The 288,358-nt window shown below is 40.0% G+C and overlaps 9 protein-coding genes and 2 long non-coding RNA genes across 25 annotated transcripts in view; 2 read left to right on the top strand and 9 right to left on the bottom strand.

Annotated features, from left to right (window-relative positions):
- aff2 (AF4/FMR2 family, member 2) overlaps nt 1-36,815 on the bottom strand; it is a 143,813-nt gene extending 106,998 nt beyond the window's left edge. The window contains exon 1 of one of the 2 annotated variants that reach the window (XM_069531292.1): nt 36,544-36,815. In XM_069531292.1, coding sequence (XP_069387393.1) covers nt 36,544-36,596 — 53 coding nt within the window. In that variant the 5' untranslated portion in view covers nt 36,597-36,815. The remainder of the gene's footprint in view (nt 1-36,543) is intronic. The other variant, XM_069531291.1, reaches the window with a different exon arrangement.
- Nucleotides 36,816-45,754: 8,939 nt separating this feature from the next.
- fmr1 (fragile X messenger ribonucleoprotein 1) lies at nt 45,755-63,590 on the bottom strand. Its single transcript, XM_020082509.2, has 15 exons — nt 63,104-63,590; nt 60,303-60,355; nt 60,111-60,204; nt 58,805-58,876; nt 57,455-57,603; nt 56,573-56,666; nt 56,227-56,343; nt 55,945-56,115; nt 55,736-55,814; nt 55,478-55,605; nt 54,859-54,945; nt 53,840-54,089; nt 53,282-53,479; nt 52,240-52,319; nt 45,755-50,620 (listed from the first exon to the last, which is right to left on the bottom strand). Exons 1-15 carry the CDS (start codon nt 63,152-63,154, stop codon nt 50,426-50,428), a joined length of 1,818 nt encoding a protein of 605 aa, XP_019938068.2. The 5' UTR covers nt 63,155-63,590; the 3' UTR covers nt 45,755-50,425.
- A 3,341-nt stretch (nt 63,591-66,931) lies between these two features.
- rab33a (RAB33A, member RAS oncogene family) lies at nt 66,932-77,072 on the bottom strand. Its single transcript, XM_020086610.2, has 5 exons — nt 76,859-77,072; nt 74,233-74,766; nt 70,991-71,131; nt 69,861-69,941; nt 66,932-69,775 (listed from the first exon to the last, which is right to left on the bottom strand). The coding sequence occupies exons 2-5, from the start codon at nt 74,623-74,625 to the stop codon at nt 69,551-69,553; spliced, it is 840 nt and encodes a 279-aa protein (XP_019942169.1). The 5' UTR covers nt 74,626-74,766; nt 76,859-77,072; the 3' UTR covers nt 66,932-69,550.
- Nucleotides 77,073-77,760: 688 nt separating this feature from the next.
- LOC109638150 (matrix-remodeling-associated protein 5) lies at nt 77,761-103,578 on the bottom strand. Of its 3 annotated transcripts, none has more exons than XM_069531186.1 (17): nt 102,648-103,578; nt 96,777-96,902; nt 96,090-96,226; nt 92,979-93,108; nt 91,823-92,061; nt 91,473-91,624; nt 87,602-90,739; nt 87,195-87,466; nt 86,638-86,917; nt 86,310-86,510; nt 85,669-86,187; nt 85,372-85,543; nt 84,268-84,528; nt 82,975-83,101; nt 82,732-82,812; nt 80,818-81,964; nt 77,761-80,431 (listed from the first exon to the last, which is right to left on the bottom strand). In XM_069531186.1, exons 2-17 carry the CDS (start codon nt 96,861-96,863, stop codon nt 79,878-79,880), a joined length of 7,497 nt encoding a protein of 2,498 aa, XP_069387287.1. In that variant the 5' UTR covers nt 96,864-96,902; nt 102,648-103,578; the 3' UTR covers nt 77,761-79,877. The 3 variants fall into 3 exon arrangements, with proteins under 3 accessions (XP_069387287.1, XP_069387288.1, XP_069387286.1); XM_069531187.1 differs by lacking the exon at nt 102,648-103,578 and adding an exon at nt 102,365-102,617 and having other exon boundaries at nt 86,310-86,507; XM_069531185.1 differs by lacking the exon at nt 102,648-103,578 and adding an exon at nt 102,365-102,616.
- Nucleotides 103,579-122,983: 19,405 nt separating this feature from the next.
- Nucleotides 122,984-123,919, bottom strand: LOC138411521 (uncharacterized). The gene is made up of 2 exons (XR_011244145.1): nt 123,777-123,919; nt 122,984-123,743 (listed from the first exon to the last, which is right to left on the bottom strand). It is a non-coding gene; the product is annotated as an uncharacterized lncRNA (long non-coding RNA).
- A 3,614-nt stretch (nt 123,920-127,533) lies between these two features.
- Nucleotides 127,534-132,010, top strand: LOC138411522 (uncharacterized). The gene is made up of 2 exons (XR_011244146.1): nt 127,534-127,660; nt 128,566-132,010. It is a non-coding gene; the product is annotated as an uncharacterized lncRNA (long non-coding RNA).
- A 2,305-nt stretch (nt 132,011-134,315) lies between these two features.
- Nucleotides 134,316-141,518, top strand: hdac3 (histone deacetylase 3). Its single transcript, XM_020085567.2, has 15 exons — nt 134,316-134,543; nt 135,173-135,255; nt 135,381-135,523; nt 136,052-136,133; nt 137,272-137,328; nt 137,422-137,477; nt 137,574-137,707; nt 137,889-137,969; nt 138,104-138,177; nt 138,323-138,387; nt 138,593-138,682; nt 139,567-139,625; nt 139,905-139,984; nt 140,234-140,391; nt 140,495-141,518. Exons 1-15 carry the CDS (start codon nt 134,489-134,491, stop codon nt 140,562-140,564), a joined length of 1,287 nt encoding a protein of 428 aa, XP_019941126.1. The 5' UTR covers nt 134,316-134,488; the 3' UTR covers nt 140,565-141,518.
- Nucleotides 141,519-142,194: 676 nt separating this feature from the next.
- On the bottom strand, nt 142,195-167,932 carry myot (myotilin). 2 transcript variants are annotated; one of them, XM_069532090.1, is made up of 18 exons: nt 167,753-167,932; nt 161,885-161,935; nt 161,599-161,770; nt 161,344-161,406; nt 161,008-161,149; nt 160,596-160,619; nt 159,782-159,901; nt 159,452-159,653; nt 152,771-152,993; nt 151,177-152,195; nt 150,775-150,925; nt 150,421-150,522; nt 149,649-149,686; nt 148,673-148,811; nt 148,267-148,474; nt 147,898-148,063; nt 147,214-147,347; nt 142,195-144,429 (listed from the first exon to the last, which is right to left on the bottom strand). In XM_069532090.1, the coding sequence occupies exons 2-18, from the start codon at nt 161,890-161,892 to the stop codon at nt 144,287-144,289; spliced, it is 3,054 nt and encodes a 1,017-aa protein (XP_069388191.1). In that variant the 5' UTR covers nt 161,893-161,935; nt 167,753-167,932; the 3' UTR covers nt 142,195-144,286. The 2 variants fall into 2 exon arrangements, with proteins under 2 accessions (XP_069388191.1, XP_069388192.1); XM_069532091.1 differs by lacking the exon at nt 150,421-150,522 and having other exon boundaries at nt 167,753-167,931.
- Nucleotides 167,933-170,278: 2,346 nt separating this feature from the next.
- Nucleotides 170,279-231,244, bottom strand: LOC109638234 (mitogen-activated protein kinase kinase kinase kinase 4). Of its 8 annotated transcripts, XR_011244144.1 has the most exons (35): nt 231,043-231,233; nt 229,410-229,475; nt 219,771-219,827; nt 216,929-217,054; nt 216,628-216,738; nt 213,792-213,882; nt 213,477-213,607; nt 210,616-210,670; nt 210,370-210,448; nt 207,234-207,406; nt 203,441-203,513; nt 202,564-202,687; nt 201,577-201,693; nt 201,138-201,272; nt 198,192-198,257; nt 193,421-193,750; nt 192,092-192,226; nt 191,493-191,630; nt 189,895-189,965; nt 188,738-188,817; nt 187,358-187,446; nt 187,146-187,240; nt 186,427-186,511; nt 185,950-186,126; nt 185,308-185,413; nt 184,513-184,668; nt 184,163-184,306; nt 183,326-183,460; nt 183,098-183,198; nt 181,385-181,534; nt 177,380-177,539; nt 176,568-176,707; nt 175,585-175,664; nt 175,372-175,490; nt 170,279-175,322 (listed from the first exon to the last, which is right to left on the bottom strand). XR_011244144.1 is itself a non-coding variant. In XM_069532084.1 (34 exons), coding segments are annotated over exons 1-34 (3,834 nt in total). In that variant the 5' UTR covers nt 231,100-231,233; the 3' UTR covers nt 170,279-175,489. The 8 variants fall into 8 exon arrangements, 7 of the variants coding, with proteins under 7 accessions (XP_069388185.1, XP_069388188.1, XP_069388186.1 ...); XM_069532084.1 differs by having other exon boundaries at nt 170,279-175,490; XM_069532087.1 differs by lacking the exon at nt 193,421-193,750 and having other exon boundaries at nt 170,279-175,490; nt 231,043-231,244.
- Nucleotides 231,245-238,011: 6,767 nt separating this feature from the next.
- On the bottom strand, nt 238,012-245,130 carry LOC109638318 (beta-1,3-galactosyltransferase 2-like). The gene is made up of 3 exons (XM_069532097.1): nt 244,321-245,130; nt 242,709-242,939; nt 238,012-241,466 (listed from the first exon to the last, which is right to left on the bottom strand). The coding sequence occupies exons 1-3, from the start codon at nt 244,435-244,437 to the stop codon at nt 240,867-240,869; spliced, it is 948 nt and encodes a 315-aa protein (XP_069388198.1). The 5' UTR covers nt 244,438-245,130; the 3' UTR covers nt 238,012-240,866.
- A 3,056-nt stretch (nt 245,131-248,186) lies between these two features.
- il1rapl2 (interleukin 1 receptor accessory protein-like 2) overlaps nt 248,187-288,358 on the bottom strand; it is a 352,381-nt gene continuing 312,209 nt past the window's right edge. The window contains exons 8-19 of one of the 4 annotated variants that reach the window (XM_069532092.1): nt 279,631-279,763; nt 271,646-271,791; nt 261,398-261,538; nt 260,551-260,611; nt 259,384-259,493; nt 254,724-254,902; nt 254,444-254,521; nt 254,231-254,347; nt 252,079-252,201; nt 250,724-250,963; nt 250,533-250,563; nt 248,187-250,263 (exon numbers count right to left, since the gene is read on the bottom strand). In XM_069532092.1, the coding sequence (XP_069388193.1) occupies nt 250,175-250,263; nt 250,533-250,563; nt 250,724-250,963; nt 252,079-252,201; nt 254,231-254,347; nt 254,444-254,521; nt 254,724-254,902; nt 259,384-259,493; nt 260,551-260,611; nt 261,398-261,538; nt 271,646-271,791; nt 279,631-279,763 (1,448 nt within the window). In that variant the 3' untranslated portion in view covers nt 248,187-250,174. The remainder of the gene's footprint in view (nt 250,264-250,532; nt 250,564-250,723; nt 250,964-252,078; nt 252,202-254,230; nt 254,348-254,443; nt 254,522-254,723; nt 254,903-259,383; nt 259,494-260,550; nt 260,612-261,397; nt 261,539-271,645; nt 271,792-279,630; nt 279,764-288,358) is intronic. The other 3 variants (XM_069532094.1, XM_069532093.1, XM_069532095.1) reach the window with 3 other exon arrangements.

Genomic DNA, 288,358 nt, shown 5'->3' with positions numbered 1-288,358 from the left:
TGAATCTGCTCCTAATTGCACACACTCATGAATTTTAATCCCTTAAACATGTCAGATATTTTTAACCATGACTGATTCTCGGAGAAATCAATGAAAAGGTTAAAAAAATGTCTGCCCCAGGCTTCTTCCCTGAACACAACATCCTTCCCCCAAACTTCATGGTAATCTGTTGAGTAGCTGTCCTGTAATCCTGTTTATACACAAACCATGGGCCCAGGGGATGGGGCCAGGGGGGCACTATCTGAAATCTTATTGGCCCCTGAAGTGCCCCTGTATCATCAGTAGTCTCTCTCTTTTTTAAATAAACTAGCAACTTCGAACAATAAATATAACACGTTTTAAAGAACACACTGGGCATGAAGCAGGAACAATTTTCAAAACATATTCAATCATGTGTGGCCTTAGCTGTAGAGCTGACAGTGAACAAGGAATGACTTAAATGTGCACCTCAATGAATCAGGAATTGTGCATGGATGTTGGACATATAATTGGCCCCTCTGTTTAAATTGTGGCCCCTTTATGGCCCATGATTTAGAAAAATGAAAGATCCGCCGCTGAAACAAGTTGACAAGGGTGAAAACATAACCTCCAGGGGGGAATAAAGGATTGAATAAATCAGATTTCTTTATCTGAATGAATATGTAAACACACATCATCGCACTTAGCCCAATGAGGTTTAATTAAGCACAAATTGAGTTATACATTATGTCTCCTTCAAGTACTTTTGAGGTTTTGTTCTTTAGACTGTAAAGTCGCTGTCAGTGCACACAATGGAGCTTTGTTAACGTTTACAACAACACTATCAAACAAACTGTTTTTATTTAATGTCCAAGTTTAGGCCATGCTTTTATTAGTGGCTCCCCTGTCTGTAATGCAGTCATTATTTGCTTTACATTATTTTATTAATCTATTACTTCTGGAAATGAAACAGCACAGATGATTATACTTTTAGCTCGAGTGGTGTTATTAAATCCCATCGTATTTTCAAGCTTTGCATTTTATTTAACCTGCATTCAACTAGGCAGCTCACTTAGGAATAAAGCCTGCTTCTAGTGTCTGTGTGTGTGTGTGTGTGTGTGAGTGAGTGAGTGAGTGAGTGAGTGAGTGTGTGTGAGAGAGAGAGAGAGAGAGAGAGAGAGAGAGAGAGAGAGAGAGAGAGAGAGAGAGTAGAAATGTGGGGATGAGGGGGTAGAACGAGTGTTTTGGAATGACAGGGAGAAGTGAGGGGGATAATGAGAGGAGGAGGAATAGGAGGAGAGGGGGAAGGAGAGAGGAATAGCTGACAGGCAGCAGACAAAAGCTTTGTTTGAAGTGTCAGTTCAACAACGCACCATGTGTGTGTGTGTGTGTGTGTGTGTCTTCATTCAGACAGCATTAGACATCAGAGAAATATCAGCAGGCATTCCTGGATAGACAGAGGAGAAGGAGAAGATCCAGTGAGCCATCAGTATGAAAATATACAGCTCTTAGATTTGTGCATGAGGATGGATAGTTAAAAAAGAGGATCCCAGAAATCACTGCTTTGTGCCTTTGTGTGTGTTCGACATGAGAGCAAGTATTATAATGAGACACAGCCTTCAAACACATTGTTACCTTCCAGCTTTGTTTTCATGCACATCACACACCTGTGTGTTTGACACTGATGGATAGATAAAGAGACTGAGAACGAGGACGGAGCAGGAATAAGACGAGACTCGGCTGCTTTGAGTTCTTATGTGTGTGTCACTTCTGAGACAAGATAACAATGACACACAGACATATAGAAATCACACAGTAAATGTAAGGGAGCTCTCTCATTTACATATGTACACATACTTATTATATTGTTCGTCTTTTTGTTTGTATTTAAAAACAGTCTCAAGTCCACCAAACAATAAAAGCCATTCGAGTTTAAAAGTGAAAATACTACAAGTAAAACTTTGTGGAGTTCTTACACGATCAAACCACTTGAGCCAATTACAACAAATCCAACGAACCATTTGACGAACTATGTTGTTGAGTGTTTTTCTGTTCCGTTCAAAACACACATTTCACATCGTTCACTTCCTTATATGAAAGTCAAATAGTGAAGTTTACCCAGTCAAGCTGACTGAGTTATATGATGTGCAGACTGCAGAAAAATCTTCAGGGGTTTAATCATGAATAATGTGAGGCAAGAATTCACCACCCTCTGTGTGAACCCACTTTCACAGCGAAAAGTTGCTTTCAGACATGCACTGGACTCTGCAGAGGAGCTGGGGTTGGGGGGTAGGGTGTGGGGGTGGGGGGATGACGCTTCAAACACCGACGACCCAAAAATGAAACTGCAAACTGCGGTTAAACTCCGTACACAATTCCTTGGATTTGACCTGCAGGTCATGTCTGAAAAAGTCTGCATTGAAAACACACAATGAGTGTTGGTTTGGTTTAAGACCAAAATGATTGAAATGAATCAAGCAAATGACAAATTATGCTCAAACATGTTAACAATAATGTAGTAAAACAAAAAATAGATGTGCTATGTAAACATAAAACCCTGCTTAATTTTCCTTAATTAATAACTGATACTTTCGGAAAGATAAAGAATTTAAATCTTTTCTACTAATATATCATCTTTGACTGATATTTAGTGTCTTTACTGTGAATTACATTTTTAACTTCATCAGCCCTGAGTTCTGTCTCCAGGAGCCATTACATACATAGAGTGTATACTGTCCAACAAAGTCCCTTCGGTAAGATAGGGCAACCTGTGTGTGGCCTGACCACCACAATGTGCGACGAGTCTCTACTTCCTCCCATTATCCAACATTTTAGTCCATATACATACTAACGCAGCCATCTTACACCAACATCATTTGGAGCCATCGTCTGTGGGGTAGTGACCGGGGGGTGCATTTTAGCATTTAAAAAGCGAGTAGGGCATTTTGAAATTCAAAATCAATGCATGAGGTATCATTTACAGTGCATGTGATTGGTAAGTGTCACATTTAGAATATGTTACCATTTCTTAAGTGCCTTTTCAACATGGGTGACGGGAGACTATATCGTTGCACAGTGACAAAAACGAGTGTGTGTGTGTGTGTGTGTGTGTGTGTGTGTGTGTGTGTGTGTGTGTGTATGTGTGTGTGTGTGTGTGTGTGTGAGCTTGTAGTAAATTATGTGTCTCAATTGTCGTAGGTACTTTAACATAATGGCTTTTGGAGCCCAGTGAAACAAAGGATTATGGAGAGAGAGAGGGAGAGGGGGAGAGAGATCTTGAAGTGTGTGTGATACAATGAAAACAGACCACTTAAGCACATTTCTGAGCGCAAACACTTTGTAGTAGAATCCCATTCAGTGCAAACACAGACTCTATAGTGACTCCAGAAGCCCCTCTCATTCCAACTCACCGCCACGTCCCAGAATTCATTCTAAATTTCTGAAACAGCCTCTCACTGCTCTTTGTACAATGATCAAAGTTTTTGATTACGTGGCCTCTTAAAACATCTTGAAAACAGTTTGAATTGTCGTGCCTTAATGTATCCCTGGTGTGTGTGATAGATATGTTTTCACAGTTATCAAAGGGCAGGGAGCAGAAAGTGATAATTTCCAAAAGTTTGATATTCTCCAAAGAGTCTATTCATCTTGATCCAACTGCATGCCGGTGATGACGACCTATTCTTCTTTCAGATTACAAGTACAACAATGTGCGATAATTCACAGTTGAAGTGTGAAGATTAATACTGTTTTCATTAATGATGGTACACTTCCTTTCATTAATTAGGTGCTGATGAATAATGACCAGATGAAACGTTGGAAAGGATTTTCACAAGTTATGTACAGTGAGGCTGAGTTTGTCTCTGTGACTGTGGTTCTCAGGCTCAGCATGTGAACATTTACTCACATGATCGGAAACATTAAGGACATAATGTCATAGTTTCATAATTGTGAGGAGGAGGAGGCCTTGAAGTTTAGAGAAAAAGGTTGATTTACAATAAAAAGCTACATGTTCAAGCTATCAAATGTTTTTATTTCATGTCTCTATCTAAATTATATACATTTTGTAAATGTTGGCAATTCTATCAAACCCTCAGGTTTTAGGGGGCAGTTTTCAAACAAAGATGGTACCTTTTGTCTTAATAGGTCAAAATAGCAGCTTCAAACTTAGTTTGACTTGGAGCAGGGAGAATGGTGACTCTCACTCCCACTCCTCACCCCGCTTGTCTGTTCTTGTAGTATGATCTCCTGTGAGAAATGTCAATCAGGTCAAGACTAATGCTGAACTGTAGATCAGTTCAAAGACATAGAAGGCATTAAAAAAAAGTGTTTATCTGCAAACTGTTAAAATATCAACAATTGAAAATACAGTTTGGTGTTTTTATTACAGCAGCAGACTTTCTAATTCAGGAAGCCGGGGATCGTGGGTAATATCCACCAACCACTTGTGTTTCAGTTTAGTGAGTGGGACTATACAGTTAAAGCTGGATAGGTTTTGACTCTATAGTCAACTCAATCACCAAGACACCGAGTGCAACAGAAAACACACAGTGATGTAACGAAGTTATATGTTCAGTATTCAGGATTTAGTATCAGGTAGTGGTGAGGATGACAACCAACTGAATACCTCTCCCTTCCACAGCATGTAGCTGAGCCTACGGTGGCCTGCAGGTGATGTTTATCTGTTTATCTGTTCTGGGCCAGAAACATGGTGCAACATGAAGGAAGAGGACCATAAAGAGCCCATTACAAGATTAAGACAACAGAACACTTCTTGGTTTCAGGTGATTATATACTGATGAGAACAGGATTATGAATCTTCTTTTCCATTTCTGCTAATGGGCCAACTCCAAGCTCCCTTCAGACGCCTGAACTCCTCAGCCAATCTCTAAGGCTGAGCTCAGCCACCTGACTCACCGAGAAAACTCATTGCCACCACTGTGTACGCAACCTCTTTCTTTTGTTCAACCGCTGCCCCTTTTCGTCGAGAGGAGACTGTTAAAGTTCGGACATTTAGAAAGGATGCCTTCTGAGGGCCTTCCTTTGGAGGGTTACCAGACACGTTCAACAAAGAAGAGACCCAGAACTCACTTTAGAGACTATTTACCCCATCTGGCCTGGGAACGCCTCGGGATCGCCCAGGAAGAGCTGGAAAGTGTGGTGTGGAATGTCTGGGACTAAAAGACAGAGCCCTGCCCTTCTTCTGCTCTATCTCCCACCACTGTTTTTTTCTGCTTGGTAACTGCTTGTCTAATTCTATTCCATCACAAATTCAATATCTTTGGGTTTGGGGCTTTTACTGTGATCCTCAACTTTAATATTTTCCCCAAAAAATTAATTTGATAAAAAAAAAAAAACGGTTAAACTTTAAACCTGCTGCTGCTGTGTTTGCATCTATGATAACTGTGCAGAATGCCCAGTTTCAAAGATCAAAAACAGCTCTCTGACAGATGAATTTCATTGAATTAAGGGTTATCAGTAAATTAGCCTCACTGGTAAAAATGTTGTTAAAAATGTGTGTGATTTCCTCACAGGCTATCAGTGAACTCTGATTACACCCAGCAGTGCTAATGTTTTGACGCCAACAGAGGGCTGCTTCCCATCATCAGATTTCAAGATTTCTTTCTGCTCTGCTTGATCTGTAACTCCTCAGTCTGCCTTAAGGGTGTTTTCATGTGGCAGTATGCCCAGCCACTTCCAAACTGCACCAAGAAGAAAAAAAACAGAGGATGACGTTCAACACTGGGGGAAATGAGCGTGCAGTGGCAACAATGACACTGTATTCCTAACACAGAAATGTGTCATAGCAATTATTTCCCAGAATGTGTTTATGCTAAATGGCCGCAGGTCGATTATCCGTCTGCCAGCACGACAGATGACACAAAATCATAAGTGATGGTGTGAAGACAAACCTGAATGTTCACTGTTGCCTTTTGAACGGGAAACTGATTATTCCCTGATTAGTCAGATCAGTGATAAGCGCTTTTTATGTCCTGACTTTCACCTGATAATGAGGGGTTAATAATTTAACACACCCTCAAAAGCAACCCCTTCCTCCTCCTCCTCCACACACACACACATCATACTTAATCTACAGACTATTAGCTGATGAGAAAGAATTAGTGCTGGGTAAATTTGTTAATTAGAAAATGAATGAACGCACTTAACTACATCCTGTATTCTGTGAAATCAGAGCAGGAGAGAGAGAGAGAGTATGATCAGATAACAGGTTAGAGAGAGGAAGACAAAAGATGGAGAGAGTAGGGAGGAGGAGGAGGGGGACACAGAGAGGGAGAGAGTCAGACCGAGGCATCTGGTGACGTTAATGTTTGCCTCTCAATGCTCCGAGAGCCAAGCTCTGGAGACATAGTCTAGTTGAAACAAACGCACGCACACAGAGAAACAGTACACACACACACACACACACACACACACACACACACACACACACACACACACACACACACACACACACACACACACACACACACACACACACACACACACACACACACAGAGTATCCCTCACTGTCATCTCCAAAAACATTCATTAGAAGATGTTCAAAATGGGCACACAGTTGCACAAACCCACATGCATCCATGCTCCGAGCCTTCAGACACAAACACAGTCTGGAGATTGTGTGCGCGCACACACACACAGATACGAAAACAATGTTAGACAGGCAGTTTATCATAAGGGCAGGAAGAGACAGAGAGAGATTAGAGACCATCCCTATACTCACAGGAACATAAACACTGTGTGTGTGTGTGTGTGTGTGTGTGTGTGTGTGTGTGTGTGTCCAGAGAGCGACTGAGAGCAAAAAAAAAAGGTAATTTGGGGGAAATTAAATTTTGATTACGTTAACAGAAACCTTGGCTGTTTTTGTGTGACTGTAAACTCTATACATGATCATTTTTAATCAGTAACACATTACTTGGCAAACTCTTACAGTTACATTGTTATACTAGCTGATTGATATCAGTTTGGTCTGTGTGTGTTCAGTGAGGATATGTCTGACGTCCCGTAGGTGGAAACTTCTACCAAAACAATAAATCAGACTCATGCCTATTGCAAATCTGTCATATATGAATGTACCTAGCAGACTGACGTTAACCACAATTACCTCAACCCATGGTCTGTCAATCTTTCCAACCGTCTTTCACCTGCTTTTTAAACTGCAACGCTATGTTTCCTACTTCCACATGTGCTGCATGTGAACATGTGATGCAGTGTGAAGTTTATGGGGTTGTTTGAAGCAGACAGTTGAGTAATGAAAGTAAAGTGATGACTGAACATAATACATAATAAATTGATGAAATTACTTTTTCAATGACTAATGTGTAATGAGTAATTGATTACAGTTTACTTTTCAAGTAACTTGCTCAACACTGAATATGAGTGTCTCTCCTTAGTTACATTATGTTTGTAAATATCTGTATCATATAATCCTTTACTTATACATATGTACATTTCTGCGTTGTGTTATGTGTGTGGGGGGGTGTTAATTTCCATGGTGAATGCAGTGTTTAAGCCTGTTTATATGTTAATGAGATCTGTCATCTAGAACGTAATGGCTTCACTAATGTAATCACAGCCATTATCACGCTTATGATCTCTGTCTCAGACATTATCGCTGATGTCACATGCTCGTCATGGCTGCCGCTGCGATCCTCTGACAGTGGCCCCGTCGCCTCCATAATGCACTGGTGACATTTCCCTGCACTTCCTCTGCCGTTCACAGTTGAGACTCTGTAAATTTAATTGAAAAGACAGGCGTGTAATCCTCGTGCTCTAATCTCGCTCATTTACATGTGTGTACATGTCAACATAGATGTATACATAATCTTTGTATGTGTGTGTGTGTGTGTGTGTGTGTGTGTGTGTGTGTATAGTTCTGCCTGTGGCTCAGGCAGAGTTTAAAAAAAACATGAATATATTAGAGGTGGAACCAAACATTGAGTTAATATTGACATTTTAATAATCAGCAACATTACCCTGATGATTTATTGTCGATCAGCTGATGGTGTATAATGGATCAATCTTACTTCTTAAATATAAGATTCTGAAGTGTATCCTTTAAGCCTGAATATGAAACTTTTAGAGTTGAATAGGGGCTTGTGCTTCGTCCTCTGTGATGATCACAATTATGTGTTGAGGCAGAACAGGGGGGTTGTTAGGGTTCTGACTGTGGTGTTCTAAAATATTCTAATAGAGGCTGTGCAGAGTTAGAGTAAGACAATATTACATTTGAAAGAAGAAATAACCATTTCTCCCTCTCACAAATAAAAGGTTGAACTCTCGTTGAACAACTGGCAGTGAATGTTGGCTACATACTGTATAAGGGTTACTGCTTCATCCCTGACAATACTGGGACAGAGTTCATGACTTTCTACTTTTCCTATTGCTCCGGTAGGAGAAGTCAGCTCATACTTAAAAAATTCAAGGCATTCTTTGAATTTTTTGGCCACTAGAGTGCAGCACAATAAGCAAAATGCTGACATCTTATCATTATTGAATGTTGGTGAACATTGCAAACAGTTTTACATCATAGACTGTCTAGAAAGATGGACGACGTGACAGCTCCTGAAACGTGAACCCAAAGCATCTTGGTTGCCTCCTAGTGGCTGGCTGCAGTAAAGGTCATATCTCCTACATGTTAGTGGATGGGACTTGGACCAAACTAAAAAGTACACGTCATACATTTTTCTAAAAGATGGTCTCTGGACCTCACTATCACAGCGTGATCCCTCGGAGCTCAAGTGAATCTTGGGAAATAAGGTTTCATGAACACTACCCGATGCTAAAATCTCAGTTTACTGCCCACGCCTGAGTAAACTAGTGTCGATTACAAAGGGAGTGTTGGATTAGTGAATGAGGGAGGAATTCTGGACAAAGCCACGGTTTTGCTTGAGTGTCCAAATAAATACCTCTACTCCTCTCTTGAGTTTCCCACTTGGTTCAACACATGTAGCATTACTCCACCAACTGATTATCAGTGGTTGTTGTACGGGAGGAAATATCTTTGCCAGACTAATGTCTGCCCTGATAAGAGTTCAATTTTTATAGCATGGGAACAGTTGCATTTAAAAATATTAAACAATGGCACTGAATGAAACACTGGTATTATAAAAGCTACTATAAAATACCATTATGTACTAATGCACTACACCATGTACTAAGACAGACAAAACAAACTACGCCAAAATAAAGCCACAGTATTTTTTGGTATTTCGAGGGGGGGGGGGCAGAACTATTGTGAGCCAGCAAACCATTATTTGTGTCAAGTTGTGTAGCCAAAACTACCTGTTGTACAATAGGCTGACAGCTCGAGAAAACACGAGGAATAATAAATGACTAAAAGCCAATTATCCCCCTTCAGTGGCATTAATAAACTATCCTGCTGTTCTTACATGACCTCGTCTACTCTGCTGCAACACTCCGCCTGTCCTGCTTTTCCTTCTCTCTTTCTTTGTGCATGTGTGTTTCCATGCTTTTGCCTGCCAGCATGAACAAGCTGTACTGACACGCACACACACACACACACACACACACACACACACACACACACACTACTCCCTGCCAGTTTGTATATGTGCAAGACAGACGAAGGAGCAGCATGTGTATTTGTGTGTGTATGTGCACGGGGGTTTGCGAGTGTGTGCCTGAAAAAAGATAATACAATTTTTTGGACTCCGGCAGCATTACCTCTTCTTCAATGTTGCTATGGTAACAAGCTCCGGACCAGAGTGAGAGCGAGAAAGATGGATAGAGAGACCCCCAAGGACAAACGCGCATACACACACACACTGCAAACATGCCTCCACACCTCCCTCCTCTCTACCTCTCTCTCTCTCACTCTCTCACTCTCGGTCTCTCTCTCTCTCTCGGTCCCTCTCTCTCTCAGACAAAGGCTTTTCCAGCCAATTATCCAGCCCCAGCACATGAAGGGTTAACAGCTGCTTGGTGTCTGTAGCACAGAGATTTTACCTCGAGCCATTTGGTTGGCTGTAATCGCTGCACACTATTCTGTAGCTTTAAATGTACGCCAGACAGCAGTCACTCATTTTGGGATATTGCAATAACAGTGTCTCACCACACACACACATTACATGGCATCCGTGTCACATGTTGTATACTGACTAAGCGCGTACCAGATGACCATGCTGTGACTTTGTCCTGTGGTACTTACTGTGTAAACAGATCCAGATGACTTACCGTCATTTATTCATTACTCTATAGTATATTTGGTAAGCCAGAAAAAAGAAAACCACACTGACTCAATGTATTTACCTTAATTTGTGCTACTAAAATAAAGCACAATCACTATTTTTTCCATCAAAATATGTATAGTATAATATAATATAATATAATATCTGAAGATCATCACCCTCACATATTTACATTTTATGTTTATATGTTTAGTCATAATATATGTTTATTCACATTACGGTAATTTGATGAAAGTCTTAAGAGAGTCTTTTTTTGCTTGGCTCGTTGCTAACTTTGTCCGTCTGCTGTCTGGTGCAGAGCCGGTTTAAATATGGTTGGATTATACTCCACAATAGATTCATCCATGACGAGTTAGACCGGTTTCATTTGATACAAGGTTAATAATTCTGCTGCCATTCCGGTCTGGTGAGTTCTACTAACTTTTGGTAGCTACAGAGCATAAAAAACAAAAGTACTAATAATTGCATATTTAAATTATATTATAAATATATATGTATAATATACTGCATGCTCCAGTTTATATTTAACCGGAGCATGCGGTTTAATAGGCAAAGTAATAGTTCTGTAAAAAACAGCAGAGGCTGAGTTATTGGTAGACAACAGGATTCAAACAATATGTTTTCATTGTTATTGGAGACATCTGTGTCTGGGTTTGTCAACCCTGGAGAAAGCACATCCTCCTGTTTTCAGGTGGGTGAACTTGTCATCCATGACAACATCTTCTGTGATTCACACTGAGGTAGTGCAGTGACTTTTTAAACACAGAACCATCTATAGCACATAGACTGACCGGCCAACTGTCGAACACCTGCTGCAGAGAGCTGTCAGGGATCTTATCTGAGCACTTCAATTGCCCACTGCACAACCTGGACATCCTCGGTCATTTATCTTATCCCTGAGAAGAGCACTAACTTTAGCTGCAGTGAACTTCTTAAACAGGACACTCTGTGGAGTCAGTGTGCTTACAGGTAAGATGGGTGTGGGTGATACAGGTATCACTCTGTTAATCCACACAAATAAAACCAGGCCCGGCTGGTGATCATCGACCTCTCATGTGCACTCAAACTGAGGTGTGAGTTCCTCATATGGGCCACAAGCTGCTTAGTTTGAATGTCAACCATCAGCTGATCTGGATTCTGTCAGGGCCGGGCAGATTCAATACACTCCAGACACTGTATCACTATCTGATCTATCTCTACAGAAAAGCCCGGAGGGTTGTGTATTTACACCAGTGCTGTTTACTTTGCATACAGATGACTGCGACAGGACAGCTCCTGGTATGTTCCCTGTGAAATTGTCCAATGACACTGTAATCGTGGACACGTTTAAGAGACTCCCGAGGAACACCTGAGCTTTTGCTTTTACGAAGAAACATCAATATCCATCTGAAAACATCCAAAACAAATCCTGTGTCACCTAACAGCCCCATCATATTTGACAGTGGATAGCCACATCATTGACCAGGTGGATGAGAGCACTTGAGATTCACTTTCAAGATGAACACCCTCTCAAATCACTGAAAGTGGTTCTCCTTGAGAAAGAGCAGGTGTCTACATTTGCAAACATCACAGGCCACAGGCTTTTTACAGACCTTTCATTGACTTAGTGTTGGGGTTTGAGGTTGAGCTGTGGATGTCTGTCTGAGCCTCAAACTAGACCGTTAGTGGAAATATAGCCGACATCTACCCAAAAATTGTTCTTTGGACTGGACAATACCTGCAGACTAAATCAAACTTACTTCACTCCAAGTACAAACTTTATGCAAGCTTCTACAAGCCAAACACTATACTATACAAACTATACAATATTTTTTGACACCATCTAGTCAAGTTAGTTCATGGATCCATAAATTATCTCTATGTTACAATTAAATCACTCTTTTGACTTTATGTTGTTTTTATAGCTATGTGCAAAAGATCTGTGCTTTGTCCATGTCATGGTACACACCATAAAAGACTAGGCAATAGATAGCGCTGTCATTCATATAGAAAAAGTTAAAACCAATTTGGAATAATTTTTAATGTGTTCAAACTAATCTGAATCCATCTATGCAGATAGTTTTTGGCTACAAGCTGCAGAGTTAATGGTGTCCATTCATGGTGTCCCTGCTGCTCACAGTGTAGATAACGTTATATTCAGCAAACTGTCGAACTGATGTCAGTGAGTTTTCTGTCACAAATTCTTACACACAATATCGCTCAGATGGTTGAGTGTTGTGATTATCATCATGCATGGCTCACTAGTTTTTCGCCCCTAGCAAAGAAGACAACTATGGCCAGATTTACTGGGAGGGCAACAGAAAACCCAGAGAGTGATTTTAAGAGAATCGCCATAGTTGTACAAGGTACGGCCCATTGCACCTATAGGCCCAGTTCACACCTGGTATTTAATTGTACAGGGTGACCCATTCCCAAGTGAACGGTATGCAAGATCACACATGGCATTAACAAAAGCAATTTCATGTGGAGTATGTTGTCCATGCGTGTGTGTGTGTGTGTATGTATGTGAGAGAGAGAGCAAGAGAGAGGGATGAAGAAAAGCTGAGCAAATTGATATGATGCGTGCTGTTTACATTTTACTCATTTAAAATCATAAAAAATTTTAACAAAATATAGAAAATCTAAATGTACCATTCACTGTTAAGAGGTAGTGCTGGTCACAAATAAATTAAAGTATGGGGAACATTAAGGTGTCAACAAATACAGTATGTTTGGTTCTTTATGAAACTGTGGTGTGTCAGAGGACGTCAGCTGAGGAGGGGGTCCCTTACATGTGGCCCAGGTCTCATTTCACACGCACAGAGGAATGTGGACCCATCCGTCCCAGACCACCTCCCAATGTGGTCAGAGTGATTGAATCTTTTGGTAGAGTTCACACCTTTACTTAAAGCTGTCCACTTGTGATCAGATCACTCAGGACAAATCACATTGTGATTGTCAGACTGTCCCACAAAACACACTGGTGGTCTATCACACAGTAATTAAATGGGATACAATCATTAATAGTTGGACCTGAAGATTTGTTGCAGTCGGCCTATGCCTGCAGTTAGGTGCCATTATCAGGGTGATGGTGTCGTCTACCTAAATCCATCCAAAATACAAAGACCCAAACAGCTGCCTCTATCAGCTCATTCAATCAAATAAGATGAGCTGTTAAATATGTGACGCTAAAAGTCCAATCTCTTTAATCAGTTACTGTTACAAATAAAAATTAGAGCATGGAAAAACAGTAGTAATGTTATGTGTTGAAATATGTGGAGTAACTCATTATTTTGATCTATTATAAGACTTTTCCCACACAATCCAGACGTAAGGTGTCTCAGTACAAGCCTTGAAGTGTTTTGGGGCCTGAAGAAAAGAACTTTCACAAACATTTGAGAAAAAAGTTTTAGAAATTTGGAGACAGATTTGTTTACAGGATGTGATTGAACTGTTAATATGAGCCTAGGGGAAAACACATATTAGCCTTACAAAAACATTTAATGATTCACTCTCATAGGAGCAATGAACTAAAATTCATTCTTTCTTTCTTTCTGTCTCCATCTGTCTTGACTCACTGAGCTGCACCTGGTGGCTCAAGGAAAGAGCCTGACAGGATAGTTGTTTTCTAGGTCAGTTCTTCCTGCATGGCAGACCATCAAGGCCACCCACATACCTGGTCGTCAGACTGGGGATACGATGTTTAGAGAAGCATCGGTCTTCAGCAGATTCTAAAAGACAAGGACTTCGTGTTCTGTCAGTATGAAACATCAGGCAGACCTAGAATCTGTTTTCAGTTGTTATATATCTTCGTGGGAACAGGCTGGATGGAAGATGGGGCATTAAGCCCAACTCATGCCTTTGCGTCGAAGCGGTGCCATAGGAAGACACTTAGCTAGTTGGAGCTGATAGATGTTGAAGAGCAATTACTTTTTCTTATAGAACTGCAATGAAGAAAAAAAAAAAGACGTTGTCCATGTTCGTTCCTTCAACTCTATTAAAAAACGTCTATGATAGCTCACCTCGTATAGAGCTGCAGCGCATCCGCAGCGGGCTGGGTTCGATTCCGTCCTTTAGCCCTTTGCTGAATGTCCTCCCCCACTCTCTCTATGCCACCCTTCACAGCTAGCTGTCTGTCCTATCCAAAATAAAGGCTTAAAAGCCAAAAAAATATAAATTTGAAAACGGTGGCGAGTGTGTCAGAAATGCAATACTACCAAGCAGACCAATCACAGCTCTGGCGTCCTGCATCGCCTCGACACGTAGTTACATTTTTGGTGAGGTGAAAATCAGGGTACAAACACATTTTATCTCAGCCTAAAAATAATTCCAGCTTTAACGCCACATACAGCCACAACCTGTTTACACTGTATGTTATGCTGATATGGTTCATATCACATGACCCCTTTACTTAAGAAAACAACCGGCATTAAGGGTACTGCTATTAATTGTAGAATAAAACATGGATAATCCATTACAAGCATAGCTGACCCTGTTGTCCTTGATAAACAGCTGTTACAGCAGTTAAATTCTGTATTTCATTGATACAACCGTTTACATGTTTACGAGACAAGCTATTCAAGCAATCTGTGACAGTTCCCGTGTCCAGGATGTGCATGCCCAGTGTATGTAATTGGTCACATGATGTGCATTTTCATACATGTTAGTATGCAGGAGGATTAGATCTGATACAGAACCAAAACGCTTGAGATTATTTTACTTCGAAGACACAGTTTTTAAATGAAAATGTAGAATTATGGATGGAGCCTTATCATTACTGATAGGTGGATTTATACAGATTTCAACTGAGCCAAGTTAGTAGCTAATAGCTAACTAACTAGTTAGATGGTTAGTTAGTTATTTGGTCACGTTTCAACTTTAGCTTCATGCTAAAGTAAGCAAACCGTCTCCTGGTTCTAGCTTCATGTTTAGAGCACACAAACATTACAATGACATCACCCTTTTCCCAATTTAGTTTACATATTACATAAACATATAATACATATTTAGATTCCATATGAAGTATGAGTGAAGAGACTGTATCTTTTATAATTATATTTACCAAGAAAATATCTGAGCAATATAGAAAACCAAAGATGTTAAACTCAACCACAAACACGTTATTATACGCCTCTTCACACTTGTGTTATTATCAAACTAATATCAAACTCGACAAACCAGTGAGCAGGAAAGCAGCAGGATTCCCACACATCTCAGAGGTGACAGAGAGGCTACAGAGCAGCAGTGAATCAGGCAGCTGTCGAACACCAGCCCTGGCCTTTTCAGGGAACCTTCCACGGGTCACAGTTTCTCTTAGTGATGCAGTAAAGGTGGAACCAGAAAAGACTAAATGGGACTGATGGCCATTTTGTTGGAATGAATGAAGCACTCACAATAAATGTTTTTTCAGCAACAAACAGCAAGGACACTGGAAATGTTATGATTTATATATCACGGTTTATATTCATCACCAATGGAGCACTGATTATGCAAAGTCTACTGTAGCGTGCTTTCAGGACAAACAAGACAAGCAGTGCTCAGTTAAATCTGAAAACAGAACTCTACTGAAATGAAAGCACTGTATATTGAAATGTTAGACATGACTTCTCCCCAGAAGTGGAGCCAAATCGTCTTGTCCATCTCATCCCCTGTTGGCTGGCTGCAGTCAAGGTCATAAACCCCACCTCCTCCATGTTAGTGGATGGGTTATGGACCACACTAAAAAGTCATGATTAAGAGTTCATAAAAAATATATGTAACAATAAATAAAAAAAAGGTTGTCTGACATTTCAAGGCATGTTAAGGTCTTAAAATTCACAAAGATGATCGAGAGAAATAAATCAACAGAAAGCTGCAGTCTCGGCACAGTGCTGAGTAACATTACAGAGATTTAGTCACTAGAAATAGAAAAGTTGAATATTATCTCCGACTAAAATAGCCAAAGCTTGATATATTCTAAAATAAAATGAGGGAAATATTACAAATCCCCATGAAGCTAAAAGACTTAAGACTGAAGGATTTACCCTGATGACATGGTGATTATACTGAGAGAACAAAAGCTGTAGAGGAAGAAAACCTGAGAGAAATGAAAAGAATAAAGAAAGACAATGAGTGGCGGAGGAAGGATTGAATTAGCAGAGTGTGGAGCAATGTTGGGAATACCAGTTCATGTTTGAGAACTTGCAGGAGCTGGTATGTATGTATGTTGGGCTTTGTGGTTGTGTGTTGTTATTTACAGTAACATTAACAATTTGACCTGGTTTCCTTTTCCTTCTATCTTTTTTTCACGATTTCAGTCCCACAGGGTCTGAGACTATTATTTTTGCTCAGGTTTATTATCCTTATTATTCTCCCCCTACTGTTTCACTATTTCCCCTGAGAGCTCGAAGACTTGTGTAAAACTACATATCTAATGATGCGCAAATGCTTCTTAACAAATGCTTCTTGTATTTCCCAAATGGTGGCGCTAAAAATAACATTCAGAGCTCCGAAATATCAACATTTGGGGGGTAAATTATTATTTATCTACATATGATTTCATAATATACCATTTATAAAAAAAATACTAAATTGCAATTATAATGGGTGGAATGATGGCAGAAAATGCTAAATGTATTCCACTATGAACATTATGGCTTGAATAGGGGTAAATAATTTAAACTCTTAATATCTTAATACTTTAATACCCTTAATACACCAATCCTGTACTGTTACACAGTACACTATACAGGGCTCCAGAGTGCGACCAAAAACTTGAGAAATGCGACTAAAAATGTTCTTTTGTCGCACCGGTTCGCCAAACATTTAACTGATGTGTCTCTGTATTTGACCGAGTCGTGCCGCTTCCTCATCTCATCTCCTCTGCAGAGTTTACACTGACATGCACAGACCCCGAGCTGCCCTCACCCACACTGACTCACACACTGACACACGGAGATTAGAGGAGAGACAGGGGTAAATGTCAAACAGTGACAACAAAAAGTGTGAATACAGAGTTTCCACGACGGACTGCAAAAGCTAAACGATTAGTGCTGCTGCTTCAGGACCAGAGCGGAAGCAGTGGTTGGTTTCTATCACAAGTTATAAGAACCTCTTCAGTACTCAAGTTTATTTTGTGTTTGTTTGATTCGCACCAGAGTTCACAAGATTTAAAGACACTGAAAATGTGATGACACACACACGAAATGCTGGAATACAAACTTAAAACAATACAAAGTTAACAGCTTGTATTGTAAATCATAATCATCCTCTCCTGTTAACTGAGCTGGAAACATATATCCTGTGGCAAACTATTCATTCAAGAGTAATTTTTGCCCAAGGAACTGGGTGTTTAGGATAAAATCTTTGTGTAAATGACGCCATTTCAAATCGAATTATGGGAATGTCAGGACTTGGATGACACCATAGGAGCAGTATAGAGGCATTTTGTGATTTTTTTCTGTTGTTTGAAGATGGGGTCGCCAGTTACTTAAATTGTATTTGATTTGGCTGCAACGCTGTCTACCCCTGGAACTCCAAAAGGTTTTTGTGAACTCAAATAGTTCACCCATCTATCAGTACAGTGGTGAGTAGATAATGAATGAATTTTCATTTTTGGGTGAACTATCCCCTTAAGAAATTACCAATATACAGGACTATATATATGGGAACTGTCATGAAAAGGTATAATAGGTGTATTATTGCGGTGCTAAAATGCACAGTGAAAAATCTTAGGTGCACCTTAATTATTTGCTGGTGCACCTAAATGAAAAGGTTAGGCAACCAGGTGCAACCAATGTAAAATGTTGGTCTGAAGCCGTGCTAGGTAAAGTGCAGAAGGGGTGCAATTACTGCCAGTTGAAAAACAGATCAACTGTAAAAAAATAAAACAATATTTAACATCTGTTACTGTAATTTTACAAGAAGTCTCAATACAATTCCATATATTTTAACTTGAATATATATTAACATTGATGTTCGCAAGCTTATTAAGAATCGTTGCTAGAATTTAATACATCAACATTAGACTTGCCTCAGGAGATTGAGCATGACATTGATCTATAAAAACGATTTCAAGAAGAGGAAGGAAACTTACATAATAAAAGAGAGCATATAAGGATATAAGGATATAAGGATAAAAAAAATAAAAAAATCCCCTCCAGTCTATTGAATAACACACACTGCAGGCTGGGCAGAGGGAGATCCTTATGAGATTACATGACAGACGATTTGAAAGACAAACTAAGTTACAACACTAAAGAGATGTGGGATTTAGATAGATATACAGTAAACACTAACAGCATGACCAACCAGAGTCCACAAATATGTGTTTATGTATATGTCCAGTGAGTCTGTGTGTGTGTGTGTGCACTCAGGAACTGACCACACAGTACCCGAAATGCATCCGTTTGAATTCTCAGCAGGTGAAAAAATGTCCGTTAGACTACTTTTAAAAATCATGCTGATGAATCACGCCTGAGTCGACTTCATCTGTCATTGTTTGTGCGAGAGAGCTGGACTTAATGAAACTGAAACACAGCACAACCATCAGATACACAAAACAGCACCTCAGGATCAATACACATTTAGACAGCCTGTCCGTGCACACACAATGCAAATGCATTCACACGATCCAGATTCTCTCTCACACACACACTTAGCGTATTGATTGAGCTCCCTGTTAGCTATTTTCTCCACTAGCTGTGCGGGCAGGGTGAAGGCTTACAGCTTGCAGTCTGTCCTCACCAAACCACTGCCATCTATCTGCAGGTTAATGAGCCTCAACTTAGTTTTTTTTTCTTATGCTCTTCTTTACTGTGCTTAGCAGCAGCATAGTCAGGATTATACACAATTAGACAGAGTATTCTGGGATAACAGAATCGTGTGTATCAATAAATATCAGTGATCATTAAGCCACTGACCATGGGGGGGGATGAGTAATGGACACCCAGCTGCTCGGGTTTGTGACTTTTATTACAGTATGTCCACCAAGGAGGTAATGTTTTCACCTGTCTGTCTGTTTGTTTGTTTGTTGGTTGGTTTGTTTGTTTAAAAGCAAGATTATACAAAAACACCTGAACCGTTTTCCACGAAACTTGCTTGAAGCATGCATTATAGGTCAGGGAATTCAATTTTGGTGCAGATTCCTATCAGGGAATGGATCCAGGATTCTTCTTTCTTAATTTAACATTGACGTTTTCCAACATTTTCATGGTTTTTAAAAGGAATAATTCGTGGGTCTTGATGAGAAAAATGACAGACACATTTTTGGAACAGATATCAATGGGTGTGTCAAATGTGATTCAGCTCGATTGAATTTGAGGGAACTCTCTGGCCTTGACATAGGTATGTGCTTCCATTCTTGTTTTATAAGAGATAATTCAGGGATTCCACTGTTTTAAGCCCTCTTATTATTCATAAAATGCAACCTTTTTGCTTAGCAATATACATTAACTTGTAGAGTGTTATGCATGTTATATATATATGAGCATTCAACATCCCAGCCCTCACATCCTCACTACATTATGTTCTTTTTCTTGCTCTGGCACTTAACACTAACACTATTTGCACTATTATTAATGTTTGATATAATTTATTTAGTTAAATAAATAAGCTAAGTGCAGATTACAGGCATTCCACATATGAAGCAGCAGTTGTAGACAAGGCCACACTAGCAGAATAAAGAAGTACACAATTCAAATCTGCACTCATAGCTCCTATGTGGCTGCATTGTTATAATACCTGCACTGACAGAAATATTCAAAGTCTGCCTGGGCATAAACATGTGTACATGACAAATGCAAACATGTCTAAGGTGATATAGAGATTCAATCACATGCTGTGTTGAATAAGCTCAGGGATTTGTGTGCACACTTAGGGGTTCAGACTGGATGTAGAGAGCTGTGGGTTATTGTTAGATGATGTCTTTTGTTTCAGAAATACAAAACAAATGAGATTTTCCTTTCTTTTCAAGGATATTTACGAGACCTTAAGAGTAACTTTACTAAGGAGGAGAGGTTCTAGGGCAACATATAAGATGAATGCTAATGGGTATCACTCAGACACCCCATGAACCCAGAATGGGAGCCTGCCAAGGACTCTGAGACTAAGACCGCAGCTCAAAAGAAGAACTACGCACACACACAAAAACAAAGCACGGACATCGCAAGACACACTGCTAACGCAAGGAAAGCTAAGAGAGATTGAGAGATGCGAGTCCTCGCGTTCACACAGAAAATGGATCTCTGTGTCCTGCTGGCCTTCAGACAGACAAATTGTCTGCCTGTAGATAATAGAGCCTCAGAAGTGAGGATGAAGGGGTATCCTGAAATTCATCTATTCACAAACCTGAGAGGGACAGACAGGGAAGATGCAGAGAGAAGAAAAAGTCAGAATGAAATAGGGCAGAGCGAAGAAGACATCTTAGAGTAATAGAGATAGGAAAGACTCAGACAGAGAAGAGGCATGTTAATTAGGGAGCAGGTTGATAACAAATGTATTAGCTGGCCTCTGAAGGAAGGGTAAAGGAGAGGAAGAGGGGTGGAGGGAGATAGGAAAAGGTTAACAGAAAAAGGAAAGAAAGGGGAGATGCTGATGAAGAAGGCAGAGGGACAGACAGGATAATTATGAATTAGTTGATAAAGAGGTAATAAAAGTCCTGCAGTGGCGCAGGAGTGACAGAGACAGAGGACACACAGGAGGAGAAAATGAGGCCTGGGATACTCTTAATAAACTTTGAGCATGGAATAAAAAGTGATTACCACTGTTATTTACTAACTGTGATGACTGTCACCTAACGTCGTAGGGTCAGAAATAAATGTCGACAGTGGGTCGCCGATGAAATGTCGACTGTCACATCAACAAGGGCAAATACACAGTTCATGTGCAATAAACAATTAAGTTTAGTCCAATGTTTAGCTTTACTTCAGCCCACATGTTTTGCATTAAGGACTGACTAGTAAACGCAAAGCAGCAAATACGGTCAATACTGTTCTTTGCTAATGAGCTAGCATAGCTAACATCAACATTAATAGCTAGCAGACAGCTAGCAGCATTAGCTTCAGTATATCAGCTATTCATGTTTCACTTTTATCAAGGTCTCTACAACAGAATGTAAACTACCAAGAAATGAAACCAAAATACCAAGGATACGAACGGCGCCATATTGCACCAATTATGTCATTTGGAGCCAGAGGCTAGCTATGCTGATCAGGGGATGGAGCTCCTGTATCAAGGTCATGACGATACACGCTTTCCACCAATCATAAGTTAGGGGCATCTCTCTAAAGCATAGCCGGCTGTTAAACTGTTTCTTTAACACATATTTTGAAATTAATTACACCTGCTGTATCATTAAAAATAATCGCCACTGTTTACATCTTTTGTCCTGGAACTCATCACCTGCATGTTTGTTTCTGAGCCGGCATAATAAAGTCTGGTGGATGTAGCTCCGACACTAACTGGATTGTGGAGAGAACGCTTTGCGGCAAATCCCCGCAAACAAGTAATACATGTATTTTTCTACGTTGTAGTAGACAATGAAATTATAGTCCATGTTCATATGGAACAGCGCTGAGTAATGTGCCTAATACATGGCGGGGGGTGGCATAGAATAATGGTTCATTAATCATAACTGAGGTAATGTCAGAAAGCATCTTTGTGGACAATGTATTTGACATGTATTATGACTTTTTAGTTTGGTCCATGTCTCATCCACTAACACGGATGAGGTATGGTTTATGACCTATACTGCAGCCAGCCACCAGGGGGCGAACAAGATGCTTTGGCTTCACTTTTGTGGAGGTTTTCGATAAAATCTCAGTCTGGAACTGCTACAACTGCTTTTTTCATTCACAGAAAAATCCACTCATAAATAAATGTGCAATTCAAATGTAGAAATCTGGTGCTATATCTGGATCATTACTATGCTATAGATACTATATATAATAAGCATACACTGAAAAATGAGTTACTTGGCCCCTGCATCATGACACCTTCACTGCCAGCCCACTACACTAGATGCTGCCACTTTAAATAATCAAAACAAGCCTGATATGAAAAGTATACTTCTGTGCACTTGTTATGGGAACTAATTTAAATATTATGCTTTAGTAATTTAAAAAAATCTAAAAAAATGTAATATTAACATTTCCATTCATTCCCAAGTACCAGACCATTTAACCACAAATACCTTCGGCTATTCCTTACTCTGGATAGCCCAAGGGACACAGACATATGCAAACACTAAGCTGCTCTTTGGGGAACTGAGTCCTCTCCTTCAGGGGAAATAAAAACTACAGAAATATATCAATTTCTCCAAGTCGAGTTTCTTCAAGGCATTTATAATAATGGAACAAAGGAATTTTCATTATAATGTACAAAATAACATATTACATATTTGCATAGTGTAACTACTGTACGTGTAACAGCATAGTATTTGGAGTGGGGATTTCCTCTTCTACTTTGGCAGTTCCTACAGATGATCCGTCAGTCAAACAGTTTCTACGCTTCACTTTACACATATATCATCCATCAGTCAAAAAGTCTTTTGCTGCAGCTTTGCTCTGGTGGATTTACCTTGTTCTAGGTGGCACAGCTATATTGCTAATGTAAATTACCCAGTTGTTCTTGAACTAACTAGAAGGAAACATCAAACATCACCTCCACAGCTCCACAGGGGTTCTCCCTGAAAAGACGTACAGTACCTACACAACATCAAGTGCAGAAAATTTAACAAATTTAAGAAGCTGAAAGCCAGTTAAAAGCAGTGATGTTGCAGAAATCAATGAAAGACAATGGTAAAACTGTTTTGTGAGTTTGAAAATGCTACAGATAGCATTGGAAAACTTGTTTGTTTAACAATGATCAATTTAATGTTCACATTTGTCAATAAAGTGTCTCTCTCGATAACCAATTCTACGTGGCCAAAAATGAAAACATCAAAATGTTGCAGTGGAGCATCTCTTAATAAGACGTAGGACATCACAGTTCCATGTCAGAAATGCAGGTGTTTTGCTTTGATAAGAGCATCATTAGGCGAAGTGTTAGCAAATGTCTTTGGGGTTCTCATGTTAACACTGTAGACCAATTACAGTCAAACACACACGCTCTACCTCCCACCCTCTTCTTATACTCTCTGTGTGTCTCGAGGTCTCACTGCCTTTTTCTACCCAGTGTAAATAATGTAATTTGTCATAGACAGGCCTCCATGTAGGAGATGACCTTTAGAAACCTCACAGTAAATTGGCCTCGGCTAGAAAAGCTACGTCATTAGCCCTCTCCGTCTCCCTCTCACTTCCTCTATGTCTCCCTGCTTTCAAATTCAGTTTTATTCTTTCTGTTTCATTTTAAATTCAGTATTTAATCTACTTCTATGTGAGGCTAACTATCTCTCTGCCTCTCTCTCCATTTCTAAAACGTGCCGTCACAAAAAAACTGATCATTTAGATTTAGTTGTTTTTTTTTTTGCTCATACGTTAACATGTGATTATACATTTATTTGTATTTATTTCCATGTATTGTAAAATCACAATACACTGGGTACAGAAACTGGCATAAAGGTTCTTGTTGCCATTAATTTTATCCAGGTTTGATTTGAATTATATTGTTATAACCCCTGTAATATTGAATTGTATTATTTAACTTTATCATTTTTAGGAGAAAAAAAACATACCCCTTGCTAAGCTAGCCAGTGCTAACTTGGCAATTTACGCAGGTAATGTAGAACACAGAATATGATCTTTAATACTGCTGAATCCAATTATATGGTTGATAAGGGGTAGTTATGTTAAAGTTATGCTTCAGTAACCATATATAAATATAAAAGCACAAAGCAGCACACACAATTGTTAAATAGCTTTCTAAAAACAGCTTAATATTGCTTACAGTGTATTCTAAAAAACAGCCACTATCAGCCTCATGAGGGTATCAGCAAAATAATAACCCAAAAAATAAAAAGAGAAGAAAATGTTCAATGTACTTTGTAATATCTTTTCGAGCATAATTTAGTTGAACCCGATAATTGGAGTTTCACTTAAATTAAAAAGAACAGTTCAGTACACTGGAAGGTCTCATAATATACTGAGGGGAATTTCTGTCTGTGTTTTGATAGTAAATAATGTCATCACACAAAGTTCTGTTGTTTTTTTCTTCAAATGGCTAGAAGAAAAATCTAGTGGGGAAATCGTAAATCCATAATTTTTTTCTTTGCTTAGATATTGGCTAATTTATATGCAGTCCTCAGCCAATTGAAAAAATACAAAAATCTGTAAAGTTTAAACTTACTGTACCATGTGCACTCCCACCAGGTTGACCAGGTTGCTGTATATGGACAATTTGAAGAGTGTCTGCCTCTGCCAACAAGCTGGTCAGAGTAGGCGGAGATGCAACATGGAGGACACTTTTCCTCCATAATCTCCTTTTTTTTTACTCAAGTTTTGCCCGCAATAGATTTAAAGATAATTACGTGTAGCTGAATGGTAGCAGTATTGACCTTTACGAGCGCAGGATGTCTACAAAAGTGGACATTTGCAGGACTCACTCAAAATGTTTGTGTTTTTCTTTAATGATGTTGGACAGACTGAAGCTGTGTAAAATGTTAAAAACACCCCAATAACAGGCAGATAGACGGATTTCCAATATGTCTGTGCCGAGCAAGAATTAAGTTGGCTCTCTGCCACCTTAAGATACTCAGACATACATACACACACACACACACACACACACACACACACACACGCATACACGCACACACGCACACGCATTTATATAGAAAGGCACAATATATACAAAAAATAGGTATCAGCAACATCAGCAGTGCCAGCTACCGTGCACAGGGGAGAGAACTACTCGTGCCCTGGTTTCAAGGCAGACGGTGTGTGTGTGTATCTCAAAAAACAGAAAGAGAGAAAGAAAGAAAGAGTGTGTCTGTGAGTGTTTTTGTGTGCATGTGTTATCATTCCTCAGCACCGTGCTCCTCTTGGCAGATGGCTCTGCCAACCTCGGGACCCGGGGTGTGTGTGTGTGTGTGTGTGTGTGTGTGTGTGTGTGTGTGTGTGTGTGTGTGTGTGTGTGTGCATTGTATTGGTATCTTGGGGGGGCACAAGGGCAGAAGCTACCTGGTGTTGACTGCCAACTCTCTTGCTCCCTTGCGCTCACTCTTTCTATAAACCTTGCAACACACACACACCTGCACACCCACAGACTGATATGTCTTTGCCCTGGCACGACTTTTATGGTGTTTGTGATTGTTTTTTTTATTAATAAGGTTCAGCAGTTAAAACTGAAATTTACTGTAGTAGATAAATGATAGTGGATATCATTACTCTTATTTAGATGATCAAGTTTATTATTCTTACCAGCACTAGTGTAGCTCAGATACAGTAGCTGGAGAGCAGGTACAACTTGTAGAAAATCACAAACTTCTGCTGTGTGAATTAGAGTTACAGAGCAAACACTACTTCATTAACTAATTACCAAAATAACATTCATATAAAATAAGGATACTAAATAGTAAATAACTAAATAATAAATTCCTAATGACTTCTAACAACAAAGAAGGGAATGTGATTTCAAGCTAATTTGACCTATCACTAATTCAACTCTCACAGAAAATTAATCAATATTATCAAATAATTGACTATGACTTAGATTATTGAGCAAACCAAATATCATAAATAATATAAAAATGGTATATCATATTTCCGTGCACTTAGTAATAAGCTACATATTTTTATCCTACCAGATATGGTTTTTACAAATTTGCACATACGTTTTATCCCTGTCCCTGTGTTGAGGGTTTGAATGTGGTTCAAATACTCCGCAGCAGCTCGCTCTCTCCTCTGTGTACTGTCTGATAACAAAAACGACCACAAAAGTAGTCTTTAAGAAGGCATAAAAGGGCCATCACTGCGCAGATAAATATGAGCATTAAAAGGTGGGAAACACTCGGAACACAAGGACTCTGCCAATATTGGAACAGCAGCGACAACAGAAGCCTGGTGATCTGATCTCCTGGGGAGGATCTGGTGCAGTTACTGTATGTACACTCTTCTGCTTCAGTATATAATCAGCAGTTGCAAGGCTTTTAGTCACATCTATTGACAAGGCAAGTGAAATCCCTACACATCATAACCAGACAATAATATCTGTGATCAATCTGCAGCATCTTACACCTGAAATGTTTTAAACAGCTTTTGATGAGGGGACACTCTTATCATCTATTCTCTAAGTCTTTTTTAATGAAGATATTGCAGCTCAGGGGGACATACATCAGTGTAAGTACCTTCAGCTGCACTCATGAATGACTGTTTACTGCGCCGCTTTGAGCCACTCAGTGCCTGTTGGGGCTTATCATCTCATGTTTGTCATGGTCATTTGCTGTGTGCCACTTCATGTTGTTTCGTATTGCGGTTTCATTATGTATTTGAAATTTAGCAAAAAGTGAAAAGGTAATTTCAATCTTTTAAAAACTAGTTAAGTGAAAATCTGACCTTTTCATTCATGATAAATATGTGGTGTTTCTCTAGAAACCAGGCGTTTTTAGTAGTATTAGTAGTAATCAGGTTTATTAAAGAAGTCCGACCTCTGGAGATAATGGTGCTATAGCTAATTGTCACATTGTACTTGACTGAGCCCTGTGGCCTTTTGGCTAATTATCCATGACATGAACCCAGCTTACGAGGAGAAAGTGTAGTATGCAATAATAATATTAGCCTCAACATGTACTTAAGAAAAGCGTGTGATGTCATGAGCCAGCGCTAACGAGCTTGGTTCTAATATAAGTTCTGACACTTACCACAGTATCAACTTTAATGGGGGTTCTTGAAGTATCGAATGAGCGGCTGGTGCAGTGCTGTTCTTTCAGAGCAGGTGACCAGAGAATTTACAGCGTGCAGTGTCAGACAACGGTGACAGAAACTGAGCAGCGCGTGGCAGCCATTTTGACAGGAAACAGTAAACACAGGTGTTAGTAATCAAGTTGATTAAGAATCTGTGACTAAACAGAACAGAAGCTTCATTAATGTGATGAGTAACACCTGTGTTTACCTGTGTTTCAAAATGGCTGCCAGTTAAAGGGTCGATAAATGTTAAGCAACAGTGATTTTAGCTGAAATTACAACTCAGACACAAGAGAGGACAGAGGAGTTGATGTATCTAATTGAGGCAGGGGGGAGGGGGAGTTTGCTTGTTTGACCAATGAGACCCCTACACACCTGGTATCAATATGTGGCTTTTGCGATACGATCTAAAGTGGACAGGTGTGAATGCACTCAGATCGGATACGATCACTCCAGACCACATTCACCAGACCACTCTCTCATGAGATTCATTCAGCGCCTCCTGACTCCTCTCTCTCTCTCTCGTGCCGACACACAGACACAGTGACACCGGACACATCTGTAAACTCAGACTGGGTCAAATGAGCATCATTTGGTCTCGACTAACACAATTTGTGTCATGTAGAGCGGGGAAGTGAGATACAATCACAAGTGGTCACAGGAGACACTTTCAGGACTAATTTAAATACAGTTGGGAACACATGTACTTAGCGCTGGCCACTTGTTAGCGGATCTCTCAGGACGGATGTAAATCCCAGGTGTGTACGGGGCCTGAAAGACAAACACTACCCATGCTACCGAAATGGACCAATCGAACTCTGTGCTGCCGCGATCTGTCGGTACGTTTCTAGAGATATTCATACAGGCTCATATAAAGATAGACAACATGACGGCTCCCAAAAGTGAAGCCAAATGGTCCTGATCCCCCCCTGGATGCTAACTGCAGTATAGGTCATAAACCCTGCCTCCTCCATGTTTGTGAAAGGGATGTGGACCAAATTAAAAAGACAGAATAAATATTTTTTTATCAAAGATGGTTTCTGTCATTTGAGGTCTTATCACAAATATGCCCATGTCAATATTCTTACAATAAGTTTATTTATTTAATTACAGTCAGGATTGACAGCTGAGACTGACACATGATTGGTCAAGCTGGTACTGCTGCAGCTATGGATACTGCTCAGGCAAATGATGTCTATGATGACGCCAATGTCTTAGGCACAAGATGGCAGCTTTTGTACTACAGCTTTTGTGTGTTTGTATGGTTCACGGTACACAGCCCTGCCTCCAGTGTTGTTTTAACACAGAACCTGGAGCAGGTTAATCACACCTGCAGTTATACCACATCCTTGGCCAGTGATCATCAGATTTCATGTTAAATCTGGACAAGGTGAATTTGAAAGCTCTGGGAACAGTTTATAACGGACCATATGTGTTACTGTGTCCTGCTGAGGTGCAAATTATGGCTGATGAATACTGCAAGACCTTTGACGCCTCTGAAGAAGTCACAGCGTTCACATCTACCCTGGACAAGACAGATGGCAGACGGCAGGTTTCTGGACATTTCAGACACTAGGCGCTTCTTAAATCATTACTTCCTAATTATTGTTTGTTTGTCTCCTCAACACAATTCTACTGTGGGTTGGGAATTACTGTCTGACCTTGCCATAGCTTGAACAGAGAGAGGTATATTATTCTGAAGGTTACTGTTTGTGTAAGACGGTTTAGATGAGGGTTATGTTGTCTGTGTTTTGATAATTTTTTTTAATATTAATAATATTTGTATGGTACTAAAACCTGCTAAATTCCTCAGGATGAGCTTTCTGCAGGGTTCTTTTCATTGGATTACCTACCTTTACTTTGAAAGATACTTTTTACATACAACACAACATGTTGAAATTATATAATCACATTATTTCTTCAGCTAATAGCTAGTGTTACCATGCTTGCACTGCTTAATTATATTAAAGATTATTATGGAAGGCTCTTAAATATAACTTAAATAACTCAAATAATAATACAAATCTATTCTCAGCCCCCTTTCTTCTCATTTGTTTTTCACTTAAACTAAAGAATGCCATTTCTGGGTGGATAGACACTTTCTTATTGGTTAGTTCTGCTCTTTAATGAAACATGTTAATGTTGGTTTTAAAATCACATTTATTTAAAAGAAATCTATATTTATGGGTTAAACGTGGCTCATAACACCACCTAGGGTTTCAAACCATCTTGGATCTTGCAGAGCCAATGCTAACGTAGAGTAAATCGTTGGCACGTCTCTACATCATGACATTATACATATATATATGTGTGTATATTTGAAAAGATTAACACTCGCGAATCAAAGGTGGGCGTATCCATCTTTGCGGATCACACTCTCTTTACAACCTGTTTGGGCAAAATCTTCACTGTTAAAGACAAATGTTCGGCTGGGGATTTCAAATTCAATCCAGATGGTTACCGTTTTATTTTCTTGTAAGACACTGGCTTAGCTCTTCATATAAAGCATGAATCTTAAAAAGTCTACACTGCACCCCCACAGATTGGGGCTTTGTTTTACACAATCATAAAGTTTAACAGTTGACCCGCTCTTCCAGCACCAGTGTCATGTATTCATTTAAGTGGATTATCTGTAGAGCAATTAGCTCAAAGGCTCCATCTCCTTCATTTTGATTTCTTAAGATTTCTGCAGTCAAGGCATTTTATTATCTGTGCCGCTGCTTTGATGACTGACAGAAAGTGTTTCAGTTATTTTACTATAGATATTTTTTGCAAGGCTCTAAAAGCTCATGTCTAAAAGCTTATGGTGCTAAAAAGAAATTTTCAGCAGTAAGTGATAATGACATGATATCTTACACATGATACCTGTAGGAACACAGAAACTATGAAGCAATTCAGCAGAGAATAGTTCACCTCATTCACATTTCTTGAAAACTCGTTTATAATCCTAATATGTCACAGATGTGGTATCTGGACTGCTTGTCTGTGGTTTTGTGCCATATTCTAATCATGCTTAATCTAAATCCTGAAGAACATCAGAATGTTTTCAGTTGATTTGGAGATTCTGCCTCATCGTGAATCAGACGTCCTTGTTAAATTGGAACAGCTGGAAAGACACATCTGTATTATGTTACACCATTTGCAGCTTAGAACAATCTGTAGTCTGCAGCAGCTGCAGAATAAGGCGATGTAATATCTGTGGTGACAAAATTGTCAATGCAGTGGCAAACCTACAGGGAGCTTTACCCACCGATCTCATTCTTCTGTCTTCGTGTCTATAAGTTAATTGTTTTGGTTTTACAAAATTATTTATTTGGTTAACTCTCAACCCACCCTGAAGTCCCCCATCGGTTTGTGAACTGCTGATTTCAAGCTTCAAGTTTGGCATTTTGTCCAGCGCCATCTTGTTTTTTTAAAACCAGAAGTAACTATATTTTACGGAGCGTGGGTGCACCCTAATGGATACAGTGCTTTGTTGTCTGTTTTACTCGAAAAGGGACCATCATTTACAAAATGAACATCATGTTTTGTTGGAGAAGACTTAAAACTGGGGATTGAGGCAGCGAACTCCTAAGGAAACAATAGAGAAATAGAAAGAAAATAGAAACCAAAGACTTCTATCGAAACTGACTTCTTTTACAACCAGTCGCCCTCTGCTGGTCATTCAATACTTCATGTGACAGGCCCCATAGTGGCTTCACTTTCTGGACCCGGAATCTGTAATCATTTTTTCTATGCTCTCATCAGTCGTATTTTCTGTCACAGCTGGCAACTTCTTTAAGTAAAAAAGCAAAACACCAAAGTTAGCACAGGTAATGAAAACTAAGCAGCTAAAGAATCAGATATTTCTACAGTTCATTGAGAAACATGTTTTTGTCCATTAATTTGCAGTAAGTACATCATCTGACGGGTTTCACCAGCTTCCTCACATCTGATGACAGATCTCCCATTTTCCATCCCTGAAGGATAGTCTCACCACCAGGACGGAGTACAACAGGATATTTTTCCTCCAGACAGAAAACTTCCGTCATTGTTATCTGCCGTTAGTTGTGGAGCATTTGTTTGTGGATTCTTGGCAGCTGTGGATGAGTCGTAGCATCCATTCAAAGCCTGTGAGTCGCTGATGATGTTGGTGTGAAGAACTATCAAGTGGAGTGAGGATGGAAATTTCACTGGCGTGATGAATGACTGTGTGCGTATTGAAGTTGCACGTGTGATGTGTGCCCTGACTGAGAGCTTGGGAGGATTGAGGGGCAGACTGAATATTGGACTGTGAGTCTGAACAGTGAATGTACTGACTATAAATTGACTGTGTCACCTCTTTCCCCTACAGATCCCATCTTCTACTTGGGAGCTTATCCCCAGACTGAGAAATTTATGGTCTGAACAGCAATTTTTTTACACGTCTCTTGAACAGTTCATCCATTTGCTTCAATCCTGGAGATGTATTGTTAATCGCCCGTTAATCAATATTACTAGCAATCAATTGATATCAATATTATGAGAATTAAATGAATAGGCGACCAGTGCTTTGTTGCAGTCAGTGGGGGCGAGGCAGTGTGCCTTCAGTTTGTGGACCGAGTTGAACATGTCTTCTTCTACATCCCTGGTTAAACTACAGCAGTGATCAAAAACTGGGTCAACCCGCAGATCAAAATCGCAGCCAGATCATTTTGATAATTTGATTATTTTATTTCACCATATCGGATTGAGACAACAGACTCCATCATAGCCCCAACGTTCTCAGACTCACTTTCTTGACCAATTTATCTACAAAGTAAAAGCACAACCTTTATTCTTCTTTTTCTTTTTTCAGTTTATTGGAAGGTGGCAACCAACATCTAGGTGCATTACAACCATCTACTGTGTCTTCTTCCTTTTTCGTCCCCTCACAACATTTGTTTCATTGCTGTAATGCTTTGTTCCCAGCACAATTACAGAGCGTTTATTTTGAGACACTGTGAACATGGGTCTGAAGATTGTGTCGACTTAACAGATCTCTGAAATAACAGCAATTAATAAATCATTCAAATTGATATATAAGCCACATGAACAGTAATAAAGAAAATACACACAAGGTTTTATAACTTCACTCTGCACCAGAGACTGTTTATAAAAAGCTCTGCACACAAACAATAAAAAGTGACAGTATATTTTAGAACTGTTTGAGAAGGACTCACTAATGACAAAATAAAAAATAAGTTCCTGCTGATCTTGACTTTCAGGTCCTGAAACACACAATATTAACTGCTGATGATATGTATAATCAATTTCCTAATTAACTGCTTAAATGGTTCAACCAATCACAATCAGTGTCAATTAACAGTCAACGCGATCTCCCCCAGATTCCACCGCCATGATTAGCCAGATACATGATGGGCAATTACAGCGAGGAGTATGCAACATTCAATGTAAGCCCCATTAAAGTCATACAAAGCCTTCAGATCTCTGAGCGAGAGAATGAAACAAGGGGCGAGATGGGAGGAGGAGGTGGAGGGAGAAAGAGCAACAAAGAAGAGAGAGATGAAAGGATATTTCTTCAGGAGGAGGACGAGGAGGAGACCTACAGTGTTGGATTCGTTCAGATTTAACAAAGGCGTGGGGAGCTTCAAAATTGTTTTCTCTCTCATTTTTTTTTTCGCTTTAAAGGAAAAATCCGCTGGCAAACAGGAGCCGCACATCAATGGCGACTCACAGACTTTTAACTCCAATCTCAGTGATTTTCATGGTTTCTATTGAAGGTGTGTGTCACCTTTTATGCCCAAGTACTCCACTGTAAAATGTTAAGAAAATAAGTCCATCTGAAAATCTCTCTTTCTCTCCCTTCAGGGTTTCATCCTTTAGCAGTGTTATTCTTTTTATGATCTTGGACAGTTGAGTCCGTTTCAACATTTATTGACACTGAGCTGCCGCTACTTCAAGACTGCTTCCAGAGCTGTTGTAGAAGACACTGGTTAACAACACACTCGGCTGCGTCATGTGCACTGGCTGCATTTAAAAACCCTTTTTGACCTCACAGTCCCAACTTTTCATTTATCATGTTATTTGTCACTGACCGGTTTAGGGGTCAGTATGCTGGAACTTAATAGAATTCTATAAACTGTGTATATATATATATGTGTAACTGTTCCACATGACCTTCGTCTTGGCTTCATCCTACTTCTTCTTGCTCTTTTCTTTTTAAATCTGACTTTGAAATGAGACTTCTTTGTAGTTTTTACACAGTGTATGGATCATTCAGACGGGAATAACCACACACTCTCAGACTGTCTTTCATCAAAGGCTTTTATGGTGCCACACTTGTATGCACACACAGGCTACGTCCACACTAAAACCTTTCATTTTTCCACGGCATTTAAATTCAAAAGCGGTTTCCAGTCCATCTCTACATCAGAGATAATCTCTGTGTATACCGTTGTTTGAAAACCACCTCATATGACCATTCACATAAACTGGGCGTGTATGTACTGTAGTCTTATGACATGCAGAATTAAACTGTGCAACAGCTGCTAGCGAAGACAACATGGTCATCAAGGCTTTCAATTTGGTATCAGGGTAAGGTGACGGACAGTTTTCATGTCCATATGACATTTGGAAGACAAAACTATTAATTGGTTATGACACTTGTTAGCTGTATCCTTTCTATCTGACTAACCCCCAGTGACAAGTTACATATGTCTGAGTTTTGAACATGTGTTATACGAGAAAATAGCAAATATTATGAAAGGAAAAAAACATAATTCTGTGCAGAATGTTTTTCCTTCTTTCTAATTCCATCCAACATCTTGTAAAATGACAGTCAAATCTCTGATGTTCAATAATTTCAATCCAACAAAGTTGTTTAAGGCTTTTGAGTGAAAGTACCAGTGATGCCTCATCAGTAAATGGTCTGGATTTATATATTACCATTTAAAGCACTTAAAAGAACGCACACTCACATTCATAAAGTGCATATCTGTGGAGCACGTTCTCTATCATAGACATTCAGGGGCAATATGGGGCTCAGTATCTCTCTGAAGGACACTTTGACATGAAGAACTGTCGAACTTCTGGTAAGTGGACGACCCGCTAAACATCCTGAGCCACAGCCAAAGTCACGTCACAGGCAGCCCCTCTCATTCTTCTGTTCTGTCTGCACGGTTCTGTGTTTTCTTCTCTGTAATAAAGCGCGTTTCTCTCTGTGTGTGTGTGTGTGTGTGAGCCCAGTTTCCCACAAGGACCGTCTGACAACAGCAGCGTGATGGAGTGGTGGCAGGGGGAGGGTTACATGTGTAGACACCCTGAGCTTGTTGTTGAGCCCTGAGCAGCTCCACTCCAGCAGCGGGGGGTTAAGTACCTTGCTCCAGGGCCCTTCCACAAGCGGCTGCTGAGGGACAGCAGTGTGTGTCACTTTTCTGCTCACACACACACTCGCCACCACCACCATCACCACCACCCACTGGAATAAGGATTCAAAACAGCAACACGGTTGCCAAGTTATTGTGCTCCCACTACAATACGTAGCTGAAGTGGAGAGGCTGACTTTTATATCCAGTGTGCTGTACAATCGAATGTGAAAAAGAAATGTCTCCAACACAGTCATTATCCAGCACAGAGTGAAACCTGAGAATGTATTTGTATCTTCCTGTTTATTCATATTCAGCCGGCACAGAAGGTCGTCCACTAGTGTCAGGGTCGACAGTTTATGCTTGGACGAGAGTCTGAGCTGATGAGCTGATCTATATTTTCTGGTCATCCATCTGTTACTCCTCATATATCTAAATAAATCAATGAATTCCAAATCATGCAGACAAACACAGATCTAAGTTGTTGCAGATGACTCCGTCTCTACCATCCAGTATCTCTTGTCTTCCCTGATGTTAAAAGGGCTGAATCATCTCTCTCCACGTGAGTATCTGTTCTTATGTTCTCAGCTGCATATAAAATGACCTCACTGAGAATTGTAGTATATTACAGTATTGGTTCCAACTGCAATTATATTTATTACATTTTATAATTAATTGTTTTCATTGCAGATAATTTCCTAATTATTGGGGAGTTTCTGAGATCAATACTGGTATTGATATTAGTTGGAGTTGGCAACCTAATAAATTGGAGAACACAAATGTTTTTCTATTATATATATATATATATATTTATATATATATATATATATACACACAAATAAAATGTATGTGCTTTTTTGCAGAAGATATAAACTGAGCAGCCACTTAACATTGGAAAAGTCAACTTGTCAGTGCCCTCTGTTGGACAAACTGAGAAACCGTAAGATTGTTTCTCGTATTTCTGGTCTGGATTCTCACATTTATCTGGGTATGCATGCAGATATGCAATGAGCTCCTAGCAGACAACACACAAGTCTAACTCTATACAGATTCCATTTTTTTTTTATTAATACTGTTGGTCAGTCTTTCAAATGTATAGTACACTGCTAAAGATGAGGGATTCTTAAAGCCACTGATACTGATATTTGTGTGTGTGTGTGGGGGGGGGGGGGGTTAAATCAAATAATAAATATCGACTGAAATATTCACGAGGATCACAAAACGTTTTCTTTTTGATACAAATGTATTTATTTAATATTAAATATGTTGTTGGACAAAATTAATGCAGTTTTGAAACGTGTCTTTGGTTTTTCTCTAACACAAATTGCTGTCATTCAACAGCCAATACCCCAGTATCTATATGGACTAATATCAATATTGATCTGATTGATCGAACAGTCAGGCTCTAATCACAGGTCCTCAGAGCCAAAGGGGCCAAATAGCTCAAAACATTCAGTTTACTCTGAAATGTCACAGATGATTGACGTTCCTCATGTTAGAAGCTGGACCCAGAGAACGTTCAGTGTTTGAGGACAAATGATCGATTATTGCAATAACATTTCTTATAAGCTCAACAAAAAGAACACACAACTGTCAGCCTCATGTAAAGACTGTGTGTGGAGCACCAGCACAAAGCTGTCCAGTCATTTCACTCAGTCCACACAGGAAAGACAAATTATGCCTGGTCTAGTTTTAGATTTTAATAACCACATGCAAACATTTAGATTCCTGCAACATCCCAAAATAAACCCCAAGTTGACTCTGTCATTGTGGAGACCACCAGCATCACCTGCCCAGGCCCTGCTGACCAACACATTCTCTGGACTGAGGGGAAACTTCTGCCTCCTCTTCCAGGAGCCTTTCATTCATTCACATGGTTTTTACATTTCTCTGTCACATCAGCCCAAATCAAAAACATTCCTTAATGTCACAGTGTGTGTGTGTGTGTGTGTGTGTGTGTGTGTGTGTGTGTGTGTGTGTGTGTGTGTGCAGGCTACATGTGCGTGTCTCCCGGTTCGTCTCAAGCAACCTCGGTGACAAAGAAAGACGCATTTCTCACTTTGGCTGCGTCCCAATCCCCCCAAATAAAAACAAACACACACACACACTCCGTCTAAAGGCTTGATTTCAGGATGTCATGTCCGCTCATCCTCTCTAAAGCCGCACATGCATTCACACACACAAACACACACACACACACAGAGAGAAGAGGATGAAGCAGCGTGTTCTGGACTTACCATGGTTGTTCAAGCTCCCAGTCTCTGAAAAAGTCGAATTCAAACAGATCCATGCCCGCTCCGGGTTCCGCTCCGGTTTCTGCTGCTGGTGTTTCTGGTTTAAAATCCAAAGCGGCTGCTACGTGGTTCTACATGAGCTACTGATACTGAGTGCGTGTCTTCTGTGCGAGTGTGTGTGTGTGTGTGTGTGAAAGAGAGAGCCACAGAGAGGGAGAGTAGACACGAGCCGCTGCCAGGAAGCTGCTACGTGGTCGAGGCAAGCTGACAGCCAGGCAGAGGTGGAGAGAGAGAGGGGGGGCAGAAAGAGAGAGAGAGGGAGGGAGAGAGAGAGGGAGAACACGCTGAAGACAAGTCACATAACAAGTGGAGCTATTTATGTTGATCTTACAAAATAAACTTTGACACCCCCTCCCCAAAAAATCAGCCCAATCACAACATTCATTATCTCAAGGCACAAAAGTCTATATAATAAATCTACTAATAATCATAATAATTATAATAATAATTATTATGATTATTATATTTGTGTTATTGTTGTTATTATTATTATTGTTTGTGTTATTATTATTGTTGTTGTTGTTGTTTTTGATGTTGAGTGTAGTGTCAGATCTGGATCTTGCAGCTCTGGTGTCAGAGATACTCACAGAATGAGGAGAGAGACCAAGAACCATTGTGTCGCATCATATTTAAGATCTGTCAGACTGCTTGTTATAATGAAAATAAGAATTGTCAACAGCTGCAGAAGGATGTAAATGTCTTTCAAATGTGCTCTTGTACTTGGACTCACACGCAGTTACAGAGTCAGTGAAGTGCACACTCCAGACAGACCTCCTCTCTGAACATCACCTGTGACGCTCTGTGATGCTCTCATGACTCACAAGCTCCTCACTATCTCACAACCCATTAGAGGATCATTCTATTCCTACTCTATGAAAGGTAAAGGGACATCTGAAGCAGGGGGTTCCTGATTCAAAGCTGTGACAGTGAAGTAAACCGGACATGCAGCTCACATCTCATGAGGAGTCTTTGTTCAGATTGTGCATGAACACACCGCATAGGGCTGTAAACAGGATTTATAGAAAGGACTGCGTTCATTAGCCGAGACGTTTCTGCAGGTCCGTTATTATTTATGCCTCGTTTAGTTTATTTAGTTGAATTTATTCACATTTTCTTTGATTACATTTTGTTTGTCTTACCCAAAAATACTCAAATTACAGGATAGTTGGTCTGATAGAAGCAGGCTCGGTATCCAGCATGTGTGAGGTCATGGCCTGTGTGTCCTCTGTGGAATCACAGTGTAAATGTACAGTCCAGAAAAACTTGATCCTTGTCAAGAAACTAACGCCCCCTCCAGAGGCAGAGAGTCTGCACAGGATGGGTTGAACCTTTACTGGATCTGATCAGTCTTCATCAGGCAGCAGCTGAATGGGACAACACTGATACTGATATAACACTGTCAGTGTTGTCATGTGGCTGTGTGATGATGTCAAATCATGCTGAACAAGCCATTTTGAAATATATCAAAATATATTCAGGATTTCTGAAATTCTCTTTATATTGTTTCTTGTATTATGCTGTTTCTATTCTGTATGGTCACATTTTAAATCTACACAAGCTGCTCTGTTTTGTTCTGATGTGTTATTATTATTTGACGTTCAGAATATTTACAGCGCTTGACTGTGACTTGTAATTTTCTCATACAATACAAAGAAATAAAGAACCCTGAACTTCAAAAGACATTTTCTTTTTACTTTGAGTGTTTAGTTTCAGGTAGATGTGATTTACTATTCGCCTGATATGACCTGAACTGTTCAGGAGCTTAAATCCACTGTATGGTTACTCTGCTGTTTCTCGTCACTGAACCTGCTCTGCCATACTCAGCCTAAATATAGGACTGGATGTGCACACAACTATACTCCTCTGTATCCTCCAAACTTCAGCCTCCTCCACAGCAGAGAGTGAACTCCTGTCTTCAGTACATCCAGACACATCACGCACACACACATCAATCAAGCCTCTAAAGTTATAAAGCTTTTAGCAGAAAGCCTGTGATTATTCCATCCAGGATGTCGTTGCAGTCTCTGTATGTAGCCGATCACAGAATTTAATGAGGTTCTTAGAAAAGTGTTGTTGCTGTGGATTAATGTAATCAGCCATTCTCTATGGGCTCCCTCACAGTTTGGGGCCCCAGCTTTGCTGAACCTGTTGGAACACCCCTGTTTCTAAATATACTAGACACCACACTTCTTCTTTGGTCTTTGAACCCTCCACAACCTGCTCTCATCGTCCACTTTTGTGTCTTTATCTGACCACATCACCTTTGTTTCAGATCATCCGATGCACCGTGGTGTTAATGACAGTTTAGCAGCCCACCATCCTCATTCTCCATCATGCACTTGCTGCAACACATGCCCGGCGGCACGTTTTACTGTTTACGCCTCGCTATGAATAATGATTGACCAGATGGTTGGAACTTCTCACTCTGCGTGTGCAGCAGCAGTAGCTGTAACTGTGGTTCCTTTATGACATCACTGTCCTCCCCTTCAAAAAGTCCTCCCACACAAAAGTTGTTTTCCCCCTGTGATGAGAGAACATGAGATGTCCAAATGTATAGGAAATTATATTTGAAGATGTACTGCAGGCTTTCTGTGTGTGACTGTGTGTGTGTGTGTGTGTGTGTGTGTGTGTGTGTGTGTGTGTGTGTGTGTGTGTGTGTGTGTGTGTGTGTGTGTGTGTGTGTGTGTGTGTGTGCGTGCGTGTGCGCACACGTCTTTGTTTTGGATGGTGTGTCACTGTTTGTATGTGTGTGCTTGTGTGCGTGAGTATTTTGGTCTGGTCAGGGGCAACATGCCAGCACTACTCTACATCACACTGTGCAAGTACAAACAACAGCCTTATAGAGGAGAGGAGAGGAGAGGAGGAGAGGAGGAGAGGAGGAGAAGAGGAGAAGAGGAGAGGAGAGGAGGGGAGGGGAGGGGAGGGGAGGGGAGGGGAGGGGAGGGGAGGGGAAGAGAGGAGAGGAGAGGAGAGAAAGCTACTGGCCATAAGCAAGTCTGAAAGTGCTGTTTCATGACCTTGATCAATTCCAGCCATTTCAACCTCACAAATTAAAATTCCAGACATCTCCAGACCTTAAAAACACCAGATCGAAATTCAACCAATTTTCAAGGATTTAAGCACCTGCAGGAACACATTTGTGTGTGTGTGTGTGTAAGAAAGCCTGTCCAAAACTAGGTCAGACACAGAGAGACAAAGAATGACTGGAGAGAGAGAGAGAGAGAGAGAGAGAGAGAAAGGGAGGGAGAGAGAGGGAAGGATAGAAAGATGTAGCAGAATCTATAAAAGCTATTCTAGTTTGAGTTGATGGAGAAGTGGATGATAAAAAAAGATGGAGAAACATTAACATAAAACCTCATTAAGGGCAGATAGACAGAGACAGTCACACAGATGAATCTCCAGCTCATTTCACTGTCTTTACTACAAGCAGAGGAGCTGTTGGTTTAGAGGCTTGATTTTTTTTTTTTTTGTCTTTCTTGTTAAAGCCACATCTGTGCCAATGATTTATATTGTAATGGCGACACCCAGAGAGTGAGTCTCACACGCAGACACAGGGACAAGCACAAACTGATAAAATAGTCAGGAAGGAGCCGGTTCTCAGCTTTGAGTTTATTGTACTTGCTGTGTATCTTGCAGAAGTTGAGAAGTGCATGTCATGAATTTTCAACATGTGCACAGGCTTTCTGCTCAGCTTCCCCCTCTTTCTCTTTCTCTGTCTCTGTCTCTGGTACAAGAAGTAAATGTGGTGAATGAAGATGGTACCACAGCTCCTCCATGTGGTCAAATACAAGTATTGCATAGCGAAATGTACCAGGTAGTTGTAGCGCCTCTTTCCTCACATTTAGAAAAATCTTCCTTTTCTTCAGGGGTGGATTCAGGGATGGAGCCAGTGGCCCCAGCTCAAATCAGATTCCCCCCTTTAGTGTCCTGTTTGTAAGTCACTTACTAACAATTCTAAAGATTAATATGACAGTTAGTTCAGAAGTTCACAATGGGCAATTTTCTAAATATATCAAAGTATGTGTGACTTTGCTGAAAGCTACAGAGCTGACAGTAAACAAAGAATGACTTAAATTTGCACCTAATTGAATCAGGAAAGTTGGATGTATAGTTGGACCCTTTGTATAAATTGTGGTCGATTAGAAAAAAGTTTTTTGCTGTGTATCTCAGCTTTACGTTTCCTTTTACATGGAACCTGTTGACATGTGTCACCACCCTGACAAGTTTATCACTCGGATCTCTTTCTTCAAACTTTTCTTTGACTCACATAACAAGTAAAAGATATAAAGAGGTTTTTAGCTCATTTTGGTTTTACATTCGATTTTGTACATCACAGCAAAAAGGTTTCCGGCTCATGGTCAGCTGGTATTGGCTCAGGCTTACTTACTTATTAGTTTGCAGTAATGGGCAGCGATGGAATTTTCTAATTTGTTCTGAGTGAACTGTCATTTGAAAACATTTGCTCATTGAGGACTGACTGAGTTGTCTTGTATGTTCCTCATGTGTTTAGTACCCGATCATTTGACACTTATTTTTCCAACCCCTTAGGAGAGTTTCTCCTCATCCAATTTCAGAGGCTGCAAAAGAAAAAAACATTTGGCCTTGGCTCTTGATTGTCACTGTGGTTTGATAGGAAGCCTGATATCATGATCTCCTGCTTTAAAGCATCTGTTGCTCTTTTTAACTCTCCTCTCATGTAAAGCACCTTGAGCTGCATTTTATGCTATGAAAAGTTATTTGTGAATAAAATGTATTATTTTTATTATTATAAGTATTAAATCAGCTTAGTGTCCAGTCAGGACGACTTCCTCTATGTCCTGTTCATTCACAATTCTCTCCCACTCTCTCCACTTGTTCTGTAGTTTGCAGCATTTTTACCATGATCCAATCAGATTTTGCCATGATCTCAATCGGCCAATCATATCACTGCTGGCAAACTTCAGATTTATTCTGTTTTGTTAATGCAGTGAGATGCTGCAACCCTCCTCCTCTGTCACCTTCTGTCTCCACATCTAGTGTCCACTCATCTCATTCAGATTCTCAACGTTATCTAGATCATATAAACCAATGGGGGGGGGGGGGGGGGGGGGGGGGGGGGGGGGGGGCTATAAATATCGTTCATTCTTTATCTCAAGTCTCTCCTGACTGAATTATTAATACATTATTTCAGAATGATTTTAATCTATTTCTGTTTAGAAATAAATTTACTATAACTAACACACTATAGTTATCATGAAAGTTCTGGAGAAGACTAAAGCTCAAATGATATTCTCTACGTTAGCATTCATTGTGTCCATTAGCTTGACTGAGCAGGCGTAAACAAAGTCAGATAAATCCCAACGTTATTAAACTATCTTTTCTTGTGTTTTGACATTTCGGCAGCTTAACACGCTGAAACTCAGAGATTAGTTTAAGCTAATGGAGAAAAATCATTATTTATTTATTTATTGAAACTGCTTGCATACAAAATATATTGCACTATAACCAGACCAAACATCTTAAATGTAGTATGTACAAATGAAAAGAAACAAAACACACAAGGTTTTAAAGCTTTCCCTTTTTTGACTACCCTGGATTTAAATATCTACAGATTTTCTGTATATTTCTAATTTTAGACACTTGACAGTTGCACTGCACAAGTTTGTCTGCTGAGAATCTGTTGATGTTGTATATAATCTGCTGCCGAACAACGTCACCATTTCTACACTGGTTCCACACAAACCATGCTGCAGTCCCAACATGACAGCATGCTCAGGGAGGGAGGGATGCAAAATGGTCTCTGGGACTGTGTCACAGTTATTAGGGTTGAAAGGTTTCTGCATGGAAGTGACACGAATTGAATTCTCCTACTTTTTGGATTCTTGTCTTGTGTTTGACATCTGCAGCTTTTGCTCTGAATCAAGGTTTGACATCACAACATAGCATCATCAAAACTCATTCAGTGTAATGCCTCATTCAGTTTTGAACATCTAACAATGCTGACAAACACTTTTCAAGCCAAATGTGGATTAGGTCATTAACATTCTTCTTCTGGAACCCATTGGATGATGGGTAAAAAAAAGATACCTAATGAGAACAACAAACCTTTAAAGACAATCACAACAGCCGATTGCAGTAAAAAAATAAAACTTGAAAACAGAAATACTTCATGAGAACAAAACCCCACAACTATCATTAACTTTGCCGACCGACATAAAACATTTCATTATGTGAACAGCTGGCGATACGTATTTCTCTAAACCACAAAAGTCCCCGTTAAAATTCATTTCCCTCTAAATTACTTCAACAGTCTGGATTCAAAGGCGACGCTGGAAAAATCTGAAGCTACAAATCTATACTCTAATTCTTTGTTATGATCTGTTCACAACACAACTGGAAGATCACATTTTGGAACCAAGCAACGAAAACTATCTCATAACATCTGTTCATGAAATATGTGAACAGAACACATAGTACCATCCATCAATCTTAATATCCAACAATTCATGTTAATAACAGGAATTAACAGTTTTAAAGAAGAATAACTCATTTAGGGTTTACATACACTAGTAGTATCATTCTACTTTACCAAATTACATGTTAAAGTACTGTTGCCATTTGAGCGTGCCATTTGGGATCCCTGTGTGTTGATTCAAGTTGGTATGACACTTTTTATTGCTAGGATGAACCACAATATACACATATTGATCGTGGGAAGATAATGTATGCAAGCTCTTCCATGTCATGTTTGGGACCCCAAATGGTTCAAAACCTACTCATTTCATGTTTCCATGCAGGACAATGTCACCACTGCTCAACCGTAGCACACATTTAATTAAAATTTACTTCCTTAGCACCAATTCTTAATGACCCACAATTTTTCACTAGAGAAAACTCCCTGGTCTAGCAAAAGGGTTTTTTATTAACGCCCATAAAAGTCAAACTACAACATTAAAAAACATTCGAGTGCTTATGTTGTTTGAATTATGTCAGTGAAAAAAGTCTTACAGATACTCTGGACCTGTGTGGAGATGAGATGAGATACGCCAAATATCAACTTGAAGCACACTCTCTCATCACTGCGACAACAGAGCAGATGTGACAGCTGTTTAGAGTCTGCAGCTTCTGTAGCCACAAGGTCAGCAACACACAGCATCAAACCTGCATGTGGCCCTTGTAGGGCCCGCTCAAACATACGCAAATGGAGTTCAATTCAAAACTTAACAAACAAACAAAACATAATTTACAAATTCCCTACGACTCACTTGCCAATAGTGTGGTTTTGTAAATACTATGTATTGGTTTTTAAATACAAAATGCACCTAACAAACAAATAAAGTTAATTTATTATTCTAATAAATGTAATAAATGATGCTTCAGAAACAAATAGCCTTACTTTCATACAAGAACAAAATATAAATCACACAATTACATAAAAATGCATCCTACATGTATAAAAATAATATTACACGTACTAAAATGTATTTACTAACCCTACATGACAAAAAAATATTGTAATTTTATTTTACAAGTGCAAAAACAATATTTCACAAGTAGGTCATGTCTGATCTGATCATGTGTGATAGTGGCGATTGTGTTCAATCACATTAGCTTGCAACTTCCCCGTGCCTTTAAATTGCCTCACAGCGCCACCAGCTGTTGTTGGCTGGTGGGTGCAAAGATTGTGCCAAGCGTCATGTGATATTTTTAATTTCGTACATTTATTAGAAATAAGATGTGTGTTTGTTTGTCAAAAACAAATGCATTGTATTGCAAACCAGTGTTTGCAAGTGAATGGTAAGACATATGTACAACATGTTTGTTTGTTCCATAGAATTTTGCAGTTCATAGTTCACCAAAGTTGAACTCCACATAAAGCCAAGCTGCCATTAGCCTCGCCACAAGTTTACAAACTGAATACTAATAAAAAGAGGCAGGATTAAAATGATTTGGGTCTTAATATATGATGGCTGACAATCAGGGACCAATGTACAGGACGTGTTTATCGCCTTTCAGAAAAGAAGGAAAATCCACCATACAGCTTTGTTGACATAGGTTACACTGGTTACTGTATGAGGCAAAGATACACCTCCATTACAGGGCTTATAGAATAGTCACATTTTGGAAAATACATAGTATTCTACTCATGTCTGTGCAAACTGAGGAGAGATGGTTAGCTTAGCTTAGCTTAAAAACTGGAATCAGGGGGAAACAGTTAGCCTGTTCAGAGTTTAAAAAAAGCCCCAACCAGTTAAAAGTCATTATCTGAAAGCCTGGATCTCATCCGTAAAGTCGGCACACATGCAGAAAATGACTGGCTGAGGTTACCAGTCCTTGCGTGATGGAACTATTTACTCTGCTGATGGTGTTTGAAATGAACATGTGACATACAACATGTTTATTAGCTTCAGAGGAGCTGAAATTATTTTCAACTTCGGACAGAGGCAGCCTGTTTCCCTTTGTCTCTATGGTAATAATCTCCTGGCTCAAGCTGTTTGCACACAGACACGGCATTCATACTCTGTCATCTACCGCCAGTCAATTTCCAAAAATGTCAGTCTATTTCTAACCCCTATAATTTGGGGGGTTTGTTTAACACTATGGTCTATTCAAAAACATAACTCCATAAAGTACTCTTGCTATCAACTACATCTCACAGTCCTCAGGAGTAACTTCAGGTGGTTGTATAAGACAAACAAATCTACCAAGGAGGATCATGGGATGTGGTCAAAAGACCAAAAAAGCAACTGAGTGGACTATGTGTAGATTTTTTTTGTGAAATTACTGTTCCCAGGGTCCCAACCACTGTGAGGATGAAATATTATCTATAAAGTTCTCTTCCAGTGTAACCGTAGTTCTCTCCGAAAGGTCACACTACAGTCTTAAATAAAATCATTCGTATCACTTCCAGTTTTAATGCACAAATTGTTCTCAGTTGCGCAACCTGGAATTAACCCCCAAATTTTAATTGTTACCATCATTTCACCATTAGCCTTAAACTGGAAATGCATTCATTATGTCGTTATTAGTGAAGTTCCTATGTGGGATTTTCATTTATGAATTTAGTTTTAGGGTGGATTTTTCTCAAGCCACCATCTTTTCACCAGCGTTATGTTTCAAGCTCTGTAGCACTAAGCACATTTCATCATTAACTGCGTTTGACTCAACCCTGCTATTTTTTCCACACATCATTAAGTTTATTATCAAGAGATCTAGCATTGAACTGATATTAAACAGCAAAAAAGAAAATATCAGGATAAGTGCACATTTGAAACAATTGTACAAATCTTCTCAGACAAATAATGACATCATTATATACAGTATACCAGCCTCCCTTCTTTTCTTATGTTTTTTTAACAATACAAAGCAAGTCCATACTGCTGATGCTCTATTGACAATATAGAGGTGAGCTGTTTGTGGATGCACTGCAGATGATGCTCACTGGTTAAACAGCAGTGTGAACACCAAGTGAAAGCAAAGTCTGAACAGATTAGTGATGGAGAAACTGACCGGTAACCGGAAATACTTTAGAAAAAGGAAAATTAACTTTGAACTAAAAGCCTGTTTGGTGATTCATTATTCATGTTTCCAACCATTCTGGACACATTTTCTAAAAGGTAAAAGTTTCCCATGTCTCACTGACTCTAAGCTGGTGGTTGTCAGAAGATGTTACTCATCACTGGATACTTCAAAACTCCGGCCAGTCTTAGGTCAGAATGACGTGAGACAAAGTAACACTGATTAAAAAAAATAAACTGATGTATGTCTTTTTTTTCAAAGTCATTGAATGTCCAAAATCCATAATAAAAGATGTGCATGCATTGCAAGACTAGGAAGGTTCACTGATCTCTGCTAAAGAGAAGACCTGGCTCAACCTCTGGAGTCTTTTTACTTCCTTTCATTACTGAAGTTACTATACGGGACGAATAGAGGGAATAAACTTACACTGGGTCAAACTATTTTGCATCTCAAGATTAAATGCTAAAAGAAGGAAGTCTATGGGGAGGCTGTGTTCTGGTGCAAAAGTTCTGAACTGCAGCCGTGTACAAAAGCAACTGAATCCATTTCACAGATCAATTGAACCAGGTCATAGGCTACAGGCGTTATGTTTGTCGACTGTACAAAGATACAACACGTTCAGTGTTTAAAAGGGACCAGGTGGGAAAAGAAGGCTGTTTCCTGGTGAAGCCGGTCAACTGTATAATAAAGAGCCGCCCTTTGGGTTTTAGAGAAGGGTCAGAAATGTTCAGCTTTCCCAGTGACAACCCAGAGTGACTGAGTGACTCATGAATCACTTTGGAATTAGCCATCTTTATCCATCTGGTCAATGTCTCCTCATCATCCCTGATTTACAAGTCTAGGTTGTGATACTAGCCACAATTAAAAGGCACATGTCACACAGAATATGGTAAAGTTTCTCTGAGCATTCACAGCTTTGAAGCATGAAGATAACAGGCTTTTATAAACTTGTCTTTATTACAAGTAACTTTTGTTTCTGTTTTGCATCTGAACAGGTAAAAGTCAATCACAAATTTTCTGGAGTAATTTTGCACTATGCTGATTAATGACAGTCCTAAAGACAGCAGCTCATTAAAAGGATAGTTTTGACATTTCAGGAAACGTTTGAAAAGAGGAAGGATCAACATGACTCATATATTGTGTCGCATTATCACATTGGCAGTTAGTTAGCTTAGCTTATCATAGAGACTGGAAGCAGAGGGGAAATGCTAGCCCAGTAGCCACAGTGCCAGGCCAAGAAATAATTAGTTCTGAAAAAAACTGATTTTTGTAGCATGTTGGCGGGTTTTAAAGGTGCTGGCTGGATGTTGTTAACTCTGCACATAGGCAGGCTGGGTATTTCCCCATTTTCAGCCTTTAGCTAATCCAAGCTAATAACCTGCTGGTTCATTCAAATCTCAACAATAAGATGGGGAGGATTTTTTGAAAATGTCACACTATTCCTTTAGAGAAAGGACAGATTTCTAATTCCTGAACAACAGAATAAATCAATTTAATCAGTAAAGTTGTTCTTTCCACAACATTGACACATACCTAGCAATATTAAAACTGAAAATCAGGACCAGCATACAGCCAGATACTGAATGAATTACAGGGATTTGATGTATAAAATTGGGATCTAATGTTGACAAACCTATGAATACGCAGAGAAACCTTGAGAAACTTTTTTTGCTTTGAATTTTCGATTTTACAGCAACTTTCTCACATTTCAACAGGTTTTCAAAAGAAATCAAATGAATCCAAACAAATGTCCCCATGACTCTTATTTTCATTCATTAATATACAAAAACTTGCTATGCTAGCTCATCAGGGTAACTGGAGTCTGTTTGAACGTAGGGCACAATTCAGGTCAACTGAGAGTGTAAATGATCAATAAAGGCCTTCGTGCCGCCCTATTTGGATGGCGCTGATGTTCAGTAGGATCCTTCATTTAGTGACTCGACAAAACAGCAACATTTCAAGATGAGAGCTTCAAGTCTACACAGGTCTGTTTTTTTCTGATGTTCCTCTGATGTTGAGAAACCTGCACTACTTAGAAAAGTCAATTTCTGCTCTTTGAAGGTTGTTCTCTTGTTTCTGTCTATGTCACTGAGTCACTATCACAACAAAGATAGTTCTAGAGCAAAACTACAAGACTGGACATCGTACAAGACTAATAGACCTAAATCTGTCGAAATTCTCTTTGACCTTTTGGTCTATCCAAACGAATTCTAAGAAATTCATACAGATTCATGGAATGAATGATCCAAGAAAGAGAAAGCCACTTGTACTTAATGTCCGAAACATGAAAGAAAAAATGGCAGCGGTGTTACACTGGGTTTAAACATACACTATTAAAGGATTTGATCTATTCAGGGTAAACCGGATATTTTAAGAATGGGCCAAATTCACAGAAATTGAGAAGCATAAATTCAAGGCACAAAGATGTTTTCTTTTTTTTTTTTAAAAGACTCGTTATGACCCAGAGGAATGGCAGAAAAGTGACAGTGATCAACACAAAGGATTTAACCAGACTTGTGATAAGAATTGCTTATCACAAATTGCTTCTAATCTAAGTGGTTTCTATAAAATTTACTGTGCCTCTAACTTCAGGTGACATTCACAGTCCCATTACTAATAACCAGGAAGTAGAAAACACACCTGAAATATTTTTTAAGACTCCAGGCAGAACTGAAGAGCTAAATAAAAAAAGATTAACACAGAAAATATTCAACTAAGACGAGTGGGCCCACAATGAGTTGGAAAACCAGAGAGAATTAAACTTAAACCACGTTTTTATTATATCAAGGCATTACTCACAATAACTTGTTTCCTCTACACTAATACTCGAAACACTAACTGCAAAACAAAAGTTAAATACAAAGGTTTTCATAAATTAAAGAAAGCTCATGGGATCAGGTGACAGGAGGTCAGCACTGACGATGTTGCTGCTTTATCCGGTTTGTCTGAAAGCAAAGTTGATGCACTAATTTGAAAGGCATCTATCCTCGACTGGTTTGTTAGTAAAAATAACCGCAGTTAAGTTCATCTTGCAGCCTAATCTCAAATATCCCTTTGTTGATGTTAGAAAGGTTGTGATCAGTGTGGATTCTAGTTGATAGAAGAGATCCATGAAGGCTGATGGGAGTGTGACAACCGCGTGGACTCTGTAAGTGATGATTGTGCTGAATGCTTTCATCACGTGTCAGAGTTTATTCTATAGCCATATAAAACTGTGAATGTACTAGTTTAATCTGTGATTCTAGCTGTGGTTTGTTGGTCTTATAATCCTTAACTGCATAATCTTTATAATGGACAGCAGTTCATCTCATTTTGTGACCTGCTGGTGACGCTCCTGTCTCCCTTTGCTTCACTCATGACTTTTTAACAGTTTATTTGCATCAAAGTGCCTCAGATTTATGTTTCTCCATCGCTATGTCTTCGACTTCTCTGAAATCATGACTGGTCCAACAGTCGGAAAGAATGAAAGAATTTTACAGTATGCAGACCGAAGCAAACAAAATACAGACAATTTAAATGATGAGACTGGTAAATCATTCACTGCTGAGTGAATCCTAAGTGCCAAACCATGTTCCCCATGTATATATAAGTAATTTGAGAAACACCAAAACACGTCTGCCCCTTACTTCTCAAAAAGATTTTATATTTTACAGTTGATAATTAAGTCTTTCTGGAATCATACCTGAAAGACTGTAAAGAATTTATAAACTTGTGACTGCCAAATGTTGGATTTTGGAGTTTTATACCACCAAAAAGTTTTTCTCCACCTGTAGGATCTAAAGGGAGGGAACACATGCTTTCAAATGTAGTTGTGAATCCCTGTTATTTTCTGTTTCACCTCACTTCTTTTCTCTCGAGTGAGCATTTTCAAACAGGGCAGTGACAAAAAAATGCAAAACAAAATATTTGTTGTTGATAGGAGAGGGGGTAAGTTCAGGGATAATCCCTCAGTAAGAGATGATCTTTAGTCAAATCCCTCCTCTTCTTTTCCTTTTGTCCAAAAACGGTACTGATTATTTTATTTGTCACTCCACAGAAGAGCGCAAGATAGCATACCAGTCAAGAAGAGTCCAGAGCAGTACACTCACAGACCAGACCAGTAGATACCAGACGACCTCTGGTCTACAACTTCACTACGGTAAACTTCCATGCTGATGAAATATGTGTATTCACGTTTGACGAAAAAAAGAAAGAAAAAGCGAGAGAGAGATTGAGACTCTACAATGGTATATGACCAGTTGCCTTTGTGTGTTTCTGAATGTGTGTGTGTGTCTGTATCTGAACATGTGTGTATATATCTAAATGAGAAGGTCCTCCAGTGGTGTATCTACGACACTCCATTCACCAGCGGAGGAGCGTCTTGTTTGTCCTTCTTCATCCCTCGGTCTCTGATGGGTCTCTGATGATGATGACGGGAAGGGCCGTCACCGCCGACACCACCCTGGGAGGAGGAAGGCCCTCCTCCTCCTCGACCCCCTGACGAGTGTTGCACGCTTCGCTCGTTGTTACCGTCCACACGGATCTGTGGGAAAAAGGAAATGAGTACAGTCTGGTCCCACAGTGCACAGGTTCAGAGAGATGAGAAACATGATCACTGGTGAAATGGCTGTTTGCTAAGCCCTGTCCCCTGTAGTTACTGTTACTATGAATGTCAAACTTTACACTGATACTTTACATATGCAGATTATAGAGACTGCGGCAAATATAACTGTTGAGGGTTGTTTTTCATTGTTTCCAGAGCACTCATTTTATAACAAAACTCTAGTGAGTAATTAAGACCAATTCATGCTTTTGTGTTGAAGCTATAGCGTAGGTACGCACATAGCATATGCTAAGGGCTGAGTATTCATAGTTTTGCAAAAGAGTGTGTGAGTCACACTGTAATTACACCACCAAAACACTAGTGGTGGTTGAGTTTCTATGCTGGTGTTGAGTGTCCTTCGGTTTTTGGTCAGCTTATTTACAAATTCTGTGGCATCTCTGTTTACCTTATAATCAATGGCGAGTATTACTGAGTGGAACATGTTGGAGTCAAGGCTGATAGATGTTGAAGAGCAATCACTAAATCTTAATGAACTGCAACAAAGTTTGTCCCTTCAACTCAATTCAAACATGGCACCGAGTCTGTCAGAAATGCAACGCTACCAAGCGGACCAATCACAGCTCTTGCAGTCTGCGATGCTTTGACGCGTAGTCACATTTTTGGGGAGTTGAACGTCAGAGTACAGCATTGGGCTCTGCAGCAGCGTCCAGCTGACGGGTGGTGAAGCATCAGAGGATCCTATGATTTTATTTATCGGCCCTGATCACTAAAAGCTCTCGACAATTTCACTGGTGTCCCCTACATGTGTGGCACCACCATTTTATCCTGAGGTATTTCTTTGTTTTTCTCATTTTTGTGGCACGTTAGAAACGTCATCAACACGTCCACTTGCTTGTGCTGAATCCTGTAAAATGATCTCCTGGTATTTTCTCACATGAGCTGATTCTGACATTATCCAGAGCTTTTACGGGGGGGGAATGATGGGAGCCTCTCAGTCTGACATTTTTGATCTCACATATATCCGCTCCGAAGAATATCAGGAGACTATAAAGAATTCAGTGCATGTCTGAAAGCAGCTTTAGAGGTGGAGCTGCCGCTGATCAGATGTTCGACCCATGCTCGAACACCCTGTCGCTGTTTTGTAGTTTGTTCCTGCTCGTACCAATGTGAGTAGCACCAGCCCATGTTGAGCGGGAGCTCCAATAAAGATTTGCTGTTTGTGAGATGCTTTGACTCAGTTATCTGGCCATAATGATTTGGCCATTGTCAAACTTGCTTTAGTCTTTTCACTTGCCCTTTATTAGTACAAACCCGACAAGTTGACTACAAGAGTTGAGTGTTTGTTTGCAGTCATAAATGTCCCATCTGTTGACAGATAATCAACATTTGCTTTCAATTGGCAATTAAGATCTTTTGAGAGGGGGGCTGCTTGCAAACTGTTAATAAAACCATCAATTCTGAAACCAGCTAGGATCAAATCAGTAAAAAGATACTTTTTTTTTTTTTACATTAGTTTGGACTTAAAAAGTCAATTTTCCACACACTTGCTGAAACTGTTTGTTATTAGAGTGAGTCGAAAGGTAAAATGTGTGTGTTACCTGTAGGCTGTCTTCCTGCGCTCTTGTCTTGGGGTCTCTGATATGACGAGGTCTTGGATCACACCATTGCATGTCGTCACCTAAACCAAGACAAAAACAATCCGTAACCAGACATGAAGCTAAAATTTCCCAGGTACGATTGCTGTTATCTTGCATCGATCACGTCTTCTGGAGCCAATGTATGGGCAGCAGTGATGAGGGATGGAGTTGCCGAATCCAGGTCTCTTCAATACATGCACTCAAACAATCAAGTCAGTCAGTCGGTTTTACCCCTTTTTTAAAAGCATCAAATAATTGACTGAAACCAAATGTATCATAAACATGAACACTTGAACAAACAGTGAGGTAAAAAATAATTTCATGTGTATTTTTTACTGTAGTTTGGTCCATGTCTGATTTGCTTACATGGAGGAGGCAGGGTTTACGACCTCTACTGCAGCCAGCCACCATGTGGGGATCAAGATGCATTGGCTTCACTTATGGAGGAGCCGTCACGTCATCGATCTTTATTTACAGTCTAAGACCTCAACTGAAAAGATTTCATATGCGTCCCCACAACTTGATGGGAAGATGACAACGGGTGATAAACTTATTCTGGAATCAAACACCACTCACTCCATCACTGTCAAGCAGCCAAACCCTCACATGCCCCTACATGACTTAAGTGAGGAACTCTTGACAGGGTAATTTATGAGCATCATAAAAAAAGCAAACACTCATAATGAGAATTTATTAGAGTCTGCGGAGATCGCATTATTTGATTCATGCCCACTCTTCAGGCTATAATTTGATGAAATGCAACTTAAACATATTTATTCCCATTCACCATACGAAGTGACTTCTTGAAACATCATCTTTAAAATCAACTACAGTCAAACAGGGGAAAGATAATGAACAGTTGAATAACTGATTTAGAAATTTTTTTCTGGATTTTCTTATAGAAATCTTTGACTTGTCTCCATAAATTCTTCAAAACATCTGCAGAAAAAAAATCTCTTGCTACAAATCGGTCAAATAACTGACAATGATAATCACTACCAACCTTTATACCCTCCTCCTCTTCCTCTCCCCCCTCGTCCCCTCGGTCCTCCGCCGCCTGCTCTCTTCCTCCCATCTGTCCTTCTGGGCAGGGTCCCGCCTCCTGTCATCAGCTCCTCGGTGCAGGCCAGCGACCAGTCGCTGAGCTCCTCTCTGTGGTCTGACTCTGTCTCTGAAGCATTGGATGCCTCTGAGTTAGTGCCTGGGGAACAGAGGATATATTGAAACCTCATTTAACAGCATTGGAAAGACAACATGGCATTAACCTTTGATTCATTGTTTAGTTTTAAAATGAAGTCATCGCCTAGGGAAGACAGGCCTTTATTCAGTACTTGTAGTCTTGTACTAGCTGCATGTTTCATATCCTTTCTATCAAATGTCAGAAATCTAAACACCGAGTGGACACAACACTAGTTAGTGTTAGTTTTTTGCATTAAAAGCTTCAGGTATTCAGTTTCCCTTGTACATGCACAGGCTAAGTTCTTTATAAATATGTTATGATTATTATATTACTTTGAACAGGTGTTAATTGGTTTTCTTGTTTGTAGTTATTTTATTGTACCTGAGGCAAAAGCTGCACCTCCTCCTCTTCGTCCTCGCCCCCCTCGTCCTCCCCCTCCGGTGTAGGGCTTCCCTCCTCCTCCTGCTCCCCTGCCCATTCCCAGCCCCATGCCGTTATCGAACACGTAGGTTTTGTCTTTTAGATTCCGAGGTCCTGTCCCTCCTCCTCCTCCACCTCCTCCTCCTCCTCCTCCAATCTGTCTCAGCTGCTCATCAATCTGGAGACGCTCTAGACGGAGCTGATCCACCTCCTGTGGACATTGACAATTGGAAAAAAGTTCAAGTTGTTTATTCTGGTTTAGATCACATTCGAAACACAGACCCCGTTCGGAGATGGCATTAACATCCATCCTGAGTGACCTGATCATAAGCGATCCACAAAGTTAAAGTCGGAACACACACAAATGAGTCCTCAATGCATCTTGAGATCTGAACAATCGGACCACATTCAGAGGTGATCTGGCTACATATGACGGAAAAATTATTCAGCTGACGTTCTTTGACTCGCTTTAGTTTAATACTGAATCAAAAGTATTTTCAACGCTCTTTGCATCAGACACATCAGTAAACTCAGACTGGCAAAAACATAATTTGGTCTTCAGGAACAGAAATGATTGAGTCACGATTATTTGCACATAGAGTTGTAACGTGAGATCCAATCACAAATGGTCACAGGGGACAGCATTTTAATACCATGGGTGAACAGAGAAACTTAGAGCTGTCCACTTGCGATGAGATGTCTCAGGACAAATGTTATTACCAGGTCTGAGCAGCCAAAAGCATGAGCTCAAAGACAATAAAATACAATGCAGTGCTAATCACATATTCAGCTCAGATAGTTAATTAATTCATAAAGTAAACAACTTTAAAATATATGTGAAAATAGTTTGTGTTGCTAAGATTAAATTAAATCTTGCTTAGTTAAATATACTTTTAACATTCAGTATTGCCTTGTGTAATTTTAAGCATTATGCCGTTAGGCCTAAGTTTGATGTTGTTATGACTGTTGATTACACAGACCTTAAGGTAGTTCAGATGGTAGTCCAGCAGTACTGTAGCATTGGAGATGCTTTCCTTGGTCCCCACAAAAACAAATGGCACCAATCCCTTTGAGAGAGATAAAAGAACAACAAAGAGAACAGTTCACATACTCACACTATTGCAGTTTTATATATTTATGGAGTCAGTCAATATTATTAATAGGTCCACTGTGCAGGATTTAGGGAGATGACTAGATTATTTATAATATTTTTTAGATTATTGCTGTGGTTTTCTTTAATTGTTTCTATATAGGAAGTAGGTCCTCTTCCATGGAGTCTGCCAGGTTTCTACAGTAGCCCAGAATGGATAAACCAAACCCTGGCTCTCTAGAGGGCCTTCTGCAGTTTTACATAAACCAAAGGCCATTGTACCACACTATACTCTTCTACTATTCCATTGACAGATGCCTATAAACTCTACACAGTGAACCTTTGAAATACATACAATAACAGGGGTTCACAAACTATTCCGGCTAAGGAGGCCAACTTAAAATCTCATTAATTAATCATGAATAACAATAGGGGATGCAAATAATATATGACTATGAAAAACTTCTAGTTTGTGTCGTGATGTGTAGCATAGTTTCCGCCCCACTGACCTCGTCTGCTGCTGCTGCCGCTGCTGCCGATGGTTTTTTGTCATTTTCAGGTTCAATACGAACCCGCACCACACCGGACTTATCAACCACTTCCTGGATCAGTTTACCATTCTTGCCAATCACTTTCCCTGTGAAGACAGACACATCATCTATCACTGTCTGCTGGAACTCCAGAGTTTAATCGTCTGGCTAATCCTTAAATAAAGTCATGTTACCGCATGAACGTTCTCATCATCTCAGTTGAGTGATTTTTCTCACCTACTAAGTTCCGGGGAACTTTGATGACATCTTCAGAAAACTCCAGGAAACACCTCGCCAAGCGGACAGCCTCCTGGTCCTTAGAAAACCAAGCACAACGATGTCACATAAAATATAAACATGACACTTAAATGTCGCTTTAAGCTCAGGTCTGTACTTGTAAATCCAGAGACAAGAGGGACAGGTGTGCATATATATATCAATCCTACCTCTCCATATATGTGAAAGGTGCATGTTTCTTCATCCAGGTCTATGTTAGTGACTCCTGGGACTTTACGAGCTTGTTGAATGTTCGCTCCGTGAGTCCCAATGGCCAGACCCATTAAATCATCCCTAACAGCAAACTGTTCATGAAACCGTGATGCAAGCTGTCTGGAACTCTGTACAAACACACACAAGGAAAATGAATCAAAGGGCAAAATGGCGCAAACATGAATTATGACTCTGATGATGACAAGTCTTAATTTGTGTGCGAGTGGATCAATGTTTACCTCCAGTTGTCGGCTGGCCTCTTCGTTCCTCATTATGAGAGACAGTTTGGTGCGGAGGCTCCTAAAGTGCATGTCACTCATCATATTGGCACGTTTCATTGTGACCTCATTCACTGACTGCGAAAACAATGAACACCCATTTGAGACAAAGTATCTTAATGTGGAACATGTTAGTGATGGCATCATCTGCAAAACGTAATGCAAGTGACTTACTACAAATGATTTTAGGTCATAGATGTGTACCCCAGTAACAGAGGTTTGTATTATGTTTATCAAATGTAATTCAAGAGATGGACTTAAGACTTTTGTCTTGAGATTTTTAAATAAAAACATTATTATTAAGTACCAAGATGACCAGCTGCTTTTTCTCTGAGTCATAGGTGACAGTGAACGCTCCCACAGCCTTCTTAAAGTCTTTGTGTACCGATTCCTTGGAGCACCTGTCAAAACAGTCACACAAATTATCATCATGAGAATTCATGACCATAATACTTCAGTCATCAGGGGCATGAGTGTACAAATCTTACATATATCACAGATTTGTGCCTAATACAAATTTGTAGTCTTTTCAGAGCAAAACACAAACAGTTATAGCCATTTCTTATAAAAGACTGGTAAGTATTATATTATTGCAGGTTTTAGACAGAAACCAAGAATAATGGGTGCTACACATTTAAGTGCTGTATTAGTGACACATACCACATATGGCATCAACACTGTGCCAGCTGTAAACATGCTGACACCTCACAGATGCGGCTACAGATCAGCTGTTTAAGAGTTGTATGCTACTGGTAATATACAACTGGTCTCACACTGCTTCAATACAACAGCTACACAACTGGTTCTGTCAGTCTTTCTCTGCCGGTGTAGATGTGCTGTACACAAAAACACATGATTTCAACACTAGAATTAATACGTAGCCACCCCTAGCCTGATTCTTGCAAGCCGAGAATCTTCTGCTGTGTTGTTCATGTGTCAAAGTTCAGTCTAGTCTTAGTCTGGTTGTGCTCGATGTTTCTTTCTGTTTAAGGGAGTTTTTATCTTTCCAGTCGTCAAGTGTTTGCTTGTTATGGAACTGTTGGGTTTCTCCACAATATGATATACTATATAAAGTGCCTTTACGTAATGTATGTTGTGATTTGATGAGACAGAAATAAAGACTAATAACTGTATTGAATTAAGATGCATGCGGTTGACATAAAAGTCTTTGTCTTCATGTCAAACTTACATCTGTCGTAGATCCTCGGGTACATCCAGTCTGATCTTGATGAATGTGTTTTTTGTGGCTGGTTTGTTTGGGTTGACTGGCCGTAACCTCTCCAGTGTCACAATCTCATTTAATGTAGCGTCACATGCAGCATATTCTATTACGTAGAACTAGAGACATAGACAGACAAAGAATTGTTTTAACAATCCAAATTGTTCATGGAATATAATCATCTGTTTAAATAACAGAATTACAAACTTCTGGAAAGAATGTGGGTATGGGAACAAGTGAGAAAGAGCCAGTAAGTGAGAGACAAAGGAAGAGTTGCAGATATTAAAAAATGCAGGGGATGAGATAAAATAAAAAAACAGGTCAGTAACAAAAATGGGTAACAGAAGTAAAACCAACAGCTCAGAGCAGTGAGACATTACTGACACATAAACCTAAATCCAATCTGCCAACTACTTGCCAGCTGAACGTAAAATCCCCCACCAATTTAAAACTGACTGTACAATTAAAACTTATAATCTACACTTCATGGCACTGAAACTGAGCATTGATGTAGAACTCAACAAAACCATGTATCACATCGTTGTCATGCTGATTTTACTTGCATTATAACTTTATACCCAGTATTGTTTTGGTTTTTCCGATCCCTGCGCTAAATCCATCATTTTAAATTGGTTCCAGTCCCTGAACTGTGTTTTTTTTTTTTTTATTCCTAAGGCAAATTGGAAGAAGAAATTTCACACATTAAGTGTTAACAGTTTAAAGTATACTTAATTTAAATATACAACTATAATTATGTACAAAAGTATGACTTTTATAACTTATATTATAAAAAATCATAAATAAAACGTAAACCAACTACAATAATTTAACACTGAATAATACTCCAGCTCCAAACTAGTCGTTATTAGTCCCCCCACCATCGGCGTCAGGGACACCTGTCTGATGTGCTTGATATGGAGTAATGCGAGAAGTCAAACACGAAGCATCTCTCTGCTTTTAAATGTATCCATATGTCGCCAGGTGCTTCATTTAGTTTGACGCATTCCTTCCATCCCTCATTCTTCTTCTCTCGTTTTACTGGCAGTAGCTACTAGGTAACTGTAGGCTGAGGATATGTGGTGTCGGAGCCATGTAGACAGTGTGCCGTCACCAGAGTTGAGTGTAACGTTAACAAGGCACATGCAGTGATGTTCCCTGTAAGCAGGTCAACTAGGTCAGTGCATAACTCAGAACTGAAATCTGTGTTTTGATTTAGTCTAGTTTGTACTGGATGTGAAGAAACTGGAGCCTGACTTTGGTGCACAACGCTAGTCTTAAATTGTATATTGAGAGTTAGAAAACATGCAGACTGAGCCTTACCTCTCCTTTAACCATGCGAACCTTGGCCAGCCACCACCCACATGGCTCTTTGTCATTAGCCCTGGAATATACCTGGTAACACACACAGTATTTCCTAAAACGTTCCACTCATAAACAGGTTTAATTCAGGGATTAACTGATGTGTGTTTCTCTTTCATGTCATTTAAAAGCAAGAATCTTTAAAGACCTTTTTGAGAACTTCGCAGAAGTAAACTGCTAAACCCAAATCGTTTAAAGCAGAAAAATGGATGATCTGCTCATGAAACATTTATTAAACAGTTAGGGCGTTCTCTGATAAATTCTGAAGAACACATTTAAATTATTCAGTGGACTGATTTATTTCCTTTCACTGATCAAAACACAAATGAATGAACATAGCAATAAGAAAAACAGTTAGGGTTGGGTATAGAACTCGTACTTTTAAGGATACTGACAGATTACGTCAGTACTACCGGGCACTGATTCACGCTAAATCAATCTGTGCCAAATTTTGGAACGCATCTGGGTGAAAGAGTATGTATACGTGAAAGGGAGTGAAAGAGAGAGTATACGTTAAATAAGAGAGAGAGCAAGACCATGTGACTCACCCCTGGAATGTGATCAAGCCAAGCTCAGCACCAGGGTATGGACCCAGGGACCGTCAGAGTGTGCACAGCCCAGCCACAGCTCCACCAAGGCAGACACCCAGTGAGCCATGCACAGCTCCACTAAGTCCACTTATAGTGTTCATTTGGGTCTTTTCATACTTTTTTGGACGTAAAAAAAATATTTTTTACAGTTTTTAATGGCTCTGTCAGTAATTTACTGCTCCTCTCTGTGTCTCCATCAAAATTCTGTTGTTTTTACCCAGACTGAGTTTACACGTGTGTAAATGCATGTCAGCACGAGAGATGAACTGAATTATGAATGCGCAGTCATGAAAAAAGATTTGACTCATTGAAGAAAAGCATTTATCTTTGATCAGTGATCACTAGAAGTGGTTTCCGCTGGACTGGAATTTTGTCATGAGGTGGACGCCTTGCAATTCTCTATGCAGGAAAACCCTGGTTGGACATTTTTTTATTATGCTGTGAGAGTAAAGTACCGACCAGTACCGGTTGAAATGTGAACGATACCCAACCCAAGTGAAATCAGATATAAAAACATAATTTGTAGCACCAACTTTACACCACATGTAATCTGCAGCACAATGTGCATTTCCTCTCCTCACTGCCAGGTCAATGTTTCATCTTACTAGACCAACTTTGTCTTTGGTGTTAATGCTGATTTTCTTAAAACAATTCTGAAGGTATTGAATCAGTCCCACCTCGACCTCATCGCTCTCATTTATCTCTTTGCAGAACCCTGTTGGAGGAGGAAATCGCACATCCTGGAATGGGATCTGACGTTCCGGCTGCCAGCTAGGGCAGAGGAGCACATACAAAAATAAAAGTTAATTTGAGCACTGGCAAATTTAACACTGAACAATACATCATAACTTGTTGTGTGTTTTACTCACTTGTTTTCAAAAGCCACAGTGACTGATCCTTCATGAACATCCTTCACAAAGGCCTAAAAAATCCAAGAAGGGAATTACAAAAATTTAAATAATAAGAATTTTACATACTTACATACAAAAAATCAACAGGAGTGTTACACCGGCTTCAAGCATGCAATTCAGCAACCCAACAGCCCAAAGTGATTATTTTTTGGGGGGGGTTTGGCTTCGTCAGGTTTGTTCTCTCTCTCTCTCTGGTTGTGCACATAGTCTACATTCATGTGTGTCAAGTACTGCAAGTAGGACATACAATGCCTCAGAGGAAAAGAGAGATGGAGAGTCTAGCCTATGGGTAGCATTAGCCTAGTAAGCTAGTGGCTGTAATGGATTAAATTGAGTAAAACCTTGTAAAAACGGGGGCTTCTCAAAATCCCCAAAGAGTCAAGGAAAGCTTTTTAACTGAGCTCACATTATGGTCTTCTTGACCCACAATGGAGAATGTACATTCAGAAGCTGTGGGCAGATTATGACAGTTTGAATGGTGAGTCTTAGGAACAAAGTTTTAAGAGGCCAAATTTGGAGAATGTTCAAAGGGAGAAAGGCTTTCTTTTATTTCTTACTAGTAAGGATATCAAAAGATGTAATGGTGTCATGTGCTGGCAGTAAGGCTGATTTGAGTCTTCCTCAGAAATGAACACAATTCAGTTGATATTGAATATGCTAATTAAGGACCTCAGCTTATTTTGAAAAATTAATAGAGTCAAAGATGCAACTATAATTTTCCACCTACCATTTTCATTAATCTTTAAAAGGCTACTTAAAATATCTTAACCAGAAATTTCATGAAAAACCTCTTTTAAAAGCTGTTAGATTTAAAAAGCATATGTTCATCAATAGCATCTCAATTCCTTTTTACAATCAAAAATATAAATCCTTAAAGCATGTGATCCGCAATAAGCTGCAACCTATTTGGCTCTGTTAAACACAAAACATGAACTAAATGCATGTTGGAATTAACATCCTGGACCCAGGCTGGCATCAGAGTTCACTATCATACCAATGAACCACTGAACAGCATCAGTGTGTCTCTTGGAAACACATCTACCTCCCACAGCTTTATGTTCACACAGGGATTTGTTTCTTTTTTTGGACATACTTATTACTCGTCACTGCTAAAACCAACAATGAATAATGATATAGTTGTATAATCCAAACGTTTTACCTAGATAATGACATGCAACTAATTTTAAGAACATAATTGTCATCTCCTTAAAGAAACTAACAAACCGACTAAATGCATCTGGTATATTTAAATCTAGGTTGCGCTAGAGTATCTAAGGGGCAGATATCTGTAACAATGCTCACATCTCACACAAACATGGATTTTCTGTGGATATCCTTAAAACAATATAATGCTGACTGTTTAACATTTGGAATAATACCTGCTTTTCAAATTCCAGGCCAGCAGCACTATTTGCAATTGTGTCAGCTGTGGCTTAGGAGGTAGTGGGTCAGTGGTTCAATCCCCAGCTCCTCCAGTCTGCATGCCAAAGTGTCCTTGGGCAGGACACTGAACACCCCCCGCCACCCTAAATTACCCCTGACAGCTGGGCTGACAGTGTATGAAAGGGGTGTGATAGAAGAAGAGGTATGTAGAGAATGTGTGTGTGATGGGTGAAACTGACTTGTACAGTAAAGCGTTTGATTGGTAAATAAGAATAGAAAGATGCTATACGAATGAGGTCAATTTGTTATTTTCAATGATTTATATTATCTGGAACATGCTTTAGAGTCTAGGAACTAATTTCAAAACGTTGGCGATGAATGAAGCAAAATGCACATGCCAACATTCAGGTTAAATGAAGTTTTGCAGGAAAGCTGGGTGACTCATAGCTTTTTACAACTCACAGTGATTTCCCATGGTTGTCCTTTGCAATCACATGATTTCAAACAGTTTGGCAACAGCAAAGTTTTGAATTCTAGAAAGGTGATAGTTGGTGCAAGCAATCACAATTAAGGCCAATTAGAGGAGCTTCTGTCTATAATCTGTAGAATTTGCATTAAACAGTCAGCACATGTGAATATTCAATGGATTTTACAATCAAACATGATGTTAATAAAACACTGATTATTATTGTATGGCCTTCCTTACACCCTTCCTATTAAAAACGCCTCAACTGTTCTCAGAGAACAACCACCTCCAAAACTGGAAATGAATGTGCATCCTACAGCAAATCTTTCCAATGTTAATAATTTTAAGGCCTTGAATACTTCTCCCACCACTGACCCCGTGTGATCAACACCTGCCCAGGTAGGATTGACCCAAATGCACAACCTCCACAACTCATGCTCATCCTACTTGTTGCCTTCAGAACCACTCACAAATCCTCAGCAGCATGCGTGAAATAAACACAAGACACAGACTTGCTGCAGTTATCCTGAATTAGGCTCCTCTGAAAAACAATGTATGTATGTTGGAACTTGGTGAACCTGCAGCCCACTGCCCATCACACAGCCCATCGGTTTGATAAAACATGTCTCCACCAGCATCCCCACTCCAACTACAATCATTTACCACCGACACCATCACCGATAACTCAGTTACTCAACAGGCAGCTTGTAGCAGCAGACTGTCGGTGGCTTTGTTTACAGATTTCCAGCCTTCACGTCCCGGTGGAGGCTGAACAGAAGCACTGAGGCCCGCAGATACAAACAAATGTTTCCTAGCTAATCCGCCAGGGTAATTTCACATGAGTTAGCCTGAGGTTAGTGCACGGTGCAGTGTGTGAGATGACAAAGCTCCACAAAAGGTGTTTACCTACCTTATAAAAGGCCCCACTGGTCCCCCTCACTTCCGCGACTAGTTCATCCATGACGCAAGTTACTAGCTAGCTAGCTAACCACCGTTAGCGACGTGAGTAGCTAGCTAGCTAACCACCGTTAGCGATGTTAGTAGCTAGCTAGCTAGCTTGCTAGCCTGACGCTAGCCAAGGCAGTTTGCTATCGTTGGCGTCGCTAGCGAGACAAAATACCCTGCCAGCGGAGAGCAGGAAGCGGCCAAGATCACTGTCTGTGGCCGGGATGCGTGTCTGCTTCTGAGCCGTCTATGAATCCTGCTCTTATTTCCGTCACACTTGCACTCCCCAATGTTTGATAATGCAAAGCGACCCTGTAGCTAGCCCGGTTAGCTTGTAGTAGCTAGTTATGTTAATGTGTGGTGAGTGGTGAAGCAGCCGCTGCTGGTCGCATCTCTCCATGTGACGTCTCCACTTTCTTCCTCTGCTGAGGACACGCTCACCCACACTGTGACTGCTCTCCACAGGTGACACAGGAGAATGTCCCCGGTCACTCATCCCAGCATCTGAGCACTGTCTTTCTATTAACAACACAATCTTACTGTCATTCATAATTATTTTTATTATTATTATCATTATTATTTGCAGTGGTATTAGTATTGTTGTTATTATAATGATTATTAGTAGTAGTCTTGTTATTATTATTATTATTATGATGATGATGATTATTATTATTATTGTGGAGTAGAGATATTTTATTCTTATCCATAGGTTGTCTGGTTAGACTTACTCCCTGTTCGGTTAATCTTTTTATTTTCATGTTCCCTTAGTATGATCATATGTGTGTATATATAATAATTACATTATTACTTTTGTCCACATGTGTGGCTTATATACTAGTTTGAATTCTTTAATTACCCACTGTTTTCTTCATACATTGCATGTTGACTATTTCAGAGGCCTGTTAATCAATCTACACAATTTTCAGCCCCAATGTCCCAACTTTTCACAATAAAAGCTCTGTAATTCAGCTCAGTATGAAATATTGCAGCAACAAAACAAACACTGTGCTTTTACTTTCAAGAAAAAGCTGTGACTCCTGTGAATGTTTGTGTCACTGACATCACTTGACCTCTCACCTGATAAAGACCATGGAAAGGATGATGCTCAAGCACCTACGCCCCCTGGTGAGCTCTTTGCTGAACTCCCTACAGTTCCATATCAACCAGGCTTTGGTGTGCACAGGTCTCTGGAGAACACCGGGAGCACCGTGAGAGTCATGTATTTTGACTTCAACACAATTCAGCCATCCTTGCTCAGGGGAAAGCTGGAAGGAGCTGCAGTGAACTGCCACTTGGCTGCATGGAGCATCGACTACCTCAACTACTGACCACAGTATGTAAGGCTTGATCACCATATACAATGCTGCTGTAATATTGCAAATTTCCCCATTGGGAGAGTAATAAAAGTCTTCTTATTCTTCAGACACACCATGGACAGCTGCTCTTAACACTAGTTCTGACTTAATATAATTTTGTTCAGTGCACATTAGTGCACGTTATTCAATAACACTTCTATAAAAATGTCTTTAGTGAGGTTGTATATTATGTACAAACTCTTTATTTTTATTAATTTTTTAGTTTATTTTTATTTATTTATTGCCTTTTTATATATTTGTATTCTCTTTTCTACTTCATTCTGACTTGCCTGCTGCTGTAAAAACTGAATTTCCCCAGTGCATGGATTAATAAAGTTTTAACTTATCTCTCTTATCTTATCTCTTATTGAATGTATCACGTATTCAAATTACACTAAAGTCAACAATGCACTTCCCTCGACCATTAACAATACACATGCCAAGAGTGAAGTCGATAAGATGACCGTCTCTCAAGATATGTGTTCCACATGCAGACGGGCTGCACCAAATTACACCCACTCATGAATATCAGATAAACATGACTGATGTTTTTCATAAAGATGCATGAGTCATTCCCTGGAAAACCAATGGAGATGTGACAAAACAACCAATCTCACCAAACAATGTAATACAACATTTTTGTTCAGATCCATGCCAAATGTTAATGAGTTCTTCCCTGGCCTTAGTCCCATCTTTCCACTAAGTTGCAATAAAACTGGTTCAGTAGTTTTTGTATAATCCTGCTAAGAGACAGACATACAGCAATGAAAACATAATCTCCTTGGAGGAGGTAATAAATGGTCATGGATATTTTTAAACTATAGTGAGACTAAGTCATTTAGAAATGTTAATGTTCTCTCACCTGTAGAGTCAGTATCAAGATGAGTATTCAATAAAATATAACATGTTCTGTTTGACCTCTCTGATCATTTACAACCCTCTCAACAGCACTCATCTGCTCTATCCATTAAAGGACACATGAGCTGCTTGAGAATTACATTTTCTAGGCAGAGACTGGGGAGAGCCACAAGCCACATGATTGGAGAGTGAAATAAAGATGCCCGATGCCAGCAAAATTCCATGAGGAGGCAAAGAAGGAGAAAAATAAGCACAGGAGGTCTGTGAAACACAGAAGCCCTGACAGAGAGCTCTGAGACAGGCATAGGAGGACTTAAAGGGATCAACAACAGCGAGATCGGGACAGAAATAGAATTAGAGGGCAACAGAAACATGGTGACACATGAAGGGGGAAATGAGATACAAGGCAGAGAGAGGGAGAGAAAGAGAACGTGAAAAACAGACATGAAACCTGGACTTCCTGTGTGTGAGAGGGAAAACAGGCTCTAACAGAAAAAACCTTTGTTCGTGTATGACCAAACCAGACATTTTACTGAAAACCTCCTCATGTTAATGCTCTGGGGGCACATCAGCTCAAAAGTCAAAGTCTCCACAGAATGAGGCTTTGAGTCACATGGAGCTTCTTCAGCAGATTTATCAGATTGCAACAATGACAAAGAAGGCAGTGACAATCTGATAACTCACCTCTATATGAGAGTAAGCATTGAGATTACTTGGGTGTAAAATAGTATAACCTCAGTGTATGATTCCTCATCATCTCTGTGAAGGCAGGTTTTATAGTTGAAGGGCAGGTCTGAAGTGACCTCTGACCTCTCTCCTCTACATTTGGTTGTTAGCTGCAGAAAGAGTCAGGCTACAAATGACAAGCAGCAATGGTGAAAAGTAAAATACAGAGTTTAACAGCTGTCAGCAAAGAAAACAGGGTCAGCAAGGCTTGTAATTGATTATCCATGTTGTGTACTACACTGCTAGCTGAAGCTAATGCTTCTTTGTTTCTGCCTGTCCAGACTAAAAAGCAGCCCTGGAGTTTTCAAACTAAAACTATTCAGCAATGCTTCAATACTTCTCAGTTTAAAGCAGCTCTAAAACTCCAGAGTAGTTTGGACGCCAGGTGTATCTGTGCGCTTTCAAACTAAAACGTATTGATGTAACCTATAAATTCAAAACTCATGTGTTACCAATTGTAAATGAAATGTTGAAATTAAAATGTTAATGTTATTTTAAATTGATTTAATATGTTAAAAAACACTGACAAGTGTTAAATACCTCAATGAGATGGGAGGTTAATATAAAAAATAGCAATTCTCAAAAGCTTTGTGACCTCATTTTCATATAATAATGTTTCTTCAAAGGATAAACATACTAAATGTAAAAATATTAAAATATTCCTTTAGGATTTAACATTTTCACAAATGCAACACGTGTATAGAGTAGAAAATCACACACACACTCTAGATTTGTATTCTGAACTTTTAGACATGATAAAATAAGACATGTGTAGTGATTGCAAATGTTTGAAAAGGAAATTGAGTTAGATTTGAGATTTGTAAAGTTAATAATTGCAATGAGTAACAACTGAAGATTTTTATTTATTTATTATACAATCAATTACACTTCTAAACTATTATAAAGTTAGTACAACAGGACCATGTTCAAGTGAAAAGCTGTAAAACAAAAAACAACTAAATTGTCTTTTTTTTTTCATTTGAAACCAAGTCAAATGTTTCATTCCGACATGTTGAGGAGATACAGGCACGTTTTTCTTCTCATTACAGTGATAGAATCGTCCTGCGACTGAATTAGCCAGATAACAAATAAGAGCCATGTTTATCTACTCTCGGCTGTACCCCTGATCTCATGTATTATGATATGATCCAGCCACATACAAACCTGAACAGAATAAGTGGTTTATAAGACGGATGAATGATTGTTGTCCTAGTTTGTCTGTGAGTTATTTAACCCAACCTTTGTTGAAACCATGGCTCTCGGTTGCATGTGTGAAAGTAAAGTTTTGCCTGTAGAATGAGAATAAATTCAGATCTCCCTGGTATTTGACAGTAATGTCATGTGATCCACTCGTAACTGTTTTAACGTTTTCAGAATAACAAAACAAAAACAGTTAAAATTGAATAAAGATGAACAAAACCAGACACCTCTGATGTTAGCGCTCTGGATTCCACTTGATTTACACAGTGCTTGAATTTCTTAATGTGAATAATAATAATAATTATGTCATCAGACTGTCAGCTTGGAGCGAAGACTCAACTTAAATGCTCACTGATCTGGATTAACTACATATGGCACCCACATTTATTGTTGGCAAAGCTCAAAAGTAGGCTACAGTATTAAATTATGGTGAGATATGATAAGTGAGATGCTGTATCACACTGACACACAGCCAGGACTGTGCTTTGATGCCTCATAGCACAAAGGCCTCATAGCTCCAACACTTAATTTGTGTACAGTGTGTTCTTTAACCCACAACCCAGCTGGGAGCGACCTCATGTGAAGCATATTCTGTCTCTGTGTATAGTGAATAATGAATATGGCTTTCTACAGTGGTTCATGCAGCCTGAATCATCCATAGCTCGAACAATCCTGAGATTTTTCAGACATGCATTGAACTCCAGACATTTTTCTGAAGATTTCCAGACAGGCTGTCTATGAGAACACAAATGTGGGAGTCAGATGCCCTCAAACTTTTTTAGTAAAATATTTGAGTAACACCCATCTGAGAATACAACAAGAGGATATCCGGAAAAATTCACAACGAGCAAGGGGGTGTGTTGATAATGTTTCTAACACGCGATGGACGCAAAAGTGAAAATCAGAACCCAGAATATAACTATCTCAAGACAAAAAAGAAGAGCGATACACGTAGAAGACGTCAACATGGAAAGTGAGGATCGAAAGCTTTTGGTGATAAGGGCTGACTCTGATTTCCTCAGCAGCATTTATACATGCGTTCACCCTGGAGGCTCAACACAGACGCCTCGCCTGAAAGTTCTGCTGCATTCTGCATATGTGTGATGTCCGGACATTTTTATGGAGTTCATGTGTAAAAACGGCTCTGGACTCAATACAGACACCAAACACTCCTGGCTCAGGCTGTGTAGGAGATCTATACAGGGGTCACAGTCTGCTGTCATTTTTCCTATCCTTTTTAAAACTGGAGGCAGTGGTACTGATGTAGAAAGAACATCATCTTAGGCAAAAGACGTTTATTAAAGAATAGGAAATATGGTGTGGATAAGGAGACTGGGAGATAGGTGGACCTCTTGGCTTTCTTAGTTACACATGGTGAAGACGGGTTGTTTTCTGCATTTGCACACAGAAGAAAGCTGGATTTAGCCACTCCACCACAGCGAAAACATGGAGAGGGTATGTTTACATCAAAATTCGATGAGAAAGAGGAGCCTTGACATGACGCGCTTCTCTGTGAGAGAGCATTTCTCCTGCTTAAGGGTAAGAGGATCTTAAAGCCTCTAAATCAATATTTGCCATACAGCCTGACAACCTCTAAGTGGGACGTTTTCAGGAACCCTTCTCAAGGTCTTACTGTAGCTTCTCTGAGCTCTCCGAGATACACTAACATGTGTTTTCACCATTCCCACATATTCATATTTTTTCACAGTGATTTGAAGTCAAGTTGTGACGGGTAGATATCAGGTACAGTAAAATGCAGAGACAAAAAAAAAAAATTTGACGGTGATATACAAGGTCTAATGTGGTGCCTCAGTATGTTGGAGGCTGTGACAAACGGAGCCAGGGCAGGTTTCAGTTTATTGTGGATCCCCCAAATTAACTAATGTGTGATGTTTTCCTGCGCACTGCTTGTGTCTATGTTTGAAAAAATGGAAGAATTTCTATATAATACCAGAGTCTAAAAGGCAACGTTGTTCTGAATTGTTAATAAATATGTCACTTCCCAACCCCTTTTCCTTCTTCTCTTTCTATCCTCAGCATCGTCTCTGGATGATGATGTTTCAGTCCACACTCCGGTTCCTTAAAACACATTGGTCTTATTGTCACAAACCCCCCATCTTAACCCTACACTAGAAAAGTTGCACTTCATTTAAAAGTCTCTTGTTTTAGCCTCACTCTGCCATAATACCCGCCCTTCTCTTCTATGTTTCTTCTTTTTTCTCTTCTCTCTTCCTATTGATTATGCAATAATCACCTTCCACTCCCCCATTTCCTCAACAAGGACAATTACTCTTCGTCTCAGTCTCTTGTGTGAGTCGCACTCTCCCATCCTCTCTCTCCACGTCTCTGTAGAGCAGGGATTTCTGGGCCTTGAGACGGCAGGCCAGAGACATGAAGATAGAGTCGACGTTCTGACTCTCCCTTGGGTCCTTGGCCGACGTCTCGAACAGCAGCATGTTGTGAGCGTCAGCAAACTTCAGTGCCGTATTTGAGGGCACCTGGGGAAAGCAGAGTTTGGTTATAAACCTTGATTGAATTTAGTAGTGAATAAAGTATTACATTCTTTTATGTACCTGCACTAACCTGTATTTGGTCCACAAGGTCACACTTGTTTCCAACCAGGACTCGTGGTACTGATGCTGAGACCCGATGGCCATTACACTCCTGGAACAAAAGGCGGCCATTTTCCTTTGACATCATGCTCAGGGTGTGAAGCTCAAATGTTGTTATGAACAGAATAATTTTGTGCTGCAATGATCTAGGTTTATAAATCATATGAACACAGAGACTCTGACACAAACTGTTTGTAACTGATATAATCAAGGTAGCAATGTAACATTAACTGTCATTCTGTCTCTCCCCTGACCTCAGAAATATTCCATTTGAGTCAGTAATGTTATGTCACATTATGACTGGAACAAATTTCAGTGTCATGTTCACACAGTTTACATCAAGACAAAGTTTGTTTCATGCAGCTGAGTATTGGATTGAGCATTTAGAATTCAATTACAGGCTTAATTCCAGAGCATTCTTGCCTCCAGGATAAATTGTTGTTCCAGAGATAATTGATATTTCAGGAGAAATTTTTATTTTTTCCATTGTATCATGCAACAGTATTAAACAGTGATGTCATCAAGACAGTGGTTGAATACTAACATATTAGTATTAATATCACTATAACACAGATATATGATGGATTAAGATAATCTCCCTCTGACTTTACTCTGCTTTCATCCTGGATTAGAATGGTCCCATAAATAAGACAAGGCATAACAGAAAAAGAATACAACTAAATGAAAAAAATAGACCCAAAATTTTCATAATACAGACATACTTGATTAATTGGCTAAAGCATATAACTTGAGGCGCTTATTCTAGTATATATAATATTTTCCATTTTGAAAATTCCCTCCTACAGAGGGCACCTCTGGATGAGGTGGGGCTTGGTTGGATTATTCACAGGAGTTGTTGTAGCAGCATTAACATTCAAAGAAACAAACCCTGCTCTGTGATGGAAACATCACATTAACAACCCATGGGTAGTGAATGGTTTTAGGGAAGGCAGGAAAACTATTGACATTCTGACAATGCTCATGATGCCAGAAATACAAAGTAATGTCTGTGACAAAGACGTGAGCTGTGCTGTGCATTTTATGCTCAGTCAACACTTCCTAAACTAACTTAAATGACAAAGCGATGCACCAATCACCAACCTCTATCCATGTCTGTAGGTTGCGGAAGGAAGCCATCTTGGTAACGTCGTATACAAAAACCACTGCGTGGACATTGCGGTAGTAGTGCTCCACCATAGATTTACGAAAACGCTCCTGACCTGCTGTGTCCCATACCTGTACCTGTGGAGACAGACAAGGTAAGTCAGTATTTATAGAGAAAAGACATGCAACAGATAAACAAAGATAAGGATGGGATCGATACAATTGTTTGAGATAGTCCCTGCTGGTCATGGGAATACTTGGATATAAGAGAACATATTTCAAGCTGTTTTCAGATAGATTTTGCAGTCAGATGCCTTCACAACACAGAAATCTCCAGGGCTTTCAGGTGAGTATGAATTCTGCTGCGAAAATCACATGTTCTTTTTTACAGCACATTGACACTGGTGTCAGCCCTTATCACCAAAAGCGCTCTTGACATCTTAGTCTGTCTTCTACATGTATGGCAATGCTTTTTCATCAGAGATATTTGTATTCTTTCTGTTTTTTTTTAATTTTATGTGAGTAAGAACGAACAATACCACCGTCCTGGGACTGCCTCACCTAAATGGAATGCAGCCCTCATTAATGCTGTTAACACTACACACGCTTTTCCAACTTTGACAATTCAAAATGTCTCCAGTGCCAAGAGCCTATTACCATTTGAACACTTTTTTATCACCAGTGGTTGAATGCTGCATTAATGCTAAACATAATGCAACCATAGTTACTGAAGATATGTTTTTGTTTGACTTATTAACATATTATTACACTCATACTAATTTCTTTTGCATATTAAGTTGTGTAATATCCTTGCATTAAATCTATCATAAAATAATTTGTTTCATTGCTAAATATGACTGTTATAGATATATCACATACCATATGTGTGGGAAATGTTACATATGTTAATAAATGTATTTAGGTTTCTTATTTATATTTCTCATGCTTTTGGTTCCTACATGACCAGTGTTTACAGAGGGACGTTAGGCCTTAAAAAGGTGACATTGGTGTTGAACATGTGTGGTTAAGAGAATAAAAAGTCAGGTGTTAAACTGCTTGTCTAAAGTTATCAAACACTTTAATATGTAAGATATTGTGAGAATATTAACATGATTTTGACACCTTGCTCATCTACACTCTGCTTTGCTATTTATAGCCCTCTGCACCTCATAATGTTCTCATAATAATGTTTTGTTGCCAGTCTGTGAGCCAGAGGTGTGGGGAGGTCACCCAGTTAAATTGATGCATGGTCAAGACTTTAGCCTCATGTCTAGTCTGGGCAGTAAATGATCCTGGGGCCTGCTGGATCTAAATCTTCAGTTCTCACCACAGCCACCAGTGTTGACAGAAATTATGTGACACAAGATAAAGTAACATAAAATAAACCCTTTAGTTAAAACAAATCATATCTTTAAGTACACAGAGGCGTACTTTTCAAAGCATCTTTAAACTGTGTGACAGAAATAATCATGTACTTCTCTTATTTTTTGTGTTTATGTCTGTGATTTTGCAAAGATTTTCCTCTTTGCCAGAGTCCCACAAACCCTTTTCTCACTGCACCTTCACTTTAGCATATGTTTTTAGTTCCTACACCTTTTTCAAACCATGGCACTTTTGAAATGTTGTGATAGCCAATGTGATCTATGTCAATTCATGTTGTATGCCAACCTGTCCAATTTATTGTTCAAGATTTTACAAATTAGGTCCTGAAGAGTACAACAGAATAAAGGTCAAAATGTCACCAAAAACACCAGGAATGATCCTGTGTGGACCATGAAAAATGAAAGACTGTTTGACCAGTCGTCATCAAAATAACTTGCTCTGGACTAAATGGACTGACACACACGTCGTGTCATTAGTTATCTTCAGTTACTATAGCTTCCTCCCCAAGTCCAAAGACATGCAGACTGGAGTAATGTTAACTGGAGACTCTAGATTGTCCATAGGAGTCAATATGAGTCCCTGTGATATGCTACTGGCCTCACGCCCAATGTCAGTGGGGATTGGCTCCAACTCCCTCTGAGACACTAAACTAAATAGATGATGGATGGATTGAAAAAAACAATACAATTCCCACGGATGGAAGAAAATAAGCGGTCGAAAGGATTTACCTCAATAAAATGAAGAGGACAATGAAGTTGAATGAAATCTCCATGAATGCATATCTCAAGAACAAGAATCTTATCAGCTTCACGCTTGACATGTGTATTGTTGAGAACCCATGGAAATCTGCAGATGAGTTGCACGCCTTTCTCTACATCCTTGGATAAACTACAGCAGTGGTCAGCAACTGGGTAAAAACTGAGACCGACATTCAGGGACCTCTCAGGTGGTAACGACATTCATAGAATCACATCCTGTTTGGCAGTTTGTCTTCAAAATAAAAGCAACCATTTCTTTTATTGTTGCAATGCTTTATATCAAGCTGAATTACAGAGCTTTAAATGTTTTACTTACATATAAGTCATAAAGTGAAATTCAGACTATAAAATGTTCCCTGCTAACAAACCAGGTAGGATGAACACAAAGTTTTCTAACTTCACTCTGCACCATAGACTGTTTATGAAAAGCTCACCACACAACATCCAGTAAATGTAAATTATGAAAACAGTGGCATGTAGACGCTCACAGTACTGTACTGTGTGTTGACGGCTAGCCAATAGTGTAGTGTACGTGTTTGAGTCAGCATCAGGGGGCATCTGGAGGTTGTAGACATATGGCTCGACTGAGACAATTTATTTCAGCAATTATCCCGGTGACGTTGCAGCACTATGGTCCACATTTGGTGGTTATTGTTGATGGCGCAGGAACAGGTGCCCTGAGAAATGTCAGGGATTATGGGTATTTACTGCTTCTGTGAGTGGATTCAAGTAAGTTTCTGATGGACTTTTGACAATTGAACAGATTTTATTATAAAAATATATATTTTTTAAAAGGTGACATTCAGCTGATAAGGCCTATTACCACTAAATACCACTATCTGGTCTCACAATAACATTAACTCTGTTCCTTTCTGTCTGTCTCTCAAGCACAGACATGATGACTCTGCCCAGCCTGTGCAAAGCATTTCAACCTGAGGACACTGTAGTGAGATGTTGTTTCAGGGTGGGGCAGATAAAATGAAAGAATGGGCCCTGTGTGATGTGCAGGCAGACACTGAGCTGCAGCTGATCAAAAGAAAGGAAGGTGAGGAGGGGGAGGGAGGTGAGGAAACGCCTCCTGTCGCTGCTGCTTCTCACCTTGATGGTCTCCCCTTCGATCTCCACCGCCTTCTCCCTGAAATCCACGCCGATGGTGGCCTCGGTTTTGTCGGGGAAGCTCCCCCCGGTGAAGCGGAAGGTGAGGCACGTCTTCCCCACGTTGGAGTCGCCGATGACGATGATCTTGAAGATGCGCGTCTGGATGCTAAGCTCCATGGAGGAGGTGCTCAGGTCCACGGAGGACGCGAAGCCCGCGACGGCATCGGTGCCGCTGCTGGCTCGGCTGCGGCCGGCTCTGTGGAGATCCATGGAGGACGTCAGGATGGTGACATTGTCGTCCGCTCGGCTCCTTTGAGTAATTCCTCCTCTTCCACTGCCTCCTCCTCCTCTGCCCAGAGCTCGGATCTCCCCCTCCGGAGAATCGTTGGTCATTATGCCGGAGGAGGCGATGCGCAATCGGGTGTGTGTGTGAGGAGCAGAGGGGGTGGACGGATGGATGGATGGGTGAAGGGAGGGGGAGGAAGGAAGGAGGAGAGCAGGGATGGATGCTCTCTTTCAGCAGCTGACTGTAGCCTTAAAGGGAGAAGCAGTACAGATATTTAAACTATGTCTACAATCATCATAGTAATGTATATTCTAAACCATAAACACCACATGAGGTCACTACATGAACACAATTGTGAGACACATTTGTGTTAAGTGAAAACAAGTATTTCTAAAGTACTTAACTGCGGTATAACTTCAGAATTGTATATAACCTCTCCACCACGGTGGTGGATCTAGCATTTTTTCTAAATCAGGGGCCACAATTTATACAGAGGAGCCAATATCCAACATCCATGTTCCTGATTCATTAAGGTGCACATTTACATCATTCCTTATTTACTGATTCTGTCCTGTTGCTTATTTTATACTGTGAAGACTATTTCTTCGGTTGTTGTACGTTAGTTTCCTTTTCAAAAAAGAAAAGAAAAGTGTGGCCTGTTTGTCTGAATGCCATGTATGATGACTCGACTCTTTACAATAAAAACAGTTGAAACGAAAGGACCAACCAAGTGAAATGCCTGGCAGCAAAAATCGAACCTGGAGAACTGCTACCAATGACTTGCCCTCCAGAGCACAGAGCAAAGTTGTAAGCACACCATTTGTCCAAGAAGGGGAACTGGAACACTGACTACGATTGGTCAGTTGAATCAAGCCACAGACTGGGCAATACTGGTGGGTGTAGGCCATCTTGGTAGAATTGACAGTACCCTGGGAGGATGCTGTTGAATGCAGTGGTGGAAGAATAGTTCATCCTTGCTCCCCAACTTAAACACCTTAAACTCCACATTCCTTCTCTCGTTTTTTTATTTTTGATTCATGAAAATGTTTTTTCCCCATTCCCCATATACTTGGCCCAAAGCTGATCACATCAGTGGTTCTTGGCTCTAAATCATGGCTCAGTTTTCTAAATCGAGTAAATATACAAAACAATTTAATGGAAAAATGTGACCATGGCTGAGTGTAACATTTCCTCTGTGCTAGAGAGAAAGTGAAAGAGATTTTCTCACACCACTAAGTCATGTGATCTGATCAGCCGGTCATATTATCACATTCCATCAATCAACGTGGCCGTAACGCAAAGGGCTACAGTCTTGACAGATTCCAGGTCTGAGTAGTTTAAATTTAGATCACAAGAATACCAGAAATTCTCATTCTAACGTATTAAAATCAGAACCTTATCAACTACCTTTAAAAGAACCAACCTAAAGACAATACTCAGTATACTTAATTAAATCATTATGCAAATTCTTTTTTAAAAATTCTTTTTCCTCTGAGATCATTCAATGAATGCCAACCAGGACGACCAGCTAAGATGAATCGTGAGCCCTAAACATTTAATTCAGAAAAAAAACATATTGGAAAATGGATGTATATGATTATTGTAGGAATGAAGAAACCACACAGCCCATAAACCATTGTTAATGATCCCTTTCCAAGTAACCTTCTCTAAAAAATCTCTCTATGTTAGAAAGGGAAGCCATTGTTGCTCAGTGGTAAACGTAATGTAAAGCTGAACCATCCGATCTTAGGCTCCACCAATCAGAGAGACGTCACGATTACACCTGAGGATTGTGGGTAGTGTGGTATTTCTCCTTGACATTGTGAATAAAATGTTAATAATATGTTTTTTCTTAAAACACAGTTGATGTCATTTGTACTTCAACAAGAGCATATAATATTGTTTCACCATCTCATAGCTTGTGCCACCTTGGTATTGTTCCTTCCAGAACCATACTGTTGAGACACTTCAATAAAAAAAACTAAATTGTTAACCCAGTGATTGTCTCACAAGAGGCAAATGATTGAGACCTGTGAATATGTTTACAAAATTTCATGGCACTCCATCCAGTCATTGTGTTTCAGTCTAGATCTGTGTTGAGGGGATGCTGCCTGTGTGGCTAACAATAAAATGACATCAGGCCGACGGCTTTAATCTTCACCACCCACTTACCAATCTCACTGTTAGCATGATTCACCCTCTGTGATCAATGTCTCAATAACATGATTGCAGTTATTTTACACCTGCAGATTCCATTGTGTTCATTTCAATTACTGGAGCTTTCATGTAGAGCCAATCTGCTATTTACTGTGAGAATAACACAAAATCAGTTGTACTTACTCTACGAGATGTAGCTGTGCAAGGTGCTGCCGGATGTTGAAGCTTCTGGGCTTCCATTTTGACTAATAGGAAAAAAACAAGACAAAAAAAACCACACCTACACACATACATCCAGAATACACATGTAGGCTACGCACAGTCCCTGTCTGTTGATATCAGACTGAAATGCAGACAGAGACACCAACAATGTCTTATTTTCCCTCTCTCTCTCTCTCTCTCTCTCTCACACACACACGCACACACACACACACACACACACCGCAATCACTGTAGAGAACATTCACCCAAACACAAACTAGATCTCTTCCTCAAAGACTACACACTCTTTCACTGAGAAACACACACACAACAAACACACTGCGTCAAACAATCCCTCTGCTTGTGTCTGACAAAGCTCCGTTCTTCCTCAGTAAAAGGCCTGTTTGTCTGGAGATGAATCTCAGTGGGACATTCACATTCTGGTGAACACAAACCAACAGTGAAATATAGCATGGATTTGCATACGCACTTGGCTGCATACAGGCTGACCCAAAAAGCATTTTACACATGCGCATGCGTTTAGAATTTTGGCAGTAACCAACATCTGAAATAACATTATCTACTGTGTTTATAACCCATCTGAAACAGTATTTTACTCATTTGGGATAGGGGAAGGTTAATGGCTTCTTTGTGTGATAAACTGATCCGACAGCAGCTGCCACTCAAGCATTTACAGGGTTTAATGAGCAAAATAAGGTTAAGTATGCCTGTCTAATACTTTAATAGAGTGGAGACCTCACAAGCATATGCATAACAACTAACAGCTCATATTGAGACATATGTCACACACACATATACAGTAGCATTCAAATGCAAAATGACCTTGAATGTATTGCTCACAATTGAAAGCCAAACACAGTACAGAAAAGTGAGAATGAGTTTACTTGTAACATCTCACACAAATTTCAGTTCATTACACACAAAGCTCAAGCCAGGAAATGAATCTGTACGTCTCCAAAACATATTTGGTTTTACAAGCATGACGTGGAGAATTTATTCTCAGACCACCTCAGTCACTAATTGCAAGTTCATACAGTTCACTTAAAACATGTATTTGTCTCTTTTCTCATAACTGCACATAGGGGTGAGCGGTACACTAGTGTAATAGTCATCCCCAGTGTGACTATGCACCAAGACATGGATGGTGCAACACCTTCATCACTGTGATAAATCAATAGACTACTTATAAAAAAGTAAGCATTTTGTTTTTGTCAAGCACACAATTGTGGTTTAAATACTGTCTTTATACAGTTTATCTTCTAGTAAATACAAAAAGTAAAACATAATCACTATATCAGCCTATCAGCCTATCAGCCACTGCCTCAATGCAGGGTGCGTGGTAAAAAAGGAGCAGCCAAACTGATCAATGAAAGAGTGGTGAGGCTCGTCAAAAGTAGCCACTGAGGCAACCACAGGAGAAGAAACTCTCAAAATGGGTGCATCACCATTGTCTGTGTATTAAATCATCCCACACAGAGCAAATTACAATGTTATTCAATGGAGTGCAGCTCAGGTCACACTTTTCTTTCTGAACCCGTCCAAGCCAGAGAGTCAACTAACCAAAACGCTTGTTTTTCTTCGGAACCCGACTTGAGCCCGATGCAGTTGTAAGCTTAATGTAAGCTGCAATGACACTGATTACATGTGCATTGTAAAAAATCAAGTAGTACATAGCCCAGCTAACGTGATAGAACCTGACCTGAAGCCAAAAATCATTTATCACTACTCTGTTATGCAAACTTTGTTGCCGTGTCATCATATTAAAAAGGGGGAAAACAAGCAACCTGTAAAAACATAAAAACCATCAATACATGAATATGAGAAGGCAACCTGCACCCAGGCCAAAACCGGTATGCCAACAACCAGCACCAGTGGAGCATGTCCCAAAACCAATGTGTCAATTCAGGCATTGCTTATAACTGCTAGACCATTTACAACAAGACTAGTGAGAGATGTAAAGATATCATGAGACTGGATTCTCCTCCCAAAAAGTGACACAATAACGTCATCTTCCAAAAAGAAAAAAAAATTGTGATATTAATTTAAGGCCGCCCATCCTTAACTGCAAGTTGAAAAATGAACTGTGAGCAAGCCTGATGGAATGATTTGACGGCCATTTTAAAATTCAAACAGGCTTGATGTAAAATGAGTTTAAACCCAATGCTTTGTTATTTTAGCACAGCAACAATAAGGCAATTGACAGATAAAAAAACAATACATACTTCTGTACTGTAGTTTTTACTCATAAATTATATACTTACATATTTTCCCATGTCCATGTTTATGTAAATAAATGATACTGATAACTACACAGTGTAAAGCAGGGATAGGTGGTATTTGTCTACTCATAGATAAGAGCCACTGCACATAAAAAGTTCCTAAATATGGCATTTAAACTATTGAGTAGAATACTTTAAGACAAACCCACATACAGGAATTATGACATCCCACTCCTCATAACTGTCAACTGTTGGGATCAAATCTTTGCTTTGTGCGGAAATGAATAAAAAATCACTGTAAAATGTAGACAACCATATGCATATAAGAGGTGCACCTTACAGTTAGATACATTAATACAAAGACGGAAGCTTCGGAAGTTATTTTGCTTGCGTTGTCATGTCAAAGCAAAAGTGGAGTAAATTAAGAAATTATAATCATGTAGGAGCACTGTGAAATTATATCTATGGGATAAGGCCAAAAATGCAAAGGTCTGAGCAAGCACAAAAAGCACTCTGTGTAGTTAAAATGCATGTTAAGGTTCAAAATGTATAATTAAAAGACTTCTACAACATACAGTATATACCATAAAACAAAAAAGCACAGGTATAAAAGGTCAACGTTCATTAGAATTTGATGCTCAGTAGAAACTGTTTTCTCAATACCACCCGTGATAAGTGGTGAGGGAATCATGTGCAGTATGTTTAAATCCTGATGGAAGAATCTTGATTCAGTCTTAATTCCCATTAGAGAGTAGCTGTAATCAGACTACTTGTAGGTATGTAGATTTGAAGTCTGTTCCAAGAGCATTTTTGGCATTGCATTTGTAAATACCAGAGTTCATGAGCACAGAGTTCTGTATGACTAGACTGCCCTCTTCTGTCATGTGGATCCCTCCCTGCATTGTGAACCGGTTATGTGGAACCAACGTTGTGCGTCCAGGCAACGTCCATGAAATATCAGGTTTGGGAATACCAGTCGCAACACAGTTTAATGTCACTGACGATCCCCGGTTCACTCTTGTAATTGAGGTCATTGTATTAGTGATGCGTGGTGGGAAAACCATCACTGCAACTGGGTAGGATAGAGTTGATGAGCCAAAAGAGTTGAAGGCTTTACAGATGTATGTTCCTTTGTCAAAGGTGGTGACCTGCCTGATCTGGAGGGTCCCATTGGCAAGAAAGGATACCCGGCTAACAGTCTGATGTTTGTTCAAAACAAGGCCATTGGGTAGAGTCCATGTGATTGACGCCTGTGGCCAACCATCAACAGTACAAGGCAAATTGAGATTAAGGCCATATGTGATCTTCATTCCACCTGGAAATGTAAAATTGTAAGATAGAGTAAATGACAGGCAAAATTCACAGATACACCAACATTTACATCACAATTAAGATAACCACAATAGAGAGAAAGAGAGAGAGACAGGTGCATGTTACATATTGGGATGCAGACGAGCAAACAGCTAACAGATGTCAACGTCAGTGTTGTCTTAATATTTGGGCAGATGGAACCTTCCTAAGGATTTTTCCCTCTCAGACACATCTAACTGTTCTGACATTTAGTTATACATTTTGGTTATTTAAAAAAAAAAAGATTTTCTGACCAATCCACTGATGAGAATAAATGTAGTATATAGGTCTAAAAGTGCCCTCAGCCCTTATCTTGCTGACAACTAAAGAGATGACATGCAAAAAACTTACCTGTGGAACCCCTGATCACCGGCTTTCTTCCTGCTTCCAGTGCATAACGTTTTTCTGCTTGTCCTGCCACATTTTTTACTAGGCACCGGTATACTCCCTTGTCAGTTGCAACTGGTTGAGAGATCTGTAGAGTTCCATTACCCAAATGATGGGTGAAGCGTTGGAGCTTAACACCAGGTGTTAACATCATCCCGTTGGGTAGCACCCATGCAAATTCAGGATTCGGCTTGCCACGAGCAGGACACTCCAAGATCAGTTCCCCTCCATCTTGCTTTATTGGTACAATTTCAATATTGGGAACAGCAAAGCTCGGTTTCTCTGCGAGTGATGCCACCTCTAATTCAACAAGGAGAGAGGATTCACCCAGATGGTTTTTAGCTACACACATGTATTTCCCTTCATCTGTTTTTCTAACACCTCTCAGCTCCAAGCTCCCATTTTGATGTACTTGGAAGCGACCACCAAGGTAGGGTGTTGTGAGTGAGTTGCCATAAGGAGTAACCCACAAGATTCTTGGCTCGGGTTTTCCTTCCACTCTGCAATCCAGAAGCACTGTTTGGTATGAAACACCCAAAATCTTTGAGCTCCTCTTTCCTTTCATACCATTGATGAAAGGTTCCTGGGGTTCAACTTCAAGTTTCATGTTTTTAACATCATCACCCGCAGAATTTCGTGCCACACATGCATATTTTCCTTCATCAGCAAGTTTCACCCTTTTCAACACTAATGTCCCATTGTCCATAATGTGAAATTTGTCTGATGACACAGGTATCACATCATTCCGTGGTGAGATCCACGTTATTCTTGGTATAGGTTCACCTGTTGCCTGGCAACTCAATTTTGCAGATTCTCCCAGCTTAACTGTCACAAAAGATTGTGATTTAAGTCTAATCTTGGGAGCATTTGGTCCCACTTTGACGCTGACCTTTCTCTCATCTTTTCCCAGTTTGTTCTTGGCATAGCAAGTGTAGTCACCCTCGTCTTTTCTTCCCATCTGTTGGAGAAGTAAGGTTCCATTGCCAAAGATAACATAGCGACGATTGCGAAGGCCACTGTCATCTGACTGAAGGGCATTGTTGACTAAAGTTCCGTCAGGAAGACTCCAGGAAACTTCTGGATCAGGGAGGCCTGTTGCAACACAGTCCACCTATATGGAAAAAAATGAGTGGATGAGGTAGAATTAAAAAAAAATATATATATTATTGTATTGTACTATTTGTTGGTTGTGTCTTTTAAATTATTGAATGTCTGAATAAGCCCATTTAAGAACACAGTAAGAGATCCTCCAGAGGGGCAATAGGTGTGTTGATGACTAATCTAACACACGACAGACACAAAAATTAAAGAAAAAAAACAAAAAGGAAACCAATATCTAAGGTTGGAAAAGCAGAGCCACACAGGTAAAAATCCTAGATGAAGATGTAAAGCTTTTGGTGATCAGAGCCGACGGCATTATCTATGTTCTGTAAACAAAAACACTGTGTTGTCATATGTGAAAGGCAAACTCCAGAGAAAGTCCCAATTGTGTGGACATTCTCTGGAATTCATGTCTTTAGTCATGGTGCTTAAACAGCAGACAGACCATAATCAAATTAAACAGAGAATGAATATTGGATTCACATTCACAATGTTCCAAAACACAACTCTACACTAATGATATTTACCCGTTTTCTAGTTTGGAGAATAGGAAAAGAAAATGTATGTGGTGTTAAGTATGTCAAGTGTTTACATTCTGCTCTGCTGTCCCCAAGTGACCAGACAAATACAATGATATTCCTTTGAGATGTTTTCAGAAAAAAAGACACTGGTTATAAGAAGAAATTTAAAAAATGAGGTGATAAAGAAAAGTGCTTGTAATAGTCTATGCAGCCTATTTTACTTTAAATTCATCTTCAGCCATCCTCCCACATATACCTGGAAATTTTCTCCAAATATGACCCTGGTCTGTGCAGTTCTCACATGTTCAATTCTGGGGGCGGTCATCAACACCTCCACCTAAAAAAACAAATATACGAAGAACTTTTAATAAGAAAGAAAATGTCAATGAAAAATACAGACAGACATCAGTCAGGTACACTGAGTGACCCACAGCTACTTTTGCCAAAGAACATATCAAATAAAAGCTTTTTTCTTTACTAGTTGCTCTCCTGTTACTACCTGGAAGAGCTCCATGTCTTCTCCATTGGGCCGCTGAAAGACACACAGATAATTTCCACCATCTAGCTCTGTTAGCTGAAGAATCCTTAAAGTCCCATTACGGAAAACTTTAATTGGTCTCTCTGGGCTGGAAACAGATGGAGAAGAAAATCAGGCTGATTAGAGCATTCAAGTTTAAAGCCACCTCACAACTTAAGTCCTACCACAGTACTGTTTTCTGATCAGACTTCCTCTCAGGTGTATGTGGGTGTAGACAATCTGGGGTTGATAGTCCACTCTACAGCTCGTGTACCCGTTTGAGACAACTATATTTTTGTGACATCATAAATTTCCACCATAGATCGATCCATTTTCACCTGACAAGTAGCCTGTACTAGGAAGCAGAATTTGTGGATTTGGATGTTTTAAAGGTCCAGTGTGTAAGATTTAGGTGAAATGGAACTATTGGTAGAAATCTAATGTAGAATAATCCTCATGATGTTTTCACTAGTTGGTTTCATCTAAATTGTTTGAATTGTAGTTTTCTTTACCCCAGAAGAGGCCTTTTATATTCAAATACTTTATATTTACATTGAGGGGGTCCTCTCTACGGAGGCCGCCGTGTTTTTTACATTAGTCCAGACTGGACAAACTAAACACCTTTTGAGATTTTATGACAATTAAAGGCTACCACAGGTTCTTTTTCAAGTTTGGAAGGAGAGGATGAGGTGAGGGGTGTTCAGCTGCAGCATGCAATTTCAACACTAGATATCACAAAATTCTACACACTGTAACTTTAAGTTTTACGATAGTGGATAACTTCCTACTGCGAAAATATCCTAACTAATGATAAACACTGAATCTGCTCCAGAACCGGTTTACTTCTGAGGATCAGACCAACATTTTTTAGGCGCCCTAATACTGACCAATCAGATTAGATTAGACAACCAGAATCATAATTCTACAGGATCCTGACAGGGACAAAAGAGTTTGCAGCAAAATGACAAAAACAAGAGTGGAAGTGTTGTGGTTTTGCCCTCTGGTGACCTCTTGTGAATTTCTGAAAGACTTTCTAGGACTTGAGATTTTCTGTTGTATGGTCTTGTCATATACTGGACATTTACCTTGTTTCTCTTGTGTTGGAATTTGTGTTCTGTGTTTGGTCTTTTTGTGCTCTTACTTAAATTAAATTGTTGTTTTATCTTAACTTCTTTCTTTGTGTGTCTCTCTTATTTTACTGTAATTTAATGTAATTATAATTGTTTTCAGTGGTATACTGCTTCATGGCGTTACAAAAGGAGATATTTCAGTTACCTGTATCGGTGTTCCAGAATAGTTTTTGAGGGTAGCTGCCAGATGGTCCCTCTTGTGGATCCGCTAGACTCTGGACAGTGGAGGTAGACGGCAGAACCATACATAGCAGAGACAGAGTGTTGCCGGGATGGCACAGCATGGCGGTGGGTTGGAGGAACGGGAATAGGAGGCAGGTGGAAGAGAGAGGGAGAATCTGCCCTCACCTCCAACTGGACAGTCCTTTTGGTGATTCCAACAGTGTTAGTGGCCACACAATTGTACCTGTGAAAAAGATCAGATGGTTGACATAAAAAATTGTGAAATAGCCAGCCATTTCAAAATATGACAAAAAGCAACAATATTAAATGGAAATAAGTGTAATTTCTAAAATAGCTGCCTCAGGGTATTGTTATTGATATATAGTAACATATTGCCTATCTTTTGGGTTGTTTTTTGGTTTGCATTTTACAGTTTTTTTCCTTATATGTTTTGGTGCTAATAAGTTTATCTAAGTATGTCATTACAGTAAGTGGGTAAACTCTCCAGGGGCCGGGCTTCTGTGTAGTGCAGCTTAGCTGTTCTTCAAATGGTACAATAAACTGTCCATCCTATCCTACCGTGAGGCCTGGGAGGACACCACTGAACTCTGATGCTATTTAAGGTGCAGCACTCAATAAACGTTTAGTTAAGAGTTATTTCCAGTGCCACTTTTCATCACTTATATGAAACTTTACTGCTGGTGACTCTTTGGAAAATTTCAGGGCTATTATTGTCATAAATACTACAAATGTTAGCTCTGTTTTCTTTATAAGTATTGGATAGTAATGCTTTTCAACATTAGCAGTACATTGTGTTATACAAACACATAATAAAGTCTCACTCAACTACTGCTTAAGAAATCTTGTATAAAACTAATGCTGTCTTTGGAGGTAGTGGGATCAAACCACCTCTGTTGATTTGATTTGCACTCTAGATTTACATTTAGCATGGACTTTAAAAAAGCAAACAAGGCTTAAAAACAGGTAAATAATGAAATAAATAAATCATAAATATATTATTGGATGTAAGTGATTAAGAACAAATTGTTATTGTACATCATTACTCTTAACTTAATGAAATACTTACCTCCCACCATCAGATGGCGAAACATCCTTCACAAGTAGTGTTCCATTAGGGAAAACAAACACCTTGCGTCCCAGAAACTGTGACGGCTTTACATGGACACCTGCTGGGAGCATCCATTTCAGAGCAGGCATTGGTTCGCCTTTCACAGAGCAGTGGATATACACACTCCTGCCTGGTTAGATGGGATTGTATTGATCTAGATTACTTGTTTTGACATTGTAAACATTCTGCAGTGCAACTGTATGATGAGAAAATGTTGTATTATTAGTTTTTATGAATTCACATTCTGTACCATACCTGGCTGAATGACAACAGTATCCATTGCTCCTTCACTAATGCTTGGAGGCAGAGCTGCCACATGGAGATGATAAGTAATTGTATCAGCACCTGCTGCATTACTTGCTATACATTTATAGTCCCCTTTGTTGGAGAAATTGGCAGAAAATATTTGTAGGGTTCCATTTTGAAGCAGAGACATTGGAGAGAGAAGAGTGCGAACAGTCCCAACTTCACGAACAAATGTCCTGTCTGGAAGAATCCAGGAAATTTGGGCTGGCGGTTTTCCAGAGGCAAGGCAGTCAAGAGTCATAGCTCTCCCTAAATAGGCTGCGATGTCTGTTGACTTTGGTTCTTGGATCTTGGGTGCCTCGGTCTGGACAGCTAGGGTAGTGACCATGCGATCTGATCCAAATCGGTTCTGTGCCGTGCAGAGGTACTGGCCTCGATCCTGAAGCTGGATGTTTCTAATAACAAAAGTTCCATTCTTGAAAACTTCAAAACGGTGACCATGCTTGCTGTTTGCTGGGATGGTGGCACCTGAGAAAGAAGCAGAAGAGTTAAATTTGGTGCCCCCATTGAGTATCAAAACATTTTTTATAGCAGACAGATCTGAGCTGACATCAACCCATAGATAAATCTTTTTTTCTCTGATCTTTTACCTGTGGAGACTTTGGTCCATGCGATAGAAGGTTCTGGATTCCCTGTTGCTTTACAGGGCAGGAAGACATCACTCTCTGCAAGTACTGAAACACTAGCTGCTGCTATTGTGGTGATGCGTGACTTCATTCCACCGCTTCCAGCTCCAAACATCCATGGAAAAGGTGGGGCAGCTGTTGGCCGACGAGAGCTGATTCGTCCTGCTACAAAGGAAAACAATTTAAACAGTAAGAATATCATCAATAATAATCAGCTCTAAATAATCAATATTTTTAAAAATATAATAATTTTTTACCATTATAAATCCATAGCTTATATCTGTGTACCTACCTCCAACAGGCCACCAACTTCCATGCAGAACCTCAGGGGTAGTTGGGTGATATTGGCGCGGGGTTGGGATGAAACCAGAGGATGATGATGATGTAGGTTTAGCCGGGTTTGAAGGTTGCAAGTTGTAAATGTAAGTAGTTGCAGGTGGCTTGGGGCTGTAGGGTCTGTACAAGGATGGAGGGTTAGGTTTAGGTGCAATTCGGGATGGAGGATTGTCGTAGCCTGTGCGAGGTTTGGGTGTCACCATCCTCCCAAGTTGAGCGATGCGATCAAGTTGTGCCTAGAACAGTTGAAGTCATCAATTACCATACTTTGTTGATATGTTATCCTAACCATCATTGGCAAAGGGATCATAGCTGAATTGTATAACATGAATGACATGTCCCTTTACTACACCAACTAACTATTTACAGTTTGTAATTCAAACAATTTCAATAAGTGTGTCATTGATTTATAAAGTTACCCTCTATAAGGTGAGTTCACTTAGTCCACATAGAGAACCACAATTAGAAAACAGGAAACATAAAGCAAACTCGCCAGCACATCACTCATCATACCTGTCTGTATCTGTTCCTAAGCCTTGACAGAAACAGTTGATCAATGGTTTGGGTACTGCCATCCACATGATGATTTTGATTTTGGTGGTGATTATGTGATATCTGGGGATTAGGGAGTGTGAATTGAGGCTTTCTTGTTGTTCCAGAGGCTGTAGCTGTAGGTTTGACTGTTTCAGCAGTGATTTCTGGTCTGTTGGTGAAAAATGGGCCTTTAGTCCATGGGTGGGGCAGAGACCAGGGTCGATGGGTGGGCACAGGGTGTGACCCAGGACCTAGGAACAATCAACAAACAGTTGATCAAATAGATATCCATACATGTCAACAACAGTCAGATATGACAACATATCTAGAGATTGTATCATATATTTATTTAAATAAGGAAATAATTGCATAACAGTCTAATTTACCTTGCCTAGGATGAGGAAATGACCTTTGACCTGGCCAGGAGGGGTAGAGAGGGTGGTAATGATGATGATGATAGAGTGAAGGCCTCTGGGAGGTTGGAGTGTATCTGGGAGGCTGGGATTGTCTGCCTGGAATTACTCCCCCCTGTCTTCCTGTGTTTCTATCTTGATTTGTCGGTATCGTCTTGGAGTTGGTAGGTTGCTCTCGTCCCTGGTTGTGCTGATGGAGCCAGGGGTGAATTGGCTCCATTATTGGAAAACTGTGGATCTCAGGTTTTACTCTAGGCTGGTTAACTTCTTTATCTTCACTCTGTGTGACTTCTTCTGTTGTTCTTCCTCTGGTTGAATGTGAGGTCATGACTTTAGGAGATGAAGGTACTTCTTGGGTTGGTGTATTTTGCTCAAATGAAGGTCGAGTGTTTAGTCTTGGCCTCTTTTGTGTTGTTAACCGCATGCCATCCTGTGTATTGTACTTCTCGGTAACCCCTTCCTTTTTAGATTTTTCTGTGTCTCTCTCACTGTCTTCTGTGACTGTTTTGTGTTTTTCTTGCTGTTCTATTGTTATCTCCCTCTCCACTGCAAGATTTTCACTGTCTCTGCTCTTTTCTTCGGTTAGTGTTCTGATCTCATCCCTCCGTCTCTCAAATTCTTCAAGGCTAACTGTAAATTTCTCATTTTCATCAACAGTCCTTTCAGTAGGATGAGGGGTGTTGTCTATCTCAGAAGTGACAATTGACTTTGTATTAGGTAAATTATGTCTGCCTGGAATTCTGCCTACATCAGGAACCTTTTCTGTAATAGTTGGAAAAGTGGTAAGGCTGCTGTCAATATCCTCTGTGGTAGGAAAAGTTTCAATGTTCAGATCTTCCTTGGCATCCAATTTTTCACTATCCTTATAATTATATTCGTCATAGTATTCACTTTCATCGTCCTTTGTCTGATACTCAGCAGATAGACTTTCAGTATTTTCAGGTGTGGTTGGAACACGTGCTGTAGTAGTAGTAGTAGTAGTAGTAGTGGTTGTAGTAGTAGTTGTAGTAGTAGTAGTTGGTGTGGTGGTTGTTGTTGGGAGAACAGTTGTGTGGGGCTTGTTTAATGGTTTAAAGGGGTTAAGGTGTGGATGGACTCTTCTCATTGGGGGTTTTCTACGTCTATAAGGGGGCCGTCTCCTGTTTGACTGACCAGGAACAAAGTTGTGGTTCCTCCTCCCATCTGGAGGGAAGGTAGCAATAACAGGTGAGGCTGTCACAGATTGAGGTACTTCTGTAATTCCACTCACATGGTCTAGGGATGGTTCCATAATTGTAGGAGGTGGTGGTAGACTTTCTAGTGTTTCAGAGTCTTTATTGATATAAATGTCTTTGTCCTTTTCAGAATGGGCCTCTGACCTAACTCTAAAATTTGTTGGCTCTACTGTAGTATCAGGAGAGGTAGTTGTTGTAGTATGGAGTAAGTTGCTAGTAGTAGTAGTAACAATCATAGTCAGAGTTTTAGTAGGTTTGCGTGTAATTGTTTTGACTGTTATAGTACTGGGCTCTTCGAGTGATTGCTCTGTAGGCAGAGAACCACTTGGTTTGGCATTTGCTTTTGCCAGTATTTCTGCCCAACGATTAGGATCTAATTCCTTTACTGATTTATTGGGTTTTCTTTTTGCATCTTTAATTCTCTGATTTTTGGAAAACCCATTAGGGGTCCTTTGCTGAGTTCCTACACTTTTAGGAAACTGCGTGGCAAAAGGACGTATAATTTCTTGGTAATATCCCCCAGAACCTTCTCCTTCCTCCATGTCAATTGGTAAAAGCTTCTGCTCCCCCTCTGTCTGTACTTTAGACTTTTCAGAGGCCTTTTTATCATTGACTTCCACCATGTGTGATAGCATATCAACTCCATACAGATTTGAGGCTAAGCAGCTGTATTCTCCTGCATCGTCTTGTGTCAGCTTTCTTACTACCAAAGTCCCATTTTCCATCACTTCTGCTCTTCTTGTCTGTTGTGTGGGGAGTAGAATTTGATTTTTGGGCAGGTACCACATAGTTTGAAATGGCTGAATTGAAGTCACATCACAGGGAAGAGCTAAAGAATGTCCCTTTTCAACTACGATTTTCTGACCATTGAAAGCTTTGGGGCTAAGCAAGAGTTCTTTAATTGTGAGTCTTAAAGGCATCAGGTCAACACCAGCGTTGGTTCTGACCATACAGTGGTAGAGGCCTGAGTCAGACAGTGTGGAATTTATAATCACAAGTTCTCCTCTTTCAGAAATTTCTATCTTATCATTTGCATCTTCCACAATGGACAAATCAGGAAGCATCCATTCAACTTTAACCTCTGGATCTGAAGTGATGACACTGCACTCTAAGTAAACCTTTGAACCCTCGAGAGCTGTTTGAACCCGTCCCACTGTCCCTCTCCGCATCTGTGCCCAGGAAGAAGTAAAGTCAGTGTCATCGTCCTGCCCTCTATGACTGCTGACATGCTTTGATATTAAAGTAGTGAAATCCATCACCAGTTTCTTAGTCGTTGTCTGCTGTCTGTTGAGCTTCAAAGTGACTCTGGGTTGAAGCAGCCAAGAGGGTTCTGCCGCCAAATGTCCTTTTAATTCTGTGAAATATGGAGAGTTTTCATTTACAGTTTGGGAATATTGATAGGTTACTCTGCTTGCATTCCCTCTCTGTTGACCTCTCTCCAGAATAGCAGGGCTTTCATAGTAATATGCAACCAGTTGCCATAGATTTTGCAATGTCTCCCGATCAATCTCGCACTCAAGGACAGTCACCAGCGATACATTGACAGATAACTCCCCAGGTGAATGGGGATTTATGGTCCAAGTCATAGGTAAATTATCTCCAGGTTGGCGAACATTACATGCCACATGAGCTTGGTTTCCATGGCTGTCAGAGAGAACAAAAGTCAGGGAACCCAAAGGTTTTTCAAAATCTCGGGTGTACGGAAGGTCCGGCTCTGTTTCAGATTCAGCCCACACTGGATTGTCCCACTGTTTGAGAGGGGAGCGAAGAGCTGGACGTTCACAGGTAAGCTTGTCCACAGTTAACCCTAACAAGAGGGTACTATTCAGGGGTTGAGGAGAAGCGCACTGGGGACAAATCTCATTGGTGCCACGTTCCTTCTTACACTTTATTACACCTGGGACAAAGAGAAGAGAGAGTGCTCAGATAAATTCAGCAAAAAGAAAACAAAAACAATAAATTAAGATTGGATGCAGGAAAAAAAGGTGAGAAAAGTGAAAAAAATTATATAGATATTACAAAAATATTGTACCTTTAAGTGGCTATCATGGATATGTTACTATAACAAAGTAAACAAAAAACAATGTGGCAACATCAAATAGGTCTAGTCGGCAGCTGTAGTGGTCAGATTTAGCTTTCTGGCTGGCATCTTCACTGTTTTGATTCACTAAAGCACTGTTTTCTCCCACTGCTGGCAGCTGTTTCCAGTGAAAATGGTTTAAAAGCTTACTGTGCACTTGTTCAGCATTAAACAGCACAAAAGTTACAGTATACACAGTTAGCTCAGAATCTGGTAATGATCAAATGCTGAGCATATGAAGTGAATATTGAAATCACATTTACCAGGTTGACAGAAACGCAACTCCAAATAAATGAATAGCATAGCTCGAAAACGGCTTGATGTATTAATAAGTAATTGTTAGTTAACATAGTTGGATTCTGTACATCACTATACTTTATAGGTATATATTCTTCTTTCTGGCCCCAGTAATACAAATAGAATAGACTTTATTGTTATTTATTTTTGGCACCACAAATTGGAATAATGAAGAAAGAGTGTCTACTTTAGTGTGTACATTAAGTTGTAAGGTTAGGAAATAATTTTAGAGAATGAATTCTTGTGTCCTTACCTTCATGTTTGGAACTCCATTCTACCAACCAGTGCAGGTGACAGTCACAGGTCCAGGGATTACCATGAAGAGAGAGGAGCTCAAGCCTGGGAGCAGTCTGCAGTGCTGCTGCAGGGAGCTGCTCCAACAGATTGTCTGACAGGTGTAAGTGTCTGAGACAAAAACATATAAATTACTCTACTTCTGCAGGCTAACAAGGGGGCGTGGCCTATCCTTGCATGCAGTGAAACAAGTCCAAAAAAATCATTAAACTGAAGGTAAGCAATTTATATGATCTAGGTCATTTCTAATAGTTTGTTTGAATTTTCCAACAATATGAGCAATATTTAAGATATTGTTTGATTTCTTACTTGAGTCCAGAGGTCCAAAAGCTTCCTAGTAGTGACACTGTAATGAAAGTATGAGGGTGGATGTCTTTGAGGAGGTTTCCCTCCAGCTGCAGAAGTTTCAGCGAGGTCAGGCCAGAGAAGGAGTATGGCTCTATAAAGTCTATAAGATTGTGGTCCAGATGAAGACGGATCAAACTAACAAGACCCTCAAACAGTCCAGGATTCACTGATGTTAGCTTGTTGTAACTCAGCTTCAAGATCTGGAAACAAGAAAAGTTGTGTTATATTCACATTTAGGGAACATTAAAACTTCTTCAAACTCAGAACCAGAGCTCTGATTTGCAATGGCCTTAGAAAAGAGAACCACACTTTTAGCCAGTCCCAGTGTGGTTCACTTCTTCTATTTATGCTTTTTTCTCTCTGTTGTTTGTATCTCTCCAATAGGAGAAACTGAAAAATCAACATCATCTCACATAAGTAATGCAAAATGAACTTGGTATTAAAATGTAGTTTCCACTTATGGCCTAATCCTGTTCTATTGGGCTCCAAATTGCTCCAACAATGATCTGAAGCCAGTTTCCGAAAACAGATGCTCTCAGGGGATTTAACAAAGATTGAAGAATGCCCATTAGCAAGCATGAGTATTTGGATCTGTTGGAACCAATAATTAAATCAATTTAATTCTTAATGGCCAACTAGCGCTTGGATCCCTTTTTGGTTCAGGTTTAAGGTCCAGTGCTACATAAATTGTAGCAAGAATCTGAGTGATCAGTCAGAAGGAAGCTGAATGTAAAGGTTTTATATATACAGCTCTGTTTTATCAGTTTGACAAGTTTTACTATAAAAATACCATTAAATATAATGAACTTATGTTGTCTTATTTAGACTATGTATAATAGTATTATATTTCTTTCAAATTCCAAATTCAATAGACTCTAGAATGAAATGGATGCCATACATGTAGAGACGCAGACTCAGGACGAATCTGGAATTTTCTTAATTTCTTCAATTTCAAACACATGCGGACTCACACATAAAATTGTATATTTTACTGCACTTTTATTATTACATAAAGTACAATTTCCACATTACCCATATAATTTAGAAATGATATAGCGGACACAATAATTATATTGGTACTTGTACGGCAGGGTGCACACACTCACACATACACTACCTGGAGTGATCTCAGGCTGTAAAACGCCCCAGGGTGGACTGTGTTAACATCATTGCCATGCAACATGAGCATTTCCAGTTGCCGTAGTGACCTGAATTCTGAACCCTCAACCTCCGTCAGGCTGTTATAGCTGTCAGAAAAAAGAAAATAAATAGCACCAGTTATTATACAGGAATGAAAGAGTAACAAAGGGTCATAAGGGTTCAGTAGGAAGGGAAGCTAAAATTAGCAGTCGGTGCTTGCAAGCGTGTCTGGGTCAATGTGACCTTTCAATTGAACGGAGAAGGTAGGTGGAAGGAATGCTGAATGGAAAGAGGGAGAGTTGTATGTCAGAGAGCCCTCAGTCAACCTTTAACCTCCCCAATGCCCCTAATGAATTCCACATTATTCCTCTTAAAATTCACCATGTGCATGGCAGAGGAAACACACTCTCACACACACACACACACACACACACACATACACACACACTAATAAAAGGCTTTGTTGTCCCCTCTTTTTAACTTCATCTTTATAACATTTTAAAGCAGTAGGCGTATGTTACCCTGGTCATCTTAACATCTTGATTTTACCAGCAGTGAAAACTCAGTTAGTGAAGAACCTTTGATGGAATCTTCAGATTTCTACAGACATCCCGTAGATGCCAGAGCCAAAACATTATTTATCAAATGAACAGAAGCTACAGCACAGGACACAGTCTGTTGGCAGGGGCTGACAGTGCTTGACAGATTTGAGTGTAAGAGTTAGTGAGCCTTTTCAACTACAGGAACCAGGTTCCTGGGCTGATAAACACACAACACTGCCTGGCTGCAGTTATCCCTCTCCAACTGAACACCTATGGGAGAAGGGTGAGTATTTCCATCACCATAAATAAAACATCCAGCTTGCAATATATCATCAGTCACTTTCATCCAAAGCACCGATGGCATGAGTGCAAATGTTCTTAGTGAATGAAAGTGTTCATGCGTTGCTTGTATACAGTAAGAAAATTCTTTCTGTATATAGGATTATCAGGCAGATTGAAGCTTGGACAATCACCTTGTAAAGATTGTTTGTATGTGTATTCAAAACATCTATAGCCAAGACGTTTAACACGAACCCTGAAACAATAAGACAACCATCTCAAATGTATAGGATGCCGGGTCATTTGAAAAATGTTGCTAGTGGATGCAGGTCTGTGCACTCTAAAGCGTCATATTGACACAGGAGTGTGTCAAATGTGTGATAAAATAGACTTGCCAAATAAACAGCTCAATAATTGTTATCTTGCTGATCTATCAATTAGCTTGGTTGTTAGGCCCACAAAACATTGAAAATTGAAAACCCACTGGAGTCACAGCTTCTAGTATGACGAACTGCTGGCAATTAGAAGTCAACACTCAATGATCATTCAGCACAATGGTCACCTCGAAAGAGGACGGAAACTTATACGTATAGAGCGGTTTTCTTTTATATTCAAACAGCACTGCTTGAACCCCAAACTAAAGGGAAACAGACCAAGGAGTGTAAATAAAACACTCCAAACATGTCTGGTGTGAACATGTATACCAAAAATTTGCATGAGAGAGCAAATCCCCTTGGGCTGCTCCTCATTTAGCAGGGTGGTCGAGTGTTTGGAAAGTCAGTGCCTGTTAGCTCCCTAAAGGTTTGGTTACTCTCCAAATGTTTCTTCTGCTGAAAATAAATCATTCATTTTTTTGCAACTGACTGTTTGCTAAACTTATTACCGACATTCAATTTATTATTTTTATAAATTTTAAAATATGGGTATTTTTGTTTGATAATAAACAAAAGGAGTCCTCTAATGTATTTTTTGGGGGGAGGCGTCGGATGCATTCGTCTTTAATGATAGATCAGCACAAGTGTGAAATGGGGTCAGATAGTTGGGAAGACAATCAGCAAAAGTCAGAACCAAATTCGAAAGTCTTGTTTTATTTTGTTAAAATGTTGCCTTCGGAACAGGAAAGCTGCATTTTTCTGTTTCAAAACCAAAGCAGAGAAAACAAGTATTTGTTTTGCCAGTGGTGAGGAAAGCAGTATCGCCTGAACAAATGGCTGATGACATAACCAGCCATAAAAAGTGATAGTTATTTTGTATTAACTTTATAGGCTGGCCTAGTTTCTGCAAAGTACATTTTATTAAATCCAATAAAAAGTAGGCGGGTAATTTCATTTAATAATCATCATTTAACCATCATTTCATCTATTCTTCATTTATCATTTTAAAACTGTTTCCCCCTGTAGTGAAATGCTGGCAGATTTAAACCAGCATATTCCTTTTTGTTTGGGTTTATTATTTAGAATGCATTGATGATCCCAGAGTAACAGAGCACATATGGAGACAGTTTATCTCCAGTAGCTTTTGCGACATATCAAAAGCTTTATCATATCAAAGAGTTATAGCAAAGAGTTGAGGAGCTACACTGAAATGCAGTGATTCCCAAAGTAGAGCCTTGCATGCACATGAAAAGTCTTCTATGATCAATAGAGCAGCTCTGTTTTGTCACCATGTAAATATGGATTGTTTGGAGCCAATTATTAGACAAATCAATTTGTTACATACAAAACAGAAGCTGGGCAATTACGCTGCTGTACAGGAGGGAAGTGAACTCTCTGTCCACGATACAAAGACCCACATGGAAGCGATTAGGGCTTTATTCCCTCCGTAGTGTTTTGTACCACATGCTGATGCTAAGACCTTGTATTCTGCATTTAAAGGAGATTTTGTCGAATATACTTCACCCTGGTCTACATGGAGACACTTCTTCTTTTGTGTTTTTCACAAACAGCTATATGTTCTCATGACCCCACCCACTGAGGCAAGAGAGTAAATTCTCTGCAGGATCCATGGTATTAAAACATGATCTGAAAAGAACAGTCAAAAGGCTATATCACCAATCAAAAAGCACTTGGCTCAGCATTTCTTTGTGTAAGTGATATGAGGCGTTGTTGATAATATGTTAGCTAACAAAATAATTTCTCTGACAAATTACCTACACCACATTCCACACTATATCCTGTTGTGTTTAGTTTTCTTTCCCTTGGGGTGGTTGATAACAGAGTCTCAGTGCTTCTGTGTGGACGTGTGTTGATGCAGTGATAGAGTCTTACCCCAGGTTGAGCCTCTCTGTATCTTTAGGAAAGGTTTTTGGTATGGTAGTCAAGTGTCTGAATGTACAGTGGACCTCTTTAACACCTGGACAGCTACAGGTCCGGGGGCAGGATGGGACAGCGTAGACGGGATAGATCTTCAGGTGATGAGTGGAGTTGTGACAGTCGTCAGATTAAGAGGAAGGGGTGAGAGAGGAGAGTAATTCAAGGGAAGGCCGGGAATAAAGGTGAGAGTACAAGAGGGTATAAGAGGGCAATGAAGAGAGGTGGATTCAGAAAAGATGAGAAAAAGACAAGCAAACAGATGAGTTCAGACTTGTGTAGTAGCTTGACAGTTTTGGAAAGAAATCAATGCTAAGCGGAATAAATAGACCTGAGGCTTCTATAAAAGAGCCCAGGTGTAATAACACTATGTGCTCCTATGCTCATTTCTAGCAAGCATTTTTTAGAAGATGATACAGAGGCCTGAATGAATATCATTTAAGGAAATACATTTATCTAACTTACTAATGGCTACAGCTTTTTTATAAAACTGGTGTCTAATACGAGCCATACAGGATTTACATGTGCCCATTATCTTCACAGTGAACAAAACTTGACTGTTGCAACTGTTATGAGTCACGATTTCACAATTTAAGCAACAAACCACTGGCCTGAGACGCTGAGAGTCTCCCAAGGAAGATTTACCGTTTGCCACAGCAGTGATGAGAGGAGCAGAGGAAACCATGCTGCAGCCAACCTGCAGCAGATGTTGGCGCACCAACGGAGCGCCATGACTGGACGGCTGTCTGACTGCTCACGCCATCAATACACCTGCAGGAAGGAATTAAGATGCATGGATCAACAGTATGTCAAAACCAGCAACATTTTAAACTTAGAAAAAAAAGGGATTTATTGGCGGCTTGAGTGTAAGTAATAAATTGGTGCCTCGGTTACTGCCATTGCTGTGATGCATATTTCCAGTAGATAATAATTGTAAAGTAACTTGTACTCAACGTATCCTCCACTAACTCTTGCCAGTTCTTGCAACTCTGAACAGGATAAGCACTTCAAAGAACAGAGAGGGCGACATGAAGAATGATAATTCATATTAATAAATGGATACCTCCAAAACCACACTTTGTCCTAGACATGTTCATCTATTGAACCCTAATTCTTGAAATTCTCTAGATCTAGAGCAAAAAGTATACTACACCCGCATTAACTGACTTTTTTGGCCACTTGGCGGCTGGAAAATCACACTGAACACAACACTGACATGTTATTAAAATGATAAAGTTTATATGAAAAACTTTGGAGTTTATAACCTTCCAGCAGATACTAAGCAACACTACCATGATTTTGGAGTCATGTTTTTTTTTGGTCTCCAACACGTCTTACTCTTCAAATCTGCTAACTTTGCTGTTTTCTTGTGCAGGGAGTGTGATTGAGAGGTTACACAGCTATCTGTCGAAGCTGGAATCGACACTGGAGAGATTTGTGATACTGAATTAGAACAGAAAACCTGTTGGGTGAAAGTTCTCCATATGTGCGCATACATATTCCGCTGATATGTATTTATTTTTTTACACCTAATGAGTTATTAGAAAGAAGGTACGTAACTAGATGTTGCAAAGATGACTTTTCAGCTCGGGCTAGACATAATTACCTTTAGAAGAGAAAATTACCATAATGATGTGCAAAATGAACCACATTAATAAGCATGTTGCACAGGTCTAGGCTGGTACTGCCATTATATTACATTAGACAAAGAAAGACAAAAAGAAAGAAAGAAATCACATGATAGTATTTGAGAGACTGAGAGAGAAAGTTCCTATGTGAGAAAAATCTCCTCAACTGAATCTAGTGACAACTGTAGCAGCTCTCTTTATACTAAACTATTTGCCCTCCAGGTTGATAAAACACATCAGCAAGCTATGAACCCAAGCTCAAATAAATCCTGTCTGTCTTCTCTGCACCTTTCCTCAGGTAACTCAGTGGAATGCAAATCCTCTTTTATCCAATATAATCATGTTTAAAACAACAAATATATTTGTATTTGGTGACTCACAATAGACAAATCATCTGTTGATAATAATGTCTCAAGTTACAGTTCATACAAAACACTGGAATAGAAAAGATTGCATTCATTACAATAGTTGTGTGGAAAACAACCACTCAACATTGGCAGTTGTGGTTTGTTGCAGTGCCAGGTGGTTTGGCAGTCGCTATGTTGGTTTAAACGTTAACATGCTGTTTGAGGGCATTACATGCCAATTACATACAGCCACACTCAATGGAACACACACCCCTACACACATCAATCTGGTAGTCAACTCTGAGGAGGGAAAGAATGGGGTGGAAAAAAAGAAGGAGAAACATTCACAGGTAAAACCAAACAACACCCGAACATATTTGAAGTCATTAGAGACCAGCTTGGGGTTTCTGGTTTCCACTTGTATGTCTGTCTTCTCTCCTCACAGGAAGGCTAATTCACCTAACAGCTGTGTGTGTGTGTGTGTGTGTGTGTGTGTGTGTGTGTGTGTGTACTTGTACTTAAATATTTGTGGACCTTTTTGAGCGTTGACCTTACAGAGTGAGGACAATTTTGGAAAGCGAGGACATTTTGACCAATCCTCACTACTTCAAATGCTTGTTTTAGGGTTAAGACTTGCTTTTACGGTTAGGGTTAGAATTAGGTTTAGGTCAGGGTCAAGCTTTTAGTTAAGGTTAGGGTAAGGGGGCTGGCGAGTGCATTATGCCTATGAGGAAGTTCAAGAATGTGTGTTTGTGAGAGAGAGAAAGAGAAAGAGAGAGAGAGAAATCATATTCTCTCTTTCTCTCACAAACATGCACACACGCTAGCATGCACAGTTTGTTCTTCCTGGTCTGACAAACACATTAACCTTCACAGAGGTCGGTCAGACTCACTGACGGTTTCACTAGTGCACACACATCAAATTCAATGTTTCCATCGTCACAGTGTAACGTGAGACAGTTGGTGTGAGTAACAACAAATGCAATACTCCCAATAACAAGTAAATCCTGCTTCTTTAGTACTTGGTCCTACAAGGCAGAGGGCACACATATGTTAGCTTTGCAATATTACACTTTCACCACTGCAATGAACATGAGGGTGACGGATTTCCTACTGTATTTGACATTATTGTCTGGGTTAACATTACGACTAGAATCTATTGCCTCACTACCTACTCTGTGAGGCTGTTAGGCACAGCAGTAGTTTGATATAAAAACGTCCCTGCTAACATTTAATGTAATCTGTTTGGCTGGACCGGCCATGGTCCATTTAACCAAGCTACTTACTGGACCTTAATTTTGCATCAACTCATTTGGCCACTGGGGGCATTGGCACTGAACCGTGAACATTACAGTGAAATGAACTCTTTACGTTAAAAGGTGTTTGCAACAAGCAACTACATACACAGCATTAGCATTCAAATATTTAGCTCTGTTAGTGAAATATTAGCAATTATCTAATCATATCTGTTTGATGCTTGGGCTTTTTAGAGCACAAATAAAAAATGTTAAAGGTACAGTAATTATTTATTTATCCGCAGACAGGGACTCTGTTCTCTTTCGTCCTTATAGAGGTCAGGGGTCAACTACAGAACAGAAGCTCTGGAGCTGTTTGAGATTCTTCCCTGTGGTTAAGGATACTGAAGAAGGAGGGATGCTTTGTGGCACACGAGCTTGAACCTGGAGCCTCAGCTCCCTAATGACTTTTCCACCTTGTGGAAACTTGTAAAAACTTTTTTAAGGCAGCACCTGATCATATGATACCTTCCCAGAGAATGTCCCATATTGTTCATATTAGTTTAGCCATATGTGGTATATTTTTCATAGCATGTGAAAAAACATTGAGTGCAGTTTATTAGGTGTTACATGACTCTAATCCATGATATGACTCAGGTAGGACCTAAAGCTGCTGGTGCAGCTTCTACATTGATTTTACGCAGCAATAAAGGTGTCCACTCAGTGTTGGCCTTCAATATGAAGGAGTATTATGATGGCAAGTGAAAGCTAGTTTCCCACTGGAGCTGACTCTCCTCCATGGCTTTAACAGCTCTCCTGTGTAAGCACACTGGAGACAGAGAGAGGGAAGGAAAGGAAAGCATGATAAGAGGAGGATATAGCAAAAAGAAACAAAGATGAGCAACAAAAATATGGCTTCCTCTGTGCTATGGAATCACTTAGTACTGCTCCCAGGCTCTCACCTGACAAAGATAAAGTGCTATACTTCCACCAAAAGAGCCAGAGCACTACACGTATCAGCACTCCTTCTTATCAAAATCAGATGTTCACTGGCACATTCCTTTGTTTTTTACAATATGGCTTGGACTTCTTTCCATCTTATTATCACAGACTTATTCTGTATTTTTAAACTCGATCACTAACTGAATCATGTAAAGAGCCAAAGTCATGCTGTGGACGTTTAATTTGAAAAGAGGCCTGTCTCTGTCATTTTCATAAATAACTTGCAATGTAATCTCAATTTAAGTGTTGCCACAATGGGAATAAAACATACGTAAACCGGTACTAAACTTTGGTTAAGGTTTGACTAGGCAAGGTTTTGAGGTAGCCATCCTTTCCTCTTGTTCCAGTAGCCCAGTTTAATCTGTGTATAAATGGAGAAATCTCTGTCTGAGCTAAAACACATTAGTTTAATCAGGGTATTACCTACAGTAAAGAAAAACATGACCATGTATTTATTCAACATATTCATTGTATTCATGACGTGATTGCTGTCTGTAAATAATTGTTCTAAACTAATTAAAAGTTAAAGTAATCTCTATAAAACATAGTGTGTTCCTTTAAGAATGTCTGAGTGCAGCCAATACATCTTGATGTCAAAAGCATTAAACTGACTGCCAGCCAAGTCACAGCTGCTCTATTCAAGATAACACATGTCAAGAGACGACTACGAATATGATTCCCACATGTTTTCCACGCAAGTCTGTAGTATCATATGCTGCCCATATACCTTCATTCAGAAGCGTCTTTCATCATCATTTGTTAATTGTTATCACTGGATAATAAGCAGTCTCCAAAATGTCATTTAGCATATTAAACATGTACATTTTCTAACTGATACACATATATTTTTGACATTTTATGTGGACTTATTTAGATATATGACATAGAGAGATATTTTTCATGATTCCTTTACAAGTTCTGAGGCCAAATAGAGTTCACTTTCAATTTAAAAGCCCTTTTTGCATTACAGTTGTTATGAAATGTGTTGGTCTTTTTGCTTTGTGTCGCAAAGTAATGTTTTGCCTTCACACTGAATATATGGTGTCTGGAACAAAATCCTTTGAATGGCTGCTAATTGAAAACTATTTTTAACTATTTTCACGCGCAGATTGCTCTCAGATTTTCCTTCTAAGCTTTGGCAGTAAATCTGTCAGTTTGTGCATGGCTGCAGATGCTCATGTGGCTTTCAAACAAACTTAAAATGATTCATACATAAGCATGTCTTGAAAGCTTTATTCCGCCTCTCTGCTTATTATTACAGAAAACTAGCCCACTAGTCGTTACAACAATGCTGCGTGTAGCTAATAAATACTTGAGTGTATTTATATTCAGCGCGTGTTGCTTGAAGTGCTCGCTGGTAGCAATATGATTGAAATGCCAAAGGGAACTGGTTGTGGTAAACAAACTTCCCCAGCAACAGGCTGTGTTTTTCAGAAATGATTGACTCTTGTGCAGTATGTCATACATGTGCAAATATTTGTAATTTCAGATGCTCTTTGAAAACAATCATGTGGAAATCTTATTTTGGGGGGTGGGTGGTGGACAAGAATAGGTTACATTCATGTAAAAAGTAGGCTCTCTTCCACACTGTTCCAAATAGTTCTGGACGTAAAAGTCAATTATTGGTTGAATTAGAGCGACACTGACCACATCTGTCACAACATGACAGCAAGTATGAAATCAGATTTCAGAGTCCGATGGCATTCCTTGAGGTTCCAAAGATGGATGTAAAACTGTCACTTTGCTTCCTTTTAACTCAAAGTTACTTAACTGACAGCTCTGAATGATGACAATTAAATACCAGACATGTTGCATTTCTCTTAGTTACGCTCAAAAACCTGGTAGAAAATCACTCCATCCACTTTCGGGCTGATGCATCAACAAGTTAGAAGATTTTTTTTAAATGCAATCCCCACATAAAAACCAGAGTTCTGTGTTAACTTCTGTTAAAGTTTCCCTTTACATCTGGGAGCATTTAGTACGTTTTCATTATATTAAAAAAACACACACAAGAGACTTACCTGAAAAATTCCTGCAGAAGAGTTAAAAAAACTAACAGTTTAAGTACAAAACAGACCCCAAAACAAATCCTTTACTTTTCACTGGAGGCTGGAAAGTTTGAGTTTTACAAGAGAAACAGGCATAAAAAGTATCACTTGATGTTTTGGTCCCTGGATGTTCGCTGACTTGTAAAGCCACTGAGGTCCAGACGTCTATGAAGGAGTGAGAGGAGCTCTTAGTCTCTCTTTCTGTGTGTGTGTGTGTGTGTGTGTGTGTGTGTGTGTGTGTGTGTGTTAGTTTTACCCTCTGTTGGTCTTTAAGGCATCTGGATTTCAGATTAACTCCTCTTCCTCGTCCTGTGCTTACAGCTGTGTGGTCAGGAATGCAGCAGCTTCTCCATCCCCTTTTACACCTACGTTCCTTCCTTCACCTTCTCATCTCCTCTCCCACTCGCTCCCTCTCGCTGCTTTCACCTACGCCTCGCTTTCCCTCCCTTTCAAGCTTTGTCTCTTTTTCCCTGGTCGAAACATTATCACTTCCTCTCCATTTCCTTTTTTTCTCACTCCTTTGTGCGCCTTTCTATTTTCTTTGCCTCCTCTCTTTCTCTGCTTTTTGAATCTGCCTGTTTTCCTCTTTACATGCTTTCACCTTTCCAGTCCTTCCACCTCCCTCTTGCCCCCTTTTCTCCCTCCTGAGATAAATTACAGTTTCTGAATACAGATTAGACAATTATAATAATCCGTCTGTAGATGTCGAGCCTGTGCCAGCAGCAACATAAGCTGACAGGCATTTTTCAAATGTTGGCAGACTGTCAGTTTTATTCATGTGATCTACCTGGATAAAATGTACAGGGAAACAAACAGGATGATCAGTCTTTAACAGTCTTTTTGTCCTTTAAGCTCTGGTACTGTATGTGTATACCTGCAGTGTTGACACATGGTTACATACCTCAGCTATGTTGACACAGATGTTTCAGAACATGGAGGCATGTATGAGCTAAATATGGACCAAAATATAGACCTGCTCATTTGTTGTCCAAGTTGAACTCGAATGTGCTTTACATGCAAATAACTTTTTTTGGTGTGCTCCAACTCTTGCCTCACTTTTTTTTTAAAAAGGGAAGAGAACTTACTGTGTGCTTTATAAGCTAAAGGTTGTAAAATGTTTGGCAAAAGCCTGTAGATACACTTTCGTAGCAGTTGAGATTTTTGTTCTTTTGTATATATATTTTTTTTAAGTGCACCCAGTGTTTCAGAGCCACCAAAATGTCTTAGTTTTAAAACTGCGAATTACTCTGGACAGGCACAAACAGAGATGTTTGGAAAACAATGACATAAATGCTATCAATCGCTTGCTGATTGCGTCTTTTCAGTCACTAGGTGGCTGATTCTTCAGGCTCCTAACACATGAACCCCTTCTGGAAGAAAAGAACTGGCATGAGTCTTGTCTACTAGCCTAGAACACAACATAGAAGTGTTAGTGTCCCTGATGTCTTTACTAACAGTTCCAACAATTTTGCGTTTTACAATGATACAACTGCTTACATGTGTAGGGGAGGAGCTATTATTCCTTTTGATAATTTGCATCCTCACTCTTACTGCAAAAACCATGCAGTTTTCAGGTGTTTCAGTATGGACAGAGGTTAAAACTGATCCAGACCCAAAACGCTTGTTTGGACAGACATTGTTAAAGTTTGAAAATGTTCAAATTAAAACATAGTTTTTAGGATGTAGCCTCACACACACAGAGACTTTTTCTCACACACAATTGGGGGTTCATTGTCACCATTACAACAGCATCTGAAAACACAAATAACATAACATTCAAAAGACTTTACCATAGAAAAAGTGCACTTTTTCTCTGAGAAATTACTGCTTCCATTATTTTGCTCAGTATTTTGTTATCCTCTCGTAAGAGGATGACCCACTCTATCCCCTGAGCCACAGCCTCCCCAGCACAATTTTATTATAAGAGTGGGACAGATGGACAACCCAAAAACATAATGCCAACAGCTGCACAGAGGCATAAAAAACAATCTGGTTATATTCTCTTTGTTTAGTGTGACCCTCAGTTCATGGGGCAGTTATATTATTCTATTGTAACATTAGTATAACATCCTGCTAATCGCCAACATTTTATATCTCTCACTACTATTTTCTCATTCTCTTCATCTTACATCATCTTTGAAGTTTGCTGTGATACATCCCCTGTCACTGCTTAATCCCCCCCCAAAATCCATTTTTCATCTTTCTCCTGTTTCTTTGCCCTATTTCATAATCTTGAAGACTGAGCAGCAGAAATCAAAACACGGTGTCTACAGTTATTTGTAGTGCCTTTAGTGGAGGAGAGGCTCCATTCCAAACATTAGCCCCTGGATTAGTCACTTGTTGACTGGAGCTCAAGTCATATCCTGACTCAGCTGGTGGGCCCTAATCCTGGGACATTTGTAAACTTTTCTGCTTTCATGAAATATCATGTGGGTGACATGTGTGCTACAATTTACTGTACACATATGACCAGGCTACAATCACACACCCTGAGGACCATTGGAAGCATAAACAGGTTGACTACTGCCAATCTTGTAATGATTAATCGATGTGACCAAGTTTCGATAAGATCAGTCAACTGTATTGTTCGCGGCTATCTGAGGCTGAGGGCACAGCATTGCTTTTCACTAAAACGCTCACAGTGACACTGCTAACATGCCGCTGCTGAGCAGGTATGATGTCAACAATGTGTGGGATTAAGTGTTCACTAAATTGTTCTTGTTCTTAGCACTAAACACAAAATGCAGCTTAGGCAAATGTCTTTGGTTTTGCAAGTATCTGGTCATGAACCAAAGTATAAGACTATTGGACATTTTGACACTAACACTTGTAAAAGGGATCATCAAAGTTAATGGTTAAGTGTGTAGGATTTTGTGTTACAATATGAAACTCTTAATTGGACACATTAAGTCGAGCTGCAAATAGGTGACAGGAAGAGGATGAGGATGGACAAGCAGTCAGAGGGCATTTGTTGTCCATGTGAGGTCCCCTGTAATGTGGACTTGAAGCTGGAAACCCTCTCTACATCTGATCCTGATTTGTCATTATTGATAATGAGGAAGTCAGGTGACCTAATATTTGGAGCAGCAAAGTCTGTGTTAAGAGGATTGTCAGAATGAATAGACGTAGCAATAATACATAGTTTCACCACACAGCAACACATCTGTTTCCTGTTTCAAAGCAATACCTAGTACTGTTTATTTCACACATGACTATTCGACAGCCTAAACTGCATATTTACATAGTAGTCATGATGAAGAAGGACCTCTGAACCAAACATACTACTTACCTTGAACAAATCCATGTTCTCCTTTTGAAGATAAAAACTGTTGGACTGACCTTGTGAGCGATTAAGACGAATACTCATGAGACAGGAGATCCAGAAAACCCCAGATGAACTGACCATCAGAGCTGGAACAGAGCAGCCTTTTAGGGTATCCACCTTTGGGTGCTGTACTCACCAACAGGGGTGCTTGAGGTGACCCCTTTTACATACCCTATGTAAACATGAAATACATACACCTGACAAAATCTACCAGCTAACATTTGTAACAACCTATTTATCTGATCATCATCTGACGATCACATTAGTTAGTAACATCACAAAGACAAATCCCTAAACAAGCACATCTATCACAATTAAAAGACCTGTATCATCATCTGTTAAATCCTCCAAAGCCATGACAGGGGATAAGTAAGCTCTTATCCAAGAACAGCCTATATGGAGAGACAAACAGCTGGTTAAGTATCATGAAATGTGCGTTTAATTATATCGGTTCACAAGCAACTGGCTAAAGCCCAGGTATAGTGGTCCCCTCATGTTTCCATGAAAGCCTCCTGAGTGAAAACACAGACGGGTTGCTCTAGATTTGTGAACACTTCAAAAACTATTCAGCCCTGCCTGCTACAACATGTTTCTTTTTGTTTAAAGGAACTTGATGTTACTCATGCTCATGGCATTCCTCAAAGTCTTTGGAGTATTTATTAGATATATAATCTTGTGGGGCTCCAATCAATTTAATCTCTCCCTTGAATGAAATAAAACCCTATTGCTCACAGTCCCCATTTCAATATGCACACTGTTTTTGGTGGCTGCCACTGTGTTTCCTTGTACTGAAATATGTCTATTATTTTTTTCAGCAGTTTTTGTTTTGGGTAACCTGGAGAGATCTACATCCTCAAGGGTAAAATGACAACACAGGTGAAGTTCTTTTACAGCAATATTTAACATAAAGGCATCCAAACAAATGTTATATTTCTGAGCAAGATAGGCATTTGTTTTTACAGTAAATTATGTATATATTATATCTCAAAAGACAAGATGAAGATTCTTTAAACATACAACAGTGACAAGCAATGGCAGGAAGAATGATTTTGTTTGCATTCATCAGCTTCCAGTCAATCAACCCTCCAACAATCCACTTTATAAAACAGCTCAATATCACTTCTCTCTTGCTCTCAAACAGTGCAGCCACACAACTGCAAACTCCCCCTGTACACATGTGGACATGTGGGGTTAGGGGATGGAGGCAGAATGCCGAGAACAGCTGGAGAGAAACAACTTACTGGTGGAGGTGTGACAAGTAGAAATGCCTTGCAGGTAATAACACCAATCTATCTCTAAACCAACCAGCAAATCTGTGGAATTGTTTTTATTAATTATTGCATAATTGTGCAATAAACTATCATCATTGTTAAGCAAATGTAAAGAATTATATGCATTTATAGAATGTATATATAGTGACAGATATAGAATTGCTTAAAAATATATAACAGAAATAATAATAATAATAATAGCAGCTGGAGCTTATGTCACTAAGGTGAAACACGGACAATGAATAAGTATAATGTTTATTGCACTGATTGAGTTACACACTTGTTTTGCGTGGTGTGGTTTACATGGAGTCTTCCAGCTGCTTGGGCAGCTTGGGGACCTGTTTTGAATATTTAGTTCGGAAAGTCTCACTTTCTGTACATTATCTTTTAGTTATAGTATTTGTATTTAAAGGCTAAACATGTAACTCTTTGACACAATCGAGCACAACTTGATGTATGCAAATGATATATATATATATATATATATATATATATATATATATATATATATAGACATGTGCTGTGGTAAGTTCTACATCAAACACACCCCACACTGGACTGAACTCCACCATCTCCCAATAAACTCAGTTTTGATTTTCCATCCACAAACGATCCCAGGAAAGATTCTATGTCATCCAAATTTACAACACTGTCTGTTGCCCCCCACCTCCTCTTGCTGCTGCAAAGTATAATAAAACCTTGCTGTACCCACCTGTTTCAACAACATGCTCAGATACCAACAAAAACTAACTCACCAGCATTGTCTATTAATCAGTTCATGTATTGACATTATCAATTTAAAACTAATATGAATGCAAAATGGGTAATGTATCAAGAAACATTTTTGGAATGACATATTGTCAGTGGACCCTTCTAAAGCTCTCTCATGATGCTCTTATTTAATAGCTTGAATAATTTCAGCTCAATAAAAAAAATTCACAAATTAAAAACGTGGTTACTATGAATTTTATATTCAATATCATGGAAAATCCGTCACACAGGATCTTTAATAAGCAGAACATTTTTAATTTTAAAGTGGACACATTAACACAGCATCTGAAGAAACTAAAACTGGAACTTCAGTTTGTTTGTTCAGTTAGTCGCCCATCATCTCATGATAAAATAATGAATTAGTGCCACCTTGTGGACATTGGAGAGAGGCAGGCCACACACACATAAACTAAAAATATATAAGTTTTGTTTTATAGAAATCCCGATAATAATAAGACACAGAACATGTAATATAGGCCATGGATGATGCGAATTATGCAACAGCGATCAGTGCTCAATGTTTGGTCTGCCCTTCTTCTCTCTGATTGGGTGATTCAAGTTGAATTTTAGTGGTTGTGACAACCTCTGGGCATGGGCATTAATACAATGTTGCATTAACCTAGTCCAATGTCACCCAAGAAACATCATAAAAAGCGCAGTTCCATGAGCAAACAAAGTGCTGCATTAAATGCCACTCATTATAAACTCCACCACAACACTGCTTTCTACTGTATTTTTTTATGATGTGATTTATAAGTGATTTATTTTGTCCAAGATTGCTTGTGCATGAACAAACTGTTTCTTTTATTCTGGATAATGTGTTTTTTCTCCTCCTATTTTTCTAATATAACAGTTTGCTCCTCGTGAAATATGCAGCCCTGCTATCAGTTCACTTGTGATTGGTCATAAATGGTAAACACTGCCCTTTTCATGTTCACATGCACAGATCTTAATAAGGAAAGCCTGAGTTGACTAAATGAGTTGATAACCAGCTACTATGGCTGCTATGCCCTCTCCCTCCATCCATATTCCAAGTGATAGTTCATGTGGGATCCAATGACATGGCTTGTCAGAAGTCTGAGCTCACCAAGAAGGATTTTGAACAGCTTTTCAACTTCTTGAAAACCAGTGACAAATCTGTCCTATCCCCACACTGGACCGCGGAGTTGGGCGCTTTAGCAGAATCCTCAGTCTTAATAGTTGGCTGCAATCCGCCTGCTCAGCCCACTGTCTCTGCTTTGTTGACAACTTAAATTTGTTCTGGGCCCTTCTTGAGGTCACCTAAACTGCTGCAACAGCCACCAACTAATCAATATAAACAGCAAATTCCGCTCCTCTCCCACACACCGAGTACTTATTATATCCCTGTTGTTACTAATATAGGCCAAACAAAAATCTTATAAACACAGCTCCAAGTCCAATCACCTAATCTGTCTCCGTATCCCCCTCTGCTGGCCAGAGTGTACCTGTGCGACTGACCCTCCTAAATTTAAGGTCCCTTTCTAATATCTCTATTATACTGAATGATATAATTTCTTCATCCAATTTAGATTTTTTATTCCTAACTGAGACCTGGTTGTGTCCTGACGATCACACCCAGCTGCTAGAGCTCTGCCACCAAACTATGAATATTTAAGCGCTCCCAGGGACAATGGCCAAGGGGGGTGGCCTAGTTTATCACACTCCCAAACCAACTGATAATTTTGCCCCCGAATTCTCTGAACAAAAGTTCGGAAAATTCTGAACTTTTTAGAGAATTCTGAACTTTTCAGAGTACAATCTTTCATTGTCTTAAACTATGATAAAGCTATCATTATTGGTGTTTTTAACATCCACATTGATGACCCAACCAATGGTTTTGGAACTGAATTTTTAAACATCACAGAGTCTTTGAATCCAGTCCAACATGTGACTAGTCTCATAACTGTAGCCTCACATTAGATCTAGTCTTTTCCCTCTGTCTGAGCATCAATTCCTTGTTGTTGGTGTTTTAGTTGTTTAATTGTTAGCGTTTTCTCTTGGTCTTCTATTCACCCTCCTAGTTTATTTTTTTTAATTTAGTTATTTTTTTGGGTTGTGTGCTCCAACCTGAGTCTGCTCAAGCTACACTACTGGCAGCATTTCTTTTAGTGCACCTGTAGCAAACAGGAGGGGGATAGTGAGTGGGGCTTTCTTTGTTTAATAATTTTGGGATTATTTTGATTTTCTAATTGAGATTATTTGTGAGTTCGTATCATTTTGATATTTGTTATATTTTGAGTATCTTGTTTTCATATGGTTTTATGTTCCAATAACTGTTCCTCTCTGTCTGCTTACTTCCAGGAGCTGAGGGCCTCACTGGTGACCTGCCCCTCTATTTTGGTGATGGTGTCCTATTGTGTGTAGTGTCCTTCCACTCCTTTTTGGCTTTGCCCTTGTGTGTGTGTGCGTGTGTGCTTAGTGTTTTACATGTGGACTGTGGTGCTCCCATTTTAGTTGACGCCTTCACTCCCCCCTCACTCACCTTAACCATAGCGGCCCCAGCCCTGGAGGAAGCCCAGTGTTTTTTTTTGGTATTAAGTAACAAGACTCCGTTTTAGGTTGAATTCCCACTGTTCTTGATATTTATGAAATAAACTTTTGTAAATTTTTTTGATTGGAAACACGTCTCCTGCCTTCTCAGTAAAACAAACTTGTATTGTCCTCGGTTTCGAATATTTTAATTTACTGCTTTCCCTCACACATTTACTTGTTCTCTTCTTTTCTTTTTTTTCCCCGGACTAAACCATGGGGTGTCGTTGTTGGTTTTGGTTACTTCTTGATTTGAGTTAAATTATAATTTAAGTACTCCCTCGCACTCCATAAGAGGTCATCGCTGAAAGCCATTTGTAGCTTGGCCTTGAAAATAGCTGCCATCTCATTGCGTAGGGAAGAGAGCAGCACGTCCTTGAAACCAGAGGAGGTAGTGTTACCTGTTGAGGTGGCGGCACCGTCCGGGTGTGCAGAGACACCATGAGGCAGGGATGCGGTGCGCATAGCAGGTTGCTGTGGTTGTGCAGAAAATATCACACCAAAAGAGAGAATATAAATGTGCCTTGCATCAGGATTTGTAGTGACTGTTGCAGAAGCACAGAAAGTTGCGTTTTACTCCATTGATTGCTTTGCCCGAACTTCCCATAAAGTTATTATTATTAGGGAGTGGAGGAGCGGAGTAGCGTGAGTGAATTTGGGTAAGTTAAGGAACAAACGGGCGGCTGCATTCTGGATGATCTGTCTCTGCTTATCTTCTTCCCTTTGTCTTCTGCCTATCTTCTTCTTCCCTTTCCCTTGCCCTCTGCTTATCTTCTTCTTCCCTTTCCTTTGTCTTCCGCTTATCTTCTTCTTCCCTTTCTTTTGCCTTTTGCCTATCTTCTTCTTCCCATTCCTTTGTCTTCTTTTTCCTTACGTACTTTTTTTCCTTTGTCTTCTGCTGGTCAGAACTAATTTTCATGTAAAGCTCATGACTGACAGACTCTTCATCAGTACTGTCATCATTGGGTGTGATGGCAGCTCCAAGGCTTGAAGAAAAGGAGGCTGACTCTTCATCAGCACTGTCATCCTCGGGTCTGTTGGGTGCAGGATCCATTGGCTTCTTCAAACTCTGTGGTTTTCTCAGTCCCAGAAAGTGTCGCATTGTCTTCCAGACAGAAGGCTTTTTCTCCCACACCACTTTTCTTTCCTTTTCAGCAGCCTGATTCTCCTCTTTGATTGAAGTTTTAGAAGGCTCAGTTTTCTGCGTTACCTCTTCTTCATTTGAGATTGTTTTCAGTATATTTGCCATGTCAACCATTCTAAAAAAAGGATGTTTAAGGGCTACACTGGAACTAATTCTACGCTTAGCATCAGGACATAGACAACATTTTACGAGGTCTAAAAATTCCATCCTGTCAAGGTCTTTGTGGTTGTCTGTTAATCCCTGTAGCATGCCTCCTAAATTTCTTGAACATTCCATCGAAAATTGTGGCTTTAGGCCATTTACCTCCTGGTACTCTTTTGGTGTCCTCAGTCTCCACCCGGTTTTCTTATTGAAGATAAAATACCTCCAGCTGTATACTCCAGACCAGAGTACCTGATCCCCTGGCCATCCAGGGTCAACCAGTCGGTCCATAATAGTTTTTATCCAACTATAAGCACAATCATAAAGGTGTGGATTTTGTCCAAGATAGAGGTAAAGCATGATGCAACCCACTCCCCACATATCGACAGCTTCGGACAAGGGGAGGCCCAAGGTTGATTCCGGTGCTGTGTATTCCTTCTGTGTACTATTGCCATATTTCACTTGGCTCACTTGGAATGCATGGCGAAAATTGATCAGCTTGATCTCGAATGGTTTATCCTTGTGATTGACAAGCATTAGGTTCTCAAGTTTTAAGTCAGTATGCACAATGCCCATACTATGTATGGCCTCAACGGAGACCAGCAGCTGGTGTATCACAAGTCGAATTTCATCAAAAGTCAGTGGCATCCATTCCCTCTCACACATCAGGTTAAAAAGGCTTCTGTCCAGCCTTTCAAAGACCAAACAAGAAATGTCCTTAACCCTGAAATGGTCAATAAGTTTGACAATATGTTTTCCTGAGTCACGGTCCCAGACTGCCTCCAACATCGCCACTTCATGAAGGAAATGATCTTCATTCAGTTTTTGGATTCGTACCGGCACCATCTCAGCCATGTCAACACTGAAACAGTTGAGGATTTGGCAGTCACGTCGATTACTGTGCGTGCCCATTATCAGGTAGGAGCTGGTATCGCTGCTTAAAAAAACAGTCTCCTCCAGCTCCTTTTTGGACATTGGCAGATAATTTGGACTGGAAGTTGACATTGTCGTTGTGGTAGTTTTTCAGGAAAAGGTTTCCAAATACTGATCAAGCTTCTTCTTCTTCGTCTTTACTTCTATCGTGTATTGGCTGGTGGCAATATATACTAGTTGTTCAAAATCATCAAAGGAGACTCAATTCTAGAGAATAAAGACAACATAAATGTGATGATGTCACACTACAAAAATCAAAGGAATGTAATGATGTCACACTACAAAAATCAAAGGAATGTAATGATGTCACACTACAAAAATCAAAGGAATGTAATGATGTCACGGGTGGATTTAATGGGGGTCTAGACACCCCATCCTGGGAGTTGTCCCCTTCCTTATATTGCAAAGATAACTCGACTGGTCTTAATAGTGAAATAATATGCACTAAGAGAACTTGCTCATTACACGATACATAATCAAAAAAAGTTGAGATGGTATGTTACATTTAAAATTAAAAATTGCTACAGATTTATATATCATCTTTGACCTGTATTACAATAAAAACAACACAAAAGCATATTATCAGATGTTATCATGAACTTTTTGGAAAATGAACACTTATTTCAAATTTGATTCTTGTAAACTATTTTAAAAAGGTTGGGACATTAAAGCTTTACCACTTTGTAATGTTGCCATTCCTTTTCAAAACACGTCAAAGACCTTCAGGGACTCAAGACACCAAGTGACGAATGGTTTCAGGTGTAATTGTTTCCCATTCTTCCTGCAAACAAGTCTTAAGTTGTGCAACAGTACAGTGGCCAAGTCCAGACCAACGCAGGCCAGTCCAGCACCCGCACCCTCTTCTAATAGCTATGCCTTTTGTAATGTGTTTTTGCATTGTCTTGTTCACTTGTACATGGATGTCTCTGGAAAAGATATCATCTTGAAGGCAGCATATACTGCTCCAAAATCTCTATGTATTTTTCTGCATTAATGGTGCCATCACAGAGGTGTACGTAATCTACGTAATCTTTGCCAAGGGCACTGACACAACCCCATACCATGACAGACCCTGGCTGATAACAGTCTAGATGGTCCTTTTCATATTTGGTCTGGAGCACACAGTGTCCATTTCTTCCAAAAAAGCCTGAAATACTGACTGGTCTATACACGTTTCCACAGTGTTATGGTCCATCCCAGATGCCTTTGAGTCCAGAGCATAGACTGTATATAAAGATGGACGTAGTGTCCATGACGTCACCCGTTGGTTTCTGAAGAGTGCAAATGAGGCTCGTAGTGGGCGTTTCACCCGGCGCCATCTTGCCGGGGCCTGACTCCTCCTAGTTCCGGGCGAACCCACAAATGGGCAAAACGGAGGAGCGCGTGTGGACGCTAGGCGGGCCGACTGAAGACTGACAACTGAGCTACGCCCACAGAGCTCATCGTTACCTGGTTAGCTCAGGCTAAGGAGCTAGGCTAAATGCTACCCGCGACTGCTAACCGGCTAGCGCTGCGGTGTTATTGCTCCGGGATGGTCGCGGTCGTAACATCCTACCGAACAGCGGTAAGTTACCCTGAAACTTTACAACAACAAAACCTATTGATTTATTTATTATTATAATCATACTACATATACTTACATTCCTCAAGTGGTTATTGATGTTATTGTGGTAATTCACCGTTTATTTAACACGTCTGATGAAGTTTGAAGCAAGTTAACTAGCTTTAGTAAAGAGTTGTGTTTTGTCATTTGATTGTAATTTTAATAAGTTAATATTAATAAGCTGCATGTGATACAGACTTGTATAACCGCCATTACTATTACAACCTCTTTTTTTTAGCCTGTTATGGAATTCACAGTGAATTAGACTCAGTGCAGATGTGTAATTATATAACAGTTTAGATGTGATTATAATCTCCACACACCACTGTTGTAAACAGTGCTCATATTTATTATATATGTATCTGTTTTAACACTGAGAGAAGTTGAGGGACTTGAAGTGGACTGTTATCAACAGCACTGTGAGAGATTATCACCCTTTAATATTACAGATGTGGTAGAAAGACATTTTATATATTTATACAATGTTTATTTCTTTTAGTACATCAGTTTGGCTGAAATCTGTGGTGCTTCCACCTGCTGAACACAGAATAAACTGTAGGTACCCGTCTTGGCTGCTTAACACAGCTGATATTACATGTGTCAAAATTATTGTAATGATTGTATTGTACAGTATCTGTAAATAATCATGTTTCTCCTCTGTTCCTTAATATCTACAGATGTGACAATGATTTTAGCATAAAACATCCTTTAACATGACTTTTTTCATTTCATGAAGCACTGCAACACCTGATGTCCTCAGAATCCACTGTGGCCGCAGCAACATGGTGGAGATCGGCAGCTTCTACATAAAAGTATGGCATTATTGCAGAGATACGTGTTACTTTCAAACAAAGTCTGTGTCCTTATATTCTGTGGATATTCAAATATGTATCTGAATATGGTTTGGGATTAAACAGTCTACTACAATGAATGTGCGGTATGGAGTTCTTTCACATTAAAAGTATTGCATATATAATGTAATGCATCATGTGCAATAATTTGCTTTAATTGTTGGTAAGTTATGAAAACAGGTCTATACCTGGTAGGTAAACTGTTCATTCATAAATAAAGTTCAGCTCAATAAGTTTCACACTGCAGCAGCTGCACTGACGTTATTTCTGAAACAATAATCTAATAAAACATTATTACTGAAGTTACTCACAGTAACGTAGTCAAGCCAAATAGGTTGGCGAGCTGAACAACTTTACATAACGTTAGATATCTAACTTGATGATATTCACTAAACACACAGTCGCCTTCAGTTTAAAAGATTTATCACCATTAACTCTAACACTCCTCTCTCCGCTGTGTGAACGCTTCATGTCGGGTTAATAACTCTCGTCCCTCCCGTTAGCATCGCCGTTACTGCTGGTATCTTGCCTGAAGGTTAGCGGAGCTAAGCTAACCAGCCAGGTACAGACAAAATGATACCTGCTCATCACTACTGACACGTAAATCAAAGACAGTACTTTACTCACCAGAGACACTGCAGGACAGATGTCTTCCACTTCTCCGTCAGGACATCAGCCGAACAACAAACGATGATGTTCACATGTGAGTGAAAACTCCTCCACAGACTCTGCTCGTGCTCGGTGACAGGGATTAGCCTGTTAGCTCAGGTGAAGCCGAGCAGACCACAGGCTAACAGCCGGAGTGAGGAGCTAACGGTGACGTCACGTGTCAATCAAGTGATAATTATTCAGAATTTCAAACCTCTATATTATCCAAACGAGCGAGTAAGAAAAAAATTCACCCCCCCCAGAGTTGTCATGGGGGAAGAACTTACTGATTGAGACTAAACTCGTTTTTTGAACCAGGCTGTAAACACGTTTAATTCTGCTCTAAAGTCGGGCTTTTTAACATGGGAGTCAATGGGAATTGACTCCCTCTTGGAGCCAGCCTCAAGAGGCCACCTAGTGAACTGCAGTTATTTGCACTTCCGTATTGGCCTCAGCGCTCAGCCCGGGATGTTGCCGCTTGGTCCAGAGAAGTGGACGGTGCTTCTGGATATTGTTAATATAAGGCTTCTGTGGCACTTGACCATGCCACAGGGCTCTCACCACAGCAGCCAGAGATGAACCATTCTGGATTAAGCATCTTTATTTAAACTTTTTAAACATAAACTCTCCTAACTCTCCGGAGCTATCCGGCCTGACCTACCCCCTCCGCCCCCCCTCCGAGGGTTGAGCAGGTGGGCGTCATCGGATGCAGCATCTCTCTGGAGGCACAGGAGTTGAGCGCCTCCGCATGGGCGCCCTGGCAATAATACCTGTCAAATCACACTGGATATTATAGCCCCCATTAAAACAAGAATGAAATAACCAGTGAACACCTCTCCATGGGTTGATGACAGGCTACGAGAACTTAAAAGGCTGAGCAGAAAAACCCAACGGAAGTGGAAAAAGACCAAACTGCATGTCCACTACTAACATAACAAAAACAAACCATAGGGCTCATATCGCACCAATTCTTGCATTCCTTCATTGGTGTTATGGAATTTTCATAGACACTGTCTCTTGTCCTCTCTGGGGCATAGTGCAACAGGCTGTTGTGTTTGGAAAGTGCGAGAGCTTGGAGAAGGTCAAAGCCTTCACTCCCTAGACATCACAGACATGAGACTGCGTAAGCAGGCAATACTGTCTCCATGACTAGAAAATACATTTGATTGTTTAGGAACAAACACAACCAGTATCTAATAATTTTGGGATTATTTTGATTTTCTAATTGAGATTATATGTGAGTTCGTATCATTGTGATATTTGTTATATTTTGAGTATCTTGTTTTCATATGGTTTTATGTTCCAATAACTGTTCCTCTCTGTCTGCTTACTTCCAGGAGCTGAGGGCCTCACTGGTGACCTGCCCCTCTATTTCGGTGATGGTGTCCTTTTGTGTGTAGTGTCCTTCCACTCCTTTTTGGCTTTGCCCTTGTGTGTGTGTGCGTGTGTGCTTAGTGTTTTACATGTGGACTGTGGTGCTCCCATTTTAGTTGACGCCTTCACTCCCCCCTCACTCACCTTAACCATAGCGGCCCCAGCCCTGGAGGAAGCCCAGTGTTTTTTTTTTGGTATTAAGTAACAAGACTCCGTTTTAGGTTAAATTCCCACTGTTCTTGATATTTATGAAATAAACTTTTGTAAATTTTTTAAAAACAAACTTGTGTTGTCCTTGGTTTAGAATATTTTTATTTATTGCTTTCCTCAAAAATGTACTTGTTCTCTTCTTTTCGTTGTTGGTTTTGGTTACTTCTTGATTTGAGTTAAATTATAATTTAAGTACTCCCTCGCACTCCATAAGAGGTCATCGCTGAAAGCCATTTGTATCATGGTCTTGAAAATAGCTGCCATCTCATTGCGTAGGGAAGAGAGCAGCACGTCCTTGAAACCAGAGGAGGTAGTGTTACCTGTTGAGGTGGCGGCACCGTCCGGGCGTGCGGAGACACCATGAGGCGGGGATGCGGTGTGCATAGCAGGCTGTTGTGGTTGTGCAGAAAATATCACACCAAAAGAGAACATATAAATGTGCCTTTCTCAGGATTTGTAGTGACTGTTGCAGAAGTTCAGAAAGTCGCGTTTTACTCCATTGATTGCTTTGCCCGAACTTCCCATAAAGTTATTATTATTAGGGAGTGGAGGAGCGGAGTAGCGTGAGTGAATTTGAGTAAGTTAAGGAACAGGCGGGCATCTGCATTCTGGATGATCTGTCCCTGCTTATCTTCTTCACTTTTTTTCCTGCTTAATTTCATCTAACTTTGTCTTCTGCTTATCTTCTTCTTCCCTTCCCTTTGTCTTCTTTTCTTTCTCTTTTTGTCCCTTTGTCTTCTGCTTATCTTCTTCTTCCCTTTGTCTTTTTCTTCCCATTCCTTTGTCTTCTTTTTCCTTACGTACTTTTTTTCCTTTGTCTTCTGCTGGTCAGAACTGATTTTCTTTTAAAGCTCATGACTGACAGACTCTTCATCAGTACTGTCATCATTGGGTGTGATGGCAGCTGCAGCTCCAAGGCTTGAAGAAAAGGACGCTGACTCTTCATCAGCACTGTCATCCTCGGGTCTGTTGGGTGCAGGATCCTTTGGATTCTTCAATCTCTGTGGCGCCTCAGTCCCAGAAAGTGTCGAATTCTCTTCCAGAGAGAAGGCTTTTTCTCCTGCACCCCTTTTCTTTCCTTTTCACCAGCACTGTCATCCTCGGGTCTGTTGGGTGCAGGATCCTTTGGCTTCTTCAATCTCTGTGGTTTCCTCAGTCCCAGAAAGTGTCGAATTCTCATCCAGAGAGAAGGCTTTTTCTCCTGCACCCCTTTTCTTTCCTTTTCAGCAGCCTGATTCTTCTTCTGGATTGAAGTTTTAGAAGGCTCTGTCTTCTGCGTTACCTCTTCTTCATTTGAGATTGTTTTCAGTATATTTGCCATGTCAACCATTCTAAAAAAAGGATGTTTAAGGGCTACACTGGGACTAATTCTACGCTTAGCATCAGGACGTAGACAACATTTTACGAGGTCTAAAAATGCCATCCTGTCAAGGTCTTTGTGGTTGTCTGTTAATCCCTGTAGCACGTCTCCTAAATTCCTTGAACATTCCATGGAAAATTGTGGCTTTAGGCCATTTACCTCCTGGTACTCTTTTGGTGTCCTCAGTCTCCACCCGGTTTTCTTATTGAAGATAAAATACCTCCAGCTGTATACTCCAGACCACAGTACCTGATCCCCTGGCCATCCAGGTTCAACCAGTTGGTCCGCAATAGTTTTTATCCAACTATAAGCACAATCATAAAGGTGTGGATTTTGTCCAAGATAGAGGTAAAGCATGATGCAACCCACTCCCCACATATCGACAGCTTCGGACAAGGGGAGGCCCAAGGTTGATTCCGGTGCTGTGTATTCCTTCTGCGTACTCTGTGTATTTCCATATTTCACTTGGCTCTCTTGGAATGCATGGCCAAAATTGATCAGCTTGATCTCGAATGGTTTATCCTTGTGATTGACAAGCATTAGGTTCTCAAGTTTTAAGTCAGTATGCACAATGCCCATACTATGTATGGCCTCAACGGAGACCAGCAGCTGGTGTATCACAAGTCGAATTTCATCGAAAGTCAGTGGCATCCATTCCCTCTCACACATCAGGTCACTAAGTTTGACAATATGTTTCTCTGAGTCAAGTTCCCTGACCGCCTCCAACTTCGCCACTTCTTGAAGGAAACAATCTTCATTCAGTTTTGGGATTTGGACCGTCACCATCTCAGCCATGTCAACACTGAAACAGTTGAGGATTTGGCAGTCACGTGGATTACTGTGCGTGCCCATTATCAGGTAGGAGTTGGTATCGCTCCTAAAAAAAACAGTCTCCTCCAGCTCCTTTTCGGACATTGGCAGATAATTTGGACTGGAAGTTGACATTGTCGTTGTGGTAGTTTTTCAGGAAAAGGTTTCCAAATACTGATCAAGCTTCTTCTTCTTCGTCTTTACTTCTATCGTGTATTGGCTGGTGGCAATATGTACTAGTTGTTCAAAATCATCAAAGGAGACTCAATTCTAGAGAATAAAGACAACATAAATGTGATGATGTCACACTCCAAAGTCAAAGGAATGTAATGATGTCACACTACAAAAATCAAAGGAATGTAATGATGTCACGGGTGGATTTAATGGGGGTCTAGACACCCCATCCTGGGAGTTGTCCCCTTCCTTATATTGCAAAGATAACTCGACTGGTCTTAATAGTGAAATAATATGCACTAAGAGAACTTGCTCATTACACGATACATAATCAAAAAAAGTTGAGATGGTATGTTACATTTAAAATTAAAAATTACTACAGATTTATATATCATCTTTGACCTGTATTACAATAAAAACAACACAAAAGCATATTATCAGATGTTATCATGAACTTTTTGGAAAATGAACACTTATTTCAAATTTGATTCTTGTAAACTATTTTAAAAAGGTTGGGACATTAAAGCTTTACCACTTTGTAATGTTGCCATTCCTTTTCAAAACACGTCAAAGACCTTCAGGGACTCAAGACACCAAGTGACGAATGGTTTCAGGTGTAATTGTTTCCCATTCTTCCTGCAAACAAGTCTTAAGTTGTGCAACAGTACAGTGGCCAAGTCCAGACCAACGCAGGCCAGTCCAGCACCCGCACCCTCTTCTAATAGCCATGCCTTTTGCAATGTGTTTTTGCATTGTCTTGTTCACTTGTACATGGATGTCTCTGGAAAAGATATCATCTTGAAGGCACCATATACTGCTCCAAAATCTCTATGTATTTTTCTGCATTAATGGTGCCATCACAGAGGTGTACGTAATCTACGTAATCTTTGCCAAGGGCACTGACACAACCCCATACCATGACAGACCCTGGCTGATAACAGTCTAGATGGTCCTTTTCATATTTGGTCTGGAGCACACAGCGTCCATTTCTTCCAAAAAAGCCTGAAATACTGACTGGTCTATACACGTTTCCACAGTGTTATGGTCCATCCCAGATGCCTTTGAGTCCAGAGCATAGACTGTATATAAAGATGGACGTAGTGTCCGTGACGTCACCCGTTGGTTTCTGAAGAGTGCAAATGAGGCTCGTAGTGGGCGTTTCACCCGGCGCCATCTTGCCGGGGCCTGGCTCCTCCTAGTTCCGGGCGAACCCACAAATGGGCAAAACGGAGGCGCGCATGTGGACGCTAGGCGGGCCGACTGAAGACTGACAACTGAGCTACGCCCACAGAGCTCATCGTTACCTGGTTAGCTCAGGCTAAGGAGCTAGGCTAAATGCTACCCGCGACTGCTAACCGGCTAGCGCTGCGGTGTTAGTGCTCCGGGATGGTCGCGGTCGTAACATCCTACCGAACAGCGGTAAGTTACCCTGAAACTTTACAACAACAAAACCTATTGATTTATTTATTATTATAATCATACTACACATACTTACATTCCTCAAGTGGTTTTTGATGTTATTGTGGTAATTCACCGTTTATTTAACACGTCTGATGAAGTTTGAAGCAAGTTAACTAGCTTTAGTAAAGAGTTGTGTTTTGTCATTTGATTGTAATTTTATTAAGTTAATATTAATAAGCTGCATGTGATACAGACTTGTATAACCGCCATTACTATTACAACCTCTTTTTTTTAGCCTGTTATGGAATTCACAGTGAATTAGACTCAGTGCAGATGTGTAATTATATAACAGTTTAGATGTGATTATAATCTCCACACACCACTGTTGTAAACAGTGCTCATATTTATTATATATGTATCTGTTTTAACACTGAGAGAAGTTGAGGGACTTGAAGTGGACTGTTATCAACAGCACTGTGAGAGATTATCACCCTTTAATATTACAGATGTGGTAGAAAGACATTTTATATATTTATACAATGTTTATTTCTTTTAGTACATCAGTTTGGCTGAAATCTGTGGTGCTTCCACCTGCTGAACACAGAATAAACTGTAGGTACCCGTCTTGGCTGCTTAACACAGCTGATATTACATGTGTCAAAATTATTGTAATGATTGTATTGTACAGTATCTGTCAATAATCATGTTTTTCCTCTGTTCCTTAATATCTACAGATGTGACAATGATTTTAGCATAAAACATCCTTTAACATGACTTTTTTCATTTCATGAGGCACTGCAACACCTGATGTCCTCAGAATCCACTGTGGCCGCAGCAACATGGTGGAGATCGGCAGCTTCTACATAAAAGTATGGCATTATTGCAGAGATACGTGTTACTTTCAAACAAAGTCTGTGTCCTTATATTCTGTGGATATTCAAATATGTATCTGAATATGGTTTGGGATTAAACAGTCTACTACAATGAATGTGCGGTATGGAGTTCTTTCACATTAAAAGTATTGCATATATAATGTAATGCATCATGTGCAATAATTTGCTTTAATTGTTGGTAAGTTATGAAAACAGGTCTATACCTGGTAGGTAAACTGTTCATTCATAAATAAAGTTCAGCTCAATAAGTTTCACACTGCAGCAGCTGCACTGACGTTATTTCTGAAACAATAATCTAATAAAACATTATTACTGAAGTTACTCACAGTAACGTAGTCAAGCCAAATAGGTTGGCGAGCTGAACAACTTTACATAACGTTAGATATCTAACTTGATGATATTCACTAAACACACAGTCGCCTTCAGTTTAAAAGATTTATCACCATAAACTCTAACACTCCTCTCTCCGCTGTGTGAACGCTTCATGTCGGGTTAATAACTCTCGTCCCTCCCGTTAGCATCGCCGTTACTGCTGGTATCTTGCCTGAAGGTTAGCGGAGCTAAGCTAACCAGCCAGGTACAGACACAATGATACGTGTTTGGGAAGTGCGAGAGCTTGGAGAAGGTCAAAGCCTTCACTCCCTAGACATCACAGACATGAGACTGCGTAAGCAGGCAATACTGTCTCCATGACTAGAAAATACATTTGATTGTTTAGGAACAAACACAACCAGTATCTAATAATTTTGGGATTATTTTGATTTTCTAATTGAGATTATATGTGAGTTCGTATCATTGTGATATTTGTTATATTTTGAGTATCTTGTTTTCATATGGTTTTATGTTCCAATAACTGTTCCTCTCTGTCTGCTTACTTCCAGGAGCTGAGGGCCTCACTGGTGACCTGCCCCTCTATTTCGGTGATGGTGTCCTTTTGTGTGTAGTGTCCTTCCACTCCTTTTTGGCTTTGCCCTTGTGTGTGTGTGCGTGTGTGCTTAGTGTTTTACATGTGGACTGTGGTGCTCCCATTTTAGTTGACGCCTTCACTCCCCCCTCACTCACCTTAACCATAGCGGCCCCAGCCCTGGAGGAAGCCCAGTGTTTTTTTTTTGGTATTAAGTAACAAGACTCCGTTTTAGGTTAAATTCCCACTGTTCTTGATATTTATGAAATAAACTTTTGTAAATTTTTTTGATTGGAAACACGTCTCCTGCCTTCTCAGTAAAACAAACTTGTGTTGTCCTTGGTTTAGAATATTTTTATTTATTGCTTTCCTCAAAAATGTACTTGTTCTCTTCTTTTCGTTGTTGGTTTTGGTTACTTCTTGATTTGAGTTAAATTATAATTTAAGTACTCCCTCGCACTCCATAAGAGGTCATCGCTGAAAGCCATTTGTATCATGGTCTTGAAAATAGCCGCCATCTCATTGCGTAGGGAAGAGAGCAGCACGTCCTTGAAACCAGAGGAGGTAGTGTTACCTGTTGAGGTGGCGGCACCGTCCGGGCGTGCGGAGACACCATGAGGCGGGGATGCGGTGTGCATAGCAGGCTGTTGTGGTTGTGCAGAAAATATCACACCAAAAGAGAACATATAAATGTGCCTTTCTCAGGATTTGTAGTGACTGTTGCAGAAGTTCAGAAAGTCGCGTTTTACTCCATTGATTGCTTTGCCCGAACTTCCCATAAAGTTATTATTATTAGGGAGTGGAGGAGCGGAGTAGCGTGAGTGAATTTGAGTAAGTTAAGGAACAGGCGGGCATCTGCATTCTGGATGATCTGTCTCTGCTTATCTTCTTCACTTTTTTTCCTGCTTAATTTCATCTAACTTTGTCTTCTGCTTATCTTCTTCTTCCCTTCCCTTTGTCTTCTTTTCTTTCTCTTTTTGTCCCTTTGTCTTCTGCTTATCTTCTTCTTCCCTTTCCTTTGCCTTCTGCTTATCTTCTTCTTCCCTTTCCTTTGTCTTTTTCTTCCCATTCCTTTGTCTTCTTTTTCCTTACGTACTTTTTTTCCTTTGTCTTCTGCTGGTCAGAACTGATTTTCTTTTAAAGCTCATGACTGACAGACTCTTCATCAGTACTGTCATCATTGGGTGTGATGGCAGCTGCAGCTCCAAGGCTTGAAGAAAAGGACGCTGACTCTTCATCAGCACTGTCATCCTCGGGTCTGTTGGGTGCAGGATCCTTTGGATTCTTCAATCTCTGTGGCGCCTCAGTCCCAGAAAGTGTCGAATTCTCTTCCAGAGAGAAGGCTTTTTCTCCTGCACCCCTTTTCTTTCCTTTTCACCAGCACTGTCATCCTCGGGTCTGTTGGGTGCAGGATCCTTTGGCTTCTTCAATCTCTGTGGTTTCCTCAGTCCCAGAAAGTGTCGAATTCTCATCCAGAGAGAAGGCTTTTTCTCCTGCACCCCTTTTCTTTCCTTTTCAGCAGCCTGATTCTTCTTCTGGATTGAAGTTTTAGAAGGCTCTGTCTTCTGCGTTACCTCTTCTTCATTTGAGATTGTTTTCAGTATATTTGCCATGTCAACCATTCTAAAAAAAGGATGTTTAAGGGCTACACTGGGACTAATTCTACGCTTAGCATCAGGACGTAGACAACATTTTACGAGGTCTAAAAATGCCATCCTGTCAAGGTCTTTGTGGTTGTCTGTTAATCCCTGTAGCACGTCTCCTAAATTCCTTGAACATTCCATGGAAAATTGTGGCTTTAGGCCATTTACCTCCTGGTACTCTTTTGGTGTCCTCAGTCTCCACCCGGTTTTCTTATTGAAGATAAAATACCTCCAGCTGTATACTCCAGACCACAGTACCTGATCCCCTGGCCATCCAGGTTCAACCAGTTGGTCCGCAATAGTTTTTATCCAACTATAAGCACAATCATAAAGGTGTGGATTTTGTCCAAGATAGAGGTAAAGCATGATGCAACCCACTCCCCACATATCGACAGCTTCGGACAAGGGGAGGCCCAAGGTTGATTCCGGTGCTGTGTATTCCTTCTGCGTACTCTGTGTATTTCCATATTTCACTTGGCTCTCTTGGAATGCATGGCCAAAATTGATCAGCTTGATCTCGAATGGTTTATCCTTGTGATTGACAAGCATTAGGTTCTCAAGTTTTAAGTCAGTATGCACAATGCCCATACTATGTATGGCCTCAACGGAGACCAGCAGCTGGTGTATCACAAGTCGAATTTCATCGAAAGTCAGTGGCATCCATTCCCTCTCACACATCAGGTCACTAAGTTTGACAATATGTTTCTCTGAGTCAAGTTCCCTGACCGCCTCCAACTTCGCCACTTCTTGAAGGAAACAATCTTCATTCAGTTTTGGGATTTGGACCGTCACCATCTCAGCCATGTCAACACTGAAACAGTTGAGGATTTGGCAGTCACGTGGATTACTGTGCGTGCCCATTATCAGGTAGGAGTTGGTATCGCTCCTAAAAAAAACAGTCTCCTCCAGCTCCTTTTCGGACATTGGCAGATAATTTGGACTGGAAGTTGACATTGTCGTTGTGGTAGTTTTTCAGGAAAAGGTTTCCAAATACTGATCAAGCTTCTTCTTCTTCGTCTTTACTTCTATCGTGTATTGGCTGGTGGCAATATGTACTAGTTGTTCAAAATCATCAAAGGAGACTCAATTCTAGAGAATAAAGACAACATAAATGTGATGATGTCACACTCCAAAGTCAAAGGAATGTAATGATGTCACACTACAAAAATCAAAGGAATGTAATGATGTCACGGGTGGATTTAATGGGGGTCTAGACACCCCATCCTGGGAGTTGTCCCCTTCCTTATATTGCAAAGATAACTCGACTGGTCTTAATAGTGAAATAATATGCACTAAGAGAACTTGCTCATTACACGATACATAATCAAAAAAAGTTGAGATGGTATGTTACATTTAAAATTAAAAATTACTACAGATTTATATATCATCTTTGACCTGTATTACAATAAAAACAACACAAAAGCATATTATCAGATGTTATCATGAACTTTTTGGAAAATGAACACTTATTTCAAATTTGATTCTTGTAAACTATTTTAAAAAGGTTGGGACATTAAAGCTTTACCACTTTGTAATGTTGCCATTCCTTTTCAAAACACGTCAAAGACCTTCAGGGACTCAAGACACCAAGTGACGAATGGTTTCAGGTGTAATTGTTTCCCATTCTTCCTGCAAACAAGTCTTAAGTTGTGCAACAGTACAGTGGCCAAGTCCAGACCAACGCAGGCCAGTCCAGCACCCGCACCCTCTTCTAATAGCCATGCCTTTTGCAATGTGTTTTTGCATTGTCTTGTTCACTTGTACATGGATGTCTCTGGAAAAGATATCATCTTGAAGGCACCATATACTGCTCCAAAATCTCTATGTATTTTTCTGCATTAATGGTGCCATCACAGAGGTGTACGTAATCTACGTAATCTTTGCCAAGGGCACTGACACAACCCCATACCATGACAGACCCTGGCTGATAACAGTCTAGATGGTCCTTTTCATATTTGGTCTGGAGCACACAGCGTCCATTTCTTCCAAAAAAGCCTGAAATACTGACTGGTCTATACACGTTTCCACAGTGTTATGGTCCATCCCAGATGCCTTTGAGTCCAGAGCATAGACTGTATATAAAGATGGACGTAGTGTCCGTGACGTCACCCGTTGGTTTCTGAAGAGTGCAAATGAGGCTCGTAGTGGGCGTTTCACCCGGCGCCATCTTGCCGGGGCCTGGCTCCTCCTAGTTCCGGGCGAACCCACAAATGGGCAAAACGGAGGCGCGCGTGTGGACGCTAGGCGGGCCGACTGAAGACTGACAACTGAGCTACGCCCACAGAGCTCATCGTTACCTGGTTAGCTCAGGCTAAGGAGCTAGGCTAAATGCTACCCGCGACTGCTAACCGGCTAGCGCTGCGGTGTTAGTGCTCCGGGATGGTCGCGGTCGTAACATCCTACCGAACAGCGGTAAGTTACCCTGAAACTTTACAACAACAAAACCTATTGATTTATTTATTATTATAATCATACCACATATACTTACATTCCTCAAGTGGTTTTTGATGTTATTGTGGTAATTCACCGTTTATTTAACACGTCTGATGAAGTTTGAAGCAAGTTAACTAGCTTTAGTAAAGAGTTGTGTTTTGTCATTTGATTGTAATTTTATTAAGTTAATATTAATAAGCTGCATGTGATACAGACTTGTATAACCGCCATTACTATTACAACCTCTTTTTTTTAGCCTGTTATGGAATTCACAGTGAATTAGACTCAGTGCAGATGTGTAATTATATAACAGTTTAGATGTGATTATAATCTCCACACACCACTGTTGTAAACAGTGCTCATATTTATTATATATGTATCTGTTTTAACACTGAGAGAAGTTGAGGGACTTGAAGTGGACTGTTATCAACAGCACTGTGAGAGATTATCACCCTTTAATATTACAGATGTGGTAGAAAGACATTTTATATATTTATACAATGTTTATTTCTTTTAGTACATCAGTTTGGCTGAAATCTGTGGTGCTTCCACCTGCTGAACACAGAATAAACTGTAGGTACCCGTCTTGGCTGCTTAACACAGCTGATATTACATGTGTCAAAATTATTGTAATGATTGTATTGTACAGTATCTGTCAATAATCATGTTTTTCCTCTGTTCCTTAATATCTACAGATGTGACAATGATTTTAGCATAAAACATCCTTTAACATGACTTTTTTCATTTCATGAGGCACTGCAACACCTGATGTCCTCAGAATCCACTGTGGCCGCAGCAACATGGTGGAGATCGGCAGCTTCTACATAAAAGTATGGCATTATTGCAGAGATACGTGTTACTTTCAAACAAAGTCTGTGTCCTTATATTCTGTGGATATTCAAATATGTATCTGAATATGGTTTGGGATTAAACAGTCTACTACAATGAATGTGCGGTATGGAGTTCTTTCACATTAAAAGTATTGCATATATAATGTAATGCATCATGTGCAATAATTTGCTTTAATTGTTGGTAAGTTATGAAAACAGGTCTATACCTGGTAGGTAAACTGTTCATTCATAAATAAAGTTCAGCTCAATAAGTTTCACACTGCAGCAGCTGCACTGACGTTATTTCTGAAACAATAATCTAATAAAACATTATTACTGAAGTTACTCACAGTAACGTAGTCAAGCCAAATAGGTTGGCGAGCTGAACAACTTTACATAACGTTAGATATCTAACTTGATGATATTCACTAAACACACAGTCGCCTTCAGTTTAAAAGATTTATCACCATAAACTCTAACACTCCTCTCTCCGCTGTGTGAACGCTTCATGTCGGGTTAATAACTCTCGTCCCTCCCGTTAGCATCGCCGTTACTGCTGGTATCTTGCCTGAAGGTTAGCGGAGCTAAGCTAACCAGCCAGGTACAGACACAATGATACGTGTTTGGGAAGTGCGAGAGCTTGGAGAAGGTCAAAGCCTTCACTCCCTAGACATCACAGACATGAGACTGCGTAAGCAGGCAATACTGTCTCCATGACTAGAAAATACATTTGATTGTTTAGGAACAAACACAACCAGTATCTAATAATTTTGGGATTATTTTGATTTTCTAATTGAGATTATATGTGAGTTCGTATCATTGTGATATTTGTTATATTTTGAGTATCTTGTTTTCATATGGTTTTATGTTCCAATAACTGTTCCTCTCTGTCTGCTTACTTCCAGGAGCTGAGGGCCTCACTGGTGACCTGCCCCTCTATTTCGGTGATGGTGTCCTTTTGTGTGTAGTGTCCTTCCACTCCTTTTTGGCTTTGCCCTTGTGTGTGTGTGCGTGTGTGCTTAGTGTTTTACATGTGGACTGTGGTGCTCCCATTTTAGTTGACGCCTTCACTCCCCCCTCACTCACCTTAACCATAGCGGCCCCAGCCCTGGAGGAAGCCCAGTGTTTTTTTTTTGGTATTAAGTAACAAGACTCCGTTTTAGGTTAAATTCCCACTGTTCTTGATATTTATGAAATAAACTTTTGTAAATTTTTTTGATTGGAAACACGTCTCCTGCCTTCTCAGTAAAACAAACTTGTGTTGTCCTTGGTTTAGAATATTTTTATTTATTGCTTTCCTCAAAAATGTACTTGTTCTCTTCTTTTCGTTGTTGGTTTTGGTTACTTCTTGATTTGAGTTAAATTATAATTTAAGTACTCCCTCGCACTCCATAAGAGGTCATCGCTGAAAGCCATTTGTAGCTTGGTCTTGAAAATAGCCGCCATCTCATTGCGTAGGGAAGAGAGCAGCACGTCCTTGAAACCAGAGGAGGTAGTGTTACCTGTTGAGGTGGCGGCACCGTCCGGGCGTGCGGAGACACCATGAGGCGGGGATGCGGTGTGCATAGCAGGCTGTTGTGGTTGTGCAGAAAATATCACACCAAAAGAGAACATATAAATGTGCCTTTCTCAGGTTTGTAGTGACTGTTGCAGAAGTTCAGAAAGTCGCGTTTTACTCCATTGATTGCTTTGCCCAAACTTCCCATAAAGTTATTATTATTAGGGAGTGGAGGAGCGGAGTAGCGTGAGTGAATTTGAGTAAGTTAAGGAACAGGCGGGCATCTGCATTCTGGATGATCTGTCTCTGCTTATCTTCTTCACTTTTTTTCCTGCTTAATTTCATCTAACTTTGTCTTCTGCTTATCTTCTTCTTCCCTTCCCTTTGTCTTCTTTTCTTTCTCTTTTTGTCCCTTTGTCTTCTGCTTATCTTCTTCTTCCCTTTGTCTTTTTCTTCCCATTCCTTTGTCTTCTTTTTCCTTACGTACTTTTTTTCCTTTGTCTTCTGCTGGTCAGAACTGATGTTCTTTTAAAGCTCATGACTGACAGACTCTTCATCAGTACTGTCATCATTGGGTGTGATGGCAGCTGCAGCTCCAAGGCTTGAAGAAAAGGACGCTGACTCTTCATCAGCACTGTCATCCTCGGGTCTGTTGGGTGCAGGATCCTTTGGATTCTTCAATCTCTGTGGCGCCTCAGTCCCAGAAAGTGTCGAATTCTCTTCCAGAGAGAAGGCTTTTTCTCCTGCACCCCTTTTCTTTCCTTTTCACCAGCACTGTCATCCTCGGGTCTGTTGGGTGCAGGATCCTTTGGCTTCTTCAATCTCTGTGGTTTCCTCAGTCCCAGAAAGTGTCGAATTCTCATCCAGAGAGAAGGCTTTTTCTCCTGCACCCCTTTTCTTTCCTTTTCAGCAGCCTGATTCTTCTTCTGGATTGAAGTTTTAGACGGCTCTGTCTTCTGCGTTACCTCTTCTTCATTTGAGATTGTTTTCAGTATATTTGCCATGTCAACCATTCTAAAAAAAGGATGTTTAAGGGCTACACTGGGACTAATTCTACGCTTAGCATCAGGACGTAGACAACATTTTACGAGGTCTAAAAATGCCATCCTGTCAAGGTCTTTGTGGTTGTCTGTTAATCCCTGTAGCACGTCTCCTAAATTCCTTGAACATTCCATGGAAAATTGTGGCTTTAGGCCATTTACCTCCTGGTACTCTTTTGGTGTCCTCAGTCTCCACCCGGTTTTCTTATTGAAGATAAAATACCTCCAGCTGTATACTCCAGACCACAGTACCTGATCCCCTGGCCATCCAGGTTCAACCAGTTGGTCCGCAATAGTTTTTATCCAACTATAAGCACAATCATAAAGGTGTGGATTTTGTCCAAGATAGAGGTAAAGCATGATGCAACCCACTCCCCACATATCGACAGCTTCGGACAAGGGGAGGCCCAAGGTTGATTCCGGTGCTGTGTATTCCTTCTGCGTACTCTGTGTATTTCCATATTTCACTTGGCTCTCTTGGAATGCATGGCCAAAATTGATCAGCTTGATCTCGAATGGTTTATCCTTGTGATTGACAAGCATTAGGTTCTCAAGTTTTAAGTCAGTATGCACAATGCCCATACTATGTATGGCCTCAACGGAGACCAGCAGCTGGTGTATCACAAGTCGAATTTCATCGAAAGTCAGTGGCATCCATTCCCTCTCACACATCAGGTCACTAAGTTTGACAATATGTTTCTCTGAGTCAAGTTCCCTGACCGCCTCCAACTTCGCCACTTCTTGAAGGAAACAATCTTCATTCAGTTTTGGGATTTGGACCGTCACCATCTCAGCCATGTCAACACTGAAACAGTTGAGGATTTGGCAGTCACGTGGATTACTGTGCGTGCCCATTATCAGGTAGGAGTTGGTATCGCTCCTAAAAAAAACAGTCTCCTCCAGCTCCTTTTCGGACATTGGCAGATAATTTGGACTGGAAGTTGACATTGTCGTTGTGGTAGTTTTTCAGGAAAAGGTTTCCAAATACTGATCAAGCTTCTTCTTCTTCGTCTTTACTTCTATCGTGTATTGGCTGGTGGCAATATGTACTAGTTGTTCAAAATCATCAAAGGAGACTCAATTCTAGAGAATAAAGACAACATAAATGTGATGATGTCACACTCCAAAGTCAAAGGAATGTAATGATGTCACACTACAAAAATCAAAGGAATGTAATGATGTCACGGGTGGATTTAATGGGGGTCTAGACACCCCATCCTGGGAGTTGTCCCCTTCCTTATATTGCAAAGATAACTCGACTGGTCTTAATAGTGAAATAATATGCACTAAGAGAACTTGCTCATTACACGATACATAATCAAAAAAAGTTGAGATGGTATGTTACATTTAAAATTAAAAATTACTACAGATTTATATATCATCTTTGACCTGTATTACAATAAAAACAACACAAAAGCATATTATCAGATGTTATCATGAACTTTTTGGAAAATGAACACTTATTTCAAATTTGATTCTTGTAAACTATTTTAAAAAGGTTGGGACATTAAAGCTTTACCACTTTGTAATGTTGCCATTCCTTTTCAAAACACGTCAAAGACCTTCAGGGACTCAAGACACCAAGTGACAAATGGTTTCAGGTGTAATTGTTTCCCATTCTTCCTGCAAACAAGTCTTAAGTTGTGCAACAGTACAGTGGCCAAGTCCAGACCAACGCAGGCCAGTCCAGCACCCGCACCCTCTTCTAATAGCCATGCCTTTTGTAATGTGTTTTTGCATTGTCTTGTTCACTTGTACATGGATGTCTCTGGAAAAGATATCATCTTGAAGGCAGCATATACTGCTCCAAAATCTCTATGTATTTTTCTGCATTAATGGTGCCATCACAGAGGTGTACGTAATCTATGTAATCTTTGCCAAGGGCACTGACACAACCCCATACCATGACAGACCCTGGCTGATAACAGTCTAGATGGTCCTTTTCATATTTGGTCCAGAGCACACGGCGTACATTTCTCCCAAAAAAGCCTTGAAATAATGACTTGTCCGACACACACACATTTCCACAGTGTTATGGTCCATCCCAGATGCCTTCGAGTCCAGAGAAGTGGACGGTATAATTATAAATAAAATTAAGTTGACCATACAAAACATGAAATAACTTAACATACTGTCTGCAATGAAATACAAGTTAAGTAAAATTTAGAAATCACTTATTCTCTGTTGCCGACCCTGCCTGTCTCCGACTTACCTTACCTCTTCTGAAACCTGGTAATCACCTCTGCCTTCCGTCCCCGTCTTTTGCCTTTTTGTCTTTAGTATTGTCTACCACCTCATCTGCTGTGAGCCAGTGAATAAAGACTGTTACCAACTGTCCGACGCTGTTTATGCTGTATTTGGTCTCTCCAGGGTTCCGCCAGAGTACCATGACTTCCGAGAGGTCTTCAGTAAGGCCAAGGCCACCTCTCTGCCCCCTCACCATCCCTTCGATCGGCCATTGACCTACAGCCTGGCACCAGCCCAACTCGAGGTTGTCTGTACTCCATGTCTGCAGAAATACTGAATAAAAACACTGCTTGTTTTACAGTTAATTCAAGGATTGCGCGCCGACACAGTGATGAGACGTTCAGGTGACTAAAACTAGTAATTTGAGTGCAGCACTGCGCGCAACACATGGATGAGTACAGGTGGAATAGACACAGAGTTGTGTCAATTAGTAGAGACAGATGTTAAGAAAATGGATGCAATGAGTAAACACACAAAATGAATATGTTTACTTAGATTACTTTTTCATTTTAAGAACCTAATCTTCTTAAGATCAAATATAATCTGTAACACAAAAGTGTAACAATGTTCAGAGCTCACACTAAACATCTCCGGGGAGCTTGTTGGAGAAAGAAAAGAAAGAAAGAGAAAGAAAAACACTGGGCCAGATACTAAGTCTAGACTTCTTTTCCAACATGTGTACTATGCTATTACAGGAGTGTCAATAGTTGTTCAAAAGAATTCACTGGAGATGGTCAGAGTTCAGTGCAGAAGAGTTTATTCTTTCACAAGATGTAAACCTTCTGCTTATATTGCCCACTGTCCTCTCTGCTCCTGCCCTTTCAGCCAATCAGGAGGTGGTTTCTCCACCATCAAAACATTTGCTTTGTCTCAAACATAATGGTGTCATACTTTTCCAAATTGAATTTGTCTCCCACAACAGTTTCACAATGAGTTGATTCTAATAGTGTATAGAGTAGTGATTGACTTTTGACACCATTTATCTTTGGGGGGTCGTGGAGCGTTTCTAACTCCATTAGATTTGGGAGATGTCTATCTGCTTTTTTTTAATGATAACATTTCTTCTGTACTGGATATATTTGCAACAAATGATCTACCTAGTAAGGGCATTTACTTGCAACAAAGGATCTGTTCACCTGTGGCCTTAACCCATATGGTGGGTGCTTGTCATCAATTAGTATAACACATAATCAATTTAACATGCTTAGCTTTGTGATTGCTGTCCCAATGCTTGTTTTTAATTAGACATTTTCAAAAGTCATATACAGTATCAGATGCTTGTCTCAAACAGTACCAATACAAACAGTAAAAACTATCATTAACAAATACAGTCACAAAACATGGCAAGAATACTGGGATTTAAAACAGGAAGACACAAAAATTATAAAATCGTAGTGACAAGTTCCCCAACAAATGTCTAATAATCCATGCGGCCCAGGAGATAACTAATTGTAAGCATATGACTGCTCTGTTTTATTCATCCATTGTGAAGTCCTCAATCGCTCCAGAAGTCACTGTCGATTTGAGGGATACATTTTTTAATTTGATTTAATAAAGTATCTGAATCTTCAGCAGAAAATGAAGAGTTGTAGAGGTTTTAATAGACATGACTTATTTATTTTGGGTCTGAGCATGGGTCAGGATTTATCAGAGAGTTTGTCCTGAATTCCTCTCCTCTCTTTTTTTCTACTCTGCAGCAACACACTAAATGTTCTCATTTCCTTCAATCCACTCAGATCTCGACCTGATATATGCTCCTCGATCTTTTCTGTTGTAAATATTGGCATTTTGGATTGTGTGGAGGAAAGTTTAATTTTGTAATTCTCTGTGTCTGGGTGTTATTTCTATCTCTAATTGTCTTTTCTCCTCCCACGCAATTCAGCTGCTCCCCCTCCCCTCGCCGTCAGTGCTGTCGCGGTCTGATGACGCAAAAGCTTGGTTTTCACCATGGCGGCTCTCTGCTAATTGAAGAGAAATGCGGGGTTTTTAGCTGCAGAAACACTTTGTTACGGGGGGAAACAGCCAGAAGATATTTCTTTCAGGATGACCAACAGGACATCCTACTTTTACGACCCCGACGTGGGCAACTTTCATTACGGTGGGTTTTGTTGTCTCAATGAGCAGGCCTACAAAGGGAACGGTGCTGATGTTAGCCAGCTACATGCTAATATCCTCAGGCTGCTGTTTTTATTTTTACATGACTGTTTTTGCATCTCACGCTCTTACTGTTGTTTTGTGGGGTTCGTCGTGTAGGTTTTGACTGAAGCGGGTTTAACACCCATAGCTATGCGATTGTAAACATCCCAAAATAATTGCTAGCTTACGTCACAATACATACTTTAGTCATATGTAAACTCTTGTTTTTGTTGTCTGTCCATGTATATAAAGTGCTTCCGGTGCATGGTTGACTTACAGTTACGTGCTCCACTCGATCCGACATGTACACAAACTCTCTCTCTACGGTTTTCTTCTTAGTAATAATTAGTTAATTATGTTTAACCTTTGCAACCGCACATCGCGCTGAACAGTTAATCTGTTATTGATGCTTTGTTGTCTAAATCTTGTGTTATAGTGTCATTTCATTTTGCTAGGATTGACTGAGTCATGATAATGCTCCATCAGTGTGGTTCTGCAACTTGACGACTTGCTGCACGTCCTTGGAGTCTTATGAACTACGAATACACTGGTGAAGTAACTGTACTAAAATGTGGAAACTGTCTCTGCCAGGTGCTGGCCACCCCATGAAGCCTCACCGCTTGTCTCTGACTCACAGTCTGGTTTTGCACTATGGACTTTACAAGAAAATGATGGTGAGCAGCACAAAGACATGGATCTAGGGATTCAGACCCTGACGATGCTTCTCATACTGAAGTAATGGTTGACTACTATTGCCAAAAAAAGAAAGACATTACAGTGTCTTTTTTGTGTTTGTTAGGTGTTCAAGCCATACAAAGCATCTCAGCATGACATGTGTCGTTTCCACTCTGAAGACTACATAGACTTTCTGCAGAAGGTCAGCCCCAACAACATGCAGGGCTTCACAAAGAGCCTCAACACATTCAATGTGGGAGATGACTGGTGAGTATTTTTTTTATTCTAAAAACTATTTGCTTCAAGAAATAGTAATAAGATTTCAGTGACATTCATTGCACAGTTAACATAGCACACAAAAATCCCATGGTTACATATTTGTTACCAGTTCCAGGATGTCTCATTTCCTCTGTTACCCGGATACTTGAATATCTCATCATTATTAAGAGACAATACAAGAGACAGAGAAGAACCACTTAAACTGCTGACACAGGCCCCTCCCCTCCACCCAATTCAAGCCAATGGTCTGCTTCAAAACAGAAGATCAAGAAACATTCTAAGCCAGTCATATTGTTCCACAGTCTTGCTCATGTGTAGAGGAAGTACAGCCTGTAGCCAAAAACACTGTAACCGCCCCTTTGGCGTAGCAAAGATGGCTGCCGGGTGGCGCGACTTTCCTAAATGTCATTCAGCAGTGTACATGTCAGAATTCTTCACTTAATAAACTAGTGTATAATCACTGTTATTAGAGAGCGGACTAAACCATACTCAACATACTCTGTGTCCATGTTTTAGTCCTGTGTTTCCAGGTCTATTTGAGTTCTGCTCAAGATACACTGGAGCATCTTTACAGGGAGCGACACAGCTTAACCACAAGGTAACTCATGTGATGCAACACAGCTGTTGTCAGTTCTGCTGCAGTGAAAATCATTGGTCTGTACTGTTTAACAAGCACTGATTTATTTGATTTAGTTTTGTTATTATTTCCATTTATCTTCCTGTCCTGCCTTGAATCTGTTGCTCAACAGCTGCTGATTGCTGATATGTGCATCAGATGATAGTGTTAACCCTTCTTTGCTTTACTGAAGCTAGGGCTGTGCAAAAATATCAAGACCATTGCCTAATGCAATTTTTGGGGGTGAAATGGATGTTTGAGCATAGAGTTCAAGGTTCCAAGTTCAAAAGCCACAGTGCTACCGACACAACAATGTTACATTGTGAAAATATACATGCTTTTATATTCACATTAAAGACTAGCTGAGCACATGATACATCGCTCATATCAGCTTTTTGTTGCAATAGCAGGGGTGAAAATAAGTCGGCATGGTCTGATACTGCGCAACACTAAAACATTCAGAGCTGGTACACAGTAGGGCTGCGTGATATATGGAATACATTACATTAAAGAAGAGAATAGATAGAGAACCTCCTCCTGACTCCCATGAAAACTTTTTAATTCATCACTATGAGAGGTGGACTATATAAAAGAATTGTATAGCTTTTTTATGATAGTCCCAGAACCCGAGGGAAAAGTAACAACGTGTAACAAAATGTAGCACACACGCACACATACATACACACTGACTCCACAGTGCTCGCTCTTTTACTCTCTCACACACACGCACACACACAAATGGTGTAATCCGACATGTGCAAACTTAGTCTTGGTAAAAACAACAGAATCTGTAAACTTAATGAATGAATGAAGATAGCCGCACACACTCGGTTTGGCCTGATCAGGTTCGCAGTGTGCAGCACGAATGAAAGAGCTGCTAAAAAAAAAAGTAAAATAACTCTTTTATCGTCCAGTGGATGGATGGAGCTGTGTATGTCTCCCTGGGTGTCTGCCATGGGCTGTTGGTGATGCCAGGCTTTGTGCACTCTGGGGTTCTTGGGTCCGTGCCCCAGAATTTTGTATTTTCACGTTTTCAGTAAAACTTACATAGTAGCGTGATATTAATCCAGAGGTCCTTGTCTTTTGTGACTGATGATCATTTCTGCTCTGTCTTTTTCAGATCTGTGACATTGCCATTAACTGGGCTGGAGGTTTACATCATGCCAAGAAATTTGAGGTCAGAACAGAGTTTAGTGAATTGGTTGCCATCTCGGTATATTTTGCTGTGAGTTTCTTTACTTATTTAAAGATGAGTTTCCTGTGTTTGCAGGCGTCTGGGTTTTGCTACGTAAACGACATTGTCATAAGTATCCTGGAGCTACTCAAGTAAGAACCCACTCCTCCTCTGGATTTTATAGTTCCTGAGTCTCTTTTTACAACTGACCCATGTTTTGTGTGTGTGTGTGTGTGTGTTGATTACAGATACCACCCTAGGGTTCTGTACATCGACATAGACATTCACCATGGCGACGGTGTTCAGGAAGCCTTTTACTTGACTGACCGTGTCATGACTGTGTCCTTCCACAAATATGGGAACTACTTTTTTCCAGGAACAGGTGTGAGCTGTTTTGAGCATCTAGCAAATATTTTAGCGTGGAAATATTTTGTGTTTTCTTAATTTAGAGTAAACCATGGAAAGTAAGGTGCAAATTCTTTTTTGTAACTAAACAAACTTATTAAGACAAGTGTGAGTTAACACAGATTGTGTGTGTGTGTGTGTGTGTGTGTTTCCTATAGGTGACATGTATGAGGTTGGGGCAGAGAGCGGACGATACTACTGCCTCAATGTTCCTCTTAGAGACGGCATTGATGACCAGAGTGAGTTCACTTCATGTGAAAATCTGATTATTGAGACCTAACACTTATGCAGGTTTTTGTGTATCATACATGATCAGTACCACTGTCAGCTGGTCATAGGAAGAACTAGAGCCAGTGTGTGTTTGTGTTTTCAGGCTACAGACACTTGTTCCAGCCAGTTATTAAACAGGTGGTGGATTTCTACCAACCCACCTGTATCGTTTTACAGGTCAGTCTGTTTGTCTGAGTCTTCATCTATTGAATTACCAGTTCATGAGTCATTTACTCTTCAGGTTTAGGACCTGATGCAGCTCTTTGAGAATTGGAGTAAATCTTTTGTGAGGATTGTTAACACATAATGTTTCTGGTGGCAGTGTGGAGCAGATTCTCTAGGCTGTGACAGACTGGGCTGCTTCAACCTCAGTATACGAGGACACGGGTGAGACAGGCTTATTTCATTCAAGAGTTTGGTTTGAAACATTATCAGTTTTGCTTATTCGAGCTAGTGTTTAGTTGTATGTGTTGTCCTTGTAAACATTGTAACAGATGACTAATTGTTTACAGTGTATATAACTGTTGTTTTTCAAGAAAGAGGGAGCCTGTATGTGTATTAATCTGTGTATGCTTTGCCTTGTGTTGTGCAGTGAGTGTGTGGAGTTTGTAAAGAGCTTTAAGATTCCACTGTTGGTCCTGGGAGGAGGAGGATACACAGTGAGGAACGTGGCTCGCTGCTGGTGAGTCTAATAAACAGTGTGTCAGAGCGCTGTTTGATTCCACATATCTGTGTCCAATTAAACACTTAAAGCTATGGAGGCAGTTGTGGATATTGATTTTTTTTTACAGTGGCCAATACCACTGAATGTGCATCAAGCACGTGAGAGCTGACATTAACAAGCAGTTTAACAGGGAATGTCAACAACTGTGGATTTAACTGATGAAATAAAATTAGTTAATGCTCCTGATTAGTTTTGGGTATCGTTTGGGTTTTTCCCAACATCAGTGCTAAATTGATACTTTAAACTGTATCTTGAAATCTGGCGAATTAGAAGTTGAAATTTTTGATTTTAACTGTCAACAGTCCAGTGCACATTCCAGTATCGGAATCCTTTTTCGTGAAATACAACCACACTTTGAACCGTGTAGCTCTTGGCATTTTGTTGTTGTGTCGACTTGTGACGACTCATGTTTGAAGTAGCTACTAGTTAACTGTAAGCTAGCATGCTGCCAGAGTGTGTATTTTCACAGTCGAGGGTAATGTTAACAAGGCACACGCTGGGACTTTTATGTTCCCTGTAAGCAGTGCAACCATTTCAATACAGAGATCAGGCAGCTGAAAATATAGAAGCACGTACCTGATTGGCATCAGATTTCCTCAGCCCTAATCCTGATAGTCGGATGAGTCATCTGAGTTATACAAGAGGAGAAAAGACACTGACAATCGAGATATTTAAATGAATAAATACCAAGAATTTCTTTTGACATATTTAGAAACCAACAAGAGAGAAATTAGGAATGAACACTGGTTCACAACAAAGAAACTTGCCATAACTGTATTTGAATACCAGTCATTGGTTTTTGCTTTGTCACTGAATATAATTTCTGTGCTGTTGTGTTGTAGGACCTTTGAAACATCTCTGTTGGTGGATGAATCCATCAGTGATGAGCTGCCTTATAGCGGTGAGTTGTACTGACTTCATGTAAACTTAATATCAAGCCCTCTGTTGTTATTACATATGCTGCACCTCAATGGGGTTTTGTTCCAGTATTAGAATAATGTTGTTTTAATGCGCTCAAAGAGTTGATTCATATTGAGCATTGTTTAGCGGCGCTAATCTGTGGGAAGTTCAGTGAAGCTACTAGTTTTACATATAGTTGAAGGTTAACAGTGATTTGATCTGCCAATCTGTTTTCTTTTGTGGATCTTTTCCAACTTTCTCTTGTTTCTGCTACCTCTAGAGTATTTTGAATACTTTGCTCCAGACTTCACGCTGCATCCTGATGTTAGCACCAGGATAGAGAACCAGAACTCCAGACAGGTGAAACATCAACACACACTCACACAGAGGCGACTGTGTTTTAACAGTTCTTATAGTTGTGAAAATGCTCCACAGTGTCTGAAACACCTGAGATGTTTTGATTTGGATTGGTTATATTCAGGAAACTTTAACGCAGATTGTAAGTCTTTATCCAGGTGTTTCAGGGACGATGTTGTGTCTGATGATATGACAATATTACATCAGCACATCTGCTTTGCGATCATTTTACGAGTGTGTATGTCGTTGCAGTACTTGGAGCAGATCCGTCAGACAGTGTTTGAGAACTTGAAGATGTTGAACCACGCACCTAGCGTCCAGATACACGACGTTCCCTCTGACATGCTGAACTACGAACGCAATGATGAGCCTGACCCTGACGAGAGGGGGGCTGAGGAAAACTACACCAGGTCAGTGTCCCTGCACAGGGCTTAAAATAAGTGCAGCATGTGCATTGAAATGTTATGCAGTTGTCCTGTATCTGACTGGCTTTCAATAATGTCACTTCCTCAGGCCAGAGGCAGCCAATGAGTTCTACGATGGTGACCACGACAACGACAAAGAGAGTGACGTAGAAATTTGATCTATGAGGACAGAGAGGGGGGTGGAGCTTTTCCTTGCAGCCTTGTGTTTGCATCAGCTGCAGACTCCAAGCATTACGTCCTAAAAGAACTTTCAGGAAGGACGGCACCCTCAACTTCTCTGTCTGCTGTTACTAGTTTTTTCGATCCGTCTTTCCACACTGAGATCATGACTGTTCTACCATAACTCAACAGAACAAAAATCATGTTGACTCTGTTTTTATACAGTAGTTTTCTCACTTTTTGGGGTTCTGAGTCAACATGTCAAATATTGTAACAGGAACAGTCCAGGTTTTCAGAATAATGGATGATAAAACATACATGTACATAAGGTATATCAGCTGTGTTATGTCTATTCCTGTAAAAAAAGATTAGTATGAAGGATAAGATGCTCCTTCGTACTAACAAAATGTAGATGTAGATTTTGATAAAAACCTGTTTCGTATTTTTTCCTCTGAAAATTATAACGATGCTTTTGAAAGAGGAAAATGTCAATGAAATACATTTTTATGAATTTCACTCAACAGGATTTGTCGCCTTCACAACTCTGAAATGATCCAGAGCAGGGCATTTTCACCATTTTGGATTTTTACATGTGAAAATCTGTAAATAAGATCGCTGGCTTGAACTGATCCAAACAGAATCTACTCATGTCTGTTCTTTACTGTATATATATACAAACGTATGAGCTGTAAGTGTAATGTAGTAGAGGACAACTGGTGACAAGGCAGGTAGTTTGGTAGTGAATCTGTACAGAAGTAGGTGTTGTCAGATGTCCTTCACTGTGCAGCTTCATTACAGAAGTATATTAGTGGCAACTAAATGGTGTATGAAGCCACAGTAGAAATGATTTCTATCGTCCACCATCTCCTCTTTTAGCCCAAAACAAGTTTAATGTGATTTTTTGATATTGTCAACAACCTTAGTTTTTAATAAAAAGAACAATTTGAACTGTTCATGTGTAGTTGATATTTTATGTTTTGAACCCAGCCACCAGAAGGCGACATACTTCTTAATGAGCACCGTCAGATCACTGTCTAATCCTTAAAAAAACACAATACAGGACTTAAGTTCAAATTCATACCTTCATTCACTGTATATTAGAGACCAACTTTAGAAACACGGAGAAGTAGCACCAGCTTAAATTCAGACACATTTAAATTCTGAAGCTCAAACATAAGATCTTCCCCCTTTCTACTAGAAGCTAAAGAAAAGGAGGGACATATTTTATGCCTTAGTCTACTTTTACTATACTACTTGTCATTTTTGTCGATACCAAAATTATATTTTGACTTTATACTTTATTTTAATGCTTTACTATACTGTGACATTTTTACAATGTCTACCTAGACTTTTACATCTTTATGATGACTTACTATACTATGAAATTCTTATCACTTACTATACAATAACAATTTTACTATGATTTACTGTAGGATGACATTTTATGACTAACTATACTATGACATTTTTATCATCACTATACCACATAACATTTGTATGTCTTACTATACAGTGTCTTGATTTCATATACTATTTACTTTTTTACCTATACTATGACATTCTTGTGTCTGACTGATTACGTTTTTGTGACCTGCCATAGTATAAAACATATTTAGCTGGAGACAAAGCCAAGGTCACACAGACTTTATTCCTCATTCATCCGGTGATGTGCAGAGGTTCTTACACAACAAACATATACTTGAGGAGAGTTACACACTTCTACCTGCGTCAAACTGTCAACTGAAAGGGCCTAACTTACCAAACTATGCTGGTGCTTTAAATACATCCAATGTTTAACCCTGTTTGATCTAAACACCCACGAAAAACTGTAGAAATAATGCATTTCATCTCAGTAAATGACATTTTCAATTTAACTGTATGAATCCAGTCCAAATACATGAGTTTATATTGTAAAAAGAGCAGCAGGTACATTTAATCTCTTGTGACCCAGACATAAAAATTTGTATGTCTTGCTCTAAAAAGAAATTCCTGCACTAAGGTCTGACCACACAGGGTTGAATGCCAGATTTTTGGTTTGCATGCAGATCCAGACAAAAATGTGTGGTCTTGGTGAAATGACCTGCTGGCTAGCAATGATAACAAGCAGCCCTGAGGTAAGCAGGCAAAATGAGCCTTTTTGTGAAATGTCATCTTGCATGAGCCTCTTGATTGAGTTCAGCAAAACTGGACACAGGCCGGCAAAATATTCTGATTGAAACTCCATTTTTCAACTGAACATTATGATGCAAACATGCATTAAAAGAGAAAAACTGCTCTTCTCCTGGGTTAATGTTTTATCTGCACTGCAGATGTGATAAAATGTAAACTTCACTCAATATTTCAGATTTGAGTGTGCAGATCTGGTTTTGTGTTCAGTCATGGACGCTGGGTACAGTAATGACAGCCTCTAGCTCTTTGTCCAACTCGTTGATAATGTGCATCTCTGGCTGCAGGCCTTTGCAAGAGAGGGACAACTCAAAGTTCAAATACTGATAAATAATTACTTAAGCTCAAATAAATAGCTTCATTCACATACACTGTATATTAGAGACCAACTTTAAATACACATATTAGGCTGAATTTATATCACAGCGGAGAATCTGAGTAGTGACCACCATCTAATCTCTCTTACAACAACAGGGAAACACAAAATAAGATGAAAGGCAACAGCAGCTGTAATTCAGACACATGCTCAAACATGAATATACCCCTTTACAACACTAAGCTAAAGAAAATGAGGGCAAATGCTGGATGAGACACTGACAGTTGTCATGATTAAAGTGCAGTGATCGATGTTGGCAGTGTTGGATTGTGGGTCTTGTACAGACCAAAGAACAAAGCTAGACACTGTATTTCAAGATAATGCACAATTATTCAAATGAACGGTGCTTACTCATCAAGTACACAAGAGTCCAACACAAGTCATAATGTAACGTGTGCTGCTGGAGATTCCCTGTCATCGGTTTTCTATTGGTAAAATGTTCTCTAGACCACATGGGATATTATGTTGCTATATTGTGGTCGGCTGCTGGGATGAATTTAGCAGCAGGGATGACTCTGCCTCATCTCATCTACGTCTACTGATCCATCCAGCAGCTTGACTGTTTTACTGGGAGCAGACAGGACAGGCATATGAGGAAAAAGGGACAGGTGTGCAGAATAGAGTGGCTTACAGGCATGTATCAAACATGAGCCTCAACTAGAAAGATGTTGAAACAGCCGGAGTGGGCTCAGGAGTAACTAACAGCACCAGATGGAAAATATGAGGAGTGTTACTTTTACTAACAGGGCATTTGACCACCATTTTCTCTCATGGTAGATACCTAAAAGGCCATTTCGGAACTTTTACTAAACCTGTGACAGTTCAAGGATGATTTGTTGCGAGCTTGTTAGCAAGACCAAGATATACATTTTCTAATAATAGTGAAGAATCCTCTAATACTGCATTACAGCTATTGCCTTTCACAGGTGTGGCTTCGTATTGAATATGGGATGAAGCTTATCTGCCTTGTACATCAACCTCAGTGTTGCTTGTTTAGTTGCATTTATTCAACCTTATCTGGATTGGCCTCCAAAGTACTCTGAGACATGTCCTCGTCTGCTGCGATGCTACCAGCTTCAAACTCAGAACTGTCTCTGCGGGGACATTACAGTTATCACAGACTCTGGCCCAGTGTTACACTTTGGAGATGATGGCTAAAGGAGGATGTGATGGTGTGGCCTACAGCTCTTCACTCTCGTACAGCGGGGCGGTGTGCTGGGCGGGGCTCTCCACAGTCAGCACAGGCACGTGGCTCAGAGAGGACAGCAGCTTCAGGGTCTTTGAGGCAGGGGGCGCTGTTTTGATGGCTGGGGCTGTGCGAGCTGGGAGGGGAACAGGAAAAGGAGCGGTGACATTCGACAATAGTATTTTTGTTTGTTATGCAATTTGTTGGGATAACAATGATTCGAAAGTGTTCATAATGATCAAAAACACATATGTTGTAATGTAACGGCCGTATCAGCTAACTCATCTTTAATTTTCTTCCTCAAAGATTATTGGATTTAAAGCAAGTTTTAGAAATATATTTTAGTTATACCTACAGTTGTTTTGAATAGCTAATGTAAACAAATCAGAATCATGTATGAGTGATTTTACACTCACATGAAATTGTGTCTATACTGAAGCGACAGCACTGAGTAATCTCCGGCAGCAGGAGAGAGAATCTGCTTTTCAATCAGTTTTTACAGACCTGCATGTTCCACGATTATTCATATAAAGAATTGACACTGTACGGCACTACTGGTGTCACTACCAACAGCAGCAGCAGATTTGACTGGTGGTTGGACTCATGCTGAACATTCTTCTCATGTGAGGTGAGGTGTCTGAAAATAACTCCTATGGACTGCACGTCACAGCACAGGACGGCCCGGTCAGATAAGTAACCAACACACAGTTGTGTTGAACAATGGCTGCACAGTTCTCCATGTTTCACCTTCTTTCTTTGAACAAACAACTATTTCTTTGTTTCATTCACTGATGGATTTAGTGTAGCAGCGGGTACAGTGGGACGGTGAGTGTTTAACAGGATGAATGTGTGTGTCTGATCTTTAAGGCGTATCAGTGTTCCTTGATACAAACATGTACGTGTATGATCGTCACTGTTTTCTCTAAAGGTCAGTCCCATCTGTGTGCAGCCCCCTGATTCTTGCACATGTGCAGACTATAATCAAATATCAGTACTTTTGTCGCATAGACTCAAAATGGACAGCATGTTGTCTGACAAACACCTTTCACAGAATAGACCAAAAGTGTCAAAGAGGTCCACTGTAGGATATCAAAGGGATCCAAGTCCCTGTAAATGTAACAGACAGTAAAATTTGAGCTGCAAATGAGAAATGAAATAAATGAATAAGCAGTTTTCAGACTTGAAATCCAGAGGATGTCCGTATTATTGGGTTTGGACTTTCTTTGCCATTCACATATGTAGAACGCAGCAGGAGATTCTCCGCTCAGACACGTTTACAACAAAACAGAAGTCTATGGAGTCTGTGGAGTGTTCAGGTGAGGGGCGACGCAGCAGACAGAGGCAGGATGTTTATATTTATTCCACTGCAGAGATCACATTATTTTCTCCTCAGCACATCAACACTGGCATCTGCTCTTAGAAACAACAACACATCCACTCGCTTGTGATGAATCCTGCTCTTCACATCGGCTCATTCAGAGTTTGTACGAGTGGGCTGGTCCGAGAAACTGTGCATTTTCACATACAGCCCTTCTGCAGAATGTCAGGAGATTATCTGGAGATCAGGGCATGTCTGAAAGCAGCTATACAGAAAAGCAGATTTGTAAGAATATTCAGACAAGGTGTTAAGGTGTTTAACAGTGAGCCAAAACACACACTTGTATTAGTCAAATGATTATTAAATGTGTAATACCTTCATTTAGCTTTTGTTTTAGCATTACACTGTAATTCATGCACACTCACAACAATGTGGAAATTAACTCACTGCAAATTCCGCTGATGATTGAAGAAAGTTCACTAACTGTGACTCTCACATTAGCTGCTTTCAGACATGCACTGAACTCTGACATTTTCAAGAGGGGGTGTTTATTAGAACGCAAATGATCGAGTGAGAGGCTCCAGACTTTCTCCTGAGTCTCTCCTGCCAGCCCCTTAGTAAAAACAGAGAATGTGTGAATGTGCCCACGTAATAAAACAACAGGAGATCCTCCGGAGGATTCACTGTGAGCATGTGGGATAGTTGATGGTGCTTCCAACATGTGACAGATGCTAAAATGAAAAATAAAACAAAAGGAATACAAATATCTCAGGATGGAAAACTAGTGTCACACACAGAAGAAACCAACAAAGATGTTAAGACTTGAGGTTTGACGATGCACTATAAACAAAAACATGTGATCCCTTCAGTGGTGCTTATACATTTCGCCCTAACTCTGTCTGCTGCACCACCCTTCCTCTGAACACTGGAAATGTGTATTTTGTTGTGAACAGGTCTGAGATTCTCCTGCTGCGTTGTTCATGTGTGAAAAGTAACCTACGGAGAAAGTTAACACCCAATTGTATGGACATCCTCTGCCAGTAAAAATGGCTATACAAGATACATAAGCCACAAGTTGATATGTACACTCTAAACCTATGGCAGCCGAGGAGCCTCTCTCTTGTGAGGTCCTGTTCAGCTATAGGATTGTAATCTAAACTCTTAACTCACTTTCAGCTTTGCTGCTCAGCTGAGCAGTGCAGCTCAGGTGTAACAGAGGGTCAGGCACTTTTCTGTGCCTCTCACTCAGCTCCATCTCCACACAGCAGCTGGTGTGATATGTGATCGAGCAGAAACCCAATAGCCGTGTTGTATTTTCACTCACCGGTTGACTTCCTCTATACCTTTCACTCTGGCTTGGTGATCATGCAGTATACTTTAGGTAAGCTGAACAGGTCGATGCCTCATATTGATATATATCAAGTTTCCGCTTGTTCCAGAGTGTGGAGGTGGATTCAGCGCAGCATTGAGCATACAGCACTCTCCATCTGTTGTTTGATTTTACAGCCAGGGCTGCTATGGTAACTACCAGGCTATCTCGTAGAAGAGATAGCTGAGACGGGCCCTTTATGGCCAATTTGCATGAACACACAGTGGACTTACTGCCTACATCCAGCCTAGCGTTGCATGTGGACATGCCAGCTTCATTAATGGCGGAGAGCGTGTACCACCCGGCATCAGACTTCAGCAACCTCTCTATCAACAAGCACTGCCGTCCTGAACCGTCCTGGTACAAACTGAGACAAAATTAAAATGTTAGCACTTGATTCACACACTGCGCTCAGTGTCAGAATACAGGCAGAAACCCGACCAAAAACACAAACACACTTAACAGGAGTCATTAAATGGTGAATCAGTGATTAAATGAGGCCCTCCACTAATTGTTTGATATGATTGTATATGTTTAATCATGAGGACTAGTCTGTGTTGTTTTTGTGAAAAGTTGATGGTGATTTGAAGTTCGAGAAAATCTTGAATTAAGACCGACACCACAAATCCTAATCATGGATCCTGTTGGCAGCTGATCATGGATTATGTTTACAACTAGAATACTTGGATATACAATATGCCAACTCACATATACTATTATTACTGGCAATACTACTATAACTGCATACTATTTGTATAATACTTAAATATTGACATACTTCTCCATTTATGTTAGACAGTCTTTTCATCAATAACAACAACAAGTAAATAGTTCTTAACATTCCTTCAAACAAAACGTGTTTATTAGATGATTTACCAGATTTTGATTTATCAAGTAGGACATTTACAAACACCCACCTCATTCTGTTGGGGTCAATGCGCAGCATGTCTTTATCTTTCTTCCAGAAAAGCTGTGGAGGAGGGGAAGCGTCCACTTTACACTCTAACCTAACAGTGTCGCCCTCTAGAGCTCGAGAGTTCAACATCTTCTGCACAAAGGTGGGAGGACGGAGAACTTCCTGGGCTGAGAGAGCAGAGGAGGTTGACTGAACTCATCAGTGCAGCTCACATTCATCAACCACAGAAAATTGAACATGATTCCAACAAAAACCTTCCCAAGGAACTGTAGGTATAATTAGGTTCAACCAATAAGACTGTTAAGCTGCATCAGGCTGAAATTCTACATAAAAACTAATTTCAGCCTAAATCTAGCACTTCTAACTTTACCTATGACGTCGAGCCTCATGGTAAACCTGCTCTCCCCAGCTCGGTTCCTGGCAACGCACTCATACACACCAGCATGGTGCACTGTGACAATCTCTATGATGAATGAGTGCATCCCCTTCTCACACACCAACATCTTATGGTAGTCGTCTGGACGAATGGCTTTGCCGTCCAAGTACCAGCAGACATCTGGTGTAGGGAGGCCTCCGACCTGAAGAGAGGAGCGAGGTTTTTTTATTTTCACTTTATTTATCCTTAACTTGACCACACCACTATCACACCTATTTATTGAGTGAGATACAGTATATACATAACGCCCCGACCTTGAAGCAATACAGACACAAGTGTATTAATAAAGCTGGAACTGTTAGGACCCTGGTGTTACTGTGTGTGTATGTGTGTGATTCACCTTGAAGTCAATCCTACAGAAGCGTCCCTCCTCCACAGTGAGGTCTGGGGGAATCTGTAGGAAGCGAGGAGCATAACATTTCTCCTGGATGTCTGACCCCTCATTTCCCCTCTCATCTGTCCCTGAGTGGTGCCTCCCCCTGTAGGGGGAGAGAAAGATTATTTATTTATAACCACACTTCACCTCACTTTCAATAACTGAATTTTACAGTCCACTAGCTTCTGCATACACAAACACACACACACACACACACACACACACACACACACACACACACACACACACACACACAGGCATTAACTGTTCTGTTCCTGTCCTCTGACAGATCTGCTGCTGTATGAGGAGCTTGAGTCACTATCATGTATCTCTCCTGAGAGATAGGTTCATTTATAGGACACTAGGATTTTGATGAATACCTCTCTAGATTCCTGGATAGATAAATACTTGCAAATACTTCCAATGCTTTGAATACCATAAAAATAATGTTGTGTTGCAAAATGTTTAATAATTCAACTGGTGGTTCTCACCTCAGTCTACAAATCCGATCAGACAATTTAGTTTCACTTTGCTGCATCTCCTTCCTTGATGCAGCAAACTGGCATCGGTAAAAAAAACAACTTTACCCAGAAAATAGTAACATACAGTATATTTGTGTTTTAAGAGGGCAACTTGGATATACTGTATGTGAACACATCACTGCCAATTAGAAGGTTCTTTAATTAAAAAAACTGGATTGTAATATGTTATTCTATTCTGTAATGTAAGGGTTAGGGACTGCACAGAGCAGCTCAAGGTTCAGCTGTGTCACATGGTCACAAGCTGGTATTCATGAGCTATTTTTAAATGTAGTTTTACAGCAGCATAGATGGGATAAATACAACCATTCTGAAGAGGAAATCCTATTTTCAAGATTGTAATGTTGAGTGCAAACTTTATAAATAAATATCAGCAAAATGTATGCATAAATTGTATTTACCATAATCCACCTGTGTGTCTTCCTTCTGGTGATTCTGGCTGTTACAGAAAACAGATCAACAGAGGAATTATAGGTTAGAACTTTTGAAAATATCCATACTGGTAAACAGGTTGACAAATTCAAGGAGAGTGTGTGTGTGTATGTGTGAGTGTTCTGACACAATACTCCTGTTGTCACCAGTGAAAGGGGCTCATTCTCAGAAAACAGGCTGGAAATAGCTGCTGACAAACCGTGTTGGCTTGAGAGGACATGTGTGTGTGTCCCTGAGTGTGTACTTGCATGTGTTGTGTATTGGTGTTGTGTGTGCATGAGTATGAAAGACAGAGAGAATAGATAGCACAAAGCCCTGCAAGAGGTGCTTTTGGACATCACAATTCTGCACACACACACACACACACACACACACACACACACACACACACACACACACACACACACACACACACACACACACACACACACACAAGACAGCTCACAGTGGCTACTGGATTTACTGTCGGGCTTTTTCAGATTTGGCTCTGGAGCCCAACAAGAGGCCCTGAGTGGAACCAGTCTCCCTGTGCAGCCATTCAAACCCAAATGACTGTAATAATGTGTAGGCTTTACTTAACAGCAAAGTGAAGCTAATGGCTTTTGGACAAGAGCCAACATAAATCTCTGTCCACTACGGTCAGCACTGCAACACACATCAGTAGAATCTGAAACACACCATGAGTAGGACTGTTGTGATTATTACGATGTCCAATGACAACATGAAAGTTTGATGTCGTACCTGGTCGAGTTGTGAGTCTGAAAGATTGTCTTGGTCAAACATGTAGGTGGCGTTGTCTGGACCCAGCAGCCTACGAGCCATACGCTCCTCATAGGACAGTTTCTGTCAAAAATGAAGCTTTATGCTGTTGAATTGGAATTTGTCACACACACATAGAAAGTGTGCTGTGATGTGTTTTGGTAAACTACTATGTTATGTTCAAACAGACACAGACTGCAGTAAATGCAAATGGGATAAGTGTATATGTGCAAACATACCTAGCAGGACACACACACACACACACACACACACACACACACACACACACACACACACACACACACACACGCACACACACACAGAGGAGAAACACACCTGGCTATTTCTCCTCCTGGACTCCTTTGAGCGCAGCTTCTTCTCCAGATCCTGGATGAGGGCGTCTTTAGAGCCCTGGATGTCTTCATCTGTGGAACGAGAAGAAGAAGGCCGAGGAGCTATAGTCTTCTTCAGAATGGGCTTGGGGAGGCTGTATGATAGTGACACACAATAAACAGAGGGAGAAAGAGAAGATGAAGCAAAGTAGAATTAAATGCATTCACTTTGGACACAGCAGTGAGTATTTTAAAGTGACCTCTATGCTTGCTTCATGTTTTTATTGTATTTTACTGTATTGAATATAAAGATGGATGGTGTATCTCAACTTTCTCCCACTATCAAGAAATGAAGTAAAAATATTCTTAATCTGTGCGTATCAAACTGATGTATCCTGTGACTCACATGTTAGGCGTCCCCTTGTAGCTGGCGGGTAGAGAGACCACAGCAGGTGGGACTCTGTTCTGACTGTTGGGAGTGTTGGGTTGTTGAAGGGAGGAGGAGGGAGAGAGCGGTGAGCGGGGGAGGGATGGGGACACTGGGGGAGGCTGCTGAGAGATGAGGGAAGGTGAGGAAGAGATCCTCATGGGGAGCAAAGGGCTAGAGGGGGACAGGGGGGAGCGGGAGGGGGAGATGGAGGGGAAAGGAAGGTTGGAGTTGGGAGACAGTTTGGATGAGGAGAAAGGGGAGGAGGAGGACGGGGAGGGCAGCACAGAGCAGAGGTAGGCAGCGGGTGCTGACATGATATCTTGGTTGGCTGGCAGGGTGGCACTGCCTAAGCCGGTGGCACTAGGGACACTGGGGGTGAGGGTGATGGTGGAGCGCATGGTCGTGCGGGGGAGAGAGGATGAGGAGAAGGCTGGGAAAGGCGAGGAAGCAGCAGAGGACGAGGGGGTGGTAGCGGAGGGACTGAGCAGTGGGGCGGTGGAGGAAAATGGAGGCACAGTGGAGGAGGCCGGGGTGGAAATGGGAGAGCTGAGGCTGGAGGACGAGGGAGAGGACTTGCCCATCCCATTGGCCTGGGTCTGAATCTGTGTCTGGGCGGTGGACTGGTTCTGGTTCTGACTAAGGCTTAGAGACTGAAACTGGGACTGGTTCTGACTGAGGCTGAGAGACTGAAACTGGGACTGGGTCTGTGCCAAGGACTTTGTCACTGATTGACTTTGTGATGACTTGATTGTTGCTTGACTCTGTGTCTCTGTGACACCGAGACTATTCTGGGAGCTGTTATGGTTCTGTTGGGAGTTATTCTGGTTCTCCTGAGCCTCCCTTAGCACACTCTCATAGCTGGGTGCCTGGAAGGCCGGCTGCGACTGAATGAAATGCCTCGGCCGCTCATAGTTGAAGGCACTCGGAGGGAAGGTGCTCGGCTTGAAGGTCGGCAGATCTGACAGGTTCATGTTGTCTCCTCCTGACTGGGAGGACTGGGAGAGAGAGACGTGACACAAAGTTATGAAAACTCAGACACAACACAGCAAAAGTAATATTCATGGAGAAGTTAAGAGCATCAGTGTTGGAAGATGTTTGTTCTTGTCTACTAATAACAAGAAGAACTCTACGTTAATGAACTTCAATAGACACATAAGTATGTCTATGGACATGGATTTAAAGTAAAAAGTTCATAAAACGTTCTAATCAAACTGATGTATGTTCAAGTGTCATGACTTACTGCTGAGACTGACTTGCAATTTGCAGAGAGCCTATGACAGGACCTTTACACCTCTAATCCAAATCATGATCACTATTTGGCAGACATTGGCCCAAAATGACGTCAAAAGCAGAAGAAGGCAGCAACCCTATCCATTTTAGCCTCATTTTTGCACAACAGGAAGTAGAGACGCATCATCCATCTTTTTATACTGCCTATAGTAAATCTTAAGTCTTTTCCATTCAAGCGTTTGAACATAACACACAAAGACAGTTGTTACGTATGATGGCAGCAACAACTCATAAAAAACCTCTCAGACAAGACAAAACGTAGAGTGAGAAATGTTCATACAGTGAAACTGAGCTTGCTTGGGCTGAACAGCTTGGGTGTCTGAGCTTTGTCCTTGACTTGAGCTGGTGGTGGTGGTGAGGGTGGCAGGGGGGGGCTGGGGGTACAGGCTCGGATGATGACCTCTGGTGACCTTTGGCCTTCTGAACTCAAGGCACTGAACTCTTCCTCGCCGCGACTGAAGGGTCTTTCAGAGGAGTGGCTGGACGGCTGAGGTGCTGGAAAACTGACAAGAAACGCACAGACATATTAGGTTTGAATGTATTTATAAAAGATACAGGTTCCAGGAAAGGAAGTGAAGAGGGAGACTGATGGGTGAGCAACATAAAAAGCCATCATGAAAGTCCCCCACACAGGTTCTTTCCACAATCCTCAGATCTCCATGCCGTTCAGAAACCTATAAAGTCAGCTACACATGGAAATAATACCAGTAATCTAAGAGCCTCAGACACAAATTAAGAATGACACTGTTTTTAATTCAAGTGGTTTTTCCTAGACGCGTCAGGGATGAATACAAGGTATGGCTGCTGATAAAAGTATGGACAGAGCAGATGCACAAAACGGCCTTGTTTAACAGTCAGGCCACAGGTGCCACAAAGCTTGTCTGTAAGTTGTTTAGAAGCTACGCAGACCAAGGGAGCCAGAGCATCTCTCCGACAGACAGATAATATAATTACACCACGGTGTCAAAAGTAGGTCAAACATGCAATTTATTAAGTAAATGTATTTGGCCATCTGCGTTTCCTGTGAAGGGCAAAAAATGCTTCATTTGTCCTTTTATCTTCAGCGAACTCACCAATGTGGCAAATATCTCTATGGGCCAGCACAACATTCACACTGGAAACCTAAAGTTCCAGTTGACTGCAAGCTCCTAAATCTCAAACATTCATCCAATGAACATGCAGATCAAAAACTCCTGTTTCGATCATTCGACTCAGTACTGGTAATGGTCATGTGCATCTTTTAGAGCGCAGACCTCCACCAAGGAGGAGTCTTTGTAAATCTTATAGTTAATCTTATATGCTGTTTAAAACATGATATCTGCTACAAAGTCAAGTAAAGTATACATCAGATTACTGCATCCCATGTACAAGCTTGATGACTTTCACTCAATTATTTATAATAGTCCAATTATTTATGTTATAAATGTTCTAAATAAGCTGTTTTGTTATTTATCAAGTGATTTTCATTCTATGCTCATAACGATAAATCACAATCCTCACTCAGGAGCAAAAGTCAGTCAAACCTAAAATAAAATTAAGTGTGACATTTATCATAATTGTAATCGATATCAACTGATTTGAATATTTTTTATCTTTTATCTTGCCCTTATATTCAATTCAATTCAATGCTCTAGGCACTTTACATAGAAGGTCAAGACCTTAAAATCTTATTAATATAGAGAAAGTCAACAGTTCCAACAATGAGCAGCACTTTGGTGACTGTGGAGGAAAAACTCCCTCATTAACAGGGAAAACCTCTAGAACCAGGCTCAATGTGGGCGGTCATCTGCCTCGACCGGTGTGATACTAAACACAAGTCTGGCACTTGATGTGATGGAGCTCAACCCCCCCACACACATGGCAGCAGTGCACTAGAGTAGACTGAACAGAACAGAAACCTTGGTGGATGTTTGCACTCGAATCAACACATTTGCTACATTTCTATTTGGTCAGATTGGATTGGAAACTGACAATGAGAACAGGCTCGTGGTGTTGAGACACCTGGGCAGGTATCATGTGAAACTCAGAGTCCTGGTATTGTGACACACATTTTAAAGTGATGTCTAGGATGGCACTCAGTAGAACCTCACCAAGTCCCCTTCAATTCAATCAAGCTGCACCAACCAACAAACAAACGTAGCAGACGTAATGATGAACTATTGGTTTAAGCAGTTTCTCCTTAGAAGAGGAGTGTAAACATCCAGCTGGAGAAAACTATAGTATGAACAGAAAGGGAAGAAAAGTGGAGCAGACCAACAGTTGCTGTCGACATAACAAACAGTGGTCGCCATGTTGCCCCCGCATTCCCCCAGAGCTGAGTCTGCACCAGCTCTATACTGTTAGTCACGGTTCCAGAGGGCGATTCATTGAGTACCATGACTGACTCAGATATTTACCATCAGGGCCCAAGTGATGAAAACATGACTGCAGATTGATTCCAGTGTGGCTGCATGGCACAAGTGAGACTTGTCTAATGAGAGTTACAGATCTCATTCCAGTAGTTTCGTGTCTGTAATAACAAGCCTAGCTCGTCCTCCTCTTTTCTGCTAGAAAAAAATTCTGTTCCCATGACTACCACGTCGTTGGGGCTACGCAGGAGTGTAATGACTGTCTCTTCACTCTCTCTCACACACTCAATTACACATACCCATTGTTTTTCTGTATTTCTCCTGAGGGCACAAACCCAAGGCAGTTTTTTTTTTTTTTCAATCATACAAACACCTCTGATATATGACCACTGACTGATCATACTGCTGACGCCACCTCAAGGAAACACAGTCTAACCTTTGAGCTGATGTGTGAATGTCTAAATGCTTTTAGAAACCACACCAAGGCTAAAGGACATCAACAACCAAACTGATCACTCTTTTTCCAGATTATCCAGGTATGTTATGTGGTGTAATCAAGATTTTGTGCATTGGAACATTCATTCATTTAAAGTGAGACCTGTAATGACCCGTTCAAGATTCAGATTTATTACCTCACAAAAAACAAGTATGAAAAGTAGAAGTAGGACTTTTCTATACTGAACTAGATGAAAATTATATTATGATTATTATTACCAAGGAGGTTATGTTTTTACCCTTTTCTGATGGCTTATTGGTTGATTTGTATGTTACCAAGATTATGCAAAAACTACTTGATGGATTACCGCATACTTGGTGGAGGGATGCAGAATCAGTCAGGGAAGAACCCATTCAATTTTGGTGAGGCTCTAGATCAGGGGCCAAATCCATTTTTTTTTTATCACTTTCTTTAACATTGTGTGACAGGAAGTTTTTAAAAAACATTTTCACTGATTTTCTAGGGAACAATTCAGGAATCTTGATGAAAAAACTCAGGCACATCTAGAGGACTGATATCTGTGAGTGAAATTTGGTGCGGCTTGATTGAACTTAATGGGACTGTCGGGCCTTGGCGGAGTTATGTGCTCTACTGCGTGCGTGCCATTCTAGTTGATTATGTTGTTCTACATAACCCTACACATCTTTCTGCTGTTTCTATACTGACATCTCTCATTACTAATCAACTTGTATATATACGCTGCCAAGGCCAATACTGATATATCTGTAGTGAGCTAATATTGGCTGGTATTATCCTGACTGAGCTCTAACACAGATATTTTGGATTGACGGAGCAGCACCAGCACAGGTGGAGATAACAACATTAACAATGGCTCCAGTGAACTGTGCCGGTAAGCCAAGGCAGACAGAGACAAGCATGCACAATATGCACACTGCAGGGACTAATGTTACCAACTAAAAGTCAACCGTTCCTCATCTTCTCTCCTCCTGAAAGGGTCGACAGCGAACATACTAATGCAACATGCTAACATTGGTATCCTCCAAAAAACTCATCCATGACTATTACATGTGCTGCAGTAGCTTTAAATGTAACTATGAGACAGTAATGTGTGTGAATTATTGCTGCCAGGGCATTCGTCTCTCTGTGTTGTGAGATTAAGTGGGCAAAGCTATATTAGTCTTGGAATTCGGACATCAGCTGGCAGGTGCAGACACTATACTGGTGACCCAACCCTTTTGACATGCCCGTGCATGCAGGCACCCACGCATGGTATTGTGGGTAGCAGTACATTAAGCTGTAAGTCCTCTGACCGATGACAACAGAGGGACAGAAACATGGACACTTATCAGAATCTAGAAGCAGAAAAAAATGGTTTCTGATGGATCCTAAACTCTTCCAACATTACAGTGAGATACAGTACATTATTCATACAGTGTTTTTGGTGACAGTGGGCGATGACTACTAAATTAAGTGGAAAGGGTTAAGAGTTTACACCAACAATAAAAAAAACAACTGATGAAAAAAGATTTCAACAGCTGAATCTTTACGCAGCCATAATAAGGTCACAGTGTCGTCATCTATCAGAGACTGTTTATTATTGAGAGGAGAAAGCTCAGCGCAGCACAATCACCACATGTCCCTCATCATAACATAATCAGTTAAACCTCGAGTTGGTCAGAGAACCTCGACATGACCTTAAAAGCCAGACTGCTGCCAACAGTTTGACAACAACTGCTGTTGTGTGCAGCTCTGAGGATGAGGGGGCTTTCTGAAGGACACAGACGCCATGTCTGCAGTTCACATTACAGATGAGATCATGGTCCTCCACACTGATATAGAGCGGACACTTTACACTCAGACATATTTCACACCATTAAACCCTCACTGGATCTGGATCTGAATCTAAACCGAAGTGTCCAGTCAAACTTACGGACGTGAACAATAAAACACAGAAGACACAAAAGCTGAGAGTTGTTGAAGTAGCACCTGTGCACACACCTGTGGTATTTTCCATCTGATGGGATTTTGCTGTTTAATTAGCAAACATCAGTGTTTGTCACAGACAGGGAATGTTTTGCCGGAGCAATGTCCGAAAAACTGCAAAACAATAATGTATCCACACGCTTGAATCTGATTGTTTCCATTCTCTATGACTGCATGTGAATGCATCATCATCACATCTATTTGGAAGCATCTGTGAAAACCAAACACTGCCATAAAATTATTATTTTCTACGACAGGCAGTAACACATGAGCTGATGACCACTCAGCTTCAGCTCATGCAGCAGCAGCAGCACAATACAGACCCATTTCTGGTGGTGGACCCTTGAAGCAGCTCCAGTCAGTGTCTCCTCACACTCAAGTTACAACCACACCGGGAATTCACAGCCACAGACAAATGGAACAAACATGTATTTGTATTTTACAAACACAACAGAGTTTGTAAAGTCAACTTTGAACCAGTCTTACTTTGAACTATGAGCAGGCTGTTTGAAATACAACCATGCAGACAGAACTAACCCCCAAAATAGACCAAAGTCCACTTTCCAAGTGCTCTAAACATAGTTTGACCTTTTAAGGAGGACAGCGCATATTAAGTTCCCATGATATAAACTAGTAAGGACGAGTTGAACTGTTACATACTGAAAAGTATTCGGGTGAAACGCTGGTAGAGAGCGGGGTTAAACGCGTCACTTGCAGAGAGCCCGGCAGAATCTCCTCTTACCTCGTCGGAGGTGTCAGCGGCGCGTCCCCCTCCTCACACTGACTCCCTGCACGAGGAGCGACCCCACTCCGAGAGGGGCGCGAGCCTGCAGCGCCACAGGTAACAGCGCGCGCGCTCGCACGAGAGCGCCACGGGATGTGAGCGCGCGGACCCAGCCGATTGGCTCAGCGTCGTCAGCGCACTGCTTCAGTTTATTCTAGATATTATTATAAGTATCATTATTATTGTTGTTGTTATGGGTGTTTATTTAGTGTTTATGTGCAGAGCTTTAAACAGTCTATGGTGCAGAGTGAAGTTAAAACACGTTGTGTTCATCCTACCTGGTTTATCTACAGTGGATATTTTAGGGTCAATGTTTTTCATAGAGTGAAACTGATTTTGCTTTACTAGTCTTCACATGTTTGGTTTATATATAAGTAAGAATGATTTACTTAACTGCTGTTAGGTAGACAGATATTTGTGGAATTAGTAGGTATGATATTTCAAAGTAAAAATAGAACTTGCTGCGTGGCTGTGTGCTTCGGAAGTCGTTAGAGATGCATATGGATTTTTCAAAAATCATCACGTGTGCACAAGATATTAACTTGCACACAAAGCTAAGAAAAATCTTTTGGGGCTCAGTAGTACAGTTTTCATCCATTCAATTAATTTTAATACCAATAAATGTTCTAAAGCTGTACTTAGTTATTTTAGTAATAGTTGCACTTAACCTTGGATTCTAATTATATTTTGTTCTCATTTGATCTCATTAAGTAAGTGTCGGTAAAAATAAATAGAAAGAGGTGAACTTGAAAATGAGCTTGTTCTAGACCAGAATCATACAACAGCGACCTCGTCTGGATACAAAGAAGAACTACAATGTTGTAATTAGTTAATTTAATAAAAAACGTTTCAATCCTGAACAAAGGAAATAAAAGGTTGTAATAATGAAAATGACTAAATGAGTGATGTCATGAATGAGTCAATGAATAAATAAATATAGTCTTTCATAAACTAAAAACATAAACAGTGCATCCTTTACAGTTGCAACAGTTAAATCATAATTGTAATTAAACATTTTAGTTACTGACATTGTCTTTATCACAACACTGCAAGATGTAAAAAAAAACAACTGTGTGGCAAGTGAAGAAAACTAATGACAGGGGTCAGGGGTCATTCCTGTATGAGAGCAATGAGTGCAAGAATACATGTGACTGTTTTATTGATTTACTTATTGTTTGTTTGTATTAACTCAAAGTATGAGTACTGCACTTTACTCTAAGCATCTACATATACAATGAACTGCACCGTAAAATAAATATTATCATCACTGGTTTGAAATAATGGATTTGTGCATAACACTGAGGTCAGTGCCATATAATATTTAAAGATACTGAGAGTGACGTCTGTGTGTGTGTGTGTGTGTGTGTGTGTGTGTGCCGTCATACTTACTCCGCAGCAGGCATGTTATCTTCTAAAGGGCTGTCGGGCCACTCAGGAGGGGGCAGGTTCATAGAGTCAGGCAGTGGAGAAGGGAAGTCGTTGCTGCCCAGTCTGGTGGACATGTCCTGTTGGAACACGGCCTCGTTTTCCTGTTGGAGAGAAACTGCTTCCTGCTGACGAATGGCCTCGACCTCCAGCTGCTCCTCTAGGTCTGCATGGAAGGGAGGTGATGAGATACCGCTAAAAACAAGACTGATCATTTTCATTTTACTTCATGATGGTAAAGTCTTACAGGCGAGCTTCTTCTACTGTATATGAACATGGATGAGCACATCTCACCATTAAAAACTTCCAGTACTGCTGAGCAGGAGTCGGTTCCAAAAGAGTTGTGGGCCACACATTTAAACAGGCCTGAGTCTTCTGGAAATGCCTCAGTGATCACCAGTGTGCACAGCTCCTCTGCAGAGGTCAACACCAGAGCATTAACACTCAACACATAATGAAGGACGGACGGATGGACGGGCGGGCGGACACAAACACATGCACAAACAGGCACACACACGCACCCGCGCGCACACACACGCACCCGCACGCACATCCAGTGTCTTCAAGGCTTTTGATGGTTCGTGGCACACAAGGCAACAAAATACAAGTTATGAACTCAGTGACCAGGGATCTGTGAGATTAACTGATGTTTATTCTGTCACTTTTTCCCTGAAACAAATCAGTAGCTGTTTCCAAATCTTCTGTGACAACATATTCCCAAGATGTGTTTCTCTCTTGTGTCCACATGGAGCCGCTAGCTCACTGAGGTAAAAATCAAAAGGTGTTCCAAAACCATCTTCTTATTTCATCAAGTTGTTCCAGTCCTCTTTAGCTTCTGGCCCCTTAAAATGAAACAATATCCCACGTTCATCATTATTCATGGTTTAAGTCTAGACGTAGGTTGTGGGCAGTCATTTTTTTACACTGGTGATCTGTCCAGGATGGGTTAGGGTTAACCCCCACCTCTCATCCAATGCCAGCTGGGATCAGCTCCAGCTCCCTAATGACCCTCAAAGGAAGAGGTACAGATAATGGATGGATGAAGGAGAACCATATTGGGAACCACCTCTTTAAAGTCATTAGTATGAAATCATTATTCTGCCCTCACCTGGCACTGATGCAGAACTGGCTTCTGGAAGAACAAAGAGAAACCAAAGTTAATTCTGCTGCAGTGAAAACACAGTTTTACATTCTGCTCTTATAATTGAACAGATCTACTGTGAATCCAAGTTGTAATGCATGTGACATTACAGAAATGTGTAGTGTATATTATTGAGGTGAGATGAATGTGTTTTACTTTCATGGAAATCATAATTATGCTTAATTAGGCATCGTCTTCAGTTTAATACTGAAGTACTTGGATGTTTAAAACAATGTCTCTGATCTCACCCAGTGTTGACCATAAACTCCAGCCCCTACAGATGCTACCAAACTTCACTGTAGTCAGGGTGAGGGACTGTAGACCTCCAAATATCTTTTTGAAGTCAAATGAATGACTCAACTCATAAACACAAACTTACTCTTGCGTAGAATCCTAAAATCATCTGAGTCCAGTATTTTTTCATCCTCTCTGTACCACATGACCTGCAGAGGTGGAGTTCCCCTCAGTCTGCACTCCAGGACCACCAGCTGGCCCTTCACTGTGGACACATCATGCAGACACTAGGCACCAAAGATGACGACGATGATGATGATGATGATGATGATGATGAGTGAACAGACAAGGATACAGATTAGAAGAAGAAAAGGACGAATTAGAATAGATTCATATAGAATCTCTCTTTTGCTCTCTCTTTATATATATATATATATATATATATATATATATATTTGTAAAGATAATTCAGATATTTTACCTTAACAAATGTAGGAGCCACTCCAGTCCCTGAATACGGTTGATTGTAGATGGGACTCTGAGTCTGGATATAGAGAATTTTCTTATTTAATTAATTAGCTTAACAATCACTTTATGTCTTTAGTTATTTGTGTAGTCGTGCATCTGCAACATTATAGAGAAACAAGTCACAAATGTTAATAACATATTTACATTATATATTGCACATTTGCATGTCTGTCAAATGAGCTGATTTACCATGATAAGAAGCACCTACCATTTGAGGGCTGACACACAGCGGCTGCACCAGGCTGGAGTGTCTCTGAGCCAGGAGGCTGGAGGAAGAGGAGGAGCCCGAGGAGCAGTGGAGGAGCTCTCGTGAAGAAGATGCAGAGGAGGAGGAGATGGTCAGAGACATGGTGCTGGTCTTCTTCTGCACCCTCTGGACGCTACACAGGCACACACAAGGCAGTAAAAACCAACAATGAAAGGATTATATCAGTTCGTGTTTGTGCTTGTCAATGTGTGTGTGTGTGTGTGTGTTTGTGCGCAGTCAAACTTACTGTGCCATGTTTCAGGCGTTCCAGGAGGCAGTGACTGAGGTTTGCTTGACTCTATAAAGACAGGAGCAGAGCATCAAACATCTCACACTCACTCCAACCACAGCTTCTATCACAGTGCTGCAGACACTTGTTACTGTGGACACACAAGTCTGAGCATGAATCACCACATGAATAATAAGTAAGGTCTTGAGAGTGTGCATGGTCAGTACAAGTTTAAGATCTTGACCTTCTATGTAAAGTGCCTTGAGATAATGCATATTATGATTCGGCACTATAGAAATACAATTTAACAGAATTGAATTAAAATCCATACTAGGATGCATAAAGTGTTGAACCAGCAGTGTGTGTGTGTAGTGACAGATTGTTGGGAGTAAGAGACAGATGTGACATGTACAGGTTAGAAGCATATTTAAAGGGTCAGTGTGTAGAATTTAGTGACATATAGTGGAGAAGTTACATGTTGCAGCTGAACACCCCTCACCTCCCCATCTCCTTCCAAACATGAAAAATAACCTGTGGCAGCTTGAGTTGTCATAAAAACTCAAAAGGTGTTTAGTTTGTTCAGTCTGGACTACTGTAAAAAACATGGCAGCCTCCGAAGAGTAAACAATGATAAACAAAAGAGATGTAGCATATGATCTGCAGTGAGACAGGAGTTAATGTTAAATACAAGCCGTCCCTGTCTGTTTAAACTGAAAACTAGCACAGAATCAGTTTGCTCTCCAGGACAGAGATGATCCAAAAAGCACAGAAGAGTCTGTCCTGTGGTCTGCAGCCATTGACTTCACCAAACACTTGGAGAGGAAGATGTGCTGATTGAATGTGAAGGTCTCCCTGAGTCGCTCCAATAAAAGCGAATGAATAATGAATAATAATCTATAATAATAATAATGAATAATCTGTTATTGTTTCTTGCTGTTGATTGAATTTGTATTGATTTTCAAAATGTGATACACTTTTAATAATTTTTTTAAAATGCATTTTATATTTTCTCAACTAGGCTAGGGTTCTTTATGAAGAAATACAAATAGGGCAGGTGTGGCTGCTTCCAGTCTGTTCCTTCTTAAATGTTGCTGAACAGACAAAGTCTAAGAAAATGATTCGGTGTTATTCCAGAGGAAATCCTTTTTAGAGTAAACACATGGCAACATGTTCTTCAGAGGGGACACCAGAAGGTTGATATGATTCTTTCATAAACTATATACACTTAATTCAAATATTCAAAACAAGCTGAAAAACAGATTCATTTTAACATGGACATACAAAGACAACAAATACAAAATGAATTAAAATAAAAGTTCCATGTAACATAAAGTCGGTGTTCAGGACACAAACAATAGTATGTGGTCAGAAAGTAAAAAAATTGTTAACTGGTATCAAGGCAAGTTTTTTTTCATGAACACACCCACATCCAATTTTTCCCCATTTAACCTTGTGTTCTGTCGTATATTTGTCATGTCTGACGTTGCAACATGTGACAGAAACTGAACCTCATTAACTCCTTGTCCCTGCTCGCTCTGCTCCACACACAGCAGCGACAGCTGGCTCAATCTTCAGATACAAACCATTCAAATGGAATTTCCATAGGATCCCTCCTGTGACACTGTCGCATGCTGTGTGTTCCTATAAGCTCTGTCACAGCTAGGACAATAAATGCATCACTTCCTATGTGCCAGGCTACTAAGAGGCCTCCAGTGAACGGAGACTTTCATGGTTTTACAGCCCTGTGGTGTGGTGCTCTGTCCTGGGCCCAGAGAAGGAGCTGACAGAGGAGGTCGAGGTTCAAGTTTCCAGGCTAAATAAAACTCTCCTGCCTCCTGAGCACAGCACTGACTCTCTGACCAGAGACAAATCTCACTGTCTCCATTAACAAGACAAATACAGACAAGCAGAGTGGGGTAAAATTCATTTTCACTCCAAACGTCTCTTTTCTGAGTTGTCTGGTGTCTCTCCGTCTGTCTATAGAAGAACATATAGCACTTGTACTAACAAACACAAAATGTTGCAGCTTAAGTAAAAATAGCTGCAACATATACATCATCCATGTGTTCATCCAGTTTTCCCCTCAGATAATCGCTGCTGACAGGTGTGTGTGTGTGTGTGTGTGTGTGTCTCATTGTTAATACAACAACAGCTGCTGCTGCTGAACCCTTCATATCAATTGTCTCTGTGTTACATAACCAGAGGATTTATAACAGTATTCACAGAGTGCAACTAATCTGTTACCTGGCAAGCAATACAGAGGATAGAGACATGCAGGAAGTATTAGTAAGGATAAAGATGGGTTCACACACGACACATAAGCTCTATGGCTTTGAGCAAAGCCACAAATCATTGAATACATTTCAAAAATCTGTACTTGTTTAAGCACAATGCATACAAATTGTCATGTTTATTATGAGTATTGTAAGGTAGAGATTTGTTTTTTTTATTTTTTAAGACTACTGACAGCACAGGGGTACTTCAGGGGCCAATCTGATTTCAACTGGGGCCAGGGGGACACTATATCCGCCCCTGACGGAAGGTAACTACAGATGAATCATAGATATCAGTCCCCCACATATTGATTTAAAAAAAAAAAAAAATCCATACTCAGATACTAATTGATACTAAACATTTGTATCTGATTAAATAGAGATACAGATTTGTATCGATACTAACAGTGCGACTTCGCCTCCTCCAGGTGACACAAAACTTCACAAAACACAGCTACCGACAGGCAGGCACACAGCCCCTCCCCTCATTGGCTGAACACATGAACGCTAGTTGACGTTCACTGAGCTGGTGTAGCCTAACTTAACATGACAAGTGCTGCTGCTGAAGGGCCTTTGCAACCAGTTTTAGTTGAAAATGAAAAAGCCAAAGTGCGGTATGGAAGTATTTTGCATACAAGGAAAATGACCAGGGAAAGGCTAAGAATGTTGATAAGTTAACAAAGTGACAAAATGCTGGCAACGTAGTCGAGTAGCACAACAAACTTGGCGAAGCATCTTTAAGACCGATGTGCATCTTTGGACAGCCCTTTTTTTAAGAGGGGCAGTTTGGTGTTCATTATCTTGCCAAGGCTTTGGCATGCAGATGTGGAAGAACAGGATTGAACTGCCAAACTTCTGGTTAGTGGATGACTGCCCTTCCCCTCGGCCACAGCCAACAAAATGTTTCTCTCAGATTGAAGCTGAGAAAGGTCAACCAGCAACTTGACATAAACTGTGATATCGATGTTATTTGCCTGTATTGTTCTAATCTTTATTAAAAAAAAACGTATGCCTCTTAAGTGTTTGCCACTTTTTACCCTGTGGTATTGAAAATGGTAGCAAGTATCGAGTATTTTTCCAGGTATCGAGTTTGAAATTCTAGTATCATGAACACCCTACTAGCAATGTAAATGAAAGTGATAAAAACATTCCTGGATTCCTAAACTTCAAGAAAATGGGTTCAGTAGTTTTTGTGACTCCTGCAATCAGAAAACGCAACCTCCCTGGAGGAGGTGCTACCACTGGCGACCAAACTGGGTTCACTGCACCCAATAAACAACACTGGTGACCTCAAGTCATGTGTGGAGCTGCAGGCTGCTTCTGGATCATAATGCAAGTTTACTACACCACAAATAGCTCCAAACGTACCCACCTGCAGGGTATTCTGGGAGGTATGTTTCACACGTTATTTATCAATATGTCTCACAGTTTTTAATCACACCACTCATACATTGTCAGCACAGTCATCAGAGGCAGTTTGGGGGTTCAATATTCAATATCTTGCCCAAAGCCTGGGATCGAACCTCCAACCTTCTGGTAACACCTATCCACAATCCACCTTGTTAAATATAAACAAACCACCCACTGTGTAATTCCAGCCCTGCATGCAACACAGTGACGCCTCCGAACCCCCAGCAGGTCTGAGCTGGGGACAGATTTAGCGCAGCAGTGGCACATTGTGGCAGTAGAGCTGGATGTGTTGAAATCTACTGGCAGGCAATCATTGCATAAACTGTGGGCTCTCCTGTGATTGACATCCAAATCTGTGGAGCAATAACATCAGCCAGTGGACTTTGACTTGTAGGCTAAACAAGAGTCAAAAGGACAAGAACGATTCACACACACACATGCTGAGTGTGAAACTTTGCCGGTGTGTGAGCTAAACACACTCTCTATACAGACACATACATCACTGAGAAGCAAAATGACAAAAACAATAGGGTAGGAATGCCAATTGACTTACATTTTCTTTTAAGATAAAATTATTAATCACCAAGACACCATATAAGTTGTGTTAAGTTGTGGACGGTTGTCTTGTTAACTTGTGTATTAGTACTAGTATACAACTAGTTATGGGTGGAACAAGAACTTCACTGAAAGAAAAGCTCAACAAAAACATTTGACTGATGAGGAGGTGGTGCCATCACTGAAGAGATCCCATTTTGGGTTTCAGATTTATTTCTGTACTTAAACCTAACTTGAAGATTCTGCACGTGTGTTCAAACTGTTGATATACAATTTAGTTTCCAGCATATTAATGGCATATTAATATCACTTTTCTTATTAAATGTATTACATAAATTGTTTGGCATGTCTCTACATCATGACATTAATGATCAGGTTCATTATCAGACTGAAGAAATTGTGTTTAAAGACAAACTATGGTCTTATGTAACTCCATTCTCGTAGCGTTAGCTTTGGTATCCTTGTACAACACATGGTCTCTGATTCCTCTTTTACAACACAATGAGCAGGTTTTTAAATGTGGGTAAATCGACCAAAAAAGGCAATTGACTACTTTCCCATTGCCAGTAGAAGAGTTTTCAATTTCCCCCCCTATTGCATCCTGGTCGAAATAACAGACGCACCAAAAGCTGAGGAGCTCCTCCCAAAGTCATCACTGACGATCGGAGCCAATAAAAACCTGTTTCTGCTGCCGAGTCATTTGACCTGTGACTGAATGTTGGTTGTATCCAGTAATATTACAGACAAAGCCGGTGTTAGTGGGTGTTGTTGGATTTTTTTAACCAGAGGAAAAGGGGGTTAAAGGGGAGGAGACAGGCCACTGCAGTACCTCTGAGGAAAGGACATTATTGGACGGGATGTGTCACTCTTCATTTGTTATGGATACTAATCATGGTAATGACATAGCTTTATCACCTATGCAAACTTTGCTGCACATCAACTTCTCACTTGCATCATTCTCAAAAACCTCTTAACCCTCCACCTCTCCAATTCTCCCACCTCCTCAACTTGTCTGCTTGAAGGACCGATTTAGCCCGGACTCAGTCACCTGATCTCTCTGTCCGCCAACCACAGAGCTCAGCGGTTAAAGACAGTGTCAAACAGGCACATATATAACTGACACTTTTCATTTACATCCTTACCAAACGGATGTAACAGATTTTTCATCCAGTTCAGCAACAGTTTGCAGCTCTGATGTGGACAGTACACACACACACACACACACACACACACACACACACACACACACAGATATACAGATAGATAGATAGATTTCCCTCCAGACTGATCATCTTAGCTGTCGACTTCGTTCTGACAGCCGACTCATCTAGCACTGGCTGCAGTATCAATAACAAGCAGTATCAGGAATCTTGTGGCCCTTGACCAACTGAATTACAGCATTTGATTATCTACCAATCAAAACCAAGAGCACAGAACTATAAGCCCTGACACTCTTGAACCCTTCCCTATTGAATTTCCACACTGCACATAAACATTGTACTGATAAGTGCTGATGAGTGACAGACTCCTTCACGATACAATTGTATCGAGTAGTTAAAATCAAAGTGCAGATGAAGCCACGTGACAGAGGCCTGCCGGGCTACACCTTTTAACACAGTGCTTCCTATCAAATCTTCCCCTTCCTTACCTGTCCGCTCTTTTCCCAGCAGGATCACATACAACAACAATGGCGGCAGATGTACTGATCCAACGGGAATGATCCAAAAGCTAAAAGCAAAACTGCTGTGTGACTCTGTGGCTGCCAGTCATGGCTTCACTGCCGGACGCTCCCTGCTCTGGTTGAGCTGACACACTGATTTACACACAAACACACAGACAGGGGCAGATGTGTGTGTGTGTGTGTGTGTGTGTGTGTGTGTGTGTGTATGTTTAGGGGGGTTGTGGTGGTGGAATGGGGTTGGGGGAATCTGAGGCTGGTGGTGGGGTACTGAGGGGGCAAATTTAGAGCGGAGTAAAGTGTCAACAGTGACGAGCAGCACTGCAGGGCAGAGTTGCAAGTGAAAAGAATCCTTACACTTGCTTCACCTGCCCCTGCGTTGGCTCAGTGTCTGCAGATGATGTCGAATCCAAAATGACAGAGATCACTGAGGTGACACGGCCGGGAGGCTCGATGACCTAACTTCATCCAAGAGAGTGAGGCAGTGGCCAGGAAACCTGTGACTGGTGCCAGTGAGTCTTCAGGAGATATATGAGACCCCTGGAAGAGGGAGAGAGACAGAATGGGACAGAGAGAGGGAGGGAGAGATTAAAAACTCACAATACAAACAAAGAACTACTAAGAGGGTGTAGTGGATACTCACCACCTGTCACAATAAGCCCTTGTCACTATATCTGTGAACTCACCTGTAGGAAGAAGTGTAAGAGGTTATTGTAAAGGCAGGTGGACTCCAGCCCTCTAATCTCTGCGATCCAGCAGCAGCGCTCCGTTTTTCCACCGTGACGACAGCCTGGCGAAGACCGACTCTGATCATGCCTCAGCAAAAACAGCTCTATCCACAGTGAGGTTTACAAAACACTTGTCTGACTTCAAACTCAACATTTATACATATATGGTGTTAAATTAGTTCGACTGTGAAAACCACCTCAAATCTGAACAAGAAATTTTGGTTGAAGACTTACTGACGTCAACTATCAGCTTTAAACAGTAGCTTCTAATTTGAACTTATATATTATCAAATATTTTGTCACCTCCAAACTGCATGTCCATCTCACAAAAGTGCAAATACCAGACATTTTAGCGAATATGTTTTTAGGATTATCATACTTATGTATTAAATAATTGATATGGCACTCACACCAGATCCTTTTTCATTGCTCTTTGTTATTATACAAATGTCGGAAAAATGCGTCATGATGGTGTTTAACAGCTTTAAACACATCAATATGTTTACAGCGTCCATGTTTTTTCCACATTTCAACTTCAAACACATCAGAGTCAGAACAATGACTTCACAACTTAGGAAATGGGACCTTCCAAGGAGCATGTTGATGCATATTCCTGGAGGTATCTTGGTTCTAATGAAACATTCCATGCAATTGCATTTTGGGAATTGTAGGACCCAGGAGGTTTGAGCTCGAGTCATCACAGGGATGACACGTCAGGATCTTGTCCTGTAAATTTTGACCATTCTTCGAGCAATCAGACTCACAAGTCCCCCAACTTTCTGACCACTGTCCAGAGGGGATCAGAACATTTCTGACAGAGGGTCAACCATCCAAAGAGGATTAAAACCATCAGAAAGGATCCATGGCATGTTGTATTGAGCCTTCAGACGTGAGTGGTGTTGTTACATGGCGCTGTCCCCTTGACTGTTCGGCAAAGTGATAATGGATGGCTTTGCAGTTGCCTTGAATAGATGTTTTGACTTTGAAAGACAAAAGCATCAGTTGATCAGGTCACCGTAAGGAAATCAAAACAGCAAATGCTCCCGGTACCAGCAACAACTTTTGTTTCAATAACAGTGTGGTCAACAGAAACAACAATTCCCACCCTGCAGTTGAACGCCTCTATGAACCGGAGCAGTTTCAGTCGACATATATTTTTGGGGAATGACTCTCTATGACCTTTGACAACTGAAATCTTATCAGTTCATCTTTGAGTCCAAGCGACAACTGGTCAACATGTGAAGACATTTTCTCAAGGTAAACTATGGATACCCTGTACAAAAAGCCAAAAAATGCCAAACCATCTTTTTTGAAACCAAGTGACTTTGACCTTTGACCAATCAAATCTAAGAATGGGAACAAGTGAACATTTGTGCCTAGTTTGAAGAAATTCTCTCAAGGTGTTTGTAAAATGTTGCGCTTACAAGACCAAAAACGTATTTTGTTACCTAACAGCGACCTCGATCTTTGACAAACTAATTATCATCAGCTCACCAATACGTCAAAATGAACCTTTCTACCAAATGTGAAGAAATTTCCTCAAGGCTTCTTGAGATAAAATGGGACAGATGGACAGACAACACCAAAACATAATGGCTTCAGGCACTGGCTCTCCGGCATGGAGACGTTAAAGCCTGCGAACAGGTATTTCAGAAGTAAATGGGATTTAAGGTTTCTGATGAGTCAGTGTTAAACGAAGCTGTGGGTGGATCAAACTAAAACAAAACACGTCATTATGACCTTTGAAGCAAACAGTGACACAGCAGCATTTGACTCAATTCAATGTTTTTATTGCTGTCTCAATGTCTTTTGCATCTTTACATGGAAACACAAGTGTGTGTTCACCTCAAAGTAAGAAGGGTACAGTCAATGTCAGTCAATCAAACATACTGTAGGTCCAGTGCAAAAGTAACAATCATCCTTACAACATGAGAGGAATGAAATCAAAATGAAATATATATTCTGGAATACATAATATTAACATGTTTTTTTAATAATCTCAATTTCTGTGAAATTTCAACACAATTGTCCTGTAAGTCTCCACTGAAAAATAACTTCAAAATACTGACAGTAGTTGTAAATTATTGGCTAAATCTCAACATCTGGAAAATATCCCAGTAAAAAGACAGTACTAGTAAATTGCTATCAGCCTATTGGTGTTTAACATTTGTTGTTATCAAGCAGCAGGATTCATCCGACCAATAGATAAGTAATTCATCACAATCACTGTGGCCCCCTTAAACTTCCTCACTTCTTCTTCTTCCCTCACTTCATCAAAACCATCATCGTCTATAAATTGTCAATCCACATGTGCAGTCTGGCGCTCCATCTCAGGCTCTGTCAGCTCAGTTAATAGTTTGACTTTCAACGTTTTCTTGAATTGACTTTGTGCTTAGAGGATTGCAGTAAATTCCTTTTTTCAAATGTGTTTTTAAGCTACATCCAAGTTCCTTCTGTAAGGCGACATCTCACTCCAGCCACCCTCGTCATCCTCTAACTCTGCTTAACCTTCCCTCGCAGACTCAATTACGCTTTAGTCGACATCTGCTCGCAGTCTACGTCACACACTCCCACACAAACACACACTTTCTTTAGACCTGCATTCCTCAACTGGACTCTTGTTCCTACACAGCCTGGAAATAACACTTGCAGCACTTAAAACAGAACTACGTAACTTTTGAAAGAAGAAACAAAAAAAAGGTTTAATAAACAGAATGCACCTGTGATCAGTTCTATATCCTCTAGAGCCTGACTCTGTCTGGTATGTCCATGGTAACCTACAGTGGCAAATGTTAGCAAACCTAAGATATTGTCAAGCATGTGACATTACTCAGTCACTAACCTTATGAATCTCTTCTACCTGTGTTTATGTTATGTTTTAGCATTTAGCGTTGTTGTGCACCTGCCACAAGTTACATAACCTTACTTTTAGGGAACATGGCAAACTTAATGCATATTCAATAACTTTTCTGCATCATGTTTCATCCCACTCCAACAAACAGCAAAAGGACAGGATTGGGCCAGATCTACGGTTTTCTTCATACTATCGGTACAGTTTTCAAACATGTGAGATGGGATATAGAGGGACAGTGTTGTGGTGTAAAGGAAATAATGTGATGCATGTATCAGTTAAGAAATGTCACACACTACACATCTAACATGTATCATAACATAGAATTAGACTGCATGGCAGCCTTTGTCATACATCATTCTCCTGTGCCTCATAGATAACGTCTTAATTCTCACATATCAATTCAGTCACACTAGCAAAAACGTCCTCAATAGGCTGAAGGTGGGCTGTGGGTGAATGGAGGGATTTGACACAAGAGAAAGAAAGAGGATCTAGAATAAGACATGAGGAACAAACTGATCTTGATAATGGTGATAGACACTATAGAGGGCGAGATGAGAGCAGATAGGCTGAGGTGAGAGCAGAGGGAATAAGACTTAGCAGAGAGAAGAGATGTGTTGACAAATTGAGAGAAGTGGAGGTGGTGGGAGAGATGGAGAAGTGAGTCACAGGGAGCCTGAAACAGTGGAAGGTGTAGGAGGAAGTGCACTGATCTCTCTCTCTCTCATTAGTGACAGAGCTACAGTCAAATGTTCAGCAGACGACAAAGTGCAGCAGAAGAAGTCCGTATCTAAAAATCACAAAGATATCCTCACTGGATTATTTCAGATCAACACACGACACTGATTTAAATTTGTATAGGAGCTGATTTCTGTGCTGTTTCTTGGAGTAGGTGGAAGAAAGATACAGATTAAAAGAAACGTAAGGATGTAAAGAAAATAAACTTATTTATATTATCAACAAAACATAACCCTAAACTCAAGACAAAATGTAATACTAGATTTAAGTCCAAATTATGATCAGATCTGTCATTGTAATATAATTGCATACAATTATATAATTGGTATTCATACAAATACATTATTGCTACAACAATACTTGAATCCAAATTTAAATGAACATTCATACCAATTCTGAAAAAAATTAATAAATTGGCTATATCATCTAATGAATGAAAGAAGTAGCTTTTGGTAATGACTTGTTTGTATGCACGTACATGTAAACGCATGCATATACAGGAGAAGCAAAGACAGGCTTTACTGTACATTGGACAATTGGTGAACCCACTTTTGTGGTTAAAGACTGATTTTGTCTTATGTAGACTTTAATGGCCAGAGTCTTGATCAGGATCCAAACAAATCTGACACTGAGTAGCACTACTCTTCTGCCAGACAGATCATTTTGATGTGTTGTATCTGAACGCATTTGTCAAGATTTAAAAATAAAAAAGCGAACCCTTGTGACTTGCTTAATATTGAATTGATTTGAATTGGTAAGAGATTATTACACAATATTGTATTATATAAAGAGGTTTGAAATGATCGCCACCATTTTGGACCAATAGGTTGTGAAAAATAGTTTGGTCATATTGTGTTGAAACTTTACACAGCTCAGTAAATGTTAGCTTGCTCATTTGCTATTTTAGCCACATGCTAATTAGATATTCTGCATTAGGCTATGTAGCTCACATAGTTCTAAAATATTTAGCCCATGTTAGCTAGTATTCTGCGACTGTCAGCATATATTTAAATTCTTGTGTAACTAGATATCTGGTAGCGACTTAGCGATATCAGAGTCCAGTTTAAATTACTCTCACAGAACCAGCTGCTCTAATATTACATCAATAAAAACTCAATGTATCACTGGATATAAAATATTTGGCACAATGTCTGATAGTCACAAAACTCAAGAGTAATTACATATAGAGAGAAATGTATAACTAGCTGTTTAAGCTAAATCTGATGAAGGAATAAAAAGACTGGTAAAGTGAAAATGAATCTGAAATGAATAAATTGAAAATTCACATTTGAAGGTAAAACCCAATAACTTCTTCACTTTACCCAAATCTAACACTGTCTAAAACATAAATGTAGGCTATTAAATGTAAGAATGCTAGCAACATTAATTTGCATATTTGTAATAATTAGCAAGACACTCTAGTCCAGGGGAGTTTGTAGGCTGATATGTTGGTTGGAGTCTTTTGAACATTGTTAAATATTACACCTCAAACTATGTGTGCAGACATAGATTATTTTTCGTCAAATCTCTTTTCATTAGTTATCAAGGAAGCCAATAAATCAAAGCCTTTGATCTTTGGTTTCTTAAAACAAAATAAAACAGGCCTTTTCACTTTTTTCACCACAGCTAATTGCATCTTTTCAGACCCAGGGTCAACTAAAAAAGGTTTTTTCTCAAGGTGATCCATTCAAAACAAGTGTTTGTTACATGTTGGGTGGTGAAAGAAACAGATCTAAAGCCAATGGCTAGCAGTAATCTCTTATACACAGACTGGACTGCAGAATGACTTAAAATGTTTCCCACTTTGAAAAGTAAAAATAATTTCAAAGTATGATATATTACAGAAAACATGTACAGAGAGGCCATTGTGCAAAGAGCCTGACTTCTACATGTTAGGAGAAAATCAACCACAAAACAGAATTCACATGATACATTTGTTGATCGTGAACATGGTAAACATGGATATGAGCCTTCAGGTTCAAGTCCATGTTCACTAATGTTCTAGGATCATGGAAATAACATGTCTAAAGTCTGCTTTGGGATAGAATTTCACATTCATAAGCCTATACTTCTGTACAAATACTGTACATAAATATGTCAATTATACAATATATAGAAAACAGTGCTTACAGGAGTATATACATCCTATGCTTTACAATAGATGCAAGAAAACAAAAAAAAGCATTCACTGCCTTTTTGAGATAAGTTGATTTGTGTCTTTACCTTTTATGCTGTACATCTGAATTATGGCTCCTACAGTAAAGTTAAAGGCTTTCCAGGTCCTTAATCAAATCATAATAAGATTTAAGTAAAATAGTGCAGATCTGAAATAGAGTGAACGCTCAGCGAGGACTGATCCAAAGGGAGTGCGCAAGAAAATGAACTGGCTGAATTAGCAACTGATTTCAGGCTAAGCAGAGAAAGAAGTTGAAATACAGCTCATTAATTAGGACCAGAATCGTCTGTGAATAGTCAAAGAGAACTATTGTGCAATGGTATTATGCATCTCAATACTGACATTTGTCCTGACTATAAGGTTTGCATGGACAGTATAATTACAGCTAAGGATACAGCTAAATGTAACTGATTGGGTCTATAATGGTAATGGTCAGGCTGACTCACTGTCACCCAGAGTAACTGTCAAAAAAAAAAAGTGGGATGAAACAAGGTGACAGTGCAACTTAGTCAACATTTTGGCCCCAACATCTGGCCCAAAATGCCCAGATCATGTCCTTAGAGGGAATGAGGTTGATAAACAGCTTCTTTTGTCGCTTTCACTCCTTTTCACACAGTGGCTGCTTGCATGCGAGTGAAGTAGATGATCCAGTTACACGCCACAGCCAGGCAAATGGATATAAGTGAATGACAGATATAACTAGCAAAGTTACCGTTACAATGGAGCCCTTCAGAAAAAGTGAACTGATCCTGGAGAGATGAGCTGAATATGGTACAAACTGAACAGACTTGTGGTGTCTGACAGATGTGTAGAGGAATCTTGAGGCCTAGATGTTGACCAGTGATCTGGTGTTCATGAGAACTCACCACATATTCAACTGAATCAATCCATCAATTTTGCTTCCATGTGGATTTTTCAGAAAACAGGACCAAAAATGACCAAATGATGATCAAACTGATCAGGCATGTAAAAAATGACTCCTTCATGGACAAGTGAGGCAGCAGTGACGTCCCGATTTTTGTGCTGCTGTCGCTCAGGAGGAAGTGTTCCCAGGCTTCAAAAATCATGGATGGGGTGATGGATTCAAGCATTTTGTGCTGCCGCTGGCATCATGATCAACTCAACTATGGATCCATACATGGAAACTATACATGAGTGATGCATCCAGGAGAATTAATTGATCCTTGTCTTCTGCCCGTGGAGGTCAACACGAGTCTGCACAAATATAAAAAGGCATCACCAGGCGATCACAGAATAAAATAGGCAGACATCACCAGTTGATCCCAGAGTTCACAGGTCCAGTCATTACCAGCTGAACAGAGTGTTCTGTCCAAGAGTCATGAAGTAAATCTGACTGCTGCCTCCCGACTGCACCGAGGCGAAGAACACCTGCAGCAAGACAGACTCAGGTTTAGGAACAACATTGAATGTCCACAAATGTTACTCTGGTTGTGGGTCATTGCTGCTGCACAGCAGGGGATAATCTGCACGATTCTTTGGTCGGATTTAGCCCTCCCAGTTCTCTGAAATCACTGCTCAGAAAAGGTCTGTTTAAATGCCAAATGTGTGGTCTGGCATCTCTACTGGATCATCTAGTGTGTGTTCTCATGATTAAAAGATTCAAAATCACATCTGTCGTTATGTCTTTGGTCTCCCACTTTTTTAAAACCAGTTAAGATTTGAAAATCCTGTAGCAGGTGTTACTGAGGTTATGTTGTCAAGAATAGATGAGTAATATGGTTGACAACATATATTTTATCTCAAGCCACAACAGAAAAAAAATCTTCCTCTAAGTCCACAAGCTAGATTTCTTCGGGGACTTTGAGCCATATCTCAGCAGATTGAGTTTTTTCCTGAAGACTGTTCAGCTGTCAGCATGTTTTACTTTTTTGATATGAAAACAAACAAGTGCACCTGCTAGGACTGCGTGGCCGTGTGTGGCTGAAAGTTCTGAGAGAAATCTAGTGAGTGAACCTTCATTCAAGAACTAATATTTCTTAGGTCAAGAATAAGTGATACTGGTGCTTCCTAATTTTTTTATTAAGTATAAGATAATGGAAGCTCATTTAGTATAAATACCATATTTATATATTTTAAACAACATACTATATCCATATAAACATATACAAACAACTTGATTTAACATGACATTTGCTTTATATCCGTGGCCACAGCAAACAGAACTGTAGTCTTTATAGCACTGTTGACTGAACATTTGAGCCTTTATTACTCGATCAAATTTGAAGGTTTACATTTAGATAATAAATGAACTGATGTGTTTGTAACTCCTACCTTGTCATTCCTCTCACAAAGGAACTTGAGTTTCTGGGCCTTTTTGTGCATGAACACTCCCTCCAGGTTTCCTGTGTTGGCAGACCTCAGTTCAATGGCCTTTTCTCCCCAACCCATCACCTGGTTAGACTGCAGGTAGGCTGGAGAGAGAGAGATAGAGAGAGACAGATAGGTAGAGTTAAGGTTGAAAGTGTGTGTGTGTTCAAATTGCTGAGGCCTCAGAAACAATAATGGCACCATCTGCTGAAATAGCCATTTTGGAGTGGTACCAGGTCAACAAAAATCAGGATAGGCAAGTAGTAACGATGGTTAAAGTAAAAGTCTCCAGGAAATCAATGTAAGTCAATGTAATGTCCTGTGAAGTTATGGGGACAAGACTGTGTCAGTGTGTGTAAATATATTCCCCACAGACTGTCCTTGTGAGAATAATGACCCATCTACTGAAGCCTACGTGCTCACATTGAGAATCCAAACCATTTTATTTTTAGTTCAGCCTGTCCCAGATCTGTCTTTATAGAATCTGGTTCAGGGTAAGTCCTCAGTGCTCAGGACACCTCCTGGTCTAGAAACAGTGAAGCTAGTAAACTCTAGCTGTTTCAATGATTTAATATTAACTTTGGAACACAAACACTGTGTATACTAATATACTTGATAATTTTGTGTGTGTTATCATTTCATGCCTGTGAAAAACAATATGCACACTCCTTGTGTCCATTAGTGAGGCTGGCTGACATAATGTGATGTCTATAAGGGAAATAGATTTTGCTCATATTGCACAGCTCTACGTTTGGGTGTGTGTGAATGAAAGGTACCGACTGATGCAGGCATCTCCCCCCACTGCAGCACTGTATCCTTGGTGATGCGGCCGTAGGTGTCAATGTAGACGCCCTCGTCTTCGTAGCAAACCAGAACCTCCGTTCCAGCGCTGTTTGGCAAAATGATGATGGCGTGGGGACGGATGGAGCCCTGGATCTGTGAACCAAACACAATCCATTCAAAATCAACAACAAAAAAACAACCAACCAAAAACTGTGGTGCAATTTCAAACACTTTAGTGTGTTTCAATGTTTGGACACTTCTTTGTACATAAAACATAAAGGCACATCTCAAAGATAACAATTGTCTCAAAGTCTTTTGGTTCAGATGTTACTGACAATGTCTTTAAGTTCTAAAGCCAAAAACAATGATCTCTTGTTATTGTTTTTATTCTTCAGGTTAACTAATTGAAAACGACCAGAATTAAGAAAGTTTACAGTAAAAGACTACAATAAAAATACAACATTTAATTTGATTTAAAGGGGGAGAGGTGGATTCATTCTATTAAAATACAATGAGATAGACTGTGAGTGCACAGATATAGTTGGACTTCTTTCAAAAATGAGACTCATACAGTTGAAAGCCCCTGATTGAAGCATGAAGGTCAGTTCATGACCAATTTCAGTGCTATTTTATAAAAAATGACCCAAACCTTAAAACAGTCAAATGCTAAATATCTGCTGCTTATTAGCAAAAACGTTCAGTTTGACAAATCTTTTAAATGACCCTTCATCTTTTTAGATTTTAGCCAGCAACCAGGATCCTTATTAAAATAACAATATGCATTAACATTTCTCTATGCAGGAAAGAAACATTTCTCTAAACCGTTCAGAAATGTTTATCTGACTAGAATAAATAGTTCAGAAAGTTACCCAACCAGGGGTTTGTCTAAGAAGTTTGTGCAACCAACCCAAAGACATTTATCTGACATTTCTTTAACAGTTCAGGAACACATCTCTTCCAATCTAGAAACATGGATCAAGTCAAGTCAATAACATTTATGCAATAATTCAGGAAAATGCATTTCAGACGAATTCAACGTACTTTATAGGAAAGCTAGGCAAAAATAATTCTGAAGAAAAAAAAGGAAGAAAACCGTTAGTTGAGAAATCTACTACTGAGAAGAAAAGTCTAGAAACAATATGTCAGCATCTGTCAAACATATTTCTACTAGAAATAAAACTACTCAGGACGAAACTCTGCAGAAGCTCACATCTTAACCTAAACAGGGAATCCCTGTTTAAATTCAACAACGAAGCTCCATCGGAAAAAAGATATAAAGAGTTAATCAGAATCCAGAGCTCTGTAACAAACAGCAGGTCAATGTTTCGTACATTACCAGAGTGTGAGCCACCACGATCCTGAGCATCAGAACAGGCATCCACAGACGCAACGCAATCTTAATCCTCTGCCTTGGAATCAGCATTGTGACATAGTTTGCAGGCAACAATGGAAGATGCTTGTGTGCATGTGTGTGTGTATGTGCGTCTTCAAGTGGGTGAGTGGTGCATTTGTGTGTGTGAAATGTGGGTTATGCTTGTTTTTGTGAATTGCTTTTGACAATGACACAGTGTTGTGTGAATGTGTTCTACTGTTGATGCAAGTTGGGTGTGTGGGTGTGTGTGTTTGTGGAAAGATGTGCAATGTAGGAAGAGAAGGAGGTGTGTGTGTGTGTGTGTGTGTGTGTGTGTGTGTGTGTGTGTGTGTGTGTGTGTGTGTGTGTGTGTGTGTGTGAGGATGAGTGTGAATCAGAGTACAGACGATGTGCAGCTACAGAGAAATCCTGGGAGTGTGAAGTGTCTGTAAGAGTACTCAAAGAAAGTGAACTATGAGCATGTTGAAGTATAGGTGAGTGGGTTTCTAAGTACACTGTAGCTGAGTGTGTGTGTGTGTGTGTAAGAGAGAAAAGGAAAAAAAAAAGAGAATGAGCGAGGCTTTCGGGGTGAAAAGATATTGCAGCAGCAGAAGTATAAGGCACCGGTGTAGTAGGAAGCTGTGTGAAGACTCGCTTAATATACCAGAGTGATGGAACACACACACACACACACACACACACACACACACACACACACACACACACACACACACACACACACACACAGGATGTATTTTTAGCTTATTTCTCTCTCGTCATACATTTCTCTTGCTCCATCTTCAACTTGCTAACAGCAAGTAGCACATGTTGGGTTATGCTCGCTTGTGTGTGTGTGTGTTATGACCTGCTCTTGCTCTGTCCTGAACTGAGAAGTATTTCACAAAATGTTTCACACAACATTTCTCCATCCACCCACTCACTCAACACTATATGAGCACACAGTATTTAAAAATTCTGGTATATGAACCAACAAAACAAATAAATACATAATTTAATATAGAAATACTTGTTTCATCTTACAAAAGAAAAATGTGAAGTGTGACTACTTTGTGATATCCTGAGCTAAAGAAAAAAATAACAGGATGTGTTTGAATCTGAATGTGAGTATGACTCACCAGAAGCTACAGTGAGCTCTACATGCCCACATACAGCTGAGGAGAGGGAAACAAATCAACTGCCTTTTTAATTGTACCAGCAGTGGGCAATTATTTTCTGCATTTAAAGACAACTTAATTCACAAAAACCTTATTGGACATGGAAATAGCAAAAGTTTACAGACTCTGAGCCATTATAATAGGTATATTTATAGGTAAATTAAAGAAATATGACCAACACAACTTTAACACTGATAATACGTGAAATACTTAGTCATTGAATGCATTTACTGTTAGACATATAGCAAAGACATTCATTGTAATAGAGAGTGGGTGCTCACAACATAAACTAGAAATGTAAATCTCATTATGATAAAAGATTAATATTTACTTTTAAGTCCACCGGAACTTACTATCTGTCTCTACTCTGGACCCTCATACGGGTCAAGCCACAAATCGCTGGATCCTACATTTCTTTCTGACAGTGTCTCTAAGCTCCTCTGCCTTGTGAATATCCATGAATCTTGATGCACACTGTTTGTTCGAGCTGAGGTAACCTGATGTATCACTATGACAACACAAGGGTTATTTTCTGTGGACAGCTTTAGGTTCAAAAGTGATGTATTTGAGATTTTATCACAGGGACCACGTGTCCTGGGATTCATTGAAGGATCACCTAATCAGCTGATGTCCCCTGACCCCCTACATAAAAAAATATTAATTGATTTTCTAGTTTATTATTCCAAATGAGTAAAATCTGATCAGATATCATTGCTCAGTACTTTGTTTCAGTCAGTCCTCATTGCCTCACACACACACTTGACCCATCTATACGAACATGTTGTTGCATGAAGTCCAATGTCTAAACAGAAATGTGAGCATGAGTCACAACATTCCTTTATCAGTTCTGCTCACAACCGGACTAGAGACAGAAATACAGACAGAGAGGAGGGGGAGCAAATGAACGATGCAACATTGGATGATAGAGTGGGAGGAGGAAAATGAAGAGATGGATGCAAAAGGAAGAGAAAAGAGTGTAACAGCTATAGACTGAGTGGGAGGAGAGTGGAGGGGGTGGATGGAGGAACAACTGTGAGGAATAAAGAGAGAAGCTAGAGACATCTGTAGGCTGAGAGTGAGAGGAGGACAAGGAGGAGGAGAAGAGCATCCTGAGGGACTGAGGGGGAGAGAGGTGAGCTGTTGGAATAGAAAGTTAACAGCTGGGGGATAGAAGACAAATGTGGGCCAAAATCAAAGTCAGGTATGATAAAGATCTCCAACTACAGGGAGAATGAGATTTCTATATCATGTGTACAACCTCAGAGATCGAAGATGTCTTTGCTCGAACAGTTCATTACTGGAGGAAGCACTAAAACAATCCTGAACACTGCCTACATTGTTTTCTACAAAGAGAGTGCAGCCCCGGAGATGCCTCTGCCTTTTATTAAATGCCACTTTAACTAGGCGTCTGTGTACAGAGTACATCAAAAAAAATAAAAATAAGTATACATATGTAAAACGGAGACTCTTACATGAGTAGGCAGGTAGAGGTCGTATGGTGTTCCAGAGTCAACATCGATGGCGTGGAACCCGGACAAGGAACCGTAGATGACCTTCAGTCTTTGACCTTCCTCCACTGTCAGGTCAACAGACAGTGGCTTTTGAGGCAGAGACCTGAAAGACTGTTTAGAATGTGATGAGTTAGAATAAGGACGGTGTGAAAACCTTCTAAGGGTTCAATCATTATCTTTACTGATAAATTCTCAAAATATAAAGTGACATCAGCAGTGTAACCAGAGCCACTAAATTGATAATCAATTATCAATGACTTTTAGAATTTTAAGAGCAGTTTCATAAAGATGGACTTCCTCAAATAGTCATGCTATTAACTCCGAATGAGAGCTTCAAGTGTATTTTTGGCATTTTCTAAAGAGAGAGGGTTAAACTATGAAGTGTGGAAAAAGTAGCTCAGGCCACAAAGGACACAAAGAAATGGGACACTGCTCTGCCGGGATTCTGTGTGTATAAACTCCTACAGCCTGGGTGTTTCAGCCCGTGCATGTGAAAATGTGGAAGTGACCCTATTAGATTAGATATTTTGTTCCACGACAATCAGTGTTTTGTACTAGATGTAAAGAGAGAAAGGACAACTGAGGAAAACATTGTTAACCTGTTTGTTTGGCCAATTCAGAATTAATAATTGTCACTGAAGAAACGAGAATATTCAACACTACCGGAGTTCAAGCCTCACATACATTATGAGGGAAAAGTGAATACATTAGTAAGACATTTACTTTGTTACTGTTCTTAAAGGTCCAGTGTGTAAGATTGAGAAGAAAGGGAACTATTGGCAGAAATCTAATGTAGAATAATCCTCATAATGTTTTCACTAGTTCATTTCGTCTAAATTGTATGAATTGTAGTTTTCTTTACCCCAGAAAAGGTCCTTTATATTGAAATACTTTAGATTAACATCGAGGGGACCCTCTCTACGGAGGCTGCCATGTTTTTTACATTAGTCCAGACTGGACAAACTAAACACCTTCTGAGTTTTATGACAACTGAAGCTGCCACAGGTTCTTTTTTATGTTTGGCAGATGAGGGTGAGGTGAGGTGTTCAGCTGCAACATGAAATTTCAACACTAGATATCACTAAATTCTACACACTGTACCTTTAAGTACATTTTTTAAGTATCTGTACTTTACTTCAGTACATTTATTTTCAAGCACAACATATATCAGCAAATATCTGTACTTTCTACTCTACTACGTTTTTTAAGATGCATTGTGTCACATGTTCACATTGTTGATTTATATTTACATATTTTTCATTTTATACTTTTAAGTAATCAGAGAGGGTTATTGGTTCACTGATCCAATCAGAGCAGGCAGGTAATTTTACAACCCAGCTGAAGAAGAAACACCTCAAATGAATTTGGATGAACCCACTGCAGAGACTCATCCGTAATTCTAAATATATTTAATAGCAATTACTTATATATACGTATTATTATATATATTATATTATACTCTTACTCAAGTAGAAACATTAATGCAGTACTTTTACCCCGAGTACCTTTTTGCCTATCTAGTTGTACTTTTACACAGTAAAATGTTTGAGTAATTCCTCCACCACTGCTCTAAGAAGTGTGTAAATGTAATGACTATTCACCAAGTTTTACTTGAAATAATTTCTATACAATTCTTTCACCCTGATACCAGACACATGACCCAATGTTACCAACCTTGAAGGCCATGAACTTGTGGTAGGGTTTTGGGGCCCAGGCGTACACTTCCACAGCATTCTTCAAAGCAATCACTAGGAACTTTATCTTCTCGTAACGCACTGAAAAACAAAGACACCTTTACAAGACTGTAACTTCCCCCCCTGAGCTTAATGTCAGAGGAATATGTGAGCCGTGTGAATATGGTCTATAGTGCTCTTAAATAAGAACTTAGAAGTGGGTACTTACCCACTTTATAGTGTACACAGCCCTCCAGGTCACCTACTGAGGTCCAACCCAGTCTCTTCTCCACCTCTGGGTCATTATGGAGGATTTTATTCCTTAACCAGGACAGGTAGTACAGACGGAGCTTGTTCTTTTTACCTAGGGCGGTTATAATGTTATCATAGAGGTCTTTGTGCCAATTCAACTGGAAAAAGAAACACATTTATTTAAAAAAAAAAAAAACATTATTGCAACAACATTGCTGGAGTGTAGGTAAAAGGAAGTGTGACGACAATCTCAAAGCAGGCCTATCCCTGCAGGAACCTGATGGGAGGGGCCTGATCGTCAGGGAGATTCCCCTCGCTTGGTCTGGCCGCAGGATAAATGCTGGCAACATTCAGCCAGTTTCTCTCTCCCCCATGGCTTCCACAGCACTTGGTTTTGGTAGTACTTTGATTTCTACATTTACAGTTCCTGTTCATTTCTTTAAATAAACTTATTTTTAGTTTAAACTCGTGTGGTCTCGCCTACTTTGTCCAGCCTTGAATCAGGTTCTGACAGAGGGGAATTCGAGACAGTGGAGGCAAATTTGTGAATCCTTGATTTTACTTAAATTTATTTCTCAATTTTCTTTGGGATGAAAAATCAACCAAGTGCTGATGGCATACCTGATTCTTCAAATATTACCATTAGCAAGGCCAGAAGATATGTGACTATAGTTATTAGACAATCTACATCACGACAGAAGACAAACCCCCACTATTCCTCACTATATTCTGATATTTTGAGATGACGGTGGCTTCTCTGTTTCTCTCTGTTTCAGTCTAGAGGGTAAGACAAATGTTCTCAGGTAACATTTACCTGATATAGTGATGAGCACATTGAGTCCTTCCAGAACATCCATCTGCTGAAACCTTCGCCTGCTGATGAGAGAGTAGACTTTCCCTTGACCACTTCTGTCCAACAGCCACAGACCATTCTCTGTCCCCACCAGCAGATTCACACCTATGCAGCAGAACAGAGACAAACCTTACACTCACAAGCAAAATGCTGGGCCATGCATCTATCTCTCTGTGCGACACTAGTAAATCTGAATATTGGATATTGATGCACCACAAATACCATGCCAGCTTCTGGTGTGACTGTATGAACATCAGTGAAACATCACTGTATTTCAAAGTAACAAAAACAAGCGATGCTGAACTACAAACCCCATAGTCCTGCACAGAGAACCTCTGTGTTGAACTTCTTCTTGTACTTGCGGATCTCTGGAGTGTCGCTCTGTGGTCGAATGTTGGTCGGGTTCACATTCACCACAGAGCCCTTCCTGTGGTTCTGTCTTTTGATTGGCTCACCCTTAACACCAGCTACATGAGAGCAGACAGTTCACAAAAACATGATGATGACCTCATGAAAAAAACAGATTATTAATATAAATTATGACACATTGTTCCATCTATTTTAGAGCTGTCCTTTAATCGATTCATTTTGGTCAACAGGTGTTCCCTTCTTTTCTGAGGTCTATCACCAGATGGTCTCTCCTGACAGGGACTTGGCTGTATTTGGATGTTCTGAGAACTATTTAATTTATCATTAACAAAGTCTGGAACAGATCAACTACACCATACTCTAGGAACTGGCTGCATGAACTTGTCTCTGTCACACACATTGAGAAACTGCGACAAAATAACTCAAAATGCCGACGCAAATGGATACCTGGACTTTAACCACATTTTGTTTATATACTGTAGTTATTTTCTTTATATAATTATTTTTTTCTTTTGGTTCTTTATATTTCTGGAATTGATGGGCTGGATTTAACAAATGCATGTGGATGATGTGTACATTCATAAGTTGTTTTGTTTGTGTCCTGGACACAAGACAAACTTTCCTATGTAATGTAATAACTCTCCCCTCATGTGATTCTATATATGAGATCAGGTTGAGCTCTCAGCTTTGACTTGTGTCTGTTTTGAAAATATTGATTAAAAACTTTTTTTACTCACTGGGGCTCTGTGGTGGTGATGACATGGGGATCAATCTTGGATCGATGAAGGACAGGAAGGAGGAAGATGAGGAGGAGGTGCTTTTACCAGTAGGACTGCTGACAGCCTGATGAGTAGAACCACAGTAAGAATGTATATTGCAGTGACTACAAGTATGCAACCTTCAAAGCTCAACAACCATCAGATTCTTCTTCTATTTTTACTCCCTAACAACAATTTCAGCAAATAACTGGTTGATATGACGGACATATGAAACACATGGCTGACTGTGTTAATATGAAGACTGATACTACTACAGTCCTACTAAGACACATAAATACTGATAAGAAAGCACCAAAACTGTGCCACCACCTCCCTCTAGCGGAAAAATTGAACTGGTGCAAATAGTCAGAATATTATTCTTAAACATGTTAAGTAGCTTTGACAATGGACAATGTTCTCAAATGCTTATTAACTATTAAGAATATTCAGCCTTTTATCATCACAAAGACATATGTTTTACAGAGGTATTTCACTGTCAATAACCAGAATCAATCATTTTAATAATAAATTTTTCCAGTGGATGTATTTATTAAATGCCTAATTTCTGAAGACAGACTCTGACTGTCTCCTTGTGTCTGTCCGACTGTACATTCTGTTTACCGTGTCTGAATTTAGTTCCTGATGTGTGGGGCATCGAGGGGCTGTGGGCGACTGCGAGTAGCTGAGTTCATGTGTTTGCTGCTGTTGGCACAGTGCATTATGGTTAGGACTGCAAGAGGAGGTTTTCTGAAGAAGGTCTGGCAGCAGGTAAGTATCGTCAGAACCCATCCGAGAAGTCTGTACAATACAATCACACAGACACACACAGTAGTAATAAAGTGATGGAACGGCTGAAGCCCCGTTGACAGACAGGCATCAATAAGGCACAACCTCTTTATATAGTTAAAAAGTTCTATATTTTAACTCATTCAATAACCACAGAGCCTGTGAACCCCTATGCAACCATTTACAAAATGTGGTTTTAACAGTATAGGATGGACATTGCTGCCTTCAGCTGTTAAACATGAAGATGCAGGGAGAAGTGTGGAGAGGAAACAGGTTAGTGTCCATGTGTTTGTGTGTTTGTGTGCAGGGTACCTGTTGCAGATTGTGGTGTGGTTGCAGGACAATACCATCAGGTATTCTTCTGTAGTATTTCCCTTTTCCATTGGACAGAGCAGACCTTGGAGCACAGAGACCGGTCAGGAGTTTAGAAAAGAGTCAAGACTTCATTTGTTATTTATTAGTTATGAACAAGATCAATTCATCCAATGGCAATAAAAACAAGGCTGAGTAACTTACTGAAATAAAATAATAATAATAATAGTAAAAATAATAATAAAATAATAAACACTAATCTTTTTATTCTCTCCCAAGCAGACTCAAATGTAATTTATCATGTCAATAATACATTTTGCTTTAATTCCACATTTGTGGTAATGTAAAATGTAAACCAATGACAGATTAAGCTTGTCCCAGTTTGATTCTCGAGGTTTGAGATGCCTCAAATAAACCTTAAATACATGCATGGGGTTTTAATCCCGTTTTCTATATTTGCTATATTTCAAACTTGTCAGTTTTGTGGGTTCAGCAGAAACGTCTTCACATATACAGTAGGATTTCTCTGCAGAAATCTGAGTCAGAATAGAGACTCTTCACACTAATTCTCCACAAATGTCTTCTGCTAGCAACATGTCATGTTTCACTTAAAGAATCGCTCAAATCTTTGTATGCAAGACATCTTTATTTTGAAGTCCCTGTTTTTTTAGATTTAAAAAGATCAACGCAGGTGATATACTGATGATGAAGATCCCCACCTGTTCCTCTCTTCATCATCACTGCTGCCGACCTCATCGCTGGAAGAGGAGTATTCTGTGGCTTTGTTGAGTCGGACAAGAGCAGATTTTACACCCTGCATGATGGAGGTGAGGAAAGTCAAAAGATCAGTTTATGCACAGGTATGTGCCACATAAGAAATGTCAGAGCAGCCGTATGTGGTCATTGCTGTGAAAATGTCAAGGTAATTTACTTGTGCGTGCCCCCCGGACATGTTTTCTTTTGTGCTTCTGTGCTGCTGGTGACGGTGATGTAGAAGAGGACTCTCCAGCTTAAAGTAACCTACGAAACACACACACACAAACAGAAGTTATGCCACGAGAAAATAGCAACAGATTAGTATTAAGTGAAACACTGAACCCATGCCCTGACGATGGTGAGATGCCACCATGAAACATTGTGGCCTTTGCTTGGGATCATACATAGGGTGCAGTGGAACAGTCTGTTTTCCTTAGGAAGATGGATGAAATGACACAAACAATATTTCAGTGGCTTGGAGGATTCGAATCAAAAGTAGTCACTGGAGGAGCAATCAGGCAGATATTTATGCCAGGTTTTTACCAGAGTATTCAGAGCCATCCACTTGTGATCGCATCTCTCAGGACAGATGATCAAATTAAGTCTGAGTGTCAGAAGTTGATAGAACACTTTTAGGGAAGGATCTTTTTGTTAGACAAATCATATGGGTTTTCATGTAAAATAAAGTTCCCACCAGCATTGGTAACACCATACACCAGACAGAGGTTACCGATCTCTTGCCTCCCACCCAAGATAATCAAATTATATATTATATATGTATCAATGTCACAAATGAACATTTCTACTACAATGTAGTTGAAAGAACAAAGCAGCTTGTTCTCAGTTGCAGAAACAAACAAAAGGCTTTTCACCACAGTAAAGCTGAATGAGTCTCTAGGAGAATCTCTGATCTGTGGCTCTACAACAAGTAGGGCCGAGGCCAGGAGCCAAAGTGAGTGGGCAGCATCAAAAAGAGGAGCTTAATAACAGATGTGATATCTATTTTCCTAGACACACAAGATTATAACCTATAATCTGTGTTGTACACTCTCACTGCTTAGAGTATGTGTATTCACTGTATATGTTGTTTGTGGTGGGCTTGGTGTGACTACCTACATTTGGTGTATGTGTTTATGAGTGTGTGTATGTGCATGGGGGGCACACACATACACAACCTCTTAAGTGATTCTGACAACTTAACAACTTCATCAGTTGCTGTAGGACAATTTACAGCAGCACAGGAAACACAGACATGCATGTGGGTGAGTTTTTTATTTTTGCAATCTAGCTCAAACATATACCCTTTGCATGATTCAACACTCTCAGGAGATGATGGTCACAAGTCCCTGACAACTTTATTTTTGGAATTAAAGGCTGGAAAGTTTTAGAACCCCTGATTTAGACCACAGGAGGTGACTGAACAACTAGCATCTCTCAAATCTTTCAACAGAACTAAACCAACCTGCACCTTCTGGGGTTTGTCTTAACTTTTCATTCAGCAGAACACAGCATGTGGATAAGCATTAAAAAGGAGCTGAGTTAAGTCTGCACAGACCTGGGGGTTTGCTGCTGGTAGAGGAGACTACGTGAGACTGGGACCTTCCACTATTATCTGCTGCAGACACTGGACCGCCACTAGATGGAGAGAGAGACACACACAGAGTGACACAGGTGGACTTAAAAAAAACCAAGTGGTACATTGTGATGAAGAATTTCTATCCATTCTAATGAAGTAAATCCTTCACGCTGCCACTGCACAATGACCCAATTTCCTCACCATTAGTTTTATCTAATCGAAGTAATCATCTAAGCTAAACTAATCTGATTCACCCATGGAAGACTGTTCTCTAATGGTATATGCCAGTACACTGAGTTGTAGTGTGACATAAATCCTAACAATAATAAAGACTCACTCTGGCAGGAAGAATAACTGCTGATGGCATGGTTACAATCCCAAAGATTACAGACACTGATATTTGCAGCTTTAGGCAACCAGCTCAGCTGATGCTCAGAATTAGATGGTAGGTGTTTCCAAAAGTATATGAAACAGAGAGTACGAGCCTGTGGAAATAATGTTTTATTTGCAGAGCAACTTGTAGAAAATGTAAAAGTACAAACAACTTTATTTCAATGCACTGATGCACCAGAGCTCAAGAATGTTGTAACTGAAACTAATTACAGGTAAAGTTGTGGGACATAAAATCAAAACAATGAAAAGACAAGAAGAAGCTGTGTAGAGTTGAAGGGAGCTGCATAGCTAAATTATAATTATGAATAATATAAAACATCAACAGTGAAGCATTGCTTACCTACAAACAAAACATACACCACATTGGAATTCCAGAATTACTTACACTTCCCCATCACTGAAAAGGATTTGAAGTGGTTGAGAGAGAATTACCCTTGAAATGCCATTTTATCTTAATAACTACAGGCAAATACAGTACATGTCTTTAGTGTGCAGAGACAAATTCTGACTAAGGTATTTATAGGCTATTAGATTACTATCAGTTATTCAGTCTATGTTGGTCTTGTTTGCAGTTGGATGATTTGGAAACAATGACAACACACAGAGATAGTACAAACTATGCCCAAAAAAATATCTTAAATGAGATCCTCATTTGATGACAGTCTTACAGCTCTTAGATTATTGGATTGATGTCTGTGTATTGCTTGTGCATGCTGTGTGAACACAGTGTGACAGTGCTGTACCTTGAAGCAGCCCTCCTGTGTCCCATCACCAGCTCTCTACAGTAAAACTTGGAGGTAGTGCGTTCTGGGACCTGATATTTACATGAGACAAAGGGCAAAACAACAGTCAATTTATCAGACTTAATAAAAACAAATGGTTAATAAAGATTGAGACCCAGTGGTCCCCAGTACTTATTTTCTCTTTTAATAGGTTGGAACAAGGATTTCACGTCCAGCCCAACAGGGACTGAGCTAATTAGAAGGAGGTTTCTGCAGTTTTGATGTGGACAACAGCTTCAGCAGTGCCTGAGACGCTGTAGAGGAAAATGCAATAAAATCTTTAATATCTCATCGGGAGATATTTAATACTAGGGATTTAATAAGACCCTTTGGCTGAGCTGTATTCAACTTTTCTTAACATTTCAGTGTTGCTCCTCTAAACCATGTCCAAACCTTACATGTGGAGCGGAAACATCATCTGAGTCAGGGATCTTTCTCAACTTTTTCAGCAACATTGTGCTCATGACGTGACACGAGCAGCATGGTGAAATCAGTTCTAGATCAGTCTGTGTGAGCGTTGCAAAGTATTGTTTTCTTTTGAATGAGATTTTTCTTCCTTGTTTGATTCTTCTCAAACTCTGTTCTGCCAACCAGCTGGTGACCTTTCAACCTCTTCCTCTGGGTCATATGACCTAGTTACAGAGAGGAAGACACACCCAGCAGAGCAGGAAAAGAGCTGTGAGAGTACCTATCACCCTCTGACAACTTGCCCACATCCTGCATCTGGGGACACACACACCCCCCCACACACACTCACACACGCAGAACTTGCTGCCTGTTGTTTTCCTGTCTCTGCGGAACACGCATGAACGTTTTTGATGTTTTGAAAATCAGTGCACGTTGAGGATTACAAAACCAGGGTTAGTAGCTTGACCATGACACTGTTCAGTTGATTTAAGACAGCTGTAAAAGTCCTAAAATACATTATCTGGTGCTGTCTTCAAATGTTTTAAAACAGTTTTAAGGCCACTCCAGTCTATAACAGCACCAGCCTCTACATTGAGGTCACAGGAGAGAGTAGTGAGTTATTAACTGCTCTATCGACTCCATATGGTCTCCTCTTTGCTCAGCAACATAACATAGCAAACAGACAGCTTTATTGGGCTCCCCTCCCCTGTCTGTAGTACTTATTAGTTGTTCTATCAACTCCATATGGTGTTCGGTTAGTAAATACACCTAACTGCGTAGCCACTTAGTAAAACACCTAGTGGGGGAGCAGGGATGTTATAGTGAGAGAAAAGTGAATTATACGATTTGGAGTATTTAAGGTGTTAATCACAGAGATGGTTTTAGTTAGAGGCATTCATAACAAGCCTTGTGCTAAAACACAACCCCTACCCAGCACAAGCACAAAACACAAACACACATCAACAGTAGACAACCCTGTGATGTGTACACCACTTCTTGCTTGGTATGACCAGAATACAGGATGCTTCCCCCATGCAGGCCACATCCTGTGCCTGGCTTGACACTAAGAACAAGTTCCCCTCTCAGAAAAAGAGAATACACATCAGTTCAACTGATGTATCATTGGTGCCAGTCATTGAGTTGTTACTCACTTTAGGTGGTGCATCGACTGAGTCCCAGAAGACATCATCGGTGATGGACATGGGTGAGAATGGCGACAGGGGAGAAAGGGACATATCTGACATTGAGCTGCTGTGAGGGGCGTCTCGACTAGAGCGCAGATTGGCATTCTGGGAAAATAAGAAGTTCAACCATGATTATTGCATTTGTGCATTGACCCACACATCCACCCACCCCCCACCAGACCTACCAACCATCACTCCATCAACCAGCATATCAAAGGGCCAACAAAGAGAGACAACAAAACTTTCATGCTCATATTAAAACCTTCAATTAATCAAATCCAAAGCTGCATGACCCGCGCAAACAAAGAGGAAAACACACAAACTCCAAAAGACCCCAGCCAATCGGGATTTGAATCTGAGAAATTCTTGCTATGACGCACACTTTTAACCACATCACAGAAATCAATACAATCCCAGAAAAGATGAACCTATTATCGTTTCTGAGCTGTAATTGTAAGAATAGTGAAGCATTTAAGAGAGCGGAATACATAGACAAAACATTTTCTTAAAACAGATGCAAGGAAGAAAAGGCAAAGAGAAGACATAATGTTCTAAAATTAGTATACCTGGCTGAGGTGAGCTCTCTGCATGGCTGGGGTACATGGACTCGAGCTGCTCCCAGAGCCCAACCTCGAGTGCATCTGGCTGGGAAGACCAGCAGCCAAAAGCAACCTGGCCAAGTTTGATTCTTGAAGGTCCATCTACAGCAGAATAAACATGTAAGACTGTGTGTGTGTGTGTGTGTGTGTGTGTGTGTGTGTGTGTATAAGATGTATTCTTCAGACATATATTACTTTGTGCTAAACTAATAAGCAGAAATGAATTTTACATACAAGTGCATAAAACCTGTTTTTTTAACAGCAGATATTACAGATATCTACAACATTATTTCAGACTATAACTGTATATCCTGTATAACTTTTTTTATAAGGTGTGCATGAAAAGTGATGCAGCCATGACACATCATTTTTGGATGTCTGATAATGGCTGATTCCACATTTTTGGCAGGGCACTAAGGGTAAACTTGACCACACTCCTTATTCTACAACCTTTTGCAGTCCCTGCAGTATATATTTAAAAAAATATCAACGTTGAAATCATTTTAAAGGTTAAAAAACTCCCAACTTGAAATAATAATGTTTAAACTCCTATGTCAGGGTCTAGGAATGATCTTCTTCAAAGACGTTTTCACACACTCGCCCAGACTAAAGAGTGCCACTAATCAGTCATATGTCTGAATTGTTGCTTGAAAAAAGTAGAACCTGCTTTAGTTTTTCTTTTCTTTTAACTATACACAGTTTAAAATAGTCGTCTAGAAACAACACCTTATGTCTGTTTCCTGTTCATGTTCCTTTGGTGGTTTAGCTACTGTGCTAAGAATAGAGGGTATGAAGCTCATCCTACACAAACAGTCAACATACCATAAAACATGACACATTTACATTGAAGAAAATAAATATATGAAGCTGATTTAAAAACAATGTGACACCTTTACAACCAAGGCTGAATGTTTCGTTTGAGGTTTTTTTTGTTGTCACTCATAACAAGTAGAAAAGTCTTTGCTGGTGGATATAGAGCACCAGTTCCAGACTCTGTCCTTACTTCTTCCATGAGTACCTGTACTTTTTTAACCATGTCTGCCAAACATTTTCCTTATTTTCTCCTGGTGAAAAGGGTCTGTCTAAGGATGACATGGAGGTGACAAACCAGGTAAGAAAAAGGGCTGGGAAGAATTGGTGAGGGCCTAAAGATGGACTTAAAACAATAAAAGTGACTGAGGAAAAACGGAAACATAACAACTCAGAGGAGTGTGCGAGAGAGACAGACAGAGTGGGAAAAACTGGGATGTGGAGGCGATAACGGGTGCTAGATGGCTGACGAAGGCAGGGTTTTACCACTGAGCGCTGGCAGTTTGCAGGGCGGCTGGGTGAGGAAGCAGCAGCAGCAGCGGCGGCAGCAGCAGCTGTAATCCCACTTTTAGCTGTTAGTTTCTGGACAGCTGCCACAGGCTTTTCCCTCTGCCTCTGCCTCTCTCTCTCCCTGTGTCTGTGGTCGTGCTGCAGTGACAGGAGCTGGGTTTGGTCCTTGGGCAGGGTGCGGTGGGATCGTCTGGCCACTGAGGGCTGCTGATGCTGGGCCACAGCCTGGGGCTTGGACTGCAGCTGAAGCTGATGCTGGGGGTGCTGGGACTTACGCTGAAGAAGCTGGTTTGGAGCCACGGCTCTCTATGTAGCAAACATGAAAAGCACATATAGAAACTAACAGAGTCTGGGAGTACCTACATGAAGTAAGACAAATGTGTATATTGAATTGTGAGGTCATGATGAGGAGGAATTTACAATGTAAGCAGGAAACTTAAGACCGGTTAATGTAAAGTCAAGAATATAAAGCAACTACAGACACAAAGGTATCATTATTCCAAGACTCTAGATTCTAGACATATTTTCAGGATTTTTATTCACACGATAATTTCCATTCTCTTAAGTCACATACTGAATTTGCAACGTACATTCCGGCTATTTTTATGACACAAGTGTCATTTTCAACTGATTTCATCTGCTCTTTGCAAGATTAACTCAATCTTCTTGATTAGATTGAATCTTAACTGGCCTTATTTTTAGCTGAATTCTCAAATTACATACTTGGCATATTTAGACAGTCATTTTGATCTGGTAAAATGGATAATATTGGCTAATCAAATTTTACTTTAGAAGAAAAGAAGATTCACTTCAGATAAAAATCACAAGGAAGTTTCTATGATATTTCATCTTGTAATGAGTCAAGAATAAAGAAACAAATGACATAAATAGCATGCCCTGCTGATATATAATGCTGGACTGTTGAATATATACTTTTATATATTAGATCAACACTCTTGATCTATAACAACGAAGTTTGCACAAACATATTTGTTATTAGGGCAAATTAATTGAATGTTGTGTTTGTGTGTATGCTAAATGACCACTCCCAGGTTCTGTAGAAACATTGTAGACAAACGATGGCTGTTGCATGAAAACCTAATAAAGCATATATTGGATTGTCAAGCTTGTTGCGCCACACATAAAACACAAAAAACACACACAAAAAAAGCACACACAGTAAAACAGAAGCTGATTTGAGTCACCTCTTTGGTTTAAACCACAGAAAAAACCTTAATTATGTTGCAAGCAGGTGGCTCTCTGGCACAAATTCACAGAAATCGACGTTTGGGCAGATCAGGACAGAGAATGAGCTCCAGCTCCAAACAAGATGGGTGTAACATGACACAGTGAGCTAGCCACATTAAAAAATAAATAAATAAAAAACCATAAATACACTTAACTGTATGGTAGTGTGTGACACAAAAGAAAAAAGTTAACTCTGGGAGGCAGTGTAATGACTACACAGTCTCGTACTAAATGCTGTGCAACCACAAAGTTCACACTGAAAAGCACTACAGTGTTGATACCGACCGAATCCATTAGGACCTGATGGGACAGGTCAGGTTCGGACAAAGAAATGTAAATGATATTCGGGGTTGGGTCGGTGATGCTACTTAGGCTAATTGTTTTTACACTGCATTTGTCTCTTATCAGGGAAAACAAGCGATAGTGTCAGGATAACACAGAGTAGGGTAACAAACTCAGCTTACAATAACAGCATCAGGCTTGAGCCGGGTCTGGACATAAAAACTGAATGCCTGTAGTGTTTGGGCTCCGTTGGTTTTCTCTTGCTCTTGAAAAAGGTTCAGACAGAAAAACGGGGCCCGAGATGCACTTAAAAACACACAGGCTCCAACACATCACTTTGGTTATAGTAGTTAATCTTTCAGGGTAACTGTCACAAGCCATGTGGTACCTTCCAAACCAGTAGACCCAAAGGAATAAAACAATGTGCCAGCCTGCTGTTCAGACGTGAACATGGCCACCACATGACAACTGGCTTAGATTGGACTGGAGGTTAGATTCAAATAAATGCTGCCATAGCAGGAAAACCACCTGAGATTTAATGCAGTTTTCTTGAGAATGAGAGGACAATATAAGTCTCACAAGGAACTGAAATTCTCAACATACCATCCACCAGCCAATGTCACACATCAGCTTTCTCAGTGCCTGAGAACAAGGTCTATTTTCACAGCAAAATTAGGAAACAACTCATGTCAGCCAACTGCAGATTACTATCCAAATCAGCACTGAATAAGAACCCCTTGTTGCTCTATTTAGTGACTTACCCAGTGGTAGTGAATACAACATAGTGAAAGTGGACAAACATGACAAAATATAGGCTCATACTTAGTCCATCTAATATTTAGTCCAACTTTTTATACTTTAAAATAACAGCCTCAAAACCATTTTGGTGGTACACAAACTCAAAATAGGGAGAACTGCATGCCTTTCATTGCCACAGCTTCCCCTGCATTCCTGGAACTGCACTATGTAACACTGGTGTACGATGCTGGAACATTACGACTTGCTTTACGGAATAAGTCACATACAACCAGAGCAAGAGCTAGAAATCGGTAACTTATAATCAGAAGCCAGGTTAACCCATTTTGATAGAGATTTGGCTAGCCAAGTTAGCCAAACAGTTTGATGTGATTTGATGTACCTCATGCTCGGATATCAATAACTGCATTGGCTACTTATTCGCTTTTTAGCATGTCACAACAAATTTAACAACCCGGGCGTATTTTTGTGTAAACTCTAGGCCTTGTCAGTCGACATAGTTGTTTGGCTTCTGAGGTTGCCAGTTTTAAATAAACAAATAAACGTGTGAACTGCTGTGTGCATGGGGAAGCTCTGACCAAACTTGTATTTATGACAGTGAATTACCCAACCCACCTGTAGGGGGAGTGCAAGTATAGCTGAGAGTGAATCTTGCATTGTGTTGCTCTAATCAGCGTTGAACCCAGCTAAGAGTCAGCTGAAGAGTAGATCAAATATAGTTTTACTGAAGTGGAGGATGTTTGAACAGGGTTCAGCAGGAACACTCGGTGTAACAGTGTTAATGTAATATAGTAAACAAGCCAAGTTAGCCCTCTAAGCTAACTACGTTCTAATTGCGACAACAATGGATCGCAAATGTGTGACAACATTTTTTGCCCACAATAGATATTACACAAAGGCCAGAGCCTATATTGAATCAGGTCACAGACTCATCCTGGGTCCAGGTTGCAGTCATCTTCACGGGGACGACTTGATGCAGTGGAATTATTTTACATCATGTTTAATGTGTGCTTAAATTCTGCATTTTTATTCCCATATAACACAAGCTGATCTTAAAAACTGCTAAACCATAGTAAATAAGAAAAAATACATCTAAGGACAACAGTCATATAGTCAAGCCCAAATAAAGACAACTATCTCCAATACCAATGCCAATGGGAAAACTCATATATGTTGACAATTGAAACAGGTAGATTATGTCAAAGTTGGCATGACTAACCCAAAGTATTTTTAACTGTCAGCAAAAGAGATAGCACATACCAAAAAGAAGAGGATTACACAACAGCTATGAAAAGGAGCTGACCAGCATTGCTGCGAATCATAGATGAAAATCCTTCAGCAAAATTAAAAGTCATACTCAAATAGTTGTTAATTCATGTATCCATCTGTGCATCCAGTCCTTACATTTTACTAATCTGCAGGCTATCAGGCAAACATCAAGAGGGACTCTCATTTCACCACAGATTGGTGAATTTGTATTTCTGAAACCCTTAATTAAATAGTAACACTTTAGAGGAATACACTGAACGGGAGATACTAGAAATGAAAGCGGCTTCACGCTGTGAACAATGGAGTGAGGGGTGCAGAGAGGAAACAAGTGAGGAAAGGATAGAGAAGGCATGCTGGGATTGGAAGAGACAGAAGAGGTGAGGTGGGGAGAGAAGTAGAGGGAAGGCTTTGAAACAGAAGTGATAGCGTGCTGTGATAAGCATTGGCCTCAAAATCTGACACTCCTGCTGCGGTGCAGTGTGTTTCACTGAGGTCTCTCTGAATCCTTAATGGAGTCCCACACAAACGCTGAATTAAAAGCTCAGATCTTTTACTGTATACTTGATTGAAAACTTCAAAAATGATGAACCAGTCCCACCAGGTGTATTAGAGCATGAATGGACACAGACATATGGACAATTGACTTTGTTTCCGCTTCCTTTCTCCATTCCAGTGCTTCACTCTTTCAATTCTCCCTTTATAGTAAAGGTGTCATGCCAGAGACAGAACCAGCTATACATTCTCTCTCACTATCTTTTTCCCCAAAGCAAATACTTTCTTCAGTTTTAAGACATAATCCTCTCATCTCATATAAAAGAGCATTGCAACTTTAAAAGTCAGGACTCTGTTTTCTCCATTAATCATTTGATCAGTAAAATGTCAGAAAATACTGAAAAATGCCCACATCTAAGTCCTACAGTCCGCAGGTTACATCTTTCAACAGTCCAAAACATAATATCTATCACATAAGACAATCAGGAGGATGGACAACAGAGGAGAAAGAAAGAAAGAAAGACAGAAATATCTAATTCTAATCCTCAGGTTCGCTGTTTGCACACACGCCTACATCTTACACTCCCAAAGCGATGTGACCGAAACCATCAGCATCATTAAAAATGAATCTGTGTTCAAATAACAAATTCCACCTGTTCTTTAATGACAAGTGAAAAGACGAAGAGTGATGGTTTGTTACCTGCTCAGCTGTGAAGTCCAGAGGCCTTACTGACACATCGGCACTCCCCTTTCTGCCCGCCTGGTCCTGGACACACACACACGCACACACACTTAATTAGGGTACACCAAGGTCCTGAGTCTGAGAGGTGGGAACTAAAATATTCAGAGTGTTCATGATGGTATGGCGCTTTTAGCCAGCGCCCTCAACTCTGAATATTTCATTACGACCTCTTTTCCAATTTCTCCAAGAAAAACCTTAAATGTCCAAATAGTTCAGACTGGATTCTCTTTTACATTTACAATGTTTAATTGAATCTGCGCAATTTAAATATTTGCAGTGGTTGCACCATTGCCTTTAAATTGTGTTTGTTCAGCTTGTATTTGGAAGGTCACATTCAACAGTGCTTAAGCTGAAACGTAGGTACATCTGGATGACAAACCTTCCATGATGAAGTCGATAACAAACTCAAGTCAATTGAAAATGATAATATGAATGTGAATGAGTAGGACATCCAGCACCTGATATAAAAAATGGTGCTACAGACCACAAATTACATCTATGTCATCAACAAGCAAACAAGCAACAGGAGGGCATAAGAATTATGGGAGATGTAGTCTGTAAATACAAGTTTTAATTGAACAAAATCCCCTAATTAATTATTCAAGTAAACACTATGTACATGTTTTATTATGTCCCTAATGTGTAATGATATACTGTTCTTCACAATGTCTTTGCAGAATGCATTTTAATGTAGCTTTCAATTAACGCATCCATTTACGTTCTAAACGTAACCTATGGTTATGAGCTATGGGAAATGACCAAACAACGAGATTGTGGACACAAGCAGCTGAAATGAGTTTCCTCCGACAGGTGGCTGGGTTCAGCCTTGGAAATAGAATGAGAAGTATTGACATCCAGAGGGACCTTGGAATAGAACCGCTGCACCTTCACATTGAAAAAGGACAGTTGAGGTGCTTCTGGCCAGCTACCTCTGTGACCCGATGGATGGATGGATTATAATAATCCAACTATCGATCTTTTTTCTGTACTGACTTATCCTGTCGAGGATCACCGGGGCCTGTCCCAGCATGCATTGAGGCAGGGTAGATCATAGAAGTATTTTTAGTCCATCTATGGGAAGTCGAAACTACTGCTTCCTCAAATGATAATGTGGCTACAGAAGTTGGTGTTTTTCATCACAGCAGAGTTGTGTAATTCCACCTATGACCATTTGCTGTCCCCATCCACTGCAGAGATTCAAACACGTACAGTCCCCTGCCCACTTCTCTAATCTTCGAGCCACCAACAAATCACTGAAACACACATGACACTTGCCAAATCAATTAATGTGTGAACTGATTTGAAACCAATCAGTTGAGAACGTGCACCGAGGCAAGCTCTTTCATCTGACAAAATACAAGACATTACATCACACACTCACTGAACCCATCACATAGTTAGATGCAAATGCATTAAAGCTTAATGAAGCATCAGATAGATCCATTACACAAGCTGAACTTAATGAGTTAGAGGCAATCTGTGTCATCAGGATCTAACACACAGATCCTGCCACACACATACACATGAGAGCACACCAAATAGACATATATAATGTAACTAGACAGATATTAATAGAATTGAAACACACTGTCTTCTACATGAAGAAATCCCGGCCACTAACCTGCTTTGTGGTGTTAAAATACACCTATTTAAACTCATTGGTGTGTGGGATGGATTCATCAAGTACGTGTTGAAATTAATAACCAAAAAATGAACCTGTAATCGTAGAGGGCTATGTGTCTTTGTCTGAAATGAGGGAAATCAGCAGAGACACCTCAGCCTGTCTAAACATACTTTGTCAAAAGTTACTCTGTAACTCACATTAAAGTTTTTTTAATATCACCGATTTGTGTGATTTGAGTTTCATTAAGATATATTATAGAAACCTCTTTTAAGTAAAAGTCCTTCGTCTAAACTTCAGAAACTGTAGAACATCAGCATAACAAAGGATTTCAGAAACGTATTCAATCTCCAGCTAATGTACAAAAAACTTTCGAAAGTACTACGAAATGCTAATTTCTTTTATATATGGGCCTCTTGTGTTTGAAATATATTTGAATGATTAAAAACATATTCAAGGTTCCCCTGCATAAGGCAAGTAGTGTTCGATTAGCTTATAACTATAACATGTAAAAATCTGCCCTTAATAATCTTTCCTCTGTTCCACTACATTGAAGAGAGAATGGATTCATCACCAAGATGCCAAAGCCTGATGGATGCAATGACTACATCAGTTCATCAAAAACACACCTTGAGCTTTCAAGTTCATGTGAGAAATCAGTTCAGCAACAAACAAGAATCTGCTCTGGGTAACTGAGCTTAAATAACTTGTAACATTAACTACAAATCCAGTACAATCTATCATGAAGTTCTAAGTGATCAGTGCAGCACTATAATGACACTGTATGTCTGCTGAAGGTGTAAATGGGAAACTTGTTGTAATGTCACCCCCCAAAAAAATCAATGAATGCAGGTTTAGGCAAAAATAAAATAAGGCAAATTTTTATGCTATAAGTAAAAAAACTTTCCTAAACAATGCGTAGTTTTTGAATGTTAAAAAATTGCAAACAGAACTTATGTAATTTGTTGTATGTGGGATTTTTTTATCTTTATGTATACTAAAAATTGATCAAGTGAATGAGGTAATTTCATGAATCAGATCACTTAAGGTTCTGAAGTAGAAAAGATCAGTCAATTCAACAAGATTTGCCTCCTCTTAACCAATTTACCAACAGAACAATTAACAGCTCAATCCAGAGCCTTTTCTATGGTGTGGCTTAAAATATTGAAACATTTCAGAATTTTTATTTTCCATAATACTCAGGGAAAAAGACCCCCCCCCCCCAAAAGGTTAGGATTAGGGCATTTTAAAGTCATTGTCCTAAGTAAGAGGTTCATCTTTACCGGCCTCCTGTCGCTCCGCCTGTTTCTCCCTTCCAGAAAGATTCTGTTGTCATGGAGATCAGACTCCTCCCCAAGCAAGACTTCCTGAAGCTCTGCCCACTGAAAGGCACAGTCCGTCAGCTGCTGCCTCTGCTGCTGCAAGAAGAAAAAACAACTTATGGCATATTTTTTTTTACTCAAAACCACGTCCCAAAAATTAAAAAAAAATTGAGCCTTAAGATCATCAACTTTACACACGGTTGCACAGTTTGATGACGTTTTTCAGGTTGATCATCTGTCAGATCAGTACAGGAAGGATGTGACGCAGCAGGTGGAAGGTAACAACTCAGCTCAAGATGTAGTTGATAAAGCAAATGTTGTTCAGCAGTGCTCTTGCCACCTGACTGTCCAATAAGTGATGAGTGACGACAGAAGAACAGAGTGTGTGTGCAGTACTTACAACCTCTAACTTTTGCCGTTGCTCATGTTGCTGTTGGATCCTCTTCTGTCTGTCAGCCACTAACTGCTGCTTGTATCGTTCCTGCTCTGCCAACTGTTGCCTGTGCTGCTGTAACGCCTGGACATGAATAAATATATGATCATATTTCCAAAGAATTCTCAAAAAAAAAATGATACAGCAGATCTAAAACATTGACTATAAAATCTTTATTGCAGATAAACCAGGTAGGATGAACGCAAAGTTTTCTAACTTCACTCTGCACCATAGACTGTTCATGAAAAGCTCTGCACACAACGTCCAGCACAAAAACAATAAAAAGTGAGTAGAACTGTTTGAGGTCTGACTAATGACAAGGAATAATTCTGAAGTAGTTTTACACGTGCAGCCCAAAAGAACAGAACAGACAGGTTTAGAACACGCACAGAACTAGTTATAATAATATTACTAATTAGTACTTCGACTAGGAGGTATTTTCTTTATTGATTAATCTGCCAATTATTCCCTCAATTAGTAAAGTGTAATATGCTTGTTTTGACATAGAAAACAGTCACATTTGAAAAGATGGACCAGTGATTATTCTCCATTTTGGCTTAAAGAATAACAAAAAATATTCATTGATTATCAAATTGGTTGCTGATAACTTTTTTCTGTCCATGAACTACTCTAATAATCTAAAAATAATTTCAGTTCTTCTGAAAACAAATTCGAATTTTTTTGCTGTGATGTTTCAAGCACGTTGCTATGGCAAATATATTCTTTACCAGGAGCATCTATCTGTGCAGATTTCCCATTCTGGGATATTTTATTTATCCAGCACCCAGTCAAAATGTTAGTTTTAACTGGATCTGTGTGTTTTTCCCCCCACATTTTTAGCTCTTGAGTTACAGATCCAATGGGTACTTTAAATGAGTAGTGATGGCATCTTTACTGTATATCAAGAGAATATGACTGAATGTGTACAAGGTTGTGAAGGAACTTGAAACCTACTTGTTGTCTTTGTTGAGCGACACTTCCTTCGTGACCTCCCTCTCTGCCTCCTTCACGATCTTCTGTCTGCAAACGTAGAAACTCCCGTCTCAACGTCCACTCACCAGGAACATTCACGATTGAGCTGAGAGAAGGCGAGAGAGTAGGAGAGGCAGAGAGAGAGGCAGAGAGAGAAATGGTGTGATAGTTACGGCGACAGCTATGTACCAAGAGAAAATGGGCACAGTTACACAAATACACACTTAAAGCTCATCCTAGGAGAAAGTGCCCAGCTCCAAGTGCCATCTGCTGTTTAAAGTCCAGAGACAGTAACAGTGAGGCTAGTGCATCTGTCCATTACCATAATAAAACACACACACACACACACACGCACACACACACACGCACACGCGCACACGCCCCGCAGTGATTCATTCGAAATTAATTTACTGGGGGAGTGTTTGTGTACTGATAAACAAAACAGTGGTAATGAAAGCGATGATCATTTTTTATAAAAATCAGACACTTCACCTGGTTTCTAACCATATATATCTTGACATCATATTGCAGAATCAGTGCATCTGTCAAGGTTCATTAAATTAACATTTCTTTTTGCATATGTAACTCTGCACCAACTGCTGTGGTTCTAAATTATTTCTCAGCACAGTTGAGCACACTTTCCTAACACACCCTGGGATCCCCATCAGCATTTGTTCCATGGCCTCTGACAGCTGAGTGGTTAAGGTGCAAAGCCACATATACGCACATGATGACCATGGTTCCGTGACTGTTGTAACATGTCACACGTTTTTTTCTCTGCCCTTGTTTCCTTTTTATCTTTAACTGTGAAGTGTCAAATAAAGAAACGATATTCAATATCGTGTGAAAAGGCTTTTACCTGGGCTCTCCTTCCTCCTCTGTTACCTCATCCTCCTCTTCTTCACTGCCACTGTACTCATACTCTGGACCCTCTGAATGCGATGGAAAGAAAGAAAGAGAGATTTTATTGAATTGACATAAAACAAAACAAAAATCCAATATCTCCTCACCAGTAGCAATGGAAACAGAAGCAGTATCTTTTAATGCTCCTTTTATACAAATATTTAGACAGCTATTAGAGCTGAAATGATTAGTTGATTAATCTCTGACTGACAGGAAATGATGGATTAATCATTTAAGTTTTTTTCCACAAACAGAAACACCATCCACACTCTGGCTCTAGTGTGAATATCTGAGCTTTAGACTCATGCTCAGTCAAACTGAGCATTAACAAGAAGTCACACTGGGCATTTGGAAGTTGTGACACTGTTGTCACATTAAAGCTAGGGTTGGTAATTCTGGAGAACCTAGCAGGAGTCGGCCCCCAAAAGAAAACTAGAGGCCGACTTCCTCATGCCTTGCTTGCTAATTTTTGACTCGTCTCTGCTTCAGTGGTGTATCCTCTCCAGCTGCGCAGTGACAGCACAGGCAGGCCTGTCGATTAGTGACAGACAGGTATGCAAATCATTGTATTCTGTCCTGTGAGGGGCCATAGACACCAGCTTTTTTTTTCTACAAATAAGACAAAAAGTGTTAAAGAAATCAATTATCGACACTACCTTCATTTGATTGATTGTGATATATGATATTCAACTGCAGCTCTAATGGCTAAATCACAATGGGTCTACATCTTTGAAACACCAGCTGCATAACACTTGTGGAATGTGCCCCACTTTACTCTTGACTTACTTGTCCATGTTAATATGAGCTGCATGTCTGTAAGTGTTGTCAGAACACTGAGGTACGGTTTATAGGTGGTGCTTTGGGTGAACACTTCTGATGTGTAAGCACTGCTGTGGGTATTCTCCTCTGGCTCTCTATGAACCAGCCACTGTTTCACTATAAATTCCTCCATGACCCGCCGTCTTGTTACATCGTCTACCACCAGTAGCAATTGTGCCATTAACAAAGCCACACCAGAGAATAATGTGGGCAAACTGGGGCAATAAGAAAGTAAATCAGTCTCTTGTTTGGTGGAACACATATGGCACAGAGTTGTTATAGCGGGGCACGGCTTCAGATGAGGAACGCTGAGTCATCTCAATGCTTACCCAACCTCATTCAGAAAAAAAGTTTCTCTCCTTTCCACATACACCTCCTGCCATGGGACCCATAACACAGGCGCTGAAGAGTAGGTCAGTCAGACAGCTGAAAATAATATCTTTGCACAAACGTTTTAAAATGAATATCAGAGTATTGGAATCATGACTCTTTTCTTCAGGCTTATTTTTAAGTTTTACAGTTTTTTTTATGTGTATACAGTCAGGTCTTTCTAATTTGCAGTTTTGACATATGCCACTACAACAAAATCCAGGGAGTGGGGGGGGTTGTTGCCCAGAGGCCAGGACGATGGGCCGTGGCCAGTATATCATAACAACATTTGGCCGGCATGTGGCGTGAAAGTAGCTCAGGCTGACCTGACTCGACACAGTGTATGTCGCCATTAACGCGCTTTAAAGGTAACACAATACAGGTGTGTTTCAGAGCAGAAAGAAGCAGCACTGAGGAAATCTCTGCTCTGCTGCGGTGATGTCATGTTTCAATGTGTTGGCTCTGGTTTTGTCGTGCTGGGCCAAAGTTGCAGGAGGAGACTGCATTAATGCCAACTTTTGTCAACTGAGACGAGGGCAATTTTTTTTCTCTGTCTGTCTGTTTAGCTGTGTGTGTGTGTGTGGGGGGGGGTCTGATTCCCACACAAATCTGTTCTTAAATACATCATGTATACACGTGCACACGTGCACGCACACACACAAAGCAGAAAGTCTACCAGTCATTAGTGTGTTTTTATAAGTTAACTGAAGATTAGAACCAGATGGCCATTCTGTTTCCTCCTTTCTTCCCTTCAGCCTCTCTCTGCTCTCTCTCTCCTTCGCTCTCTCTCTCTCTCTCTCCTTCGCTCTCTCTCTCTCTCTCTCTGTGTTGTTGTCACTCTCTCTTTTCTGTCTCTCAGTTGTGTCAAAATGAAGATGAAAAGACAAGACACTGCTTCTTTCATTGCACGAGAACACTCATCTGTTTCTCGCTGTTTGACTGCACATGTCCGCATCACACATTCAGCACATACAGCTCATCCACAGCCGAATGAATCTTTACAACAGGATGAGAATAAATTATTTTTAGACCTTTCCATATTGCTAACTTGCCCCATTTTTTGTCTCTCTCTCCTCCCTCCTTTATTTTTGTGTCTGCTGTGTCGAACATCATTCTGAGTAAACGTAGAAAAGAAGTTGAAAGGTCAGCTGTGAGCAGCCTTTTGCCCCCCCCCCCCCATTACTCTCTTGTTGTCACCCATCCTCACTTCTCTCCACATTCAGCTAAAGTATCAGACAGATTGAAATTCAAAAGCTTTATTGGCACAGGAGAAAACCTGTTGTATGAATTATTGTATTTTCAAAGATGTAACTTTATGCAAATATATATGCCTTGATAACTACATCAGTTTCTTTTTTGGTTTCTGCGCAGTGCAGCAATGGTGGACAGGTTTAGGAGTTAAAAAGTGTAGATTTACTTTATGTAGCAGTGAAACATTTCCCTAAGCAGCATGCTATAAATTAGCAGTAATGCAGCATTTGTGACAGGCCAGGCAGAGCAGCTGCTGTGCCATGTATGCAGCTGGTTCACTGTCTCAACTCAAGTGTGCTGCTCATTTTTATTCCAACACAAGTGGCCTAACACTCACATCATTTATGATGGAAACTCTACTCATTTAAAAAATGACAATAAGTTTTGCCCGTTGTGATCTTTATTTTAATTGTAAAATAAGATTAGTGTGCTTCTTTGTGTTCATGGGATTTTAATCGAGTACATTTTTCCCACACCAAGCTACCTTTTCACCGCATTAACACACAAAGGGCACGAAGTATAGCTGATCATATCAGCTCAGGTTTCCTATCAGGATTAGGGTTGGGTATCGTTTGGGTTTTTAAAAGTGTTCAGGTGCCTGAAGCCAATTGGAAGTTGAAGTTTAATAATAATAAGTGCAAAACTCTCATCAAATGTACACATTCACACAATAAATAAAACCTAAACCAACTTTAATAATTAAACATTAAATAATAACAGTTTCAGTGCTTAATAAAGCAAAATATTCCAGCTCCTAACTCTTCATCAATTTTCTTGACACACCGCCAAGGCCCACACTGCCGGATGATGTGCTTGACATGAGGTCACGCAAAGAGGTCAAACACATGTTTGTCCCTTTTGGTGGAGTTGTGCACCTCCCGGTTTCAGAATCCTTTCTCGTGAAGTGCAACCACATTTTGGACCGTTTAAGTTGTCGACATTTTGTTGTTGTGAGGTAGCAACTAGTTAACTGTAGGCTAACGTTACATTCTGCCAGAGCCTTGTAGAGTGTGTTGCCACCAGAGTTAAGTATAATATTAACTATGCATGTGCAATGATGTTTATGTTGCCAGCGAGCAGAGCAACTATTTCAGTACAGAGCTCAGGCACCGAAATGAGACACCAAAATGTGCATCGTGATTCGGTCTGGTAACTACTGTTGCCAGCCCCTTGTGAATTCCCCAGGATCTGTCAGTGTACGTCTACATAAATGAATCAACTGTCCTATTTTTACCAGTTCTAGTTGTTTGCTGCTGTGCTAAAAGTTAAAAGAACTCAGGAAAGCTTTTACAGCATTCATCTCCGCTCACCTTTCTCTCTCTTCTTCCTGGTTCTGTCCAAGTGATCTTTGAGCATTATGCGAACTTGTCTCTCATTGGCTAGGTCTCGGATGAAGGCGTGTCTCAGCAGGGCGTCGGTGGTCGGTCGATGCAGATGGTTCTTGACCAGACAATTATCAACAAACGACAGGAAGCGTTTTGACCTGTGGAGACAGAGACAGAAAGAGATGGACACAAAATCCATGACTATGACAGTAGTACAGTAGGGCTGCACGGTATTAGGAAAACATGTGATATATGATAAAGTTGTTGAATATTGCGATGACGATATGAATTGCGATAAACTTGTAACTATATGGTGTTAAAGTCTTTCTGCTTTGGTTTCACTGTTAACATAGACCCAATACAGTTCGTGGTCTATGTAGACATTGAAAAATAAATGAAAAGCATTATTTTCACTCCAAATGGCTATGGACGCAGGGATAACGGACAGCTCCACAGACCGAGGGAGAAGTCGCATGGCCCCGGTCACAGCGCCCCCAAGTCCGGACAGACACCCAGGGAGAGATCCGCAACTACACTAAACACAATTCCATTAATCCATTTTGAGTCTTTTCATACGTGAAGTAATTTTTTTTTACAGTTTTTTAGCAGCTCTGTCAGTAATTTACTGCTCCTCTCAGTGTTTCTATCATTCGCGCTCTGCACTGTGCCAACCAAATCGAGCCAAACCAAGCGTGCCCTGCCATCTCCTCCGGCTCTCCATACATTGTCTAAGTTTGCAAATTCTGCTGTTTTTACCCAGACTGAGTTTAGACACATGTCGGATGGCACTGTGGTGTGTGTGTGTGTGAGGCAGAGAGAGAGAGAGAGAAAAAAAAGAGGAAAAAGAATGAGCGGGACAGCTGATGAATGTGCTATTTCATGCACTGTTAAATAATTTACATTATTTAAAAATAAATGTAGTCATTTTCAATTCAAAGTTTTATAGACATGACCATTATCAAAGATAAGTAAATATAAAAAAAGGAAAAGAGAATATAAATAAAGCTAAATCACAATGTAATAGAATGGTATTAAAACAACCATGTACATTATTCACACATATTAAAATCAATGGCAGTGTCTATATCTTGCCACAACATTCACAAATATATTGTTTAACTCACCTACAGTGCACAAGCTAGTCATCACTTGTTTGAGTGGTACCAAGGAAAATCCAGGCAAAAATGCGGAGTGGAAGTTTAGGCAGCGTCCCTGTGTACCTAATGTTTGAGACGTGCTGTCTGTGGTCTTAACTCTGAGAAAATAGTGAAGCAGTGTGTCGCTGCTTAGTTTTGGGGTTCCCAGTCGCCTTAGGGCGGCCTGGAGGTGGAAGAACGGTAAAGCATTGATACCACAGTCTGTTGACACTATAAAAAACTGTCCTTTGAACTTGTATATCTGTTTACATTAATACTGAATGAAAGAAGGCTTGAGTTCGAGTTCAGTCAGAAGAGTGTATTCATTATGTATGGGAGAGGAGGAGAAGGGAGGACAGTGAACGAGAGAGACAGATGGATAAATGATTTTGCTGAATGGATCTCCACTCTTTGCAGGAGAGGTTTTGTTGTTCTACCTTCCACCTTAAAATACTTTTCTTCCTTAAAAACCTCAGTTTTAGGGATCATTGTCATGATGGAGCTTTCTTTTACTGGCAAGCATCTTGAGACTGAGAGTATTAGAGCCATATTGAAATAAGAAAAAAAAAATCTGAGATTTCAAGAATATAGTTGCTATATTGCAAGAAGTAAATGGAAAATTCCATGGTAAATTTTTATTTTTAAAAAAATAATAAAATAATAAATAATCAGTAAGGAGAAGTGCTCGCTGGAGTTCCACTTTTTCTGAATCCAAAATCTTCAACCAATGTCATTGTTTCTTGAGAAACTATGAAACATCTTTGAATTTCACGCAGATGTAACCAACGATAACGTCAACCTCCACCAAACATTTTCTCCTCCACAAGATTTATAAAGTCACTGTGGTTCTTTCTTCTGCATAAGCAGTTTCTTACACAATCTTTTCTTATGAAATTGTGGTGATGGTGAGCGCAACAGATTATTTTTTGATTTTCACCTGCTAAAATTGCTTATCGTAATGTCTTAAATTTAGAAATGTATTTCCGTAAAAGTTTCAACTTTACTCTCATAAAAAATTAAGATTTATTTCTCGTAATATTAGACAATTTCCTCATAATATTACAACTTTCTTTTCACAATCTTTTGACGTTATTCTTGTAAAATGCATCTATGAATGTCACCTCCACTACACCTTGCGCCCTCATATTTACTAGTGTTTTACATATTTGTCTTTGTTATCTATGTGTTATGCGTAATAAAATGTTGAGCATGATACTGTATATACCATAAGCCCAGGGATAATAGATAGGGATAAGCACTGTGCTAAATCTGTTAAAATATTTGACACTGTCCCTGTTTTAAATGAACCAGTATCAACACAGTCCTTTCACAATCGACCCTGTAGACTAGTTCCTGTGGTTGTTGTGACCTGGTCCACCCCAAACATCCAGGCATCTATCTGGTCCAATCAAAGTTAATGTGGTTTTATCCGACCAAAGAATGTGCTGCCAATATTCATCAGGCTTTTTGTCATTCTCTGGCAAAGTCTGATCTAGCAGTTTTGTGAGCGGTGGTTTTCTTGGACGCCATGTGTAGAGTTTGACTTTCTACCACTGTCTAATCAGTTGCTGAAACCCTGATTTCCTTGTGACATACCAGAGGGGGGGACTGCTCGCACTGTTATTGGTTGTATGGCTCTTCCTGTTCCTCCTAACCACCTCTGCAACTGTATTATGTTCACAGGTTATTTTATAACTTTGTTCATACAATTAGCCTCAGGTGTAATCCCTAATGTTTCTAACTCTGGACACACCCGCGACTTTGAGGTTTTTTTCTTTGGAAAGAGAGAGTTGGGATATACTTCGGCTGATTGTCTGAGGCATGAAACCCTCAACAAAGTCCACTTTCAAGTCATGTTTTCAGAGGAGAAAAGTTGAACACTGCCCTCTACATCCTGTGTGTGTATGTGTGTATGTGTGTGTGTATGTGTGTGTGTGTGTGTGTGTGTGTGTGTGTGTTTTGTATGAGAGAGTTCAAAAGCTTACCATTTCTTTGACTTCAGTTTGGGTGGAGCGTTCCGTGGAATTAAAAATAGTGCTCTCATTGGATGCATGTCACACAGAGCTATAAAAAGAGACAGTGGGGCAGAGAGGTAGAGAGAGAGTCACGGTGACAGTAAGAAAGAAAGATGAACAAATAACAAACTAACAATTAACAATGAACAAATTAGATGGGGAAACAAAGCAACAATCCGTTAACATACATCCATTATGGTTTTGTGTGTCACTTACGAGGGGCTCCTTCAGCCATCTCTAATGCGGTGATGCCTAAAGACCAGAGGTCACTCTGAAAACCAGAGACAGGAAATGGTTAAAAATGGTACACAAAGCTCGGCTTGAGCTCCAGTCATTTCCTGTAAACTCTGCATGTCCTCCTTTAATTCAAATAGTAAATCAGTTTGTGCACGGTGTGGGAGTATAGATCCAGGGATTACAAAAACAATTTCAAGCCAAACTTCTGGCAATTTACAAAGAAACCGTGGATTCAAAAGTGGTTGAATGATTACTTCCAGAGAAGGATAGAATTAGCTGAATTTCCACTGAAATGTGTTTCTGTGAACCATGATGTACATAATCACTTTGGGTAGATGGAATGAAAATGCTTGCTTGAAAAGTTTTGTCAGGAATCAAATTGTTTTATGAATAATGATGGAAACCTGCTGGGTGTAATACAAGGGAATGGAAGTCTAGACTTAGTCTCTTCATGTGCCGTTAGCAGATTGGAGGGCAATCAGATATCAAAAATGGATTGTATAAATGCAAATTAAAGATTTAAAACAACTCAGGAGATTTGTTCGAGCCAGATGCAAACGCAGCTGTCTCTCCAAGGTGCATATGCCAGCTTTACTTCTCCCATTTGTGACTGTAACAGTAAGTGGATGATGATTTTTCCTATTTTTATAATGGTACTATATCAGCTACAGACGCAGTGAATTAAACACATCATGCAGACAAACATAACACGCTGTTGCAGCATTTATCTGATCCTTGATCTGCTCAACCAATGATTGATTTGTGTGGGTGAGAGAGGACTGGTTTGTACTGTGAACTGAACTGAAGAAGCCTCTTAGATGTTAGATGAAAAGATTAATTTAAATACATGATGTAGCCCCTAAAATGAGCTTTGGTTTGACACACGCTCTCTGCACTGACTCTGAGGACACACAGTAGTGGAGAAGATTGCAATTACTAGTTAACAAACACATATGGACCTATTTTTGTGCACTACAGTGCAGAGAACGTGACTGTGCTCGTTTGGTTTATTGGTGACAGGATGCGCCTGGCACATCTGGAAAGAGGGGGAGATTGTACTGGGTGTGTTAGCAGCGGGGAATGACTTAACAAACCAGACATTGTTTTTAACTTCCCTTCCTTCCCTTTAAGGAAAGTGTGCACTGTGCAACAGTGTCGTGTCACTTTGGTGAGAAGAGACTGTCTCAGATAGAGAGAAGGAAGGGAGAGAGGGAGGGGGGCTGTAACATAAATATAAATTTATATAAATCTATAAACTATCTTTACCCAAATCCAAATAAATATTTAGTTTCACAGGATAAAACCACTTAAAGGGAAGGATATATTTTTCATAAAGATACTCATCAGAATATGTAAATGGGTTTTGTCAGTGTCTGAAGACCCATGTCCTCCTCTGAGACCCAAACAATCCACACCCAGCTCCACGGGATCCTCTAAGAACGGGGATGTCATGTTTCAAAGGAAATGATTGGTCAGTGGGCGGAGCTTTTATATTGACTGATCTATTATCTTCAAAATAACCACCGGAACAGGTTAGCTGTTCAGCTTAAGTTACCATGGTGATTTACCCTGATAAGAAGTGAACGATATCCGTAGGACAGGAAACCCCTAATTTAACCTGAAGTTCCCCCGATTAGCGCAAATCCAGCTTTGTAGTGCAGGGCCCAGGTGTTGGTGTGTAAATAGCAAAACAAAGTTTGTGTAATTCTTGCAAAATGCTGGAAATGGCAACACAGTGAGCTTCTTAGTTTCAAGCACATTCATGATGTCAAACGCTGGAGGGGAAAAATGGTAAAAAGCAGCTTTTTGGCATATTTACCTGCATTTAAAAAAGCCTGGGTAACCAGGATGGGTTGGATTTAGATTTGTGATCTGGTTTCGAAAGTAAAAATCTGATTCATTTTCTGAATAGACATTTTGATTATCAGCCATAATACTGCCAACATCCATGGTAGACTAACCACAAGCCAGCAGATTGGCTGATTGTAGGAGCTCGCATGTTACCATGGAAATGTTTACCACAACCGCAAAAACCACATGGTCGGATGAAGAAGCTTTACAATATATTTACCAAAGAGCAATCGTGTTTTAGACAAGAGGACAAGAGTGACATTCACAAGGGTGAATATCAACACAAATTTAAATTCTAGAAGCAGTGCTGGAAGTCATTAGAAAGGGATACTTCGCAATAATTTATAGGATTCTTCACTAATAAAATAATCATATCCAAAGTCTTGTACCTTTACCTTTTTTTTTTGTCTTCCAATGTTACTTTTTTGCTCCAAAACAGATGTTTAATTATCACGATTCATCTTGTAGCTTGTCCGACTGGGTCCAAGCTTAAAACTCTTAAAGCATTTTCTGCCTCACAATGTTCTCCATCTCACATGCATCTGTCAAATAGACATGGTTCTCTAAAGGCTGCATAATGGTTTCTGCTTCATTCAAGTAACCACATCCCGAACCTTTTTTCCACCCTAAGTCTATTTTTTGTATTTATTCATGAGCTTGACTACACTGATTGTGTGACATGTGTGACCTACAATCAATACTGCACAACTAATCTCTGTGCCACTGAATGTGCTTGATGAGTGGCTGCATGAAAGCTCACATATGGTTTGTGTTAACTGATAATAAAGAACGTGAACTTTCAAACTCAACTCACATTGAAATGTTCTTCGCATTTCTGCTAGATGCCCTAGACTTTTATATTCATGAGTCACACGAGCTGATGGGAACTAACATTATTCTCAGTGGGTTTTTCTTTTTTTGCAACATCCCAAGAGGTTACACAAAAATGTCCTTGAAGTTGGCCAGAATACTTCTGCGTCATCAAGTACCCTGTAGTCGTATGTGGCATCAGGGTTCTCATCACAAGCGATGACCTCTGGAGCCATCCAGTAGGGGGTACCAATGAAGGTGTTCCTTCGCCCAATGGTCTTGTCCAGCTGAGCCGACACTCCGAAGTCAACTGAAACATAAAGAAAAGTAGGACAATCCCGGGCGTGCAAACAACCGCAACTTCATTGAGATGTTTTTTTCTGTACAGTTGTGTGATTTATTTATGAATGTATGACTTTGATTGTTCTAAAGTGTGGCCTAGAGGGATGCACGTGTGTCTGAGAAACTGCAAAGCATGTGTAGATGTGTCATACCCAGTTTGACTTCAGCATTCTCTGTGAGCAAAACATTTTGTCCCTTAATGTCTCTGTGAATCACATGATGGGAGTGAAGATGGGAAAGACCCTGGAAGCAAACACACACACACACACACACACACACACACACACACACACACACACACACACACACACACAGTCAGATGACCATCACTATAAATACGAGGTCACAAACATTGCCTTCATTGTCTGTTTTCAAGAAATGATAAATAAAGATTGGGGTTCATTGCCTTCCGAGGCAATTCTATACATCTTTTCTTTAGGTGACAGATTGACCCAGTGGTAGTGGCACAGTTTTAATATGTGTCTGTGTGGATCAGTGTGTGTTTGTGTGTTCTTCTTCAAAAGAGGTTAAATACACAGAGGAAGTGAGTCTTATTTCAGACAAAGACATCACCGTGCTATGCGTCAGTTAGTGTGTGCACGCTTAAACAATGGGGAGACAGCATGGCTGACAGCAGCAGAGAAAACACTGGCGTCCATCCAAAGCCTGTTGTCTCTCAAAATGTTTCACCTCCCAAAAAAATAATCTCAGTTCAATGTTGTCCTTGATAATGTCAGCATCAAGTACATGATATGTTGGAGCTGAGTTAATATGTGCTGATACACTATGTGCAGAGAGCACTGTAAACATCCTGGAGTCCTTCTCAGGATCTTGTGATCTCCTATAATGATAACCATAACATCTTACAGACATGTGTATTAAACTGGCCTTTAAACTACATCAATGAGAAAAAGAATCAATTATTCACTCCACGGTGGGAAAACGAGCCAAAGAAGTATCCGTGTCAGCTCGGCTTCTTCTCTTTGACGATTTGAAAACAATCTGTGTTTCTGAGACAACAGCAGCAACTCTTCTGACCTGAGAGCCTTTACATCCGGAAGAAGGTCACTTTCATTGTTTGTGTATCTAGTGTAAGTTATTTGAAGACTGCAAGTGTCTCTGACTCCAGAACTGCAGGAACTAGATCTGACAAAACCCATGTATTATAATTATTATTATTATATATTTTAGTAGTAGCAATAGTAGTAGTATTGTTATTAATTGGTGATGCTATCATTATTAACACCATTACATCTATAAAAAGCATTCTTATTATTTTTATTATAACAAGCAGTCTGACGGAGCTTTAATATGACGGTTACACAACTGTTGTTGGTCTCTCTCTCTTCTCTCCCCTCTTTTCAACCCACCTCTCCTCTATTCTCCATTTTTCTCTGCTCACCTCAACAGGTCAAGGCAGACGGCTGAACACATTGAGTCTGGTTCTGGAGGTTTCTTCCTGTTGACAGGGACTTTATTCTCTCCACAGTCACTGTAGTGTTTGCTCATTGTGGGAACTGTTGGGTTTTGCTATAAGGTCTCAAACTTACTATTCAACGTGCCTTGAGAAAATTTATGTTGTGATTTGGCATTAAAATTTAATTATGTTGAATTGAATTAAAATGAGACATCACATAAGAGAAAGGCAGTGGCTCAAGCTGATATCTAAATGTCCGCTGAAGTGCCCCTGTCTGCTCAGAAGTGTTTTTTTAAAACCTTCGTATACTGCAGAGCTGTACAGTAAGAACTGTTATTTTGAGTACATGCAACATTAGATGGGTGGTGGTCGGAGCACTTCCGGGGGGTTACATGTGTGAAACTCTCCCAGCTGAATCACCAGTATAACAGCAGGCAAATGGTGATTCAATAAAAGAGTCAAAAGTACAAACCCTGTGTAACATATGTTAAAACTACAGATCTCAGTGAGAAGCTCAGTCATGCAATCAGAGCTTAAAACACAGTGTGCCACTAATGTCAAGTGGAAGCTGAAAATTTCACTTTGTAGAAACATTCAGCAGCTTAAATAATTTTAGTTTGGAATTCTGGGGCAGTTTTGAATACATTTGGCAACTGTGCTCTGCAGTGTTTTACTCCAAGTTACATTTTAAAAAGAAAAAGCATCTACATTCATATAATTCAAACAGTCAATTTGAATGTGGCTTGTTATCCCCAGTATTAGAGGCTTATGGATATCATAGTGTTTAGAGCCATGCCAAATTATATTATATCTCAAAAATGAAATTGAAAGAAAAATGATTATTGCATTATCCAGGGGATCTCCCGATAAGGAAAGTTAAGTATATCACAAAAGAACATTTTCAATTTGAGGATTTACCAATAATAATGTCAAATATGCATGGATCAGGCAAGCTCAGTTTGGACACATAAATAACTGAAAACAGTGACAACTTTCAAGTTCAAACTGACGACATGAATTAATGTAACTGACTGAAGACCAGACCAAACAAATATGGGTACGAGCTGAGCCAATATTACTTTTTTGTATACATAAATATATGTGTGTATTTGTACCATCATATTACTGTATATAACGCAATATACTGTGCTTATATATATATATATATATATATATGACTGTTAAAAAGTATTCCATTTGGTCCATATCTAGTTCACTGGTACAACACAGCACCATGACAAAGCTGGTACAAATGTGTTTTTATCAACGGAGAAATGTTTCTAGAATTCAACCTATATGTTAAGTTTTAAAGACAATGAAATCATTTTACATTCTTTTATCTCTTCACGCCTGGATTAGTGCAACAGCCTTTTTACATGCTCAAATAGCAGCAAAAAGGCTTTTGATCAGAGCTGACAGGTTTGAACATATCACCCCGGTTGTAAATAATCAAGATTAATACTTGAGTATTGGCCAATTCTTTAAAGTCTTCAGAAACCCAGCGTGGGTCCGGCAATGCTACAGGTGTTAAGTGTGTGTGCACTCATGCTATGTTACGTCTTTGACCTTACCCTGAGCACCTCTCTGCAGATGTAAGCTATCCAGTCCTCCTTCAGACAGTTTCCTTTAGTCTTCTTCACCAAGTCAGTTACTGAGCCGGCTCCACAGTACTCCATCACCAACTAGATGGACAGATGGAGAGGACTCTATCACACACACACAGATGCGTTGTACCAATCAAAAATAACTACAAATATCACTGTCTTCTGATCTGAAAGTCAAATTCATAATATGATGGTGATATATGATGATTCCTGACAGGACAAACCCGGAGGGGTAGCAAAAAAAACACAGATGAAGCAATTAACAAACCCAGAGTTGGTGGTCCTGTCCAGCAGGCTCTTTCTTAATAAAAGCTCCATAATAGGTAGCGATGTTTCTGTGGTGGGAGTAACTCTTCAACATGTTGATCTCCAGCTTTATCTCCTCTTCTTCCTCCTAAACACAACAACAGATAGACATTCAAGGCTTATTCAAAAGATTGATTAGAATTGCCGGTTTGTAGTTGTATCCCTCTGTCAACCAGAGCAGTAACAGTGACATTTGACAACTGAAATCTAATCAGTTCATCCTTGAGTCCAACTAACAACTGGGCAAAATGTGGCAGATTTGAGAAATCATGATCAAAAGGCCAAAATCTTTTCTACCAAAGTTGAAAGGTGTTTGTGAGTTCATCCTTGAGTCAAACTGAACATTGTACCAAAGAACTTCCCCCAAGGCATTCATGAGATATTGTGCTCACAAGAATGGGTGGGACTCCAGCCACTGACTGTCGAATGTGCAGAGGCATAAAAACAAGCTCTTTTCAGTATGACTGATCTGCTTTTAGGCAAGCTATTAAATGGCAGACAGGAGGCAGCTTTAATAAAGGAGTGCTTTATACACTTTCAGCACATTGAAGATGTTAATAGTTGCAATTGCTTTAAACACATTTAACTCAGAAATCAGAAATTGGTGCTTAATCCTGCCTCTATAAAAAAGGCTTGAATGTTGAAGTAGGGCACTTTAAAGAAAAGCTGAAGTTTTACAGTCCATACAACATGAACACGTACACATCCAGACACACAGCATCTCCAATCAGACTGTCGTGTAACCTCTTCATGACCCTTCACCCAGCTACTGGACCTTAATACAACTACTCCCACTTCTCAAAGGAGGTTGATCAGTCAGTCAGAGGCAAGGACAGATAGAGCGGCCAGAGGAAACAGAGTGCGGCACTTTTTGTTTTCTCGCTATAAATCCCGGAAATGACTTGTCTCTCCTCCGATTCACTGAACCTCTAAATCTACACTGGACTGGAGGAGAAAGAGGAGATGAGGAGGAGAGAAGGAGGAAGGAGGAGTAGAGCAGAGCTGGGGGAGCTGGATGTGGCTGTTAATCAGAAAAGAGGAAACAACAGAGAGCTTCTCTCAGTCTTTGACGACCTTTAAATCTCCACAGGACAGGAGGGGAGAAAATGACATGGCAGAGTTTGAACTTTCACCCCCATCCGAAAGACAAAGACTCCTGGATATAGCGTGTCTGTGTGTGTGTGTGTGTGTGTGTGTGTGTGTGTGTGTGTGTGTGTGTGTGTGTGTGTGTGTGAGAAGGGAGATAATAGCTAAGCATTTCCTGCTAAAGAGTTCCCCTCAACACAGAAGCCATCATCAACAGCGAATCAATCGGTTCTGCAATAAACACATTTGTGGAGTGGGACATTTTTTACGGAAGCTGTGCAGAAACTACAGATTTAAATTTGAGGTTATATGGGATATTCCCATTTTCTTTTATTCTTTATATATTAAGATTAATCAAACAATCTATAAAAATTTACAAAATGCAGAAATATGACGATATCCTTTTCCATTTTTGTATGTGATTGTTTTGTCTGACAACATAGCTGCGACATAAAACAAACAGAAGCTACAGCATCTTTTGATCAAGCCACAGCTCTTCATAAGACTATAAACAGTTAAAGGCTAACAACAGCAAACAGTCTTATTGCCATTTTTGTTTGCTAACTGTTGCTTATAAACACAAAAAGCAAATTACTAATGAGGATAATGTTATTTGCCCTGCAAGTAAAAAACTCGGACAAATAAGAAATCCAAATTTTGACCAGATGAAATGATTTTTAACATTGTGGATGTTTGTTTTCCATGTTTAAGGGACTGAAATCTATTTGTACAATTTGGGGCAGTTTATAAATTTAAAGGGACTGATGGGACTAGGGAGAGGTATGCGCCCTAATGAGCGCCATTCTATTTGAGTAATGAACACCACCACACACAGTCAAATCGTCTCCCTCTTTACACCCTCAGAGAGATTCTTTCATCCTCAGATTGATTTACAGTGTGAGATGTATTCATATTTTATATAATTAATACTATCAACAAAGTGAGCAAAACTTCAATATCAAGGACATTTTTATGAAATCTAATAAACAATACTTCTGGGTAAAAACAGATGTAATGGTGGAAAATGTCAGAAATAAGATTATATGATGTAATTTAATCTAGTAGATGTTAGATTGGTCCTGGTTGTGTGTCTTTCGCATCAGAATGTTGTTTAATGGATTGTAAAAGTTCTAATGCTGTAATTGTCTGTATTGCCTGTGTCATAAGAGTTTGATGACATTTAGGAATCCCTGATATTGATATATACATATGAGTGTGTATGTAGCAGAGTTGAGTTCTCAAACGGACATTTAGTAGTATGAATGTAGCCTAAGTAAGAATAAGTCTAACTCTAACTTCATGAACCAGCGTCATGCACTTCTCTGCTTTCCATCTGTCAATCTGTTTTCACAAAATGCAACAGATGCCTTCAGTGAGGGAGCTTTCCTTATCTGCCTTCGAAGACAGATAACAGACAACATGCTGACTGATTGAGCAGACACCATGACACCAAAAATCTTAACTGATATAAAATGCAACTGAATTTTCCTTTGACTTTAAACCACTGGTAATTTTTCATGTTCAAGGATTTTGTTGCCTCGAACATATGATGGAGCTCCATCAGCTTGCTGTAATATTAAGGAATACATGTGCATAAGAATGTAAGCTGTGACTAAATTAACACTGACAGCATGAATGTCTTTCTGCTTGTGTTGAACTCAGCAGAGAGCAGAGGCAGAGACAGTATGTGAGCGATTTAATGAAGCGCTTGTTTTTACCTCTGTGACGTCCATGACTTTGATAGCTGCCAGCTGGCCTGTCTTGACGTGACGACCCTGGTGGGACAGATGAAGAACGAGTTCAGATCACAGCCGATATGAAAGACTTAACACCAACATGAACAGTTATTTTTATTTTATTTTTTTTACACACAGAATAAAATAAAACATTCAGTAGTTAAAACTCTTCACAAAAGCTATGAGTGTTGGTATAACAGCAAAAACAGAAGGTCTCACATGTGACTGTTCCTAAACAAGAACATAACCCATATGTTTTTGTCTTGGGATAAATTGTCTGTGGGAGGAAGAAAAGAAACTGAGCCATGGCTCTACAATCAAACCTGGATGAACTCCAAATTAAAAATAACTATTCCGCTCTACTCAATGACTATAGAAAATTGAATACATTCCAATTCCAATTTAATAAAGTCAGTAGCATTTCTTCATGTGCCGCCCAAGACCATCTTAATGGATCATCACATACACGGAGGTTCAGGTTCTTCAAATGTTCACATTAAATCACATGTGCTGCTAAGTGAATGGGAAAGATACACAAACTGGGCCTAGAGTGGAATCTATAAGCATAACATATACACAAACAACTACACAACTTTTGAGTGAACATCTACATTGTGATATCATTTGCAATACTTGTAGACGTAGTTATGTCTACATTCTTTCATTTTCTCATCAGAGTCAGAGAGAACAAGAAACTTCGCAAGATGAGGGGAGGGAGCGGGTCTGCACACAGACACAGATCTGTAAAGTGCAGTCAGGTGAAAAGGGGAAAATTGAAAACCTTGTCATGAGTCAGAAAGCTGACAAGATACTAAGCTAGGAGCTACTCTATAGGCCTTTAAGATGTATGCGTAAGTGTGTGCATGTGTTTGTAACAGACTAGAGGGCATGACAAATCCCACTAGTCTCATCTAGAGAAAAAGATGAACTTGAAATAATGTTTTTTTTATATTTGCCTAATTATGTTTTATTTTGTCACATCAAATTTCAGTAACACTGTCTATAGTTTCCAAAGAGTAGTCATTTCTCTATCATATACCAGGGCGATAGCACAGTGTTGAAACCTGTGTCTTAATCAACTACTTCCGCATCAGCAAAGTCTTTAATATCAAAGAATAAGATTCAGCAGTTTCTTTTAAACTTCCATTCAATCCGTTACTTTCAACTAGTTGAACTATGTCAGGGTTTTATAACCTAAAGGCCAATTCACACTTTTATGAGTCTGTAGCGACCACAGGAGTCTGCACGGGTTAACGAGGATCCACATGACGTTACTGTTATCATCTACCCTTGTCTGCAAGGGTTAGCACGGACTTCATGTCCATTACGAAATTTGTGTATGTGTAGCAAATGTTCAGACTGTGCACGCACATGACTGCACTTGGTTTAAACTTTCAGGTGGGAAAACGCCCTAAAATGTTGCTGTACTGGGAGCAGTGAGACCCATCCCTGTCAGATAACCACCTGGCTGATTTCTCACATATATTTAACTTTTATACTGGATGTGAGATCTACTGTGTCAGGCTCACTGAACCCAGGTCACTATGGCATTGGTTCTGTCCCCACATAGAGGACATTGTCTCCATAATTGCAAAGAATTGTGACATCGAAAGCCGCCCCTGCTCTCACTGTGATAAATAAGGCAATGGCCTTCCTGTCCCTTTAGACTTAATGGTGTCTGCTGGCTGTGCTGTAACTTATAAATGTGAAATGTTCTTCTCTCAACTGAGCTAAACCTGCAATCTGCTGCACTGACATACACACACACACAACACACTCAAAGGGCTCTGTGATCTTTAATTAATTGGAGGAATATTTTGCACTTCCGACACTGACGTCCAGTGAATGTAACACAGCCCTGTGACAAAGTACCAGGAATCAATCGCACATAATATATCCAAACACAAATGCCATCTCCATATCAGTCTGTTGCTTGTTGACTTGCTCTTTATCACACAGACACACACAGAGGCAGAATAAGGGAACTCTACAAATATTGTGTCAGTGAAAAGGTTACTATAATATATTCATACATATGTAAATGAGATAGAGACATTTAAAGTGTTGACAGCGAGGGGACAAATGAGAGACACACTTGTACTTTATCTCATTGTTGTTCTCAGAACTTTAAATGCCTCCACCCCCCTCTATGTGTCCTTTTCTCATATCCTCTTCTGTTAGTTATGTGACTCTGTGCCTCACTGGACTGAATCACAGATCATCCCTCCTCTACAAAATGTAGGATGGTGCTATTTAAAAACACACTGTCTGTGTGTGTGTCTGTGTCTGTTTGTGTGTGTGTGTGTGTGTGTCTGTGTGACTTTGTTATCATGATATGATTCTAATGTATTTATTGCTGTGGTTTGATATATGATGTATCTGAGACGAGAGATAAATTGATTAATTAATTTCAACAGATATTAACTGATATTATCTTATCACGGTATGACAGTAACTTTAACATCCATAACTGATTAGGGGTATAAACAATACTGATACTGTCTAGTGGTGAGTTTAGCACATGATTGTTAAATTAAAAGGGGAACTCCATCAACATTATATTAATTTTGGTCATCTCATCATGGGGAGTAAGGGTGAGCAAAAAATCACACTGAATTCAGATTTTTTATGAATGCATACCCAAACTCAAACCAGCAATAAACATATCTATTTGTATCATTTATAAAAAAACAATGCATTATAGATAGTGTTTTCAAAATGGATATTAAAACATGAGATACATTTATCTACAAATTCCAGAAATCTCTGTCTGTGTGGATTCTCATATCTTGAGAACTGTTCACATGCCAAGCACATAGCTGACTGGCCGGCCACACATTTGAATCATTTTTTCTCATCCACGACCGATTTTGTTTAGTTTTCCAGAAAATGTCATTACAATCTCAGCATAACCACTCCCTTGATTGAATCTACTACAAAAGTCGACGTGTTCTTCATTGGCCCATACCCCAGGCCTCCACCAAATTTCAAGGAAACCAATTCAGTAGTTTGCCTGTAAACAGGCAGACAGACAAACAAACATTACAACATGACCTCCCTTGTGGAGGCAATGATCAGATGGCCCAGCTCTCTTGGGGAGAACTCAGCGTGTGTAGAGACTTGTATAACGTCTGCTGTGGCTCTGGAGGGAGCTTTTTAATGCCTGGGAAAATAACCCTGATTATGTCATCACTGTTACTTTATCTGGACTTCAGTTTGAAAACCGCACATTTTAACAGAGCGCCTGGAGTAACAACTTTAACATAGGGTTTGAGAAACGAGAGCATGTCCCAAAGACATGATGGGAATTGTATTATTCAAAATGTATGGAGCTTGACCCATAACTATGGTATAAAAGACTATTTAAGCCTCTGCTGCATTGATTAAGACCACTTTTCTGTTCATGTGGGTTCGTGTTAACTTTATTAAAGAGCAATATAAGTTACATCTTATTCTTAGGATAGTTTTGGCATTTAGAAAGTACAATAAGGAGGACAGCCCCCCCAAGAATATTCTATAGTTGAATTATTCTTACTGCTCCCTATCTCTCACTCACACACACACACACACACACACACACACACACACACACACACACACACACACACACACACACACACACACACACACACACACACACACTCACACACACACTCACACACACACACACACACCTGGGTAATCAACACTATCCATAGCTCTAAGTCTCATGGGAGAGCTGCTTTCCTCTTCTCTCTCTAGTTTTCAATTGTCTCTCCCTCTTCCTTCCTCTCCTCCTCTCTGTCTCTCTGCCTTTCACCTCTGCCTTCCTTCCTTTGCCCTCTCTCACTTTCCTCTCTTTTATTCCTTTGCCTCCCTCCCAGTCTTTCTGTTTTACCTCTTGCAGAGACAGATGAAGCAACTCCACACTGTGTTGGAGGATGTTTCCTGTCTCCCTCAGCTCAAACCTCCACCCACCAATGCTTGGCTTCGGAAAAGAGACTTTTATTACAAAATAAGTTCGTTTTCATTCAAATGTTCCAGATTTCTAATAATGTGTGATAGTGTTATCTGAGAAAGAATGTTTTTGCTCAGCTGAGCTATTTCTTAATATGAATAATAAACACAACGTATTTCAATACCTTTTTCCAAATCAAACCACTCCTGTGTTTTCCCCTGTGCAGGATGTGATGTGCATGGGTTAGTTCAGTTGCCTCAGACATGACCAGCATCTACATTTGCTACATCTTTTATAAGTCAGTCAGCAGATTAGTCAACATGAGTAAATCAAGAATAATGTGTAGTCAGTAACAGAAAGAGAAGTGACAACATTGAAACCAGAAGGATTTGAGGAAGTGTGTCACTCTGGGAATTGTATTGCAGCCAACTTCTTTATAGCTGTACTCAGTCCCTGATGTATGAACATGGTGTCAGCAATCTTTACAAACTATTGAAGCAATACTGGAGGGCAAATTTGGACCGCTTTGACCTTTTAAATCTGATTAAAGCGACAAATTAACGGTTGAGATACGTTTCAATTTACTTAATACATGCTATAAACATGACTTAACCAAGCCGATCAGTGACAAAGTCTACAGACTGATAAGGCAGAAATAATTCAAATTGTTTCATTTAGTCAGAGTAGCTGTTAATTTCAGCCTTACTTATAGTAGAGCTGTGTTGCATCAGCTGGGTCCATAGGGCTTAGATTTAGTGGACTTTGACATTTTGACATTTTAGCACACACACACGCAGAAACGCAGACACAGACAAAGAGAGAGAGAGAGAACCACACAGATGACTCGAAAGCAATGGCTTGCAGGGCCAGGGAAGGGAAGTTCCTTCTGCAAACAGGGAAACGCCCTAAGAGTGGGTGTGCGTCTGTGTGTGTGCGTGCGTGTGGGTAATGACAAGATGATGAGAGAGGAGCAGGCACAGGTTCTGTCTCATCACAATACTAAAAGTCCAATAAAGCAACTCAGTCACTTTAAGTTTATTAGAAAAGTTTCACAGCTGAAATTACAACTGACCGTCACCTTACTGTGCTGTTCAGGAATCAAAAGCCACTTTCTCCTGTCCAGCTCTAAAGAAACTAATCTGAATCTACCCTCTGTAAATATGGCAGTTTTTCCTTTGTAACCCTAAGACAATACAAACGGTCGATATTCATTGCAAAACAAAAAAGATTCAAGAAATTCCTGTGAAGTTGTTTCAACACACATCTAAGAGCTGGATGTCTTTGTCTCAGGGCCACAAAACCACACCAGGCATACAACTACCATGTGATTACTACTGCACATAACACATCTTTTAACACTATTGCAAACAACTGTGCATGGGTGCTCGAACATGAGGTGGACAAAAAAGATTTAGTCCTCGGGTGCATGTGCGTGGGACATCAAATAGTAAGAAGTTAACTATTTGACTTGTGCTGTGCATGACAATATAAAGTTCTAAGTGAAGAGAACAGAACAGAAGTTTGAGGTCATAGAGGAGTCAATTCAAAAAGTAGAAAGGAGTGATAGACCGGACCACTTCCCTCTGTGACTGCAGAAATGTTTCTTGAAGTTGCTCTTCAGTCAAAGCCATAAACTATACAGGTGGATTTTGCAGCATTGAACGTCACTTACTGGTCAAAGTCAGGCTTCTGACACCTAACAGACAAATAACCACAAAAAGCATCTTGCAGGATCCTTTTAAAAGTCTCCATCACCCTTCTCACTCTTCTCTTCACTTTTCTATCATTTCTTTCTAACATCACCCAACCCGCAACAATGATGACTCTGTTTTCTTCGTTCGTGCAATGATGTTGTCTCAGGCTATACACAGTGGCTTTTTCAATCTGTTATTGCTCTTATTTTTTGTAATCATCACAGCTCTTAAAATGTGGTGGAAATGCAAAAACAAAAGTGAACTGAGGATTCTTTGAGTTTCTAAGTAGCGGCTGATTTCTCAGTCTCTGGGGCTATTTGGAATGAGAAAGAGCCTGATTGTTTTCTCCAGCCCTCTCTGCTCCCCATCTGACTCCATCTCTTCTGACTGTGTCCATCCTAGAATGTCCTCTGACCAGAAGGCCGTTCAGCTGAGTTCAAATGAAATGGGGCTAATGGGGCTCACTGTCCTCCAGTGTCAGTTCCCAATGACACACTGACTGTCATTGACCTACAATGCTGTGCAACACGAGTCAAAGTGAAATGTAACAATCAGCTCCTGATGTTAGTCGCAGGTCAGCAGGCAGGCTTTGATTTGGAGTACAAATCAACAGCAACATAACTTAAGTTGGATAAAAAAACAAAAAAACAATTGAACCAAACAACAGACACTGGGTCAGTGTGGTTTGATGTAGGAACGACAACAAACTAGGGCTGACACTTTTATGTGAAATTCGAACATTCATTAAAATATAGCGGGGAAAGTTCATATTGGAAATTGTAATGACCTGTTCGATTTCAAAGTTTACACACTAGAAGTGCATCTGAACATCTGAAATAGTTTCAATCGTGATACAGTAGAGGGCGATCACTCGTGTGCAGTGGGTGCGGTTTTCCGGTGTGAGTGTGTGAACGTGAATGCGGCTCCGGGGAATTTAGAGGACATTTAGGCTTAAAACGTGGTGTAAATGACATTGATTTTGAATGTCGGAGGCATTTTGTGTTTTTTTTCTGTTGTTTTATAACGTCTGTAGAAGGAGTCACTAATTGTACTGGATTTGGCTGCAACACTGTTTGACCCTGAGACTCAAACACTTCACCCTGCCCTCCATTGTCATAGTGGAGAGTAGATGAGTGAATTCTCATTTTTTTCGGTGAACTATCCCTTTAACATAAACTGCTGATAAACAGCCATTTCTCTGTCATTGGGCTCCTGTTCTCTGTTGCCTTCTCCTGCATCTTACACTACAGAAAACATAAATGAAAAAATACAACTAAACGTGTGGATTCCATGTGCTTTGAAAATAAGTGTTACTTTTAGAACATAAACCATGGTCAAATTTTGTTTATAGTCGCCACTCCTGTTGTTTAGCACGGCGGTCACGCACTCCCAGCTATTTTAACTTGGTACGTGTGACGTCTTTAGCGCTACATAGATTGCATTGGGGACAAGAGTCTGCGAACAAGTCCATCTCTACAGACTGTTGTTGCAGACCAGGGACTCTGAAGGAAACTATTTGGAAAACTTTACCACTGGTTTATCAAAGCACAGAAGTGAAACAAGTCAGTACCCAAACTGTTGTGATTGCATTTCCCCTTCGCTGTCTTTTTAAGAAGATGTTAATGTTTAGGAGAAAACTGCACAGAGAGACAGCGCTTCAAGAGTGAGTGTTAAAGGGAAAGGCACTGTGTGGCCAGCACAGTCAGTGTACGTTATGACCAATCCTTCAAGCAAATTGGCAGCAGTGATCTCAGCATCATTGTCACTCTATCGTAGAAATGGTGTGTTCAAGTCGTGACTCTGTAACACAAGTAGCCTACACAACAGATTTTTTACACAACTGTGTGTCTTTGGGACTTGTAGTCTCCAGTCCACCTTGGAACAGGAAGTGATTGTTTTGTTGTCTTTCTCTTCCTATATAAATAAATACCTTTATGTAATAAAGTGTATTTGTGTATTCATCTATTTGATAGTAACACATTGCATGTTCAAAACTAAATATAATATATCGGTTACACAGAGGTGTGAGCTTAGAACTTCAAATCAGATCACCCGTGCTGGGTTTCCATTTAAAAACACTTAAACTGCAATGTAATGAAAATGCAGCACACATAAATAAACAGAGGAAAAGCTCAGATGCTTGGTCAGCATCTCCAGCACTCACATCAGTCCATAACCAAGTGTTTTCTTTTTGGGGCTGTGTGTATGTTTGTGCGTGTGTGTGTTTGTGTAGTGGAAGTCATTGTTCAATTGGCCCTAGTTCCTGCTCTGGTTTCCCACGATGAGACCTGTTACATTGCTGAGAGCCCACTCGCAGACATGCACACGTTCAGAAAGTGTCTGTTATCTGTACACAACAGGCCTCATCCATGTCCAATTAATAGCCTGTTTGCAGTGAACTCAATTATTGCCTATAGAAAATCTCGTGAGGGACCATTAAGCTTTGCTATACTGCAAGTGCAGTCATGACTATTACAAACATAACAGTAAATGCATTTAATGGGCAAAAACATGATCAAAGAGCTGCTGATGCTTTAACTGAAGCCCAGGTTCATTTGAGGAGGAGTCATTCCATTAAACAGAAATTCATCTGTGGCAAAAACACCCAAACAATTACTATTCTGTAGAGCTTCACTCTTCACGAAACAAAAATCCAAGCTAAAAACCACCTTCGTCAATGCAGCTTATGCGTTATAAAACAACTCTGTCTGTGGGTCGTTGACATGAGAAACACTAAGATATGTGTTCCTGAATGAAATAGCTCACCATATCTGGAGATTTCCCCCCCTTTAAACCTCAATGAATGTGAGTCACAGGATGACATTTATGATTTTACCACAACTGTGCAATAGCACCTTGTGTAAGGGCCAACACAGGCCTTACTGTCCTGTGCATTTCTTGCATAATTTCCTCTTTCAGGAAATCAATGGCAATTGACACACACACACACACACACACACACACACACACACACACACACACACACACACACACACACACACACACACACACACACACACACACACACACACACACACACACACACACACACACACACACAGGAGATTCTCCAGAGTATTCACCACGAGCCAGAGAGTGCCTTGATGAAGTTTACCACGCAGCAGATGCAAAACTAAAACAAAAGCATACAAATATCTCAGGATGTCAAGAAGACAAACATAAATAATTGTGAGTTTTTGTGAGTTCATGTCTGACAACAGCTTGACTGTAAAAAAAGAAAATGTGATTTGGTCGCACTTTAGTTTCCTGCAAAATGGATTTGCTGTTGCTGTATAGTTTTGTATAGAAACTTTAATTTTACAGGAGACAGCGTTGACTGAACATATACGTTGAAGTGCTTGAAGCCACTGTTGCAGAATCATCGTTCAACATTTCCTTTTTTTGATTTTCAAAACTGAAACTACACTCTACACCCAGAGAAACAGTTTGTGGTCTAGCAGGAAAATGTGAACATGGGGCACAAGCATCTGCACAATTCTAAATAAGACTAAACACCTCCTGTAACCACAAACCACTCACACACATAGACTAACAGATATTGCGATAAGGAAGTGAGCCCCACCCCGGGCCCTTTAAAGATGATGCAGATGCTGTGGTGCATGTGTTTGTGTTTTCAAGTGCTGCAGGATATTTCAGTCAACTGAGAATTTCGTATATGTTTTCTCCCAAATTAACTGGAAGTGGCTGTCGTGAGTTTTACCGTAAGTCACGTGTCATATATGCGAACACACCACAGCTGCATGTGACAGGGCAGCAGGTCGATGACAGCAGCATCAACTTTTATAATCATACTTAGTGCCATCGTTTAAGTCTGCAAACCACAATTAGATGAGAAACATGACCACACAAAGATATTAACTATTTGTACAAGCATCAGACTTTTCAGCAGTTTTTCCTTCTATTACTTGCATGAGACAACAGCTCACAAAAAGAAGGAGAGGGACAGAAAATAATCATGAGAGTGCTTACCTTGTAAACTTGACCGTAGGTTCCATTGCCGACAACTTCCACCAACTCAAAGATACCTGCTGGATCCTGGAGGGGGACAAAAAACATGTTAACTCAAAGTTTACTTCAAGTTGTCGACTCGCTTTCTTATCATCAGAGGCCAGATGAAGCTATTTTGATCGAGGTTTAGCAATTTAGCCATACAAGCCTGTCATATTTGTGTAAAATCAGCCGAAATGGTTCTTTGGCCTCTCAAGTAAAGCTTCGTGCAAGGGGAGGCTCAGACCCTCTGTACTTACGACTGTGAATTACACAATCTACCTGTAGGGGGAGCCCGAGTACAGGCGAGAGCAAATCTTGCATTTTAACGTGGTGTTCACACCAAACGCAAAGCACATTTTTGCGTGACATTACTAGTTTGGCCGTAGGATGATTTGTGTAAACTTGCACTAATCCCTCGAGCAATGTGAGGCTGACCAGTGGCCAGTGTGATGACCTGCTAGCTTGGGTCGGTGAGTTCCATTCTCAATCTGATCGGCTTTTGCAACATTTCATCACCGAAATGTTTTGCGTCGCGTCTTTGCATTGACTTTTTATGTAGTCTCATGATGCAAAACATTTGCTCTGTGTTTGGTGTGAAAGTCCCATAACTGCCGGTCACACGTACACAAATGTTTCAGCGTTGAACCTTCCCCTCACTTCACCTTCACTTCCAATCTGCGCAAGTGAAACATTTGCTTCCTGTGACGAGGCAAAAAGCAGAATGGCTTTGTCTGAAGTTCCACTTTGGTGAACTTTTACCCACGATTTGCATATGTGTGCCCAGGCCCTAAGCTGATTCAGCCTGAGAAAACAAATGTGAGGGTACACCAGTATAGAAAAGAGCATCACATTCATTCCAAGAGAAAACATAACAAGTTTTAGTTTATATGCTCAGTACTGAGGGCAAATGAAGAACAATGCAGTGTTCCAGTATAGGATGTGGACCGAGGAAGTGGAACTACCAATGTGGATAACATTGTGGGCTACGAGAAATTGAAATATGGTTTAGAGAATCATTGGAAACGTCCTTAATGTGCAATTTTAAAGCAAAGAGATATTTGCACAATGAGAAGGGTTACACGACATATGGTCACATAGACCCACATGATAGGGCTTTAACAGAATGAGCAATGAAAACAAGATTAACACAATTACATCATTCTTTTAAACTAGCAAAGTGTAATAATTCTGTGTATCTGGGTAAAACCAGTAACTTGAAGTGATTTCTTCTTGGTTTGTCTCACATTAAACACACACAGGTAGAGTGGTTCAGCTTTTCCTCATGTTCGACCACTTGTTGCACGGTTGCATGTGAACTTCTCGACCCAGTGAGCCAAAAGGAAAATCCCGAGTGTAAACAGTGCAGCTTGTAAACTTCACAACAAACAGGACACGGTGCAGACAGACAGCAACACGTCACGGGACGACATAAACACGTCCCTCACTAACTGTTACAACACGCAAAGTGCGTAAAGTTTCTCAAAGGCGACGTGAAGTGAGTAGAGAGCAAAAGCAGAGGGGCCAGCGGCTTGCACCGTGAGGTTCGAGCCCCTCCACATCCTGCAGTGTTTACTCCGAGCTTTCTTAAAGAAAGGACAGTGTGTGTGCTTACTCGTAAAGCTGCCAGGTCTATACTGTCCAGACTCCGGGTGGTGTTCTCCCTCGACATCGCTGCCAGTGACCGTGTCAGCGTGTGGAGGTTTGCGCTGCAGACATGGACGCTCACACTTTCTTCTGAACTTAGTGACGAGCGGCGTGTCCTCCCGTCCCGTCCATTCTGGCGATCCGCTAACAGCGTTAAGGTGGGCGGCGCTAACGCACACTACTTCCGCAAAGCCCTTTCAAGATAAATCGTGGATTCAGAGGCCGGTGGGGGATCCTCAGCTGAAATCCGATCGGGTGCCCCTGTCCTGTCAGTAGTGTTTTTTTTAATTTTAATAAAGTAGTCTAAGAATACAATCAATAAGTATGAGAATTTGTTCAGAATTTTTAATTTCTAAGCTTTTTTGATGTTTTTCCTGCAATGTGTGGCTTTGCTCAAAACAACTTAAATGTGCACGTCACTGAATTAGGAATTGTCCATAGATGTTGGACATACTGTATAATCGGCCCCTCTGTGTTGATTGTGGCCCCTTAATTGCCCTCGATTCGGAAAAATCCTAGATCACTGCATCACGCCCACAACGATTACATTTGCGGCTTTTGTTATATATCATTAAAGAGAAGAGATGAAGCAGCAACTATCAGTGATAGATTATGAACTTATAAAGAATTGAAGTTCCCATGTGTACAGTAGTTTGTGAGATCCATGCTCAGGATGTTTACATTTTCTGTCTCAGGCCCAAGGCTGAATTTTACTTCTCAGCTTTTATTTTGAAATGACCGTCTCCGTGTTTTGGGTTGCATGGACTCAGCTTCACTCGACATCTCTGGGCTTTGCTCCTGAGAAGTGACTTTTCTGAAAACTGACATCAAGTAAACTCCCGGAAAAAAGCGAGGGGACGAGGAGGCCGTGCTTTGCCAACAGCCTGTTTCAACAGCGCGTCCTCACCGACAGCTGACTGGAAGTGATCAAATGTCGGAGGCTGCACAACAGTCCGTCCACGTGTATCCGCGTGTCCGTGCGCGTGTTTTTGTGATGAGAGGAAGAAGGGGAAAAAAAAGAGTACTGTTAAAAACAGTCATTGTTTATTTTACAGATTTTTTTTTAATTATAAATGAGGATCAACAGCAAAATTATTGTTTTGTAAACTGACCAAGGATTTTTCTGAATCAAGGGCGATAAAGGGGCCACAATTCACATGGGGGGGCAATTATATGTTCAACCTCCATGTGTGATTCCTGATTCACATTGCATCACTTTGTTTACCGTTAGCTCTGTAGCTTTAACAAAGACACACATCATCGCATATATTTAGAAAGATGTTCCTTGTTCCAGCACATTGTGTACTTCAAAAAAGCTTAGAAAAATAAAATCGTCAACAAATTGTGTGTGTGTTGCTAGTATTGTTAGGAGGTGTACGTTTTCTTTCTTTTTTTTTAAACTACTGACTAGACAGGGGCCTTTTAATGGCCAATCAGAGCTGGAGAGTGTCCTCCTGGTCCCACCCCTGGATCCGCCCCTGGTTGCACACTTACACAAACTGAGGAATTTAAAGTGTGACAACACTGAACATTCCCCTGACGTTCAGTTCAGCCTCATCCATTTCTGGGCTGGGTTTCTTTCCTGCTCCTTAATGTTGCAAACCATATTACAACAGTTTAGATCTTTAGCAGTTCGGTCATCTGTTATTTGACCTTATCCTTGAACCTTCACAACATAAAAATAAATGCCAACAAGCATGACCCATTGAAGGCCGCAGTTTAAGCTACACTTTTCCACAGCAGAAACTTTCACATGTGATGGCAAGAAAAACACTCACTCACACAAATTGTGACACTACTCCAGTTCTGGATTAGAGAAGATTTAGAGAAAAAAAATCAAAATGCAATGTTTTAAGAATGATTTTTTTTTTTCTGTTAATATAACTAAAGGTCCAGTGTGTAAGATTTAGGTGAAAGGGAACTATTGTATGAATTGTAGTTTTCTATACCCAAGAAAAGGCTGTTTATATTTAAATACTTTATATTAACATCAAGGGGACCCTCTCTATGGAGGCCGCCATGTTTTTTACATTAGTCCAGACTGGACAAACTAAACACCTCACCTTTTTATGACAACTGAAGCTACCACAGGTTCTTTTTCATGTTTGGAAGGAGAGGGTGACGGTGAGGTGAGGGGTGTTCAGCTGCAACATGATTTCAATACTAGATATCACAAAATTCTACACACTGTACCTTTAACATCTGTTTTCTGCCATGTTTCTGTACTGCTCTTGTGAGGATTTGTTCAACTGAGGAAATGAGGCCTGTCCGTGGTGAAATAAAGATGCTGATACTACTTTCAAGTCAACCATCAATGTAATTTTGTATGAGTGCTACATTGACGTGCTAATTCCATCCACCAATCCATTCATTATTTAGACAGCTTATTATTTGAGACAGTACCCCTACAAAAATGTGTATTACAATATTGATATGTGCTCATTGTTTAAGTAAAAATGATATCTCACTCATGTGTCAGTGTAAATTATGTAGAGGTTAAACAGTCCAGTAAAAGCTTTATGTGTATGAAAACTGAATCTGTTCTGTTTTCAAAGTTAATATATATACATGTCGCTCCCTCAGTTATTAATTCCACAGTGTTTATTTACTTTATCCATGTCATTATGCATTCAAGTGTAAAATGTATTGGGAAGATGGAGCTTGACATTCCAGTCCCCTAAGTGAGCCAGTGAGTCACAGTCAGCATGATGAAATAAGGGTCATTATGTGGTGGGACACAGAGTGTGTGTGTGTGTGTGTGTGTGTGTGTGTATGTGTTGGGCAGTAACAGAAAGATTAGTGTGAAGAAGGAGAATAAGAGAAAGATGGCGAGTGACTCTGTTGCTCCCTGAATGTTTGTTTGTGTGTGTAAGTGAAAATGTGACAAATTAAAGAGTAAGATGAGGAGGTAAGGCAATTTGTGTGTGTGTGTGTGTGTGTGTGTGTGTGTGTGTGTGTGTGTGTGTGTGCGTGCACATATGTGCATGCTGCAGTGAAGAATGGTCTCTCTGTGGTCTCAAACAGTGGCCCTGTTCACACTAGGGTCAGCTGCCTGTACACACACACACACACACACAGAGAGAGAGAGAGAGAGAGAGAGACTCATATCCAACCTAAACAAGACAACATTCTGTGAAACAACTGAAAAAGAAAATTCCACAGTGACAGATGTCGTTTGTCTGTCTCTCTATCGTTTCTTATTTTCCTTGTGTGTGTGTTTGGGACATAAAAAGTATTCAGTGTCAAGAGGAAGTTGGCATACTACTTATCTAGACCATTTCCCGAGAGCACTTACATACAAGCATGCACATACATGTATACATTGGTGATAGAATCTGCATCGCTGTCCCTCAGAAAAAAGAGAAGGTAAAGGGGAGCTCTTATTTCACCAGGCACATAAAAGCGTAGAGCTTTTAAACTTTTTTTTTGCTACTTATAGAAAAGCTCATGTACAAGAAAAAATAAGTCATAGAAGATGGTCAGAGGATCAATTCCCATCATATTTCAGAATGTCAGCGAAGTTTGTTAAAACCTTCATATAGTGACTTGGTAAAAATGTTGAGCCACCATGAGTCTGAAGCTGACACACTGACATACAGCAACTGTATATTCTGTGGTCTAAAATCTTTAAAAAGATTTTTGCACTTTTTAAGGCTACAGCCCATTTTTGCAGTGTTTAAAAAACTCTAGGTATTGTCACTCTGAACAAGATCTCCCTCAATTCTACACAATTTGCAGCTGTAAAGTCTGAGACATTAGTAATCTAAAGCACAACAACACATGTTGACAGAGGAGTTTAAGCTGCGGATCATCAGACACACTGACACCAGGTAGAGGGAATGGCCCTGCTTGTCGTTTGACTCTTACTGAACTTGTGATGAATGATGCATGCGTCAGAGTCTGGGGGCTGATTCTGGGCCAAACTAAAAAGTGACGGCGAGGCTGAGGTTGGGCAGGTTTGAGTTACATTGTCTGGCGTCCTGACAAAGAGATTTGCGGAGATCCAGAAAACTTCAAGAGGAATTTCATTATTCAAAAAACTAAACAAAAAAAAGACCAACTTATTTTAATGTGTACGATTTAGAAACAAAAGGATGACAGCGATGAACAAAACGCAGTCAACAAAAAAGTGTCAACCCACTCAACCCTCTTTAAACACAACACACACAGGTGAGCTGGTGAATATGTTAACTCTGAGTTATCAGTACCCATATTCATGTTATCCAATGCTACAAATCACTGTGATCGCAATAACAATTTATACTAAAAAAAACATATTGACTCAGCAAGCAAGAAGGTTCCAAGTTTGAATCCCTGTTCGGCTGTGGTCTTTCTATGTGGAGTTTGCATATTCTCTTTGTGTCTGTGTGAGTTTTCTCCTTCCTCTCACAGTTTAAACACCTGCATATTGGGGATTAGGTTGACTGGAGACTCTAAATTGGCCTAGGGTGTGAATGTGTGTGCGAATGGTTGTTTGGCTCTATGTTGGCCCTGCGATACACCGGAGACCTGTCCAGGGTGTACCTCGCCTCTCGCCCGATGTCTGGGATTGGCTCCCCACGACCCTCAAAAGATGATAATATTACTACAAAAATGTATTTCTACTACAATCATGGCTTCTATGAGTGCTGCTGACTAAGGCAGGATCTGTGAAAAGAGAGTAAGAGTTTGTGTAAGACGTTAAAGAGGCCATAGCGGTAGAGTAAGAAAAAGACCATGTTGCTGCAATCACCGCTGATGCAGACTGGATCAGCGACAGCTTAAACTTAAACCCGTCAATGCAGTTGGCTGCTGGAAGAGCATATCCTCACACTGGAGGTGACATTTCTTTTTATCCATCTAAGGATGTTTGGTCCCTCTAAATATAAAAATACATGAATAAACACACATACACATGAGTTTTGCTGTGAGGAAAAGTTTCTGCAGGGGCAAACTGAAGTGATTCTACCAGGCTGGCTGAGCACATCTCTTTATCTGTCTCTGTGTCCCTCAGTGTCTCCTTATCTGCCTTTTTCTCATGGAAGAACCTCAGAAGGGTTCTCAAACTTTCATAGATAAAAAATGCACTGAGATTTAAGAAGAAAAAAGCTATTGAATGGGTTTTTGTTGGACACTAAGTGTAGAGTTATAAATGTCCATCATGTCCATATGAAAAGTTAACAAAATGGAATCCACACCCACTCATTTCCTACCACACCACAGTCCCTGTCCCTTCCTATTCGCTTATTTGCCTGCTTACCACACGGGAGCGCTGTTGCTTATGTTTGCATGTTACTTAGATGAGGAGAGAGAGAACCACCACATGTGACCCTTTTAGAATCTCGATGAAGGCAGTCATATCAGGAAGTGGCTTTTATAGATGCACAAGTCTGGGTTTGAAGAAGAAGAACGAATGTATGAGATATAAATAAAAAAACAACAGATTCTTCCAATAAATCTGCTGCATCAGCATTAAATTTAACATAATTAAAATGTGTTACTTTCACCTAAAGATGGCTCCTTGCACAACTCTTTTATATACATAGGGTAGAATACATAACCTTGAGCAGCAAAAACATACTTTGGGAGGAAGATAACACAATCAGGACGATAATAAGCAGAGAACACACACACACACACACTCATATCCAACCTAAACAAGACAACATTCTGTGAAACAACTGAAAAAGAAAATTCCACAGTGACAGATGCCATTTGTCTGTCTCTCTATCGTTTCTTATTTTCCTTGAGTGTGTGTGTTTGAGACATACAAACTATTCAGTGTCAACAGGAAGTTGGCATATCATTTATCTAAACCATTTCCTGAGAGCACTTACATACACGTATACATTGGTGATAGAAACTGCCTCGCTGTCCCTCAGAAAAAAGAGAAGGTAAAGGGCAGCTCTTATTTCACCAGGCACATAAAAGCATTTTTAAACTGAATCTAAAGCACAACAACACATGTTCACATGTTGACACAAAGTGGAGTTCCAATAAATCTGCTGCATCAGCATTAAATTTAACACGATTAAAATTCGTTAATGTCACCTAAAGATGGCTCCTTGCACAACTCTTTTATATACATAGGGTAGAATATATAACCTTGAGCAGCAAAAACATACTGGGAGGAAGATAACACAATCAGGACGATAATAAGCAGAGAAGCATGAGAGTGAAAAGACTTGAGCATGAACTTTACTCATAAGTACTGCTGAAACTCTTTGTCAAACTCAGGACCAACATGAAATGAATATGACCTTCAGTCACTTCAAACAGCTTCACCCAAGGTTGTCTTGTCTTGCTCATAGTAAAAGTATTGAGCGGCTTATTAAAACTACAAAATGTAACCGCATTTCTAATATTCTTCTGTTGGAACAAGCTATAAAACATCTCTTCATGTGTAAAGGTGCTGTTCAAGGCTTTTGTGACCCCAATCAGTATAAACTGTTTCTAAATGTGAGAATGCAGAATATGAAGGCGAGCAGGTTTTGGGTCTCCGCAGGTTAACAGAGCAAAACGAAACTAGTCAGAACTAATTGATGATGAACACTTGATCCACCCTGACTTTAAACCAGCTAGGCAGCAACCAGCCATTCGAAAATACACAATGAAGCAGTGCTTTCCTCTGTTATTCAAGATGTCTGGAGTGAAGAGACATAATCAAAAAGCAAGAAAACAGAAAAACTCAGATTAATTAGTGGCTACCATCTTTTTCTTTTCCTATCTTCTGTTGACTGGATCTCTATGTGGACCCTGCAGGCACAAGTTAACACCAGGTTTAGATTTTATCAGGTTACAATCTGGATATGAGACACACAGATTAGCAACCAGTTACTTACGGCATTTACACAGATGATACGGGAAACAAGAGCATTCATTTGTAGTCATGTTTCTGATGACCCTGTTAAGTCGAATATTCACTATATACATTTACAGCTGATCTTCTGGTCTCCTCTTTAATTGCAACATGTTATTTTAGCTAGATGTTCACAGCGTCCTTCTGCCATTTGGGGTGGGGCAGTTGCATGAACCCAGTTTGTACTTTTTAGCTTTTCACCATTGCAGCTGCCTGTTGTGTCTTGAAATCAGAGACTGAATGAATGTTATTGACCATAAAAAAAATTGTCAAAAGATGTTCTAGAGCTGAGTCCGTTAATGCAGTTGATACAGTTTATAAAGATCATTGTTGACAATAGGTGAAAACTTTGATGTTAAATATAGTTTTTTGATAAATGATTAACAATATTATATAACAGTTTTAAACAACAATCCACATTCAACTTTCATAGAGATAATTCACAGAGAAATAACAATAATTACATATAACATTATATCAAATTAAAATACAAAATATAATGCCAATACATCCAATAGTTAAGACATTTTAGTCTGGACTAAAGTATTGGACACACTGACACTGTCATCCCTACACAATACCCAAGCAGATAAAAACAAGGACTGTGACTCCAAAGACAATCTTTTAACTAACATATGAACCTAATTGGATTCAGCAGTATCTTCTTCTTCACTGTTCCCAGAGTAGAGTACAAGTGGGGCACTATCAGAGGTAACACAAAGCCCGTCATGGTCACACATCATGCTCCAAGATGACATTCACTTTATCATCACTGCAGGCAAAGTCTCTGACAATGTGGCCTTGCCTAATTGCAATGACTCCTTAGCTTGATTATTAAAACCAACAGTTCAGTCAGTGCACTTTTCTGAAAACAATGTAGTCTAATACAATAGCAGTGCAATAGATCCTGCTGTGATGCAATGTCAAATTTGCATAGGTCTAACCATTTTTATCTATTAGGGAATAGACTTAATGTTAGAGATATCCCTCTGTTACTTACAATACTAATATTATTGTACTATCAAATCCTCCAAATAACTAAAACCGATTTAACCAATCTCAAATTATTTTGGAATGTCTTCAATGTAGCTGTGTATCCAGGACGACGGCATAAAAGTATCCAAAAGGAATAAACTGTACTTAATAAGGTAACATTTATTATATATAATAAATATATATATATATATATATATATATATACATAGATATAGATATACCTCTTTAGGAGCTGCCATTGTTAAGGAACAGTCTCACATGGTCACATATATGAAGCCTGTGGCTGTCAGTAGTTTTTGTAAAATCTCTATTAGATTAATATTAAGATTCCTCTTTATGGTCCCACACACAGCATGCAACATGCAAACATGAGGAAATTTGACCTCTGTATTTAACCCATCTGCGTGAACGGAGCACACACGGAACACACGGAACACAATCCACACAGTGACCACACACGGAACAGTGGGCAGCCATGAAGGTGCCCGGGGAGCAATTGGGGGGTTCGGTGCCTCGCTCAAGGGCACCTCTGCAGTGCCCAGGAGGTGAACTAATAGGACACTAACTGATCAAAAACACTGTGGTTTGGCCATGAGTGAAATATTCATGGAGCCTTACAAGATTAATCTGATCAATAACAGTAAATGAAGATGGGCTACGCTTCTCCACATCCTCCCACTGTACATCTTGTGCTGGTTGCCATGACATGGATCCAGAGTCAGTGGAGCACTGATCAAAGAATGGAGCAGTAGCATCATAGTACAGCTGTTACACCCTCCTCAGTCAATCACATGTGTCAGTCACTGATCATTCACCCAATATTTCTATCATCAGTTATTAATAAAAAAAAAAAAACTATGGAGAAATAGGAGCAAAAATGAATTTGGCATGTACGCTGACTTATTGTTTTCGCTCATTGAGCAGAGGTGTTAGTTAACTTTACTACGGCCAGCCACCAGGGGGTGAGCAAGATGGTTTTGCCTCAGTTTTGGCGGGTATCATGTAGTCCATCTTATTTGACAGTGGGCTTTACTGGGCTGTACTTTAACAATCTAAGAATATCACCAAAAGAACATCAAATTTAACTTTTACATTTAAATCGGAAAATAGGTTGCTGCACCACATGCTTGGTTCAAAAGGTTGTACTTCATTTATCTTAGGTGTGTTTAAGGCATCGCATGTAACAAAAACCAACCAGATTGCCGTCTCTCATTCCCTTTACTAAAGCCCTTGCACCCTGGCAGATTGTATTTATAAGGGATTAGAGAGTATGAGAGAGAATGTCTCTGCTGAGCAAACACTCTCACTCAAGTCTGTTTGTGTATGCTTGTTATGCACCAGCATCTGTAGGTATATATTACTATCTCAATAATGCACCCTGAAAATAAGTGAAGAATATTGCACCACTGACTTCAGACCAGGTGTTTGTTTCACAATTGTTTTCCATTTTCTCTAGATAGCAATGCAGCAACAATGTGCCTGACCACACCTCATTTATAAACCAGCACGCCCAAAGGCGCTCAAATTGGTGAAAGTGCATTTGCTATTGAAACAACACTGGTAATAGATGGAAAATTGACATCGGTCTGAGACCTGACATTTCCTACAGGGTGTAAGATATAATCCCCTGAGTCTGACTCACCAAATATAGACTGTAAGCATGAGTCTGCCACTGGGCCACTGACTATATCACACAGCATTCTCTTCCCCTTCTTCCCTCTAAATTCAGATTAGTTAAAAGTTTAAAACTGTTCTCCATTATCAAATATCACAGTCACAATTTCAATATCTTCAAAAACACGAGTGCAGTCAGTCTTGGTATCAAAAGTTGATTCCAAAAACACCATCAAGGCAGTAACTTGAGATTATAAAAAGAATAACTGCAGCCCCGTGCAGCAGTGTACTGCACTTACAGAGTGCAGCTTTGATAGATTTTAGTCCTGCACAAGCAGAATGGTTTAACAGCCATTTTGTACTTGAGTCTGATATATTCCCCAAACATCCCACAGGTGGTCAGAGTCCTGTAGTAATGTTGTAATGACAGAGCTCCAGTAACAGTTGCCTGCAATATAAGGTTTTCTTAACCTGAACAAACCACTATGTGGAGGATCTGTCAGTGTGATCCCCAGATGTCTCATGCACAGTCCAACATACACGTCTTCAATGTAAATAGCTCTAATGTGCAATGATGCTTCCAGTATCTTAATGGGTAGATCCATTGAGAACACATAGCCCAGTCCCAGGGCATACGGTGGGTACGTTGACTCAGGGAAGGCAGACATAGACATAAACCACTTTGAATTATGGTCTCGAAGAACAGCAGAGCCCCTCGCCATGCATCCTGTCATGTAGAGATGTCGGGGGGCCGTCATAAGCATGTTGACAAGGTTGTGGACATTAAGGAACATGTCTGAGTCGACCTTCATGGCAAAGGAGGTGTTGGGGCAATGGGAGCTGAGCCACTCAAACATGACCATGGTTTTAATGGTGAGGTTATTGTAGCTGTCAATGAAGTCACTCTGGAGGATGTCATGATGTTGCTGGCTTTCCTGTAACAACTAAAGAAAGAGAGATAGGAGACGTTTAAATTAGTGATATGAATATGTTTTTTGTTAACAATTGAGTTTCTAGTCAACTCTTCTTAGGGTCTGGCCTTTGGGTCTCCTTGGGGGGGGGCTTGTATGTGAGGATGCAAATCAGCAGGAAAATGTTCACAACGAACAAGTGACGAACACAAAACTGAAAGAACACACATTTTCATGGAGAAGACAGAGAGGAACATGTCTGCCTGGAAAGACCGAGATTTGCGGGCTTTTAGTGGTCGGGCTGGTATTGATGTACACATGATTTCCAGAATATGTCATGTGCTGCCTCCTGCATGCTCTACACAAACTCCTCCTCTCAATGATCCTGTTCCTGACTGAAAAAAGCTTAGGAGAGTACCCCCTCCTCTCGAAAAAGAAGATACTTCAAATTGGTCTGCAGTGTATAAATCTGAAAATACCACAAACATTTTAGTGTTTAGTTTAAACCTGACCGTGCTGTGAGGGTCTGGTGTTGTGTGCTATAAAACCTGTAGCTGTGTTCACTGTGGTGATACATTTTGTAACTGAGTGGAACTTACGGGGATTTTCTCAGAAGTTGACACAATTATAAAATAAAGATTTTATCAGTGCAGCTTGTTTACAATTAGTGTTTATGGGCTTCAATCACCTATGAAATCACTTTTTCATAGTTGTTCAGTTATCTGACAAGAAACCAAATCAATATGTAAATAAGAAGCACAATATTGTGAGCAAGGCACTGAATGGAGGGGATACAGGCTGTTACTCAGCTGTGTGGCAGGTTTGTTTGCCAAGTGAAAAAAGGTTGAAGAAGAAGAACAGATTTTAGTCATTTTCATGTTGTTCAGGTGATTCACTGCTGACAGAGGTAGCTTTAAAAACAAACTGGAAAATGGCAAATGTGGAAACAAAGTCTTTAAAAAGCTAATGTGGTTGAATGTAGAGTCATCCTGAGGGGATGTCTCTGTAGTGCATGTTGTTTGTCTGCAGCTGTAACATAGCATCTCAACCTTTCTCTGCTCTGATTACCCTGTGAGGGTTATACCATCAGAAGCAGCTGCTGTTGCTCAATCCGTTTTTTGTCCTCTGCAAACAGCAGGAACACAACTGCACTTTGATTTCCCCCCAATTAACCTTTGGAACATTTTTTCTTCTCTTTAGTTATGAGTCATGTTTCTCTGATGGTCAAAATGTATTCTGAAAAAATAATTCAGATTTCATAATGTATGCACTCACTTTCTCCTTAAGGACCTCGGAGCCCTCTCCGGACAGTCCCAGCAGGAAGTAGTAGCTGACCACGCGGCCCTGCCATGTAGTCTCTTTGGCCCATGTGTTGCGGATGATGTCACGGGCCTCTCTGTTATGCGGGGCTACTGGGATCATGAGAACCAAGAATGGGCTTTCCTGCCGACATCTGTGCGACTCGTCCATTATGAAACGATATGGGTGTGGGTATGCCACAAAGCACTGTACGAGCAGAGGAGGTTATAGTGTATATGTATATACATGTGTGGTCACAGAAGCATCATGCAATAAAAGAAGAAGAAACAGCCTGATAACAAGGAGAAAAGATGGATTTATTCTCCATGCAAGGGAATATTAGGACTCTAATTGTAGGTAACATGCTGTAGGCTTGATATAAAGATGGACAACATGTCTCCATTTCCTCCCAATATCCTGAACTGAAGCCAAAATATGTGAACGCTGTCCTTTTGCACTGATGACTTCATTTGGAGCCAGAGTCAGTCTAAAGTGTCAATCTGAGACAGATTTTATGATATCAAATAAATAACACCAAACTTACCATTTGTGTGATAAGAAATACCTAAAATGACAGGTATTTGTATTTCCTGCAACTTTGAGAAAACATTTTTGACATGTTTTTTAACTTTCTGGTCCATGCCCTATTCACTAACAGGGAGGAGGCAGCCCCCATTGTCAAGTCTTCCTTCTTTATACAGTCTCTTGTAGGTATTGATATATAATTGCTTAGCAATGGTGGATGCATGCGTTGTCAGGCTGCATCAGACTTTCTACTTTACTTTTCACTTTGTTACACACAGTGACAATGAATTACACTCACACACGTTTAGAAACTGCACCTAGATGCAGGTAACTTGGAGTTATTTTGCAGTGTGTGGTTACTGAAAACGTAAAGAGAGCAGTGATTGTGGGCACAAACTAATCTTCAGTGTTCAGTGGTGAAAGTCCACTGTGTGAAAACTTGCCCACTGCCATTCTTTTAAATCTGAGCAGTCTTGATCTGGGCCTGTATCAGAGGGGAAAATACAAACATAGATATCAGAGTTCGTGTCCTTGTGGTATCATCAATGATGCTGTAGCCCCTGCAGTTGCATTATAAGGAGGTACACATGAGTTGTGGTGTGGCCTACGGTTATATCCTACACATATGACTGCAGCATAAGAATAAAAAATACTGCTGGTAAGTTGTTTCTGAAACCCTTTTTATTGTATTCATTGAAATCCTGTATACGATAAAAAAAGGCAATTGTTTGTGGCCCTTGCAGGAGTTAGTGAGTAAATAATGGAAAAGTTGTGTTCTGGCATAGCTTTTATGAGAGTGCCGATAGGGGGGGCGGATGTGTCAGATGCATGTTGTGTGTTGTTGGTCTTGTTTTCTTTTCCAGGATTACCAACCCTAGCATTAAAGCAGGAGTTCAATTCCAGCTTTACTGCTGATGACTCATCTCTTATGTGTGTTTTTTCCTCTGACAAGATAATAGGAAAAACAGCACAGATGCATTATATGTATTTTTTATTTTGCCATGGTCATTTTCAAAGCTCCTTTAACAAAGACATGGACGCACAGGCCAGTAAACATACTCACACTGCTGACTGTCGTCATATTGTTGCAAGATGCCGAGCTTGTCTTCAAAGGCCCTGATATTTTGGTGGTTGCATAGTAGAAAATGAACATTATAACTCCCATCATTTGGAACAGCATCGACCAAAACCACCATCTCCTGGTTCTCGTCCATGGAGCCTTTTCACTGCCGAGAAAAAAGTTAGTGTAGTGCAAGGGGAAATAAAAAAAAATGGCGGCTCACGTTTTGTTTTATAGTTGATATCAACAGTGTTCAGCTAATGTAAAAAACTTTGGTTCCTTGATTTTGCCGCTTCCTGTTGACCAGGGATATGTTGGAAACAGAAACTCCAGCTCAGTACAAATTAAGCAGCTTCTGCTCTGAGCATGAAGCAGCTGATCATTGAGAAGCTGTGGAGAAACACTAGTAGTTTGGCTGTTTCCACTTCTCCTCAACAATGTCACTTTCTGTCTTAGCATGAAAGTCTATGAGAGTGATTTTCAACCAGGCTGAAATTGCCTGTACTGTATTGAACAGGGCTTGATGCTGCAGCTGATTGGACTATGATATTCAGAGGCAGCAGGCCGGACAAACTGTCTTGAGAATTTGTATAATTTAATACATTTTAATTTTTCTTCCCTTTTTTTCTTTGGGATGGCGGCGCCCTACACACACACACACACACACACACACACACACACACACACACACACACACACACACACACACACACACACACGATTAATTAAGAGACAAAGTAGAACCCTTTCGAACCATGTGTCTGTGACAACCTATTTTTTCAACTATTGAACTTAAAAGTATTAAAGCGTGTATTTGTATGGTGGCCCTGAAGTGCAAATCACAACAAATAGAAACACTTTTTTTTTCTTTGTTGTGTTTTCCCATTTGTTGTTGTGATTTGCACTGAATGCACTTGCTTCAGGCACCTGAGACAATATGAACTTACAATGCTTAAACTGCATATTTATTAAAGCCTACCTTACGTACTTGTTCACATTATCAGACAATCATAAAATATATATTAAAAAAGTCGATTATATAGTAGAAAAAAATCTGACTTCTTCATATCAACAGACACATTTTCTGTCACTATGTAATTAATATATAAGACAAATAATAAAGGAAATCAAAAGAAAAAAACTAGTTAGTGAAAAGAAATGAAACAACATGAAATAACTAAATGCTAACTATTAATTATTTGACCACAATTTCCATCACATCTGTTTTGGGGTAAAGAATGGTTGAACAGTGCTGAGGTTTGGTGAGAGCTTTATCTTCAGGTTTGTGAACCTATATCCTCCTACGGCTCAAGTTTTGACTACAGTGTGTAGAGCCATACATTAAGTTGTCTGATTGAAAATGAATGCAACTAGTTTTCAGAGGAAATTTAAAAGTAAATATTACAAAGATGTCGTCATTAATGTTTCATAGAGAATCGTTCTTCCTGGTTTTTACAGCAGAGAAAAGCAAATAACACGACATTGCTTACCTTGGTGATATAAACACCTTCACACGTAAGAACCACTCTGAGCCTTCACTGTATGACACTTTCAAGTCAATGCATTTCAAATAAACTGAAATGAAATCTACACCTCTTCGTCTCACCTTTTGCGAACAGAGTTCTGCAGCATGGTTCAGCAGCTGCAGACGGCGACTCTCAGACAAACAGCAGAACAATGAGGATGTGACTTATGACAAAACTGACTGCACTGTGGTCTGTGGTGGGGGGTGCGAGACATGTATTCTGGACATTAACCATAAATGCAGGTGCAAGATATGCTGCACAGTTACACTGAGAGAGTCTGCTGATTGTGTAATTTGGAGCTTAATGTGCAACACTGTGTGTTTTGACAGGCATTATTTAAACCAAAGCAAAAACATGCAGTTGGGCATTTTTTTTTACTTACTTACTGTATTTTTGAATACTGTAGCTTTGAAAGATTGTACTTTTTTCTCATTGCTGCGTCATCCTCTGCACCAGAGAGAAATATGAAATGTTCTTATGATGTAATTGTTCATCTGTGGCACCAAAGTGATGTGTATGTTCTGAGAAGTGTCACAGCGTTGCTCAAAGGCAAGATGTTATCAGCATGGAAACAAACAAAGTTAACATGTATGTCATCTCCATGTATCAGGGGTGTTTATGTGAACGCGTCATCCCCTCTTACAGTGATTAGTTTCCTCTCTAACATGTCTTGGTTAGCATGATTACTGAACAAAGTCGTTTAAACTATTTATTGAGGGAGTGATACTTCTGTGACATCTGTAGTTTTCCATGTATAGTTTCATGTTGGGAAAAGCCACAAGGGATGTGACATGAAATATTACGTGATTTTGAACAGGTATCTGAAACCACATGCTTTTTTCTAACCTATACCAAGTACTGAGAACTACAATGTTCAGGCTCTGTCTCCTAAAGGGTAAAAATGTTTTTCGTTAAATATAACACAAGCAGAAATTACATTTCCTGGGAAAAGGTATGAATATTAAATGTTTTTTCTTTAGCTTTCTCACTCAGTGGTATTTCTTCATGCACCTGAAGTAGGGCAGCTGTAACAGACAGTTCCTGATATACTTATACTGTCAATAAAGAGTAATAATCATGAGACATAAACATAGTCATAAGATCTGTCACCTGTGATGTGCTGCAACAATGAGTGAAACAAATTTTCCGTGCAAAGCTTTGTCTCCTCCTTTAGGACACTCAATGAGATTCTGATTCACACATTAAAGATTGTCATGTTGAGGTATATGAATATGGACTGCTAGCTTGTCAACCACAAACTAAAGGGTGGCATGCTGGTGCAGTGGTCGGCACTGTCGCCTTACAGCTTTAAGATTCCGGGTTTGATCTCAACCTGGTACTTCCTATGTGAGGTTCACACAGTATGTTCTGCCTGTTTCAGCTTGAGTGTTGTCAGCGTTCTCTGGCTTCCTCCACATGACCCACTCTCAGCCTTGGCTCTGCCTCCCTGCGATAAGCAGTCACAGACAACTTTGTTCTTCTAAAAGAGTGTGTGTATAAAACTTGGACCGGGCTATCAGCACACTATATGTGCAAAATAATCTGCAAATATGAATTGAAACTTGTACTTTTGTAGACAAATCTGCAAATGAATGTGTAGATCTGTAAAGATGGAGATCAATGTTTAGATGGGTACATAGATCTGCGAAATTATGCAAACAAATTGAGTTACAGTTACGCAACTACAACATATATGATAACAAATAATATGATGAAACCTGCAGGAACTGTTAAACAGTGAGTTGTGTATCCTCAATGTTCAAATTTTAAATGTCTTGTTGTAAGTTTCAGTGGCCACATTATGATGTAGAAACAAAGGGCTCAGTTTAACAGAAACATTAAGGTTCTTAGTTCAAGGGGATTTTATAATAATGAAAGCATAATTACCAATATTAAATTTTATATCTGTCAAGATACCCCCCTAAATCCTACACAGTGGACCTAATTACTTTCTGTTTACTGCAGCTTAACACAGCTCAAATCCTATTTAGCTCACTGTACCTGAGTTCAGTTCAGTTCTGATTCGCCCAGCAGAGTGTGAAACTGCTTTTATTGTGTAAGAGCCGCAGTTTGTTTCTCCTAAGCAGAACAGAAGGTTTAATGAAGCCATCAGTGCGACCAGCAGAGCTACAAACAGATCCAAATGACTGTAGGAAAGAGGAAGTGAGCAATTAGTGAGCACTAAATGTTAAAGAGAAGGGGTGAGGGGGAGGAGCTGGGTGCATGAGGAGGATACGAAAACAGTTGACCTGAAGTATATAAGAAGAAGAGAAGAGTAGAGTGAAAGAGAAGAAAGAAGGCAGAAGAGCTGATGGTGTCAGATGACAAGGCATTCAAAATGTATAAAACAACTCATATACTTTTTATTTGCTCTCAGTTAAATTATTTCAACCAATATATCCAATGAATACTCAAAGAAATCAGCAGAAATCAAAAGACAACCACTATACTGTATATTGCCATCGAATATAACAACTCAAAATAATTAATTATTGTATCAAACAATCTCAAATATCCAGAATTCATTGGTTCTAATAAGACAGTGACAGTACCTTTTTGTAAATTCCAAACATTATTCAGTTTGCTTAAATATTATGGTAATAAACTTGTATTTTTTAAAGCTCACAAAGAAGAATGTGTTTTGCTTCAGCTCCAAATCTGGCTTGTTATGCGGCCCCTTTGGCTAACCAGTTGTCATCTTGATTCCATTCATCCATCCATCCATCAATGCATCCATCCATCCATCCACAAAAAGATGAAAAGAATTGAAGCAAAAGAGGCTCTGGGTCACACGCACACACTTAACGTGAGTGTTAACAAAATGTAGGGAACAAATCACTGTCATGTATGAGTCTATGCTTAAGTTATGGAAGCTGTACAGAGATTATTATAACAAACAAATATTTAAAACAGAGTCTGGTAAAAGTTCTCACCAACCTTCTTAAAGGACAAAACTTTTAAATGAGACAAAAAAAAATAAATATTAAAAGTGTTTTTGGAGGAACACCTCCTTTTTTCCCTTTATCAGTTATTATCATCACTTCATGGCCAGACAGAAAACAAACACCGTATCAACATAAGACACTTATTCTCGTCCATATTAAAAGAGACTTTGACACGACTGTGTCATTAACTCTTGTATCTATGTTTATTTGATTATTTTTTATCTAAATGGGTGGTCATGCAAATAGAAAAAGCCAAGTCCTTAATGCTTTTAGCTCGGTGGTCAAAGTTGGTAGTTCATCTCTTGGACAGTTCGCCTCTTGACGAAATGACTAGTTGTTACAAGGTGGTTACAAGGTGATGAGCTGGTGGTGTTCTTCCTCCTTGTTCAAGAGGTACGCAGCCTTAATCAGCTTGGTTATGCAACTAGCTAGCTTCCAATTTAGTTCACTGTGCTTTCTCAGTTAACCCCAGCTAAATCCAGCTAACTCTGTAAAATAGGTATTAGCCATTGCTTTATGCATCACTTTGCTGGAATGTCCTCCTGTCAACCATTTCAGGTTCTCAGAGCCAAAACAAGTGGGTAGCTAGCTCACCAGCCAGTAAGGAGTTGTTTCAAGAGGTTGACTTGTTGTTTTAAGGTGGACTGGTATTCCAAAATCATTGCTTGAAATAGGCCTTGTTTCCTGAAAAGCCACCTAGTCAAAGGGTAGATCGATATTCGGAGACCTCAGACAGCAGAAGATTGACTGGCATTCACGCTACGTTTTGCTTTTCGGTTGACTGTAGTTTAGCAGCTGACAAACCAGCTTGTTTTTCACAGCTGGTGTGCGAACAGACTGCGATCACGAGATATTTGGGCTCCGAGGTCCAACGTGGTAGCTTGTTTGACAAACCCAGTTCTATTGACTGTGTCCTGGACCTTTTCATTGATTCTTCCAGTTCATCATAAATACATGTCCATATCTGTCTATAAACTGCAGTCAAATCCATTGGACCAGTCGTGTAGTAAATATTATTCATTCATTTTCATCAACTGGTCGTGGAAACACATTTTACAAACCAGTGTGTATCAGTCTGTAACCAGTTGGTATAGGTAACGTTTTTATAGGTTTTACAATCTGAATCCATCTGTTTGTGAGAAATCTGCAGCCATTACACCCAACCACTGTGAATCTTAGCCTTTTGCAGTCTTTAAGAAGTTCTTTGTTCACAGCGTGGGGTGAAATAGCCCAAACCAGTCTCACCTGACACCAAGCCTGTACACAGTTCAAAAAAACCCTATAAAAACCAGTAGAACAACCAGTCTGACAAAGTCCAAAAGCCAGTGAAAAAGCAGTCTGTAAACCAGTCTTTATCCAGTACCAGGTGAGCACATCTACCAGATGTCAGAGCTTAGTTCTCTGCTGGTGAGGGGTACAAAGGTGCTGTTCAGGTGGAGCTCTGGCTTTTTCCCAAGCGTACTGCTCTGAGGTACCTGGGAAACACACAACACAACAGTGATCAACGGGAATCTGTCCTGAACCACAAGTCTTAGACAAAATATACAAATAAAAAGAAAAAGAAACGTGCTGCATTCTATATCATATACAGTAATGCATGCACTGTATTGCACCATGCCTATTATATGACAAATAAACAGCTATATGGCAACTATTTCCCAGTCTGTTAGAATAAATAAACATTTGAGGTTGGATATTATGAAGATACTATTTTCTTTCTACATTTTCTTTTATCCAAACAGACCTCTTGTTCCCCAGTGAGCTGCTCTGAACCCCTGGGGAGAAAAGAGGGGTTTCATTTTCAATGTGTTTCAACTCATGTGTACATGCACACAAACAACAAAAAAGGCTTAACTGTGCAGATGTTGGATGCAAAAAACTAACTAAGAACAACAAAAAATACACAATAAAAGTGTTGCTTTATTTTCTCCAAACCTGTCCATTCAGTAGTGTCATAGGGATGTTGCAATAGACGTGGCGCCCCCCAGGTCCCAGAGTGGAGAACTGCACGGTGGAGGGAGGTGGGAGAGGAGGAGACAGGGAGGATGGCTGCGGGGGAAGCTGGAACTCATAACTGCGGCAGAAATGCCTCATTTGGGCTGATGTAGCCGTGTGACCCCCTCCCAGTGGCAAGGTCATCTGGTTGTAGTCCGGGATCTCTGTCGCCAAGGCAACCTGAGGTTAAAAATAATATATATATATATATAAATATTGGCTACAATGTTATTTCAAGAGGCAGTTCATCTTTATTTTAGTTTTTATTGCAGTCATTGTGAAGGTTTTCAGACTTAACAGTTGAACTCTTTCATTCTTAAAAAGGGTCTGAAGTGAGAGGAAACTCATCTGTGGTTCCAGGCTTACAAATTGAAATAAAGGCCATGCAGCAGGTTTAGCTGCAGTATGAGCTGGGGTCTGATGGGGCGTGGATGTAGTCCCATCAGTGCATTGCACCTACATACTTACACAAACACTTACTTATGGACATAGGCACTTTACTGTTCCAATTTATGTAACATGTTGGACCAAAGCACTTTTAAGCACTATTGTTTGCACTGAGTTTTTAATGACTTGCCACTCGCCTGCAGAAAATCCATTATTAAGGCATAAATAATCAAGCAAATGTAGGTTATGTTGGCAGATAAGGGGGGGTTTCCTGTCACATTTCGTTGTGTGCATCACCCATATGCTTAACTGGCATATATTTTTAAAAGTGAAACTAATTATTTATTAACAATGTATTTAATCCCCCCTTTGGAGAAGACAGCTTTATATTTTTCAGACCAAGGTCGGTTTTACCTCTACACATACATCCAATCACAATACATGTTGTTGGTGCCACATTTTGAAGCAGATGTTCCAGAAGAGGAACAACCTCCTCCTATCCAGTCTGATATAAACTTTAGATACAGATCTATTTAATATATTTGTCTTAAGACATTGCTCACAGTTATGTTTGGCTATAAATGGATCTGATGATGATGCTGAGTTAATTTAAATATTCAAATACTGGAGAAAAAAACTGGGATTTTAGTGCCAGCAACAACAGAATGGTCATGTTCTCCAATTTCATATGTCATACAGTATTTACATTTTAGGTATTAGAATTCTCATAAAATTGCATCAAATATTTTTGAAACAGTATTGTTAAAATCCAGGATCTGTCTGTGATGCAGTGTTCATGCTGTGTTACAGTGTGACATGTTAAGGTGGAGACATCACTAGCTGAAATCACTGGTTCAGAAACATGCAGCCTATAAACCTTTACAGTAGTTTGAGGAGAAACAGCCGACCTGATGATGTCCATGGCGACTTTCATTAGGGGGCACCAGGGAGGCAGAGGTGGTTGTCATGGCAATCGTGGAGACAGTGGTCTGTAGGTCACCGAAGAGGCCCTGTTCACCAGCGTCCATCACCTGTTAGGAAGCACAATCAAATTGTGTTGGTTGACATGATCCTTAATTAAAAAGAATACAGACACACATAAAGACACACTTTTTTGGCAATAGAGTATCTCGTACTTCTAATCTAAGTTGTAAGTATTGTTATTTTGCTGATGTTGTTACACTCGGCATCTTTTGCACTTCTGTCCGTCCGAGGAGAGGGATCCCTCACATGTGGCTCTCTCTGAGGTTTCTAAGTTTTTCAACCACTGTTAAAGGGTTTTTTGGTAGTTTTTCTTGTTGAGGGTTAAAGACAGATGATGTCCCACCTTGTTAAGCCATATGAGACAAATTGTGATTTGTGAATTTGGACTTTACGAATAAAATTTGATTGATGAGTGACACAGTATTCTACAGCTGTTGAAACATTTTGCACATGTCTACTGGCACACCTCATGTCAATGATGATAAAACCTCAGGTGCTGATTAAAGCAAGTGTTTTAGAACAATCAATAAAAGGTAAAAACCATACTCATAGTTTGTGTTCTTGTCTCTGCACCATTCTGCTTAACCGTACTTGGTTGAGTTTATGTATTTGGTTTCATGTCATCAGTGACATGGTCCATTATCCCAACAAGCTAAGACAGGTAAACAAAAGTCAAAGGGATTCAGGTGTTGAGGGGTCAAGACACACTGATACACAATCATAACACAATGCAACACAATGATAGCCATTCATTGAATGTTGCTGAGCATGATGGATCACCTGAACTCTTCACTGCTCTTGTGCAATTTTTTAAGGAGATAGGAAGTGTGTTCCTTGGCCCATAAGTCGAAGAGGCATTTCACTTTGGTATATCAGGCTTTCCATGCATGAATAAGTACAGACTATCAGATGTCAGTGTCTATCCACTTAAACTCACACAGACCAGGATTTCAGGGTTGTTTGATGTGGGTGTTTTTCAATATTGTTTTTTGATATAAGTTTTTTCTTTTTTTTCCTTAAACAAACTAAATAATAGAGTTATTTCAACAAATAAGATGAACATTTATTGGAAAAAAATGACCAACCTCACCTTTAACTGTACTGCCCTAAACATAAATAACAAAAACATGCTGCGATTGTAAAACAGAAAGAAAAAAGTAGTGGTCCAGTGTTTGAATACCCAAAATACTTTTGCACTTTTATCATGCAATCTCGTTATCATTGTCCCAGTTCTCCAACATCTAGTGTTACAGCACTACAGGACTTTAAGGTTTCATCCTCTCTGCTGCAGCTTTACGGCTCACTCTGTGGTTGCGTCTTCATCTCCAGTACTGAGCAGCAGGTGAACATCTCTGTGCTAATCAGGCCATATACCACCTAAGGCAGTAACACATGGTCAAAACGTTTTTTCCCGTTATGATTCCAATTTTAATATATTAGCGCATTGGACATTTCAAAGGCCATCTGTTTGTGGTGAATGTGCCACCCAAGGGAACCTAAGTGAATGTGCTTAATCCACAGTGTTTTTCTCGATCTCCTGGCCATACCATATGTGTAATGTATAAATTATAAATATGGTCCGTGAGTAGCAGGTAAAGGGTTTCACTACAATGTGAACATTCATGTGTTTTCAATGCTATTTTATTCTGACAGTCCCAGTTGGCTTTGGAGAACAATAAAAATGCCCCTTGTCCATTTCTGCTGTAGTGTTTCTTTCGGTTGCTTATGTGAACATTATCCAAGGTCATGGCAGGAGCTGGGGCCAATCCCAGCTGACATTGGGCGGGAGGTGTGGTACAACCTGGACAGGTTGTCAGGGTAACACAAGGCCAACATACAGAAACAAACAACCATTCACACTCACATTCACACCTACGGTCAATTAAGAGTCTCCAATTAATCGAAGCCCATTCTGCATATTTAGAAAACCCACACAGACACAGGGAGAACATCCAAACTCCATTCAAACTGGGAATTTTCTTGCTGTGAGGCGCACCGCACCACTGCTCTGCCCCCACTGTGTACATGATACATGAAAATATAAAGCAAGAAATCTGGATTGACTTTTGTAAATACCTGGCGTCTGGACAAAGTCTCTCTGCGTTTAGCAGGCATTTCGTAGACCACCTGTTTCCAAAACTTAGAGGAGAGCTCATTGCTTTTAGGACCCCTCCACTTGATGATGGATAAAACCTGAAGAATAGAGAAGAAGAAGAGAGGTGAGGAGATTTTATCGCTGGTGTTTGATGACACGCTGCGTATTCACCCTCGTCTTCCCTCTCTCTGTACCTTGATCGTATGTTTAAGTGCTTCAACCTCTTGGTAGTTGATGACATTCTTCAGGTCGGCACACTCTATCATGATCACCTGCACACACACACAAGCACAGATGAGGAGGTGTTTTAAAAGAGAGAGAATATGATTATCTCTGAGCGGAGAAACTCCTCATGCCGTACATCAAAGCTTCCTTGAATAGGCGTTTAATCAAATCAGAAAAGCTGACTACACACATCTGCCTGTCTTTGAGATTGATTTCCTGTTTACTTGATATTCTTATTGTTATCCACACCTTGATCTCCCCGGTAACCAGCATAGAGTGGAGGCGTGTCTCTATCTGGAAGATGCTCCACCCTCTTTTGGCGACAAACTCTGGAGTCAAAACGATGATGAGGCGTCTGCTCTGCTCCACGCTGCGAGCTAAGTCCTCAATGTAGGCTGGGAGAGAGATATGGAGACAAGGAGGAAGGACTGGAGTGAAAAGAGAAAAGAATTGTCATGTAGAATGAAGTAAAGAACAATCATTAAGTAAGTCAGTTGTGAGTGGCCACTGAGTCTTGCACTAGCACACTCTCACGCAGGCAGTGGACTGGCCCATAAGGATAAATCCTGGTTAACTCACAAAGAAACAACGTACAACTGCTGTGTGTGCACACTGTCCTTCACTGAATATCCCTGTTCTTACAAATTTACTAAATGGACATAGTACACATGTACAATGAACAGAACAGAAACATAACTCTAAAGGTGCAGTGTGTAAGATTTAGGTGAAAGGGATCTATTGGCAGAAACTGAGTATACAATAATCCCAGTGATGTTTTCACTGGTGTGTTTCATCTAAATTGTATGAATTGTTGTTTTCTTTAGCCCAGAATGGACCCTTTATATTTAAATATGAAGCAGGTCCTCTCTACGGAGGCTGCCATGTTTTTTATAGTAGTCCAAAGTGGATCCATGAATTAAATCAAGGAAAATGTTGAAAAATGCCCTATTTCAAAATAAAGTCCAAAGTTTAATGGGTTCTTTCCTGATCCATACTCCACCAAATGTCTTTGTAATCTGACTTGTGGTTATGCTAACAGATAGACAAACAAACAACCACTGACAAAAACATAACTACCTTTGGTAGAGCTAATAAAAAAATTCAACTCCCTCCCTCATGAGCCTTAATGAAGAATTTTTAACATATAGTCACTCAATGAGTTCTTAGAAAAACAAGATGTATGTATCTTCATTTACACTAAAATACAGTAAAACATTCACAATTATGTTGGTGGCCTATGGAGCGATGCCAGGGAAAGATTCTGTTGATAGATAATCTTTTTCTTCTGTAGCTGCTCAATGTTTCAGTGTAATTTACATGGAAATGTTATATATGTTGTTATGTTACTAAACTGAAACAAATTGTAAAGAGCAGTGATTAAACATAGTGGCAGTAATTTGCTTTATGAGCCACAACGGAAGGCTGGTCCCTAATGAATTCACAGATAATTAACACCAGCTATTGACGAAACATGGTCATGACATGACATGAGATAAACATTTGAACAATAAAATGACATTAAATGTTGTTAATGTTAAAATCATATTTTATCTACACTGATCTTATGCAGTACTTGTTAGATATAAATAAAAGTAAAAAGATACAGGTCAAGTCTCTGTGGAAAATGAATGTGCCATTAATTTTGATTTATTTTATCATTATAATCTCAGTAAGATCTTGAGAAAAAATGTGCATTAGAGAGATGATGGTAATGGCTTAAACTTTGTGGACTGTGTAGTTGTGGACTTAAACATGGAGGCGGAACCAGATTATTGTAAACCTAGTTTAGCATCGGAGCTAAATTGTCCTAACGACAATGTAAAACTGTTTATATTATTATTATGTTTCCTGTTGAACAATAAACGGGTGCTGTTTATTGTTCAACAATATACAGTGGACTGTATTACATCTTGAAGCGTTAGCAGACAGTTGCTTGGTTTGTTATATCTTGTCAATAAGACAAATTTAGTGTTGTTAATTTATATTCATATATTTGTGGACTAAATATATAACAAATGAATACGAAAAACAGAGATATAAAAAAAAGTGATTTTGAGTAAAAGCTCAAACAGCTTCAAAAAGAAAAGGTAGGAAAAGTGGGATTTAATTTGACATTAGCATACATATAAATCTCAGAATATAGCATCTGCCTGATTCCTGCTGGCTGCATCCTTCAAGTCATTTTGTCCATAAATGACAGGGGAGATTGACAGGAGTGTGTGGAAGTGTGACAGAAATGCTTGTGCGAGATTTTGGGCTCTGACACAGCACAGTGAAGTCACTCTTTAAATGGGGGACCAAGCAGCGTTGTGCTGATACACCAACTTTAGCTTTCGCTGAGAACTCAAGGAGGGCAGGTGATGAGATGCGAAAAGTGAGCGGATCTGAGGTGCGGCTACTTTATGTGTCGATACAAATATGAATCAATACAGAGCCATAAGAGTTCACTGCACTGCTCGCAGTAATGTTCCTGCTGATCCTCGCTGTGCTGCTGGTGCTTCACTTCAAGCCCGGTGCAAGTTGTCCCATTTCCATTTAATTATTTGTGACATGCTGGATGTTTTCTGCACCATGCATAGCTGAAAATGCTCATTATTTCTTAAATTTGGATTTAGTGAAAATCTCTGTGTGTTCTGTGAACAACCGATTGCCTCCCTCTGCATGTCTCTCTCTGCCTCTCTCCTTCACCATCTCTTCACTTGCTAACTAAATTAATGACAGGGACCCTCAGACAACAAATTGCAATTTCACGCTCAATCTGAGAGGCACAAATAGTCCAGAACATCCCCACATTCAGTCCCTGTCTTATTCTCTTTTCTCTTTCTTTTCTTTTCTTTTCCTCACTGCATCTTCTCCCTCTCTCCCTCCCGTCCCTTGCTCCTCCCGCTCTCTATTTTTTTAAGGACCATGTAAATTAATTAATACAAAGCAACACAAACCAGTGATCCTGTCACCCACCTCTCTCTCTTCCCGTTGTTTTTTTCTCGCCCCCTCTCGTTCATTTCAGCAGGCTAATGGAGTGGATAATTGAATGGTGTATTTTAGGGTCGCATCACCATGTTGCTCTGTCAATGGCTTTGGTGAGCAATGAAGAGGCACCTCACTGAGTCTGTTCTCCACACTATGTAACCTTTAGTTCACATGCAGACAAAGTGTGTGTGTGTGTTGATATGCACAGTGGACATTTGTATTTACAGATGTTTTTGGGGCACTTGGAGGAAGCCTCAATTTGGGAAGACATGTGACTTTACCATCTTCTCTCAGCATGCAGTGTGTGTGTGTTTAAAAAAGGCATCATTCTGGCTGAGGGCAGACTACAGAGAGCGAGCTGATTCATTATGAACATTACTTAAGACAATTTATTTATGTATTTTAGAGGGAATGTTAAATAATGCAGCAAACACATTTGTTTCTTGCTTTCTAGCCACATTATAAAACTACATGTAGTTACAACATTATTCTCCTGACGTTTTTAGGACAAGATGAAAAACATTTTGTCAACAAAATGCTAATACACAGGGGATAATGGCTCAATATTTTATTTTTTGCATCAGTTTTATAGTTAACCTGGGACCTTGCAGACTATTGATATGTTTTCTATGGTTTTCTTTAAAGCAGGTATATTTACATATCATTACACATTCAGAGAGTAATATGGGATGCATTTTAACCAATATTATGTCAACAACTGGTGGACATACACTGTGAGTAAATTCCAGACGAAACATATTGTTGATACCTTATATGCTAATGAACACGTTCTGAGGGAAACAATCTATGCCACTACTCTTCTTCAGAATATCCAACACTACACTGACTGGAGTCATTAGGAATCGACTGTGTTTGGTAAACAAAGAGCTGAAGTCATGTCATCACATCCACGCCATGGCCTCTGTTCCATTGGGAGGCTTCGGTAACTCAGTTCAGTCTCTCATTCAGGTTGTGACATTTACCTCATGGACGTCTAAGGCTTTTGGGAAATGGAGTTTTTCAAAGGCAATAACACTAGATCACTACTCATACTTGTCCAAACACATGAAACAAACCACGCAACATAATGTTGAGAAACACTCTTAGCTTAGTTACAATAGAGATTTTGAACGAGATCGAGCAGTGATTTTAAGAGGTTCTCTGATAATTGTCTGTGGTGAAATGTCATAGTTGAGATTAAAAAATCATTACTACAACTTTAAAATCTTCCCTGCTGTAGAAAACACTAGGTGTGTGATATAATGTGCATGCGTTTATTTGTGCTGATGGCACAAACACATGCATTCCAATCGGAATGCTTCATTCACTGTCCCTGCAGCTAGTAAGGCCAGAGAGGAGCTCAAGAATGATGGATGTGTGTGTGTGAAATACAGTACATCCCCAGTATACTTGCTATTTTACTTTAATTTTAAATCATAAACCGACAGATGAATGCTGACTGTATGTGCCTGCATGTGTTTGGCAATAAGGATTACATGTTTCCCTCTTCAGCATGTGTCAGTTGTACATTGTGTGTGTGTGTGTGTGTGTGTGTGTGTGTGTGTGTGTGTGTGTATGTGTGCTATTAGTGACCTGTACATTATATGGGGGCATTGATGATTGTCAAAGCGAAGGCATGAGCTACGTTGTGTAGTGAGAAAATGTGTTTAAGGCACAGCAACACTGTTTTGTTGTATATCAGTGCTTTTGTGGTTCAAGTGCACATGCTACAGCTGAGAACAGACACAAAGGTGTGTCTTTTTGTGAGTGTGTTATAATGAAGACCCACATTCATTCTTATTTTTTCTGACAGAGTGATGAATTCTGGGTATTGGGAGCTACAGTTGCCCATAGAGAGATGAGTGAAACCTGTGTACCTGTGTGTGTGTGTGTGCGCGCTTGTGGGGGTATGCAGATGGACGTATAGATGGATACTTACTACTGCTGGGTATTAGATCTCTGTCTGGTATAAACAGCTTGTAGCCATAATGTTTCTCCAAAACATCGGGCAGGATCTCCAAAGCAAACGTTTCCTCATCGCTGCTCGTCCTGTCAGAGACAAAGACAATAACTAACATGGCTCCAGATTCACAATCCAATGCAAAAACATCACTGGTGTTAATAGTACTGAATGGGTTCAATATGAACGTGTGGATGCATATGATTGACATTATTAATTAATTCACTGCCTTTATAATCATAACCTTGCTTCACTACAAGTTGTCCCACAAAGCCGACCTTTACTGTGAAGCAGCTAGAAGAAGGTATGAGTTATAGTCGTTAGCTTAGTTTAGTTATGTTAAAGAATATTTTGAGAAATGCTTTTATTCTTCTCCTGAATGAAATGAACCCGAACATTACTTTAGCCATTCCTTTCATGCCCAAATTTTGCTGCCTAAAGCCCGAGGGACCCGAGCAACAAAAGTTGTGATTTTGGAACAGTTTGTCTTGCAGGAGGATCTCAGGCAGCGATCACAGATACAAGTGGGAGCCTAATTCTACAAGGCTTAAAAAACAAGCAGTAAAACTGTTAAATCAATACTACCACTCACAGGTGAAGTGCAGTAAGGATTGGTGTAATGGTCATTTCTTTTAGAACATGTTAAAAGTCAGGCAGCAGCAAGTGTCAGTAATAGGTGCAGTTCAAATATATATATATATTAGATAGATGTCTAAGTTTTGACTCTGATCCAATTCCTACTCCAAGATCTTTCTACATTCAAAGAACCTACATTTCTATTACTCATAGTGAGATTGGAGCTTCACTGATGGTACAGATATTTGATCAAAGCCAGGCTTTACCTGTTTACCCCTGCTTCCAATTCACATTAAGCTAAGGTCCCCTATGACATGGCTGCAGCTCTGCACACGATGCACAGACAAGAGAGTGTGGTATCACTCTTCTCATTTCCCTCTGAGAGAGAAAGTCCTTGGGGTAAAATCACAGTAAAATCTATACTAACGCATTAATATGGAAATCAGCTGGTTAGGTAAAGGGCCGCACGTGATCAAGTCCTTCTTTTGCGCTGCAGTCACTGACAGGTGGAGAGCCAGAATGAAAAAACACCAACAACTTAGCTTTCACGTGTGCAGTGAGATAACTCACCTGCCCAGAGAGTCCAGGTCCACTTTAGTGTAGGACAGATAAGCATCGTACTCCTTGTTATCTGTGAAGAGAGGCAGCAGGAGAATGACACATTATTCTTTCTCTGAAAATCACTTTAACTCATGTGAAGCGCCTGCATCACATCACTCATCATCTCAGACATATCTTTGGAGAGTTTGAGCGTCTTTAAAGCCCACTTATATCTTTGACCTCCCTAACAGCTGAGAACAACATGAAATCGCTGGGCTCGATACACAGAGCACATTTTATCTTTGTCACAACTACACATTTAAAAATACACTTTTTTCCTCACGTTATATGTTGGACACGTAATATTGCTGTAGGCTGTTTCTTGACTTCCTGTACGTGGACACTTTCTGATCATTTCAACATTTGGTCTGAAGAACTAAAGAAAATCTGAAATTCATGGCTGCAGCACATGTAGCTTGAAAACACCCTACAAAGAAAATCAGACTGACTTAGAACTTAAAGTGAAAATCAATACTTGAATCAATATAACCTCATGTCTGTGTAATTGACTCTCTGCTATTGTTTTATATAGCTATGATCCATCTGCTCTTATTGATTTGTTAATTTTACTTTTCAAAGGGGGCTTTACAAATAAAGCTCATCATTATTTTGTCGATGAATACAAGAATAATCACTCAATCAACTGAAAAACTAAAATGCTGAATCACTCTTGTGCTTTTCTTTCATCAGTAGCTTCAGGATTAAGGATAATCGTTGTTGTGTTTATCATCTTGATTCTATAATAACTTCACAAGAGTCATTGTGTTGAGTCAAAGTCACACACACTCATCAAGTGCTGCAGTGAGACAAGTCTTACCATCCTCAGTTTCATCACTGCCAAAGTGTCTCCTGTAGCAGAGCATGATCTCCAGGTTGTAACATTTATAAAGTGCAGTCAGGACCCCGAGCAGCAGCAGTATGACCCCGAGACCACCAGCCAACTCCAGACGATACATATCTACAGACCAGTCAGAGAGAAACAGCAAGGGGAGGAGAAGAAGAGATTTTCAAAACGAAATATAAAATGTTCTAGATCAGTTACTCACAATAAAACTCTCTCCCTCTCTCTCTCTCTCTCACACACACACACACACCAGCTGGATGTCAAGAGGTGACTATTTAACAGCTTAATTATTATTCTGTGATTGCTTCTTGTACTCATGCAACCGTTCTCTGTGGACTTGTGTTAGTTGAAGTTAAAGGTTAAAGTTAAAGGTGCACTATGCAGGATTTTCCCAATAAACAGTGACTGGGTAGGCTTTAACCTCTCAATCACTAGAGGTGTGTGGGTGTGTTTCATGTGCACAGACCCTCTGACTGTACTTGAAAATGTTTCATATTTTGCTGTGTCTGGGACTCTTCTGGACTGCATCCCGTGGGCAGTGGGCGTGTAGCCGCCGGCCAGTAACAGGGCACATGCTATGATGAAAACATAGCAACCAGGTTGCATGCTTGTCTCCATCTTTTCTCTGCTCTCTGTCTGGATTATATATATATATATATATAAATATATTTATATAAAAAAAGCTGCAGGTCTGTTTTACCATGCGTCGCTCTGCACCTCTGTGCACATGGCAAATATAAGGGTGTCTTAAATTCCCATTCAGCTATGTTTCTGCTCAAGCAAGAAGGTTCTCAAACTTAAAGGGAAAGTTCACCAAAAAATGTAATTCACTCACTATCAACACTATGCTGATGGAGGGACGGGTGAAGTGTTTGAGTTCACAAAACACTTTTGGAGTCCCAGAGGTAAACAGCGTTGCAGCCACCTCTTCCTCAGAAGTAATTATACACCAGAAAAAAACACAACATGCCTCCATACTGTTCATTTGGTGTCATCCAAGTGTCCACAAGCCCCGACATTCATATTCAACCCGAAACAAAATCATTTACACTGTGTTTAAGCCTTAAAGTCCACTTCCGTAGTAGCAAAGCTAGCGGACGTAGTGATGCAAATGTGCACCTTGTAGTGATGCCATTGGGCAAGAGTGTTTGTGGTTGGTGTTTGAGGATGTAAATAATGACGACATGCACTTGTGGACAGATGTGTACGGATGTGTACAGAAGGCTCTGTCCGTTTCCATAAACTAATCTAATGAACTTCAAGTGTATTACAGGAAATAACTAAGCTAAGGCTTAGCTAAGGCTTTTGTGCATTTTGTATGGGAAAAACTCTGTCACAGCCAATAAAGAGCCGTGCATATAGCAGCTTTCTTTCACTATTCAATGGATGTGAGCGGATGTACAAGGACAGTCCACAGCCATGGTTTCAAACTAGGCCACTGACCTACAGGTAGTTAAGATGTGCTGCAGTGAAGAGGAGTCTGCACAAGAGTAAACCTTGATGTAAACCACACTTTGAAAATGTTTGATGAGGAAAGAAATATATGTTCACTTGAGCTCAATACCACACGAATGTACGTGGACACACACACACAATCTCACACTATGAGGGACTGATTGTGCTATCATAGGCAATATGAGTGTATGGGAGATTAATGGAACATGACTAGTGAATGACACCATGGGAAATATGATCTATCACTATCTCCCCCTGTCACACATGCACGCATGCATGCACACACGCGCTCTGCAGCCTACATGATGCACTAAAGCGTCAGGGTACGAACACACAAAGACCATTTCTGCTTGTTGTGTGTGTGCGAGCACATGTCTATACACTTGTATAGTTATGAGGGACAATTAAGGGTAAGAATTAGGTTTGGGTTAGGCATTTAGTTGTGATGGTAAGGGTTAAGGTGAGGAGCTAGGGGATTCATTATGTCAGTGAGTGTCCTCACAACTATAGAGAGACGTGCATGTGTGTGTTCATTAACATTAACTCAACCAGCTTCCGTTTGAAGCCATGTCCAGACCAGTTTTAATTTTCTGACAGCTGCATTTACAGAGGTCAGCAGCTGTTCTTTACTTGAATCGATGAAGCTGCATATTTAATTAAGGTTGCTGAGTCTAGAGAGGCTGGTTGAGGGAGGAAAGTTCAGGACGGTCACACCAGAGATTGTGGTTCATGTCCAGAGGCCCACATGTGGTTTAGGCAGCGAAAGCTCTTGAGTTAAACGTAAATAAACATGTTGTGTCTCAAGTCACTCTCACATTTTTCTGTATTAAACAAAATCATTTTCTTTGCCAAACCTTAACCAACCATACAGGACCTTTACTTGTAATGGACTATTTTAACATTTTTGTGCTGAAAGTTTAACTTAAGTTCAGGATGTGTGTGCTCTAATCACAAGGCTGCTGGTTTGAATCCCAGTGGCTACTGTCCACATGTTCCTAAATCCTGGAGATCAGACGAGGACATTGAATGGCAGTTCCATCACTATCGATGTGTGAACAAGAATTGAATTCTGAACTGCTATGTTTGTTAAGGAATCCAAATTCTACATAAATGCAGTTAGAAACTTGTTTTAAGTCCCTATGAGGAAGACAAGTCCCCACAACATGAGTTATACCTGGACAACACACTATATACTATACAATATGCAAAGTGCTGAGGGACATAAAAATGTTTTAATAGTATACATAATGTTGTCAAATTGCTTTTAACACAACATTATTATCATTTTAGTACATGATTTGGCCTTTTATCCTAACAATTGATTTCCCACTGTGTTCCCCCTGACCCTGAGGTCAGACAGAAGCAGTGTGTCATCATGACTGAGAAGCAGCAGTCAGCAGCTCTGTGTGTGCACCTGAGAGCACGGCCTCACCTCACCGCCTGGACTGAACCGTCAGATGCAATTTTACAAGCCGAGAAAACTAGCTCCCATTAACATCTGATATCTAACAAATAATATGTTCCTCACTTCACTTCTGTAAAGATTCAAGTGAAGAGCGTCAGAGCTACACATGCACCACAGTCAGAAAACTTGCTGTTAGGAAGTTGGTTACGTACAAAAAATAGAGAAGTTGTAAAATGAATGTCTCAAGATTTTCATGAAGCAGAATGTTAAACATCTAAATGGAATCAGATGAACAAAGTGAGTTTGATGCGTGCACTTGAATCAGTGGCTTTCTTTCCTCTCTTGTCAGTTTTGTGCGACAGTGTGTGGCAGTAACATTCAGCCTGGTCCCACAGTGTGACCACTGTCACTCATGTGTAACTTTTGATATTTCACAGAAGTGATACTCTGTTATTTAACTGAGGGTGTCAGTCAGAGATGATGTGGCCGTGAAGGATTTCAGTCATAGTGTTATATAACTTAATATGATGTTACAATGCAACAAAGTATTTTATAAATTGGTCATATTTTACTCATTGAAAATATTCATTTGCACAGGAACAAGTCACTTGAGTATAGCAAGGTAATACCTCATAAGTACAGTATTATAACATAATGTTATAATACTGTACTTATGATTACTGTACTTATATATATATATATATATATATATATATATATATATATATATATATATATATTCTGTAAATGCACTTAATTATACTCTATGTTCTATAGGTTCTTTAAGTGCAGCGGAACAAGGTATAACATGTCAGTGATCTTTATGGATTTATTTTAATTGCCTAATATTATTAAATAATCCACATTTGGACTGAACCACATTTAAAGGAGCACAACAAGCAGTTATGGAAAAAGATAAGATTTTCATGGTGACACGACAGTTGATAAAACAGCATGCACCAACATTAAACTTTATGGTAAGACTATCAAAATAAAAGCTGAGTTGTAGTCATCAGTATCTGCTGCCTAGATTGTAGATGCATGTTTTTTGTATGTATATGTCATTTTATCGAGGTGTATGCATCGGCCTGATTTTGTGTGTAAATCATTTAATAGAGTCCTATCAGACGAATTTAGTGATCAATGCAGATTAACCAGACGTGTAAATGTTTTACTGAATTCTCCATGTTGGAGAGATCAGCTGTGGAACACATACCCTCATACTGCAAGACAATCCTTCTGTCCCGCTGAATTTAACATTAGAACATATTTGAACAGCCAAACTACTTTGATCTTGTGTACTGCTTTTGTTTATTTCTATTTTTATAATATATAGTAAAGAATGTTTATCCCATTCACTGATGAATTGGAATTTATATGTTGCTGTTTCCTTTTTCCTTTTCAGTTTGAAGAATATAAAAAGAACTGTGAGACACAATTTCAAAGCAAAAAAAAAAAAGTACAGTCTTATTGATGACATGTTTATGAAATGAACCCTCTCATTGCTTGCATGTTGTTTTTTTCATCACGGTACACACTGACATTACCACATTTCACCAGTAGACGTCTCTCCAACTCTACTCTCCAGCTAAACCACTTACACGCAGATGCCCTGACTGCACATGGTGGAAAGAGGAGGGACAGCGACAGAGCTGGGGGGAGGGGGAGTAAGAGTAAGGGTGAGATGAAGAGGCGTCTGAGAGAAATACTCAAATTTAACTAAATATTTGCTTGACAATAAATGAAACACCATTACTTCCATTAGTAATGAGACGCATTGAGAAACCTCCGCTCCTCTCTCCATCTCCTTGCCTCCATCCATCCTTTTTTGCCCCCCGTGTGTTCCTCTCCTTCTCTTTTTCTTTTCTGCTCCTCTCTCACCACTCCCCCCTCCATCTATCTTCCTCACATATTTTCCACCAGTACTGTTTCACTTGCTGCCATCTCCTGCTATCAGTGCACAGCAAAGTGGGTGCAGAATTTGAATTTCAAGTATGTTTAGATGTGAATGGTGATGGTGTCTCAAAAATGAAAATTCCAGACCAAAACTTTCCTCCCAGTCATACCCTTTCTCTTTCTTCTTGAACATAACGTAATGTTCCCCTGACACCAGCCTGTTGAAGATTCTACGTTTTTAACATGATGATGCCAAAGCACTGTGTCAAAGTTACATTAAATATGGAGTAAAAATAAATTGACTCCCAATGTTCCATCTGTCTCATCAATCTCCATGGGATGCTATGGCCACTAGAAACTTCCATCATTGTAAGTCCTCATCTCTCGTCTCATCACTGTAAAATACTGCAAAACTAGCTAAACTTAAAAAATAAGGTTTACCTGCTCTCTTAAAATGTGACTCAACGGAATTAGACTTTATTAAGTCATTCATTCAGCTCATAAATGATCAAGTTCAATAACTTAAGGAACCAAGTTCAATGAATGTAATTGTTCTAAATGAACACAACCAGTGTGCTCTCACTAGAAATGACAAACCTAATGACATCATCAGTGCTTCTTCGTCAAACTTTGGAAATGTTCTCCTGACGCACAGAAGCGATCACACAATGTTAAATTTCACAGGTTAAGACATCATGTCCTGAATTTGTGGAGTTTAAGTAACAGATTAAAGACTAGTTGTTTCTATGATTTCTGTGATAATGTTTTACAGTTTTCTCTCCAGAGTCTTATAAATATGTTATCCACAAGAAGTAAGAGATAAAATAGTTTATTTGACTTTTTCAAAACGCTTAGGGGTGATTTTCGAATGTATTGTGACATTAGTTACATATTATCTCTCAAATGAAATATTTGGAGGGTGCATCTCCATTGCTCATATCGGTCCTCACTATAATCCCCAAATCTAGATTTTCTCCCTCCAGATAAAGATAAAATCTTGGCAGCCAGCGGTGACTCGAAGGCTTCAGAGCCCTCAGAGTGAAAGCTGGTCCTTCTGCTTGTCATTGTCTCTCAATCCCTTCTGTCTCCTGTCAACTCTTTAAGTCTGCCTCTTTCCCTCCATTTTTCTTTCTAGTAAGACTCTCATCATGGTGGCTGAAGGCAGCTCTTTCTGCTCTGTCAGTTACAATAAGTGGATGTGTATGGTGTATGTACTGTGGATGTGTGTGTGTGTGTGTGCATGTGTGCTATTACCTTGGGTCGCTGCAGGGTGAGAGCACACCCTAATTCAATCACACACACGCATGAAATCAAGCTTTGATAACTTGTGCTTTGTTTAAGCTGTCGTGTTGTGTTCAGGAGCCTTAATATGACTCTATAAGCTTCAAGGCTTCAGGCCAGGAGGCGTCAGAACAGTCGTCTGGCTAGTTAGAGTGGTTAGTAAAAAAATATATGGGTGGGCATCACAAATTGTTTTGCCATTGTCTTGAGTTTAGATATGTTTCTTTCATATAAAGAATAAGAGCTAAGGATCTTAGCATGTGTACAAATCCACTTTTATAAGTTGAATGTCCCTGTGGTAGATGCATGGTAAAAAAAAGGTTGTACTTAGTCTCTTAAATAATGTGTATCACCTGCAGTAAACCAATCAGAGAGCCATCACCTATTCCCTTACGACCAGGTGTTTGCTTGCACCTTGGGGGATTTTCCATTACACGTGCAGATTGCCAACTACCAAGAGAAAACACTTCTCTGCAAAGCAAACGCTTCATTTAGCACGCATGTAGAACCCCTGTTCGTCTGCTAGAGTGTATGTGCATTGTGCACCTGCCCATGAAGGTGAATGTTACTGTCTCTAAAATGTGCCCTTGGTCAATCACTTTCCACTGCCTCAAGATGCACCTGACCACACCTCATTGTAAGGCCGCCATGACCCCACGTCATGATTGACAGCTGAGACAGACTCATGATTGGTCTAGCATGTGTATTGACATGACCTCACTGCTAGCATATCTGGGATATTTTGCCTTTATTTCTGTATAGTGGGAATAAATGAGGTTGCACTTTCCCTCTTGATATAAAGCCTATGGTCAGTCGCTATCTACTGCTGCAATATAGCAATTGACCTGACCACTCCAAGCAAGAAAATGACAACACTGTTAAAACTAAAAGGTTTTTGAGGATAACACTGACTACATTGTTGTTTCTTTTTCTCTTCACACAATAAGTTATCTACTTATTTCAAGCACCATAACACTATGACATTGCCTCTGATTGTCTTTAGCTCTATCTTTTTGTGGTTCAAACAGTTGCAGTAATTTCAGGACAACTCTAGGACCATATTTTCACAGGTTATCTGGTCACAAGCTCGGCAAATCACTATCCATGCGAAAGAGAGATAACATACGGTATATAGCCTACATCACGAATTTGTAAGTGATGTGAAATCTAAAGTGGTGAGAATGTTCTCACAACAAAAATGATAATGTATCCCAAGATGATCATTCACGACTTGAAACAACGCGCACAGCAAGGCTTTTGACCAGGTTTAAATGTGTCATGACAGTGGTTTTACAAATTCATGCCGTTCTAGTGTTAAAGTCATGCTGACCAATTAGAAGTGCCATGCTCCTTGTGTACCAGTAATGCCCACGAATCAGACATGGCCCCAAGGCGACTACGTATGCACCCACTAACAACAACTCCTACTCAAGTAAAACTTTCCTTTGGTGTGGCAGAGAAATAGCGTCTTCTGAACCAGAAGCAACCTTGGAAAATTTAGCCCCAAAGAAAAGGCGCTTCAGTAGATAAATGTCCTCTGATAGCCTCCTCGGAGGGGCGTTCACATTCTCATGGACGCACCGGAAAACCGCACACACTCTTGCCAAAGGGCACACGCGGGGTGCACGTTCGCATTGCTACATCCGCGAGGTATGTCATGTTTTTTTCAGTTCACTCACCCCTCCATCGGCAGAGTGGTGAGTAGATAATAAGTGAATTTACATTTTTCGGTGAACTACCCAGTCACAGTCACTTTTGTGATAATTGTTGGATTTTTCTCTGTCCCATGCAAATAAAAATTAAAAAGACACTTGTTGGAAGCAAATCTTTAAGTCCTACTCTTTGCATTGGGATATAGAGCAGTTAATATTTTGATGGAATCAATGTAGCAATTCAGAATCTGAAGAAAACCTGTATCGGATGCATATAACGCTCTTACAGTGGCACAGAGAAATACTGTGAAGCTACAGAACAATTTAAATGTGCTGATAACTGCTTCAAGTACCAGCTATTTCTACTGAGGGTTTATGTCTTATATTCTTTATATGTGTGGACGATAATGTGCACTCTCAAATACAGGGCCATGCTTTCAAACATTGCCGTTTCATTTAATGGCTCCCGTGAGGGGCGTGTACAGTATGAGATTCTGTGCTTGTGTCAGATGGGATCGTACACATATGCAGAATATGCTGTAAATTATAGCCAAGCTGCTTATGGGTTCAGAGTGTCCATACACCTGTAGACACAGTTTCCTGTACTCATCCAAGTGATTACAGTGTTAAGGAGTGACGACCCAACAATTCTCATCCTGACCCCCTCTGGTGGTGTGTGTCTCTGTGTGTGTGCACCTGTGCCTGTGTGTGAGTCCCTAGGGTGCTAGTTAAGTATAGTAAGATAGATTTGACACCCAAGGCACTCAGCAGGAGTCAGACAGGGAGAGATAAAGACCTGTTTCAGTCCCTCTTCTCTCTTTTCACTTCGTCTCCCCAATTCTCTCTCACACCACTCACCTTCCCAATCTTTATCCCTCTATCTGCATCTATTATTTCTCCATTGTTCTCCATCTCCCACCATTCCACTGCCTGTTGTTTATCTCTTTCCACTTTCACCATTTCTCCCTGCCCTTGCTTTTCTGCATTTATTTCTCATGGTGAGCATTCATGCCGCTCTCTTTTCCATTGAGAATTGAGGTAACGGAGACAATTCATGTCCTCCCACAGTGCCGTTTTGCTATTCTCTTTCTCTCAGTCACTCTTGGTTTCCCTGTGTTTCTTTGGGCCGTGGCCTCTGACTCAAACCGGCCTGTTCTCTCAGCTCATCAGATAGGAAGCAAGATACCACAGGACTGCAATAAATGTTTTACAAAGAGAGCGGTGCCCTCATGCATTGTCTCCATCTGTGGTGCTCAGCACTCTTTGCTGTAGTGTGTTTTCATCGCACCACCTGCCAGGTACACAGTTCAGTACTCTGAAATGTGGCAACTTGAATTTTAAGTTAGGATAGAGACAGAAATTATGTAAATGACACTACTTTATTTCATTCAGCTACAGCTACCTAAATGTTGAAAATAAGCTGCAGAAGACCTTCTACATCTTACACATTTCACCATAACAGCACACAGTTAACGTCTTAATTATCTTGGAAGCTGTTCACATCCACAAATATTTACTGGGCCATAAAAAGCAGCATAAATTCCTGAGCTGGAAGGGTATTCCTTGTTAGCAGAACCATAAAGAGAGCTATGTCCCAGGTAACTAGAGCAGACGTGGTTTTATGTTTAGCGAGCCAGAGTGAAAAATAAAGAACTGCCTTTGGGAAATCATACTGTGAAAGCTTTGAATCCAGAGGTTCTCTGTTTGTTTATGACAGATAAACCTCTAAATTTCAATGACTAACATTTGTTCAATAACATGGAAATGTCACATTTTCCTGGTGACAAGTTGTGCAGTACACTTTTATTTCACATGAAAGAAAGAGGATACAATGTGCTAATAAGTACGTTTTAGACGTGTGGGCAGGGATTATTTAAGTTCAGTCATAGCCACACTAGTTGATTACCCCTGCACCCAGTCAATGTTGAAGCTTTCTGTTTGGTGTCTGACAAGATACAGTCAAGGTTTCAGACTCCTCTACTATACTTTGGAGTTGGGCAAAAAAATCTGAACTGTGATGTTGAATTTGTTCGGTGATGTTTCCATTACAGGACGAGCTACTGAAAGTCTCAAAAAGCTACACATTGTTAATAATGATAAATTAAACCCCTTCTAAAAGAAAACTGTTTTCCCTCTTGCTATGTAATTGATTATTGCTTCTATATGTTATTTTGAAGAAGAAAAATAAATGTATCTAATTTTGCAACAGAGTGCAGCTATGGGGGGCCACAGGGCCCTACTCTAGGCCCCATACATAAACATTTCCTCATGACGGTGTCCAGTGGTACAGACAATCAGTTTACGGATACAATTACAAATTTGAACCATGTCCTGCTAGTTGCTTTCATGAGTAATTTACCTGCAAGCTGTTTGTGATCATTTTTCAGTTTAATTGTCTGAGGAAAAGCAACAATAAGGAGATGACAATACATTGGCAGGGTTTGTCTACATGTGCTGCACTTCTTTGATTCTTGCAAATGAACGGAAAAAAGCTGGAGGAAGGAAGGGAATTTCAAAGAGAGTGTAATCTACCTTTCTTCTGCAGTATAGCACTCCCACTGCGCTTCCCTATATGGTTCTCCACATAACAGGTGTAGTTGGCCAGGTCTGCCTCATCCACAGCGTCAAATGTTAGGGATAGCTGCACCTCCTTCTCCCCTAAATGCTCCCTCAAGATCCTAGACAAGCAAAGAGAAGTCCAGGGTAGTCATAGAAAGCAGAAACATCTTTGTCCTTAAATTTGCTCATTTAAAAACCCTTAAAGGAATACAGGGAGGAGGGTGTTAAAAGAGCAGAGAAAAGAATACAAAAACATTAGAGTGAATGTGTTTCCTCTCGCCCAGAGTGGTCCTTAAAATAATAAAGAGAAGGGACAGGTAGAGGACGAAGTGTGAGAGGAGAGAGAAGTAAACATCATCGAGACAGGAGGTCTATGTCTCCCAAATGTATTCCCTGCAAGGAGGAAGAAGAAAATGAGAGGTGTACAGGAAGAGGAAGAGAAGAGAGAAGTGAGGAGTGGAGGAGAGTAGAGAGCAGATGAAAAAGGAGGACAGAGGGAGCAAGGAGGCATGCATAGAAAACATCGGTGACAGCTGGAAACAGCCTCTCTCCTTATGGTGAGGTGATACTCCTGTAAAAACCTGCAACAACGAGGGAGGAGGAGAAGGGGACTGAACTGATGTTTGGGTCACAATGTGCAGCTTTAAGCCTGATTTAAGGTCAAATGCAGTGATAACCAGTGATATCTGACATCAGACTAACTGTGCAGGTGGCAGGTTTTGAGTTGGCACAGTTGGTCCAGCAGCACATTTAGCTTAAGGTGCCTGTAACAGAAAATGATCTTGTTTGACTTAATTCATATTTTCATTCATTTGACATTTTTTGAATAATTGAATTTATTTCATGTTTTAATTTCTCTTTAAAGTTGCTGTATTCAATTAGTGTACACGCTTCTTAAAGTGTGGGTCTGTAGTTATTTAAATGATGACAGGGATGATAAACTCAACACCAAGTTTACAGATCATTTTTATTGAGGAACTTATTTCAGTAAAACAAGACTGAGCCAAATTTGCAATTGGAAGGAAAAGTTCCAGAAAATGGAACAACTGAAATCCGTGTTCTCACACACAGCGCCTCTGGATAATTTCAGGAAAATGTCTGGACTTCAGTGCACGTCTGAAAGCAGCTTCAGTATAACAAACCAAAAAGACTAAGGCTACAGGTTTCAGTGGGTGCATGTTACCAAATGCCGTAAAGAGCAGCACTGCTAAACAGCTATGCTTGTCACTCATTATTTAAGGTTTAGCAGTTTAAGAGTCAGTTAAAGGTTTAGTCCAACATTTAATTTAACAAAACCTCTCTGCTATTGATAAAGTTCATCCAGTGTTTCAGAGGGTAGGATAGGTTAAAATGTGTTGTGTAGTGACCTCAGGGTTCATCTGCTCACACCTAACATTAAAATGTGTCCTGAATGTAAGTAAGTAATGTAAGTAAATTCTACCTATAGAGCACCTTTCAAAACAAGGTGCTGCACAAAACAAACATTAAAATAAATAGTGTCTGAGTGTATATACACTGTGTTTGTGTGTCTGCATGTGGGTATATGTCAGGAGGGTCTGAATGAATGAATCATCATATACATACATGCACACATGTCTATTACATACATATACATATCTATCTGATAGATGATATATTCGTCCATCTCTAGTACAGGCCAAGAGAAAATAGAGAGGAGACTAACAAGAATAATCTGTATGGTCCTTATTTGTTGACATGGGCGATGAACCAGTATGAAAAACATTTGTTCTAATATAAAAGAAGAAGAAGAAGAATTACTTTTATCGTCACGTTAACACTTTTACATGCATTCATGAAATTGTTCTCCGCATTTAACCCTTGTGTCTGCAACAAGAATGTAAGGATTAAACTGTAATCACGGTGAGGAAAAGGTGGACTTGCAAAAATAGAGCAATATGACAGAACAGGAAGTCAAGCATGACAAGGCAATTATTGAGAACTGCATTTTACTGTAAACTATATGCTGCAACAGGTGCTGCTGTGTGTGATAGTCTACAGAATGGCTTCCAAGTCTGTTCCACAAGGTTATATTTGCAACTTTCAACACATGTCTGTCGTTTTAAAGCAACATTTTTAATTTACCTGATGTCTGAAGTGAATGTAAAACGTGCACAGTTTTCATTGCCTCTCACACAAAGCCATTTTTTCAGTACATTATTAAGCAAGTATAAGCCTGTAGAGAAACTTCAGCTCTGTCAGCTGTGGTGGATTCCCTCTGACAAGATTTGCATTGTCAATTTTTTTTAAAGAACATCAGAAGAGAAGGAAATAAAACAAAGAAAGACCAACATATGCCTGGTTCCCATTAGCTGAGCTGAGTCTGGCTGAGATTTGTTTTGTCATGGTGTGGTTTGGCTCTCCAGTGATCAGCCAAACCGAAGGCTGCAAGATTTTAAAGGGGAAAAAAGAAACAGCATTTCCCATACAGACCACTGTCAAAACACACCAGGCAGGCCACAGATATTTTTTATTCTTCTTCTTTGCAGAATATCCTAGTTTACAGAAGTCGAGTGTCGAGTTGACACAGACCAACCATTTCGAACTGCGAGAAAGGCAACATGTCCTTTCATCATGTAGTTCTGTTGGTGTTTCACAATGAAAGAGAACAACATGTGTCACTCAGAGCTTGTATCTAAGTGCTAATATTCATAGAATATCAACATGTTTTTAGAATATGTGGACCCTGTGGGAACAGAACTCCAAACCACCTCAATATAAATGCTCGCTGACTCTGAATTGCAGAAAGAATTATAGAACAAAACATTTCAAGTGTTCCTGACGAAATATACCAGCACCTCGGTTCACACTGGTGTGTGTGTGTGTGTGTTCGTGATTTTCAGTGTGTGCGTCACTCTGATGTGTACCAGGGCAGACCATTAGAGGTCACTGTCAAAAGCAGTGACTTGTTAAAAACCTCAGTTAAAATACATCCTCTCTCTCACCTCCTTTCATTCTCCTCTCACCTTCTTTTAGGGAGGCACATGATGCTCTTTCAGTTTTAGTTTTTTATGTGAAAGCAAAAGCAAAGTTAAAAAGTCCAATTACTGCATTGTACATGTTGTGGAAACACCAAAAGGAGTCAGCATAGGAGAGGACAACTCTCCAACTGCTGTGGTGTACGTGTTGTGGACACACCAGAAGCCAGGGCCGTCTGGTGGGACCACCAGCCCATCTGAAAGAGCACACAGCTCTGGGACTTTCACTGGCTCCTCCAGCAGCTGTGTCTGGATGACTGTCGCTTCCAGAGGGGGGCTGAGGCTGACCAGTGGTGGGCTAGATCCCCCTCAAGCTCAGGTCAGGGCCAGGACCTGAGTCCAGTGGGTTTCGTTTTCATGGATAATTGGCTTTCAAATTTTCTAACTCAAGCATTGGACACAAAATTGTGTTATTCCATTGATTTTGTGTGTAATCGTATTGCGCGATCTCATTTTTACTTTATTTATTCCATTTCACCCATCTACTTATTGTATTTTTCCAGCAACTTCTTTTTTCTCATTTCTTATTCATGTAGTTGATATCTTTGAACACATTTTAAAATTAAGTATTTTATCAATGCTCAAAGACACTTTACAGAGAAAGCAAATAACTAGAAATATAAAATACACACTATTAATCACACATTAACAACTGTTTTGAAGAGGTGTGTTGTAAATCAGGTTTTGTAGGTGGACAGTTCAGGTCAGTCTCTGATTTCTAACAGCAGTTGTATTGTACAGCTGATGTGAATTTCAAGCAGGTAAAGATGCTTCTCCACTTCACTGGACATACAATGGTGCCTTCAAGTAAAAATGTGAAGCAAGCACCGGCCCAAGTGGAAATATTCTAATTACAAATTCATCGCACATGAACGAAGCAAGAACTATCATCGCTGAGTCGCACAATTGTGAAGTAGTTCAACAGTGAAGCTGTGCCAACAACTGCAGTAAAACCGATGATGCTGCTCATAGTTATCGTGTTCGAGGTGCGTTTGAGCATATTTTGACTAAAAGCATTAAATCCACGATAAGGTGTATTTTCATCAGCCGAACACTGACAAAGGTTTTCTTTCTGTAACACCAACTTCACAGGTGGCTGCTCTTCTTCTCGGGTGAATTAATAATGAGAGAAAAGTGTCAACAGCTCTCCCACATACTGCAGGGGAACAAGCCGTGGTTATCGCAGGTATCCACATTATCGAGGAGGACACAGGGCGGCAATGTGCGAACAGACACAGCCTCACACAGTGACCAGGACAGGGCAGTATCAGACTGGGCAGAGGGAGCTAAACATGAACAGATTAATGTGCATCACAGCAGGAGTGTGTCTAAGTCGGCTGGAGGATTGCACTGAAAGATTTAAACTCATCAGGCAAAGGTTAATTTAATACACAGGGCATGATTAGTTTCAAGTTTAAACGCTAACACTCATGCACAGTTCTGTTCTCTTTATCTACAACACTACGCACGTGGGAGCGAACATTTTCAGAGGCCAATAAATAACTTAGCAGTGACAGGGAGCATCTCTAAAGCTGGGAACCTTGGTTTACGCCCTGGTACATGAGCAGCGCTGCTGTTAAAGTCACCTCTGCCAGCTGCAGGGCTGCTGTTGGGGAGCTGACGCTGACCTCTGACCTCTGTTTGGAGGGAGTTGGTGAATAGCGATGCAAAAGGCTTTCTTCTAGGACGGAATAAACGTACACATTATTATTGGTGGGCGGAGTTGATGACATGTAACAGCTCTGGGGCAGAGGACAATTTAAAATGTTCTCTATCCTTAAAGGCTCTGACCACTTTCAGATCGAGATGAGAGAGTTTCTGCTTATGATTGAAACTATAAAAAGAAATTCTGTGTTGTATCTTTTCTAATTTATAGTATATCTTTTGACAGTATGTTGTATTCTTTACAAGAAGACTCACAGACAGTGTGGTGCTAGAGATCAGATGTCGATGGCTTGGGCATGTACTCAAAATGGACCAGAACCAGATAACAAAGATCATCCTAAGACAGACACAACCTGTCGGCTCAAAACAAGATGGCAGCAAACCGTGATGGCTGAGCCAAGGTGGGCCTGACATGGGGAGTCGTCCACCACGTAGCCCAGATGGAGGCAGATCGTTGAGGCCTCATGCGCCTCAAGAGATGAAGAGGATAAAGTAAGTAAGTGTATCAGAAGTGAATGTGGAGTGGTGTTGCTCAAACATGAGCATGTTGAACATTAACATGAAAACGAGAAAAGGAAGTGCAAACTCTATAAACACTGAAAAGAGCAATTTGTTAATAGTTCATTATAGTGATTATTGGTTAAACTTTAAATGTGAAGGTGATTTTTAAACTTCTGTTAATGCTTTCAAACTGATTCCCTGGTTTAATTTTAAACTGTACCTGCTGTGGTTGTGCACACACACATTATTGGTGCAGTCACATATAGTTTAAACTCATGGTAACAAATCTGGCCAAACTATAGACTTGTTTACGGCTTGTTTGTCTATCAACTCATCTTTGTTTCCCCTTTGGACCAATTTTTATTGTCGTCATCACATTGTAAAATCCTATCAGCTACTTTAGTGAAAACAGTTTTATCACAACCAAAACACCTGATAGAGAGAGCTAAGAAAATATAACCCAGCCTGTAATAACCTTTCATTTCATGTGTAATCCTACAATGTACAGCAGATGATGAACCGTTCATCCATTTTGCAACCAGAGTGTCGCTGCATAGATTACATATTCATTCAGTGCCGGCAGCACACCCGTATTAACAAGAGGAGTTTTCAGCTAAGATTTATGGTCTTTAATCGGGTATACCTCACTCAGTCATTGCCCCCTAGAGCACTTGCAAAGCCCTGCAGAGGAAAAGTTATCACAGCAATGACAACAATAAAACTGCATGTTTTTCTTTTTCTAGATTGTTATTGTACTAAATCCTTGTCTGGGAACCAGGAAAGTGGATCCTCCTTGATAAAGTTGATGCCCTGTCATTAAAAAAATATTAATCTGGATAAAAGCTTTGTTAAGGTTATTTCTGAAAACTGCAGAAACATCTGAGCCCACTCTGACACATGTGCTGTGCTTATACAGAGGTCTGTGCACATTCTGGCATTAGGCTGATAAAACTGAACATATTAACAATCTACATTAAGGGAATAACATGTAAATGTTATTGATACATTTTCTGAAACACTCAATGAGAGACATCTGTGGTTTTCCATAGGCTGTTGTTTTTGTGAGGCTAACTACTTTTAGGAGCCTGGTACCTAATATTATTCTTGCATTGTTTTGAACACCTAAAATTAAGCTAAAAAAAGCCCAGTGTCATCCACATTGTCACATTGTTCTAGTCAATGAACTGTAAGGTGTGTCTTTGCTCAAAGCACAACATTCATTAAGAAGAAATAGTGGTGGCTGCGACTGGATACCTGGACCCCTAGGCACTAATTCTGCACCCACAGAGAATGCCATGCGCCAATGTGTGCCCAACACACAGTTGGGGTTAAATTTACATTGATTTGATATCAGATGTCACAGTTTGTGCCAGATTGGAACGACTGCAGGACTACACGTCTGTGATTCACCTGAGTGAGTCTCTAGCTCCAAACCCTTACCACAAATCAGTGTCCTGTTGGTCCAATCTACATAAAGAACTTAAGACAATGGTGAATAAAAACAAATCCAATTTAAATAGTTTATAGTTCCTTGGGCCTCTGGGTGAGGATTTATGAAAATATGTTTTTTGCACAGGGTTTATCAAGACATTCAACAGTTTGAAGCACCCACTGGCTGGAACAAAAATCGTTCAGGCCTATGCCTGCATGGCTATATGACAACAAACTGCAGCTACCATGATATGAATCTGGAGCCTATCAGCTATCGTCTGATGATGGGTTCTTCTTCCGTTCACAGCACAATGTCCGACTAGTTTCTTTTATCACACAAGTTGAATTTTGATACGTGTTTCAGCAAACAACATATTGGCAGCAGCTATCTGTACATTTGGTCAATGTGATCCACCCTTTTTGCTCTTCACACAGACTGTTTACCTGCGGGCTCAAACATGATTGGTCAATTGTTCGATTATCATGACCAGAAACCAGCAGATCTAGAGGTAAATTAGTACCTGAGATTTTTAGTTAGTTTTTTTCCCCATTTAAACTGTTCTAATAGCTAACTGGTACCATACAACTTGTGCCTTGTGTTGAGCCAATGTTAAGCTCACTAAATTTCAACGTCTCCAGAGACGACGGATCAGAGAGCTGACAGACTTGTTTGAACAAAGTAACAAACGTTTCCCCAATCCTTGATCATCGAGGCAAAGCTCCTGGACCAGCTGGTGGATCTCCACTGAGATTCACACACATTCTACTCTCAACAAGAGCAAGAGCCCTCTGCCTGTAGCCTATATATTTAAATTATGTCTTGGTTATAAGGACAGTTTATGTAGAAGTTTCTATGCAACATAAAAAAGGTAGTAATGTCTGATCAGGTCCATGCCCTACATGTATGTTCTGAAGGTTTCCAAGGTGATCCAGCAGGTTATTCTAATGATATTTGATGTCCCACAGACAATCAGGGTTTCCCCAATAGAGAGCAATGTAATTGGTCTCAGTAGGAGAGAGAATTAATTCATTTTAACTTTATTATTAGTATTCATAATTCTTTGGGGAAGTTGAGATGGAATCTGTCAGAGAGCTCTCAATGAGTCATAAATCATAAGAGGGTAAATTAGATGCTGACAGTGTGAGGAGTGCAGCTGGAGTCCAGTCTTCGCAGAAATTAATTAACAACAGAGACCTGTAAACTTGAGTGTGTGTAATTGATTCTCTCTCTCGGTGTTTCATTGGAGTGGGGGAAAAGCAACTTTACGATATTAATATTATGTACAAGCGACATTGGATCGTTCTCCTGAATGGTTAGCGGCCCACACATGTGAGTCATGAGTAGATGCTGCATGGAGTGTTTACCTGACTTCACTTTCTTTAATGTGTCCCGCTAGCTCTTCCACAAACTTCTCCCCTTTCATCCAGTAGATGATGGGCCTCCTGTTCTCTCCACTGTAGCCGAAAAAGGCCTTGCAGTCCAAACTGAGAGGCATACCTGCAACACACACCACAACACTGTTACAATACACACGACTGCAGGATGACAGACAGCGAAGGTCTCTCCACTGTAACTGCAACATGCTGTGGTTTGGGCTAAGGGGAAAGCGTAAAGGTAACACAACATGACAATGGTCCACTTTGAGCAAAGGAGGAAATTAATGAAGAAAGTTGGTGTTTTATAGAAGGGTATAATGTATAATGAGGGGCCTGTTGCCACCGTCAGGAACCAATGTCGACATATAGTATAGGTATGCCTCAGGGTGCCTGCTTGAAGTCTTTCAAGGCTAAACTGATTGTTCTCCTGTTGGCATAATGATCATGAGTGAGAAAAGAATGGAGCAAAAACTATAACAGTGTAAGACTTACTAAAGTTACTCAAGTTACTTCTAAAATGATCAATTTTCACAGATGATACGCACAAAACTTCTTCTCCCTATGACACATGTGATGTGTAACTTTGTTCTATTTGTGGGAGCCACTTTTTATTTATTTAAATTTATTTAAATATCATTAATTGTTATTTGTGTTTGTGAGCATGCACCCTCCTCAGGTGGTGAGGACGGGTGATAATATATGGCGAGCAGAATGCGTAAAGGGGAAGGTGGGTGACGGCAGTTACTGTTACTGTCGTCAGCCTCATCCTCAGCCTCAATATAAATAGCAGATCAATGGACTTTAGACTCCAGCATTTCATTTTCTTATCATCTTTATTTTGCAATACATTAAAACAGTGAAGTTTACAACTTTTGGATACATTTTTGGGATGATTTGGCCGCAAGTCTGACAAACTGCCGCTATACCCCCAGGTCAACCAGGGGGACCTGGAAGCTAAAGTGCTTTGGCACTTAAAGTTGGCACTGGCTGGAAGAAGTGAGGTGAAATGGTTCTTGGATGTTACTCCTGCAGACACTTGGCTAAGTGAACTATATGTCCTAAGATGAGCTATTTTATAGAATAATTGTATCCTTAATGTGTTGAAAGGCAACACACAAACCTAATCACACATATATGAGTGTAGTCCATATCCACACACCCTCCAGTAAGACCTTGAAACCACCAGTCACTGATTACAGCTATCAATGGTGATGATGGAGCATTAATGACTATTCAAATGAGCGCTACCTCGTCAGGCAGTCAATTAGCAGATAATTATGATATAGCGCAGTATTATCATAATGATAGCTCTATCGTTACAGTCAAGCACCGCTACTGAATGCTAAGGTTGAGTGTTTATCATTGTTTGTTGTCAGATAACTGAAAATTAACACTGAACATTTTAGTCATTGACTGTAGCTAGTCTCATGCAGAGCGAATGGTCAGTCCAGGTGTTGCTGTGCGAGTCTCTCTTTCGTCTCTCTGTAAAGTAATCCCTGGAATTAGTATTTTAGAAAGAAACCTCCAAGGTTAAAACATTTCAAAAACTGGCTAACTCGAGTAAACACTGGGTTTTATCTCGTGGTCGTGGCAAAATGCAACCGTTTCATATGGAAATGTCATATTTCTTTTTGTTTGCTTTCATTGCATCAGTTATTCTGAGTGAAGGAAAAAGAGAAGACAGAGGGCTTTGACTTCTCTGTCTCCAAAGTGGTAAATTCTAACGAGCCAACAATATGGTTTGCAAAGCCTCAAACATCTCACTGTTGGTGGATTGTCATGGTGTGGTGTAGGGTGGTTCCCCTTGCTGTGGCAGGCTACATCCTGCAAACAGCAGCACACACACACACACACACACACACACACACACACACACACACACACACACACACACACACACACACACACACACACACATGGCAGAACTGGTAAATAAAAAAATGACGTGGGTCAGAGTGAAATTAATTTTGCCTGATTGTATGTGTGTGTGCTCCACAGTAATTGATTAGCACCCTGAGGGAGTGTTTGTGTTCTCAGCATGTTATGGTGATTAAATTCATCAATTTTGTTTGCACTTGTGCGGCATGAGGGTGTATGTATAGGTTGGGTGACTTTGTGTGTCTATGTGTGCGTTGATCTCCAGCAATAACAACACAAGTCCTGAAATCCAGTCTACAAAACATTCCAGCAGGTCACTGTTGTGTGTTTGGGGCTAAAGCAGCGGGAGGAACACCACTGAAAGGTTGGTGCTGTCATCAGTACCAAAGAAAAACTCTGCACCAGTGATTGATGGGAGCTTTCTCACGTCGGTGCATCATCACTTCACACTGCTGCTGAGTGTGATCACAGCTAAACGCTGTTTTCTCTGGTGTGAACAATAGAGGAAGACCTCACTTCGACCAACCACAGGTGAGTTTGTAAACAGCGAGTCAAAACTGATCTGAGTCCAGTCTTTGTTACTTGAGTTCAGCCTCATGGACCCGTCTGTGCTGTTTTGCCTCTCACATATTCATTACACAAACATGCACATAATAAAGCAGATGAATGTGAGCATCAGTCCAAACTGCATGTGCTTGGCCTTAGTTCATTTTCTAATGCTACCATCTGAGCAAGAGGAATCTACATCTGCTTCCTTCTGCCTGTAAAACCTTGTGTTTTGATTATGTTCACACTGCAAAAAATAAAAATAAATAATAATAATCAGAATAATTTCACAGTATTTGATTTGATCTCATAAGTCAGGAATTAAAAAAAGATTAATTCTCTGCTCTTAACATGGTTGCTGGAGCTGTGATTTCATTTCAGTTCTCTATTGCAAAGTTTCCAGGTGTCAATCAACTGATCAAATTATAATATAAGAAGAAGTATTAGTTAAGACTAGAGAAGTGCTGTACAAATGCACTTTATTCTCAATTAATTTTCCTAACTTGGCTTCCTGTTTTGAATTGGACTGAACTGCTTGAAGGCAAATATAAAGCATTTATTAAAATGAAATACCATTTAACTATTTTTTGTTCTCATCAGTTCTATATTTCTTTTGGCAACAACAAAATGAAGTGATAGAAATTCCTGTAGCTGCACAAACCGTCTTACTCCTCAATAAAAATGTAAGACACATCCATCATTCAATGTTATTTATTAATACATTCTAAAATATTGTGTTAATCTTTTCAAAAAATCTATCATTTTTTAATTAAATATCCAACCCGACATTGAACTGCTGAATTTATTTAATAAATACAATGTATTCAGCACTAAAACTCTTACAACATCCATGTGATGTTTAGGTTTTGAATGTCATTATCTGCCAAATTACAGTTTTTTTGTGAAATTAAAATTATTTCAAGTTTATAAAAATGTATTTCACACCAAGAGTATTAATACCAAAACACTACCTGTTCTGACAGATATCAAACTGATAGGCAGTGATGTTTCTATTCATGAACAGTGAGTGGAATGGGCAGAGGATGATGGGAAATTTAGGGAGGTACAGCGGGAGTCTGTCTTCTTTGCTTCTTCCTCTATAACTATTGTAACTTTCTGTTCACATCATTAGTCTTTTGCACTTGTCAGTCTCCGGGTTTCCATGTTCCTTGATTTTCATTTCTGTTCACTAAAGCAGATTCTCTCTCATCTCTCCACATATCGCTGTCTCCTCTCCGCACCTTCTGTGTGTCATGTTTCTCTTTGTTATTATTCACAGTCTAGGTCTGCTCAGTCTTTCTCCTCCTGCTTCCTGTTCCTATCGATGTAGACAGACACTCTTTTACCTCCGCACTAACAAAATACAGATGCTTTCAGCAGCAGCACTGCAGAGATTCAGTTCACTGGAGAAATGTCACTGAAGTGAAGTTCTGTTCACAACTTTCACTGGTGCTCGCTATCATATGAAATAACTTGATCTACTGACCACTGCTTTTCATTATCCTACAGCAATGCATCATTTTCTATAGAGTATGTAATGTTTGTCCTGTGAAAATCATATATCTCTAAAAACCTTTCAAGAGGGTCTGTAGATTTATTTAGGAACACTTAATACTTCAGTTTATCTCAATATTTATAGTCAAAACCCTTTGGACATACATGGTTTCAGGTTGGGTATGAAAACATAATTTTGACAAATGACAAATGTAGTAGAGTAAAATCTAATTTGCCTCTGAGATGTCACTGATTAGAAGTATAAAGTAAAGAAATGCTCCTGTTAGGTACTCAGGACTTGAGTACATTTAGTCAAATTTTGAAGGCTACGGTTTGAGTCACTTGAGTTATCATTTGAGAATCTTCTATTTCATGCTACTTCATACATCTACTCACATTACAGAGGGAAAAGTTCTAGTGGATCAGATTTATTTAACAGCTGCTTTTCAGATTCAAATTTCACTGAAAAAAAGTGGACAAGTGGTTTCCAGTGTTTCTTTACCTCTGAACCTTTATAATGAACCACTTGGGGGCAGATGCAACAGTTACAATGTCTGTGTGACAGATCCAGAGATACATTTCATCTTTTCTCTTCCGTTAAAGACTGGAACCCAACAAGGTAAAACAAAAAAAACAACAATATTTCACTAAAAAAGAAAACTAATGCAAACATTTGTATCATTTATCTCACAAGCCCAACATTTACACTATGGCCCACTGAAGGAGGCTGATCTCTGAAGTACTTAGCTCTTTATAGTATGGTAGTAAAAACCATCTCCAGCTTAGACAGCTACATTGGAAAAATGTTGCAGTTTCCCCCTCATCATTGGTGCTCATTGCTGCTAAAGATGATTAAAAAAAAGATTTGAAGGAGATTTCGAAAAAAGGCTCATTCGGGAAACAGCATATTAAGAGAGGATGCCAAACAACAATTCAAAAGTTTCACCCACAAGCTTTACTAACCCAATTTAAAGAAAGAACCAAAAGGGGCCAGCCAAACGGAAAGGCCTAGAGCACAGAAACAACTAGTGTCTGCATGTGAAGGAGTTTTTGTATGTACGTACATATGAGGGAAAGCCCTGGGAACCTTGAACATATTAAGATATGATGGTTGCCATAACAGTATTCTTGTGCAGACACACACACACACACACACACACACACACACACACACACACACACTGAGAGAATCCTGCATTAGTTGACTTGATGAGTACGACAAAAAGGACCCGTGTTAATAGACCTGGAATTACAGTAATAGATGTGATATATTTTTAAATTTCGTGTCATCTGTGATTCAGCCCCTTCATTAAAACATGGCCTACTTTTCACTAGATTAATGTTAAATAAAGGTTATTGAATTGAATTGTCCCTTTTCCCTGGAAATCCAGCAGTGTCAGGGGTGCAGGGAGTTCCAGTACAGATGAATAAGTTTTAATTAGCTTTACTAGATCATCTATAGAAAGATTGTTACACATGGATTCCATTCAGAGTAGTTAAAGACAGACGAGAGATATTAATTTAGCAGTTTATACAATATGAGGTGATTGACTTGCTTCGGGGAGGATAATGGTTATGATGATAGGTGCGGTCGGCTCGAGGAGATTGAAAAAAAAAGTAGGACTTTTGTATATTTATGCAGTGATTCCATCACAAGCATTGTAAAATGTGTCAAAAGCCAATCAACAAAGATTTATTGGGATGCAAACAGGATTTGATTCATTTCCATTTTTACCCATGTGAGGCTCCAAGAAAGTTGATGTAGGTTGTTCAGTTGGTCTGTCACACTGTGCATGGACTGACGTGACAATTTATACAGATTCCTGTTCCCTGGAGGATGAATCTACACACAGACTTATACACCTGACTGCACATAACTTTGCTATTACTTATTACTATATTATTTACATATGACTCTGCGAGCATGCTAATGTGCTTAATGAAGACCATGGCAGAATTTAGCTGCTACATGGCTGTGGACTCCTGGTCTGGAAATGTGATATTACAGGGACCTCTGTTAAACGATGTATGTTTCATATCATCTTCTTTTTCCATAACAGATAAGGATATGGGCGTGTTTCCACATTTCCAACCAAGAAAGTCTGTCAGTCCGTGTTGAATATAACATGCCATTGTTCTTTGGTAATTTGTTCAGCTTATATTCCCTGTGCAGAAAAGTCTCTGTCCTCTCAGAGGAAGACCTGCTTATCTGCTTCAACACAGCCCAGTTTGTGTCTGCAAAGGTTGAAGCATTGATTCATCCATCACTGTGAACATGGAGCCAGTGAATGCATCCTGTTAGCACAGAGCCTGAAGGCACTTAACAGGCACGTAGCACCATAGGGGATGATGGTTTTATGTTTATATGTTTTCATCATATAACACTTTCTTTTTCTTAAAGCTGTCAGTTGTTGCAGCAAAGAATCAAGCCACTTCAGACAGTGAGCTGCGGCCAGTCAAAGCTTGCATAAGCACACTGTTTAATTCTAGCGGCAGCATGCTCCAGCGACATGGACTTTACCAACACACTGATCCTTTCCACTTAAATACTGCTTCTGTGCTGCAGAGTAAAAAACATTCTGCAAGAGCTGCACACGTCTGGGAAAACACTTGTGGTAGTCCTATTAAGTCCAGACAGCTCCTTTAGAGCCACAGTGTTCTCAGGCTTTAATTTAGGGGCCCCAATTATCACATTTTGCCTAAAACTCTCGTCGCATCCCACTGGTTCTCAACCTAGAGGTCTGGACCTCCACGGGCTCACTGGATACACGTGGCAGGTGGTGACAAGGGTGAAGGGACACATAGACCATAATTGCTCCACTGTTTATTTTATGTATTTGTTTGACAGGCACAATGAAAAATGCGTGCAGCTAAAAGCTATACTCATTTGTCGGCTCAGGGTTGGTGAGGGATTTACAATATGAGTAAGGATATTGAACTAACCATAGATTCCAAAGGGAACATCAGTTATCTAATGATGGACCAGAGCTTTAATAATGATGGTGCTCTCAGAGGTACTGCCCCCCCCCCCAACCAGAATATCATACAAACCATCACCAGCATGTGAAGACGAAACAGTCAAGTCCACTGTCGTCAGTCTGCCAGAGATCCAGGAATTACAGAAGAAACACAACCTGCTATCTGTCCTACTGAAATGAACCTTGAAAGAGGAGTTCCATATATGTAGGATGTAGCTCTGATGGTTTATCCAGGTATTTTGTCGCACACATGCTTATATTTTTGTACAGGTGATCCAAGGTGGTGAGATTGAAACACTGTCTCTTCAGAAACAAGATGGCAATGATGTAAACATACAGAAATCCTATCTCTAACAGACTGAGTTACCTGAACCCTGAAGCAATACTATTCATAGAGCCTGACAGGAGATTCTACCATAAAGGATGTGCAGCAGATGACATGACTGAAAGAAAGTTCAGGAGAGACTTAAATCATCTTCATATCATCTTCCTAAGTAGAGGGGAAAGAAACACAGACTGTCCATCTGCTTGTCTCTCCCTGTTTCTGTCTCCCTGTCCTATGCACACGCACGTGTACACTCACACACACACACACACACACACACACACACACACACACACACACACACACACACACACACACACACTTCAGAAATATATGATACATTTCTATCCATCTGCTCATGTGAAAGTACACACAGTATTAAAACCTCTAGGTGGTTTTGAAGTGTATGTGTGTGTGTGTGTGTATGTGAGAACCAGGTATGGGGTGTATGTGGGTTGTCTTGGTAACAGCTGAGTTTTGGGTCTTGGGCTCCAAGGGAGCGCAGCTGCACATGGCAAAACAGATGGTGCCTTACACACGTGTGTGTGCGCACCCACACACACACACACATCAATAAGTGGGCAGCTCAGCTGTAACCTGGGAGGCTGTTTCATTCTGTCTATTTACAGACATCCTGCCTCTAACAAATTATGAATCCTTGCTATTATTAACGAAGCTGTTAATGGGGCGGTGACGTTCGTCCTAATTCTCGTCCTTTGTGCCAACCACAGTTCTGGAGATTTCAATAGAAATCACTGCAGTCATTTGCCAAGTGGTCATTGCTGTGCTGCTTTTGAGATGCACTTCCCTTTCATACTGTATCTATTGCTGTGATGTCTGCTCGAGGCGTAAATCTAAAATGGAAACTGCATCACTTCCTGTATCACAGTATATTCCCTAAGAGACCAACTTAATACTGGGTATTGTTACTTTTCATGCAATACATGTTGACTGATTAACCACATATGGTCTTTGCTTATTAAATGACAGATGTTTTTGGAAATCACTAAAAATAACTACATAACTAAAGCTGGTTTAAGCTGTGACTGTAGCTGGTGAGGATGTAACCACTGTGGTGTGTGTATGCAGGGCTGTTGAGAAGGCTAGCTTCACTGGTGTTTAGGAGTGTGTGGTTAATTTGACATGCTAACAGGTAGCCAGTGGACACACTGTTTATATAACTCTTGACAATTCTACTCACAGGTTTCTGAACACACACATGCATATATCTACATTGTTTGATCCATCCACAAATAAGGATTTATTATTTGAGGAGTGATTGCTGTATTTAAAGTTGTTATGCTTTTGAATTTGGGACAGAGCTAGCTGCTTGCCCCCTGCTGCCAATCTTAATCCTAAAGTAAGCTTAAATATAGGGTAAAGTTATCTAAGCTAAACTGAGTCATGCCTGTAGATTCAAAGTTAAAGAACAGCCACAAAAAGTTTACTGATCCTCTAATAGAAACAGCTGTTTCTTTCCCCATGATACCTGTTC

Source organism: Paralichthys olivaceus, chromosome 9, assembly GCF_024713975.1.
Source record: "Paralichthys olivaceus isolate ysfri-2021 chromosome 9, ASM2471397v2, whole genome shotgun sequence".
In the NCBI taxonomy this organism is placed as follows: domain Eukaryota; kingdom Metazoa; phylum Chordata; class Actinopteri; order Pleuronectiformes; family Paralichthyidae; genus Paralichthys; species Paralichthys olivaceus.
The sequence above is the reverse complement of the archived record's forward strand: the minus strand, read 5'-3'. Positions and strand labels throughout refer to the sequence as shown.

Bases quoted from the DNA above. Each gene is read 5' to 3' on its own strand.
- fmr1 (XM_020082509.2), bottom strand. From the start codon at position 63,154: ATGGATGAACTAGTCGCGGAAGTGAGGGGGACCAGTGGGGCCTTTTAT. The intron at 57,604-58,804 runs GTAAGGCTCAGT...CTATGTCTCTAG, and splicing joins TTCGCATGGTTAAAGGAGAG to TTCTACGTAATAGAATATGC. The intron at 55,815-55,944 runs GTAGGATTGATA...TGGTTTTCTAAG, and splicing joins CCTTTCACATATATGGAGAG to GACCAGGAGGCTGTCCGCTT.
- rab33a (XM_020086610.2), bottom strand. From the start codon at position 74,625: ATGACCAACGATTCTCCGGAGGGGGAGATCCGAGCTCTGGGCAGAGGA. The intron at 71,132-74,232 runs GTGAGAAGCAGC...CTGTCTCCACAG, and splicing joins TCGAAGGGGAGACCATCAAG to GTACAGGTATGGGACACAGC. The intron at 69,776-69,860 runs GTTAGTGCAGGT...TGCTTTCCCCAG, and splicing joins ACCTTGTGGACCAAATACAG to GTGCCCTCAAATACGGCACT.
- LOC109638150 (XM_069531186.1), bottom strand. From the start codon at position 96,863: ATGGCGCTCCGTTGGTGCGCCAACATCTGCTGCAGGTTGGCTGCAGCA. The intron at 84,529-85,371 runs GTAAGTATTTCA...TCTTTTTCACAG, and splicing joins TCGCCATCTGATGGTGGGAG to GTACAATTGTGTGGCCACTA. The intron at 80,432-80,817 runs GTAAGTTTTTTG...TTACATTTCCAG, and splicing joins GGTGATCAGGGGTTCCACAG to GTGGAATGAAGATCACATAT.
- hdac3 (XM_020085567.2), top strand. From the start codon at position 134,489: ATGACCAACAGGACATCCTACTTTTACGACCCCGACGTGGGCAACTTT. The intron at 135,524-136,051 runs GTGAGTATTTTT...TCCATGTTTTAG, and splicing joins TTCAATGTGGGAGATGACTG to TCCTGTGTTTCCAGGTCTAT. The intron at 137,329-137,421 runs GTCAGAACAGAG...CTGTGTTTGCAG, and splicing joins ATCATGCCAAGAAATTTGAG to GCGTCTGGGTTTTGCTACGT.
- myot (XM_069532090.1), bottom strand. The intron at 160,620-161,007 runs GTAAGTTTGTGT...TTGTTCTTCCAG, and splicing joins TTTTAGGATTCTACGCAAGA to AAGCCAGTTCTGCATCAGTG. The intron at 148,064-148,266 runs GTAAAGTTAGAA...CTGCTCTCTCAG, and splicing joins CATGAGGCTCGACGTCATAG to CCCAGGAAGTTCTCCGTCCT.
- LOC109638234 (XM_069532083.1), bottom strand. From the start codon at position 231,099: ATGTCGAGGGAGAACACCACCCGGAGTCTGGACAGTATAGACCTGGCA. The intron at 198,258-201,137 runs GTAAAGATGAAC...GTGTGTGTCCAG, and splicing joins GGCGGAGCGACAGGAGGCCG to GACCAGGCGGGCAGAAAGGG. The intron at 181,535-183,097 runs GTTGGTAACATT...CATTCTAAACAG, and splicing joins ACAAGTTCATGGCCTTCAAG to TCTTTCAGGTCTCTGCCTCA.
- LOC109638318 (XM_069532097.1), bottom strand. From the start codon at position 244,437: ATGCTGTTCCAAATGATGGGAGTTATAATGTTCATTTTCTACTATGCA. The intron at 242,940-244,320 runs GTGAGTATGTTT...CTGCTCGTACAG, and splicing joins ATATGACGACAGTCAGCAGT to TGCTTTGTGGCATACCCACA. The intron at 241,467-242,708 runs GTGAGTGCATAC...CTCTTTCTTTAG, and splicing joins CCGAGGTCCTTAAGGAGAAA to TTGTTACAGGAAAGCCAGCA.